Below are 275,243 nucleotides of genomic sequence, written 5' to 3' on the forward strand. Positions count from 1 at the left end.
CAGTGGCTTGAGCATTGGCCTGCTAAACCCAGGGTTGTGAGTTCAATCCTTAAGGGGGCTATTTAGGGATCTGGAGCAAAAATTGGGGATTGGTCCTGCTTTGAGCAGGGGGTTGGACTAGATGACCTCCTGAGGTCCCTTCCAATCCTGATATTCTATGAGTCTATGAAATGATTTGGATATACTTAGAATCATAGAAGTTTAGGGTTGGAAGGGACCTCAGGAGGTCATCTAGTCCAACCCCAACTAAATAATCCCAGCCAGGGCCTTGTAAAGCTGGGCCTTAAAAACCTCTCAGGGTGGAGATTCCACCACCTCCCTAGGTAATGTATTCCAGTGCTTCACCAGCCTCCGAGTGAAATAGTGTTTCCTAATATCCAACCTAAACCTTCCCCACTGCAACTTGAGACCATTTCTCCTTGTTCTATCACCTGCCACCACTGAGAACTGCCGAGCTCCATCCTCTTTGGAACCCCCCTTCAGGTAGTTGAAGGCTGCTATCCATTCTCCCCCTCTTCTCTTCTGCAGACTAAATAACCCCAGTTCCCTCAGCCTCTCCCCATAAGCCACGTGCCCCAGCCCCCTGGTCATTTTCGTTGCCCTCTGCTGGACTCTCTCCAATTTGTACTTAATGGGTTTAAATGTGTGAAATTCTGTGTCTTTTCTGCAGCTCAGATTAGATCACTGTTTCTCAACCTTTTCAGATTAATGACCCCTTATTTGAAAAATGAAATGAAAGACCTTTGTGATTGAACATTTACTATAAAAGTAAGAGTAAAAAGTATATCCGTGGTAAGCCTATGTACTATATGAGTGTGTTTCAAGAGGCGGCTGGAGAACACTTGACCTTGAAGGGGGAAAGAGTGTGGGAAAGCGAGATTTTCTTTGCTCTAGACTGTAATTCAATGTTCAATACCTTGTACCCCACCCCGCCCCCATTTGCCTTTGACCTCTTGGGGGTTGTGGCCTTAAAACGAAGGACATGCATCTTTGCAGGATTAAGACCTTCATAAGACAGTCCCTGTCCCAAAGAATTTACAATACAAGGCCCTCGACCTACAAACGCACGTATGGTGAAGCGTGTAAGCAGCCCCACTGAAGTCAAACGACTCTCTTCTGTGTGTGTCTATAGCAGCTAGCACAACAGGGCCCCAATCCTCCGTTTCTTCCAAGGGGTACATCAACGCCTCTAGATATTTGCCTAATTTTACAACAGGCTACGTAAAAAGCCTTAGTGAAGTCGGTATCAATGAAAATTTCATACCGAGAAAATGAGAACGTCGGCAGTTTTTCAGTACTAGTGGGTCTGTGGGACTTTTGTATGTTTATGTCTGATTGCGTAAGCAAGTCGTTTTTAAGTGAGGTCAAACTTGGGGTACGCAAGACCAATCAGACTCCTGAAAGGGGTCCAGCCGTCTGGGAAGGTTGAAAACCACTGGTCTAGGCAAATGATTTTCAAACTGGGCATCCCTGGAATACTGATACCCAGCGGAGCCTCAGCTACAGACTTAAATACGCCAACTAGTTTATAGAGGTTCCAAAACCCATACGGGATGCTTTGTGCCGTCCTTCCGTAAGGTGTAAGGCGCTCTGCTACTCCAGAAGCTGGGGTTGGTTCTCCATTATCCTGTGCTGTGTAAGCAAAGAGCATGTGTAAAAATCCCCCTCTGACCTGGCCCTGTCTTACATTAATTCCGCACAGGTGCGAGTAGTTACACATGGTGCAGGGCAACAGATAAGTCAGCTCATTGGCTTTTTGGAGGCGATTTAAATAAATTTCTGGCCATTTATGACAACTGAAGTTGCCGTGGGACTTCCTAGGAGGGTCAGGGTGTTAAAGCAGAAGCCTGCCCAAATTCTAGAACAGGTAAATGCATTGCACTTGCCGAATTCTCCCTGCATTAGCAATTTAATACTAGAATGGTCATTTCCTACCCTAAACCATTACACAGAATGGGTTGTGTGCTGTTAAGCAGTGGCCAAGCTCCAACCCAGAGGTGGTTGCATTTCCACAGCAAATGAAATGATTCCTCTGTGTTTATACCCAGGGTCTGGGGGCTGCACAGGTGTTACTAAGGCCAGGATTTCTGCTCTTGGTGATGATGAGCGTGGAGGAAAGAACCCAGCCTGACTCTCAGCTCCCAGGGGGAGTTTGCAGGGGTGGCAGTTAGCGAAAGAATCTTTCCAGGACAGCTGTGCACCGTGGATCTGGAGGGACTGAGACCCAAACCTGGAACTCGACTTTCAGAATCACTTTTCAGAGCAGAATCACACTTTCTGCTATGGGCTGCCTAGCAACCGTTGCTAGGGTAGGACCAGCTTCCACTAGTACAGAATTGGCCTGCTGCGTGGGTGAAACCATGCTGGCTGCCCCCAGAGTCTGTGCTCAGGAGAGGCCCAAGGCTGGAAGAACAAAGGCACCTGGAGCTGGGTGGGAAGTAGCACTGGAATTGCGGGGTGCTGTAGGGTCAGGAGGAAAGGGCCTCTGCAGGTTGAAGCTTGTCCCCTACCTCGCAGGTTACAGCTACCGAAGAGTTTCTACCAGTTCCTCACTTTCCTGAGCACTAAATTTCTCCTCCCCAATGGTGGGCAGCTCCAGGGAGAGATCTCGCTTGGACGAAGTGCAGCTGACCTGTCTCTGGGCACTAAGGTGAGGTCGCTCATGTGCAAAAGGTGGAATTAGCCCTGCTAAGTAGTGGAAGAGGTAAACCTTCAGAGGAGGGTCCAATCCCTGCGGGAAAGTGTACCTCACCCTGCCTGTCTGTTGTCAGCATACACCAGGGCCCAGCTTCCCCCAGGCCCTACCTCTTACCCGGTCCTCTGCAGCAGGGCAAAGGGAGCGTCAAACACTGGAGTAGGATGGTTGCATTTCCCACCAGTACTCCATTGAGGTAAATGACTGCAGATGGTGCAGGGCACTACAGAATCGGGCCCCAGGCATTTAGTACAAGTTACTTGTCCCAGCCCACTGTAACTTACAACCATCAGTGGAGTTCTCCTGGCCACCTTGTTAGAGCCACAGAGAACTGTTACCTGGCAAGGTGAATGAAACCATGTGTCTGTTATACAGGGTGTTTGGGGCTTGCTTTTTGCAGGGATGCTGGGAGGAGAGGACCCAGCAAAGAGATCTGCAAATCAGAGCCTGGAAGATGCACCCACAGGAGAGTTGGTTAGAAGGGTGTGTGCCTTTTCTACGGGGAGACTGAAGTGGGGGGAGATCCCTTGGAGAGGGGGGCAGGCAAATTGGTTTTAGGAGGATCCCCTAGGAGGTGACAAGAGGCTGGCATGGGGAAGAGGGATACCCTGAGGTGGGGGAGTCGGCACTCTGTTAGGAGATGGAGGACACAGAAAAATGGGGAGGGGCAGCAGGCATGTTGAGGGGATGGGACGGGGCAAGAAGGCAGCATGCAGATGTATATGGAGGGAGATCCCTGGGGAGTGGGGGGAATCAGGCAGTCAGGTGCGGGGAGGAAGCTCCTCGGGGGAGGGGGGGAGCAGGCAGTCAGGTGCAGGGAGGGGGGGAGATTCCCCTGGGAGTGGGGGGAGCAGGCAGTCAGGTGTGGGGAGGGGGATCCCCTGGGAGTGGGGGGAGCAGGCAGTCAGGTGTGGGGAGGGGGATCCCCTGGGAGTGGGGGAGCAGTCAGGTAGGTGCGGGGAGGGAGATCCCCTGGGAGGGGGGGAGCAGGCAGTCAGGTGCGGGGAGGGGGATCCCCTGGGAGGGGGGGAGCAGGCAGTCAGGTGCGGGGAGGGGGATCCCCTGGGAGGGGGGGAGCAGTCAGGTAGGTGCGGGGAGGGGGATCCCCTGGGAGGCGGGGGAGCAGGCAGTCAGGTGCGGGGAGGGGGATCGCTGGAGGAGGGAGGAGCAGGCAGCCCCGCCCCCACGGCCCCTTTGTGCGCTGCCCGCTCCGAGCCCCTCCCCCTCCCTTGGAATCCTCTGACACTCTCCGCCTTGCAACAATGTAGCCAGCCCCGCGCGGCGCACAGCAGCGTGAAAAAGGTGCCGGCTGCGCCGATTGGCTGACGGCTCGCGGCCTCGCCCGCCCATTGGCGCCCGAGCCCCGCCTCCGCCTCGGCCTAGCAGGGTAGGTTGAGCCCCGCCCCCCCAGCGCCTGCCAATGCTACTGCCGCCCGGGCGGAGGGCGCGCTAGGGCCGGGGCCGCCGCGGCTGCTGCAGGGCCGGGCTGAGCCCCCGCAGCCTGCGTGGGGGATCCGCTCGGCCGGGGAGCCGGGGGGGCCATGGCCGGGGCTGCCGCCCGCTGAATGTGCCCGGGGAGGAGGAGGCGCCGCCGGGCATGGGGAGCCGGGAGCGGGGCGGGCGCTGCTGCTAGCGGGGAGCTCGGCCCCGGGCGACCCCCCCCACCCCGCCTCTTCCGCACAGCCGGGGTGAGTAGCCGGGGGAGGGGCTTGGGGAAGGGGTGGGGGGACGAGGAAATGGAGGAGGAGATCGGCTGGCTGGGAGGGCCGGAGTAGCGGGGTGACTGGGTAGGAGGTCAGTGGGGGGGGGACTCACCCGGGGAGGGGGGCACATGGGGAGGAGAGTGAGCCGGGGCCGGGCCTCCCCCTGACACATGCTGGTCTGGGCGCGGGGGGAGGGGGCGCACACTCCAGGGCAAGCCTCTGCTGAGAGCGGAAACTAATTTTGGCTGGGGGGGGGTGTCTCCTCTCTTTTGCACCCCCCGCCCTTCAGAGAGGGGCCACGGAGCATCCGCCCCAGTGGGGCTGAAGCTCGGAATCGTGGGGTGCGGGCCCGATCCTGCCTGGCAGCGGCCTCTGGCTCCCTGGCTTCAGATGGGTCTCGGGAGGGGCAGGACCCCGGTGCCAGCACCCTGGCTCGCTTCCTTTTGTGAAGCTAATCAAGCTCCCGGTGCCTTACGACAGGCAGCTAGGGAGAGCCCCAAACTGTTGGCAGCCCCTGGGAGTTGGTCTGGTCTTTGTACCCATCCCCCTGTGTCCACAAGCCGCTCCCTGCTTGCCAAGGGGGTGGCGGGGGGGGGGGGGCTGCACTGGGAGAGATGCACAGTGGAGCTTACAAAGGGAAGAAGCCAGTTTTGAAATCGGTATTTCCTCTTTCTGACTTGTGGGAGCTCTCCCCCGCCACAAGCCCTGAGAGTGCAGGAAACCTGGGGCCGCCCCTGGGGCTGCTTCTGGACCCCCTGGATGGTGGGGTGGGGAGCTCCGCAGGCCTCTTTCCTCTCTGCGCCATCCTAGCCTGCCATTGGCATGATGCAGAAGCTGGCAATATGGCTCCTAACTGGATGGCTCGGTTATTTACTGGGTGTATGCGTGGAGGGGCGGGGAGGTGTAGTTCCCCAGGCTGCCCTCTTTTAATATCAGATCCATTTATCACACACACACCCCCACCCCCCACAGCTGCTTAACACCTGTCAAACTTCTGTGATCTCAGGTCCATCTGTTCCTGGGAAAGGTGATGCAGCAGAATTGTTTCTCGATGATGTGGGAAGCCGGGGGCCTCCTGCCCTGCTCCTCTGGGCAGATTATTCCAAAGAGGGGTTGGGGGAGAGGCAGATAAATGTGGACTTTTCCCAAAAGCGGGAACGCTCCAACCTCCCTTTGACTAGCCGGGGGTCATGCCTCTGCCCCATGGCTCTTACAGGGGTGCAGACTCAGGAAGGCGCCGACAGAGCGGGGGCAGCAGTGCGGGCCCCTGGCAGCGCCTTCTCCTGCCACTGAGTTGACTCCAGCAGACAGAGATGTCTTCTGTTGCGGGTGCCCCAGTTGAGGAGGGTGGAAGCTGTTGGCTGGGCTCCTGGCGCGGAAAGGTGGAAGGAGCGCCCTGTTCTCCACGCTGCTTCCTGGGATGAGGCTGTCTCACGGCTGGCGTGTCTCAGCCTGCTGGTGCTCTCGTCCCGGCCCTGCAGGCTCAGGTGCTGTGTCCTGGCGCAGGGCCCGAGTACTGTGGTCTCTTTCCTTGCACCGCTTTGCCTTCTCCGCCGTGTCGGGATTGTTGTTTTCCTAGGCTGGGGCACTCAACTGGCCTCGGGGAGAGCTCTTGGACTCCACCAGCCCGCTGGCCTGAGGCGTGGCATCTCGGGAGGATTGACTTGGGTGTCACGCTTGGAGCTGTGTTTTGGGGTCCTGTTATTTATTTGTATTCCAGTAGAGACCCCAACTGAGACCAGGGCCTGAGGGACTGTAAGTACAGACACAGATTATTCCTGCAGCATGGTCCAGTGGGCTGGGACTCAGGAGACCTGGTTTCTGTTCCTGGCCTGCTGGGTGACTTCAGGTGAGTCACTTAGCCGCTCTGTGCCTCAGTTTCCCCATCTGAAAAACGGGGAGAATGATTTTGACCTTTGAGCTCTACTGTTAAGAGGCGAGCGGTGGTGGTAGCATTAATAAAACGCTTGCGGTGCAGATAGACGAGACGCACAAAGGGGGGGGCGGGGAAAGGGACACAGAGCACAAGTGACTTGCCCAAGGTGTCGCAGCAGTGGCGGAGCTGACGCTAGAACTGGTCTCCTGAGTCCCACTCCGGCGCCCTGGCTGGTGCTGTCAGGCCTGTACATCCCCTAACCCAAGGCTTGGAGGAAGAGGTGATGGGGATTGAGGGAGTGGAGACCACACCCGCTGTGAAATAGCGACCGGTGGAATGCTGTTACTCGCTTTACCAACGAGAGGGGTGTGCTTTTGTTTCTGTTGGCTGAGCTCCTCTTGCACGCATGGGGGTTCCTCACATCCCTCCGTTCCCCCCGCTCCCTGTCAAGTTCTTTGGGTGCTGCCCTCTCTCATCCCCCTCCATTTTGGGGGCTCCCTGCTACCCCCCCATACTTCCTCCCTCATGCCAGGGACTGTCCCCCTCCCCCCCCCGCTTTCCTCCTCGGCCTCCCCATTATTCCTTCTTTATTTCCTATCTGAGCGGGAAGGGTGTCCATGCTAAACTCTATTGCGAGGATGGGCAGAGCTGACCTGGGGTGCTGGAATGTGTTAATGGCTGCCATCTGCCGGTGCTTTGATCTGTAGACCACCATTACAGACCTGGTGGAAGCTGACTGGTCTGCCAACTAGATGCCAGGCTCTGTGGGTCCCCTGTTTCCCCCTTCCAGTTTGCCTATTTTGCACCAAAATCCATAGGGGTCTGCCTGCTGCTGCCAAGGAAAACCTGGTCTCTGGCGTTATTTTCGCAGGCCTCCCAAAAGGAGGGGTCTGTACGGTGAGCAGCCGGAGCAGCTCTCGTTTCCAGGACAACCTCTTCTGAACCAGAACTGCTTAACAAAGCACCGGTGTCCATTGCGTTCAGGCCGCTGTGCCGGTCTGCGTGGCAGGGGCCTGGGCCTTGACTGGCGTTCCTAGATGCTGTGGTCCTAGCAATAAGTAATAATGCTAGCAGACCCTGCTTTCCTTACGCTTGTGCCCAGCTGTCCTATTACAGCCCCTTGCATCAGAACTGGCTGCACTGGTTGGCGACCCCCGGCGCCCTCTGGCTAGCACGTGGGGCTGGTTTGGAACAGCCCAGACTCGGTTGTGGGCGGAGGTTGTGCCCTGTCGGGGTGCAGGTGCTATCCGTCCCCCAGCGGCTGATACCGGTGCCGGGAAACGGCACCCCCTGTGTCCCCTGTTTGCGGGTCGCTGATCTAGTCAGTCTTTCCCCCTCTGCCCAGTGCAGGGTTGTCTCTGTGATGTGTTCTCAAATGACCCGCCTGATGGGGCTTCCCTTGGGAGATGGCTGCGTGGGCGGTGGGCGCTCTTGAGTGGGGTTTGACGGGGCTCTTAAGCGCTGACTTGTTTCTCCCCTTCTTGTCCGTGCAGCGGCATCCCAGCCTGGCCTGTGCTATGTGCATTCAAAGCGTCTTCTCTAATAGCGTTTGCAAATGAAAATGGAGGAAATGTCTTTGTCTGGCCTGGATAACAGCAAGCTGGAGGTAAGCGGGAGTGAGCCGTGGCCTGCAGGACTCTAGAAAGCTACTTTCCCTTGGAGAATCCTTCCCACCATCCTGGCCTCGGGATTTAACGAGTCCGTTTTACTCTGTGCAGAATTGTCCCCTTCTCGCTCCGTGCAGCAGGCAGATCTGCTGGCTGATCAGTGAGCAAGGCGTGTCCTTGCCACTCCTCTCAGCCCTGCGGAGCCAACAGGATTCCAGGCTGCATTAGCCACAGAATCACTTTGAGTTCCAGTTTCAGGGCTGCAGCCTAAGCTCAGCTACATGGAGGCGACCCTGGGGATGCAAGGGGTGGGGTGGGTAGAATTTGTCTGTTACTGGGGGTGATGCCAGGAAGAGCCAAGCCTGACTCCTGGGTCCTGAAATGCCAGGAATGTGGATTCCTATAGTGCTGGCCTTTGACCCCTCTTTGGTGCATCCAAGGGGAGGGATGTGGCAAATCGCTGGGAAACCAATGACACTAAGTCGGAGGGTGTGGCAGAGGGAACATCAGTGAAACTGAATTCCTTCAAGAAAAGGAGGACTTGTGGCACCTTACAGATTAACCAATTTAGGTGAGCATAAGCTTTCGTGAGCTACAGCATCCAATGAAGTGAGCTGTCGCTCACGAAAGCTCATGCTCAAATAAATTGGTTAGTCTCTAAGGTGCCACAAGTCCTCCTTTTCTTTTTGCAAATACAGACTAACACGGCTGTTACTCTGAAACCTGAATTCCTTCACTTGCCTAGGGAAGGTGAAAGAACAGGCCCCTGGCCCACAGCTTTACACGTGCGCCTGGGGCTGTCCAACAAGCCAACAGAGGAGGGCAGCCTTGGCTGCTGGATTCCTATGGAGAGGAGGAACCCCTCTTTCAGGGTGCAGGTGCAGGCCGCTTCCTTGCAGCATTAGTGAGGAAGCAGCCGGGTGTCCAATTCTAACTGGAAGCCGGGGGTGGGGGCGCGAGAATCCACCTCACTGGGGCCCCCAATTCTGCCTGTCCTGAGCTGACCCCTCTAGGAGGGGAAGAGTCTGGATTTGCAGAAGGATGTAGGTACATTCAGACCGTGCGACTTCATCCCAGAACGAGGAAGATTAGAGGGGAGGGATAGCTCAGTGGTTTGAGCATTGGCCTGCTAAACGCAGGATTGTGAGTTCAATCCTTAAGGGGGGCCATTTAGGGATGTGGGGCAAAAATTGGGGATTGGTCCTGCTTTGAGCAGGGGGTTGGACTAGATGACCTCTTGAGGTCCCTTCCAACGCTGATATTCTATGATTCTATGAGAGCCAGAAGGCTGCTGTCTTGGAGGGTGCGGGGGAGAGAGCTGAGAGCCATGAGACTTCCCAGGGTAGCTCTTCTGCGCTTGCTTCTGCCCCTCCTGTTGCCTTCTGGGGGAAGAGAGCAGGGAAAACTCCCTGATCCCAGACTCTTCCCCCCCTCTTACTGCAAATATACCTCCTTGGCTGGGGGTAAAGTGGCGACAGCCTTGGGTGGGAGAGGACGTGCAGCTGGGCCCTGCGTAGCCCCCCGTGGGCCCCTGCTCCAGCATCGTGGCGTCTGCTGGGACGGGCAGAGAACACGCTCAGGAAAGATGGCAGCAGTTGCTCTGGGGTACAGTGCAAGGGGCGGGGCTGTGAGTGGGGGGCAGTGGGGAGGGGGCACCGGTGCTTTGCAAGAGCGGCGGTGGTGACCTTCGCCCCGTGAGCATCCCTGGGGGGCGGGGGGGGAACATCTTGTGCAACTCTCCAGTCCGAGTGCACGCTGCTTTATTTCCATGCTGATCAGAAGCCCGGGGTCCTCCCCCCGGGCCCCCGCCTGCTGGTGCGTTGTATGAGCTGACCCAGGGAGAGGGAGCGGGAGCCTGTTGCCTACAATGGCCGCGAAGGGTCTCTCCCCAGGTGTGCATGTAAGGGAAATTCTGCATGATGCAGAGACGCGTTGCGTGGGGTATCCCCAGTGTCCCCGGGCAGAGGCTCGGTAAGCGCTAAAAACTCAAAAAACCAAACCACAAAAACCCTACCAGTGGTGGTCATGGCAGAGGGGCCAGCGGTGGGTAAATGCTTTTTCTGCTGCTGCTGTGGATGGCTGTTGGGACATCTGCACCAAGCTCTAGGAACAGTCTTGGATCTGCCATTCAAACCCCCAACACAGCGGTGGCCACTCAAATCAGCCACTATCCTGCTGTGGTATTTCCTGTTCCGGGCCCGATCCCGGTGGGGGCTGAGCAACCTCAGAAACCTCTTCTTTCCCACCTACCCCCCCAGTTCCTCACAGTCAGATCCGCTAGGTATAGGAAACGTTGCACGGTCTCGGGCAGCATGGGTGGCTGTTGTGGTCTGGGCTGTTGAAAATGGCAAGGCGGGGGGGAAATTTCACCCGGTGGGATGTAATCGGGTCTCCCTCCCTGCTGCTTCTCACCGGCTCTGTTGGGCCCCAGGCCATCGCTCACGAGATTTACACGGACCTGGTCGAAGATGCCTGCCTGGGGCTCTGCTTCGAGGTGCATCGGGCAGTCAAGTGTGGTTACTTCTTCCTGGATGACACGGACCCCGACAGCATGAAGGATTTCGGTGAGTTCCCTCTAGGGCCCTTCCCTGCTCCCTTCCCGCTCCTCAGGCTTAGCGGGGCAGAACCGGCAGGAGCATCCTCGAAGGATTTAAAGGGATGTGCCAACTTAGCTCTTTAGAAATGGCGAATTGAAAGCCGGGATCCGGTTTCTGATGAGGCCCCTTCAGATAGCAAAGCCTAATGCTTCCAGAAACACCCTTGAAGGTCACTTTGAGTCAGGTCTGCTCCCCTGATGAGCTTTGAAAGGGCCTTTTTAGCAAGGGAGAGACGGAGCTAGAGCAGCTACCCAGTGACAGGGTAAACTGGCCAGGCACGCAGTGCGGGCCCACGCGCCGAGTGAGTGAACTTGAAAAAGACTCGGGTGGGCACCCAGTCGGGATACAAGGAACCATCCTGGAGCAGATCAGTGGTCCATCTAGACCAGTGGCTCTCAGCCTTCCCAGGTGGCTGGACCCCTTTCAGGAGTCTGATTGGTCTTGCGTACCCCTCAGTTTTCACCTCACTTAAAAACAGCCCGTTTACAAAATCAGACATAAACATACAAAAGTGTCACAGCCCTGGAAAATTGCTGCCTTTCTCCTTTTTACCATATAATTATCAAATAAATCAATTGGAATATAAATATCGTACTTACATTTCAGTGTGTGGTACAGAGAGCCGTATAAACACGTCATTTTCTGGATGAAATGTTAGTTTGTACCGGCCTCGCTCATGCTTTTTATGTAGCCTGCTGTAAAACTAGGCAAATATCTAGGTGAGTTACCCGTACCCCACTTGAGAACCACTGATCTAGACCAGTATTCTGTCCCTGACGTTGGCCAGCACCAGCTACGTCAGAGGAAGATGCAAGAAACTACGGCGGGAGGCCATTATGGCATAACCTGCCCATGAGGAAAACGTCTTCCTGACGCTGTTCATTAGAGGCTGCTTTCTGCCCTGGAGCAGGAGGCTTGTCTTTTTAATTCTTATTTTCCTCCAACTCCTCGGAGTTAGGCCTTGGCTAAGCACGAGAATTGTACCAAGTGAACTAGACGCTTAAGGGGAGGCAGCCTCCCTTGTATGCGTGCAGGGATCCTGGTATAAAGCTGCCGCACATGGGTGTAGCTTATCTGGTTCGAGAAGGGGAATAAGCTGTGCGGGCACAAGGCGCCTTTCTGCCAGTTTCACTGTCTCCGCACTAGGGCTTGCACCAGTATAACGAGACTGGTTAAAATTTGCACGCCAGTTATATCAGTCCAAACCCTGTGAGTCGCTCAGGCTACAGCGTGGCCTTAGGCATGTGGTTATTGTGCCAGGTACAGACGTCGGAGAAAGGCCGCGGTTTTCAAACCGCTGGGGTCCCTCTAAGCCATCACTCCGTGCTTTTGGCGTTGCAGCTGTTCTAGGCAGCTGCATAGCTCGGCTGATCAGCACTCTCCCTTCCTGGGTTCCATGCCACCGAGCGAGGGGACTGAGTTATGGGCCCCGGGGCAGGGGAATCCCAAAGAAATCTGCCCATCTCCACTGACTATTTATAAAGCGTGACGTGTTTGCAGTCAGGTTGGGCTCCCTCTTCCTGACACGAAGCGAGGAACCGGTTTACAGAGACGTTCCCAAGTGCATCACTTCATACCGGGTTATGTAGAAACCTTAACGCACTCAGCCACCTCGGGGCCTGTGAGCACGGTTTGGGGAGTGGAGGGTCAGACGCTAGAAATGTATCTAAACCTCGGGCTTGGGCTTTCGATGAAATTTTCCTTTGCCTGACCAAACCCCTAGGGCAAAGTGACTTGTAGGCATCAGCATTGGCTATGCTCATAGGGATCTGTGTCTCTTGGGGGTGAGGGGGGCTCTTGCAGGACAGCAGGAGAACCTCCACTTCTGTAGCCTCAAAAGGAGGCGGGGGGGAAGGGGGCTGTCTGGGGACTGGCTCTTAAACTGACCTGGTTCGTGAGGGTGGAAGGAGGGTTTTTATTGTAATCAGAAAAGTGACTGTGTAAAAACAGCCTCTTCTTGGCACACAGCTCCTTGGGGTCCCAGCTATCGATGTTACTGAAACAAACGTGTCGTTTCCCCCTGCGACCGCCAGGCAGGAGAGGGACTGGAGCGGATTCGGCCCCCCTATTGCTGTGTATCCATATTTGAGTACGGACCCCGACTGAGATGGGGCTCTGGAGCAGCGTTTTTCCAGTCAGTCTTCGGGGCCCACTCTTGCCTCAGTTCCCGTGGCTCATGCTTGTGCCCCCCTCTTTCTCAGAAATCGTGGACCAGCCTGGCGTGGATATCTTCGGCCAGGTCTACAACCAGTGGAAGAACAAGGAGTGCGTGTGTCCCAACTGCAGCCGCAGCATCGCTGCCTCCCGCTTCGCCCCTCACCTGGAGAAGTGCCTGGGGATGGGTCGGAACAGCAGCCGGATAGCCAACAGGAGGTGAGGGCTGGTCGCGGGGACTGGTCGCGGGGGCTGCTGGTCACAGAGCCCTTTTCAGCTGCAGACCGGACCGCAAAGGGGTCATGGGCACCGAGCCCATGCCCTGCACTGGATGTATCCCCCCTCGGGGAAATCAAGGCCTAGGGAGACTTAGCGGGGTGTTCCAGTGAGTCTGTGGCAGAACTGGGTGTAGAACCCAGGAGTCCTGACTTAACCACTAGGCCACCCTCCCTTCTCTGAGCTGGGAACAAAACCCAAGAGTCTTGATCCTCTTCATTTGCTAACTGCTGGCCCCGCCCCCCTCCCAGAATCAGGAACAGGACCCAGGAGTCCTGAGGCCCATTTCCCTAATTGCAATTAAATTTTTTTGTAAAATTTAATTGTTGAAACCTCCAGGCACTGTGTTTAGCCCCCTGCGTGCCCCCCTCCCCCCCCCCGCAACCTGTTTTGTGCAGTTGGGTTTGTTGGTCAAGATGCTCCTTGCCCCTCTGCTGATCTCCGTGGATGTGGAGCTTTGTGGGGTGGCTCGGTGTCCCTCTACCTTGGGCCATCTGCGGGGGGGCGGGGGGGGGGCAGGCCTCCAGAGCTGAGCACCCTCGTGGCTGTGTGTCCCCCCTCCCCGAACAGGATCGCTAGCAGCAACAACATGAACAAATCCGAGAGCGACCAAGAGGACAATGATGACATCAACGATAACGACTGGTCCTACGGCTCCGAGAAGAAAGGTAGCGCGGCCAGGGGTGGAGGTGGGGGGTCCTATCGCGGTCTCTGGGCAGTGCAGAGCGAGCGGGTGGGAGGTTCCTCTACTGCGTATCCGTCTTTGTGCAGTAAGGGCCAGATCACCCCACCCCCAACACCCAGAGGGCTGGGCTGTGAAAGATCTCCCCGGGGAGCCATGTTGAGGGGCAGAGTGAGAGGTAACGGGGTTCCTACCCCCCCATACTTTAAGCCTGTGGGGCCTGCCCTTGACTTGCTCATCTGTGGGGCAGATGTTGGTGCCCAGCACCTCGTGCCCAAGGTCACGGGGGGGGGGTTTGGGGCAGAGCCAGGAAGTGAACCCCGATGTCCTGAGTCCCCGCCCAGAGCCGCCACCACAAGCCTGCCTTGCCTCTCCGTGGGGGGCTGGGAAATAATCTTAGTTAGCGCCTCGTTGGGGGGTGGTCTTGGAATGGGTGGCTCAGGCCTCCTTCCGGGGCCCCTTGCTCTGCGTTCTGTCCCCTGCACCCCAGCCTGTCTCTGCCGGTTACCCAATGACCTCATGCAGCCAGCTCTGCGGCCGCTTGGACGCCAGGCTGAGAGGAGCCTGGGAGAGCGAGCGAGCCTCTGTCTGTGTGTTCTGCCCCTTGGGAGCTGCCTAGCCTGCATGAAGCCCTTGGAGGAGCACGGCTGCGGCCGGGTGGTGGTGCGGGCTGGCGCCGAAAGGGTTAAAGCCAAGCAGCGCGGGGGTTTGGCTTTCGGTCCCTTCTGGCCATCCTGTCCCATCCCCGTTTCGCACCCCGGTCGCTCCCGCAGGACCTGGGCCTTTTCAGCCCTGGCCCGCTGGCTCCCCTGCCTCTGGAGGGGACGGGCTCCGAGGCTGGTGTGGACGTTGTGAGATGGTGGCACTGTTAGGGCTAAAGAACATTATTCCTTCCTCCTCCCTTCCTAGCAAAGAAGAGGAAATCCGATAAGGTACGTTCTGTGTGGCTCATGCTAAAGGGGCGAGGGAATGTAGGGTCGGGGGTGAAGAGGTGCTCAGCCCTCGTTTTTGCAACGCGGCGGGGGGAGGAGACCCATCAGCTGCGAGCGCTGGGACGCAGGCTGGCGTCAGGTGCGTGTGGTCTGCAGGGTACGTACTGGCAGGGGGGCAAGGGAAGGTTGGCCCGGGGGCGTGGTCCTGCCTTGATCTGCATGCCCCATGGTGTCTCTAGTGCCCGTCCTGGGTGCAGAGGACGTCTCCTCTGCTTGGGCCCTCGTGCCGGGAGCTCGGCTCGGTGCTCGGGTGTGGGAGGGGAACCCCGGAGCCCGAGGCCATGCTCCGTTTGCACTGTGACCGCATCAGGGAGCGAGACTTTCTGTGTGCGCTGTTAGGGCTGTCAGGACACCGCAGCTCTGCCCCTTCAGTTCTGGTCCCAGGTGAGCGCGTTCCCTTGAATAACCAGGGGTGAGGTTTGTGGGTGTGAATGCCCAGATCCCCGGGGCTGGCTGTTCTTCTCCATGGGGCTGGGCGGGGAAGGGGACAGGCAAGGTGCACTCAGACCCCGCTTCGTTCCTTCTCTTCCCCAAAGCGTTTGTCTGCCTTATTCCAGAACCCCAACTCGCCCCGGAGATCGAAATCCTTAAAACACAAAAATGGTAAGTGGTGAGGGGGCGGAGCACCTTGGCGGAAGGGGCGGGGCTTAGGCCGGCTGGCCCTGCCTGGGGCTGGCGCTCCCCACTGCTTCTGGGAACGGGGCCTGATGTCTCTGCGGGGCGGCCTGGTGCAGCCAAGTCCTGCCATGACAGCGACTGTGCGGCTGGCCAACCGCGACGCCCTGGGGAAGCCTGGGATGTGCGATGCTGGAAGGGGGAGCAGTAGCATGGCAGGGCATTGGGGAGGAGCGTGGGGTGGGAGGGATAGCTCAGTGGTTTGTGCATTGGCCTGCTAAACCCAGGGTTGTGAGTTCAATCCTTGAGGGGGCCATTTAGTTCTCTGGGGGGAGGGATTGCTCAGTGGTTTGAGCACTGGCCTGCTAAACCCAGGGTTGTGAGTTCAATCCTTGAGGGGGCCATTTAGGGATCTGGGGCAAAAATTGGGAATCGGTCCTGCTTTGAGCAGGGGGTTGGACTAGGTGACCTCCCGAGGTCCCTTCCAACCCTGATATTCTGTGATTCCTTGGGGAGAGCCCATGGGGAGGCCAGCGGGCTGCTGGGTGAGGCCTGGCCGGTTCCTCACCTGTGCCCCAAGGGAACGCACTGTCCTGGCCCTGAGTGGGTCTGGTTCTGGGCCGTGGAGCTGCTGCCTGCCCCAGCGTAGTCTGCCCCTTTCTCTGATTCGTGTCCCACCCCGTGGGTCACCGGGGTCTGGGGGTCCCCGCCGGAGAAGCAGACAGCTGTGGCAGAGCTTCCCCGGGAGGATCCTGTGGGAACCGTGGGGTTGCAATGGACTCTGGAGGCTGCCGGCAGTTCCAGGGCACCCCCTGCTCATGCCCCGGGCCGGGGGGCTCTAGATGGCTGCTGGCTTGAGCTCCTCTTCAAGGAAGGGGTGGGGGCAGGGGCAGGGGTTTGCCTGGCGCCCCTCCCTGCTGCCCGGCGGCCCTCCCTGCCTTTACCGAATGCGCTGGCTTCCTTTTCCCTTCTATGCCCAGCTTGAGGCTCTGCCGTGGCTCACTCCGCTGTTCCTGACTCTTCTCCTCCCCTGTGTGCTGGGCCCTCCATCCCTCTTCCCCCAATGCCCTCTTCCCATAGGCCTCTCTCACGCCCCTAAGCCTGCTTCTCCTGGGAACCCCCCCCCCCCCCAACCTGTGCCTGGCTGAGACAAAGGTTCCTGGGACAGGGACTGGCTTCCCAGGAGCTCTGTCCCGCACCATGGGGACACACGCAGGGCTGCTCGGTGGCTCTCCAGGCCCAGGCAGGGAGGGTGGGAGCCTGGCTGGGGTTGGAGCCCCTATCTCTCCCTTTGCCCAGAGTGATGGCCACATCACGTGTCTCACCATCTCGTCCTCTTTTCAGGGGAGCTCAGCGGGAACTCGGATCCCTTTAAGGTGAGTGTAGGTGTGAATCCATGGTGTGTGTGTGTGGGGGGGAACGGACGGACAGCATGGCCCAGTGGGTAGAGTGCTAGCCTGTGATTCAGGAGACCTGGACTCTATTCCCAGGTCTGCCACTGGCCTGCTCGGTGGCCACGGGCAAGTCGCTTCCCCTCCCTGTGCCTCGGTTCCCCTCCCGCCCCTCATCTGGTGTATTTAGATTTGAAGCGCTCTCAGGCTGGGGCTGGTTTACACAGCACTGGGGCCCTGACTGGGGTTAGCACGCTGCACCCCGGACGATCCTTGTGACATTCAGTCACCCTCATGTCTCCCTGCAGTACAGCAGCTCTTCTGGAATCAACTATGAAACGCTGGGTCCCGAGGAGCTCCGCTCGTTGCTCACCACGGTGAGTAGCCCCTTGGGACGGAGCAGAAAGGGAGCAGGGCGGGGCGAGATTCGCTTGGGAGCCAGGGCTCCTGGGCTCTGTCCCTGCTGACTTCGTTGTGGCCTGTGACTGGCCGCATGACCTTTCCCTCTGTGTCCGTTAGCCCGGCTGCAGACTGCTCACCTGGGCGGGGAAGAGCTAAGATCCGGGAAGCGCTCCGAGCCTGACGGCGCACTTGCTGCGTGCCTTTCCCTCTTGGCTTGGGGCTTCAGCAATACGACGAGCCAGAGCGGGCGGGGAACATTGCTAGGTTGCTCCAAGACCCCTGAGAGTCAGTCATTCCTGCTTGGGTGACACAGAGCCCATGAGTTAGGGTCCAGGGATGTTGTCCAAGTAAATATCCCCACTCCTCCTTCCCCATTCCTAGTCGTTTTCCGCTGGTAGAGCCCCTTGTCTTTAATATCCGCCTGTAGCTAAGAAGCATCTGATGAACTTGTAGCTATGTTGCCTGGCCTCAGCTTCCTGACCACATGGGATAGGGGTCTTGGCTGCTCCTCTGTCTGGAGTTTCTCCCCCAAGCCCTTCCTCTTGGGCACTGCTCCTTGTTCAAACGCTGCCTACCTCCGAAGCAGCTGACCTGCCTCGGCAGCAATGAAATTGATGCCTGGCTGCTTACCCCTGCTGCAGTGGCCTGCTGGGCTCTGAATAGCAGCAGCAAAACTGACCAGTCGAGTTGGTTTCACGCTGCAGCTGCTTGGGGAATACCCTTAGCAGCAGCAGCCGAGGCACTAGGGCTGCCCTGCTGCAGACTAGGGAAGACAGGGCTGCATTGAACCATAGATGGAAGGTTGCCCCGGGGAGTGAAATCTTTCAAGCTCTGTGTTGCCCCCCCCAGAACCAGGGGGAACCTTGTGTCTCTGGTTGCCAAGGAAGGTCCCGTGTTAAGGGTATTTGAAAACCCCACGTAGCAATACCTCTGCGCTGGGACACCTCCGGTGACCCTCGCTGCCTCTGTGCTCGCTCAGCCCATCTGTTCTCTCTCTAGCAATGCGGGGTGATCTCCGAACACACCAAGAAGATGTGCACCAGGTGAGAGCACCGCCTCGGGTCTCTGCGCCCTGCTCGGGGCCTTTCCGAAAGGCTTTGCTCCGGCAGCTTGGCCTCACTGCAACCTGGGACTGCATGGGGTGGGTGGGGTCGTCTCCTGTCTGAGGAGCAGCTGTTGCTGAGTTACCGGCAGAATCACCCCCCCCAAAGCGTGACTCTCCGGGGTGTAGGGAGGCAGCCGGGGAGCCAGGGTAGGGCTGGGAAGTCCAGGGAAGGGGAACACAAGCCACTGTGCGCTCCAGGCCTCTGAACTCCTGTGTCCCCGCAGGTCTCTACGTTGCCCCCAGCACACAGACGAGCAGCGGAGGTCAGTCAGGGTCTACCTCCTTGGACCCTCTGCGTAAGTGCGACCAGACAAAAGCGGAGCCGAGGCGCGCCCATGGGAGATGGAATAGGCTCCTGGGCCTGCCGCCTCCAGGCTGGGCTAGACAGGGCCAGCTCTCTGGGCCCCGGCGGGCTCATCTCCAGGAGACGTTTAGCGAGGCCCTGGTGTGGCGACTGTGGGCCTCGGCCAAGGGCAGCGAGGGCAGCAGCTCCCCCAGAGCCCGAGGCCCTGAGCAGACAAGCCCTTGTTCAGCCCCAGGGCTAGTGGGGGCTTTGCCCAGCGCCGTGTGGATGGCCCCGGGGGAAGTGTCTGTCCCAGGTTGGAGGCAGGTGACTGATATGTGGGACAGCAGCCCAGGATGGGGTTTCGGAGACTGGCTGCTGGGGGCTCGGGTCCTGCAAGAGGGAGCCTGTTCCAAGCTGGGGCGGGAGTGCAGCAGAAGGCTTGATGCAGGGTGAGGGGAGAGGATCTGATTCTGGAGGGCTCTAGGGAGCGGCAGGAGGACCTGAGGGCAGGGCTGTCTGCCGGAGCTGGAACTGCTGTGGCCCTTCCCTACCCCGGCCACAGCCAAAACCCGGCTCCGCGGGCTGGCCTGGGGGTAGCAGGGGGTCCATAACCGAGCAGGCAGGTGGGGGGCAAGCCCTTTGAGAAACGCTTAGAACCAAAGCGCCTTGTTTGTTACCCCCACCTCAAAACAAATGAAGCGGGGGCGGAAGAGGGCTGCGCCTTGCAGGAGATCCAGAGGCCTCGCTGGTGGCCAGCACATCTCCTCCCCCTGAGACCTCTGGCCCCATCTGACTGCTCACCTCGCTCTGCAGGGGAACTCACTGGCTTGTGGGTTCAGAAGCAGCGTGTGGGGGGTTAAGGGATCTATGAAAGGCTGTGACCCCTTACCCCTGTGTGCCCCCTCCCCCCAGCTCGCTCCCGGAAGCAGAGGGCAGCGTGGAAAACGAGGGCTTTGACGTGTCGGAGAGCCAGGCCATCATGAGCCGGCTGCAGTGGGACGGCTCCTCGGACATCTCGCCCTCCGACTCGGCCTCCTCGAAAGCAAGTAAGAACTGGGGGCTGGGGGTGGGGTCTCTGCCGGCTGCCAGGGTCCTGGGAGAAGTGCCCTGAGGATTTGGGGCAGCTCCCCGGTCCACCATGCCCTGGGCAGAAGGGGCAGGCTGCCCTCCCTCCCCCCAGTTAATAGGAAAGCCCTCTGCTTTCCTCCCAACTTGCTCCCTATTGTCCCTGCCCTGTGTGGGCCAGGCTGAGTCTCTGGGGAGTGGGGCTTTCCCCTTTGGTTTGGGGGGCCACATGGGGCCCCGGCCCTTCCTTACCAGCTCCAGGGGCTGGGCGTGCGGCTCACGTTCCCTCTTCTCCCTTCGGCCCAGGTACGAACAACTCGGAGTCGCGAAAACCCAAAAAGAAGAAGCCGCACCTGAGCCTGGTGGGGGGCACGCCGGGGCTCAGCTCTGGCAAGAAGAAGAAACCCAAACCGCCTGCGCCCCCCACCCCCAGCATCTATGATGACATCAACTGAGGGGCGGGGGCGGCCCCTGCGCCGGGCCTGTCCTGACTCTGATGGCGCCCGGGGGAGCCAGGCGGTGTCTCGTCCCCCCCACCCCGCTCCATTGACTGCGAAGAGAGAGCGCGTCTCCGGGAATCGGACTGCACGGGGCACCCGTCTCCAGGAGGGGGCGCTGTGGAGCTGGAGGCCGTCACTGCCTGTGGGGATTGGGGGGCATGGCGGGCGTGTCCCTTCCCCCCCATGTCTATTTATTCTGTGATTTTTTTTTTTTTTTTTTTTGTACTGGATGTTCAATCATGACTCTGTGGTGACGTCTGTCGCTTGGCAACACTAGAGACGGGTGGGGGGGACTGAGCTGATTCCACCCTGGCCCTTGAAGGGAGGCACCGGAGAGGAGGGGTGCGGGAACCGGGCCATGCCAGCCCCGCAGCCTCCCCGAGGAGGGGATCTGAGGGGAGGAAAAGCCCCAGGTGCGTCCCTTCAGAGCCACCTCCTCCAGGGAGCGGGGTTGCTGGTGCAAGGGTCCATGCCAGGGGCCCAGGGCCTCTGTTTTCAGGGTAACCCAGGTCTTATGTGACTTCTGGCTGGGCCTTGATTTGGCATTTTGAGGGGAGGCATTCCTCCTTCCTTCTGCCCCCAGGTGGGGAGGTCCGCGCCCCAGCCAGGCCAGCACTCAGGGCGTGATCTGATGTCTCCGCTGTGGTGCGCTCTGCCCGCAGGGCGGTGGCCATGTGCCACCCTCGCTCTGTGGCTGGTGCTTGCTGGGTGGGCCGGCCCCAGAGCGGGCACCGGTCAGTGCGCTGGATGAGGACTGCGGGGTACGGTTGGGCCTGGGGGTGTGGGAGGGCAGAGGCTCCCTCCCCATTCGGTGTGGAGGCTGGATGGTGACACACATTCCCGTGGGGTCCCCCTCCTGGCATGGGGACGTGCTTTCGGCTGCTTAGCTCCGTGGTGTTGCTGGCGTTTGTTCTGCCGTCTCTGCTTGGGGGGACGAGACTGCTGTACCGTTGGCGGGGGGGGTGTGGTACCATCGCGATGCTTTGCCTTGCCCAGTGTTGCCCTGGGACTCCAGTCGTACCCAGTGATTGGAGGGAGCTGCTGGCTGGGTAAGTGCTGGGGCCCTCCTGCCGCTGCTACCGTGGAAAGCAGCCGCAGGGCCCGTGACAAAGCACGTGCTCCGGCTGCATCCACGGGACTTCCTTTGCCGGGCCCGTGTTCTCGCTCTCTGCACAGCGCAGGTCTCTGAGCAGCGAGGCTGGCATTGGAAGGATTCACTGCTTTAAAAAAACCTGGGGGGGGGGGGGAAGCATATTCGCCCCCTCCCTCTTCCCTGCCTCCCATCTCCCCTCGAGCTTTAGGAAGGGACAAGTGAGTGCCCACTGAATCACGTGGCTTGGGCTGCCCTTTGCTAGAGACGAGCTCCTTCCTCTGCACGCTCTGAACGTGCTAAGCATGGCCCAGGCCCCATTTTTGGGGCAGGACCCCCCCTTTTTTTTCCCCTCTGAGGACACATGGTGCTTCCTGCTGACTTGGAAAACCGAATGCTTACATTTTCAAGGTGTCTTTTACTTTTTCTCTCGTCTCTGGGTGGCCCTCTGGTTTCTGATTCTCCTGGGGTTTCTTGTCACCAGGAACCAGACCCCGAGTGGGCTTCTCCTGGTGGGTCTTTTCTTGTGGCTCTTCTCCTGTCTCTCTTGAATTTCCATCTCTGCAATTCTCAGCCAGCTGAGCTGTGCGCCTGTGTGTGCAGAGCAAACCTCCCAGGGAATTGAGACCCAAGCCAGCTGCTTTTATTTCCTCTAGGCCTTTCTGTGATGTGATCCGGCTGATATTTTTTTTGCAGTTGGGGGAAGAATTCAAGTGGCGGTCGGTTTCTGAGCCTTTTGCTAATGGTGACCAGCGGTGCTGCAGGCCTGCTTGCAGAGAACCTCTCTGTCCTGCAGGTGGCAGCGTGTCAGTCCGTCTGTCTGTCTGACTCTTCCTGGACGCTTGCATGTGTGAGCAAGGCTGTATCCGGATGCCTTGCAGGTTCCAAAAGCATCTGAAAACTGATTGGGGGGGGGCACCTCCAGGTTTCTCCTCTGCTTTCCCGTTGGAGCCGTGGCACTCAGCCAGCCCGCTCGTGCGTGCGGCTCTGCCCTGCTCTGCACTGAAGGGGCCTGTGGGGTGCCCTCAGTGAAAGGGCAGGAACCCGAGGGCATGCAGAGCTCGCTGCTTGGATCATGGTGGGGGCTGCATGCGGAGCAATCTCTGCCGGCTGCGTCTCGATGTTCGAGGTCAAGGCAGTCACGGTGCACAGCCCTAGCTCAAAACTGGGGGCCACTCAGAACGGGGGAGTGGGGAAGGCACCTTTGACACTGAGCACATGTGTATGGCACAGGGCCCTGCTCCTGGCCTGCAGTCTGAGGCAGCCAGCTGTCTGCATAGGTATGTGCTCTGCCCAATTGTGGTTCTGGTATCCCTGCACCTTCCTTCTGTTCCGCAGGTCGCTCCCTGCGAAGGGTGGGGTGTGCAGACCCAGCCTTTCCCATGTAACTTTTGTCTTGGGTCTCCAAACGCCTGAGGCACCGATCGGCTGTAAGTGGCCTGGAATGTCTGCTCCAGATCGCTGCGGGTCTCATCGCAGAACAGTGAAAATGGCTAAACCCCGATGAGTGGCTCTGCTGGCTGGCAAATGTGAACTGAGTCCTGTAGTGCAAATGAGGTGTCCTGCTTCCCACAGCCTTGCTGATTCCCTGTCTAAGGTAACTTTATGAAAGGCACCTGTCTGACCCTAGGAAACCTTTGTTCTGAGCTAGACTCTGACCTGTGCTCCTGTGTCTGTCTCCTAAACTCCAGCCATTATGTCTTTAGAAGGAAGGCTCTGGCTGCAGAGAACAGGCCTCTGGGGAAGAGGGTCTTTAAGGGAGAGGAGAGGAATCCCCCCAAGTTAGGTGTCCGCTTGGGTGCGGGTAGGTTAATGACAAGTTGCCTATTCATCCTGTGCCCTTCTTGGGGGAGGGAGAGAGTCTAGTTTTTAATCTAGGTTAAGAATCACGAGAGTCTTGAATGGTGGAGGAATTTATTAAAGGGATGGCAGAGATTCGGGGTGCGAGCTGGAGGCGAGTGTCACAGGCACAAGCATTTGACCCTGTAGATTGGGCGCTGACCTGCAAGTGCCCTCTGCTAGTGCATCCAACAGGGTGTGCCAGGATCATACAGTGGCTTGGAGCTCTAGAATGACGGGGTTGTCTGTGTGTCCCTACCAACTGCTTTGCAAGTGTGTGGGATTGAACTGTCCATGCTGTGTCCTACAACTGGCTCTCTCATCCCGGCGGCTAGTCTTAGTGGAGGTGGTCACTGCACCTCGTTCGCTGCTTGTACAAGGGAACAGCGTATTCCTCCCTCTGAGCTGTGCAGCTGAGCCAGGGAGACACTCAGCCATGAGCTCCAGTTTGACTCCTGGCTTGTGGCCGGGCTCATTTTAAGCTGTGCCCTTCCCCTGCCTGCTGATGCACCTGCCTGGGGCGTCTGAGTTCTCTCTGGACGTGGTTGATGTCTCTTTACGTGTTGTCTTTCCAGTCGATGCAACTGCAGGCTCCTCGCACCGCTGCAGTTTTGAGTGGAGTGGAAACAATGCTGCTAGCTTTGGGGCGTAGCTGCATGGGGCTCCTACGTGCAACTCTGGATCAAGCATCTCTAGAAGCTGTTCTTTGCCCCGAGCCGGGACTCCTAAAAGGGTCAGTCCTATGGCACCTGGGCTTGTCAGCAGTAGGAACAATAGAACCTTGAGGGCCCAGGCCTGGACCGCTCTCCTGCAGCACCAGCGTGTGTTGAGATAGACCTTTCTGTGGAAGGTGGGCAGCAGCTGTCCTCTCTGCTGTAATAACAGGGGCAGTGGGGTCTGGAACAGGACAAAGCAGGCTTTTCCCTCTAGGCTTAAACTGCTTGTTGCTGACAGCTGCATGTGTGTCATGGGAGTCGCTACAGCACAGTGCATAGAAGGCAAGTGGAGGGTTAATATCTTTGTCCTGCACAGAATATTAAAACAACCTGCTTAACTAGGTGAATTGGTGGGACTAAAATCCTTTGTGCAGAGGAGGACCATGGTAGTTCTAAGCATGGCCACTGAGGAGGTAGATGACTGGCTACTATGGAGGTATCAGAACATTGTGGACAGGCCGGTCATGAACAGCTCGAGTCGTGCAACTTCAGAAGGCAAGGCCTAAGAGAGAACAACCCAAAGGAGCCCAGGCTGGACCCTGTACTGCAGCTGCTGGTGGAAATCCCTGAGAAACACAGCTGTATTTGCGTTTGGCTTGCAGCCTCAGAGAGTGATCCAGGCTGCTTGGTTTTTTCTTCTTACTCATAGGCTCTATCATTCCCCCCCCCTTTTTTTTATTTTTAAGGTAAGCCTGCTTCACTTGAAACCCTGCATTCTATCATGATACTGGTCATGAGGAGGGTTTTAATTTGTAATGATATAAAAGACCTGCACCTGTGACTTCCCATTTGTGGCCCTCAACCTAACTGCCAGGAGGGTGGGAAATGACACAGGTGGTGATCACATGTGGGAAGGTGGGGTCAGTACTGTACTGTGGTCTTGAAATTTTTATTTTTGCATATGTAATCCATCCTGTACAGGTAGTTCCAACTTTGTAAAAGCTGTGTATTCCCATTAGTGGATTGTGGCTGCCCCTGTAAATAAAATGCATCTTGACTTGGTATTCAAGCCTCTTTTGTCTATAATGTCATTAAAGTGCAGCTGTCTACCCTTCTGACTAGAAGTACAGCTGGGGGGAAGTGTTAATGGTTAAGAGATGTGTTTGTTTTTTTTAATTAAACCCTTGGGGAGGTGTGGGTGGGGCTTGAATTTATCTCTAACTGTTAAACTACATGAGGAAGAATGGCAGTTTGGCTGTAAAAAGTGCAAGCTGCCACACAAACTGGACTGTCAGGGAGAAAAAAAATGCAGGGGTACCCTTCTGTCAGCCAGAGAGACTTGCTGCTTGTGATGGTTAGAATAGAAGCCAATGTCCCAGCTGTGACTGTCACGCAAGGACTGAGGCCTGCCCTAAAGGCTCTTTGCATGAGTATAACTACGTCAGGTAAGGGTGTAGGTTTTGTACCAAGATTGTTATCCCAGTAAAAGCCGTGCTGGGAATCTGATGCTAATATAGCTAATTCTGGCTCAGGAAGTAGAATAAGCTATATCCTTCAGTACTTTCATACCTGTTCAGTTGTGAGGTGCTGCTCTCAGCCCTTGTCTAGGGGGGAACTGAACTCTCGAATAACCCTCCAGGTGGATGGGCTGTTCTGGAATAAAAGGTGATATCTGAGAGGCTGGTCTACACTAAAGCTTAAGTCAATGTAACTTAGATTGCTCAGGGGTGTGAAAAAGATTCCCCCCCGCCCCCCCAGCAACATAAGTTACATCAACTTAAGCACTGTCCACACAGCTCTGTCTCTCACGGAGGTGGAGTAATTATGCCGATGGGAGAACGCCCTCCTACTGGCATAGTGTCTTCACCAGACATGCTACAGCGGCACCCATGTAGCGCAGTAGCGTAAACTTGTCCTAGAAGTGTTCACGGGGGGGGAGCTATTTCAGAATAGCTTGCTTGGGTCTAGCTATTCTGTTCACTTTCCCTCTGTAGGCAAGGCCTCTGCTGTAAATCAGGCACCTGCATGGCTCCTGCAGGTCTGCTGCTTCTCAGACCTTTGAGTTCTTTACACGTTCCTACTTCTCACACTCCTGTGCCTGCAGGCAATCTCTCCTGCCCCCATGCAAAACAAAAAGCAGCCTTCAACAACCAGGAGCAACTTTCAACATGTTCTTTAAACAAAATCCACTGTAGGGTCTGTCTTTATAAATGCATTCATAGAAAACAAGGGCAAGGAGGAAAGTGCTATAAAGAAAGTTAAACATTTGTCTCAAACTGTCTGGGGTAGGCACAATTTTACCCCAGGGAGAAGAGCACTCAGCAGAAATTGCAACCTTCTATTTAAAAAGAATTCCTTTAAAAATAGTTCCCTCCCATTTGCACTAAGTACCAGTGAGAATATTTGGTCTTTAGAATTAGCACTGTAAGCACCAAGCATGTTAAATACAAAGCAAGCCTGCTCAAGCAGTGAGGAGGTGCCAGACAGCCCTATATCACTGAAAGGGACTTTTAGCGCTTAGGCCCTGGTGGAGTGCATGCTCAGTACATAATCCAGGAAGGCAGCCCCTAGTCCCTTCCAGGAGTGGCAAAGTGAGAGAGAAGTACCATGCAGGATCACAGCGGGGCAACATGCTGTCTCATCACCACAGAGTCCATTCTTGGGAGTTTGGCCTATCTTAAAGCAAGCCCGAGCATGCAAACCTACAGCAGCTGCATTCTAACAGGGCCCATTCATCTACAGCAGAGAGGACAAACCATGAATACGGAGTTACTTTCTGCAAGGCTAGAAAGTGGCTCTTTTCACAGGGACTCCTTCAAACAGCTGAGACAAACTCAGAGTACACATGCTGAGGCTGCTTTAAAGATATTCATGAGGCAAGGGACAGAAGGTCCCTTTCCTCATCTCTACCTGAGAGGAGTTGCAGCAGTGCCTTGGGAGAGATGATTCACCTCATGACATAAATGAAACAGGTCAGTTAGAGCACACAAGCAGCACCTGGCAAAGCTGTCCCCTTCTATGGAGGAACAAAGTCTCATTAAGCAGCAGCAAGGTGAGGAAACAAACAGTGATTCTAGGGGTGTCTCTTCCACATTGCTGGATACGGAAGGTTCTCTAGTATTTGAGTGGGCAGGGAATCCCCTGGGCCCCCGGCCAGTTTCCCTAACACCATTTGTCACAGCACATTTAAAACAAGCTATAAAACAAATGCTGGGTTCCAATTAAAGGGACAGACAGGAGTATCTACCCCTCCAACTTTGCCTCTTATCGTCCATACATCCCAAAAACCAGGAAGCTGAAGAAGACAGTCACCCCAACCAAGGAGATTGTGGCTGGCGCAGTGAAGAACTGGCGGTAGTTGATGCGGCAGTACCAGATCACAGCCAACATCACCACGAAGACAGGGAGCATTAGATTCCCTATGTTCACCGTGAGCCCTGCTGCTTCTGCTGGGGTGACCACCGAGTCAGGAATGGGGGAGCTGGCGGCCTGCGACAGGTGGCAATGGATCACACAGTTGTCCATGATATTGAGGGAGCGGAGAGTCCGGGCCTGGTCCTGGAGTAGCTGGCCTCGATAGATAAACTTCATCTGATTTTCTTGTCCTGGGAAATATTTGCTTTTCAGGAAACCAGAAAGAGGCAAAGTTTAGAAGAGATGCTTTAAAAACACCAGTCCTAAATGCAGCCAAGACTGGGCTAGTGACTCGCGTAAAACCCAAACAACGTAGCAAGGTTAAACCTCATCAGGATTCAAATGTAGTCAGTAAGTAATGGTCAATTTCACCAGCCTTCCCAAAACACCTCAGCAACTACTAACAGGAGGAGTTTAAGTTTACAGAGCGGGGAAGTTACATACCCCGATGACTGTTCCTGCCAATTCTAGCTGCCACTGAAGATAAATAGGAAAATGAAACCATGTTCACAATGGGTTCAAACAATTGTTTATTTGTGCATTACACCAGCCCGTAGAGGCTCCAATCCAGATTAGCCCCACACTGCGAGACAGTACTTGCCCCAGAGAGCACATTATAGCCATTAGGATTTAAGGTTTACCTCTTGGCTATACAGGGTTCAAAAAAGAACGAGATGAATTCATGGAGGATAGGTTCATCAATGGCTATTAGCCAGGATGGGCAGGGACAGTGTCCCTAGCCTCTGTTTGCCAGAAGCTGGGAATGGGTGACAGGGGATGGATCACTTGACGATCACTGTTCTGTTCATTCTCTCTGGGGCACCTGGCATTGGCCACTGTCGGAAGACAGGATACTGGGCTGGATGGACCTTTGCTCTGACCCAGTAGGGCCATTCTTATGTTCTTGTTACAAGAACAAAAAAAGTGAAAGATCAAAACAAAATAGGAAGTGTATAAGGCACTGTCCAGACAAATAAGACAAGGTTTGCTGCCCCAAGGTGCTTGCTGTCTGCATGGGACAATCAATAGCCAAAGGCAAGGGGGGGGGGAACAACACAAAATATCAAGTGTGGCTGAGTGGGTAGGGCACTGGAGTGGGACTCAGGCAAGCTGAGTTTCATTCCTAACTCTGCCACTGAGTTGCTGGGTGACCTCAGGCAAGTCACTTCCCCTTCTGTGCCTGTCTCCCCAGTGGTAAGAAATACGGATGGGGATACTGACCTGCTCTGAGATGTACTGATAAAAAGGGCCATAATAGCACAGTCTGACATGTATACAAAAGTAAGAGCCAAATCCGTCCAAGCTATCACTTACCAGTGAGGGGCACATCGTTAGACACCCCAGAGACAGATTTAATGATTGCTACTCATTTATAATCGGGCACTGCCTAGAGGCTCCACTGCACCAGGCACTCTACAGACACACAAAAGGGACAATCCTCACAGAACCTATGGCAGTGCTTGCTGGGGGAGGTTTGCTCACTTTAACTCTGGGCCTCAGATTCAAGTGGGATCCTTTCCCCATAGACTGACGATCCCTTTGACGGCTCTTACATGGAACTTACCTCTTGAGAACACCCACGGTGTCCTCCGGTCTCACCATGGCCACCTCTTCTGTGTCATTGAGGAACTTGAGACGCACTTTGATGAGCCCGGAGCATGGCTCACTCTCCTCCCCGATGTGTGACATTTGCGAGGTTCCTTGGCTCTCTTGACCCGGCCGTTCTAGGGCATTGGACTCGCTGGCTGATGTCCTTTTGGGCAAGCCTTGTATGTTCAGCAGATGGTCGAGGCTGGAGTCAGAGGTGCTGCCGTTGCCCCCCTGCTCAACTGCAGGGCCCAAGTTGGATGCCGCACCCCCTTCCTCTTCTGCTTTTTCTTCTGAACTATCAGCAGACCCCTGGGGCTCAGTAGGCTCGGACGTTACTGAATTCCCCACGTACCGTTCAACGTGGCTGAGATGGATCACAGAGGATTCGCCCGTAGCTACAATAGTTCCCAAAAGCAGGTTGCTACCATCTGCTACGTAAGTGGAAAGCCACGCCAGAACCAGAGCCAGGACAAGAACCACCATGCCAGTCACCACCGTTACTTCATCCCCCACCCCTTCAAAGATGGTCATGCCAGGGGGCTCCATCTCTTGGCTTCTTGCAGGAGCTCAGCTGCAAAGAAAAAGGCAAAAGGAACTCAGCTCCAGCCATGAACCAACAAAAGGATGGTGCTCCAGAAGGGGAACAAACTGAGGCGGTGTGGAGCCTAATAGGAGAGAACCAGGAAGTGAGAAGCAGTAGTTTCTGCCTTTCCAATTCCTGAGACCCTTGCTCTGTTTTAACATTTGTCCCTTTCTCTTAAAAACAAAGAGCACAAGACCCCCATCAAATGAGACATGCACAGCAAGCAGGTAAGGGAACCATAACCAGCCAGGTTAACATGAAAGAAAATTAGACAGGCTCTCCTAATGTCTGTCGTCTTAGTTCTTTATCCTCTAGCCGAGAAGCAGGCGTGGCAGAAATAACTTCCAAAACTACAGTTGGTTTGTTTTTATGACTCCCCCGAACGCGACTGCCACATTCCAGCACAGTGTAGCTGTTTTTCTCCTAGCTCAACTTTGCCACACAATCCCAGCACTGAACATAAACAGTTGCTGTCCAGCAGTGGGGACCTCTGGCCTGTTTTGTGGCAAAGTTCACTTTTCAGATTTGACACGCAACTGCCCTTAGTGTATCTACCAACTACACAACAAATCAGTGGGAGGGGAAGGGTTCTCTCACACTTATCTTTATTACTGGCATAGCAAAGAGGAAAGGAAGATAATACAGAACTAGAGAAAGTTTACACAGGTAGAAGCAAAGCAAGACCACGTTCCGAAAGTTAAATATCAAATCAATTTAGCAAATTGCAAATAAGCTTTTTCCACAGCAGCTCCTTTATTAATCCTGGTATAATGGACCATTCAGGTATGAAACATCCCCAACCAAATACACTGACAACATTTAAGACATAATAACCATATTAGAATTGCAAGGAGAAATTCTTCCATGGTGCCTTCCACAGCAGAAGACGTAAGCAGAACACGTGAGCTGTAAAATCAGAACAAACTAGCACGTCTCACAGATGAAGAAAGAACACATTCTGTGCCTTAACCACAGAACTCCCGGGGCTCATTCTTAGTTTGGCATTGGGCAGGTCACCCTTGTGGCTCAGTTTCCCCATCTGCAAAATGGGAATGGTGATATCAGCCCATGTCATAGGAGGCTCATGAAGGTCAACTCATTCGTTTTTAAAGGTCTCAGAAAATAATGTGAAAGTGCTCTAGAATGGCAAAGCAAAGATACAGAAAAGTTTAAGTGATTGGACACACAATGTACAGATACAGAAAAGTCCCTTCCATGGATCAGGGAAAGACATGCTAACTCACAACTCAGACATTTTTAGAAAAGGAAAAAAACATATTGCCAGGGTCCGCAGTTACTCAGCTTCTCATTAGAGAAATAGCCAACCCCTCTTCTTCCACATCTCTTAGAAGCAAGTCTCTGTAACAAAGACCTGAACTTGAAATCATAAGTAGAGAAATTAAATTTTGGGAACAAGTGTCACATAGAATCCCTCAACGTGGATTCAGTTCAATTTACCATGGAAGACTGTGATCTAGTGATCAGCGTGGGGGACTTGGAGTCAGGACTCCTGGGTCCTAGTCCTGGCTCTGCCGCTGACTCATTATGCGACCATGGACAAGTCACTTCCCCCTCCGTCTCTCACTTTCCTCATCTGTAAAATGGGAACATTCACTCACTCGCCATAGCTGCCCCACAGGTGGGGCGCTGAGGGTTGGACTGGCTAATACTTACACAGAGCTTCTGGGAAGCATCTATGCTATTCACACACTCAGCACCATTGCTAGTGTCGTCTAAGAAAACACCAGTGGGTGCGTGGCTAGCGTGCATCTGTTGGACCACCGTCTGAAAGGAGACGGCACATTCTGCCATTTCATACAGTGCTGAAACCGAGACCGGTTCTCCCCTTACGGTGCTGCAAAAATCTAAGATGATGAAACACCTGGCGCAAACCCAGGCCAGCAGGACCAGAAGCCCAGGGCTGCCCCGTCTGAGACGGGTGGGACACCTGCATGGCGCATAAAGGAAGAACTTTGTTTCCTAACCCTCCTTGAGCCCTGACTTTCCCCTGCCCTTTTACACGGCCAGGAGGTACCTGCAGCCAGGGGTGGGAAGGGAACAGAAAGAAACTGTGGCCTGGGGAGTCACCGAGGCCTCTCAGACCTGGGTGGGGAGGGGGGGATTAGACCCCGCTTGTGGGCTGCGTCTTAACGACACCAAGCGAGCAGGGAAAGGGCATTAATGGGGGGGGGGTCACATTCCCACGAGATGACACAGCCCCGACTGTGGGGGAGAGGCAGAGCCAGGGGAGGGGGACCAGCCCGGGGGGGGGGGGTTAGACCGCCCGTAGCGGGGGAGGGGGACCAGCCCGGGGAGGGGGGGTTAGACCCCCCGGAGCGGGGGAGGGGTTCGAGCCCGGCGGGGGGGGGGTTAGACCCCCCGGAGCGGGGGAGGGGTTCGAGCCCGGCGGGGGGGGGGTTAGACCCCCCGGAGCGGGGGAGGGGTTCGAGCCCGGCGGGGGGGGGGTTAGACCCCCCGGAGCGGGGGAGGGGTTCGAGCCCGGCGGGGGGGGGTTAGGATTGGAGCCCGGCGGGGGGGGTTAGACCCCCCGGAGCGGGGGAGGGGCTCGAGCCCGGGGGGGGGGTTAGACCCCCCGGAGCGGGGGAGGGGCCGAGCCGGGGGGAGGGGGACCAGCCCGGGGGGGGGCTGGTCCGCTCACTACCACTGACCTGGCACTCCCGCAGTCACCTCCTCCTGTCCGAAGGCCCCCCCCGCCCCCATACACTACACGTTCCAAGCACACGCCGCTCACGTCACAAGCACACACGCAGAAAACAACGACGTTTCACGCACGCGCCGCAGACGTGAAAGGGAGAGGGCGGCGTGGGGGGGGGGAGGGAGCTAGGCCGGCGCTCGCTGGTGACGTCATACGAGGAGCCGAGAGGAAGGGGCGGGGTCAGCCGCGAGGGGAGCGGTCGGGATGATCCGAACCCGCCCCCGTAAAAAGTCCCTTCAAGAGGGTTGGGCAGAGGGGGCGGGCTCAGCAGTAGGGGGAGGGGCCCCGTGCGGCAGGGGCGTGGCCAGGAGCAGGGGGAGGGGCAGGGGGAGGGGCTTCAGCTGTTCTGGGCTATATAAGCTGGGTGGGGCTGGGGGTGACTCTAGCCCAGGCTGCAGCTGGGGGCCTGCACTGGGGCACGAATTAGAAAAGACCCAGAACTAGGGGAAAGACTCAGGCAGGGAGCAAAGAGAAGGGGGGGGGACCCCACATGATTGTAGTTGTCAAAGTGCTGAGTAGGGCCCTGCATCCGGCCGGGGGACCTGCTGCCATAATAGCAGGTGCCAGATAAAAATTCAGGACACAGAATGCGGGAGGAGACGTTGTGGGGTGGGAGGGGGGTTTACAAAATGAGTCCCAGGCAGGGCTCTACGGCTGAGGGAGGAGGCAAAGAGAGGAGCTGTGAATCCCTTGAAAATAGCTGAATGTATGAGGAGAAGCCTTGGGAACTTTATGAAGAGCCAGAAGCTTACGGGGTAGTGCTGTGGTGGTGGAGTGTATTGCTAAAGCACAGGCTGGAAAAGGCCGTGCCGCTAAAATCCTGGGGAAAATAAAAGCAGACTGCCAGCCACCCAAATCTGTGAGGCAATCAAGTGGGGGAATATCTGGGGTCCCCTTGGCAATGACTGAGGGTGGAAATAAAGCAGGTATAGGTGGGGACCAAGCGCTAGTCGTTATGTGAATAATTAGTGGAGGTGGGGTGAGAGCAAACCGTCCACAGCTGTGCAAATTATGTGTAGAAGAAGGGCTTTATCTGCCAGGGTTACGCTAGGCTAGGAGAGGTTTTGGATGGAAACCATATCTTCTGTCCCCAAAAAGAAAAGGAGTCCTTGTGGCACCTTAGAGACTAACCAATTTATTTGAGCATAAGCTTTCGTGAGCTACAGCTCACTTCATCGGATGCATACTGTGGAAAGTGTAGAAGATCTTTTTATACACACAAAGCATGAAAAAATGGGTGTTTACCACTACAAAAGGTTTTCTCTCCCCCCACCCCACTCTCCTGCTGGTAATAGCTTATCTAAAGTGATCGCTCTCCTTACAATGTGTATGATAATCAAGGTGGGCCATTTCCAGCACAAATCCAGGGTTTAACAAGAATGTCTGGGGGGGGGGGTAGGAAAAAACAAGGGGAAATAGGTTACCTTGCATAATGACTTAGGCTTGAATAGAGACTGGGAGTGGCTAAGTTAATTGTATCCAATTTGCAAATGAATTCCAATTCAACGGTCTCTTGCTGGAGTCTGGTTTTGAAGTTTTTTTGTTGTAATATCGCAACTTTCATGTCTGTAATCGCGTGACCAGAGAGATTGAAGTGTTCTCCGACTGGTTTATGAATGTTATAATTCTTGACATCTGATTTGTGTCCATTTATTCTTTTACGTAGAGACTGTCCAGTTTGACCAATGTACATGGTAGAGGGGCATTGCTGGCACATGATGGCATATATCACATTGGTGGATGTGCAGGTGAACGAGCCTCTGATAGTGTGGCTGATGTTATTAGGCCCTGTGATGGTGTCCCCTGAATAGGTTGCAAGGATAGGTTCCTGGATTAGTTGTTCTGTTGTGTGGTATGTGGTTGCTGGTGAGTATTTGCTTCAGGTTTGGGGGCTGTCTGTAGGCAAGGACTGGCCTGTCTCCCAAGATTTGTGACAGTGTTGGGTCATCCTTCAGGATAGGTTGTAGATCCTTAATAATGCGTTGGAGGGGTTTTAGTTGGGGGCTGAAGGTGACGGCTAGTGGCGTTCTGTTATTTTCTTTGTTAGGCCTGTCCTGTAGTAGGTGACTTCTGGGAACTCTTCTGGCTCTGTCAGTCTGTTTCTTCACTTCCGCAGGTGGGTATTGTAGTTGTAAGAATGCTTGATAGAGATCTTGTAGGTGTTTGTCTCTGTCTGAGGGGTTGGAGCAAATGCAGTTGTATCGTAGAGCTTGGCTGTAGACAATGGATCGTGTGGTGTGGTCAGGGTGAAAGCTGGAGGCATGTAGGTAGGAATAGCGGTCAGTAGGTTTCCGGTATAGGGTGGTGTTTATGTGACCATCGTTTACTAGCACTGTAGTATCCAGCAAGTGGATCTCTTGTGTGGACTGGACCAGGCTGAGGTTGATGGTGAGATGGAAATTGTTGAAATCTTGGTGGAATTCCTCAAGGGCTTCTTTTCCATGGGTCCAGATGATGAAGATGTCATCAATATAGCGCAAGTAGAGTAGGGGCGTTAGGGGACGAGAGCTGAGGAAGTGTTGTTCTAACTCAGCCATGAAAATGTTGGCATACTGTGGGGCCATGCGGGTACTCATAGCAGTGCTGCTGATTTGAAGGTATACATTGTCCCCAAATGTAAAATAGTTATGGGTAAGGACAAAGTCACAAAATTCAGCCACCAGGTTAGCCGTGACATTATCGGGGATAGTGTTCTTGACGGCTTGTAGTCCATCTTTGTGTGGAATGTTGGTGTAGAGGGCTTCTACATCCATAGTGGCCAGGATGGTGTTATCAGGAAGATCACCGATGGATTGTAGTTTCCTCAGGAAGTCAGTGGTGTCTCGAAGGTAGCTGGGAGTGCTGGTAGCGTAGGGCCTGAGGAGGGAGTCTACACAGCCAGACAATCCTGCTGTCAGGGTGCCAATGCCTGAGATGATGGGGTGCCCAGGATTTCCAGGTTTATGGATCTTGGGTAGTAGATAGAATACCCCAGGCTGGGGTTCCAGAGGTGTGTCTGTGCGGATTTGATCTTGTGTTTTTTCAGGGAGTTTCTTGAGCAAATGCTGTAGTTTCTTTTGGTAACGCTCGGTGGGATCAGAGGGTAATGGCTTGTAGAAAGTGGTGTTGGAGAGCTGCCGAGCAGCCTCTTGTTCATATTCCGACCTATTCATGATGACAACAGCACCTCCTTTGTCAGCCTTTTTGATTATGATGTCAGAGTTGTTTCTGAGGCTGTGGATGGCATTGTGTTCCGCACGGCTGAGGTTATGGGGCAAGTGATGTTGCTTTTCCACAATTTCAGCCCGTGCGCGTCGGCGGAAGCACTCTATGTAGAAGTCCAGTCTGCTGTCTTGACCTTCAGGAGGAGTCCACCTAGAATCCTTCTTTTTGTAGTGTTGGTAGGGAGGATAGTGAGACTACACTGTGAGGAGTTTAGTGAGAGGATTGGGAAAATGGGGTAACTTTAACAAAACTCTGCAAACTCAGTAGCTGAGTCTGCTTTGCTGTAAAGATAGGTCCCTGAACTCCTGTCCTGGCCCCTTGGGATCCATCCCTGGCCCCAGGGTCAGAGCATGGGTCGGGCTGGGAGCTCGGGCTGGGAGCTCAGCCTGGCCCCAGGGACTTGTTCCTTCCCCATTATAGGGGTTTAACTCTAACTCCAGGGACATTTCACATGTAGGGAAACTGAGGCAAGGAGGCAACCTGCTCAAGGCCATCCAGCAAGGGAATGGCAGAACTGGGGATAGGACCCAGGGGGGCCAGATTCAGACCCTGCTCTACCTAGCAGACCACGCTGGAAGGAAAAGTAGCCACTTGTTGGGTAGAGCATGGCTTGTGTTTAACAGTAAACACCAACAGTAGGTAACCGTTCGAGGGAGGGAATTAAGAGGCCCATGTCCTCCAGGGCAGGAGGTATGGAGGCAGCCTACAATTACCAAAGTACTGTTATTAATCATGTTTATTGCAGTAGGTTCTGTACAGACACAGAGTGGCAGAGTCCCAAAGGAGCTTACATCCTAAACAGACCAGACGGACCTAAGGGTGGGGGCAGAACACGCAGAGGGAACAATGGGGTGGTGACAAATGCTATGTATGTTCCATTATTATCATTGGTTTTGAAGAAGAGTTTGGTTAGGAGAGGACTCGGCTCACTGGAAGGAAGAGGGGCTGTTGATGGGGAGGGGAGAAGAGGGTAAGACTCCAGGAAGAGGGGGGCTGGAGCAAACAGCAATCACAGGGCAGAGAAAGTCCAGTCAAAACTGAAGAAAGTTCTTTGCTGGATCCTGCTTTGCTGGTCCTGCCTGCTCTTACCAGCTGCTTCCTTGGTGATGTGTTTCCGCAAGGACAAGACACTACAGTTAAGTTTCCATTTCAAGAGTAATTACCTGTGTTGCTCTGGGGAAAACATTTCTGCTGGAGAGGAAGGATAGGTTTGCGGTTAGGTCACAGGAATGGGACGGGGGGAGATCTGGTTTCAGTTCCCAGCTCTGCTTCGGACGCTCTGTGGGACCTCGGGTAAGTCACGGAATCTCTCTAGGTGCCTGTTCCCACCCGTACAGCGGGTGACCACGGGGTCCTGCCCCACAGGGGCACTGTGCAATACAGCCACTGAAGATTGTAGCCGTCTGAGTAGCTGAAAGAGAACCAACAGACCTTGCTGCTGATGTTTAGTGCCCTCTGGGGAGGAGAGGTGTAAAGCACGGGGAGGGGAAGGATACGCTTTAGCCCTGGATAATCCCCCATGCAGGCTTAAGGGCTCAATTTTGTATGACAGTAGCACCTACAAGCCCTAGTGGTGGACCAGGATCCCGTTGTACTGGGCGCTGTATAACACCCCCCTCTACCCCCCCAAAAAAGGCCCTAGCTATTCTGCAGCTGATATGCAGCTGCTGGGCCCTCTCCATGCCGTAGCTATGTGAAGCTAGCCTGGTGGAATCGGGGGCCGCCCAGGAGCCTGTCCCTGCAGTGGGAAGTAGGTCACCACGCTAAATAATTAAGGATGCAGCTGTGCTTAGGCTGATGCAGGCCTGAAGATGCTGATGTGATGAAAACCAGAGCTGCTCAGTATCAAGCTGAGATGTTGTCAATAAATAGACTGCGTGGCTCAGTCAGGCGGCTGGTGTGTCCTGCTGCGAGATCTGGGACTCCAGACAGCGCTCCTGGCAGACTGGCACGTCCCTGCTCTCCCTCTCCCCTTAGTTACCAGGCTTTCCCCCAGATGCTGGGACAGGAGAAGGAATGTGAAACCACCAGACTTGGCGTAGGGACAGGAAAAGCTCTTTGGCGTTTGAAAGCATTGAGAGAGGGATGCAGCTGCGCTGTCTAGTAGCTGGTAGGATCCCAAAGTTGTTGACAGATGGCAGCACCGAAATGCAGCCACCTCTGGGGGAAGATAACCAGCTCACAGCAACCTGCGAAAGCAGGAGAATGGGGCGGGTGATATTAAGAATGAAAAGGGCCCTGGGATCTGTAGAGGGCACCCCTGGGGATGTTTCCTCCTACAGACCCCATGCAGTAAAGGAGATGGAACTCAGCTTACCTACCCCCAGAAGAAGGATGGGGAGAATGAACCCTGGCTGAGCTAGGAGCCTGTCGCACAGGGCTAGATCCCCAGCTGGTGTGAGTCAGCCGAGGGGCCTGTGTCACACCCCTGCTTGTTCTGCTGTTGCAAGGTCCAGGGGACTGGAGGGAGGCTCTGGAAGACTAGCCTCAGGGGCTGGTACTGCCTTCCAGGTGAAGATGGAGGGAGGATGCAGAATGAGCAGCAAGTCAGATTGCAACAAAGCCCGTTGCCAACTGTGCCCACATATCTATTCAGGGGACACCATCAAAGGGCCTAATAACATCAGCCACACTATCAGAGGCTCGTTCACCTGCACATCCACCAATGTGATATATGCCATCATGTGCCAGCAATGCCCCTCTGCCATGTACATTGGTCAAACTGGACAATCTCTACGTAAAAGAATAAATGGACACAAATCAGATGTCAAGAATTATAACATTCATAAACCAGTCGGAGAACACTTCAATCTCTCTGGTCACGCGATTACAGACATGAAGGTCGCTATCTTACAACAAAAAAACTTCAAATCCAGACTCCAGCGAGAAACTGCTGAATTGGAATTCATTTGCAAATTGGATACTATTAATTTAGGCTTAAATAGAGACTGGGAGTGGCTAAGTCATTATGCAAGGTAGCCTATTTCCCCTTGTTTTTTTCTACCCCCTCCCCCCCCGACGTTCTGGTTAAACTTGGATTTATGCTGGAAATGGCCCACCTTGATTATCATGCACATTGTAAGGAGAGTGGTCAGTTTGGATGAGCTATTGCCAGCAGGAGAGTGAGTTTGTGTGTGTGGTTTTGGGAGGGGGGGTGGGGGGGTGAGAAAACCTGGATTTGTGCTGGAAATGGCCGACCTTGATTATCATGCACATTGTAGGGAGAGTGGTCCCTTTGGATGAGCTATTACCAGCAGGAGAGTGAGTTTGTGTGTGTGGTTTTGGGAGGGGGGGTGGGGGGGTGAGAAAACCTGGATTTGTGCTGGAAATGGCCCACCTTGATTATCATGCACATTGTAGGGAGAGTGGTCCCTTTGGATGAGCTATTACCAGCAGGAGAGTGAGTTTGTGTGTGTGGTTTTGGGAAGGGGGGTGGGGGGGTGAGAAAACCTGGATTTGTGCTGGAAATGGCCCACCTTGATTATCATACACATTTTAAAGAGAGTGGTCACTTTGGATGGGCTATCACCAGCAGGAGAGTGAGTTTGTGGTGGGGGGCGGAGGGTGAGAAAACCTGGATTTGTGCTGGAAATGGCCCAACTTGATGATCACTTTAGATAAAAGAAAAGGAGGACTTGTGGCACCTTAGAGACTAACCAATTTATTTGAGCATGAGCTTTCGTGAGCTACGGCTCACTTCATCCATAGTCTCTAAGGTGCCACAAGTACTCCTTTTCTTTTTGCGAATACAGACTAACACGGCTGTTACTCTGAAACCTGTCATTACACTTTAGATAAGCTATTACCAGCAGGAGAGTGGGGTGGGAGCAGGTATTGTTTCATGGTCTCTGTGTATATAATGTCTTCTGTAGTTTCCACAGTATGCATCTGATGAAGTGAGCTGTAACTCACGAAAGCTCATGCACAAATAAATTGGTTAGTCTCTAAGGTGCCACAAGTCCTCCTTTTCTTTTTAAGTCAGATTGGTGAATTCAATTCAAGGGGTGGGATCTGGCCGGCTGTGTGTCGGCCTTAAACACTTCTTCATTCCATCTTCTTTAAGACAGCACCAGCCTTTCTGAACGGCAGCAGCTAAAGCTAAACACAGGGGTTTCCTAAACACAGGACAAGGAGAACTGGAAATGTATGCTGGTGTGCAGGACTCCCCCCAACCGCCCAGGACAGGCTGAAGGGGTGGGGGTGTCTTTCTCTGGCATTTCCAGTGTGGTTTTCTTAAGCTTTTATTTGTTAAAACCAAGTTGCTAGCCCTGCTGATGACCAAGAAAACCCTCTGATGTAACTGGGGCTTCTGGAGTCTGCAGGTAACCAAGCACAATTCATTCAGCTCAGCAGGTGTGAACCCTGAGGCCTTATGATGGTAGTTTATGTATCTTAACTTTTCCATGACTGCTGGGCAAAGCCTGCAAAAAAGGAGGCATGGTTCTATTAGGAAGATCCACGTGCTCTTACTGTCGCATCTCAGAGGTTAGGAAAGTAGCACTCCTCGCTTTCCAGCCCCAAATCTAGTTTAAACACCAGATGCCAAGAGGTTTCAGAGTAACAGCCATGTTAGTCTGTCTTTGCAAAAAGAAAAGGAGTACTTGTGGCACCTTAGAGACTAACCAATTTATTTGAGCATGAGCTTTCGTGAGCTACAGCTCACGAAAGCTCATGCTCAAATAAATTGGTTAGTCTCTAAGGTGCCACAAGTCCTCCTTTTCTAGATGCCAAGAGGGTTTGCACTAAGATGGAAGAGGCTATTGGAGGTAAAGTGGACTTAGAACTGGAGATCTCCTAGTCACTAACAGATCCACTATAGGGCATGTCATGGCAATAACTATGCCAGTAATAGGACTCTCATGCTTATTCTGCAAAAGCATAGCCATTGACCACTGGGGCTAAAGGAGGAGAATCTCCCTTAGCTGCTAGCACTAGAGAGGCTGTGACACACAGTTGGCAAGTCTGATTTCATCCAGTAGAGGACAGTGGTACATTTTTATATAAACACTTCCTCCATTACAATGTTTTAAAGGGAACTAGATAGCATTGGTTTTAAGGGAAAATCCAGACACTCAAAATTCAGTGTTGCTTCTGTAACATACAAGTTATCATACCAGCTTGGAACAAGAGTCTGAAGTTTGTTATCCTGCTTCTGGCAGCAGCCCCTGTCTAATGCTTAGAGGGGAAAAAAATTAACCCGCCTCCTGTACTGAACCCAGCCATTCTCTGCTAGGAGTGATGTCTTCTGATCCCCTCCAGCAAGCTGGTATCCTCATGTATATTGCCTCTCCAATCCAAGCCCTGAAAATCAGATCTGGACTCCCCCAAGGCCAGGAGTGTTTGGACTGGGGGATTGGGTTGTGGTATTCCAAGCTCTGGGGCTCAGTGCTCGTCTGGGTTGGATTCAAGCCCCTCTCTGACAACTTATTGGTTATAAGAGAGAGGGCAGATGGCCCAGTAGTCAAGGTGCTTTCCTAGGACATGGGAGCCCTAGCTTCTATTTCTTGCTGGCCCCCAGTGCCTCAGTTCCCCCTCTGTAGAACAGGGATAAGAGCATAGCCCTGCCTCCTAAGGGCATAGGGAGGTACTTGGTTAGCATGGAAATGGAGCAGAGATTTGATCTATGGCATTGCTATGCCTTCTCCAACTGCTTGGCTCTACCAGGGCCTGAAGCTGTGAATTCACCATGCCAGGAGCACTGCCTGGCTCCTGTATATCGCACCACTGCAGGAAGCTGCACACCCTGCCAAAGAGGGATTTTCCCACCCTGGCATCCCCCTCCAAAGATCTCCCCTTAATGGGCCCTGACCAAGGTTCCCTCTAATTTTTGGCAGGCTGTGTGCACAAAAAATTTCTTCTGGGCAAATTTTTGTGCACAGGGTGTTTCGCCATGGGCATGGGGTTTAGGATCTGTGTGCACATGCACAGAGCTTAGAGGGAACAGTGGCCCTGACCCTGTTCAGCTCCATCTCCAGGCCCTAGGACAGGGATTCCAAGGTAGAAAGAAAAAAGAGTGAAATTTAACTGCCCCTGGAGCGGGGTTCTAGGCTGGTTTGGTTTTTAAGGCCCATATAGGCTGTTGGTGGTGTTTAAAGGGCAAAACACTCATACCCTTTTAAAAAGGAAAGCAGAGCAATCCTGGCTTCTATTCCCAGTTGTCCCATTGATTTGCTTGGCTAAATCACTAATATTTCCCCAGCTGTAAAATGAGGTCCTGCTTTCCCACGTTTGTAAAGGGCTTGGAGATGGCCCACAGCGGTCATTAGTAACAGCGCTTTCGCTTTGGGACCTGTAATGATCTCCAGCAGCTGCCCTCCGACTTTCTTCGGTGCAAGGTGAAACATTTCCAGCTTATGCAGCCTCTCCTTGAAAGGCAATCCTGCCTCTGCATCTAGTGGCTTCTACTGCCCACCTCTCGTGATTTTCCTTCTCGAGATGCAACAGTTGATGACTCCAGCATCGACACCAGAGAGGAGAGTGCTTATACGAACACCCGAGGAACGACTAAGGGTATTCTCATTAGCAAGGAACCACAGACCCAGGCCTACCCCACAGCAATGCAGGAAAAGATTTAAAACAAACTTGTTTTGAAATATATTTGCTCTAGCTTTTTATTTTACATGGGGAAACTAACGCAGGCTGCCCCTAAAGGGCAAACTGCAGGCAGTTTTTGAGCTCATGAGATTAAAATACATAATCAGGATTCAAGTTAAAAGACTGGATAATAACATCCATAATTACATTAGAAGGTTGTTTTTTAAAATCCCTTGGAAGGGCTACAATGTGTTCTAGTGGCTAGAGCAGTGGACTGGAGAGCAGGGATCGATTCTCAGCTCTACCACTGGCCTGCTGGGTGACCTTGGGCAAGTCACTTCTACTGCCCCATGCCTCAGTTTACCCCCTTTACAGCTGGGGAATGAAACAGACCTGCCTTTAACTGCTTTGAGATTTACAGATGGAGAGCTGGGTATTTTTAAAAACATTCCTGCTTCAAGGAATAAACCAACAGAGGGGTCAGGAGGAAACTTCCCCTATGGGGAGGTTATTCCATTATTGGTCACTGGTGGTATCCTTGACCTCTCTTCTGGAATGAGCTGGAACGGGCCATTCTTGGACACAGGACAAGATGAGCTTCTGGGCTGGTACTCCTTAGGGCTCTGTCCATTTAGGTCTTTACACCTCACTCCTGAATTTAAGAGTGCTCCAGTTTGGAAGGGATACACACAACAGGCATCAGGCCTTAGGCACAGGCATTGCAAAACCTGGCAGCAGATTCCATCTGCGTTCATGTTTTGTGCTTTTCAGCTGCTGGCCCGTTTGTGGATCCAAAACGATGCCCTGGTTACAGAGGGTACTGGCATCCCCAAGACTGGAGTTTTTGACCCCAGTTCTTGGTATTTAGAAAGAAGGGTTTAAAAACAAAAAAAACCCAGGGACATCAATCAGACCAGTGATCATCCAGCCTAGTGTCCTGTGTCCAGCAGGGGGCAGTATCAGCTGCTTCAGAGGAAGGTGCAGAAAACCCAGCAGAAGGCTGCTGTGGGAGGACCTGCCCCGGGGACAAGGATGAAACATTCCCCGTTCCCCTCAGAGTGAGACGTTCTTTCTGACCCCCTTCGTCAGCATTTGGCTCATGGCCTGAAGCAGAAAGGGTTTAAACATAGAGAGACTCTTGTATTTTAGAAGGCTTTGCTATTCTACCTCAGCATTTCCTTGTTCTCTAGTGAAATGTCCAGTCCTCTGAGTCCTGCTCAGCTCTTGGCTTCAATGATCTCTTGTGGCAGTGAGTTCCACTGACTAACTAGGTACTGCATGGGGAAGAATATTCTGCTGTGTCAGGTTTAAGTATGCCGCTTTTGAATTTCATTGACCGTCCTTTGTCCTCACATTATATGCAGTAGAGCAGGGTGGAAACTGGTGCTAGCATAAGCCAAACCCTGTTATAAAAGTATATTCAGAAAAGGCTAGATTCTGCCAACCTCACTCATGCTGATCAGCAACTTACTCTATAAGTAGCCCACGGGGCTACTACTCGGCATGAGTCAACTGACAGAACACAGCCCCTGATGCGTTGGGATCTCAGCCTGTGTTGAAGCCCACTGGCTCTCTCTAGTCACTCGTCAGCAATTCAAAGCTATTCCCCAAAGATCACGCCCGAAGGATGCATCTTCTCTTTCATCGGATGTAGCCCTCAAGAGGGAGCTGCAGATAATCCCGCAGAGACGGGGGCAGTTTGAGTTCGGGGATGGCAGAATGGCACCGTCCTCCCAGGTGCTTTCGCACAGCACAGCGTGCCAGGTGCTGCAGCTGGCGGGGCTGGTTCGTCATCTGGAGAGCAGAGCTGTAAAACGTCTTGTGCTCCTGCCAGGACGGAAGGAGGATTAAACGAGGCTCCGTCTATCACAGAGCACAGCAGTTAAGTACAGGAGCAAGGAGAGGCAGACACAAGCTGCTTCCGCAGAGTTAGAGGCAGATCTCCTACCCAGAAGCCCCTCACTTTATTAAGTCCCCCATTGTGCGCTCAATAAAGGCTGGAAATGAGAAGATTTCTAGCCATCCGAGGGAGGGGAACATGGTGGTGGGGCACAAACAACCAAATTCGCTTTAAGATGGAACTGGATGAATTTATGAATGGGATGATATGATGGGTGGCCTACCACAGCAGGGGCCTGGACTCTGAGCCAGGAGGTCCCTCCCACGCTTATATCCCAGTCCTCTCTAGACCCTGGAGGACCAAGAACTCTATGGGTGTTCGCTCTACATCTCTTTCTTTGGAGCCTTTCCCCAGCCAATGAGATCACCAGCATGGAGCGGTGTTTAGGAACCACTGATCTAGTCCCCTTGACCAATGTGGGATTGCAGCCAAGAGGGGGTTTCTTTATCTGGACCAGGTTTAAAAGTCCCAAGCTATGGAGACTGTCCTGCAGCCACAGATCCCACTCTCTGGTCCCTCAGGCGAGTTGCTCAAAGACCCAAATTCTCGAGGTTATGCAGAATACATGCGATATAGATGTGTACTGGGACGGCTAACATGTCGCCTACAGCCCCAAGCAGACTGAGCATCAGGCTGCATATTAGGCAACAGCATAAAACCCTCTGTCCCCAGCAGGTACCTCCGGGGCAGACGCTTGCCCTGCTGCAGCCCCAGATGCACCTCATATGGGGGCCAAGCCACCATTCGGCCTCCAGAACCACCCAAGCTGCACCTCTGCCCTGCCTGGTGCCAAGCAGGCTGCGAGCTGGAGGTACCTGCCACATCTCCGGAGGCACCACTTCCACCCAGGAATCGCAGGACGGGATCCGGTCGTAGGAGTTCAGCACGACTTCCAGGGCACGAGGGGCCAAGGAGCAGAACTTCAGCATCTGAGAGCCAGGTGGGAGAGAGCAGAGGACAGGGTGAACTGACCAGGAGGGCGGAGAAACACAAGGAGGGCGAGGGTGCCAGCGAAGCTAGAGGGAGCCAGAGACGATCGCGCAGTGATGTGGGCCTCAACCCTAGAGCGCTGGGAAATTCCTGCTGTCACAGGGTCAGATCCCAGCAAGCACGGACTCAACTCTCCCTCCCTGAACGCACAATGGAAGGAGTAAACGCAAAGCTTACCACGTGCACGTTTCAGAAGGGACTTAATCCCCCTTGCACTGAGTGAGGTTCACCCTACACTGCTGTACCGCATGGCTGCATTTATACTGTGTAGGTCTGTAGTTGGCAAAGGGGTTTGGGATCCTACAGGAAGGCTGTAGGTGCTCTGGGAGCTGCCAGGGACCTGCCTCTGATGGCTGGTGCCAGATACTTCAGAGGAAGATGCAAGAAGGGAAATGAACAGCAATCCTATAGATGCAGTTTCTTCCTAACCCCAGCAATTAGTGGCTGGTTTATGCCCTGAAGCATGAGCATGAACCCGTCTCCCAGGCACAAAGGGAGCCTCATACAGAATTAGGATGGAGAGATTAAAAAAAGACCTGTTAGCCCTCATCATCAGAGCAACCAAGGGTGGTGCTGGGGGATTAAGGGAGATGCATTTCACCCCACACCTTCCCCGGCTTTTACTCTTCTCTTGAGGTCACCCTTAGCCAACGTGACTCGTTTCTACCCGAGGAGTTCAATGCACCTCACAAACGTTAACTCAGCCTCACAATTCTGAGGAGTGAGAAACGGGGAAACCGAGGCAGAGAGCCTCCTAAGTGACTTGCCGAGATCACACAGGGAGTCTGTGGCAAAGCTGGGGCCAGAACCCAGGAGTCTGGACTCCATGGCCTTCCACTCCTTCCATCACTAGGCCCAACTCCCTCCTCCGAGCGCAGGGGAACAGGACCCAGGAGCCCTGCTCTAACCATTCGACTCCCCTCCCTCCGGAGTCCCGACTGCCAGGCCGTGCTTTAGCCCCCAGGCCATTTCCCTCCCTTACCTTGGGGTGGATGGCCGCCGCCCCGTGAGCCAGCAAGGTGGCGATGATGCTCTCGGGCTGCCCGTCCGGGCACTCCTCCACTGCCTGCAGGGCGCAGTCCATGGGCGCGTAGCCGGCACAGTTGCGGACGTTCACGGCAGCCCCGTGCTGGAGCAGCAGCTCCACCAGGCGGGGCTGGCAGTTGCCGCAGGCGTTGTGGAGTGGGGTGTGGTTCTTCCTGCCGGCCGTCCTGGCGTCGGCCCCGCACTCCAGCAGCCGCTTGGCCACCCGGTAGTAGCGCTCGGCCTCGGCAGGCCTGTCGGAGCTGGCGCAGGCGGCATTGAGGGCCGTCTCCCCTTCCCGGTTCCGGTGGGCAAGGGCGGCCCCGTAGCCCAGGTAGAGCTGCAGGTGGGCCTCCAGGCCGTGCTCGGCGGCCACGTGCAGCGGGGTCGTCCGCCGGTCCCTGGTGCTCAGGTTCACCAGGGCCCCGTGCTCCAGAAGCAGCTCGGCGCACCTGCAAAACACACAGCCAGGCTCACCCGTCCCCAGCCCCTACCTCTGCTGCTCCGGGGTGCTTCAGCCTCCGCTCCGAGGCCTGGGGGGGGGGACTGCCGGGAAGTGGGGGGAATCCTTCTCTCCTTCCCAAGCTGGGTGGGAGAGCTGGGTTCAGGTCCTGCTGCCGGGGCATGGGGCGAACAGGTGCCGCTCCCAGGATGAATTGGGGGCTTTGATCGGTCTGAGGCAAGCGTGCTCAGGCTGGGGGCAGCGACCTGGCTGGATCCAAGCTCCATGGGAGGGAGGGCCCAGCATGGAAGCGTCAGGCTCCGCTGGGCTGAGGGTCTACGGGGTGGCTCCTGGCTTCGGCACTAAGCCCTCGTCCCTTGCAGGGGGCGACTGGCAGGCAGCACTGTGGCAAAGGAAGCTCAGACCACACCCCACCCACCAACCCCAGCAGGGAGCATGGAGTACCCTGTGCTCAGGCCTGAGTCCCCTGGGGAATCCGGGCCGCTCCATGCCAACTAGGGCACGGCCCAGGCTAGTGCTGCCTCCATCCCCCAGCCCCTAGCTCCTGCCACAAAGACACAGCCCGGTTCTGGACACATTCTTCGCTTCCCCAGGACTCCAGGGGCTGCGGCTCGCAGGGCACAGAGATTCGGGGCGTGCCTGGGCCTGGCAATCACAGGCTCAGCAGCGGGGCCCCTGATGTGCTTGGATCGATCTTGCTGGCTGGGAGCACAAGCCTTCCTCATGACCACCCCCTCGCCCATCAGGCAGGGACTGGAGTGTCTCGTGCCGCCACACCAGCCCCACTGGCTGCTCACAGGGCCAGTGTCAGAGGTAGGGTGACCAGATGTCCCGCTTTGGGGGTCTTTTTCTGAAATAGGCTCCTATTATCCCCCACCCCCTGTCCCAATTTTTCACACTTGCTGTCTGGTCACCCTAGTCAGAGGGCTCTGGAGATCCAGCATCCGCAGGGCCGGGGAGCAGCGGACAGATTCCCTGGGGCTACCGTTCACACCACGTGCCTCCATCCTGCGCCAGAAGGAGCTCTCCTAGGGGACATTCGCTCGCAGTGGCCCATACAGCCCTCAGCTTCTCTGCAAGGCTGCTGGCCAAGGGGGCCAGCTGGGATCAGAGGGGGAGTCAGGCTGGCATGTGCTGCTTGGCTGAACAGCTGCTTTTCCCTGGAGGTTGCAACTCACACGCCGCAATCTCCGCTTTCATTTAAAAACAAACAAGGCCAAGATTTTCAGAAGTCACAAGCGACTCTAGGGGGGGGGGGGGGGGGTTTCCAACGGACACCTGGCAGAGAGCGGATTTTCAGAGGGCACGGTCTGGAAGCCAGGCCCCTCAAGGGCAGCTCAAAGAGACCACCCAAAACCAGAGGTGCCCATGTCATGGGGTCACGTCATCACTAGACTTTTGGCCCCACACCTCTAGCCCTGACCATTGGGAATAGAATGGTCAAAATAGGAACCGAGGCAGCAATGTCTGCAGACCGCCTGAAACAATAGCTCAGGAAGGTGCGACCCATCTCGTTGACTCTGAAGACTAGTGACAACCGGTGAAATGAGATCACTTACCTCTTCTGCTACTGATCTAAGCTAGGCATAGCGTGACGATCTAAGGTGGAGCCTTGTGTTGGCTTCTCCAGTGTGGGTGGATCTCTGCCTGTGGGCAGAACTTGGGGGAGTGCCATTTCCCCCCTCCCAAAGTCCAGCTAGTTTGCAAGTCATTGACCTGCCTGCCCTATAGGTCTCTGCTGGTTAGGGTAGAAATTCCCCTTCAAGACATACTTCCCCCACCCCTACCTGCACACTTACCGCAAGGTCTCCGGGGAGGTGCAGAGATGCAGCGGGGCCAGCCCCTCCTCCGACAGCACATTGGCATTGGCACCATAGCTCAGGAGCAGCTGGGCACAGTCAGCGTGTTGGTGGATGCAGCTGTCATGGAGGGCGGCCTTCCCGCCCACCACGGCGTCGACCTCTGCCCCTTGCAGAATCAGGTGCTTCACGCAGTCCCGGTAGCCTCTGGCCGCCGCGATCCGCAAGGGGGAGGTGTGCTTCTTCTGAGGGCTCAGCACCCACAACCCTGAGGGGGGGCAGGTGGGAAGGAGAGCAGGGGAATCTCAAAGCGCCCTGCCCTGGGGTTCCACTCATGGTCATTAAATCGAGACTGCCAACCTCGACTCTGACCATAATCCACCCCCCCCGGACTTCCTGGAATTCCTCTGTGGGATCCTGCCCCTGCAGAGGGCTGAGCACACACATGATCTCAGAGTCACAGCGAGGCAGGGGGAGACGGCAGAGAGAACCAGAGCAACTTGCTCAAGATCCAAGAAGCAATGGGGTTTAGGGGCCAGGGCGTCAGGGAACCAGAGCTCTGTTCCTGGCAGGGAAGCTGCCCTGCCAGGGCATCTTTGCCAACTCTCTGCCCCTGTTTTTCCCCTCCCACCACTTACGTGCCTTGGCTATTTAGCCTGCAGACTTTCCAGGACAAGGAGCTACTCTTGACTACATGTATGTACAGCACCTAGCGCCCACAGACCTACATTGCAGCTGCTACTGTAATACAAATAAATGAACAACTGCACAGCAACTAAGTGGCAGAGATGGAACTAGAACCCAGGACTCCTGCTGCCCATCCCCTGCTCTCCAGTGGAAGTCACGTGCTCAGGAATGAGCAAAGAACCCAGGAAACCCCAGGGGCTTTCGCTGAACTCTGCTTGGCTCCTTTCTGCCGCACTTGGAGCAAAGCCCCAAGAACCGACACATCCTTGGGAGCACAAGATCTCTGGCTCTGTTCGAGGGGTGTGGGGAAATCATTTAACTAGGGCAGTGGGGGACAGGAAAGCAGTACTCAGCCCTGGGTTTGTTCCAACCACAAGCCCAGAGCAGAAACCCCACCTCCGTACCCAGCTCTGCCGCCCACATCAGCTCCTCGCTGACCATCTCCACGATCACGTTCGCGACAGCCTCGTCTTTGAAGATGCTCTTGATAGTCTGCAAGTCCCCAGTGTACAGGATGTTGTGGACAGCAGGGTCCCGGCAGTATTGGGGACGCCGGGCGGGCTTGGGGAGCAGGGAGCTGCTGGTGGCCGGTGGGAACCTCCTGGTCAGGCATTGCCTTGAGAGAGCCCTCCGACGATCCTCCCACTCCAGCCGCTCTCTCTGTAGGCGCAGGGCGCGCAGGGTGGAGGAAGTGAACGCGAAGGTCTCCCTAGACATTCTCTTGGCTCCGCGGGACGGGGCTTAGCCAGGGCAGCCTCCTTGCCTCTGGGACGGGCAGATTAGTGCCCCCTGCCACCTCCCTCAGGCTTGCGAATATGGGTATGAGCAGAAAACCCCTCCCCTTGTTGATTCAGAAGAGAAAGCCAGGCCGTGCTATAAATAGCGGGGATACTTACTCTGGCAGTAAGCAGAAGTTTCTGCAGGGTCATGTTCCATCTGGGGCCGGTGGCGTTTAGAGCCAGTAGCCTGTTGCTGGATGGCAGGAGTTTAAGCAGTCTGGGGATAGAACAAGCCTACAGCAGCCCAGGGAGACTTTCTGGTCAGACACGTAGCCCGAGTGGGAAGCGGGGTTGTCCCCGTACACCCCCCGCAGAGCAGTGGGGCTGAGTCCACGGGGTGGGGGGGGTGGGGAAGGAAGAGTGGTGACATTCAGTGCCCTGCTCCAGGCTGAATGGTGTAGTGTCACGCCGCCTCCCTTTCCTCGCATGGCCACACTGCGGCCCTCAGGCACCTGCTGTCAGGTCACCACGTGGCCTTGCATTTAAGCCATTACCTTGTCTGACTCAGGGCTCAATTCTGAGAGGTGCCAACAAAGAGCAGTCGTAGGTGGTCGACCCTTCTCAGGATCAGCTCTCCGGGGCCAGGAACCGCTCCTTCTCCTAGTTGTACAGCCACCCCCAGGCCAAATTCAGAATAAAAGGCAGTGCAGAACACAACCCTCGGGCCGGAGAATTTGTAGCCTCGATCATAGACACCTGCGAGGGGGAAGCAGGTCACCTCTCTACAGAGAGAACCAGGGACATTGTGAAGTATTTCCTTAAGCCCTTTCAATTCCAGTCCACAAGTGAAGAGTGAGCAAGAGTGGGAGGAACGGAAACCCCCCCAGTCTACAGATTAGAGAGTTAAATCACAAGCCACGTTTTCACTGGCATCATTGATGACAGATGGTGTTGGCAATTCAAGAGCAGTTTTTAAATAGACAGGGGGGAACAAAACAAAAATTGGTAACCTGCTTGAGGCAACATTAGCACACCGGCCACTTCCCTCCAGCCACATGCGGGAGTCTCCCTGTTGCGTGGCCTTCTCTTCATGGGTGCTGGCACTGAATCACACCAGCCCTGGGCTGCTTTTAACAGGCCTTTGATTTGATTTTTTTTTTTTTTTTTTTTTAAAAAAAAAAACACAACCCGACGGCATCCCCTTAAGACCAGGGCCTGGGAAGAGGTCACAGAAGAAGAACAGAGCGGTCAGATCAGCAGGGTGCCAGGAAGAGAGGGGAGCAGAGGGTAAAAGCTTGGCCTTGGCACTCAGGACATGGGGCGAGTGACGCGGTCACTATCTCAAGCACGGCACAGGGATTCCAGCAGGCCTGGCTGCCATCCCAATGCCCAGTGGAGAACGACGCCCACACAGGTGCATCTGATAAAAGCCTTTGTCTGAGGGAAGCAGTGGACTCAATCCTGGAGCTCCTTTGCTTCTCAGTGCAGTTGCAGTTGCTCAACAGCAGGGAGGATCCGGCTTCAATATCAAGAACTCCGTTGTCCTCATCTGCAGCTCCAGTCCTGTTATGGGCTGGATCACGCAGTCCTTGCACGTGTCTTTCCCCAGTGAGGTCAATGGACAGGTTGCAGGAGCATGGCCTGGGATTCCTTCACTCCCAGAAGGAACCCAGCCAGCTTCAGTTAATGCTTTAAAGAAGACATGCTCCAGTTAACAGAAGCCTCCAATGCTCCCCACACAGCACCATGCTCTCCTGGCTAGGAGACAGGCTGGCTTTGCATAAAACCAAAGGGGTGGAAAGCAGGACAGCGGAAGGAAGAGCATGACACGTGAAAGGTACCAAACACCCATTTAATGCAGGAATCAGATACAAGCAGGGAAAGCTGTCACTTGCGGGTCGTGATCAGTCAAGGGCACCAAGCAAAGAGTGCCAGGGTGCTGGTGGAAGAGCCCAGAGGTAGCAAGGCAGGAATCATTTCACGTCAGGGCTGCCAGTGTCGTCCCTGTTCGGTTCAGGAGTCCCAGACTATCCGTCAGCACGGTCCTGTCGTCACAGCTCCCAGACGCACAACAAACTTACCATTCATAAACGTATACAGGATACTTAAGGCACACGAGTCACCTTGCTGTTCAGAGTCCTTGCTCTGCCAGGATTCAGCCCAGGTTCTGCCACTGGCTGAGTGACTATCCGGCTCCTTGGTGGCTGGGGATCTTCATGTCATAGCTCTAGAGGGGGTCACTGGCTGCTCTCCATGGCAGAAGCAGAAAAGAAGTCCTCTGGCAGCTGTCCTAGGAGCCCATCCAGGTCGTCTGCACAGACAGAAGAAGAGGGGCTCAAGTCCATTTCTTCCTCCACTTCTTAAAGTTTCCCATTTCATCCCCAGGGGCATCCAGTCCCTGTCACTGGGGGATTAACCCTTTCACCCCAGGAGTTACACTTCCCAATGTATGGGCCCACTTCTATGAAAGATTAAACACATTTGGGAAAGGGAAAAATAAAAGACGACATTAGGGGAAAGAGCCATCGCGTCTTCCACTTTCTCCTGGGATTTCCTACAGATGGCAGCCATGGCCCTCGTGTGATGGCACCAGTGGAAGGCGTCTGGCCTTGTTGGTGGGTGGGCCAGATTCGAGTGCCTGGCCCCCGCCACTGGAACCATGTTTTCAGGAGAGCTCAGCTTCCACCACAAGCGGAGCTCTTTGGGGAACCTGGCCCATAACATCTGCAGCAAAATCTGCCTTACCCATGTCACAGGCTTCAGCCCCCAGGGGCTCCTCTTGGGAAGGTCTGTTTGAGCCCGATGTGCCGTCTCCATGCCTCCCTAGGCATGGCAATAACCCTCCAAGCGATGGGTTTGTACGCCAGCTGCTGTTTCCATCCCTCCTGGAACTCCCTGTGCTCCTGGGGTTGGAAGCCCCCCCGGAGAGATTTTCTGGGGAGTCCTGCTGGAATTCAGCCGGGCTATGGACCTACAAAAAGCCAGACACAAGTGAGATGCTCTGGGCTTTCCCTTTGTTATCTCTCAGTGTCAGACCCTCATTTCCTGAGGTCTCCCATGTCAGTACATATTCCCCTGCGGAATCTCCTTAGAGCTATCTCCCCAGCTACCTTCCAAATACGCCCCTGCAAGGACTGGACATTGGTTCCTCCCGAGTCCAACACACACAGGAGATGCCCCCACCTGCCATCCAGCACAGCTCTCTGCTCTGCGTTGAATCGTACCTCTGAGGACACTGGTACTGTCCCGTCTCCCATCTCCCCATGCTCCTGCGACGGCTGCAGGGGGCTTCCGTCCCCGGACTCCGGCAGGTAAATCTTCACCAGGTTGTTGGGGGTCACGTTGAGGTAGTGATTGCGGTGGGACGGGGAGAACACCCCCACCTGCAACCAGAGGGAAAGGCTATTCGCCTGGACCCAGAGTTCTCTGGCCTCTGCCTGTTCCCAGCAGTGCTCGCCACGCGAGGGAATAGGCAGATGCCATTGGAAGAAGAATCAGCACCTCCATCGTGCTTTGCAGTCTTCACCAGCCTCTGACAGATGATTGGCAGTGCTGGAGACCAATGGCCCAAATCCTAAACTGGGGCGGCGTGGGACAGATTAATAGGCTTCCCCACCCTCTTGGGGCAGCCAGGTGAGTTCAGACTCTATGGCCCGTTCAGTCACTGGCCTCTGAGGACAGCCAGCTACCGGGGGGGGACGACGGGGGGACGGGGACATAATCTGTGCCAACTGGTCATTGCCTACAGAAGGATTTTATTTGAGGATGAACGAGCTCTCCCTTCTTATCCCATTCATCTCAGAGAATGAAAGCAGTAAGAGACATCTGGAGCTGGATGCAAATCAATGACTAGTGGCAGATGAATCTGCATGCCCCTTATTAAATCCACACACCCCAGAACTGGAGCCCTAAAAGCATCCCTGTTGCCATTGGGATCTACCTCCAGGAACAAAACATACCCACCTAAGAGTCCTTCAGTACAAAACCCTGGCCCTACTCTCCTTTGCCTCAGGTACCTGCTTTAAGAGAAGCACTGAACCGGCCTTCAGGTCACTCTGTCTCTCCTCCAGCAGCAGGCGGTGCACTGTCCCCTGCATCTCTCCTGCAGGCAGGACAGAGAGAACTCGTCAGCAACATGGGGCAGGTACAGTCAGACCAAAGCCAAGCAGGCTGCCACAGTGCTTTGCGCCATTATGCATGGGGCAAATCTGCCTGCGAGGACATAGCCAAGAGGGAGCGCTGACAAGCCACCTGGGACGGGGAGGGAATCAGGACAAGGGGGCAAGCTGGAGTGAAACTTATTCAATGCGCCTCATCTTGCCATTTCCATCCCAGCTTCCTGGCTCTTACAAAGGAGGAGCCCACTTGAGGACACACTGCCAGGATCAATCCTGTACTGGCCCCTGGGAGATGGGACCTAGCTGATCACGTCCATCTCCGATGAGCGAATCCTCCTCCAGGCAGAACAGACCGAGGGAGACCCCGAGGAAAGCCAGCGGGCAGGCACTAGATGTCTCTTTTTGGATGGGAAACTAGACCTTTGTACGAGGAGGACAGCCAGCTATTAGCTGTTGGTTATAGTTCCTTTGCTGGTCCACAGCCCTGCTCACCTGCCCCAGCGACCCTCACCCCGAAGGGTTCACCTCCGTCCTTACCAGTAGGATCCTTGAACACGGCGCCAGCGTCAACGCTGGTGCGGGTCAGTGACTTGATCACCACCGCCATGCTGGGGACCTTGTTCTTCGGGAGCTGCTTCAGCGCTGCCTGCATAGAGAGGCCAGAGAGAGAGAGAGAGAGAACCACTGCCTACGGCAACTCACTAAAGCAGAAGAAGAGTCACCTTGCGCTGAAAGTCCTGAACTGGGAATTCAGGAGATCAGGGTCCAATTCCAGCGTCTGCCACAGACCCCCAACGTGGACTTGGGCAAGTTGCTTCCCTTCTCTGTACCCAAATCCCACTGCTATGACACAGGAAGAGCTTCGGGGCAGGGGCTCTCTCACTATTTGCATGGTCGGCACCCAGCACAGTGGAATCCTAATCCCCACGGGCGCCGGTAGGCGCCACGAACACCCATTAGTGCAATAAATCTTCAGGGACACAGGGAATTCAGGGCTCCAGGCACGATGCTCCACTCCTGTGTGGAGTGTTCTGCCAAAAGGGTGGGCTAGGATCATGGCATCCACCCTGGGGCCCTCCTGGGCAACTGTGCTAAGAACATCGCTGCTGTTTGATCATGCAGCCTGGGTTCCAAGAGCCCCCCCCAACAGAAGTGTCCGAACCACACTCATCGCTAAAAGGAGGACACAGTCCACAGCTCTGATGTCAGCCAGGAGAGCTCCGAGGGGCTTCTCTCCCTTCCTGCTGCTCCTCAGCCTGGGTGGCACAAAGGGAGCAGAACGGGGCAGAGAATCTGCCACATAAGTATTGATTCCAACAGGACAAGGTGGCCCTCAGGCAGAGAAGAGTGGACACTCCTGGATCAAAGCTTAGCAGCAGCCTTCAACTATGCGCCATTCTGCACTTCCCCCAGAGTGTATGTGTACCAGTGGATGGGAGGGTAAGGTTAATATCGTCTGGTGCATGTGGCTTTTTATAAGCCAGTGTATTTGCAACGTGGCTAGCAGGTGTCTATTTGAATAATAAAGAGACTTCAATGCTCACTTCAATCGGGCTACTTTGATCCTCCAATTAATTTGATCTGGGACTAAATTATTTTCACTAGCCCCTCTCCTCTCACACGACTTCCACCTCTTAACCCCCACAGCTGTAGAGCAGGTAGAACTGAATAATTCAGTCATTGTCTCTAGACACTTCTCACTGCACTGTAAACAAATGGGCCAAAAATTCTGAAGGAGGCAGCAGCATACTGGTATGGGGGCCCACGTACAAGTGACAAGTGCTCCTGTTGGATACACAACAGGGGTGGCCAGCCTGGGGCTCCGGAGCCACACGCAGCTCTTCAGAAGTTACTATGGGCGGCTCCTTGTACAGGCCCTGACTCCGGGGCTGGAGCTACACGCTCCAATTTTCCCAATGTGCCGGGGGGTGCTCACTGCTCAACCCCAGCTCTGCCACAGGTCCTGCCCCCACTCTACCCCTTCCCGCCCCCTCCCCTCCTCCTGCCATGCCCTCACTTCTCCCCCTTCAGAGCCTCCTGCATGCCACGAAACAGCTGATCGGGACTTGCGGGGAGGTGCCAGTGGGCAAGAGGCAGTGGGAGCGGGTGGGGGGAGAGAGAAGAGCTAATGGGGGGCTGTTGACTCATTACTGTGGCTCTTTGGCAATGAACATTGGTAAATTCTGGTTCCTTAAGAATCATAGAATATCAGGGTTGGAAGGGACTTCAGGAGGTCATCTAGTCCAACCCCTTGCTCAAAGCAGGGCCAAGCCCCAATTTCTGCCCCAGATCCCTAAATGGCCCCCTCAAGGATTGAACTGACAACCCTGGCTTTAGCAGGCCAAAGCTCAAACCACTGAGTTATCCTTCTCTGGCTCAGGCTGGCTACCCCGGATATACAAGATCAAATTGCTTATTTCAATCAAAGCATTAGCAATGAACATGGGCAAAGTCAGAGGGAAGCCCAAAATCCTGTCACAGGCACTTGTGGTTAGCCAGGTGGAACACTGGGATGAGACTCAACTATCCACAGGTGCTGAGTTCTGGATGATCATTCACTAGATAGAAGCACCTGTGCCTATTTGAATGTGGTCAATCAAGTATAATCACCTGGTTATAGCAGACATCTGAGTGTATTAGGCACCACGCCAGCGTATGTCTGCATGAGGATTGACTACTGTTTGTAAACTGCTCTGAAGATAAAAATGCCATGAGGGGCTGCCCATATAAAAAAGTATTTTGTGCATGAGCCTTTAACAACCATTTTTAAGACACTAGTTTGTGCAGGGAGATGATAATTCCCATGGGTCACTGCATCTTAGTCCTGGGACAACGGGATAGTGTTTTATCCTGGGATCCCATGCCCTGCAGATGACAGGTCCTAGCTCCCTGGGACAGCAACAGGGACACTACCGTGGCTGTGAAAATGGGGCTACTGAACATGCCTTTAACTGAACGACGGCTAAACTGAAGCCAGATTAGCTTTGCGCTCCCGTGGTCAAGGCGTGCGGGCCAGCAGGGTTCTCAACTCAAGCTGCATAGCTGTTTCACAGAACAGCACCAGCAGTTACTAGTGTCCTGGTGACAACTTGGAAACTGCCAGCTAACTGCTGCTTCAGACAAGTTAGATCAGGCACATCTGCCCTATGCAGAGGAGGCTGTTGCAGGCCTCCGTGAAGGTAGCAGATGCTGGACCCAGTTCTGTCTCGTTGGATCTGCACAGCACGGCAGGGGAAGCCGAAACTATCCGGTGGTTAGAGAGCCTGGGCAAAAGCCCGGGGGAGATGCCAGTGCAGATTGAACTCGTCTTTCCAGGAAGCAGCCTTCACACCCAGCACCGGCCCCTCCTTACCTTCCTCAGCACCATGGCCACGCTGTATGTCCTGAGGAAACAGGAGGGGTCTCTCTCATCCAACCGCAGCTCGGTTTTCATGGCAATCCAGGGGCCTTTTCCAAAGTCCTCCTCGATTGGCTGCTGGGAACTCGGCACTTCCTGGAGTCACAGGATGGATATGGTCACTATGTTCAGAATCAACCTAGAGTTGATCTTGTACTAGCATCTCTTTGGCTAGGCAGAGACAAAGCTTTTGCTCTAAGTAGAGCATTAGGGGAACGAGAGCTGACCCTCCCACCAAATTGATGCTACTCACGAGCACTATTTTGGCACGATCCTACTTTTTGATTTGGGTCAGGTTCCCAGATCTAGGCTTGGAAGGATTAGATGGTTATTGATAAATGTCGATTTCACCGAACATACACACAAGCCAACAAATTCCGCCCCCCCATCAATAAATATAGAGACAGGCAAAGAGAGAGGAATGCTGCTTGAGAACTACTCAGAACCCTGGGATTTCGCCTTTTGAATCAGGCTGGTTACAAATGGACTAGCAAATGAACAGATCTGATTGGCTGATGTAAGGAGATTTCCTTTGTATTTTTTGACATGAGATGTTGATAATGTGTGTTAACGGCTTGTAACGCTTTAACTTTTTGAATCTCAAGGTCTAGTGTCATTAAATGACTCTGAATCCCCCCCCCCAGAATTTCCCACAACTTTGAAAATTTAAATAGATAAATATCTAAAAAATGCTTAAAAATAAACATTGCTATTTTCAGTCACATTTAAAAAAAAAAAAAAAAAAAAAGAGCGAGAGAGAGAGAGATCAAATTCTGCCAACCCTACCCGTATCGGACATCTGGTCTACTCTTAAATTAGGCTGACATACCTAAATTAGTCAAGGGTGTGAAAAATCCAGGTATGCTGAACCTAACCCTGACATAGATGCAGCTATATTGACAAAGGGGGCTTTCGTTGACCTAGTGCCCATCATCCAGGGAGGTGGCGTTCCTGCGCTGATGGAGAAAACCGAAGCCCCTTCCGTCGGTGTAAGGCTGCATCTGAGCTACAGGATTATGCCAGCCTAGCTATGGGGCGTAGCTATGCTGCTGTAGTCTCTGTGTAGACATACCAAGAAAGACATTAGCAGCAAACCCAGTTTGCTGGCCCAACATGGCTCAAATGGTCCAATAAGCCCCACCAGGCTCATGGTTTTATTTACAGTCATTGCAGTTGAGCCTAGACACCAGCCAGCACAGTTGCTGGTGGGGGTCGGAACTGGACAAAGCACTGGACGCTTCCTATGGGAACAATGAATCCTGTACCCTGCCAGGGGACAGGTGAGATGACCCATTAGTCTGTATTTTCCAATTCATTTCTAGGCTGTTTAATGGAGATGGCGCAGGCCAGAGAACCCTACTCCAACTCCACCCCTGAACTGTGAGAAAAGTTCTAATCCAGGTCTAAGCTATTTCATCTGACATTTCAGGTCCGTCTATCACTCTGGAAAGAGGCCTGGGGTGAATGGACAATGCTCTGCCCCAAGGAGAAAACAAGTGGTCCATTAGCCTCCAGCTGCAGCAAAATGCCCTTGTCACAGGGAAGATTAGCATGTCTGCTCTGAGAAGTTCCTAGCAGAACATCTGACTGCAGCAGCCAAGGAGTGCAGATCACCAAAGCCACAATGCCAAGGGACCAGTACCTGTGGACTATTTGCTGCCCAGATCCATGGACTGTTCTGAAGCTTTTGGGTATCTCTGGCTTTGCTAAGGTGTATTTCAACCACACCTCACAGGCAAATGAGACCCTGATCAGGAGCAGCTTTTGGTACCATGCCTCATGCTGCTGTTGGATGCAGCTAGCACGGAGTAGCAACACACTTTGGGGTGCTATGCTCAATTTTGATGTGGTTTCTGCTAGAGCTGTGTGGAGTGGGGGACAGGGAAAAAGGGGTATTACCTCTGTCCGTAGCTTCGCCAGTGCTCCATGGGCTGGAGTCTGAGGAGTGGAAATCAGGATTTCCTCCAGATTTTTCCCACCATACTTAGGGGAGAGCAGGAGAGAAAGAGAGAAGCATCTGTTACTTCCTAATCCAGCTAAGGAGCTGTACTTGTGATGTGCTCAGGACACACTCAGAGGCAATTAACACATTTTACATCTCTCATAGCAAGTCTCTGGGGCCTCAAAAACAATCCTTCAAAACATAAAGAGGTTCTGCTACAAATCTTATTTAAAGAATGACAGTTAAGGCTGGACTGGGGTCTCTGAAACTGGGGTCAAGGGAGAGGCTGTGAGCCTAGAAGTAAATAAAGCTTCCTTCCTCCACCAGTTGAGAAAACAGCTCCAGCACACACAATGGGGACAGTTCTGCTGAATAAGGTGGTGCCATTTTTTTTTTAAAAACACACACACACTTTCCTGATGACCACCACATGTCCAATCCCAAACAAGCACAGCTCTGGGTGCAGATCCAAACAGCCCGCTCCTGCAGGGGCTGTAACCCAGACATTGCCATCTCATGCTAATGCACCAGATCTGGAAAGTGAAAGTGACACAAGGCTTGAACCTATGAGAGCTCACGCTCAGCAGTGCCTCACACATCAAATATAAGCAAAAACTCTCTATGCTTCAGTGATGCCGGGGTAAGATACAATCACCCAGCAATCACCTTTTTCACCCCTATTGATCTACTCACAGGTCATATTTACAGCAGTATAACCCCCTTTATACTGACCCTGATTAATCACAGTAAGATAGCGGCCCGCAATGCAGTGTTCCTATCCCCAGTATTGTCCAGAGGTTTCAACTGCCCTGGAAATATTCTGAATGTCGGGGATTCCTAGGCCATGAATTGTTATATCTAGATACTACCACCCAGATCCTCAAAGGTATTTAGGCAGCTAACACCCACTGAAATTGAGGGAAGTACCTAAATACCTCTCAGGATCTGGGCCTACATGGCTATGTAGCTGACTCTCTGATCACCATGAAGATGGGAGGCTGTAGGTAATGCTCCCCATGACCCCACGTGCAGAAGGAAATCTAGGGAAGCAACAGCCATGCCTTGCTTGCTCTGGGGCCAGTGGAGAGTGGGTGCAGCGTGTGGATCACACCTGAAAGGCAACACACTGATTAGTTCAATCCCTTGGTGTCCCTGTTTGAGTGGCCGTTTCCCACTGAGATTTCAGCCATCTCCTCTGCAACGTGTCCTACCTGATGAGGCAGGATCCCTGCAGGTCCTGGGAAGCGGCGAGATTTCACCCGTGAAGGGGTCCAGCCAGAAGCCCTGGGAGTCTTGTTGGCTGCCGTGACCAGCTGTACAAGGTGATTGGTGACCACCGGAGTCTGCAGGCTCCCAGCAGCAGCAGAGCCAGAGGAGGGAGCTCTTGGGGTGGAAGTCGGTGACTCCACACAAGTCATCAAGGACCGTGGTCCTGTGGGGAGCCTAAGAGGTGGCCGCCAACTGCTGCCGGGCCCTCTGGGTGTGGAACAGCCCTGACTGGGCATCTGTGGTGCTGGTGGCCTTGGATTGCCACTCCCCGGGGAGTGGAGGCTTGGAGCCTTTACTGGAGCCACAGAAGGGCTGCTTGCTGCGGTTCCAGGCTGACCCCCAGATGCCTGAAAAGGCCTCGAAGTGTGGCACCTGGGAGCGGAGATGGTGCCACAAGACACGCCTGCAGCTGTGCTGCCTTGTGGGACTGCATTCACCAGGGAGCTAGCCGGAGCTACCAGGCTAGACTGAGAGAAGCAAGAACCTGCCGTGCTCGGCCTCAGCTTCAGCGCAGGATCCGCCTGCTGGAATGGGGACAGATTCTGCATCCTGTCTGCCCCCCTCGAGATGGCTCGAGTCCCCTCATGCGGCAGAGAGACTGAGCCACCAGGGCTAGGAGTTACCACGGGATCTCCCACCCGAAGCTTTTTGAAGGCTGTCCCTCCATGGCTGCTCTCGTCCCTCCTGCACACCTGAGGGGGCATCCCCTTCTCAGCCACGGCAGGCCCAGGACCTGGCTGCACGCAGGCTGCCAAGAACAGGTCATTTTCAAATTCATCATCACGGGGAGCAAGGGGGGGAGGCTGTCGGCTCACAAACTTAAACCCTGCTGCCGAGCTTAGTGTGCAGTCCCTCGTGCGGTTTGAAGTGCGCAGGGCAGGTGCTGCCAATGTGGGGGCTGCCTTGAGAGCCTTGAAGCCCACAGCTGGAGGCTCCACAGTCTGATCGTTCACCACCGTCCGAGGCCTCAAGCCAGGTGTTTTGCTGGAGGGGCAATCAGCCCCAACTCTCAGTTTGGGAAGGTTCTGCGGCCCAAAGACTGGGGACAGCATGCTGGTACTGGGAAGAGCAGGAAGTGGGGACTCGTGAGCGGGTGCCAGGAGAGTGCCGGGGTCTCTGGGACCAGAAGAAAAGGGCCTCAAGCATCTTGAGTTCACAGGGACCAAATCTGAGAACTGGTTCTCCGCATCCTCCACGGCCGACAGAAAATCCTGCAAAAGCAGACAAGGCACTACAAAGATCAAGCTTTCTTTACATGGGATGCGCCAGTGACTCAGTTAACCTGGCCCTTTAACTTAAGAACCCAGTAGAGGTACAAAGGTCCTAAGATCAGAGACTTGCTATTGTCAGCCCTGGACCAGACCGTAAAGCACGGCTGGACACAAGGACCTGACACAGCGCAGAGACAATGGCAGTTATCGGGTCCATAGTTTGCAGGCCTTTTCTCTCTTGCTAGATACAAGTACTTTACACCATTTGAGAGCTGGGAGAGACATTTTGTCAGCGTGTCCTTTGATAACCGTTGGTGTCAGCAGCAGCCAGAGAGGTTTCTTTTACTTATTTGCCGATCAAGGGTACATCACAGATTCTACACAGCCCCGTACTTCAGCTCAGGGAGGGGAGACAGGTCCCACCTAAACTACGCCTTGCAAGTGAATCCCCCCCCGACTTAATTATCGGGGTGGTGTAAATAGGGACTGAGCTGAACTAAGAGAAAAGGAGTATTTGTGGCACCTTAGAGACTAACAAATTTAGATGCCACAAATACTCCTTTTCTCTTGCGAATACAGACTAACATGGCTGCTACTCTGAAACCTGAGCTGAACTAGGGGGCAAGTATCAGAGGGGTCGCCGTGTTAGTCTGGATCTGTAAAAGCGGCCAGGAGTCCTGTGGCACCTTATAGACTAACAGACGTATTGGAGCATAAGCTTTTGTGGGTGAATACCCACTTCGTCGCATGCGACGAAGGAGGCAAGATTCTCCGGGCCAGGCCCTCAGCTGGTGTAAATGGCTGTCGCTCAGTTGAGGAGCCAGCCCACCAACACCTTAGCAGCCTGCTTCACCAGCAAAGCAAGACTCCTGCTCCGCCCTCGCCTGCCAGTTCTCTCCTGGCCCACGGCAGTTCCCAAGCGTTTCCTCACCTCGTCTTCGAGCTCCCCTTCCACAGCAAACAGCTTCTGCAGCCTGCAAGCCTGGGACAGAGTGAGAGAGACAGCTGCGTTTGCAAGGACGTGCTGCCCCAGATGGCAGCCTCTCTGCCCATTTCTTATGCAACACCGGAATCGCCAGGTTTCTTTGCTTTTACTTTGGGGGTTAAGCCCAAAGGGGCCCGTGGCAGGCCAGAGACAGCTCTATTTTTCGCAAGGCAGGGGCTTGTCTCTTCCCAACCCATGGCTGAAGCAGATGTTCAGGCAAAGGAAAGACGAATGGGACTAGTCAGGCACAGTTACGCACCATGCAAGATACAGATGTATCACAGCCCTGCCAATGCCACTAGACCTCACCTGCAAGGCTCCCTGAAACAAAGCAGGGCCTTCCCCTTGGGCGGGGGGGCCCCCCGAGGGTAACCAGCTCCTCCCCACCCCCCCAGGGCTTCCCCCTGGGGCAGGGGGGCCCCCCCAAGGGGTAACCAGCTCCCCCCAGGGCCTCCCCCTGGGGCGGGGGTGGGGGGGCCCCCCAAGGGGTAACCAGCTCCCCCCAGGGCCTCCCCCTGGGGCGGAGGTGGGGGGGCCCCCCAAGGGGTAACCAGCTCCCCCCAGGGCCTCCCCCTGGGGCGGGGGTGGGGGGGGCCCCCCTACGGTAACCAGCTTCCCCCCACCCCCAGGCGCTCCCATGCCGGGGCGGGGGCCGGGGTGTTTGGCCGCCCTGGCCCCCCCTTGCCCGGGGGGGTCGGTGTTACCATGGCAGCAGCGCAGAGCCCCCCCTCCATGCGCTCCGGCCCGGCGCGGCAGGACGCGGGCTCAGGCGGCGGCGGCACAGCGGGGCGAGGCGCGGGTCCGGTCGGGTCCGGTCCGGGCACAGGGACCCCCGCCGCGCCGGCAGCGCCCCCAGGCCCGGGGCAACCTCCCCTTTAAAGGGCGGGGCCGGGGCGGCCTGTCCGCTCGGCGGGCGCGAGTCACTCCGCCGCCTTAAAGGGGAGGTTCCGGGACCCGGACCCGCGGCCTCCGACCGCCCGGGCCGGGGCGGGGACAGCGGCCGCCCCGCCCCCATCGCCCGGTCCGTCTGTCGGCCTGTACAGGCGCCCGTCCTGTCCGCCCGTCCCCCCTTCTGTCCGTCCCCCCCATCCCCCCACCTGTCCGCCCATCCCCCCGTCCGTCTGTCCCCCCATCTGTCCGCCCATCCGTCCGTCCGTCTGTCTGTCTGCCCATCCCCCCGTCTGTCTGTCCCCCGATCTGTCCGCCCATTCCCCCCCCAGTCCGTCTGTCCCCCCATCTGTCCACCCCATCCCCACCAGTCTGTCTGTCCCCCATCCCCCCCAGTCCATCTGTCCACCCCACTCCCTACCAGTCCGTCTGTCTGCCCATCCCCCCCAGTCTTTCTGTCCCTCCATCTGTCCACCCCCCCAGTCCGTCTGTCTCCCCCATCTGTCCACCCCACCCCCCACCAGTCTGTCTGTCCCCCCATCTGTCCACCCCACCCCCACCAGTCTGTCTGTCCGTCCATCCCCCCGACCAGTCCATCTGTCCCCCCATCTGTCCACCCATCTATCCATCTGTCCACCCCCTCCCACCAGTCAGTCTATCCACCCATCTACCTGTCCACCCACCCGTCCGTCCATCCACCTGGCGTGCTGGAACAGTTTGTACAGTGGGGTGTGCTGAGAGCCATTGAACCAAACTGGTTTCAGAGTAGCAGCCGTGTTAGTCTGGATCCGCAAAAAGAACAGGAGGACTTGTGGCACCTTAGAGACTAACCAATTTATTTGAGCATGAGCTTTCGTGAGCTACAGCTCCCTTCATCGGATGCATGCTGTGGAAACTGTAAGGTGCCACAAATACTCCTTTTCTTTGAACCAAACTGTAAACTCTGAATATGATGGAACCCACTTCAAGCCAGGGGGCGCAGCAACCCCCCCCCCCCGCCCAGTTCCAGCACCTATGCCCATCTGCCCATCCTCCCATCAGTCGCTCTGGCCATCCACCCCCTCCATGCAGATGTGCATCTGGCCATCCACTTGCCTATGTCTCTCTGCCCTACCCCCGCCCTCTCCATGCCTATGCGCAGCTGTCCATCCCCCAGCTTGTCTATGTGCGTCTCTGCATCCCCCGGCCTGTCCACCCCACCCCCCACCAGTCTGTCTGTCCCCCCATCTGTCTGTCTGTGCGTCTGTCCCTCCACCTCCTCATCCATCTGCCCGTCTACTCATCCCTCTGTCCTGTTAGCAAACCAGAGGGCCGCTTGTGAAGTTCTACAGTGCAGCCCAAGAGCTGCTGCCTTATAATTATAGGGGGTCAGCAGCTCTGCTCTGCTTGAAGCTGGTCTCAGCCTTCTGATTTTTCCCCAAGTGCTCTAACATCCACCTGCATCCCAGCGTCTCCGTTGTGACGCTGCTGGCCTCCAGACTTACAAAAGAGCTCGGCGTCCGCCGAGCAGGGAATATCCAGCCACTTATTTTAGTGCCTCACCGGGGGCTGAGCACTCTGGAACATCTGGCCTGGTTGGCAGGGGGGCTGGAAAAGCGCCAACTCTACCCTGGAGCCTGGGTCTCTGTCGGCAAGTGGAACCCCCACGCCCCAGCACCTGGGGAATTTTTCTTGGGTCCGTCCCATGCTCCAGAACGGAAAACTTCACTTTTGTCCAGCAGCAGACAGGGAGGTGTCGTCCCACGACGGGGATATTGACAGCAGGGCCTGGAATCCTCGCGTGGTTGGATGTTTAGTTTTCAGTTCTGCCTCGTTCTGTTCTTGATAGGCCGTACTGGGGGGGGGGGGAGGGGAGATGCGTTCTTCCTCCATGCGGCACTGAATCTTTGCTTTCCAGCTGTGACCGGAGTAGGGGAGTGGGGAGTCTATAAATAGCTGTCCAGAAATAGCAGCGGTCTAGGCTCCAGTGAGCCAGATCAGCCACTAGAGGAGGACTGCCGCTCATTCAAGGCAATGGGGAACAGGTCGGCTGGTGGGGGAAGTCCCCCACGGGAGTAGCAAGTTGTAAACTGAATTCTACGGAATGCATCCGATGCAGTGGGCTGTAGCTCACGAAAGCTCATGCTCAAATAAATTGGTTAGTCTCTAAGGTGCCACAAGTCCTCCTGTTCTTTTTGCAAGTTGTAAACTGTAGCTCACTGCAGCAGGGAAGTGGACACATCTGCTGCTAAGAAGGTGCCGTTTGGCTCCATGCTTTATTTCTTCAGGGAGTTCAAAAGACAAATAGTGGTTTCGCTGTTTACTGGCCAGGTCTTTTGGGGACTTCACCTTTTGGGGGAATCCCCCTTCCTGTTGGAGAGGCACTGTGGTCTAGTGGCTAGGCGACTGGGCTCTGGAGACTGGGGTTCCATTGCTGGTTCTGCCATTGGCCGTCTGGGTGCTCTAGAGCAAGTCACTTCCCTGTCTGGGCCTCAGTTTTCTCCATCTGTACAATGGGGATAATGATACAGACAGGCCTGGACTAACCAATGTGTGCTTGCACATAGGCCCCTGCCCACCTGGAGGGGGAAAGAAAACCCCAAACTGAATGGTGCTACAACCCTATGCAATGCTGCTTGCTCAAATTTGGCCTGGCTGCCTGCCCTCCATCATGATGGAGAGATGACTGGGCCAAACTTGAGTGAGTGGTGCTCCAACCGGGCGCTTGGCCCTCCTACTTCCACCAGGACTACCAAATCATCAGATGGCTGGATGCACCCTCCTCCCACCCGGTTGAGAACCTCCGTTCTGGGAGGTAGCTGTGCCTAGGACACCTTCTCTGTCTCGTTTAAGGAAGGAGGGGCGGCAAATTTCCATTGTGAACAGGGCCCCAAAATTCTTTAATCTGGCCCTCCTTTGTAAAGGGCTTTGAATCTAAAGATGGAAAAAGGTTTAGAAGAGCTGAGTGCTATAATTATGTATCATTATTTATATTGTAATAGCACCTAGAGGCCAGGACCCTGTTGTGCTGGGCGCTGTACAAATACAACAAAGAAACGGTCCCTGCCCTGGAGAACGTACCGTCTAAGACCATAGACAATGGGTGGCTCCTACAAGCAGGAACTCTCTTCCTATGCCTCTGCACCTCACTGTGCACCACGGGCCCTGATCTTGGCCAGGGCCTCCAACCATGAGTGCAATTCAGATAATGATTATGCAGACTCTTCTTGGTCATGGTCCCTTGCATCACTGGTTCTTCTAGGAGGCTAACGTCATGGGGATTGTCCTTTGGCCAGACTCTTCCAAGCAGCAGGTCATTTCCCTTTCAGGGATTGGCCTGTAAACATCTGTCACCCTCTCTCTGCCAGGCATGCCCTCAGTCACAGCCCCTCCAAGATGAACTGGGGCATCCTAATGCAGACAACAAGGGAAAAAGGGGGCTTGGAACAGGGTGGCCTGCCTCCCTGAAGGGCAGGGGCCCTGCTAGCCCTGTTCACTCATCTGATGCAGCTGAGAAGGGGACAGGTGTTCCATACAAAGAGCTGCAAGAAACTGCAAGTTCCCGGGGAGAAGCCCTGAGAGCCTTGGCAGAGTTAGAAAGCCTCAGCTGGAAGTTTGGTTTATCCTTTGGGAGATTGTGGTGGGTTGGCCAATAACTGGTGTCCAGTTATTATGGGTGTGGTTGATAATCCCCCAGGCTGGTGAGGATGAGGAAGGTTTCTACTCCCCACATGCTGAGGAGGGAGTTGAGTTTTCAACCATTGCTGAGATCACCATCAAAGGTAGCCGGGAGCGTGGTCACTTGACCACTGGGAAGTGGACTAAGATCCCCCCACTTGGTCCAGTTAAGATGCTGAAGAGCTATTGACTAGTAATGACAGGCAATCACTAACCTGGGCTGGATTTGAACCACTGCGCTAAGGGTGAACGGCGCCAGTTCCCTTTCTGAGATACCTACCCCACTTTGTGTAGCTTGTGGGTCTGGTGCTCTGGTCCCTCGCTCCTTGTGTTGTCATTTATACCAGTGCAAAGGGCGTGTCAAATGCTGCAAGGCAGCCATGTTTTACGCTTGCTTTGCATTATTGTAAATTGCTGCCCAAGGCGCAGGGCAGTGGAATGTCAGGCCCAGCTTCGTTGTGCTCAGGGTGCTGGGTAAGATCTCAGCTAAGATGCACGGTCACATTCAGTCTAGAGATGGACAGAAAGCGTCGGATTCCCTGGGCCTCAGGCCCTCTCCTGCATCATCCAGGACCCACAGTTCTCAGTTGCTGGTTCCTGGACTGGCACATGGAGGCTCTGATCCAATTCTCAGTGAAGTTGATTTGAGTCTCTCCATTGACTTTCATAAGCACTGGATTGGGCCCCATGCTGCAGGCTTTGGTGACAGGTACCCTGGACTCTCCCTGGTTACGTTTGGCCCTGATTCAGCAAAGCATCTCAGCACGTGCTTGACTCAAGCATGTGCCTATGGTCTGGTCTGCCCACAGAAATTACACTAGGTTAATTCAATCGGCTTCTAAATCTATTGAATTAAATTGGTGAGACCTGCTTGTGTGGCCTCTCTGAAATCAGTTTAAGAGGGGTTACATCAGGGTAGATTCATTCAAAAACAAACCAGTTTTGCTGATAAGCTAAACCAGTATAAATTGTCCCAGTATAAATTATAAACCGGGGGGTTGTAAGGGAGGTTGTAGGGGGTTGCACCTGTTTGACTAAATCAGTATTTAAACTGATGCAACTTATCTGTGTGCAAGAGTAAAATTTTCAAAAATGCCTAAGTGCGTTAGGAGCCTACACCCCATTTTTAAAGGTGACTTCAGCTCCTACGGCCCAGATCCTAGAAGATATTTAGATGCCTTTGAGGATCTGGGCCTATGTGCCTAGAGGACGTATTTTCAACGGTATTTAGAGGCCTAAAGATGCAGATAGGTGCCTAGTGGGATTTTTGCAAGTGCCTAAGCAAGTTAGGTGCCTAACTCCCTTTGGTTTCAATGGGATTGTGGCCCCTAACCTGCTTTTGAAGATGCAACTATGTGTTTCTCTCCATCTTTAGGTGCCTAAATACCTCTGAAAATCTGGCACTAAGTCAGTGCTCAGGGCATAACGTAGCTATCTCAATCTAACTTTGAAGTGTAGACCAGGCATATGACACCCATTGCCGCCCACTGAAGTTAGCAGAGCTGAGGGGCCACGGCTGAAGCCAATGCTGGTGCTGTCGGCACCACTGGGAGGGGTCGTTTGCATGGACCTTAATGAACGGGGAGGCAGCGGGGGCCGGGGCTGGGCTGGTGAGGCTGACGGCTTGTCAGAAAATGTGGCAAACTGACGTTAATAAACAAGCTATCGCAAGCAGCCAGCCGGGCTTGGAGGAAACTCATTGCTTTTGCTGTTTGCTAAAGAAAAGACATTCGTAAAACAGGTTAGTCACAGATCTTTAAAAGGCAGCAACTGCTCCCGCCAACTGCAGCCTGCCACGCGGAGTTAAATATCAAAGGGAATTCAGGAATACTTCTCACTTTCTTTCTTCCCCCCCACTTTAGCTTTTTATTGAAGTCGTGTTCGTGGATCATATAAAATTGGAGCTAACAATACGCCCATTCAGCCCACAGCCAAGGCCCATTCAGTGTGTGCCGTTTTTTTTCTCGTAACACCCCGCCAATCTGTGTTTTACTAAGGGAGCTTGAATACGAAAAAGCAGCACATGCCTAGGTCCAGATTGCGCTATTAGGCTCAGGCCCGAGGATGGGGCTGCCCTATCCCGGGAGCCCCCCCGGGAAGGAATAGTACCTTTCCTCCCAGACCTCTGCATTGCAAGAGGGAATGGATGGAAGGAGAGATCTTCATTGCATCTCTTTGCAGGATACAGCGCAGGGCGCTTGCCACATCTGGGTGTGGTTCCCTGCCCACGGGGGGGTCTGGCTCCACTCCCAGAGTCAAGCAAAGGCCGCCACGTGTGGAAGAATTGGGGGCGGTGGCCTGGCAGGGCCACTTTCGGGAGGGACTCCAGCCTGCGGGAATTCAGTGACGAAACAGCGACTTGTAACCCAGGCCGAAGCATCTTGCACTGATGTGGTGCATTAGGGGTGAGGGGGTCAAAAGAGCGCAGCTCCGAGCCCATACTCAGATTTGCACAAGGGCCCAGTCGCCCCTGGGGCGGATGTTGGGGGTTGACCCGCAGGTCGTCTATGGTTGAGCTCATTTGAGAATGTGGCCCCAGGTGTGGGAGCTGAGCCCGCACCGTCCTTGGAAGCAAACCTACAACGAGAGGAGGATTCTCCAGCCTTGGCCCTCGAGTGCTTAGCCCTCCGTGAAATCTGGAGTCCCTTTTCCGTATAAATGGCCCATTGGTCCAGCACCCTCTCTCTCCGCAGGGATGGAGGAGCTTCCTTCTCCTCACGGAAGGAAGTTCTTGACGTGGTTTGGAAAAAGAACAGGCCAGCTCCTCCACTGGGTAGTTCTGTTGACTTCAATCCTATGCTGATTTGCACCAGCTGGGGATCTGGCCCACTGACTCCCATGGACCCATGCTGATTTACACCGGCTGGGAATCTGGCCCATTATCTCCCATGGGGCGATGCTGATTTGTACCAGCTGGGGATCTGGCCCGTTGTCTCCCATGGGGCGATGCTGATTTGCACCGGCTGGGGGTGTGGCTGTAGATGTTCCATGCTGCCTTCCCCAGGGCGACTTCCCCTGCACGGTGAACATGGCGGTAACTGCTTGGCCTGTGGCCCTGCAGGGGACTTACAGGACAGATTATAACCACCCAGACTGGGCATTCGCCTCCGTGCTGGCCCCGGTGCAATGATGCAGGGGAAGCAGCTGGTGCTTCCCTTAGCTGGGGCCGCGGTGCCCAGTGCTGGCGAGCGCAGATTTCACGTACACCTCCGCTTCCCCTTGGGGGGCTTTGTGGGGTGCCGAACCCACAGGGTGCATGGCTAGCCCCTCTTCCACCCTCCTCGGCCCAGCCCGGGATGTCCCCTGCCCCGGGCTCCGTGCCAGGCATAGGACCCCAAGCTGGCTTTCTGCTAGGCAGAGGGGTCGGAGCTGGCATAAAGGGGCTGCAGGCCAGCACTGAACGGGGGGCCTGGACTTTCCATGGAGCTGAGGCAGCCGCACGGCTTCTGGGGCCTGATCCAAGGATTCCACTGAAGTCAACAGAAAGATTCCCAGTGACCGTGACGGGAACAGGAGTGGGCCCTTGGGGCCGCCTTGCTGTCCGTAGGAAAACTCCCAGTGACTTCAGCTGGCGCTGGATCATGCATTCTGAGGTCATTCTCCTTCCATTTGGATGCTGGAGCACTTCTTCACCTCGCTTATCCCGACAGCTTATTTGGTTCATTTCATTCCGTCGACGTAAGTGCCTGGGCATTCTACCTGTAATCCCTTCCCACTGCGAGTCCAGGAATCAAATCCCCACCAAGTCACTTCTTCCCCCAGCTGTTTGTCTTTTATTGAGTTCTTTCTGTGGCAAGACAACGTCACTCGGAAATATAAGTCGAAAGGGAAATTCTGAAGCGCCTTCCTGTTTCTTATATTATTCGGTGTAATAAATTCTCCATTCTCAAAGAGGTGACTAATATTTCAGGCCACTCTCTACTAAGCTGATTTCCTGGCTATGCAGAGCAGAAATATGAAGTTGAGGAATCGGAGCAACTGGAGTTTCTTGATATCTTCATTCCCTGTGTTATTCAGGTCCATAGCCAATGGGCCAGCATTCAGGGGCGGCATAAAAAGCTTGGATTTTCTACGGAGTCTATGAGAGTTGGGTGTTGTTCTCCCCGTGACTTTTGATCTGATTCAAGCACCTAACTCTCCTGGGAGTCTGAAAATCCCAGCCTTCTGGTATATCCGTTACACTCAACCTACGGACGATTTACCTGGACAGAGAGACAGTATAGTCCAATGGTTAGATCACTAGTTTGGGAGACTTGGGTTCAATTCCCAGTACTGCCCCAATCTGTGTGTGTGACCCTGAGCAAATCACTTAGCCCCTCTGGGTATGTCTACACTACAAAAAAAAAAAAACCAAAAAAACCCCCAAACCCAACCAAATCAGCGGCAGCGAGTCTCAGAGCTCGGCTCAAGTGACTTGGGCTCCCGCTCGGGGGTAAAAATTCAGTGCAGACATTCCCGCTCAGGCTGGAGCCGGGCTCTCAGACCCATCCCCCTCTGGTCACTGCCTGACCAGGAATGTCTACACTGCAAACCCAAGTCAGCTGAGCTGGGCTCTGAGACTTGCTGCTGCTGGGTTTTGGGGATTTTTGGCAGTGTAGATGTAATCTGTGCCTCAGTTCCCCACCTGCAAAATGTGGATAACAGCAGTGCTCTAGTTTGCAGGCGGAGTGTGAGGATAAACCCATTTAAGATTGTGAGGGGCTCAGATACTCTGGTACTAGGCCCAGAGAAGTACCTAAAATAGACAGAATCCCTTTCCCCATGGAAATCCTGCTTTCCATCGTTCCAAAGTGCAGTTGTAACATGCTGGCTTATCTAGCACTATGGTGGCTGGTCTACACAGAGAATAACTTACTACTGTTCCAGCTACTGGAGACGCTCCTTTAGCTCAACTAGGAGAGACCCAGGCTTGCTCAGGGCTAGATTTACTGCTCAGCATCCACAGTTGGGGCCAGATTATGCGTGCTGAGCTCTTGAAAATTCTGGCCCTAGCACGGACAGTTGTGGTTTCCCTCCCTGCTCTCAGCTCAGTCAGGAGGACTTCTTCCGCTCATCCCAACAGGGAAACTCTGATGCCTTGATCGTATTGCACAGCATCTTATCCCACAAACGGTCCCACTGAAGTCAGTGACTCTGCCCCTGAAGTGAGGAGCTGCCCAAGATGAATGGGGGGTGGGTGGGAAGGATTAGAATCTGTCCCTAAATTTGCTTCCCAAGAATACAGTTACAAGTCTCCTTGTTCTGTGGATTTTTCTTTTAACAAGGGCTGTCAGTTAATCGCAGTTAACACAAGCGATTAACGCAAAAGCAATTAACTAGATAAAATCAAATAATCGCAACTTTAATCCCACCGTTAATCAATAATAGAATACCAGCTGACATTTATTATAAATATTTTTGGATGTTTTTCTACATTTTCAAATGTATTGATTTCAATGGCCACACAGAATATACGGTGCTTGCTTTATATTATTATTTTTGATGACAAATATTTGCGCGGTTCAAAAGATAACCGAAAGAAATCACGTTTTTCAATTCGCCTCACACAGCTCAGTGGTTTGAGCTTTGGCCTGCTAAACCCAGGGTTGTGAGTTCAATCCTTTAGGGGGCCATTTAGGGATATGGGGCAAAAATTGGGGATTGGTACTGCTTTGAGCAGGGGGTTGGACTAGATGACCTCCTCAGGTCCCTTCCAACCCTGAGATTCTATGATTCTAAGTGCAATCTCTATCGTGAAATTGCGATTTATAAATGTAGATTTTTTTTCACGTAACGTCACTCAAAACCTACAGGCCATTCAATGGACTTGAAGAGTCCATTTTTTCGCAACATCCAAGAAACGCTCTGGACACGTTTCAGCATAATCTCTTCAGTATGCGTTACTGTTACAGCAAAGACTGCAGTGTCCAGGCAGCATCAATCCGGTGTGCCGTGACTCCAAGATCACTGTGATTGCTCAAAGATGGCCAGTGGTCGCCAGTCAAAGCAACAGCTCGTGCATTTTTCAGAAGCTCCACCTTTGTAGGCTTCTCGTTGTGATGTAGGTCACGTATTTGCGATGCAATGGTTCCTCGGGAGGGCAAGGAGTCTGACGGATTGGAAGATGCAATTTGAATAACATTCTGCCATTTGCAATGCTGCGTGATCTACAGTCCATAGCTATCTGCTTTGCAATAGCATTGGGTAAGCTGTGGGTGATCAAGTATTGTTTGATCCATGGGCTTGTAGCCATCCCGAAACTCTGGAAGCGTACTCTGTCACGGCTGGCAGGATTCATTTGCAAGAACTGGAGATGAAATCATGGTTAGCGTGCAGATGATACTGCAGACTTGAAGTACGTTGACGGTGTTGGAACTCAGCCTTGCAACAGCTACAGATAACCCTCTTTATATCCAGGGACCAAGCTGGAAGTTTTCTTAAAAATAAACTTCTCATTCAAAATCCCTGAACTTTTGCTGCTTTGCTCATTAACTTTTTCCAACATTTAATCACCAGATCGTGAGAACACAACAGAACTGCGCTAATGTCCGCCAAGCGGTGAAGTACTATAAGTGAAGAGGGTCACACCAGAGGGGTGTTCAACTCATGCTTGTTTTAAAAATACCGCGTTCATTTGTTTTGCATTAATCGCTTGCGTTCATTGCGATTAACTGGCGGGCCCTGAAAAAAAAAAATTCTACCTTTGTAAGTTGCACGTTCACGACAAAGAGATTGCACTCCAGTACCTGTCTGAGGTGACTTGAAAACCCACGATTTCTTTTATCTTTTTTTACAGTGCAAATATTTGTAATGAAAATAGTAACATCAAGTGAGCTCCGTGCACCTCGTGGTCTGTGCTGTGACTGAAATCAACACATTTGAAAATGTAGACAAATACCCACAAATATTTATAATACATTTCCATTGTATTATTCTATTATTATTTAACAGTGCGATTAAACCTGTGATTAATTGCGACAATCTTTTTAATCTCGCGGTTAATTGCAATCCTTTTTTTTCATCATTTGACAGCCCTACTTTTAACCCAAGGTTTTTAAAAAGGCCACGTACCCCGATCTCTCCCAGTAACGGGCACACCAAGTGCACCAAACCCCCACTCCTTGGGGTCCAATGTTTTACTCCAATTCTATTCTCTGTAGGTTCTCATCCTGCCCCCATCAAAGCAGTATCCCACTGGTCAGTCGGGCATGAAAGCGACGTGCTGAACATCTGTCCTTCTCTTTCCCATCCTCTCCTCCGGGGGAGAATTGTGTGGTCGCCATCCTGGAGCTTTGGGCTTGCTTAAATTTGCAGGGTCCAGCCCTCTGAACACCTTGCAGATAAGGACTGGGACCTTGCACTGGACTGGCTCGTCTGTGGGGAGCCAGCCCGGAGAGTGGAGGACAGCTCTGATGGGCACGTGGCATATGGGCATTTCCTGTCTTTAACAGAGCAAGGCCAAGCCACTGGCCCCCACCCCAAGGTCCTACCCTGCCCGCCTCGGTCCCCAGACCATGGCTGGTGAGACAGCCCTGGTCAAGAGCAGAGCTGGTCAATATTTCCCAAATCCTGCCAGTTATAACAGAGGCCTGGGAACTCCCGGCCCAGCTTCTCCCGGCTCCCTAGTGCCCATAAGTTTCCTGCCAACCCACCCGCCATCTCTGGATGAAATGCGCCACCTCCCTTTGCCCAGCGCACACAGCCGCAGACTCCACTCCTTTCTCTGCCTCGCTTTCCTGACGCACAGGTGCAGTGGTGGACAGAAAACACAGGGGGCCAGCAGACAAGCTTAACATCTGCACAGGTGAGGAGACTGGGATCTGATGACTAACACAGATGCTTATCCAGCTGTCTGCGGCGAGGGGGGGGGGAGAGTGTGTGTGTGTGGAGGTGGCAGGGTGTGTGTGGGTGTGTAATGACAAGTAAGGTGCCACAAGTCCTTCTTTTCTTTTTGCGAATACAGACGAACACGGCTGCTACTCTGAAACCTGTCATTATGCAAGGCACTGAAAAAATTTAATTTGTTAGTCTCTAAGGTGCCACAAGTACTCCTTTTCTTTGTGTGTGTGTGTGTATGTGTGTAGGCGGCAGGGTGGGTGTTGTGCTTGGAAGGATTTCATTTTTCCTGGGCCTTTATTTCCTTCCTGTCAGTTTCTTCAGCGATATCTGCATTGCGTGGGGTTAGATGATTCCACTCGTCTTGAGGGGACTGACGCTGGATTCCGCTAGTCCTTGGGAACAGTTCATGAATGACTCACCTGCAACTCAGGCCTGTGATTCATCCCTCCGCTGGGTTTTCGAAAGCAGCCCCCTCCCCTGCACACACGCACACACCAAGGTAAATACATAGTGCAGGCCCAGCGCTGCTCACACAAACAGGGCATGTCATCCTGTCATCAGCTTCTCCTCTCCTTCGCTGCTCCTTGAGCTTAACCCTTGGCAGGTGTCGCTTCCAAAACCCTTTGCGCTCCCTGGAGCTGCAGGCTGCATTAGTCACACTCCACAGGATGGACGGTGGGAGTGCCCTGGGGAATTTGTTTCTACACCAAAATAGTGCAGAGCTCCCGGGCCTGGTTTTCCATCACCCTGCCCCTGTGCAGTGCTTTACGTCAGGGCAAAGTGCGGGCGGATTGTTCCAGCCCTGGTAGTGCGTTATATCTGTTTTGCACCGCAAGGCGGAGTCAAATAAGGTGATGCTGCCAGCGTGAGACTGGGCTCGCGCTAATGTGACTTATCGAGTAAGCAGTACCAGTGTGCGAGCCTTGGTCTGTATCAGTGCAGTGCGTCTACATTATGGATTGCACTGGCCGGCCGCCAGCAGTGTAACCAAACCGGTGCCAGTTTCCCTAGACAATTAGCTTGTAAAGAAAGACTTGATTCCAGCTTTGGGGCCCAGAGCCAGGGCAGGATGGGGGGAAGCCTTCTTATTTCATCCCTGGTGCGCCCTTGCTGCTGGCTTTCATATTCCTCCCGGTGTCAAACAGTTCCTACGCTAGTTCCTACACCTTCCTCTGAAGCGGCTGGTGCTGGAGACAGGACAGCACCTGAATGGAGCTCTGGTTTGATCTAGTGCAGCCATTCCTAAATGCATCCCGATCTCCTTCCATGGATCCCCTGTTTTGCATCCCCAGAAAATAGAGAGTTAGAAAGTCAAGCTGTGGGTTGGTGCTGAAAGGAGCGAGGCCAGCTGCCAGGGTGAAGAAGATCCTAGCAAATGCTGCATCACCATGGAGACCTCCTTCCATCCTGCCCTTACGGCCCAGCGCATCAGTAGGGTAGCTGCAGCTGGTCAGCTGTCACTTCGTGGCTCTTCCCACATTGCATGGACTCCTCCCACATTTCTTCAGACCACACCCCTCTGCCCTTTGCAGAGAATGGATCTGATCCTGCTCCCATGGAAATCAGCTGGAAGAGTCCCGTTGACTTCAGCGGGGCCAGATCTGTCTTTGTAAGTTGGCCTGGGGACAGGAGGCTGGATAGGAAAGTTTAGCTTCTGCATGAAGACAGGCCTTGTAGGAAGTTGCTACGCTCTTTGTCTTGCAAGTCACAGGAGGCTATAAACTTATATTTTCTGAGGATTTAAACCCTTTCTGCACCATTTTACTACAATGGACACCTACGGCCCATGACCCATAGAGCTGGCAGATTTGGTGTCGTTACCATAGTGAGTTGTGGATAGTTTCCCACTGTAGACTCCAAGCCAGGAAATACACCAGAGAGACTGACTTGCTGTAAACAGCTAGGGTTTCCAAAAGAGCCTAAGGGAGTTAGACACCTCTTGACAGTCAGTGGGATTTGGGCCCCTAGCCTCTAAGAATTTTCCAGCCCCTAAATAGAACATATTTTCAAGTTGGGTTTCTCCATCCTGGCAAAGTAGGCAGAAAGAAAAGCTATCTGGGGATTTCGCAGTGAATGGAGAATGTGGTGTGCAGTATTGAGACTGGAATGGGGCCAAGTGGTTGATATTTTCCCCAGCGCATCTCGGAAATATTTGAGAACCATCTGCCAGCATCAGATTTGCAGCCTGCCCACAGAAACTTCACCTCACACCTCTGGCTCCTCATCCTCTCATATCCGGGGCTACGTCGCAGCCTCTTCTGGGCCAAAAGCCCGGGAGAGCAAGCATCTGATCCCAGACCGGCCCAGTGTCGGAGAGTTTGAAGCCAGAAGAGACACCAGACCTTCTCATCTGACCTCCCGCATATCACATGCCACCCACCCCAGCACCCGCACACTGAACCCGGCAACCCAAACTGACCCAAAGTATCATAGCCCACAGGAAGTGACAGTATGGGGTGCCACAGGCAGAAAACAGGAGGGACCAAGGTGCCCCCAAGTGCAGGCAATTGATTGAGCGAGCCCCAGATGATCCTGGCAAGCGACCTGCACCCCACGCTGCAGAGGAAGGCGAAAAATGAGTTGACGGATCCCTTCGTGTGGCTCGGGGCTTGCTGTGTTTTACCACACGTGGTAATTAGGGGGATAGAGACTCCCACTTGCGGAATGAAGGGCCAAAACTCAGGGACAAACCACTGGCTTACAGTTTGCATCTCGAAGCACCCCACAGCCTTACAACCGTGCCCCCGCTGGGCCAAATTCGCTTCTGGTGTGAACAGCTCCACGGACTGCATCAATTGATGCAGCAGAGAATTTGGCCCTCAAGGTGGTATGATTGGATCCCCGCATTGGATGTTCGAACCTGTAAGGGCACTGCCGAGTGTTGGCCTGCTAAATAACATCACTAGAGTCCAGCATCGCCATGGGAAATCCGGCCCGGGGTCCATCCAATCCAATGCCAGCAGCTTTCTGCAGGAGGCCATTGTGGGATAACTGACCCCAAGGAACATTTTTCCTCCTGACCCCATCCGGATGACTTACGCCCTGAAGCAGGAGGGTTTATAGCACTTCCAAAATTCTTGGGGCCGGATTCCTCTTGAGGCATTCTAGCCACGTAAAGGGGCCTTCAAGTGGCGATTTCCGGGACTATAGACTTCTGTGTGGGGAGCTGGTGCAGCTTTCTGCCAGGGGAGAGAGCTCCCCCTCAGCTGGGGAATTCTCAGCTGGCCAGCTATGGTTCTATGCTGGCTCCTTTGTGCCCCTGCAGAACTGAATCTGGGCCTGCAGCTCTAAACCTCGAGCCAGTTTAAAAAAAGATTTCTGCTGCCTTTCGCTGCTTGGGCACATGGAACCCGCTGCAAGAAATCTACCGAGATTTAAAGGCACAGGACACAGAAATGGCCAGAACAGTTCCTGCTGTTAAAACCCTAGAAAGGTAGGGCTGGAAGGGTCGTCCCCCCGCCATGCTGATATGAGGACACGCATGTTCCCTACTGCCAGTTTGACTCCACCATAAACTGTCTCCGTGAGGGCAGCATCCTTTTTGATCGTCCTGTTGTTCTTTGTCCTCCACGCCTTCTCTTCCCCCTGGATGGAAGCCAATCCAAGATGTCCCTTGGGTGTCAGTAAGGCCAGACCACCGTAACCTTCTCCATCTAAGGACTGAGTCTGCAGACTGCTGACCCGTAGGGGGCAGCACTTCCACGTTGGTTCTGCGATCTTGCCAATGAATTCCCGAGTCTTCTTAACCTACGCTGGTGGAATGCGTTCAGCTTCCTTTTGGGGACTTCCCCCATCTGCCACGTCTCTGAGGCAGACCACAGAGTTGGAAAGACAATAGCGGTGTATTGCCTTACTATGCCCATTTCACAGATAGGGAAACCGAGTCACGGAGCGTTGCTGTGACTCGCCCAAGACAGCTGAGGGAGTCAAGATCAGAGGTGGGATTAGGACCCAGGAGTCCTGACTCCCATGACCACTGGGCCCTTCAGTTTGCTGACAGCAATAAGTTTGCCCTGCAGCAGGCCAGAGCTAAGGGAGAGCAAACTGGATTCCCCTCCACCTTGCGCAACAGCAACAGAGTCCCCAGCTCCGTTCTGAAGGCAGGACCGACGAAAGGGGAAGCTGGATTTTCCAGTCCCAGGTGGAATCTGAAGCAGGAGTAGTTTAAGAGGAAAAAAAAATATTTTGACTTGTGCACTGAACTAATTTACCCTGGGGTCATGCAGAGGGGGTAGATAGGGAAACCCCAGGGGATCACCTATCTCTGCTCAGAAAGCTGTTTAATTGCTCAATGAGTTTCCATGGGCAATGTAGGGTCACCAGTTAAACACAAACACACACACACAGACATGCTGCTGGGTGTGCTGTGGAGCTATCCTACAAATACCAAGGGGCCAGATTTTCAAATGTGCCCAAATCACTTAGAAGCCTAAGATCCATTTTCAAAAGTCTCTTAGGGCCAGATTTTCAAAGGCCTTTATGTGCTTAAAGATGTAGATAGGCACCTAGTGGGATTATCAAACGCACCCAAGCAGCTTAGGTGCTAATTCCCCTGGGAGATAGGCACCTAACTTGCTCCCCACAAAGTGCCCATCTACGTATGTAGGTGCATAGAAACTGCCCTTAGGAGCCTACATCTCACTGGCTTTCCAATGAGATTTGGACTCCTAAACTCCAGATCCTCCAAGGTATTTAGGCACCTGATGCCCATTGATTTAAATGGGAAGAGCCTAAATGTAGCAGGGAGGAGCTCTGCTCTCACTCCCTAGGGAGAAGGACGAGTTCTCGGGGAGAGGAAGCCCCGGGGATCCTGCCCTGGTCTGCAGAGTCTGGCAAGACGCTGAGAAGGGCAGTAGCCACAGGGAGTGGTGGCAGCTCAGGCTGGTAAATCCCGAGGCGAGCGTCCCCTGTGACCGGTGGCTTTAAAAATTTGATTCCTCCCCTCCCCGGGATCCATTTAGGCACCAAAATAAATGACCAGGTCTTTGTCGTAGCTCAGCCTGTAGTGCACTGGGGTGGGGGGCAGAGCACTGCTGGGAAACCCAGCCCTGGTTGTGGGTGCTGACTCTGAGCCCTGGGGAATTGTCCCCGAAGGCTCAGCAGGTGAGCGAGGTCTCTTACTACCACAGAATGATGACCTTGCCTGTCCCTGTCTGAGCCTGGAGCGCGGTGGCCTGGCTTCCCTCTGCTCCAGACTCCGGGGTTATTTCTAACGTGCTGTTTGCCCACTTGGCTTTAATAGTAAATTGATTACAGAGGTCCAGGCTGGGCCGAACTCCTCTGCCAAGATATTACAGCCTGCAAAAGAGTACAAGCACAAGGCGTGTGTCAGAGCTTGGCGCATCTCCACTGGCTTCCGGGGCAGACAGAAGAGCCTTGGCAGGGTCAAAGTGGGACCCAGACTGTCTTTGTAAAAACTCTGGGGTTTAGACATGACTTAAAAAAAAAAATCCAGACAAAACAAACCTACATCCCCTGAGGTATCTGCATCTCAAACATAGTGCTAATGCACCAAAAGCCAAGTCTCCTCTCCCTTGAGCTCAAGGAGAATTTCCTTTGTGTTGTCAGTATAGGGCCGATGACACACAGGTAAGAAGTTCTGATTCCATGTAGTAGCGAGCAATGCTCTCTCTCTGACCCCCCACCCCTTGACGGAGTATTATCCCCATTTTACAGATGAGGAAACTGGAGCACAAAGAGGTCAAGTGACCTGTCTGAGACTGTACAGCAAATCTGTGGCAGAGATGAGACTGGTTCTTCAGGAATTCCCAGGCCACTAGACAACACTGCTGCCACATTACTCTGTTCTCCAAGGGGCCTGAAGATCTGAGCGCCCGGGATATAGAGAGCCACGCTGCCATTGCTGTCTCTGAAGAATCAGGGCATGGTCCTCTACCTCCCGCCCAAGAAGACAAACTGGGGCAAGGGGTGAGGATCAAGCACTGGGTCCCCTTTGGTGGTAGCAGGGGTGGGGGGCTGTTGGGAAGCTGGTTCCAGCTCCCTGATTCTCCTCCCAGTTCCAGTGTAGTGCCACCTTGGGGCTGCTCTCACTTACACCAACTAGCCCAAGAGACCACCTGCCAACACAGCGGGAGCACAACATGCTCTGGCTGCTCCTCTTCCCTGTCCCTTGCTCTGATCTATAATCTATATCCCTAATCCTGCCATGAGCAATCAGGAAGCGGGCTCAAGCTGCAGGATCAGGGCTTGAGTTCCTAACATATGAGGCTGTAGGGAATTAAAAGCAAGAGAATTTTTAAAACCCAAGTTATCTGCCATTCTTTATAGGCTGTGTTTACCTGCCACATGTCTTGCATCCTGGTTTTCATGGTGGCAAGTCAGTTTCATTTTCAGGTTGGCAGGGCTGCAATTGCTGCAGTTCAGACATTCATTTGTTTAAAAGCAACTGATGGCACTAGTTGTCGGGATTTGTCTTTGAATTGTGGAAGTCTTTGCACCGGTTTGAGGCTAGCTTGGTTCTGGCCACCTTTGAAGTTGGAGCGAAGTTAAAGTTGAGGGCATTCCTTTAATATTGAGTTGTCTTCAACTGGACAATGCAGGTGCACAAAGTTAAGCGTGTGTGTGCAGGATCGGGGCCCAGGACGGTCATGTTTTCACCTCCTTTGCACTCATTTTGCCAGGGTGACAGAAAATGGTGAAGGGGGCTCTGTTCTCTGGAGTGAGTGTGTGCAGGATCAGGCCCTTAAATTGTGTAAGTGGCGTCATGGGGATTACCAGAAGAGAGAGACTAACGTGTAAAAAGCAGTCAGGCCTCGTTCAAGGTGGCTTAGAGGAGTGTTAATTGGTGCATAAGGAGCCAGATTCTGAGCTCTTTCCAGAATTACTCTGGATTTACACCTGGCCTCACTCTGGATTCGCTTTGCTGTAAGTGGGATCATACACTCTCACTTTCTGTATCCTAGGGCTGGGAGTGTTGCCTTACCGTGAAGGTTGCCTACCACTTCCCATTAGAATATCCTGTTCCCAGTTGCTTAAAACGTTGCCAAATGTTAACGGGTGGGGACGATGTTTTCCATGCCAGGTATCGACCTCACGCTGAATTTTTCTGGAAAGTTTCACCTCAAACAGTTCAGCCATTTCAGAGAGTGAGAATAGGGGAAACCCACTTGTTTTGCTCATGTTACAAAACCTCTTGCCACCATTTCTTCAGGAAGTTCTAATGCCTCCATGCTTTGGAGCAGGGGTTTGAAACTGGGCAGGAGTCAGGCCTGTGCCTTTTGCCAGCTCTGTGAAAATGTGCCCAAAGTTGGCCAAGTTATAAGTCTCGGCAAAAATTAAATTTGCACATGCTCAGTAGAGACTTGTTAGAGCTCGGGTGATAAATTCTGCCAAAGATGCCATCTGCACGGAGCATGCTCCATCCCCCTCATAGCTCCTACGTGTGACCAGATTGTGCATGTGACAGCCGCACAGAGCAATTTAGCATGCTCCAGCCCAGGACTGCAGGGACCGAGCAGGACTTTCCCTTGCAATTGCTTTGTCTGGCTGCCAGGGGTTGCTGCCACACCAGGAGATCGGGGTGGGTAGGGGCTCTCTGCTCTCAGTGCTCCCCCAGCTGGAGCCCAGGCAGCCTGGAAGAGAAGGAGGGAGGTGAAGGCTGATTGGGATGAGGATGGGGAGGAGACGTGAAAAGGGATTGCAGGAGCCAGAGGTGGGGAGGAGCGGAGGCAAGGGGAGGGGTGGGGGAGGATATGGGTGCAGAGGAGGGGGACAGGAGCTGGGCAAGGGAGTAGATAGGAGAAGGGGGGGAGCAGGGGCAGGAGCCAGGGAGGAGTGACTAGTGGCAGAGGGGGATGGGACAGGCCAGAGGCACAGGGGCCGGTTGGTCTAAACCGCTAGAGCTCACTCCAGCTCCCTAAGCTGAAACTGAACCTGAACCCAGGAGTCCTGAGCCTCCACCTTCCTCTGCTGCCAGCAGGCGGCCGTGAAACCCACTGGCCCACGGCGTCGCAAACTGGGCCCTCCAAACGAGTGGACGCTTTTGCCACATCTTGGCCCGGGTGCGTCTCTGGGCCTCAGTTTCCCGTCTGTAAAATGGGGATCCTGGGCCCTCTCCCAGGGCGGTTGACACGCTAAGCGTGCAAGGGGCCGTGACTCGCCCGGGGCGCCCCGGCGGGGAGGAGCGCCCCGGGGAGAAAGGAACCACGCCGCAGTCGGCGCGGGGGTTCGGGCGGCGTGCGGGAGGTGAGGCCCAGGGCTGCATATGGACCGAGGAGGAAAAGCCACAGGGACTGACGGCATGAGCCTGGCATTAACGCCGGGGCCGAGGCACAAGGGGCCCGAATTCGGGTTGCCCCCCGGGAGGGGGTGGAGGGGGCAATTCACGGCATGGGCTCACTGTTGAGCGCTGGGCTTTGCACACCTCTGCTCACATCCTTCCCTGGAGGGGCGACCCTTTGCAGCCAGGCCTCAAGCTGCCCCCCCAAAAAAATATTCCTCTGGCCCTTTAAGACAGTGTCGCTGAGGCCACGCCCCCCGGGGACCAGGCACAGGAGGGGGGAGGAGGAGAGTGGCGGCGGCGGCGGCGGCCGGGGGGGGGGAGAGAGGAGGCTATTTTTAGCCCAGGGTTCCGTCACGTGACGGTGAGTGACGTCACCGAATGTTGTTGTTGGTGGCGGGGCCGGAGGGAGCGAGCGGAGCCAGCTGCAAAGATGGAGGAGAGGCGGAGCGGGCGCTGAAGGAGCCGGAGCGGGGGGCAGCCGGATCCCTGGCGGAGGTGGGGCAGAGCCAGCGCAGGGAGGGGGCCCCGAGCCCGGCTGGGCCCAGCTGCAGCCACCCCCCTCTGCCCCCCCCCCCCCGGGGCAGCAGCGCTGCAGGTAAGGGAGGGGCCCGCCCGCCCCGGGGACGCAGCGCCCCAGCCTCTGCCGGGCTCCTGCCCCGTGCCAGGGGAAGGGGAGCCGGCCCGGCGGCGCTCCTGACCCCGGGGGGGGTGCAGGGTGCAGCCCTTCCCCCCCCCCCCAAGAACAGGCTTTCCAGCGGCTGCAGGGAAGCCATACCTGTTACAGGTAACCGACCTGTGCGTGCCCAGAGGAGCAGGGGCCCGGGGGCGTCCAGCAGCTGTTGGTGGCTCAGGGCTTTGTTAGGGAATGTTGCAGGGAGAGGAAGCGCTGGGGGGGGGCGGCGAATTGGGCTGGGCGGGTGTGGGGGGAGGTGGTGGAGGCAGGCACCGCCTGGCAGGTGCATTTGCAACGTGTGTGCACCCTTGGGTCGGGGTTGCTCATGCATCCTGCTGCCAGAGATGCCCCGTCCTTCCCTTGGATGGGTAAAAGTCTTTTTTTGGGGGGTGGGGGGCATCCAGGCCCCTGGGTGTGCAGGGGCTGCCAGGACGGGTGCTGGAACAAAAGGCAGAGACTGGATGGTTATGAAACGGCAGCGCAGAATGCCCAGGCTGCCTGCGTGTATGGGGGGGGGATGATCCGGCGCAGGGGGGTTGGCAGCGGGAACGTTGCCTCCTTTCCTCAGGACTGGCTGAGCTCCAGCTTGTGTTGTGTGTGTCTGTCTGTCTGTCTGGTTGGTAGGTAGGTCGCGATTCGGAGGATGTGCCTGGGGGTGTGAGACAGGCTGTGTGCTCACCAATCGCACCGCACTCCTTGGAAGCAAATCGGGGGCACATGGCTCTAGATAAGCAGCGGTGGTTGGGGGTCAGGGTGGTGGGGTGGTTTTTCCCCGGGGGGCCTTTAAATGGGAGGGGGATCGTTCTGGAGCTCCCCAAGAGGGTGCATGCTCCCCCGGCTGCATTCCCTTACTGGTGCCTGGCCTTTGCAGCTACTGGAGACTACTTGCGGGGTGCAGCCCTGCCTCCACCCCCTGGATCCCTTTCTCTGGACACCTGCCCTCGTAAGGGCTTCAACTTTGTGCCGTAGAGACCAAGGGGATGCAAAGCCGGTTTGGATGCATGAACGCCCCCAAATCCCCATTATTTCAAATCGAAATCTTGTCTCTTGACCTTCTCGCTGGACGGCTTCGGCACTTCGTTTCCCCATTGCTGGCTGGGATGGGAGAAGGAAAACGGGTGTATTATTGCCCATGAGACAAAGGTTTGCTGATGCCTCGTATTGCACGCTAGCCGTGTGCTATAAATACAAAGCGGGGGGTGTGTGTGTGTGTGTGCACGTGGGGGGAATGAAAAGGCTCCAGAGCAGCAGCTGCTCTTAAATAATTTATACTTCCTACTTGCATCCTTTTGAGGAGGACCGTCTGGAATATTGCAGCGCTTGCAGCCTCATTGCCGGGCGATGGGTTTTGTTCCTGTGGTCCCTGGGCCGTTCTGCTGGTGGATGCGTTTGCTCCTGCACCTCTGGTCTTTGGGGCTCGTTTTCCCTTTTGCTTTTGGAGCTAGATGGCTTGCCTGCTGAGGCTGGGGGGGGGCAGGAGGGGATGATGAGGGTGTGTGGGATTCACTCCTCTCCCTGCTTTCCTTCTCCATCTGTCCCTTGTTATCCTTGCAGGTGACCAGCAAAATGGGGCCATGGTAGGAAAGATGTTCCTCCGGGAAAACTGCTTGCTAATGGCTTGTCTGTGTGTTCTGTTCAGATCACCAGGCCCAGCGCGCCCCGGTGCTGCAAAGGGTGAGCCAGATTCTGCTCTTGGCCACGCTGGTGTAAATCTGGAGTAATGCTATTGACTTTGGTGGGGTTACTGTGGATGGATGCGGGTGTAGCTGAGAGCAGAACCTAGGCTGCGAGCTGGTATGCACGGTGCAATACGCAGTCTGGTGGTGACCGTGAAGAACCCCGGCAGGATCAGAGAGGTTAGAGCTGAGAGATTGGTCAGGTGCCACCCAGCCCATGGGGGAATGGACGACAAATGCTCTTCCCTTGGACAGGTCTTTCCATGCCCTCACGTAGCTCGCTGCCGGGAAATGTTTCCTAGTATTCATCCTCGGTTTTTTTCCTCTCCGTTCCTGTCCTCCTTGCGTAATAAGTAATGCCTCCTCCCTGCGTGCTTACACCCTTTCGGATGTCTGCGGAGCGTTACTATTTCTGTCTGCCCATTGTTTAACTCTTTAAACCTTTCCTCCCAAGGCAGAGCCCTTCACTAGTTTGTTTCTCTTCTCTGAACTCCCTCCTCGCTCTCGGGGCTCACGCTGTGCCCGGGACGGGGTGTGATCTTCCAGATGCCGTCGCTCCTACCCTAGAGGAGGCAGGATGATGGTTACAGAGGCCTCAATTGGGATCAGGGTCTCATTGTGCTGAGAGCTGGACCAATTTACCATGAGACAGTCCCTGCTCAAAGGAGCATATGGTTTGAATGGGGACAAGGGGTGTGGAACACTAAGAGGAACATGAACAGCACTGAGAAGGGAGTTTGGTCTAGTGGTTTGAGCAGGGGCGGACTGGCAAGTAGGACTCCTGGCTTTTAGCCCTAGCTCTGGGAGAAGAGGGGAATTGGATGGGTTAGGGCGAGGGTGAACAGGACCTTGCTTTATATTTCTCTAATTCAGACAGAAATTAATTCAGGGAAGTCCTCTGGCCTGTGTGATCCAGGAGGTCAGAGCAGATGATCACAAGAATCTCTTCTGGCTTAATAGATGAAACATTTGCTCGTCCCAAGAGTTCAAAAATCACGAGATGGGCATAATAAATTTCATGCTTTTTTTAAATGTGGGGTTCTTCTTCTTTGACTTCCGGTGCAGCTGCCTTTTGAGGCTTCATGGTTTCAAGCTTTTCTTTGCGACCATGAGGAGCAGAGAATTCTTGAGGTAGGTGAAGGCTGTGAGATGCTCCTCCTGTAATCACATGACTGCTTGTAAGAAAAAAGCCCCGGGTCCCAAGACGTGCAATAAAGTCACAAGCGTTGGCAGTGCTGTGGGCCCTTAACTACGAGCCTGTTCTAGAGCCCGTTGAAGTTAATGGAAAGGGTCCCGTTGATTTCAGTGGGCCTTAGATTCAATTAGTGTGACCAGATGTCCCGATTTATAGGGACCGTCCCGATATTCGGGGCTTTGTCTTACATAGGCTCCAATTGTCCCCCCACTCCGTGTCCCGATTTTTCACACTTGCTCTCTAGTCACCCTAGATTCAGTCCTACGGACTGGACTTTCCAAAGCTCTCAGTCCCCAGCAGCTCCCATTGTCTCAGTGGGAACATGAGCATTCTGGAGGATCCAGCCCTACAGTGTCTGCTTTGGAGGAAAATCCCTGGCTTTACATTATTATCCTTGGGGTTTCCAGTTCCATTCTTTTTATGTTTACATCTCTTCTTGGTACCCCATTGTTAACCACTTGATGGGGCTCCCTAAAGACCTCACTTTATCCCTTTCCAATGGGACAAGTCTGTCCCGGGCGAGACCTCACTTTATCCCTCTCCAATGGGACAAGTGTGTCTCAGAGGGGCCTCACATCCTGCCGTGGGGCACGAGAGCCTCTCGAGAGATTCAGCAGGAAGAAATTATTATTAGTTTATGAGCCTTCTTGCTGTAGCACTGGACCAGGACCCGTCCTGCTTGGCGCTGTACAAAACACTGAATGAAGAGACAGCCCCGGTCCCAAGGCTCTTACTAACCTTGGCCCAAATTCAGATCTTCCCTGGGTTGTCTCGAAATTTGTCAGAAATTTGCAGACTCAGATCTTAAACGTTGTGGCTAATTTTGGAATCAGGATTTTGGCAGCCAAATCCCTTCGGTGGCTTTGAAAACTGGAGCCTTATTTGTTGTCCTTTTAGTACTGCCACGCTTGAAAGCTAGGCTCTGGGCTGCAGGCAGGGCCAGTGCGCGGCTTGGTATTCAAAGCTTTGGCCCAGCGGATTTCTGATCCGATCAGAGGGGATTTGATTTCAGAAAGGGCCTTTCCTGATTAATTATGTAGCTAGCACTGCTCACTCAGAAAGGGTCCACAGGGGTTTTCCGTGCTGCTGTATGTACAGAGACTAAATGCAGCTGATTCTGGGGTGGGGGAGGAAATAGCAGCTGGTGCATGGAGGGTAAACTTTGTCTGAGCAGAGCTATAGGCCCATGAAAGATGCCATGGGCTCTTGCTGTGCGGAGAGGATTTATTAAAAAGATCCACCCATGGACCTCAGTGGGTTTTACTCTCCTCTCTCTTAGGCTGCCTTTCTGACTTATGGGGGGCTAAATGAGAGAAGATTAGGGCCCACTTGATCTATGATTTGTAGCGTCTAGAAGTCCCTGCTGAGCTCCGGGCTGCATTGTGTACACACGCATCATAAGAGACAGGAGCTAACTGTCTAACACACACGGCAAAGGAAGGATTATCTCCATTTTACTGTTGGGACAGTGAGGCACTAAGGGACTTGCCTGAGGTCGCACAGGGCGTGTGTAGCACAGCAGATCTACCAAGTTGCAATGCAGAGCTTTAACCACAAGACACGCCCTCTCCAGGAAGGATGCTCGATGGAGACAGGCCTGCTCGGATTTGAAGCTGTGATTCCGGGGAGCGTTCAATGAAATCCTAGTGTTGTGGTTGTGGATGGGCATTTTGCTACTGACTTCAACAGGGCCAGGATTTCACCCCGGGCTAATGGCTATGAAGCCATCTCAAAAATGCAGCTGTGCTCCATGGTTGTGTCTGTGACTCCAACCAAATGTTCACAGTTGACTAGAGGAAGGATGGGGCGGGTGGGTTTTTGTTTTAAGCTGTCTGCCCTGGAAACTCATCTGTGCATCCAACTGGACTTTTTCCTTCTCCCCCGTCGTCCTGTCATCTGGATCCGGCCTGCAGAATCTTTCCCTTGGTGACACCTGTGTGGCCCTGCTGTCTTCAAGTGCAACCGGAACTGGAACTTAGTTAATGGATTCCACTGCTGACGTGGGAGTCTGAGCTGAATTCAGCCCATTGTCTCATAGCTCTGCAGGGTTAGTGTGAATGAGAAGCGTTGGCTGCTACAATCAATAGGTCTGACTGTGATATGAGCAGCTCTGTAGGGTAGGAGGGGGCTGGTTTCTTTACACCATCGTTTCTGTGAGCAGAACCGCGTTTTAAGGGACTGCTAGACCCCGTGTGGGCTGGATTTCAGGATTGTGGCTGATACTGACCAGTGTAGTAATGAGGTGGTTCGAGTACAGGCTTGGACATGAAGGCCTTTTCTTGTGGGATGAGGTGGGGAAGATACTTGGCCAACTCCCTGGAGTTATTCCTCTTGGGCCAGATCTCCAGCTGGTGTAAATTGGGATAGCTCCAGTGTATTCTTTACCTGCCATAGGAGCGTGATCTAATGGGTAGGATTGGGGGATCAGTGAGCCTGGAATCTGTTACCATCTCTGCCACTGAGCTGTCGGGTGACCTTGGGCAAGTCGCTTCCCAGCTCTGTGCCTCTGTTTTTCCTCCCACCTGGTGTATTTAGACTGTAAGGCCTGGTCTACGCTTTCCCAGCATAGTTGTGTTGGTTAGAGGTGGGATTCTTACATAGCTGGGCGGATAAAAGCCTGACTGCGGTCAGATCTATCCATATAAAAGCCCTGATAGCTCAGTGAAGCTGGCCAAGGGAAACTGGCTAGTGTTGCAGTCGGTTTCCCTTAGCAGCCTTCCAGTTTAAAGAGCTGGCTGCAGGGGGAAACTGGCTGGAGTTTGTCAGTTTCCTTCTGCAAGCTGTTTATATCGCCCAGGGGCGAGTCCTTTTGTGGTCCCTCCGGGTGCCTGGACCATGGGGGATCTGAGTCTGTTACAGCCCCAGATCTAGGAGGATTGGTCCCTTAGCTGCAGCTGTAGCAGCTTTGTGCTTTTAGCTCTGGAGGTCTCCCGTTAAATCCCTGCATGCTGGCCAAGGTGGTACCCCTCCCCCCATCACATAAGGAGCTGGCAGTGGAAGGGTCTGTGCTATTCATTGCCTTTTAGCAAGCTCCCTATGTATTGCAAAGAAGCTGGCTAGAAGGCCCAGTGGGTTTTCCCTCTGCAGGCCTCCTGGGTGAAAGCCCTCCTGGCTCTTGCGGTTTCTGATAACCCTGCTGTCAATCAGGGAGTGCTCCAGCCAGAGTTGTATGAGCAAAACTGGGAGGATAAAATGGCTCAGTTACTTGCAGCAGCAGGGGTCAGGGTCCAGAGTGGGGTTTGAACCCAGCAACTTCAGGGCTAAGATCACGAGGCTCTGCTGCGCTGGCTGGAGGAGGAGCACCATTTGCTTGCCGTTGCGGGAGACTTTTATCCTCTTTTGTGGACCAGTGTCGCAGAACGACTGACCCTCGCGGAGGGTGTAGTTCATCTGTGACTGGTCAGCTGATTTCCAGTTGAGGCGAGATGGTATCTGGGCCATACGAAGAGACAGCTCCGGGGTGAGGGAGTGTCAGAATGGGGTTGGTGGAAGCTGTCTGAGAACAGAGGAGGGAGAGCTGGAGCAGGGGACAATTTCCTGTGGAAGGAGCAGCAAGAGACCTGGGGTACCAGAAACTGGGAGCTGCTGGTGAGGTGCTGGGAGGACTGGGCTGGGGCGCGCTGCAGGAAGGCTCATGCAGAGGCCGGCAGGAAGGAGGGCAAGAACCAGCTTTGGTTGGTGTGAGCGGGGCCCAGAAGCCAGGCGTTGGCCAGGGAGGGAGGTTCCTCCAAGCAGGGGTAGGACCGTCAGGTGAGGAGGCTTGGAAGCCGCAGGCAGGAGACCTGAGGTGACTTCGGGGAGAGAAGCAGGCTTGGAGCTCCCAGGGGGGATGGGCTGCGGAGTGGGGCCCTACCAATGGGACCGCGGGGTTAATGACTCTGGGGTGGGTGACCTGACGTTGAAGAGCTGCTGTGTTGTAACCTCGTCTTACCCCGGGGTTTGGGGAGGAACTGGGGCCTGTGGCTCCGAGGGGTTTGAATTCGCTGCTAATGCATTCCTCTGCATGGGTGGCTGAAGTTGGAAACCGAGGCAGGTTGTGTCAGCACCCACCTTGGAGGGTTTCCCCCGTTAACGACCAGCCACTAGCGGGGCAAAGACCCACATTCTCCTGGCACAGCTGTTCTCCACTGGACCCATTCTGGGCACCCCTGGAAATCCCTTTGTCTTTGTAGGTTTTTGGAACGTGCTCATATCCGGAGTAGCCATTTGTAGGCAGAACCCCCCACACCCCCTGCCCATTTAGCAGCGTGAGAAAGGCTGGATGGCCGTTTTCTTCTGCCTGGCTTGTGACCCCCTGGCCATAGGGGCAGGATCTCTTTCCTGAGAGCTCCGTTCAAGCTGCCCCAAGCACGCCCTCCCTCGCTGGGTTCTGCTCTCCGCCCCTCCCCTGCGGTCGAGCCTTATGGGTTGCCGGCTGTATTTGCTTTAGCACTCAACCATGCTGCGAAAACCACTGAGTCAGATGGCCCCGCTTGTCCCATGCCAGGGCTAGAGCGTGCTCTGGGCTGGCGGCGAACACGGGACCGGGTTGCCTCCCCGAGCCGGGCCACGGTGTGAAAGCGTGCCAGCAGACCCAAGGCGTGGGCAGGCTGAGACGTGTTGGAACGGCCGGTGGGGGTGGTGGGTGGCGGGGGGAGGCATGTCGGGCGGGGTGGTGCAGGTGGGACCAGAGATCCGGGAAATGGGGCAGCGGGCACAGGAGCAGGGCGGGGAGGAGACCCAGACTGGAAGGTGAGGGGCCGGACGAGGCAGAGGGTCCTTGCCTGAGAATGTTCCTTTGAAATGCCGCGGCAGCCAGTTCGGGAGCTGTCCCGGGAGGAAGAAGGCGTGGTGCCAATGCCCATCGGAGCTGTGAGCGCTCCATGCCAGCCCTGCCCTTCCTACCCTCTGAGCTGGGGAGCCGGTCACGCCCCTACCTGGCATTCCACCGGTCCAGAATCTGCATGTGGACCCGGCCTGAGCAGGCCTCCTTATTGTCCTGACTGCTCGGACGCTAGTGGGAAGTTTGGCTCTCACATGCTTGCCGTGGGTTGTTTCCCTGTCTGCGGCTATGGAGGGAACCTCTCAGCCCAGCGGTTACAGTAACCGAGTGGTTACAGAACAAGAGCGGGAGGCCGAGATGCCCAGCTCCTAATCCTGGCCGTGTCGCTCGTTCCCCCTGGGACATTGCGCCAGTCGCTCGGGGCCTGTTTCAGTTTGAAAGGGCAGGTCCGGCCTGCCCCGCTTTCCGTCCGTGCGTGACCACCGCCGTGGTGCACCAAGATCTGGGGCTTGTGTCCATGCGCAGGGCCGGCTGTGCATCTGATTGGCCCTGTGGGTTTGGAGCTGCCTGACTTATTTCTAGTTAAATCAGGGCCATCGTTTAACCTCCTTCCGCACCTCGGCTTTCCCGTACGTAAGGTGAGGATAGCGACCCTGTCTCTCTCTCTCTCGGGAGCAGGTGGGGCTTAACAAGCCCATGTCTGCACAGGGGGTTGAAGAGAGGCAGGTGCGTGTTGTTGCTATCGGACAGAGACCATGGTCATTGTTTGTGGCGCTGCCTCCAGGATCGGGGCCTTCCTGTGCTGGGCGCTGTTCATGCACAGAGCGGGAGGCAGTTTCTGCCACGAATGGCTTGCAAGACAAAGGGTAGGAGGGGGGAGACTGAGGCACGGAGGTGCCCTGTCTTGTCCAAGGTCACCCAGCAGGTCAGACCCAGGAGTAGGGTCACAGGCAAGTGCCCTACCCACTAGACCGCACTGCCCCTCTGCAGCACAGTCCAGCATGATCCGTGTATGTTCCTGGCTGCTCCGTGCCCGCAGGCTCATGGGTATCGGGCAGCCTGGGAGCCATTAGATCCAGCCCTGTGTCGCTGAAGTGTGGCCGTGACTGGTTGCGTGTACTGATTAGTCACTTTCAGCTCACTTGCTCTCTCACCCCTTGGCGATAGTGCAGAGCTGGTGGCTTTATCTGTGTGTTCACACCATACCCACCCCTCTCTCCCCAGGGTCACTAGGGTAGATAACAGCTTTGGGACTGGAAGGAGAGACCTGGGCCAACCCACCTGTTGCTGAGTCATTACAGGACCAAGCATGGGTTGGCGCGGAACAAGGGAGAGCACAAGGGATGGACAATCGCTCCCTGCCCCACCGTGTGATCTCCTCTGTCCTCCACCTCAGGCTGACGCGGGTCAGCGAGCGCTCAGGACCTGAGTCCTGGGACCCTGCCGGGGGGCTGGTATCAGCACTGGAGTCCTGGCGTGACTTGGGTCCAAGCCCTGTCATGCTGCAGTCTGGGCGGAGGTCGAGCCGCAGGTCTGCGTGGTGCAGAATGGCCGCGTTAGCACCTGGCTCTGGTCGCTGTAAAGCCAGGTTTGCAATGCAGTGCAGACGCTCAAGTGCAGGCTTGGGAGCGCCGAGTCCAGGAGCCCGGGTCTCTCAGACCAGGGTTTCCAATGTCATGTAGGCAAAACCTTAGAGGGAAGGCCTGTTTTCCCCTCTCTACATGCTCTTCCCCCTGCCCTGGGGGGGCTGGTTAGCCCGGGGCCCTGTAAATGGTCAGTTCCTGGCCCTAGGAGCGACCTGAGCATCTCCCAAGGGCCTGGCTATGGTGTCTGCAGCATGGCCGAGCAGGCCGGGGTGGTAGCGGATGAAGATGCTTTGCCCTTCTCTAGCTTATGCAGCTTCCCTCTGTGAGCGGCGCCTGGATGCTCCCTCTGAGGCTGGTTAACGTCAGCCCTGTTCCACGTGCTGGGCAGACGAAGCCCAGAGAAGTGAAGCCGCTTAACCAAAATCACAAAATGCGTCCACAGCTGGAGCAGAAAGAGATCCCAGGAGCCCTGAGTCCCACCCCCGGGCTCTAGTCCCTGAGCCTTCTGCCTTCCTAAATGCTTGTGCCCACAGGCCGGCGGCCACTTCGTGACACTGGCAGTTATTAGCTGGGGCGGGGGAGATCTGTTTTTTAATCTGGATTCGCTCTTGAGAGCGAGCAGTCGCTGACTGCCCAACTCCAGACTGTGTGTGTGCTCACTGCCTGTCTAGAGAGCCCTTCCCCTTGTCTGCCTGTTAACAGCTGATACAGACGGAGGTGACAGGGAGCAGCCTCGCTGAATTCCCCCCCCCACCCCGAGATGAGAGCCTTTACCTCTCTACGGCAGCCTTCACCCCACAGAGCAGCTGTGAAATGCAGCCCCCACTGGGCAGAGGGCAGCAGCCAATTCAGAGCATGCTACTCCGGCGGCGGGCAGGAAGAGCATTTGACCAAGGTTACTGGGGCAAACCCTGGCTCTCACAAATTGTGCCGGGGGTGTTTGAACCCCAGATGGAGCAGATAAGGCCACTCCTTTCCTCTGCGCTCTTTGGGCTGCAGCCGGCTAAGGCAGATGCTGCAAACGTTGGGACAGATTCTCAGGGGCGTAAATTGGCATCGCACCAGTAACTTCAATAGAGCCACAGCGATTTACGCAAGGTGAGGATCTGGCTCTTTTTGCTTACACCTCCGTGCCAAGGCCGTCTGCTAGCAGTGTCTGGCACATGGCTGGCTGCATAGAGTTTAAAGCATTTCTATGTGAGCTACGTTTTCTGGGGCTCCATAGTTGCTTGGAAGATGCTTTAAGCCGGAGAGCTTTCCTCAAGTCTCCCGACGCATTCCTAAGTGAGAAGCCTCCCCTGTGGCTTGCGGTCGGTCGGACACCTTCTCTGCATCAGGCTTGGGAAGCCTTTAAATAGGCTTTGGTTGTCAGACAGGTTTCTGGCGCTGATGTTCTCAATCCTACAAGCCAGCCCTGCTATTCCAGCTCCTTCCGCTCTTTGCAATCAATCTGCCCAGGCGAGAGATGCATGCCGGGAGCGATGCCCATAGAGCAGGGCAGTGGAGGGCATTTGCACCAAATCAAAGTGGTGCTCAGAGCTGGGGCATGTGGCTACCCAATCTGCAGGACAAACTCTGGTGTCTCCTGTGCAGAGTTAGAGATTGTGGCAGCTGCCCCCATCTACGCCAGCTGAGGATCTGGTCTGGTCGAGTTAATAACAGATAACCATTTGCCCTCCTCTATCACTCTTCATCTGAGGATCTCAAAGCATTTCACAGACATAATTTGATTAAGCGTGACAACCCCGCTGCGAAATAGGTCAGGGATTATATACAGCAGGGTGTTCTCCAGAGGGGAGAGTGTGTAGCAACTGCAGGCATTGGGACTTCCAGCTCTGCCACTGATCTGTTGTATGACCTTGGGCAAGTCACTTTGCCTTTCTGTGTCATAGGGAGAAATAAGAGTCTGCTTCAGAAGGGGGTGTAAAGGTTATTTTGTGCATGAATGCCAGTGAAGTGCTTTGAGGACATCTGATAGAAAGTGCAAGGTCAGTGTTTCTTGTGGCTCACTTCACCCAACACTGACATGCAGCCACCACTGGGTGGAATTGCAGCAGTTGTTTAACAGCACACAGCAACAGTGTAGATCGGAGAGCAGAGAAGCTTGCTCTGTCCAATGGAAAGTGCAAGGAAAGAATTCAAGGTAAGCCAAAGGGGACCACCAAGCTCTAGTGAAGAGTGCCTGAGGATCGCTGATGAGCCCAGGGAGTCAGGGCCACATCCGTCTAAACAGGCGGCACCCCCCGATGACGAGGATAATCTTGGGGGGGATCAGTACTGGCTGATTCACTACTGAACTGCCCACCTGCACTATGGAGGTCTCCCATCCAAGTTCTGACCAGGCCAAGCCCCCTTAGCTTGTGAGCTCTGGCGCATCCCAGCGTGAGGTGGATTGGCTGCTGGAATGGGATACTCCCTGTTCTTACTGGCGGGCAGGGCGGTGATGGTGGTGAGGCTGCGTTTGTTCAGATGGGCTTTCAGCACAAAGCTCTAACGAAAAGAGTGGTCAGCTGCGTGGCCCCATCGGGCTGGCTGGTTTGTAGGGTGGTGTGGTGAGCCTGGGATGCAGGCGAGGACAGCATCGGGGCAGGGGGGTCTTCACTCCTCCGAAGGATCCGAACGACTTCCCACCGCCATCTCCCTAGTAAAGTCACCTAGCAAAGAGGGGAGAGGTTGAGACTCCCTGGCCCATGGAAACCAGCACGAGAGCCCTGCCTGGGTGAGAGGCAGGTGTAATGCAGGCCAATCCTGTGCAAATTCCCTAGCCCTGGTCCTTGCCCACAGCATCTCGCTCCCGACCTGCAGCCCCTCCCTGCTGGTCCAACCCTGGGCACCTACCCACAGCTGGGCTGATGCACCTCACTCCCAAACTGGAGCCCTTCCCTGCTATTCTGATCCTGAGATCCCCGGTATAGCCTTCACAACGCCCCACTATCCTGACCCACAGCACCCGCTGCTGTTCCAATGCCAGCTTCCTCCATCTCTCCCTCTGCAGCTCAGCCTTGGCCCTCTCCAGGGCAGCCCCCGGTGCTGATTTCGGGGGTGGGTTTGTGCGGTGATCTCTCTCACCTCAGCAGTGGCTCAAACCCGGTACTCTGAAGGGTTACGAGGGTTCCCTCAGCCTCTCTGACTTACGAGGAGAGGCTGAGGGAACTGGGGTTATTAGTCTGCAGAAGAGAAGAGCGAGGGGGGATTTGATAGCAGCCTTCAGCTACCTGAAGGGGGGTTCCAAAGAGGATGGAGCTCTGCTGTTCTCAGTGGTGGCAGGTGACAGAACAAGGAGTAATGGTCTCAAGTTGCAGTGGGGGAGGTCTAGGTTGGATATTAGGAAACACTATTTCACTAGGAGGGTGGTGAAGCACTGGAATGGGTTACCTAGGGAGGTGGGGGAATCTCCATCCTGAGAGGTTTTTAAGACCCGGCTTGAGAGGAAAGCCCTGGCTGGGGTGATTTAGTTGGGGGTTGGTCCTGCTTTGAGCAGGGGGTTGGACTAGACGACCTCTTGAGGTCTCTTACCACCCTCATCTTCTAAGAGTCTATGATTCTAAGGGTGAAGGCAAGCCCCAGTCTCTCTTTCCCTCCCCCGATTGGCCCTCCGAGCAAGAGCCGCTTTCTGGGTTTCCTGTCCCATCGTTTGAGGGGCTCGGAGGGGGAAGTGTGGCATTTCGGGGAAGGCGGGGGTAGGATCCCTGCAATTCCCTAGGGCATGGCTGGTGGGGCTGAACTTGTTGGATCTCCAGTGGGGCCCAGCACCGCTGCTTTCCGGCCTACGTGAGCAACTTGCTGGAGATCTTGGCATCTCTGATTTGGAGGGCGAGATCCATGCAGGCTCACGGCGCTGTGCCTGGCCTGAACTGACCTTCTCCCTGCCCTGCTGCAGTGACCCAGCCTGTCCCCCTTCCTCCTGGGGCTGCCTCTGCCTAGCCAGCAAACCGTGCCTCGAGCGCTGGGCCATGCCGCCTGTGGGCCATGCTGCCTGTGGCCCGTGCGGGGTTCAACAGCCTGCCAGCTCCCTTCCAAACACAGACGCGCCTGGGTGCAGGCTGCCAGGCTTAGTGAGGAGGCGCTAAGAGGGCCACCTGTTGAACCGGCTCTCTGGGGATGTTGGTGTCAGAGCTGATTACAGATGCGGGGCTGTGTGCAGGGATCCCGGATGGGGACAGCAGGGGGCTGTAGGTCAGGATTGAGATGCACTGTTTTGGGGGGGGGGGGTGCGCGGTGGGGGCAATCCCAACACTGGAATAGCAGGGGGGCTACAGGGCTGGATTGAGGGCGTGAGGGGGATCCCAGGGCTGCTCGGGTGGGGGGCGCAGCAGGACCAGAATGGCTGATCTGCAGAGCTGTGTGTTGGGGACCCTATGAGTGGAATAGCACAAGGGGACAGTCAGCAGAGCTGTGTGTGGGGGGGGGGGGGAATAGCCTGGGGCATGGCGTGGGGCAGAGGCAGGGACTGGGATCACCTCTGGTGTGGTGTGCCCGGATTGAGGTGCTCAGAACTGGGATAACGGGGATGCTACATGGGAGGCTGGATACCAAGGCCAGGAAGGAGATGCCCTGACAAGCCCCTAAAGTCCTGCCAGGAGATCCTGGGGAAAATGTCCGTCCTGCAGGCCCCTGGTTGGCTTGGGGGAGGTGGCTGGATTTCCTCCCCCATCTCCCTGTTGTGGGGCTGGTGTGGTTGTCCAGAGGGGCGAGTCGCCCTGCCCCGGGGCGTGGCTCTTGGCAGAGCTCGCTAGGGCAGGTGGAGAGGAGTCAGCGCCGTGACCTCCCAGCGCTCTGGACCGATACCCGTGTCCCTAAGCCAGTGCTCAGCGGACGGGGAGGGCTGCTCCTCCTGGCTTCCCATTCCCACCCCAGCTCTTTCACCCTGTCAGCCCATGAACGCTGCCTCGATCCGGCTGGGTGCAAAACTCTGTCGGCTTCAGCATGGGAGCCCTGCAGGCCTGGGCCCTGGGTGACGTGCAGATTGGTACCTTCTCTTATTGCCCCTCCTCCTGATTCCTACATACCCCTGGGGGGGCTCCCTCCTCCCCCCCCCCCCGTTGCCAAGTGCAGCGGGTCCTCTCTGACCCAGCTCTCCTTTGCTGCAGATGCCCATTGCTGATCGCGATTTCTAGGTCATCCTTCCTCACTCCTCTCTGCCTGCCGCCTTGTCTCCGCTCTCCTGGCCTGGGGGCTCTCCTGGCCTTTGTGGGGCCGGCCCTCGGGACAGCACCCCCTTTGTACGCATCGTCCCAGCCTGGAGAGGCTCCCTCTGCCCCGACGTGACCCCCTTCCCCAACAAAGAGGTCGCGGGGCTGGGCCCCTTTGGCAAGGGCAGATCCGCAGCTGGGAATGTGCGGGCTGTGGGCTCTGGGGCACCGCACTGAGGGCTCTGCCTTCAGGATGCGCCCTGTAGGTCCTGCTCCTTCATCCCTCCCACCCCCCTCCTTTGCAGGAGGAGGCTGCAGCCGGCTTGGGGAGGGAAGCACCACTCCATGCTGTCCTCTTTTCCAGCCACTAAACCCGGGGCATGGGCTTCCCGCAGCAAGGCACCAATCTGGTGCTGCAGAGCCACGGGCGGGCTACGGGCAAGACTAACCCAAACCTCCAGGGAGCGCACGGATGGATATTTCCCTTCACCAATCAACCCGCTCCAGCAAATCGCTCCTGGAGGCGAGACATGCATGGTGCAAAGCCATTGCCTGGGTGCCCGCTATAGGTCTGGCCCATCTGTCTGTACAGGGCTGCAAGCTAACCCCTAACCCAGCCCCCCGCTCCCACGCTGGGGAACCCATTTCCCCAGCCTTAGCAAGGAGGGGAGTCCCCCGGGCATCAGGGGCCTGTTTAATCCCAGCTGGGGAAACCAGGGCTCCTGGGGGTGCCATCCAGAATCTACAGTCTTCACTCTTATGCCAGTAGTACCTGGCGGCCCCCTGGCGCAGGGTGCTGCATGAACCATGTCAGAGAGACTCTCAGCCCATCCAACAGGGCAAGGGAGCCAGAGGCCTTGAATGGGGATGCCGAGTGTAGGCTGCAGGTGGCAGAGCCGGGACTAGAACCCAGGTCTCTTGAGCCCTGGTCTGGCACTCTACCCACTAGACGATGCTGCCTGCCTGCCTGCTTCCTCGGCTCTCCTCTGAAACAGCTGGCTTGCACTGGCAGGGCCCTCTCTGGCGCTGCAGGGAAAAAGGGCTAGATCCTGCTGCTGTTGAAATCAAGGGAGGCTTGGATGCGGAGCAGGGCTTGGTCCTGGAACTGTGCAGATGGATTAGTCCTAAAGAAATGTTCGGAGTTAACAAATGACTTTCCATCATTGCTCTGGGTGCCTGATAATCATTTTTAAATCTCGAGCGCTTTCCATCTGTCAATCTCAAAGCACTTTTACAAAGGAGGTCAGTATCACTATCCCTCAGATGGGGAAACTGAGGCACAGAGGGGCACCAACTTGTCCAAGGTCACCCAGCTGGTCAGTGGAAGGATGGTTTAGGTGCTAGGGCTCAGGAGGCCTGGTTCGCTTCGCAGGTCATTCATCTCTCTGTGCTCCCGTTCCCCGTCTGTAAAACGGGATCATCGTGCTTCCTGTCTTGTCTATTTGGATTGTAAATGCTCTGGGCTGGGGGTTGTCTCTTGCCATGTCTGTCCAGCACCTGGCACAGTGGGGCCCTGATCTTGGTGGGTCATGGAGGTACCACTGGACTAGACTCTCTGTAGCATTAGTGTCACTGCTTCCCCTTACCGGATGGAATTGGAACTGCTCATCTGTGTGTCAGAAGCCCTATACTGCTGATAGCTGGCGCTGCTTCCTCTAGCTCAGCCGGCCTGTGCAATGGGAAGAGGAGGATCCCAGCTCTTGCAGTCGAGTGCCGAGTGACCCCAACGTAGTCTGCGGTGGCTAGGGCTTGGTGACCAACCTGGCTTGCTTTGTGCAAGGCACCTGCTTGTACCTGGCCAGCTGGGTCAGTAGCTTTGTTTGCAGGCAGGAGCCCTGCTGTGCGCAGTCCCACCGGCTCAGCTCTCTCCAGCTAGGCAGAGAGAGGAAGCTGTGATCGAGGGCCACGCAGGCTGTACAGGGCCCCGTTCTCTCACTCGCAGCACCGCTGGCTCTTGCTCTCCACCAGTGCCAGGGGAGAATTGAGCCCCCCGGGCGAGTGGGCCTGTAGGTAGACCGGTCTCTCTCCCACGTGCCCAGGGCTCCCCCAGTGGCAGATTTTGGGGTCCAGCTCAGTCTAGCCAGTTCTGGGGAGAAGCCCAACTCGCAGGCCCATCACCCTGTCCTTTCTTCTGCAGGAAGGAGGGAGGGGAAAACTGGGGAGTCTTGCCTCGTAGCCCTGGAATTGGGAGGGGTGCAAAGCCTCTGACTGTTGTTGCTCTCCAGCAGGGATCCGCCGACGGGCCGGCCACGAGGGATGCCTGAGACCCTGGGCTGGCGATAGAACTGCAGCCAGCCACGCCTCCGGGGAACGCTGTCAGACGCCCGCCAACCCGCTTGCTTCCCAAAGACCCTTCGCCGACCGGTCTCTGGCCAGGACGCCGCCCGCCTACCGGACAACATGAACTCCCAGAACGAGTCAGGTGAGCGGGGAGCTCTGTCGGCTCCCTGCCCTGGGATGGGACAGGGTTGCATTTGGTACTTGCAGCTCGTGGCTCTAAGGTGGGGGGAGGCAGGAGGTGGCCTTGAGGGGCCTGCTTTGAGTATGTGGTTTCCAGCTACTTGGAACCAAGGGTTCATTGGTGAGCAGGAATGGCTCTGCTGTAGACTCACTTCCAGGCGGCTTTCTCTTAAACTCCCTGAGTCTTCGCTCTGGGTGGTTGCGAAAGAGTGTGGGGGAGGGAATGTGTGTGTGTGTGTGTGTGTGAGGTGGCTGCTGCCCTCCACCCCAGAGGTGGCCGCATTTCAGCAGGTGCTCTAGAGACGTAGGTGCCGGGATCCGTAGCCCCCTCCTTGTGTGTGAATTAGCCCGTCGGGGCCAGCGAAGTTCTTTGGCCTAGGCCCAGATGAAAGGTGACTTGGGCGAGTCCCTGTCTGCTCTTGCGTCGTTGGTTGCAGTGTAGTAGCCGGGTTGGTCCCGGGCTATTAGGGGGACGAGGTGGGTGAGGTAGGATGAGCTCTGTGTAGCTCGAAAGCTGGTCTCTCTCGCCGACGGACGCTGGGCCAATAAAAGATGTTCGCTAACCCGCCTTGGTCCTCTTGCATTGGTTATGTGAGCGGCTTGGCAGAAGGCGGTGGGAAACCAGATTCTCGGTCTTCTCCCCCTGCCGTCGGGCAGCCCACAGAACGGTTCTGGCCTATACAGAGGGGGAGCTGGTCCCCCACCAGATGTCCACTTCCATGGGAACAGGCCCAGCACTGCAGCGGGGAAACCAGCGGGATGGGCTTAGGTTTGGGGGAACTGGCCTAATGGAGAGGCCGATTTGGCAGCAGCAGAAGTCAAGTTGGAGAGCGGATGTGACGGGGGTTTCCTGTTCGGGTGGTAAAGGGTTAAGGAGCAGAAAGGAGACAATTCCCTGTCACTTCAGCGGTGTGTGTTTGAGATGCTGCTCTCAGTAAATTCCACCCCGGAGCTCTGAACTGGTTAGTTTCCAGTTCCCAAAAGAGGAGGCCTTTGTCCCGCACTGTAGCCCAGCCGGGCCGGGGGGAACCGGGAGCTCTGTTCATCTCACGTCCATCACACGCAGTGTAAAGGGACGTTGCATCTCTGCTGTGGGCACTTCCCAGCCCAGGATCTTCCCTCTGCTGCTGGAAAGTTATATGTTGACCTGAGGCTTGGTATAGTGCTATTTGGGGGCTGACCCATGGTGCCGGGCAGGCTGGCGTTGGTTCAGGCCTGGAGTATTGTCCCTGTTTTACCACTGAGGAAACGGAGACGCAGGGAGTGGGTAGTGACTTGCCGGCCGGTGTTCGAGCAGGGAAGAGAACCCAGGAGTCCTGTGCTTTCACCACGAGGTCACGTGTCTCCTGTCCTCGTTGGCTGGCAAGGTCCCGTGTTGTGCTGACTTTCCGCGGAAGAGCAGGGAGGCCAGTGTGGTGTCAGAGGCTCGGGTTGGTGAAATCCTGCCCTGGATGTACAGGTTCCCGGTGTCAGGGCATCTCTGTCCTGGCGAGGTACCAAGGGACACGTCAGTTGTCCCTGCCAGGGATTGGGGGAGTGGGACAGACCCATTCAGTCTTCTGGTCCCTACTCCTGCTGGCGCTCGATTGTTCCCCAGAACTTATGTGCTCAGAGGTGCTGAGCACCTAGAGGGCCCCAAGCCAATGAGAGCTGCAGTGGGCTCTGCTTATGGCAATGGGCTCTGCTTATGGCAGGATTTGGCCCTGTATATATTTGATAAACGTCTTCACATTTGGTCCTGGGCGATTGCATTGTCAGCGCAGGCTGAGAATGGCACAGCACGTGTCTCCTATGACCGGGGGGGTGCCCGGGTGAAGGTTACACCCAGTGTTGATCTGCCAGGAACAGACTTCCACTTAGCTCTGTGGTTGAGAGATGTAGGCAGATGTGGTTCGGGGCTCTGTTGGGATTTTGAGGTTCTTTGAGCTCTTTGCCGGGTGTACCTTGTATTGTAGCCATTTGGGTTGCTTGCTGCAGTGTGTGTGTGTGTCCCCCCTGCCCTCTACTGGGTGGAATTGTGAGTGCTTGACTGTGTGTCAGAAGAACTATACAGCAGAGAGCTTGTGAAGATTCCCCTTTGGCTCAAGTGGCAGGGGCCCGGTGTTTCTCCAACGAGGAACTGAGTTCTAGACCCCTCTGCTGCTGGGAAGTTACGGGTCGACCTGCGGCTTGGTGTCGTGCTAACCGGGGCTCTGGCCCATGGCTGGGGCCCTGGGACATTGTTGCAACCCAGATAATGGGGTATAGGAGGGGGGGCACTGCAGGACCTTGGCACGCAGTTCCCAGGCCCGGATCGCGGTGCCAGAGCCAGGCTGTTTAGCTGGCTAAGGAGGTTCGTTGGAAGTAATTTAATGTCCTTTTTTTAAAAAAAAAAAAAAAAAAAAAAAAGCAGCAAGCTGTAAACAAAGGTTGCGAGGAGCGAGGTGGCAGCGAGCGGTCTCCTTGGCAACAGCACATTTGTGGGCATCGGCGCCCAGGCTGGGAGCAGGCCTCTCGGCGGTTCTGGAAGACGTGCCTGGAAAGCCGCTGCTGTGTTTGTTGCCGTTGAATTTGTGATCCCTGCAGGCCTAATTGATGCGTCTGGAAATGCTCAGGCCAGGGTGGGATGATCCTTTTTTGTGTTTCTCCCCCTGCCCCCCTCCCATTCCCCCGGGCTGTTCCATTGTGCGGTAACCAAGCGGAGGGGGGGAGGGCGGGGGGCTGATGGAGGGCTCGGGATGTGTTGCAGCTTGCTTGGGGCTGAGGAACCTTTGCTTGCCCCTTGCTGGCATTTCCCATTTGCAAGTAGGGCCCTGCCCGACTCAGCTGAGGGCCGTGGCGTGCCGGGTGCTGTACCATGCAGTGTGGGAGACAGGCGCAGGGCCGACCCAGCAGGCCCCCGGGCTCCATCGCAGAGGAAATGTTCCGTACAACCCTGTGTGGTTTCCCCGCCGGATGGGAAACTGACCAAGGATGGTCCTGTGGGACTCAGGATGGCTGGAGAAAATTCCTGCCTCTGCTACAGACCTTGGGGATGAGTGCCATACCCATTTTACAGATGGGGAACCGAGGCTCAGTCATGCCTGGGCATCTCAGACTAGGATCAAGGCTTTATGCTGCCAGGCACTAAGAATACCACTCGCTCCCTCCCCTACCGCCTTGTCTGGCTTGTCTCTAGATTATAGACTCCGTGGGTCCAGGACTGTCTCTTACTGTATGTTCATCCAGCGCCAGGCACAATGGTGCCCTGATCTCATTCAGGGCTCCTCGTGCTGCACTAATAATTTGATCCTTTCGCTTTCCCGTGTGCCTGGTCCTCCTGAGGGAGTGCTCGCTTAGTGAAATACAGAAGTGCTGAACTGCACTTAGTAGCTTGTGAAAACCCAATTCCCCCTGCTGTCGCCGCCGAAGTAAGTTTATTTCATAGGAGAAATCAGGCCTGATTGGACTTTGTTTTTTTCTTCCTGTCAGACTAAGGCAGTGGGTATCAGTACCTGGATGAGCACCTGTATTGTGCCTTAAAACTCTGCAGCCAGGTGCTTAGAGGGAGGCGTTGGCGCGTGGCCCTGGGCATTACGTTCGGCAGACGGCAGTGCAATTGCTAACCAAGTTGGCATTTAAGTGGTCCTAATTAGGCTTTAAAGCTAACAGTCTGTGACTGGGGAAAGTTCACATGTCCCTGGGGGATGACGCTTTGGCCCTGGAAAGAGGCAAAAGGGACAATCGCTCACCACTCGTTTACTGTGTAAACCAGTGGTTCTCAGCCTTCCCAGCCTGCTGGACCCCTTGCAGGAGTCTGACTGGTCCTGCCTACCCCCGAGTTTCACCTCCCTTAAAAATGACTGGCTTGCAAAATCAGACCTAAAAACACAGAAGTGTCACAGCCCCACACTGTTACTGAACAACTGCTAACTTTCTCACTTTTACCCTATAATTATACTATAAATCCATTGGACTATAATTATGGTCCTTCCATTTCACTGTATAGTCTATAGAGCCCTATAAACAAGTCATCGTCTGGATGAAATGTTAGTTTTTACTGGCTTCATTAGTGCTTCTTATGTAGCCTGTTGTAAAACTGGGCAGATCTCTAGGTGAGCTGATGTTTCCCCCTTGGAAGACTGCTGTGTACTCCCAGGTGTATGCGTATCCCTGGTTGAGAACCACTGGAAGGGCACAACTGGAAGGGTTGCTGGGGTCGGGCAGCGGGATGGTATGGCCTGTAAAGTTCTCCCCCAACTTCGAGCTCCACCGTGATTGCTGGTGAAAACGAGCAGTGGATGGGCTTGTAATTGGAGCTCTGACCTAGAACTCAAGAGATCTGGGTTCAATCTCAGCTCTGCCACAGACTTCTTGGGTGACCGTGAGTAAGTCGCTGGCCCTTTCTGTGCCTCAGTTCCCCAAACATAAAATGAGAGAAATCCTTCCTTTGTCTACGTCGACTGGCAGCTCCTTGGGGTAGAGACTCTCTGTACAGCAGCTTGAACAATAGGGCTTCCATAGGACAAACAAAAATACCGGTGAAACTGACATTGGATTGGCCGTCATTAGGGTTCAGAGTCAACACAGCAGCAATCGCAGCTGGAAACCCAGCCGCAGCCAGCCAGGCAAGGTGACACTTGATGGGCCTGGTATTTTTAGAGTCAGGAGGTGGGAGGGGTGGGGTGGGGGTCAGCTTCTGGAATTCACAGGTTTCAGAGTAACAGCCGTGTTAGTCTGTATTCGCAAAAAGAAAAGGAGGACTTGTGGCACCTTAGAGACTAACCAATTTATTTGAGCATAAGCTTTCGTGCAGCTCACTTCATCAGATGCATCCGATGAAGTGAGCTGTAGCTCACGAAAGCTTATGCTCAAATAAATTGGTTAGTCTCTAAGGTGCCACAAGTCCTCCTTTTGGAATTCACGGCGTCCATGGATTCTTATCGTCCTGGGTGGTGAGAAATCCAGATGGTACCAAGTGTCCCCAGCCCCTTCCTCTCTTCCAAAAACAGAGCAGGTTATATAAACGCTGCTGCTTGGCTCCTTTTCAGTTGTTGGGCTGCCTGCATTAAGGAAGTGTCATGCAATTGCTGCTGCATCTTCTCCAGTCCCCCGTAGGCTGAGCTCTCGTTGCCTTCCCTTCCCCTTCCTGGCTCTGGACTCCCTTCCCTGAGCATCGTCGAAGAGCCCTGGGGCTAGTCGTAAGAAATTAATTAAGCCAGAAAGGGAAATGCGGCTTGTTCCCGCCTTGTGCTGTGTCACCCTAATGGGAAGAGGCACGCGCCCCAGCTCTCCGACCTCCTCAATTTCTCGGAGCCTGGTGGGCTGGTATCTCCTGTTGCTGATCTCTGGATGTAGCTGTTCCCTAAACCATCTAGGGTCCCCCACTGCACTTAGGACCTGATACTCCAGGGCCCTGCACCTCAGATTCTTGATAGCACCAGAAGAGAATGGATACACACCGCTGCCATTGGGATTGGGTCACGTTTCACACCCGCTTTGCGCTGGCGTAAACGACCCCGTGCAGGTTCAGAGCCATGGAGAATCGGGTCCTGGATATTTTCAGAGGGTTGCTTTGCACCTGGAAAGTTGGAGTCTGGATCTTCCTGTCATTTTTCACTAATTTAAAAAAAAAAAATTAACAAACAATGCAGGAAAGCCGTGGTCTAGTGCTTTGAGCATGTGGTTCTATGAATATCTGGCTCTTTTCTGCACTTTTCCTCCATAGATCTCAAAGTGCATTACAAAGCAGCTCAGTATCACTATCCCCATTTTACAGATGGGGAAACTGAGGCACAGAGCAGGGAAGTGACTTACCCAAATTACCCAGTAGCACTGCTGGGATTAGATACCAGGTCTCCAGAGCCCCGGTCCAGTGCTCTGTCCTGAGTTCTAATCCTGTCTCTGCCACCGACTCGCTGTATGACCTTGAGTGCAAGTCATGTGTCAGTTTCCCCGTCAGTTAAGTGAGGATAATGGTTGGCCACCATTTTTAAGTGCTTTGAGATCAATGAATGAGAAGTGCCCAGTGTTTCACCAATGGATTTTGAAGCCAAGATTTAATAAAAGTGTACAAAGGAAGGTTCTTAATTCCGCAGTGAAGCCTCGTGTTCAAGAGTGTGAAGCAGCCAGCTGCTCCCATTGGGGAGCTCACGTACATGGGGGCCTAAATAGAGGCCCATGTGTCGGCACCCAGTTCTGAATGTTTGGTCCGAGTGTCTGATCCAATAGACATATGCAACCATTGATAGAAAAGAAGGTGGCTTCTTGGCCTACTGGGCAAATCCTTGTTTGCCTTGATTAAAAAAAATAAAATAAAGAACGAGGAAATGAGACCCCGAGCACCCTGTCCGTGTGGCCGAGGTTTTACAAACCCAACACTGGGAGCCACGTTCTGGTTCCCACAGCAACCCCAATCCTCCTGCAATGCCCAGAGATCAAGGCAGTAAAGTTCCTCGTTATAATTAGCAATAGAAAACCCTTAAAACGCACACGCTGAGTCCCACTAAATCCAAGACAAATTCATGGTTGTAAAATGCCTGCTTTTCATTAGAGCATCGTCCATCCCGGGATCTGAAGGTGCTTTACCGATGTTAATTAAAGGCTTGTCTCAACCCTGGGAGGTATGTTAATCAGGATTATTCTCTGTTTGCGAATGGGGAAACTGAGGCAGAGAAGCACAATCACTTGGCTGAGGTCACGCCATAATGATTTCAGAGCAGAACACAGAACTTCTGACCCCTCCAGTCTCTGCTCTAATCACTTGGCCACACTTCCTCACTGTTCCCGTGACTCATCTGGTGAGAGAGTAAGTCACGCGGGAACTTTTATTTTTTTTGGCGTTTAATCTTTGGCTATTTAGTGCTGAAATCTGCTTAAATAAGCGGCTCATGTGATCAGAGATTAGGCTTGTGTGTTCCTTCTGGAGCGGTTCCTGTTAATAGGAGATTGGTTCTATCACAGTTATTATGGAAGCACCTAGAAATCCTAGCCAAGACCGAGGCCCCATTGTGCGTCTGAGCTGTGTGCGTTACCTTATCCCCGCCTCCAAGACCGGATCCAAAGACAACTGGAAGTCGGTGGAAAGACTCCCATTGACTTTGGTGAAGTTTAGATCAGGCCCTTGTGGAAGACGGTGGCTGGTTTGCTGCTGGCCTGTCAGGATTGGGATTGTAGGGGAGGGATTCAACTGGTTGAAGAAATCAGGGGGTTGCAATGCTGGCCTGCCCAGGGTTCATTGGGGGTCTGATGGAAAATGAATTGATTTTCAGTGGGCTTTGGATAGACCCTCGTTTAATGGGAAGATGCTGCCCATGGAACGGTGCTGCCTGGCATGTCTCTGCTGAGCAGCGAATTCCTGCCTTACTGGCCCTCCCCTGGGAAGTCCAGGGGCAGTTGGGCAGTGGGGTGAAAGCTGGGGGTTCAGACTGGTCCCTGTGTATGCTGGGTAAGGGTGGAAGGAAATCCTGTTCTCTACGTCACATCTTTCTGCTGCGGAGGGAGGCGAGGTCTGAACGTGGCATCAGAAGCCGAGGACTATTTGGTTCCAACCCCAGCCCTGCCACAGGCGGAGTGTGATGTTGGGGGCAAGTCACTTCCATGCACTCTGCCTCAGTTTACCCCTCTGGACTAAGCTTAGTCCTTACCGCACAATGTGGGAAACCACTGGTGTTTGTAGGATGCTTGGGATCTAGGAAGTGCTCATGTAAGTGGTGGGTATTATGCTAGGAAGGGAACAGAGATGTCTTGGGGGGTAGGGAACGTAACTTATTTTTGTGATGTGCTTTTTCATAGTGCTTGAATTAAACCCCTTGTGCAGTCGGTAACTATTATATTGTCCCCATTTTACAGATGGGTCAGTAAAGGCACAGCTAGATGTCAGTGGTAAAGCAGGAAATAGACCCTGTAGCTCCTGAGTCCCAGTGCAGGGCTTTAGCCACAAGATTTTCCTTCCAGCACGCTTTGGGTGATAGAGCATCTCTCCGTGGGTTTCCTGTTTCAATCAGGCCTGGCTAAGCTGTGACAGCCCATCAGTGGAGAGGTGTTGGCATCTTGCTCTCAGCGGAAAGGCCAATAGACTTACAAGCTTCCCTGGCTCCTCTGATGTCGGAGGACCTCCTTGCTGGTTTTCCGAGGTCTGAGCAGAGGCAGGGATGTTTGCACTGCCTGTTTATAGCTGCCTCGTGGATTTCAGGTTCCACGCTGGGCATTATGTTTAGTATTAAGAATCTCCTTGGACTGGAGTATCTCTCGTTCCCCAGCTGGGGGAGACACTGCACTGCTCTGAGCTCCTAGGCTGAGTGACCCAGGTTGGATGGAAGAGGCGGATTTGAGTTTCGGGAAAGGATGCGTTTGTTCCAAAGCCAGGCGAGCCACCGGGAAAGAGAAGAAGAAAAGCACATTGGAGAGTGCATTTAAATTCTAGAAAACCATTACAAATAAACACGGGAACAGCTAGCGACGGGCAAGAACCACAGCGCTGGGCCTGCTCCTTGCCCTTAGGATCAGAGCCCAGATTGCAACTGCTTGAGCCCGTCTCCAGAAACCGTCCTGGGGGGTGACTTGAAACAGGCCCAGTTAGCATGGCCTTGCAGCACCTTTCCACCTTTAATCCTCCCAGCACCCCTGCCAGGCAGGGCAGGGCTCATCTCCCCCCATTCCAGATGGGGCCCTTTGGCCCAGAGAGACTAAGGTGTGTCTACACAGCAAACAGCAGTGAGTCTCCAAGACCGGCTCAACAGGCTCCGAGGCATACGCTGCGTGACTTGCACCGGGAGCAGGGAACTGAACCTGCATCTCCAGGGTCCAGGCACCTTAATTACTGGAGGAAGGGCATCTGCACTGCAAGCAGAGGTGTGACCTAGATCAAAGCCAGTGGAAGTGTCTACACTGCGTTTTGTCACACACTGAGCGCAGGGTCGGCCTACCCGTCCAGCGTGAATCCTGGTTGCAGCGTGAGGGGTGAAGGGACCGGCCAACATCTCTCAAGAGTGCCGGCTCCGTTAGGAACCTGGCATGAGATGTTGCCGCAGCTCTCGCTGGTGTCGGTCGGACCTGTGGGTGCTCAGCCCCGCTCAGAATCAGGCCCTTGGTGTCTCAGACTTTGTCTTCGCTAGCAACAGGGTGCTCCGGGGTGGATAAAGATTGAGGGTTTTTTTTTAAAATTTTAAGTCAGATTTTTTGTTTGTTCGTTTAATTTATATTTTTTTCTTGTTTAAAATGAAATCTGACTTTAGTACAAAAGATAGTAAGGCCTAAACTCCTTACACACACACACACACACACACACTGTTTTGTGTGTGTGTAAGGAGTTTAGGCCTCACAGTGCATCAGGATGGTAACTGGAATTTAGTTACACACACACACACACACACACACACACACTGTTTTGTGTGTGTGTGTAACTAAATTCCAGTTACCATCCTGATGCACTGTGACACCAACTGTGAGCACAAAGTTAATGACCTAGGAAATAAGCAATATCTCACCATTATCAAGCATACAAAACATGTGCAATTAATACGAATCTGAAAATGTGATGCAATATAACGACTTACATAAGTGTGTCTGTAATTACAGGGGACCCGCCTAGCCTGTGGAAAGATGGACCAAAGCTAGCGCAAAGGCTCTGGTTGTAAATCGGCGTGTTTTAATGGCTATTACAACCAGTGAGACGGCACCTTTCTTTAGCAAAGAACTGAAGTACAAATGGAAAAGTTGATTAAAATCAAGGCTTAAATTCTCATAGATTATTTCCTGGAGTCCCCCTTCCTTGCCCCCCCCCCCCTCCATTGGGGGTGTTGGGCTTCAGCTGTGATGTGAGGGTCTTGGGGCTTTAGGCCTGCGGGAATGGGGGGTGTCGGGGCTTTAGCTCCATGGGGGAGGGTGGCTCAGGGGCTCGGCGTTTCAGCCGCGGGGCCCCACGGACCTCCTGAAATCAGCTCGCGGTCCCCCCAGGGGTTTAAGATATTTGCCAGAGCTCCACTCTGAACAGTTCTGTTTGCATTTTAGCCCTGATTAAAATCAGTTATTTAGGTTGAGGCGTTCCACCTGGTGATTTAAATCCGCTCCAGTGAGTGTGTTCCTAACTCAGGTGAAGACAAGGCAGCGTCACAACAAGTCACAACAGTTAGTGGGTTGATTTCAAGGCTGCAGGGGGTGGGGGGGGAGTCACATGTGGAACGCAACCTGCTGACCAAGTGCAAAGAGTCCCCATTTCTTTCACTGAGCAGCCTGAACTGTGTTGGCTTGTTGAACAGAATCCCTGATTCACCGGGCCTGGCTTCCTTGGCACGCAGCCTTAGGAGCGGGGAGGGTTCGTGCAGCGGGGGCCCGTCATACGGTCCAGGCGGTGTTCCGAGGCTGGCTAATCCCCCTCGCTGTTGAGGAGGCAACGGGAAATGGCAGCCGGGTCACGGAGCGCCCCTGGCGAACTGGGGCCGGGCGTCGGCTCTGCAGCTGTGTCAGGCTCTGTGCTGTACCGGTCCCAGCCGAAATCCACCAGCCAGAGCTGCCCCTGGAGTCTGATTTCCCCACTGCCATGCACGCCTCGATGACGCCACCAGGTGAGAACGGGAGGAAATCCACAGGGGCTAGAAGTCACGAGAACTAAAAAGGCCGTGTAGGAGTCGCTGAAGGGAGTGGAGGGTAAAAACAGAGATGGGAGGAATTTGGATTGGGGCAGCTCAAGTTACCAGCTGGTAGGAATTCTCTGGGGACCTGAAGGAACAAGGGCACGGGATGCCTTGGGCCTCTGATGCAGACCCCTGGGTGGAGGTGCTTATATTGGTTTAAAACTGGCTACCATACGTTTAGCTTGCCCTGGCCGGTTGAGATGCTAAGTCTGTGCATTGTCAGGGTCTTACCCCAGTTGGGGCGATGCTGCCCCAGACCTGGTTCATAGAATATCAGGGTTGGAAGGGACCTGAGGAGGTCATCTAGTCCAACCCCCTGCTCAAAGCAGGACCAATCCCCAATTTTTGCCCCATATCCCTAAATGGCCCCCTCAAGGATTGAACTCACAACCCTGGGTTTAGCAGGCCAATGCTCAAACCACTGAGCTATCCCTCCCTCCCTGGAGGAAGTCCATGGGGAACAAGGCCCTAGGTAGGGAGAGGGGGCAAAGTGAGGCTCCATACAAATCACGATTGGCTTCAAAACCAGAAGATTTTTTTTTTTCTTCCAAAAAATGAAAAAACATTTGGTTCTTTTTCTCTGTCGGCTTCCTGGGTTTGGAGCCTTCAAGAGTGTTTTATTGTCTAGCCTTTTTCCACAATCACGGGAGCTAGAAATGTATTTATTTTTAAAAGGAAAGCCAAGGTTCTCATGGAATCACGGGATTCCAGGAGCTGGGGCTTTTAAGGAAAAACACCAGATTGTGTGCGCCTTGGCATCTGTGGACCTGGGAGAGGGCACAACTCTTGTCTGGCGATGGGCATGTGATGCCTTGAATTACGCCAGGAGGACCGTGCTCTGGTTTAACACCACTGCGGCTCTGCTTCCTTCACCAGATTGGCACTGGGGCAGCTGAGGCAGGGTTGATTCCACCTGGGAACTGTAGAGCTTCCTGTCCGCTCTGTGCGCGTCCATCAGAGCAGAAGCCCTTTTGGGCAGGGGCCATCTTTATTTTGCGTCTCGTATTGATGCGGGACTTTGGCTCCCCGGGGGCTGTGGAAGGGCAGGATTGGGCCCCCATCCCTGTGCGCGTAGTGAAGGAATCCTAGAACTCTGCCTGCAGATGGGACTTGCGCAGCTGGCTGGGGGCTGTGTGTGTGAGTGACAGAGCTTTGGGGGAGAGGAGAGACTCTAGGCTAAGCAGTAGTTATGCTAAGCCAATTAGCTTTGTAATCTAATTTGTGGATCTAAAAAGTGTATGGGGGGGCGGGGGCGTGATAAAGATCTCGCTGTGGGGTTGTGCACAGAGGCCGGAGGGTCAGATGCACCCTCTGAGCTCGGCTCCAACGCCCAGATCACATTGCAAAACATCTTTTATTTGAACGTGGGGTCGTTTTTTAAATCCTTAGCTGGGGCCATCTGATCAGCCAGCCCGGGACTCTGCCCAGGGCCAGCTCCGAGGTCGGCTGGTCTGTCCCCAGTCTGTCTGGTACGTTTCCGTGGGTGTTCCATGCTGGTGGAAGGTGCCGGCCTGGTGAACCCTGCGAGGGTGGGTGGAGCCTGTCAAAGCCGAAGGCCCGCCCCCTCAAATGGGGAATTGGCTAAACAGGGGGGAGGACAAACGATGGAACCAGGACCCCGGTCACAGGGTCAAAAGGATTCAGCCTTGGCTTTGGCACCACGAGCCCCGGACGGTGCCGGATCAATTCAAGGAGGTAGTGCGAGTTGCCTGGAGGAGCTCTGCCCTGATCCAGGAAGTGGATGAGAGACCCGAAAACAGACCGTCCCCCAGTCTGAGGGTGTCTTCCCCCCTCCCCCACCCTCACCCCCATTCCTTCTGGATGGCCCCTGTCTTAGCCACGATCCGGTGAGGCCCCAGACAGGGAGGCCAGGAAGGAAAAGCTGCAGGGAGAAGTGCCCTGGAAGCAGGCAGGTGCCAGGGTCTCTGTCTCGCCACAAAGGGGCGGGTGTCGGGGGCTGAAAGCTGCCAGCCTGGCAGCCCTGGAGCCCGAAGGGGCGTGAGCAGCAGCAGGGCAAACTCTCTCTGCAGGCCCTGGTCTGAAGCCAGAGGAGTCTTCTTTGCCCCCGGCCCGTCTGCCTTGGCCTTGCTGCCGGAAGCGCGTTTAGGGTAGGGCGATGCAGCAAAGCTGGCCGTGGGCTACCCAACCTGAGCTAGCTTGCATCCAGCGAGCGCGGCTAACAAGAGTTGTGTAAACAGCTCCGCGTGGGCCAGGGAGCCGGGTACGCACCCTGGGGGCCGTGCTGGGCTCTCTAGCTTGCACGGAGACTTATGCTGTGCTCTGCATCCTGCTATTGGTACCCTGCTAGCTGCATTCACGCCCATACCCTGAGGCATCTCCCCTTGGTTAGGACCTAGCCCCGCTCCTCCCCGTGGATAGGCAGCGTGCTCTTCAGTGCTCGTCGCTTTTGATGCGCTTCGTCGTTGAGTTCCAGGCTGGCCACGGCCGCAGCTGCAGGGTTGCACCGGAGGGACGATGGTGCATGTTACCGAGCAGCAGTGAGCACGGGCGGGCCAGCCTCCCTCCCTCTCGGGGTGATCTATTCAGTCTGGTTTTGCCCTTGGCGTGAATGCTGAGCCCTTCCCACTGAACGCGGGTGGTTTCTGGAGCTCCAGGGTCAGCGTTCAGTCGCTGACCCGCCCTGGGCTGTGCTCCTTCCCGTGAGCTGGAGGGGGGAGCGGCTGCTTGTTCCCTTCCCAGCCTCGCCCTTTTCAAGGGGCCCCGGTTCTGTGCAGCGCCTCTTAGAGGCAAAGCGGCAGGCGGTCGCTTTCAGTCATCTCTGCACTCCCTGGATTCTGGGTCAGCTGGGCGTAGATTAGAGCAGCCCCAAGGGCGGCCTGTGGCCTAGAATCTCCAGAGTGGTGTGCTCTAGGGATGAGCCCCCTTTTGGCCCCGCTGTACTGTGACCTGGCCCTGCCTCTGGCACGCGCCCCTAACTGGGAGCTGCAGGTGACCGGGGGAGTGCATGGCCACTTGTTGTCCCTACCTCCTTCGGTGCAGGGAATTCTCTGGCCCCCGTAAGCTGCTGGGTGTTGTCAAAACGTAACACAACTTTAGTTCTTAGAATTCAGAACGGTAACACGTAAGAGCCCAATCAGAGGGAGACAGAGCAGGCTGCTCCCTAAAGCAGTGACACCCAGCTCCCCCCACCTTAGGCCAGGTTGGCTCTCTGCAAACTGACTCTGCTCATACGGCCGCTTCCCTATGGAGGCCCTAGCCCACAAGCAGGACCAGCTAACCCCTTCCAAAGCAAAGTGAGGGCTGGTCATTTTAACAGTTTTCAATCCACCCCAGCATGCAGGAGAATCTGTCCTGGCGTAACTTATGTTGCAGAAGATTTGGCTGCGCCAGCGAGTGATTCTTGAGATCTGTAGGTTCCAAGCCAGCGCCCGCTAACGTGTGTTGTTTTGTTAGCTGCGGGCTTTTTCCAGCTGTTGTCCTCCGTTCTATATTCATCACGACTGGATTGTCGTCAAACCCACCCTGTAATTTGTCCAGTGGGAATTCCAGTGACATCTGGGCTGCCAGGGATACAGCCTGGTGGGACCCACACTTCAAAGCAGGGCCTGGGATGGCTTAGTCTAGCAACATAAAGACTCGGCCTGCACCAGTAGGAACCGACACCTACGAATCCCACTTCCCTGAAAGCGTCAGAAACAAACACGCTTTCCTGCTGGTGTGTGCATGCAAGACGTCCGTGTCCGATGTTTCTGCATGCTGCCATTCATTTGATGTTCTAACTGGTCTCTTCGCGTATCACCAAAACAGCAATGACATGGAGATCTCAAAGCACTTCACCAAGGTAGGTCAGCAGCATTGTCCCCACTTTGGGGAAACTGAGGCACTGAGGTGAGGTGAAGTGAAGTGACTTGTTCAAGTTTGAATAGCAAGGAAGAGAGCGCGGGAGTCCTGACTCTAACCACTCTGCTCTAACCGCTAGGCAATCTCCCCTGCGAGGTTTGGGAATAGAATTCAGGACTCCATAAGGCCAACACCTTGCTCTACCACTAAACAACACTCGCCTCCATGAGCTGGAAATTGAACTCAGGAGTCCTGACTCCCAGCCCCCTCGCTCTAACCACTAGACCCCACTCCCCTCTGGGAACCCAGAACCCCAGAGCCTCGTGCTAACTGCTAGACCCCACTCCCCTCCCAGAGCTGGGACTCCCAAGAGTTCTGACTCGCAGTCCCCCTTCCTCCAACCACTGGACCCCACTCCCCTCTGTGAATGCCAGCTCTCCAATCCAAACCCCTCTGAAGTTTGGGACAACTCCAATCAGGGTTGGGATTTGATGGCTCGGACCCTTGGTTGCTTTTCTATAAAACCACAAAAGAGCCAAAAATAAAATAAGCTCCATGGCCCCATATTTCTGCGCCAGGCTGAGTGAGCCCCCCAGGTGCTGGGAGTTCCAGGGTATTTTGGGGGGGCTGGGTCGATGCAGCAGGGGCTGGTTCCTTTTGCATGAAGATGTCCTCTATGGCTTTTGCTGCCTGCCAGGGCTGTTTGGGTTCTTCCCTTCCCCCTTTCAACGCGCACTGTATTTTTAGAACTCTGTTTTCGTAGCTCACAGGCAAATCCCACTTGTCTGGAAAGCCGCCTCTCCCTGCCGCAGATGGGAGCGTCGTGGGGTGAGCTCTCTAGCCCCCCCAGCTGCGAGAGCCAGAGCCTTGTGGCATCCTAGTGGAAACTACGAGCCCCCCACCTCCCCACCTGGGTGCTCCGATCTTCACTGCGGGAATAGCCCGTTGCAATTCTGCGTGGGTTTATGTTTCTAATCTCATGGGAATTGCCAGACCCGATCAGATCAGTGGTTCATCCAGCCTGGTAGCCCATCTTCAACAGCGGTGCCATCTGCTTAGAGGAAAGAACTTTGCAGGAGGCAGACCTGCCCTCAGGGTATTTTTCCTCCTGACCCCTACACCCCTTCCCAAACTCGCCAGATTATTTTGGCATGGACGGTGATGACTCTAGCTATTCCTGTCCTCCCGCATACGCCTCTTGAATCCCTTTTGCCATCATGCTCAGCGTTTGGCTGTAGGGATGTCCAGTGGCAATGAGTTCCACAGGTGAACCGGGCATTGTGTGCGAGCGGGTTTTGGCTGGCGAACGTGCTGGTCTGTGGGGATTTGGCATGCTGGAGGAATTGGTTAGGACGGGGTGTGGCCGGCCAGGGGAAAAGTTATGCAGACCTGGATTGTATGTGGGAAGTAGCATACAAGGCCATGGGGATGGGTGAGACCATCACAGGGCCTCTCATACCACTCAAGTCACCAACGTTTGGAGCCTCCAGTAACAGCTGGTCTGTATGCAGTGAGTGGGGCGGGGGGGCTGTTTTAACCCCTTCATGGCTGTGCCTGAGTCCTAGTGGGCAGCTTTTAAAATCCATGGGCCAGGAGGGCACCCGGCTCATGGGCTCCGCAGATTACTTCGGGCCTGATCCTGAGACATTGAAGTTGGTGGCCGATGTGGGTTTGCTTGGTGCTTTTCAGGCCCAGGCCCCTCTGTCCTAGGCTGGCAAATGGTGGAAAGCGGTGAGGCCAGCGTGCCGCCCAAAGCCACAGATCACACCCTCAGCAGCAGCAGTAGGATTTAGGGGTGAGTTTTATTTCTCCGGCTCACAAGAGTTCCCCGTCCGTCGGCTCCTTTGCTCTGCCCCAGGCTCTCCTAGGGGTCCTTCCCTGCATGGCTTGCTCCCAGCCGGGCTGCGTCTTGGCCTTTTATCCAAGGACCAGCTGACCTGCCGGCTATGGCCGGATCCCTGGCCTCAGCCCCGTCACCCAGAGGCAGCTACCCCTTAAAAGGCCAGCCCGCCCGGTGCCGCATAACTTCCTTGGCAGCCGCTCGGCCGAGCGTGTTGGCCTCTTTCTGTGACGCTCGGAGCACGTGGCAACTGCGAGAGCCAAGCTCTCCCCTGCTTGGGAACTGAGCCCCTGCCATGAGTGGACCCTGCCCCTGGCTTCCATTGAATTCCACCGAGTTCCTGAAATGCAGCCGGCCCCAGAGCTGCACGCATCAGTTACCCACAGTCCGCTGAACAGAGCAGCCTGCCATGGAGGCCGGTGTTTGGGTCTGATTTGCATTATTTCCCCCCCCAGCCCCCCGCCCGGCATATGGCGCCCCTTGTACCGAGACTCCCCTGCATTGAGTGTTTAGCCTGGAGCCGCTCTGCCCTGCCACAGAGCAGTTCAGGATAGAAACCTACCACAATCTCCACTCAGGTGGAAAGCGTGGCGGGCAGGGCGTCCCCTTCCCCCAGAGCTGGTGGGGCGGGAGGGGGCTGATCCCGAGCGCCCTGCCTGCCGCTTATGTTGCAACGCTGGACCTTGACGTGATCCGCGGGGTCAACCGCGCCGAGGGGGGAAAATATCCCGTGGCCTCCTGCCCGTTTGCAGCCGCAGGAATAGCTCGTCTGACGTCAACTCCAAAAGTGCACCGCGGGGGGGGAATGGCCCATAAATAACCCTGCTATTAAAAGTCTAGGGTTCGGATTAACACACTGATAAATAAACCAGCGTCCCCTTTGCTGGGCCGGGTCAGAAATTTAAACACCGCCCCAGAACGTAGAGCCTGAGCAAGCCTGAGAGCACGCGGGGTATGGGGCCCTGAAAGGTGATCCTTGGCTCTGTTTCCATGGGCACCTTTGCCATGGGCCGGATCTACTGCCGGGGCAGTTGCCTGGGGCAGTAAACGTGGGATGGGGGCGGAGGGGGCGGGGAATGATCAGTGGGTATTGACGGTGGTGGGTTCTCTGTCTGGATGTGGGCAATCTCGGTTTTCGCCCAGGGCTTTGCTAGAAGGGTGCTGGGGCTGCAGTAGAGCCAGGCGCCCTTGGCGCTGGGTGCTGTACAAACCCGACCTAAGTGACGCTTTGAGGTTGGCTTTGCAGTGCTTGGTGCCTTGTGTGAGCAGTGCACCGTGCTGGCATCCCCCAGGACGGGGGCATCGGGGGCAGCGGCCCAGCAAGCTTCCCCTGCCTGTGTATCTGCCCTCAGTCCTGGAGGGGACCCCAATGTATGGGAAGGGGGAGTGAAGTCTCCCTGTCCCACACAGGCATTGGCCAACGAGGGGCAAGTAGCATAGGGCACGGGGTATCTTTGGTTTTCATGATGCCTGTCCTCTAAGAGCCTCGGTTAATTTCACACACGTCATCGGCCAGCGCGCGGTAACGACTTTCGGTCCCTCCCAACTTCGGCTTGGAGTCGGAGCGGCGACCTAGAGGAGAGGCACCGAGTCCTCGCGTCTTCCCCTGAACCTCGGCCCAGTCCCCAGTGGGCTTCCTGGGAAGGTGCTGCAGGAAGTGCTGCGAGGATTCCCGCGTTTGCCCTGCCGGCATCCGCGCTCACCGCTTGATTCACGGTGCGTTTGGCCCAGTCCGGCATCGCAACCCCTACGGCCAGTCCGTCCCGCCGACAAGCCCCAAGGAGGCCGGATTCAGTGCTGGTGTAAACACGTGCCGCTCCACAAGAATCAACGGAGCGGTGCAAATTTGCTCCAGCAGAGAATTGCCCCCCCCGCCCCCCCCCCCCCGGTTCCCAGGAGGCTGCGGGCCACTAGCTTCCCCCCTGGAGAAGTGGTGTTGCTAAAGCCCAGCCCCCAACGCTTCCCCCCACCATCCCGCCCCCGGGGGTGCTTTGCGGGGGCTCCTCAGCCTGGGACTGGGGGAGGGGAGGAGCATTTTTTGACCCCGGTGAATAGTTTTGGCCCCGTGGCTCAGGCATGCTGAGGAACAAGGGCCAGAACTTTCTCTCCCATCCTGCACCTCTCCGGGTTCTGTCCACGGGGTGGCAAGGTGCAGCCCGATAGGCGGCAGCTTCTCGGGTCAGCCTGGCCGGTTGCTGCCGGGGCCCGTGGCCTAGTGGGAGCCACCGCGGGAGCCGCGTGCTTGCTTTCCCGGCTTGCTCTTACCAGGGCCCCAAACTCCCACGCAGAGATTTTTCCCCTTCCCGGCGAAACCTGGGGTTTTATTTCTGGCAGCGCTGATGCGGATTAACGTCCGGGGCAATTAGGGCCTCTTGGAGGGAGCTTTCGCAAGCCTCACTCGGTGGCTTGAGTTACTGAGCCGGGCTGGCCTTCCATGCAAAACAACACAAAAAAGGGAAGAGACCGCATCGAGGTGGAGTCTGGGGGGAGCTGCATTTGTGGCTTCCCGTGCAGGCTTGGCCCCGGCAGCAGAGGAAGAAGAAACAACTCGCTGTCAGATCCCCGCCTGCCAGGACAGTGGGTTAAGAAGGGCCCGGGGGGCGGGGGTCCACTGATTGAGCTCTGCCAGCTGGGGCCTTCTGCCTTTACCAGGCCCTGAGCTGTTCCTGCTGCAGCCATACGTGGGCTCCAAGAGGTGGGAGACCTGGCCCAGGCCTCTGGGAGAGGCTGCGCTGTGGGTGAAGTCTCCTAAGCTGTTGGGTGGGTGTAGGCAGGACACGGGGGGCCGCTGGCTAAGCCATGGAGCAGATTGCTGAGTGCTCCCTGTGGCTAAACGGGGGAGGAGCGGCCGGCCGGCGCTCTGAGCCCCACGCGGGGTGGGGGATGCTCTGGCCAGATCAGCCCCTGCTGAGGGCCAAGCTAGCTCCTGAACTCACGCTCAGCAGCTCCGTCCCTCACGGCTCGGGGCAGCCTCCGTCTGCCAGGTGCATCCTTGTGCCAGGTGCGTCTCTAGGCTCTGTGCGGCTGGGTCCGCTGGCTGGCAAAGAGCCTGGCCACGGGTTGAACGAAGCCGGGAGGGGCTTGGCCTGCTGAGCGAGGCGCGAACGCAAAGCCGCCTTTCCCTACGGGGACCTTCCTTCCCGTGGCAAACCCCCTGTGTTATCCCCTGCGTCCTGGTGGGGGGGTGGCAGGGGACGCCGGGCTCCTAAATTTTCAGTAGCAGCCATTGGCCGTGGGTGCCTGCCTGGAGACCCAGCTAGGGCGGGAGGTTCCCTGCCCGTTGTCCAGGGTCGCTTTCGTTCCATCAGATCGCTTAGAACAAACAACCTCCACCCACCAACCCCCCCTCCTGCAACTCCGGGGCCTGGGTCCTCGCCCCTGCCCTAGCTATCCCTGGTGCTCTTTGGGTGGCTGACCTGCGCAAGCAGAAAAGTAAACTAAGTGCAGCCATGGGAGGGGGGTGAACCCCAAGCTTGGGGAGGCTAGTCCCCCCTAGCCACGCCCCTTCCACGCCCACCCGAGCCCTGCCCCCCACTGTGGCTGCTGGCCCCTGCCCAGTGACCCAGACTCCCGTGGCCCCGGAGAGCTGGGGCAGCGCGGGCCCAGTCCCCCCGGCCCCAGAGCGCTGGGTCGCATTGCCCAGCCCAGTCCAACCCCAGGCCAGCCGGCCCCCTCCCCTGGCCCCTGAAGGCGTCCCCCGGCCGAGCTGCCAGCCCCGGCGCTGGACGGGCGGGCAGACAGCATGGTCAGAGTGCCCCCAGCCCTGGGCAGGCGGACGGGCAGGAGGCGTGGCCGGAGCGCTGGGAGGACGGGTGGCGTGGCACAGCCCCGGGGGCACACCGCGGCCCCTAGCTTGCCTGCCCCAGCCTCTGGCACAAAGGGAAGCCTAGACAGGCTGGGGTCTGGGGGTGGAGCCTGGGCAGGGGGACATCAGGCTGTTTGGGAAGGCAGAGCCTTCCCATGCCTACGATACCCACCGCCCATGAGTGCAGCCGTGTGAGGGTTAGTTAGCCAGTCCTGTTTGCTATTGCTAATCCATGCTGTCTGGCTGTTGGGTCTGTCTCGCTGCCCCTCACCATGGTATCTGAGCACCTTCCACATCAAATCAAGAGCCAAGCCCCTGGTGCCTTTCGTGGGGTCTCTGGCCCTTCTCCCTTTTGGGGCTCAAAACTTGGGGGAGGGTTTTGTTTTGAGTTTTTTTTTAAAGATTGGATTAATTTCCTCCAGTCTGGAGGTGGGGGGGGGTTAGGGTTGAAAGTTGGGGTTTGAGGGCAGGAGGGCTGGTCAGGGTTGTCGGGGAGGAGGGGGGATAGGGCAGGAAGGTGGGGGTCCCAGTTGAGTGTTGGGGTCTGGGGGTAGCAAATGCAAAGGCTATTTTGAAGCCATCCCCCGTAGACCTTCTGCTGATCTAGTCAATTTCAGACTGGGGCAAAGAATACTGTAGAAATTAACTTTTTTCTCCCCGCCCCCTCTCGTGTTTCTCCCCCCACCCCCCCAAAATCCAATCTGTCTCTCTCCTAGCTCTGTTTGGCATGGCTCTCAGCCCTCCTTCCCCTCTCCCACCCCCAGGGAGGCAATTCCACTGACCCCTTTGGTAAAAGCTTTATCTGCTAGGCAGGCCCCTAGGAACAATCCCAGGTCCCTGAGCATTGGGCTATTTATAGCCGGCTCCTCCCCTTCAGTTCTATTTTAGGTCACCCTGGGCAGCTGCTGTCTCACTGGGTGGGAAGGATGGGAGAGGAAAAAAAAAAAAATGAGATAAAGGGAATTGTCGGTGGCGCAATTAGCAAAGGGCTTCACGGGCAAGCCCAGCCCCTTCTGCTTCGCAGGACATCTTAGCTCAGTCGTGTTTTGGTGACGCTGGGAGCCAGCTCTGTCTCCGCTCCTGTGCCGATGCCTGATCAGTGCTGTTCCTCCCCGGGTGGGGAGCTGCCTCCCGGCGTGAATCAGACCGTGCCGGAGATGTGAAACCCTCCTTCTTCTCTAGACTAGCGCCTGGACCCCCTTCCGGAACAGCGGGCCCTTCCCACGCCTGGCCTCTGCTGTCTGCAGTTGGCATAAACAGTGACTATTATAATTTTGTTTGCAAGATTTGAATATTATTTGTTTGGCCCAGCAGACGAATCTTTTTGGGGTTGCTGTCGAACGCTGCTCGCTGACTCGGATGCTTTAACTTTTCCTCGGAGACCTCCGCCTTTTGCGCTTTGCGGGTGGAGGGCGGGGGACGTCTGATGGTTTTCGGCTGAGATTCGGCACAACGGACCCCCCCCCCACCCCCCTTGCAAAGGAAAGCTCCCTTGCCCTGCGCCGGATTGTAAGGCGAAGGTGCGACAGGGAAGGAAGCCAGCGTGGATTGCCTTGCTGGGCCCTGCGGTAGCTGGTGTCTGAGTCGTTCCTGGCATGCTTCTCGTGCCCAGGGCGCTGGGGCCGCCCGCGATGTTGCAGACGATTTACGAGAGCGAATCGTGTTTTTCTTCAGATGGGGTATCCGGACGCGAGCAATCACTGGAGCTCCTTTCGCGGACTCGGATCCATGGCCTTCCCGTGGCAGGTGAGTGCCGCGCGATTGTTAATTCGGCCTTGTCAACGCTGTTGATTGCCCTGGGTGTCTAGAACGGAGCAGGAGGTGCCTCTGGCATTGGTGGGGGCCGGACCCTGCCACGGGGCCGCTCCATCCGTGCAGGGCACTGTGCATCTCGTGGGATTGGGCCCACGGTGTTGCAAATACGGAGCTGGGTTTATAAAGTTGCCCGGGGGGATAGGTTTTCGAGGGCTCAGCGCTGGTGCTCTGGGGCAGGTTTTCCAAAGGGCGCTCTGCCCCGCTCGCCCTTTCGGAAATCTGGCCCTCATTCTGGGTGCTGAGCTCTCTTGGGAATTCTAGTCCTAGGGCACGATCCTGCCGTGTACGCTGAGCCCCGCGATGCAAGAGTTGCTCAGGGTTGGGTTTACCCTTCGCGGAGCCAGGAGCCAGGCAGATGGTCAGGGTTTCGTAATGCCATGTGGCTTTTCTTTGGATCCTTTGAGTCTTCACTCCGGGGTTAAGGTGCTCGGAAGCTGAATGAAAGCCTGGGAATATGGGACGGACTTGCCTGCCAGCAGCTGCTTCTGCCAAGCACCCTTTTCTTTTCCCTGTCAGAAGGACTCAGCGCATGGGTTGATTTTGATGGTGGCCCCGTGATATTCCAGCTCCTGCCACGTCCCTGAGCCAGCCAGCTGCGGTGTGGGCCTGAGCCAGATCCTCAGCGGCTGTAAATGGATGTAGCTCCATTGGGTTCCACCCTGACTTACAGTTGAGCGGCTGTCTCTGTTGCCTCAACAGGGATTCAGCCTCTGCTGCCCCTGGGAGCCGGATCCAAAACCTGGGGGAGTGTATGGCAAGACTCCCCCCTCCCCCCCCACCAGTGGTTGCGGTGGGCTTTGGATTGGGTCCTCAGGACACAGCTGGCCCTGAATAGAGACCGTGGTGGGTGGCGGCCCGCACCAGTGCCCACTGCCGAGGTTTTGGCTCCGAGCTGGCACAGATGGCAGCTGCAGAATGGGTCACTAAATGACCTTTGGCCTGGAGAGGTGGCAGCCCGGTTTCCCCTGCGGTGCGGGGAAGCACGGTCCGTCGCGGCGTGTCTGTGAAGGGGTTGGGTCTCTTGAGGTTGTGTGGGTTGGTGGGAGTGACACGCGACCTTGCGCTGAGGGACGACGCGCCCAGGGCTCGAGGCGTTCGGCAGGGCACGGCTCCCGTCCCTTCACGCGCACGCCTCGTTGTCCGGCGTTGATTCTTTTAGCTGCCGGCCACCTCAGGGCGAGGGGCTCCGGCTTTCTAAGTTCCCAGCGCCGTCAGCCTCGGCGGCGTTTAAGGAATGAGAATCGCTCGGAGCGTCAGTTTCCAGCATGGACCCCTGCGAGCAGGGAGGGTTGATCTGTCAGTGACAAGGGCAGGGGGTGGATGCAGGGACATTCTGCCCTGATTTACCACCCCCACCTCTGGCTTCCTGAGATCTTCAGCCCTCCTCTGAAGGCAGAAGGGAGATACTCCCTCCCCTCTTCCAGTTTGGCCTGCAGCCCCATTCAATGCCCGGCTGCACCTGGCTTCTGTAGATAGAGCCCCCTGCAGCGCCGACAGCCCCTCGGATCTCAAGTGGACAGCGTCAGCTTCCATTTTAGCCCCGGCTCGCTGCCTTTAGGTACCTGAGATGTTAATAGCACGGCCTCCCTTCCTTCCTTCCTTCCCTGGATTGGGAGATGCCTCTGAACCACTGGGCTGCCCCTGCCCCTCCTTTAGCTGACCGCCTCTCAAAATTGCACAGCCTGTGCCCCCCGCCCTCCCTTCTCATCACAAAGAAGGGCTCCGTGTTCACAAACCGCATCCATGCACTTGCGTCAACCGGGATGTGGAGTTTGGAGCTGGTTCTCACAGGGTGAAGGAAATGGGGGGCAGCAGAGGGGCGTGGGGGTGCGGGAGAGAAACCCAGAAGCCTGTCGCCTTTTGATTGCATAGAACCGTGTGCAACGGGGTTGGTGCCAGCCAGACTGGGAGACGCGCTGGCCCGTCAGTGCCTGGCCTGGCAAATGGGTGAGTGAGGGTGTGTAACAAGGGTAAGCAAGGGAGAGGATGTAGGGCTGGATGATGTGCAAGTAATTGTCAGCATTACCTAATCCTGGTGGAGTTTGCAGCTGGCCGGATCCCCTGGCTTTGGGAGGATTTGCTTGTGTGTTTGCGTGCGTCAGGATTTGGGTGCCTGGTTACTACAAGTTGTAAAGCAGCCTGGTTGGGGCTTGGTCTGACTCCGCTTGGATGCTGTGGCTCCGTGGAAAGTGATGGGTTTGATGCAGGACTCGCAGGGTGAGCTTTTTTCACACAACGCACAGTCAACCTGTGGAACTCCTTGCCAGAGGATGTTGTGAAGGCCAAGACCATAACAGGGTTCAAAAAAGAACTAGATAAATTCATGGAGGATAGGTCCGTCAATGGCTGTTAGCCAGGATGGGCAGGGATGGTGTCCCTAGCCTCTGTTTGCCAGAAGCTGGGAATGGGTGACAGGGGTGACAGTTCTTGATTCCCTGGTCTGTTCATTCCCTCTGGGGCTCCTGGCATTGGCCACTGTCGGAAGACAGGAGACTGGGCTAGATGGACCTTTGCTCTGACCCAATGTGGTCGTTCTTATGTTCCCATGGCCTCTTGTTCAGTTATCGCCGGACTCGCCTGGAGATGCTCTCAGGACAAGCTGCGGGGTGGGGAAAGGGTGGGGAGTGGGGGGACGTGGGCATGATCCTGGCCCTTTCAAAGGGGAATGGTTCTGGTGTGCAGGTGAATGCAAAGATACGCCTGGAAATCCATCCTGGGCAAGGTTATGACTTTGTCACTGAATTTTTTTAGTAAATTTCGTTGCAGAGGTGGGGTGGTGGGACCAATAAGCCACAGAAAGGTCACCAAATAATGTTGTTTTTTGCTCCATCAGTGTACACAAGACAATAGTGGGGGGCGCTGAAAAGTGAGGCTGGGGGGGCGGAAGGGGGAGAGCGAAACTGATCTGCACTCACCTCACAGCGGCAGCTCCTGCCCACGAGTCTGGGCCCAGTTCCTTGCTCTGGGCATTGAGACCCAGGACATGTGGTCATAGCGTCACTCAGGTTTGGCCTATCTGCCCCTCTCTGTCTATGGAGGGGTGGACGGGCCAAACCGGAACGGCCCAGCGACCCCGTGCGTCAGGTCACAGTGCCGCTTGGCTTGGGGGCTCTGATCACCTGTGGTTTCACAGCCGCTCAGGGGTAACGCAATGGCACGGGTTTTCAGCCCAGAACGGAGGTGGTCCCAGCTGGAGTCTGCCTCGGGCTTTATTGAATAGAATATTAGTAGCCACCAGTCAGGCGCTTTCCCGCGACGACAAAATTGGGGCAAACAGTTTAACTGCCCCCCCGATTCACAGCGGCGTTTGCCCTTTAACTCGTGCTGCCCTATAGACAGCAGCTGGTCAATGCGGTCTGACCCTGTGCATCCCCAGGGCTCAGAGAGGCAGCCCTGCTCCCCATTTCACAGAAGGAGGGAAAGTGATTTGCCCAGAGAGACACAGCAAGGCAGTGGCAGGGCTGGGGATTACATCTAGGTCTGTGCTCCCCGTCCCGTGCCCTGCCCCACCACTGCCTCCAGAAGTGGGCCTCTGTCTAGCTCTGTAACTGTTCAGCCTGCGGTTCCCCAAAGCGCAGCAACCTGCGGGCCCTGGGTTGTGCTCTGCTCGGTGCGTGTCGCCCGGGGGAGGTGCTGAACGAGGCGCGATCGGGCTCTAAGCGCTGCTGAGCCGTGAAGTTACAAAGCGCATCCCAGATGGGCGCCCTCCAGCCATGGAAATGGACGCGGCGCGTCTGATCATGCCTGGGTGGGGGGTCGGCACGGAAACCCCATCCGTCTTGCTGCTTGTGTCCAAGGGAAGCTCGTGCGTCAGCCCCTCGGTGCGAATGTTTAAAAGGAGCGCAAGTCGCCGTTCGCCAGCCGTGAGTCACCCTGTCTGCAAAACCAGAGGGCCGGGAATGCAGGGCCGCTCCGGCCAGCTCACCGGCTTGGCATCTCCGAGGGCACTCGCACAGCATCGCCGGGCCATGCTAATAAAGGATTTTTTTTTTAGAGGGGGAGGAATGTGGAATGTAAACACACGTTTCAAATAGAAACCTTGTAACCTTCTGGGATAAACAGGCGGTCACGGGGCAGGGGGAAAGGCCGGAGACTCCACATGGGACGTTTCAAGTGATATTCCACCTCTCTCCCCTTTCATTGTGGGGGTGAGAGGAAAGATGGCAAAGGAGTTAACCCTGGGGTTCATGTACACTGCATGCTAAGCCCAGACTCAGGTCTGGTCCAAGCCCCCCTTCCACCCACAAGCACCTCAGTCTGACTTGGATTGGCGTGCACTCAGGACCCGGGTCCTAGGACCCTGCGAAGGGGGCTTGTCAGAGCCTGAGTCCTGCTGGCACTCGGGTCCAAAGCCCCGTCCTTTTGCAGGGGGCACGCAGCTCAAGTCGCAGTCCCGAGTCAGAAGGTCCGTGTGGTGCAGTGCGGACGTGGCTGAGAGACCCAGCAACTGCCAACCCAGGTTTACAATGCAGTGTGGATGCTCCGGCACGGGGTTGGAAATGCCAAGGCCACAAACCTGGGTCCTACAGAGCCGGGCCCAGTGTGCGGTATAGACGTACCCTCTGTGTCTTAAATCGGGGCACCCAAGAACTGAGGCCCGCAAAACTAGAGGCACGTTTGAGATGGCGTTTCTACAGCATTTTGCTCCAAACTGCTTCAGAAATGATCAACGCTAAAATGCAGCCAGCTCTGGGGTGGAGGGCAGCAGGCCCCTTGGCACGCTACACACAAGAGTCAGAAGGGGATTGGATCTCATGGCTCCCACCGGATCTTAGTCCACACTGTGTGTTGGCTTCTCCTGGCCGAGTCTGGGGCTAGTTTGGGAGGAGCAGACAGCAGGCAGGGCAGAGACGGGGGTTTGGGATAGCACAGCATCTTGTCGGTCAGGGTTAGTGTCTCGGTAGAGGGATGGGAGTGGTGCACAATAAGAGGTACTGCAGGTCAGGAACCAGGGGCTGGAGGCAGTGAGGTCGTGGGGAGTGGCAGGAAAAAGCAGGAGACCTAGGTTCCATTCCTGGCCACTGACTCACTCTGTGGCCTTGGGCAAGTCATTCAGCGTCTCCGTGCCTCAGTTTCCCCATATCTTGTTTATGTTACAGAAGTGACTAAAGGCCTGATTGTGCTCTGTGCTGTACAAACACACAGTGAAAGATGGCCCCGGCCCCAGAGAGTTCCTAGGATAAATAGACAAGACAGCTGTGGGATGGGAGAGGAGGCCACTTGCCAGAAGTTGCTCATCAGCTCAGTGGAAGAGCTGGGAATGGACCCTGGGTCTCCTGACGTATGCCACCCACTAGGTTGGAGACTCTCTCCCCTGCCTGATAGCAGCTAGAGGTGCTGACCTACCCTTGTAAAGTGATTTGAGCCAAACCATAACGGGCGGTGCTGAAAGATCCCCATCCCAGCTATTGAAATTCCCATTTCACAGCAGTGACTTTTGTCACTGTGAAAACCCGTCTGGCTTTTACGCTGCTGAATGTTTCTGGGGCTGTTGCCTTGGGAAAAGCCCTGCGCTGGTTTTACAACCTGCTAGGCTGTGGGATTGCAGTGTGCACACCGTCTGGGCTGCTGTTACCCTCGCTGCTCATCAGGGCTGAGGCAGGCCAGTCCGAGCCTCTCCGCAGAGCTGTCTCGGTGTCGTCGTCCCCTTCCCCCCCCCACCCCCCGGACGCAGTACACAAGGTTCAACCCTGCCCTGCAAGGGAGAAAAGAGGGGCATGTCAGGAGGAGGGTAACCAGACAAGGGGTCTGCAGACCTGCGTTCCATTCCCACCTCTGCCACTGCCTTGCTGGGTGATCTTCAGCAAGTCACTTTAACCTCTCTCTGACTCACTTTCCCTTCTCACTCTGTTTTCAAGTGGGAGCTCTCTCAGGCAGGACTGTCTCTCACCAGCTGTCTACGCAGCGCCCAGCACGGAGGGCCCTGATTTTGACTGTGGCCGCGGTGCTACTGGAATAAAAGTAATCTGCCTCCTAGATATGTCCAGCTGGGGCTGTGATAACTGGGGAATCTGCCCACTGGGCTGTGTGGCTCATGGTGAGTGGAGTGATGTTGTATCTCCTTTATTTCAGGCTGGACACTGTCACTTGCTGATTCTCACTCACCAGCCCTGTGCTGCCAGTCGGGTTGAAATGTCTCCTCTCCCTCCCCAAACAGCTGTCAGAGTGAGGGACCGGCCACCCCGGGGTGCTGGATTGCAAAGCCAGCCCAGGCTGGGTACTTGTGACTCCGCCCTGAATGTTATTGGGCTCAGGTTGTGCTCGGCGGGGTGTGTGTGTCTATGACAGCAGGGGAAGGGGAAAAAATCGCCGGGGAGGCGGAAGTGGATCCGAAAACAGGAGAGAGAGAAATGCAGAGAGGAGACTGACGGAAGGAGCAGAGACGGGAGAGAGAGAAACCCCCTGTGTACTGACCTGTTAACGATTTATATTTCGGTGCCACCCAAGGGTCCCGATCGTACCCAAGCGCGGCGTGAGAGGCAGTCCTTGCCTAGTCAGGCTGTCGCTAGGGCAGCCCACTTATCCTGGTCGTGTGTGTGTGTGATTTGAACTGAAGCAACCCCTAGGGCCTCCCCCCCCAAAGCGTGCCAGGTACTGCAGAGATGTGGTGAGACAGCACTGGCCCCCAGGAGCTTACCGTCTAGAGAGACTGGGCGGACAGCAGAGAGGGATTCTGGGACACGGAGGCTGGTTTTTCAAGGGCTCAACCCCCCACAATTGAGCCCAGATTTTCCGAAATCCTCAGCCCCCAGCGGCAGCCACGGTGACCCCTCTGGCACTGCTCTCCGGAGAAAGAGGCCCCAGCCCTTTCGAAAATATACCCTAGTGTGCCGTGCGTAGGGCCCCCCAGGGAGTGTGTCTGGGCCACCAGGTCTCCTGTGACCCAAGCCCCCTTCCTCGCCTGAGTTTCCACCCTCTTGTGTCTTACAGACATCAGATCCCACCAGACTCCCCCCTTTTGCTGGCGGGAAGAGCACTCCTGGGCAGTTGGGGTGCGATTGGCAAAGACCGATCCCCTGAGCGTGATCCCCGTCACTGGTGTGAGTCCAGAGGCCTGGGTGGCGCTCCCTCCTGGTTTACGCTGGTGAAAGTGGGCCCTCTGTCACCAGAGCTCCATGGGCAGCTGGTGGCAGCTGCGATAGTGGACTCGCTCTGGTGGCTCCAGACCCGCTCGCTTGATTTCTCAATCCGGCTATTCCCGGTGGCGATGTGATCCTGTAGGGCGCTTTCGAAAGCGTGCCAGCGGCTAAGAATACCGGGCCGGTATTTTTAGAGCTGAGTTTTAAGCTGCTTTTCGCTGCCAGCTTGGCAGCAAGCGCTGCTCTCATCCCGCTCCACTGCGGAGCCTGGCAGCTGTGTTTGTTGCGGGAAGGAAGCTGCGCTCCTGCCGTGCCATGGCCTTGCCAGGCAGCCGGCTGGGAAGGAGAGGTAGAGCAGGTTCACCAGCCTTAGCTGTACGGTTTATTTCTTTGGTCCTGTGTAAAGGCCTGGGAGGCACACAGCAGTTAATCATCCCTCTCTGCATGGTGGAGATAAGATCTGACCCCACCAAGGATGCCACGCCGGGCTGCTAACCTCCCTGTCTTCGCCCAGGGTGTTCTGTACCGCAGTAACCTCCAGCGGCCCTAGCCGAGATCACGGCCCCATGTGCCTGGTGCTGTACGTACGCCTGGCAAAAGACAGCCCCTGTCCCGAGGAATTGACTATCGAAACAGTGGGAGAAGGGACCAGCCGTTGTACTGAGAGGTGACATGCAGGGAGTCTGTGGCAGAGATAGGACGCACCGTCTTCCAAGTTTGAGGCCAGGGCTTTTAACCACAAGGCCAGCCATGCTTTATGCCCTGCCTCCCTGCCGTCCAGCCTTAGCTACATGGCTGTTCACGGGAGAGAAGTGTTCACACAGGGTGGCCCCTGTTAGCCAACCAGTTTATAAACCAATTCAACTCATAAACCAATTCGACTCAGCAAGATCTTGTGATTCTTGTGTAAACAAGGCTCCAGGCCCCAGGGGGAAGGCGTGATAGTTTCCCGGCCTCCTGGATGGGCCGGGGAAGGTATCACCCCAGCCTGAGCCCACGTGGCCGCTGCAGGGGACGTGAAGGGTGGGGGATCCAGTCCTAGCCAGGGAGGGAACTGGACAGGTCCAGTGCTGGCCGGCGGCTGCCCTCAAGGCCCGTCAAGGTCTGGAGAAAACTTTCTCTGATCTGGAAATAGCTAACGCAGGGGCATCGTGCAGCAAGTGTAAAATCCCCTATAACGCCGGGCGACGCCTCCCAGTGGAAGCTGCTCCTGGCGGCCGCAGGTTTTGAACCCTGCTGGTGGTTCTGCAATCAGCTGCATCCACTCGGCTCTGAGCAGAGCCTGGGAACCGCTGCTGCCTAGCTCAGAGCCCTGGCGGCTGGGGTTCTGGTTCGGCCCCCGGGGAAGCTGCCAGGGCGTTTGGTTTGGGCCCTTCTCTCAGCAGGGGAGAAGTTTCAATGGCAGAGCAGCGGGGCCGGGGAGAGCCCAGACAGGCGGAGGCTAAAGTCGCCCCGTGCCCTGCAGGGAAGCTGTGCTCCTGGCCCTGGGGGCTCTAGTGAGACACAGCGTTGGGTTCCTAGTCCTCACTGCCACCAGCTGTCCAAGCCATGAGGGAGGAGAGGGCCCCGGGCTGGACCTCAAGGGCTTGCCACTGGCCTTGGGCAAGCTGATGGATCCACTCCCCTCCATCACAGGGATTTTGGGAGGCTGGAGTCCAGCAGTGAGTGCGAGGTGCTTGGAGGCCTGCATGGCTGGGGCGCTGGGTGACCTCTGAGGGGCTGCTGGGAGCTCAGGTGCTGGGTGGTTGCTTCCAACCAGAGGCTCCTCCTGTCCCCCGCGGTGTCCCTCCCCAGCCTGCTCTCGCTCCCTGCGATTGGGGTGCAGCATTGATTCCTGTACGGTGTCACCTCTGTTTTACAGGTGGGGAAACTGAGGCACAGGGCCATCCAAGCCAGAATTTTCTTAAGTGTTCAGCACTTGGGGCTAGATTCCCACCCCGACTCACCCGCAAGGAGGTCAGTTTCCCATTTAAGCACCTAAATAAGCAGCCTTATTCATAGAGGGACTGGGGATTCAGGATGTGGGAGAATGTGGCCTAGTGGCTAGAGTTAGGTGGCAGGACTGCTTGAGTCTCTTCCCAGCTCTGCCACTGATATGCTGTGTGACCTTGGGCAAGTCCCTTTCTGTGCATAATATTTTAATGCTTTTGTCCAGGGGGCTTTCAGATCCTTGGGGGGAAATGCTCTGTGTGTCTTTATCTGCTCCCCCCCACGCCCCGGCCCGCCTGTCTGGAGCAGGCTCCGATGGGTTTGCAATGTTCGTAGCTCTTTTGGAGGAGAGGGACATTTCAGGAGGACAGAGCATCCTGGTTCGCCCCCCTGCACAGAGTGATTCTGGCCCTGAGTCTTCCCTGCAGGGGCTCGCCCTGCTGTCACTGCTCCGTGGGGAGGAGGCTCCCGCCAGCAGCCTCTCCCCTGGCCTTGCAGACCCTCTCTGGGCAGTCCTCAGAGCTGTTTCCTTGGGCGCTTGCAGCTGGGTATTGTCCCTGCTGCTGAAGAAGAATTGCACCATCTCCTTGGAGTGGAAAATTAATTGCTTGCAAGTGTCAGGTGCGAGGTCCCCTTGGTCCCAATTAAAGCAGTGGGAGCCTGTTTGTCGGGGGCTTCCTACCTACGTAAATCCCTCTCCCCAGAGAGCCTGCCACCCCTGAGCAGTGTCCCTCGCTTCCAGGCATGGCCGAGACTTCCCTGCACCTCAGACTGCCCAGGGGTGGGGCAGACCAGGGAGGGAAAAACGCAGGAGGGATTTGCGCCTTCCTTCAAGGAAATCTGAGCTTTGTATACTCGTCCTTTCGCAGTCCCTGTCTCCCCAGGAGGGGGTGCAGTGCGGGTATGGTTGCACTGATGGGGGGAGCACCCAGCCTGTCCCAGCAGGGGGTGCGGTGGGGGGATGGTAGCGCTGACGGGGCCGGGGGGGAGCACCCAGCCTGTCCCAGCAAGGGGTGCGGTGGGGGAATGGTAGCGCTGGTGGGGTGGGGCGGGGGGGGAAGCACCCAGCCTGTCCCAGCAGGGGGTGCAGTGGGGGGATGGTAGCGCTGGTGGGGTGGGGCGGGGGGGGGAAGCACCTAGCCTGTCCCAGCAGTGGGATAGTGCAGAAGTGTTTATGCCCAGCAAACCAATGCAGGTTTCAGGAGGTGGCTGTTCAGTGGGGATCTCTTTAAAAACCGGGATCCTGCACCTGATGCCTCGTGCAGGCTGAATTTCTTCCCTGGGTTTTTAGGGGGCCAGACCTGGAGTGCTCTGGATTTCAAAAGCAGGGTGCAAGGGCCAGCTAGTGGGTTGGAACCCGGGGCCGGAGAGCCAGCACTCCCGGGTTTTCTTTCAGGGGCTCAGCTCCTGCTTCGTGCTTAGAGCAGGGGCCAGGGAAGCAGGACTCCTGGGTTCTCGTCCCAGCTATGCCAAAGGCCCGCTACGTGACACAGAGCAAGTCGGTTCCCCACTCGGCGGCTCAATCCCGCCGGATGGTAGGGTGGGGTAACCCCGATGCGCCGCTCGGGTTTACCGTTTGCAAAGTGCTCTCGAGACCTTTGGACAAAATTCCAAATCTATTATTATCCTGGCTGGGGGTTTTCTCGGCGGGGGGATTGAATCAACACAGACGCCAAGACTGAGCTCGGAGACGAATTCCTTTCCCTTAAAGAAACTGAGGAAATCTCTCCAAGGGCTTTGGAGTCACAGGACTGGCACCAACCGCGCTGGGTTCCCGAGGCGGCTTGGGGACCCCTCGGGATCTGCCCTCCGCGCCCCGTACTTCTGTCACCTCGAGATGTTCCACCACCCAGCAACCTTTCCTTTGACCCCGATGATCTCACCACTGTTGCTTTCAGAGGTTGCCAACCTGGCTCTGACGCAGCCTCCAAAAGCGACTGGCCCAGCTCGGGGGAGGTAGATTCCACTCTCAGATGGACCCGTGGCTACCGCAATCCCTGGCCACAGCGGTGGTTTGATTGCATGGTTTGTTTACAAAGCTGTTTTCTTCCCCTTCAAACCTTCACGGGCTCTTTTAAAGAGACACCGTTCTAAACTAAGAGTGAAGCTGAACTCACAGGGCCTGGATTTTCTGTAGAGCCTGATTCTCACTCCCATAAATCAGGAGTCTCTCCACTGGCACAAAACGGCCAGGTGCAGAGAAGAGTCGGGCTCAAAGGGTAAAAATACACCGAGCGTTTCTGGTGACGACCGTCGTAAACCAGGGTCATGGCAGCAAAACCAGAGGCTGGCAAGCACCACCTGCTAGGGAGTTTTGAGGTGGGTTGTAAAACTCCTGAAAATAGACTCAGTGCAGGATGAAACTGCCGGCCGGCCGTTTTGCTACCACTCCCCATCAGTCTGGCTTTGAACATTCCTTTGCAGCAGTAGCATGGCCTAGTGGGTAGAGCACTGCGGTAGTGGTCAGGTAATCTGTTTTTGCCCAGCTGTAATTTAGCCCAGGGACTGGGGTGACTGTTTATTTTGGGTACTTAGCTGGCCCCCAATTACTGTGATATCCAAGCACCTCACGCTCTTCGGTGTATTTATTTTCACTCGCCCCTGTGAAGCAGGGCAGCGCTGTTATCTGTATTGTACAGATGGGAAACTGAGGCACGAAGAGGCTAGGTGACATGCCCAGGATCACAGAGTCTGTGACTGAGCAGAGGTTTGCAGCCACCTCTCCCAAGTCATAGGTCAGCACCCTAACCACTGGGACGGTGACGGGTGAAGTTAGGGGCCTGGAGATGGTGGTGTGGTCCCAGCCCTAGACGAGGGCTTAGGAGATCTGGGATTTATTCCCAGCTTTGCTTCTTGACTCCCTGTGTGTGACCGTGGGCAAACCACTGAATTTCTCTGCCCCTCAGTGTCCCACTGTAAAGCTGGGACAGTTCCCCCTCCTGCCTGGTGTTGTCTTCGGCCCTTTGAGTAGGGCCTGTCTCTGCAGCACCCAGCACCCTTGGGTGCTGCTGTCATATATAACGGTAAGGAAAGGATGGAAGGCCCTGGATCTTCCAGTGCTCTGGCCCCGCGGTGTCCCCGCTCCCCTCCCAGTGAAAGAGGGAGACGGTTGAGGGCAGCGCACGCTTTTCTGTCACACCCTTGGAAAATGACTGGGTGTGTGTGCAAGGCGTGGACCTGGGTGGATCATCTTTCCAGACCACAAACGCTGGCTCTTGTATTTTTACATGCGTCTAATTGGGGCTGTCAGGGGAGAGAGGCCACTCCTGCTCCTCCTTGGCTCCCTGGGGCTTTGCCGTGGAATTTCCCTTCCCCTTTTGGGGAGGCGGTGGGAGAGGGTCGGCCCTGCCTTTCGCTGACCAGGGCGCCGGAGGCGTACGGGGTGGGAGAGGGGCCCACGGAGGCAGTTGTGGTACCAGCCCCTCTGCAGGGCTCTGCGTGGTTGTACCAGGTAGCCAGCCTGCTCGTGCCCAGGGTTGTGCCACAAGTACCCAGTGTAGGGAGGACCCAGAGGATCCCAGACACGTACCCTAGAGCGCTGGTTATGCCATGTAAGAGCAGCGGGGCGAGTATGCAAACGAATTTCTCGGACCCGTGCAGCCGGCAACCTGGCTGCTTTGCAGAGAGCCTCTGTGGCCACTGGGGATTGCGCAGCAGCAGCGGGGCGAGAACTCAGACAGCACAGGCACTGGAGCTGAAGATTCTCTGTGAGCCATATAGGGCCTATGACACACAGGTAAACAGTTCTATGTCACCAAGTAGGGGGCAGCAGTGCTTAGGTGTAAATGTGATGCCCAGTCACCAAGTTCAGCGCCTGAGATGAAAGTTCCCAAGGTTCTGACCTGGGGTTTTTTTGTTCAGCCCACTTTCTGACGACTATTATCTGTGTTTTTGCTGGGGATGAAGGTGCAGTGCAGACAATGTGACGTGTGGGTGGGGCTTGTTCTGATTAGCACCCGATAACCATGTGCATCGGGGCAAACGCTTTCCAAGGAGCCTTGCTCGGGTGGGAACCGGATCTCAGCAAATATATGCACTCGCCTCCAGCAGAGAACTCCTACTGCCCAGTGCTTAATTTGTACCAGGGCTGAGCCCCGGCACCTCTGGGCCTGGCCGTTCACAGCCCCCGGCACCTCTGGGCCTGGCCGTTCACAGCCCCCGGCACCTCTGGGCCTGGCCGTTCACAGCCCCCGGCACCTCTGGGCTTGCAGCATCAGTTATGAAAGTAAAAAAATTGCTTTGAGCCCTGACACCTTTCATTACACATTAAGCCCTGCTGCTACCCCAGCAGGGACTGGACCGTCCAGGGCTGGGAGATGGGGAGTAACTGACTAGGGATGAGGACAGGCTCTCCAAAAGAGCGGGTGCTGTGATTGTTATAGAGAGGTGGAGCTAGTCACCTTGCTCCCCCCAGAGCTCACTGGAGCCTGGCCCGCTCTGGGGGGCCTCCTCTATATAGCCCACTTCCAGAGGGGCTCCGAGTGGAGGTGATGGGAGCGTGGCGCAGGTCGGCAAGGTGCCCCGTACTTTTCTCATGGCGGCGCTGGGATTGGAAGCGACTTCCTGGGAGCTGAAGTGCAGCCGGGCCTCGGCTGTGATGTGATTTGGTTCGAGCCCCTTGCTGGTCGGTCCCTTCGCTCAGAATCCTTTTGCTGCCCCGTGCGGCTCGCCGAGGTGAAGGGGGCAGCGTGGTCTGCCCTGCCGTGTAGCAAGCGTGTCGGATATCTACCCTGGGTGGCTAGTGGCTCCCTGGCCATAGATCGGGATATCTGTGTCGGATATCTACCCACTGGGCTGGCCATCCTCTCTGCCTCACCGTCCTAGGCTATAGTCCGTAGCTGCGCCCGACGGAGCCGTGGGCTGGGCAGCTCTCCACCGCCTGCCCCACCGCACATGCCCTGCTGCTGGCCGGCCCGACCTCCCATCATGGGATGCCAGCTGTGAACTCTTGCAGCTTCCCCCAGGCGGGTGTTGGGCTCTCTCGGGAGCCAGCCAGGCTGTGCACCCTCTGGCCAGAGAAAGCCACTTCTAAGCAGGGCTAAGTGCACATTTGGCAGGGGCTGGCCCAGGCTGCCCCCTTCCATCTGCTGCAAGGTCAGGATTATTTTTAGACTCCTTGCCCTGGTGCTGTTGAGGCAAGGGAGAGTTCTCCCCTGTCTTGGTGTGGGATCTCAGCCACTAAGATGTAAGGGTATCTGCCTCCCCCCCGCCCCCATTCCCAGAGCGTCCTCCGTGGTTTAACCTCCCCGCACGCTAAATCCTGGGCTCCAGAGTCGCTGGCTAGTGCCCTAACCACTGAGCCATCCTGCCCCTTCCCCTTCATCCCTCTTCCTTGCAAGCCAACACCCAGGTGCACAATCTCCAGTCCTCCTCTGGGCCATTCTCCTCTCAGCCCTCATGACCCGGCCTTGCTGGAAATGCCAGCCGCTCGGGGACCCCCTCATGCAGCTGTTTACAGCTGGGTAGAGCAGGCACGTAGGGCAGCAGAGACCCAGAATGGATGCATGCATCCAGGAGCGGGAGCTGAGGGGACGGTGGGCGCAGAGGGGATGGGGAGCCTGTGATGGGTCTGAGCTGCAGTAAAGGGGGAGCTGTCCTGCTTGGGGAGGAGGGGGTGCCAAGCCCCATCGGTGTTTCATGCTGGTGCCCCTTGTTCTGGGCTGCCCTTCTCAGGAGCCACAAGCCTGCAGGGCCACCAAAGCACCATCTGGATTCTGGGCTTCTCTGGAGCCTGGCAAAATAGCAAGTGCTCTGTGTGAGCGGCTACCTGCTCACCTTTACACCCTGGTGATGTGGGATGGTGTATGTCCGTCCCCCGGCCCCCAGCACCAGGAGAATGTGCCCTGGGCTCATGGCAGCCCCCGGATCCAGCCCGCCTGCCCCCCTCTTCCCAGTCAGCCCTGAATGCAGAGGGTGAAGCAAATGGAGGGTAGCTGGGAACACTCACATACACACACGCACATCCCATGCCTGCGTCGCACAGCAAACGGGGGGTAGGTGGGAACGCACACGTGTAGTACACACACACACGTGCAGCAAAGCGAGGGTAGTCAGGAACGCACACGTGCAGTACACACGCACACACGTTGTGCAGCAAAGCGAGGGCGGCTGGAAACCCGCACCCCGCCGCATGCTGTGCGGCTGCTGGACGACCGAGCGATCGCCGCAGCCCCACGGTGGCTCCACGCCCCGGAGAGGGCCAGCCAAGAGGCTCGGCTGCCTCCCGTCCCTCCCTCTGCCAGGGGCGTGCTGGCACCAGGGAAGGAGCCTGGGCTGGAGCTGCGGATGCGCCCAGCGTGCCAATCAGCTAGTGCGGCTGCCGGCGGGCGCAGGGGGGAGGCTCTGTCTCGGCTTGGTGTGGTAGCCGAGCCGCGTCCGTCCTTCCAGCCGTCAGCGTCAGGGCGTCTTGAGGAATGATCCAAGATGGGGGAAAAGGGGCATTGATATTCCAGGCCATCCTCCCCTCCCCGCCCCCCATCCACCGCCCCCGACTTCCTGTTTGGCTTAGAACAAGTTGTTCATTCAAGTATGCCGGCCCCGCCGCTCGCATACAAATGGGCTTGCGTCGGCAAGGCAGTTACTCACGACCGCCGTGGCAACTCAGCTCCATTCATCCGCAGCGCGGGCCAGGCCCGGCTCCCGGGGAGGGGAAGGGGGGACTGCACAGCGCTTGCCGGCCGGGGCCCTTCTCTCCCAATTTCCAGGGGCCTGCCCTGTTGCAAGGGGGCCGCTTGCAGTGGACGGGCTTAGCACAGTGAGGGCTAGTGCTGTGGGGGTGGACTGGGAGCCAGGACGCCTGGGTTCTGCACTGTGCTCTCTGCGCCCCCTTGGGCGGGAGATCAAGGCTGCAGTGGCCGGTAGTTTTTTAGGGATCTGCTGTGAGACTCTTTAGATCTGTTTTCCAGGGGCTCTGAGTGTCAAAGTCACTGGGAGCTGCGGGCCCTCTGGCCAGAGGCACGCCCACGCTGGCTGTCTAGACGTGGAAGCGTCTGGAGACACCGGCCTCCTGGCTCTCTGCGCCTTGGCTTTCCCATCTGGGAAAGGGGGCTCCCGTCCCCACGGGGCTATGCTAGGCAGTTTTACCGATGCCTCTTGAGGGCTTGGGGAGCAGAATATCCCCTTGTTTCGGCAGCTGGGTCAGATTTTTCGTGACCATCATTCATCACCACCCCTGCTTTCTGGGGCAGACCCCACAACCAGGACTGGAGAGCTCGAGTCAGTTCTCGGCTCCATCGCCGACTCCTTGTACGGCCCTGGGCAGATCCTTTAATCTCCCTGGGCCTTGGTTCCCTGTCAATCATCTGGGAGTAACGAACAGCCAGCCTGTTGCTGGGCTTGCCTTGGCCGATCTTGAGCTCACCAGGGCACGGACTGTCTCCTAGCACAGTGGGCTCTGATCTCAGCTGGGGCTTTTAAGCATGGCCGCAGTAGTCGGAGTAATAACGTACAGTCAGATGCATGCTGCTAGTGAAATACAGCCCTGTCACGAAAGGCCCCAGAGCATTGTACGGAGATTTACTGCCACTCATTGTCTCCTCTCCTCTCAGAATGGATCCACATTGGAAGGGGACACTGAGGCCCAGAGAGGAGCAGTAACGTGCCTCGGAGCATGTGGCGGGTCATTGGCAGGGTCGGGAAGAGAACCGGGGACTCCCAGAGGGCTGCTCTAGCTGCCAGGCTGTGCTCCTAGAAGTGGAAATAAACCTAGGGGTCGTGATTCCCATTCCCCACCCTTCTAACTGACGAAGGGCGCTCCCTCCCATACCTTTGACGGTACGAATAAGGGAGTTATGGATGCTTAAGGCAGCATTGCCTAGTGCCTAGAGTACTGGACTGGGACTGGAGAGACCTGGGTTCTAGTCCCGTGACCTGCTAGATGACCTCAGGCAACTCATTCTGCCTCTCTGGGCCTCAGTTTCTCCATCTGTAATATGCGGACAAAGATACCGACCTCCACTTTAATGTGCTTTGAGGTCCACTGCTGAAGAAAGCTGGGCGGGGGGAGGTTATGCTGGGCGGCTTCCAGGTAGGATTCTCTGCTAACGTCCAGCCCAATTGGCTCAGGAAATGAGGACCAAAACGTGAGGGAATTCTGATTTCTCTCATCTTTTCCAAGACCCCCCCCCGTAGCTCAGCGCTGTCCCCACAGCCAGAGCACACGGAGGAGATTTCTGCCACAGCAAAGCTGGAATTGTCCGCGCTCCTGGCAGGAGGAGGTGGGGTTGGTGTTGCGTGAACGGCCGGCACAATGGAGAGCAGGCTCGGCCCCTGGCTCAGAGAAGGGCTGGATCATCACAGCGTCACGGTTGGGTGCCGGAGGACTGCTCTGGTGGCGTCACCGGGCAGCATGGCTGAGCAGCCCTCTTGCCCTTCGACTCCCTGGCATCCGGTGTGGGAGTCCGTGCCAGGGAACATCGCTTCTCTCGGAAGCTCTGCAGGCTGGGGCCTGCCTTTAGCCAGCGTGGGGCCAGCCCTGCCAGTGGCCCTGAGGGGAGACGGAAATTCAGTCCCGGTTTCTCTGCCCTGCACGGGGCCTACATCATCTGCACTGACGTTTAGCGCACAGGTCATGCGGTTCACCTTAAAAGGGCTTCCCACAGGTGGCCTGGGGAAAGCGAGATGCCAGGACTTGACTAAGCAAGTCGAGGTAGAGCTGGGGATAGAACCCAGGAGTCCTGACTTCCCTTGCTCTCCTGACAAGACCACGCTGCCCTCCCAAGTCAGGAATAGAACCCAGGAGTCCTGGCTCCCAGCCTCGGAAAGTGCTTTGGGATCCTCCTGCGAAGCACCTTATCGAGGAGGGAAGTCTGACTATTCATTACACCGAATGTCTTGTGGCAAGGAGGGAGATGCACCGGCCAGGTCAGGAAAGCTGGAAGGAGGTCCCACTGAGCTGGCTGCTCCGAGCCGGCGACCACAAGCCCGCCGAAGGAGGGCACAGGCTCGCCGATGGACGGATTCCCTGTGCTGGAGGCCGGGCTGGAGCCTCTTTGTTCTCCCGTACAGCTGGTTAGGGAGCTGACGGTGCATTTGGTGTTCACGGCTGGGAACGGCCAAACCCATGGTCCTAGCTTCCTATTCCGGCGCGGGGCACTCGCTGGGCAGATGGGTGAGGTTCCACGTTCGCCTTCTCTTCCAAAGCCAGCTTGGTGCCTCCCGGCCATCCCGCAGAACAGCGGCTTCGTGCCACTTGGCGCAGGCGTGGGCAGAGTCCGGACCTGCCGCTGGCCGTCTGCCCCAAGCCCTGCCAAGCCGCAGCGGCATCCCCTGGGCAGCCGCACCCGTTGTCAGCAAGGGGTAATTTTGCTACGGCCTGGGTGTGACCGTGTGCCGGGGCCTCCTTCATTAGGAGCGAGCGCAGTAAATGAAAGGGGAAGACAGCCCTGGGAGAGCTTAGGTCACAAGGCAGAGAAGACAGCTTTACTCCGGGTTTCTGCCCTAGACCTGCCCTGCTGGGCCCAGTCACCCATTGCCCTGCACCGCGGGCAGGCGTTCACAGCCGGGTACAAGGTTACCGCTCGGATCGGAGAACAGGGTTCTTCTCCCGTTGGGCGCGGATCAGAATGGGCGCTGGAGAATCAGTGCCATGGTGGAGCCGCGTGCAGCCCACCACTGGAAACCTCCTAAACCATCAGGGCTGCTTCTAAATAAACGACCTGATCTTTGCAAAGGGCCGAGGACCCTGCAAACCCCATAGAGGTGGCAGGGAATTGACGGAGGTGGGGGGAGGATGCGGCCTCTCTGCTGAACAGACCAGGTCCCCAAGGGCTGGAATGTGAAATTACGCGCTTAACATTCGGATCCTCTGGTCAAAAGTCTTGGCTGTCGCTTCCAGATGTGGCACCGATTCTGGCTGCACCTGGGGTCTGGTTTCCAGGCAAGACCAAGCAGCCACGGTTTCCGGCTGAAGGCTTCAGAAGCTGATGGGGGCCTAGGCACATATAAGGTGTCTCAGTTTGGACCCCTCCAAAATCATGGGCTGCTTTATAAAATATAGGCCAGAGGGTATCGAGGCCTAAAAGGCGTTTAGGTTCTTAACTTCCAGGGAATTCAGTGGGTCTTTTCAACGTTCGTGAGGACGGACTAGGGCAGGGGTTCTCAACCCAGGGGCGGGGGGTTGTGACCCCCTTCCCCTCCACGTATTGCTCAGTAAGCCCAGCTGGCTCCTTCCTCCGTGGGAGGGGAGAACGTGGGCCAGGTTCCCAGAATGGAAAAAGGGCTTTCAGAATGCAAAGGGGCAATTCGCTCTGGAGCCAGGCATACTACAGGCCCTGGGGCTGGGATCAGCTTTCTTCTGACCCTGGGATCCTGGAGGCCTTTCAAACCCCAGTATAGGGCAGTCTTAAGAAGGCCTTGAAAAAGCCTCAGAGCGGTGGGCCTGATCCAGTATCTTTTACTCACGCAAGCCACCCCATTGACTTTAACCAGCATACTTTTCTGCATAAGGGCTGTGGTGTGTGCGATCCGTCCCCAGGACTCCTGGGTTCTATTCCTGGCTTGGGAGGAGGCTGTCATCCAGTCAGTAGAGCAACGTTGTGGGGAGCAGGGGAGAAAATAAGAACACAGGTTCAATATCGTCGGAGTTGCACGGGGCTGAGAATTGGAGCGCATGGAGATGGGGATAGATCGGAGCTGCGTTTCACTAGTAGGGTACTTGTGTCCATAGCATTGGCGATCACAGATGAGAACAAAGTGTCAAACGCTCTGGGTCAAATAGGATTGCCCTGCTTTTATAGATGGGAAAACTGAGGCATGACACAATGAGGAAAGTGACTTGCCCAAGGTCATGCGGCAAGGCAGTGACCTGACTGGGAATAGAATATAACTCTTCTGATATCCAGTGCGGTGTTTTAACGAAAAGGTCATGCCTTCCCCCAATATGTTGCACGCTATATATAGTCCGTCACGTATGTATAATAATATTTCATGCTGTCCCTCACTAACATAGGTCTGGGAGGGATTCCCTGGGTCTAGGAGCCCAGGCCCCTGTTACCTCACGGCAGCCCTGTCATATCCTCCTGTTCATACACATCGAGGTTCATCTTAATCCAGTTCGGTTGTTTGCTCCACTCCTGTTGGGAAGCTCTCCCTCCTCGGATGGTTATTCATTCATATTTGATAGTGCCGCCTAAGGGTCTGTCTGCCCTGTATGCTAACCCCAGCTCTGACTCAGGTCTGAGCCCAACCCCTCCTCCCGTCCATGCACAAATCAGTCTGATTCGGGTCAGCAAGCACTCAGGATCCGGCTCCTAGGACCCTGCTAGAGGGGTAAGTCAGAGCCCAAGTCCTGCAGACTCAGGTCTAAGCCCTGTCAGTTTCCTGTGTGGACACAGCTTAAGCCACGGACCCGAGTCAGAAGGTCTGCACAGGGCCGTGTGGACACGTTAGCACGGCTGAGAGATCCAGATTTACAACGCAGTGCGGATGCTCAAGGTGTGGGCTTTGAAATACCAAGTCCACGAGCCTGGGTCCCACAGACGTTGGTTTCCAGTGCAGTGTAGATGTTCTCCGAAGGGCTCAGCTGTGATCAAGGCCCCGTTTTACTTACACACATTGAGCTCACAATCTCAATAGACAAAGAGCAGGAGGGGAAACTGAGGCACGGAGTGGTAAAGGGACTTGCTCATGGTCTCCCAACAGGTCAGTGGCAGAGCTGGGAACAGCCTGGTGGCACCCATTCCTGTGTCGTAACTACAAGATGAGTTGTCTTCTCTCTGTTTTGCGCCGTGTCTGGACGCACCTGGATGTTGTTGCTAATGATCTGTCCTGCTGGGCTCCTTGGCGTCCCAGGCACGGACCCAGAACCCCCTGGTGCTAGGTGCTATACAAACAAGGAGAGTTAGGCACCTAAGTACCTTTGAGGATTGGGGCCTCAGTTCCCTGTGTGTAACATGGGCGATAATATTCCTATCTCTGAGCATCAACGCAGTAAAGATTGTAAGGGGCTTAGACGCTATGGTAGTGGGGGCCATGCAGGTGCCATAGGGAGCAGTTGAATTGCTACATGACATATTTGGGGCCTGATTCTCCCTCGCATGGCAGATTGTGCCATGAAACTGATCCCGACAGCGTGTTTGCAGCCCCTGGACACAAGCATAAATGATGGTGCAAGGTGGTAGATAATCAGGCCCCTGCCATCAAGACAGTCCCACTGCTTCACACCCAAATGATATGTATAAACAGACCCTAACGCAATTCTCCACCCCCTCCCCCCCACCCGCCAGGTTTATACAGATTTAATCTCTCTCATTTGCTGGGAGTGTTAGATCAAAAGCCCCGAGGCAGGGCCCACCTCCGCAGAGGCGCTGGGACAAGAGGATAAACACTCTTGATTTGATGTCAAATTATTGAACTGAGCAGGGTCGTCTGTGTTTGTCGCTCGCCCTACGCACGGGCTTGTACCACGTCACCGCCGCGTCAGCAGCGTTGCCATGGCGAAGGAACACAAAGGTTCGGGTGTTGTGTGTGTCTGGGAGTTGGCGGGGGTGTTGTGTAATTCAGCAGACTGGAGCTGTTAATCACCGTGGGGAAGTGCAAGGGTTGCGTGTGGGGAGCTGGCTGAGCCTTGACCAGGCTTTCGCTACCAAACCGAGCTGTCTAGATGCGTCCCCTGATGGGCATTCTTGTCTCGGTGGTTGATTCTCCTGGGGTTGGCTGGCACCGCTCTCGGGCATTTCTAAAGTGCCCAATTTCCAGTGCCCAGGCACCGGTCTGGTTTCCTCTCGCATCTTTCCTCTGCCTGCCCCTGATTATTAGCTGTATTGGAGTAGCACCTGGGAGCTTCAGTTATGCTAGGCACCGTCCAGACACAGAATACAATGACAGTCCCTGCTCCAAAGGGCCACACTCCGAGGATAAGACCCAGGCCAACCGGTGGATTCAGACTGGGGAGATGACTGAAATGACCAGACCATACTGGCTGGGCCGAGGGGCAGTGGCCTCAGCTCCCAATCTGCCTAGCAGTTGCCATGTTTTTTGTAGCCCCCTGCCACAGCCGGGCAGAGCTGGAAGAGGGGATTTGAAACCCCTCGCTTCCTCTCCACCTGCGGGCTGTTACATTAGTACCATTCGTAGCAGGAAATATTGACGTGACGATAGCGCCCAAGTCAGGCTCGGGGCACTGTTGTGCCGGAGGGTCGCATGCCCGCGACTGTGTTCCCAGGCGGGGGGGGGGGGGGGGGGATTATTCCGGCTGGAAAGCGAAAATGTGACTCGCTCGTTCCGCCGTCTCTGCTTCGTTATTTCTCCGGCCGTCGCAGCGAGGGGATGCCTGGTTTGCGTGGGGAACACTGGCACCAGGCAGAACGTCGCCCCTGGACATGCAGTTCACTTGCCAGGGCTGTCTGCCTTCCTCCAGGAGGGGGCTGCTGCTGTGGTTGGACAGGGATGCCAGAGAACTGGGGGTTCTCTCCCCAGCTCTGCCACTGACCTTGAGCAACGTGCCTCAGTTTCCCCACACCTGTGGAATTGGGTTAATAATACTGATCTACCTTCGGCTGTGAGCTCTTTGGGGTAGGTGCCTTCTTTTTATTCTGTGTTTGTACAGCTCTTAGCCCCATGGGTGCCTGGTCCATGCCTGGGGTGGCTAGGCACTACCGTAATTTACCTAGTAGCAATAAAAATGTACAGCACCTAGCACATAGGCTTTGTGGTTCGTGACTGGGGCGCCGTAGGTGCTATCACTATGCTCAGAAATAATACAGTACCTCATAGTGGGGGGCAGTGGAGGGGGTGTGAGACTTAACTCATTAATGTTCAGAAAATGCTTTGAGATCCTCACGGGGAAGGGACGGCGGGCAGCGATCTTCTCTCTCCTCTTTCCTTTTGTAGCCTCTTCCCCCTTCTGCCTTTCGCAGCCGCACTCACGTGCCAGCTCTCTTCGGGGCTGTCCTCCACCTCTCGCTTCCACCTCCCCACCCTGCTCACAACAGCTGCTGTGGGGCATTGTCTATATTTAGCCCTGTGTGTGTTGGTGCCCCCCCCCCCCATGTCATTACAAGAAACCTGCAGAAAGGGGATAATTTCCTGGAGAAACGCCTCGCTCCAGGAGAGGGGGCCTGTGCCGGATCTGTGCCTTTGCGGGTTAATGACCGCGCACATGGTTTTACGACAGACGGGGAGACAGTCAGAGGAGTGAGTGACTGAGTCACGCACAGCTCTCGACTCATTCACAGCTTGCCAAAGCCCTGGTGCCCGGCGCAGCCCTGCCAGCGGAGCCGACGGCGCGCAAGGGGCTGCACGGTGGGTTACGGTGCCGTGGGCGATGACGGGAGTGTCCCGCTGAGCAGCGAGGCTGGAGGAGCTGGACTCCGGATCTGCTGAACCCCAAGGGTTGCAAGGGGATGGGGGCTGGCATCCCATTCCTGCTGAGCCTCAAGGCTGCAGGTGGGGATGGGGAATATCCTTCCTCTCCTACCCTGGGCTCTGGCTAGGCCCCCCGCGCTGGGACCTGCATCCCAGACTTGGATCTCTGCCTTGGCAGTGGGGGACGGTGGCTTTTGCCTCCAGGAATCAGCTCTGCGCAGCCGATCTGGGAGCCTGTAGAAGTGACTCTGTGAGGATCCGGCCTGGAGCGCTGGCTACTTCCCGCTAGCAAGTGTCTCCCCAGTGGGCATCGGATCCCACAGCGCACGTTGGCCAGTGCAGGGGGGAGTGAAGGGCTGGCCAAGAGGGGAAATGGTGCCCCCTCCAATGCCCTGCATTGTGTCCAGGGAGTGAGAGGTCACTGCGTTCTGGTGGGTATGCAGCCACTGCTGCCAGCAGCGAATGCCCCCTTGCTGGATCTCTGCCAGGAGCGAGGGGTCCGCAGGGGCTGACGGACACAACGCTGGACACAGCCAGCCTGATGGACTGTTTGTTTAACCCTGATCCAACCCAGCCCCCAGGTTAGCCAGCGTGTGACACTCCTAGATGAGCTGAATGGACGGAGGCTCTGGGACTCCATTAACAGGGGGCCGTGTCCGGCCATGGGCAGACAGAGGGAGGGTGGGAATGGGAAATGCAGGAGTTTCCATGACCTGGATTGATTTGACTCGGCCCCATTCTCTAAAGCACCCTGGGACGCTGGGCCCACCGGGGCACCCCAGCTGTTCTTGGGGCGCCGGGCCCACTATGGCACCCCGGCTGCTCCTGGGACGCCGGGCCCACTATGGTCCCCCGGCTGCTCCTGGGGCGCCGGGCCCCCCGGCTGCTCCTGGGGCGCCGGGCCCACTATGGTCCCCCGGCTGCTCCTGGGGCGCCGGGCCCCCCGGCTGCTCCTGGGGCGCCGGGCCCACTATGGCCCCCCGGCTGCTCCTGGGGCGCCGGGCCCAGCGGGCAAGCAGGCGAGCAGAAAGGGGAACTCTCCATTGCTTTTCGCTGAGAGGGGGCGTCCTCTCGCCCTCCCCGCCGGCTGGTCCCCGGCGGGGGCGGGGGCGGGAGGGGGGCCGGTTCCCAAGGCCTGTCTCTGTCTGCTCCCCAGCGGTCGACGTGAAGCCGGCGCTGCCCGTGGCCATGCCGAACTCCTGCGGCGCCGGGGGCCCGGCGGCCCTGCGGCCGGAGGCCCGGGGCGGTGCGCCCAGCGTGGACCCCGCCCTGCGGGAGCAGCAGCTGCAGCAGGAGCTGCTGGCCCTGAAGCAGCAGCAGCAGTTGCAGAAGCAGCTGCTCTTCGCCGAGTTCCAGAAGCAACACGAGCACCTGACGCGGCAGCACGAGGTCCAGCTGCAGAAGCACCTCAAGGTGAGGCGCCCGGCGGGGGCTGCCCCCACCCCGCCCCCCGGAGGGCCTCTCCGAGCCCTGCCCGGCTCCGCCAGCCCGCGGGGCTCTCCCTGTCGGCACCGCCCCGCAGGCCCAGACCCTGTCCGCACTCAGCAGCTGAGCAGGCTTGAGCCTGGCTGGCGCCCGGAGGGGAGACCGGCCCGGCAGGAGGCTGCAGGAGTGGGTAGAAATGGCTGCCATGGCGCCCAGCCCCCTCGCCTGGGGGGGTCCACCGCTCTAAAGCGGCACAAAGCCTTCTGGGAGGAGTTAGTGACTCGAGAGGGGAAGGGCTGGCCTAGTGGGGGAGGGGGCCCAGCTCTTGCCAACCTATCCTGAGTTGGTGTCTCACGGTATCGGGCGCTCTTCTGAAAGCCCCAGCTCCCGGAGTCAGGTGAGGCCTGGGAATTGCGGCTTTCGTTTAAAAATACGAACGGTTCGAGCCCCACCCCCTGGGTTGAGGAGAGAAACGCGACCCTGAAAGGCTTCAAAAGCAGAAAAGGAATTAAAAAAGACAACCCCCCCCATATTATTATTTTTTTTAAATCTCATCCTTCGGGGTGGAGGGGAGTGGCTTCTGGGTGAGGTTTGAAAGCCTGGGGTTGGCCAGGTTGTTGTTACCATGGCACAAGGGGGCTCTGGTTTCAGCTGAGCCTCAGAGCCAAAGCTCTCTGATCATTGAAATCCCGTGGCCCTTTTCATGAGGACCCTGGCGTCTTGCCGCATTCTGATTGGGAGGGGAAAGGGGGTTGACGACACTTCACCAGCCCAAGATTCCTCTCTTGCTTTAGCTGCGGGCAGCGTTCCTCCTCATTTCCCATCCGAACCTGCTGTGGAACTGCTAGCACAGGGTGGCTGCCCCGTTCCACCCCAGAAGTGGCTGCATTGCAGTGGTGGGCAGAGGTTGCAATCCTGTGGGAGACCTTTGGAGGCTTCCAGAGGCGCTAAATAAATCAGCCACTAATTATTATTGTTACTCATATCACCGTGGCACCTAGGAGGCCTAGTCATGGCTCAAGTTCCCACCGTGCTGGGCGCTGTACAAACAGAGTGCAAAAACGACAGTAATACACAATTGTCCTTCCTTTCCCCTGCGCAAAGGAGGGAGCTCTCCCCTAGGGAGCACTGCAAGCTTCTATAGCTCCTTTCATCTTGAAGGATCCCGGATCGCTCCCTTGACATGCAGCCACCTCTGGGGTGGTACCCCACCAGCACATAGCATGGCAATGCCAGGGGAAGGGGCAAGAGAATTTGAGACAAGGGCAACCCCCTGCTGCTCCCCAGCAGAGCCCACAGGAGCTTGCTTTACCGAGGTCTCGTCCAGACAGCCCGCACGCTGCATGGGGTGGAATGTACCGCAGCGGGCTGAGCGGCCAGGGCCGGCCCATGGACTGTAGGTGCAGGGGGCCTGATTCTCTGCTCGTTCACCCCTGAAGCCAACACAGCTGCACTGGTGGGTAGGAGAGGCGTGTCCGGGTTTCAGACCGGAGGCTGAGAACCCAAAGCCCCCCCACCCACCGGCCTGTTATAGCCAAGGAAGGCAAGGAATGCAGGTGGGACAGACTGTGCAAATTTTCCCAGCATCCCTTGCTGGCTCCCTGCATTGCCTAGGGCTCGATGTTCCAGCCGTCCCTATTCCATCTCATTGCACCCTTGACCCCCCCGCCCCGTGCTGGCGGTGCAGGCCTGGCTCTCGTAGGATGGGGGGGCTTCCATGCACGCTGCCCTGGTGGGGGGCGCTTTGCCAGCTCCTAGCAGGGCTGCTCTGAGCAGCTCCCTCTCCTCAAGGAGCCCGTGGGAGAGCCGGCCGAGTCCTGGGTTTAATCCTTGCTCGTGGCTGGATGCCTCCTTGCCCACCTCCAGTGCCCCTCCACCCCCCACCCCCAGCCTCTGAGCTGAAAGAAGCCCCATTGCACCAGCCACAGCCCGGCCTTCTGGGAACCCCCCCGGTCTCCCCTCCCTGCCAGCCCCGCGCCGTGGGCTGTGACCGGGCCCCGCAGGCAGGGCGGGGGTGCTTTTCTGACGGCAAGAGGGTGGGGCCCCTCCACACTAACCTGGGTCCCCCGAACGAGGGTCTCCTCTGCCACCTGGGTTCACCCTCCCTCCCCCTCTCACCTGTCCCCCCTCCCATTCACACCTCATGTCCCCTCTCTGGCTCTCACTTGGTCTGCCCCCACCTAGTCTCCCCCCAGCTACCTCCCCGCCCCCCGCTCTTACCTGGTCTCATCCCTCCGCTGCTGGCTTCTGTCCCCTCTGCCCGCCCGATCCCTGGCCCGCTAACCCGGTCCCCCTCTGCCTGGCAGCAGCAGCAGGAGATGCTGGCAGCGAAGCGGCAGCAGGAGCTGGAGCAGCAGCGAAAGCGAGAGCAGCTGCGGCAGGAGGAGCTGGAGAAGCAGCGGCTGGAGCAGCAGCTCCTCATCCTCCGGAACAAGGAGAAGAGCAAAGAGAGTGAGAGCGGGGCGGGGGTAGGCGCTCGGCCCCTGCCCTGCGGAGCTTGGGCCTAGCTGGGGCAAAGCTGGCCCGGGGGCCGTGGGGATCGAAAGCCTCCCGGCCTGTATTTTTGATCTGGCTGGGCTCCAGTTTTAACTTTGACATGTGATGCCTATGCCAGGAAGGCCCAGACTTGCCCCGCTGAGGGTGCCCTGTGGGCAGCTGGCTGGGAGCTCCAAGGGGAGTGGCCTGTTATTCCGACAGGGAGCAGATGGCAGCTTGCCCTCCTCTTTGGTAGGCAGGGGCGGCCCGGGGAGAGCGCAGATCCCAGCCATGCTCCGTCTGGATCCCGGCGGAGCTTTGCTTGCTGGGAGTGTGGCTCGAGAGACAGCATTGCATGCTGGGGGAAGTTGTCTCCCTCGGCCCTGGGGACACAGTATAGAGCTTTGCAGGGGGGCACGTGGCCCCCGGCAGGGGCCCAGTTTGCACGTGACCTGGAACCAGAAGTGCGGGAGGGGCCCCGGGTGAGGCCCACGCCCCTGAGACTCATGTCGGGTCTGGGCTGAGCGTTCGGTCCTGACCCGGGTCTAAATAAAAGACCCAAGCCCCTTGTCTGCCAGCCTTGGTGGGGATCTGTTGGTGGCATCGGTGCCTCCCTGCTCAGCACCCAAGTCCAGAGGTCGCCCAGCCCAGGAAGCATTAGCCCGCGCTCAACGCCCGTGGGGCTTGGGGAATCCTTCTCCCCAGCCCTGCTCTGGCCAGCGCTTGGTCAGCCTGTGCCTTTCCCGTGGACCACGTCCTGTCTGTCTGCAGGTGCAATTGCCAGCACAGAAGTGAAGCTAAAGCTCCAGGAGTTCCTACTCAGCAAGTCAAAAGAGGTGACGGCAGGCAGCTTCAACCATTCCCTCCCACAGCACTCCAAATGCTGGTAGGTTGGCCGGCGGGCGTGGCAGAGCCAGAGAGGAGGAGCGGAGCGCTGGATGAACTGGCTGGGGCCTCTCTTAGAAGACTGAGATCCCGGACTCCTGGGTTCCGTGCTCTGCCTTGGGAGGGAGTGTGGTGCAGTGGTTAGAGCTGGGGGGGGTGGCGTCAGGACTCCTGGGTTCTCTCCTGTGCTGTGGTCTGGTGGGCCACGCAAGCCCGGGTTCGCAGTCCCTCTGTCTGCTAAGCCACGCGGCCCCCCCCCTTGTTTCCGGCAGGGTATCTTTGTCGGAGCCCTGGGGTGGGTAGTGGGGTGTGTACCGCGTAACATCCCAATGGGAAGTCTCTGGGTGGCGTATGGATGCGCCAGCCTTCCCCATCACTCAGGGACGTGTGCGGTTAACCCGAATCCAGTCAAACCAAAATGGCCCTGTTCTGGGTCCCAAGGAGGGACCCCGGCCCGGCGCCGAGGCTGGGAGGTGGCTGTGACGTCTCTCTTCGCCTCTGGCTTTAAAAATGGGCTGGCACACGTGGTGGCTAATTGCATCCCAGCGACCTACTCCACTTCCTGAGCCCAGGGATGCTTAGGGGATAAATCCACTTAACCGGCTAAAAACAGATCCCTGACGGGCCGTCCCCCTCCCCCGCACTTCCTCCCGCCTTACCAGTAACGTTTTGTGTTTTCACCAGGGTCCACGCACCCTGGCCGGGGATTGCTCAGGGACCTCGGGGATCCCACCGAAATTGTTAACCCGCCCCCCATACACACATTTCTCCTGATCCTCTCCAGAGCTCTGCCAGGAGCTGTGCGTGCAGCCCTGGCCGGGGGGGATCCCGTCACAGCCCGATGGTCCCTCTGCCCTGGTTAGAACGTGGTTGGGTCTTGGAGCGGAGCCAGGACCTGTCCCACGTCGCAGCCTTGGCTGGAGCGAGTGCTTTCTGTCTAGACGCTGGTGCCCCGCTGCTCGGCCCGAGGATGTAGAACCCAGCGGAGGCAGGCCTCAGTCCCATCCAGACAGCTGCTTTTTATCCGCCCCGGGGAGGGGATCGGGTTGTCACTTAGGTCCCCCGCTCGAGTTGATGGGGCCTGAGTTACACTGTGTGTCACCTGGAGGGCATCCCCAGCTAGGCGGGGAGAGAGGGGTCGTGGGTAGGCTCAGATAGACCCGTCTCCCTGCATGGGTAGGACTGACGGGGGGCTGGATCAGAGTGGTCTGCACTCAGGCTAGGGCACGGGGCAGCCTGTCTCTCTACGGCCAGTTGGGTGCACAGGTACCAGCTAACGGGGTGGGCCTCTTTAACAGCTTTGCTTCTTGGCCTGTCTCCGCAGGGGAGCCCATCATACCTCGTTGGACCAGAGTTCCCCTCCCCAGACAGGCAGCCCGGGAACACCACCCTCCTACAAACTACCCCTACTCGGCACATACGACAGCAGAGATGACTTTCCGCTCCGGAAAACCGGTCAGTGCCGCTGGAGGGGAAGGGAAACTTACAATCCGCCTCGGTGGGGCTGGCTGGCTGGATCAGGGGAACAGGAGCGGCTTTGCCTCCGGGCCACTGGTTCGAATCCAACCCAGGGCAGTAGCTGGCAGCAAAGGGTTGCCACCTGCTGGCTGTTTGGGAGCCTGAGTGAGATGAGCTGGGCAGGTCTCAGTCTAGTTCCCGCTGGGCAGGTGTCACAAAAATGTGTCTGGAGGGAGGTGGGGAGGATCTGTGGTTGTGGCTAGCACAGGTTCACCCTAGCATGGGGAGGGCTGTAATTATTAATATAGGACCTAATATTCACAAGAGCCCAGTTCTCATTTGGACACCAGAATCAGAGGCCAAATTTTCATCAGAGTCCAGCACCTTGTGAGCTGAGCATGTCTGGAAATCTGGCCCTGATACGGGGAGCGGAGCCCTGGCAAACCTGGCCCTGAGCTCTTTGCAAAGCCCCTAGGGTAGAACGTTAAGTGCTTTACGGACCAGACCCCCCCGCCCCAGAGACCAAACAGCCATCAGAGGGCAGCAATTGGTGCTCACTACCGCCCCAGGCTGGATTTGACCCGCCCGCCCGGAGGCAAAGCTGCTTGAGTGCCCCGATCCAGTCCAAACAGCTGGTGTCTAGAAGGGGATGGCCTGCTGTTGTGGGTGGAACGGGCCCCTGAGGATTGAGGAGTGCAATGGACGCCCTGGGGTCCCCCTGGGGAAAGGGTCAGCGCGACAGACAGAGGGGGAGGAAGGTTGTTCCGGGCTCTGGCAGGAATGTAGGATCCGGGGGAGAGTGAGCTGATGTCATTCACTCAGCCACAGCCCCTCTAGCTGAGAGCCGGCAGGACGCTGCTGCAGCCATGGGCGCCGGGCACTGGTCAGGAGCTGCCAGCGAGGGGCTGGGAGGCAGTGGGAGACGGGCCTGGGGCAGCGAGTCAGGGTGGGACCGTTCATGGTGCTTTTCCTTTCCCCGTCCAGCCTCGGAACCCAACTTAAAAGTGCGCTCGCGGTTAAAACAGAAGGTGGCCGAGCGCAGGAGCAGCCCCCTGCTGCGGAGGAAAGACGGGACCGTCATCAGCACGTTCAAAAAGAGAGCCATCGAGATCACGGGTGAGCGACGCCTGCACGCCCAGGGGCCCGGCTGGCGGGCTGCCTGCGGGACAGACTCGCGGGGGCTGCCCGTCGGCGCCCGGGAGCCTCTTGATCGTTCAACACGGTGCTTTGATTCTGATTAAACGGAAGTTGTGTCTGGTGTGGTCTAGAGAGGGGAGGGGGGACAGCGTTGTGCAGTGGATAAAGCACCTGGCTGGGAGCCCAGACTCCTGGGTTCTAACCCCAGCTGTGCCACTGATTTACCCTAGTGGTGAGTCACTTCCCCTGTCCATACCTCAGTTTCCCCATGTGGGGTGGGGGGAGGGATGCTGCTGCTGCCTCCCTTTGTAAAACACTTGGGGGTCGATGCCTGAAACCTGCTACAGTGTAGAAGCACTAGATACTAGTATCATTAATTGCTGGGCAGCATGTTCTCCAGCAGAACTGTTCCTCGGACACATGACAAACAGCCACCGTGATGAACAAGCCTTTGGGGATTGGGCGTGCTCGCAGCCGCGGCTCCAGTCCATTGTTATTTTGCAGAAAAGCTGAACCCAAAAGGGGTGAGAATGTGATGTTCAGAAAGGAATGGTTGGGCAGGGAGCGATCGTCTTTGATTAGACCCGCATGGTGACCTTGAATTTCTGTGCGGGGCTCGGACAGGACAGAGAAGGGCGTGGTAGATCCTAAGCAGAGAGAAGTACATAGACTGTGTCCTTTCATGGCTTCACCCACAAACGTCAGCCGGGTGGAGCACTGGGTCTCTGAATATCATCACGCTGACCTGCGTCCAGCGAGATCTCCAGCTGCGTACGCAACCACGCGCCTGATTTGAACCCGCGGTCATGGGGAATGCACGCGCAAATCACGTGATCGTGCGTGCAAACAGCAGCTAAGGTGCAGTTGTGTGCATGCTTCTTTTGCTTGGGAAAGGGGGAGACTCTCCATTGTCATTTCGCCTCGTTTAGCTTCGGGAAGTGCGGGGAGGGTCAGTTAGAATTGCTGGTCTGTGCCTGGAGCCCCGGAGAGGCTAAATAGAGAAATATCTGGCTGGCGTGTGCGGGTGGTGAGTGTTGTGTGCACAATGGGCTCTGCACTGGGAGCGTCCCGTTCGCCTCTGGGGCATGGATGTGGGCAAGCTGGCTGATGCTCCCTTAAGGGAGAGACTTGTAGAACAAACATCCCTCGCGGAGACACAGCCAGATTTCTGTCAGTCGCTTAACCCAGTTGCGGAACTCTTTGGAAGGAAGTTTTTCCCCGTGTCCACACTAGGCTGGTGCTGGCAAGGCCCTGTTGGTTGGGCACGTGAGTGAAACTTCCTAGAGCAGAGCAGGCCTGGAGGAGACTAAAGCCTTGTCTACATGGGTACGTTTCCCCAGTTATACCGATATCGTTGTACAGGTATAAACCCTGTGCGGACCGTCTCAGCCCTGAGCGGTTTTTCTCAGCGTGGTTTAGTTTCCTTCCCCAGTGACATACGTGATCCTCTTATGCTGGAATAAGATTGTCCTCACGGGGGTTGTACCTGTACAACTATCCGCCGTAGGTTGCAGCGACGCTGCGCTGTAGTGCGGACACTCCCTACATCGACGGAAGGGGGTTTTCAGCGATGGAGGTGAAATCCACCTCCCCGAGCCATAGTACCTAGGTTGGCTTAACTACGCCATTCAGGGGTGTGAATTTTTTTCACCTCCCTGAGCGATGGTGTTTGGTCGATCTACATTTTAAGAGTAGACCAGGACTTAGGTTATAGCAAAGAAACTTTACTGTGTATCCAAGGCCTGGGTGATGCTGGTAGATCTGAGGATGGATTATAGTCTGCATCAGTCCCTTTGACTGTGTATGTGTGTCCGTTGTTGGCTACTCGGGTTTGCAACTTCCAGGGTAAATGTCTGGGCCAGAGCTGGTGACCGGTCCAGCCCCCGCCTGCCTGTTTCCCCTGCAGACCAGAGCACGGCACTGAATTTCCATTTGGAGAGCGAAGATGGAAACCCTGCTTATTAAGTGGAGAGTCTTGATGGTAGCAAGGCTCTGGGGCCCTGACTGGCTGCCTTAGTGTCCTGATGTTGGCTTTGACCTAGGAACCCAAACAGCTAGGATTTTCCAAAGCACATCAGATGCTGGTTGAGTGACAGTGGGAACTGCTGGGCCCATTGTGAAAACCTGGCTCTGATTTCAGCATCTGAACGAGAACTGAGCTCTGGCCCTGCAAGTGGCTGCATGCCTGCATCTGTAATTTTCACTCCATGCATCTGAAGAAGTGGGTTTTTCACCCACGAAAGCTTATGCCCAAATAAATCTGTTCGTCTTTAAGGTGCCACTGGACTCCTTGTTGAAATTTAGCCGAGAGCTCTTTTGAAAATCTGTCCCCGCGTGGCGTGGAATCTGTCTGCCAAGGCCGCCTGCCACCAGCCCTGCTGGGCGAGCTGACCCGCCCGAGGTTTATGAGAGAGGGAGCTGCTGACAGGGCATCCCCTGGATGTTGAAATTCAGGCCCCCGTCGCTGGTTGGAAATAGCCTAAATCTGGGGACCGTCAGGGCATGCTGCAAAGCCCATTCCCCTGGGCTGGGGAGGGGCATGGATTCTGTGATGGGGATTTTTAGTGATGGTCTCTGCAGAAGGGCTGGGGTTTGTGGGCTCGGCTGCTGCTTCCCTCTTGCGTTTGATTTCCTGGTTGGATTTAATATTGTGCCCGGCCCCCTGGAGCCTGCACAGACGCAGGCAGACAAGCAGGGACGGCAGACATGCACCGATTGACACCCGCTGGCGATCGGGTCCGTCCATCTCTCCGAAACCCAGGCTGGCCTGCCCCCGGCGATGGGATCCCGGCTCCGCGAGGGATGAGCCAGTCGCCCCAGCTCCTCTGGCGGGGCTGCAGCCCGCTCGCTGTTATGCAACCAAGCGTTAATATCGAATTAAAAAATTAATCCAGAGGCCCTGTAATCTGTGCAGGGCCGTGTGTGTGTGTGTGTGGGGAGGAGGGGTGGATAATCTAGGAGCATCTGTTGCTCTTTAAGGAAATATTTTGCAGGGGAGTGGGGTGGGGACAGATGCAGCAGCTGCCTCTGAGCCGCTGTTATATAACGTCCGAGGCGTTCTGGAGCCTCCCTGGGGCTGCTAGTGGTGGCAGATGTCAAGGGCAGGGCAGGTACTTGTTTTCCTAAGATGCAGGGTGGAGTCCCTCCGCGGAGCGTCAGTGGGCCCGATCCGCAGCTGCGGCAAGTCTGTTGACGGCCACGGGCCAGATCCCAGCTGGTGTAAATCAGCATCCCGTGGAAGTCAATGGAGGGATGCCGGTTGACGCCAGTTGAGGATCTGCCCCCTGGCATGTAGGTGGTGCTTGGAGATCCGCTTTCCCCCACCTAGTGACAATGGGTGGGGGTGGGAGGGGTGCAGAGCAGGCTGGGGACGGGGGCATGAAGCCAACGGTTGTTTTCGTACCTGTCTGGATTGGAGGTTTGTGCTGACCTGGATTTCTAACCTGGAGTGCCCAATGGCCTGGGGCAGCTGCAGCCGGGGAATGGGGAGGCTTGGGGGGGTGGGGGGGTCCATGCCCCCCCTGCTGTGTGGGAAGATGGGATTTTTTTCTTTTCGGTGCATTGCATCTGGATTTGTGTTAAATCCAGCAGTCTCCGTGGCGCGGTCATTTGCTCCAGCCGCTACTGACTCCGACCGCTATCGGCTTACCCTTGCTTGCACCGGGGCCCACGAGGGCGCAGCCCCGGGGGATACGGGCCATGGCTGGGTAGGGAAGGTGATCTCGTTCCAGCCGTGCGAGAGGTGGCAGCGGGACCCTTCGCTGTAGAGGGTCCTGTGTCAGGGATTTAGCAAGCCCTGAGCCCGGCTCTATGCCCATCCTTTGGGCCCAAGAATTGGGGTCAGCTGATGATAATTACATTTCATCCTTCCCTAGCTCCTTCCACTCAGGGCTTGCAAAGTGCTTGGCAAACACTACAGAATGTAACCCCTGCAGCCCTACCCCTGTGAGGAGAAGCAACAGTCGGGGAAACTGAGGCATGGAGCCAAGCAGTGACGTGAACGCTCCCCGAGCTGGGACTAGAACTCCTGCTGAGTCTCCTGTCTAACCACTAGACAACACTCTTGCACCCTTCTCCCGGTGTGGAAGGAGTGCACTGACGCTGGGGAAATCTTGCCCAAAGGCAGCGTCCCTTCCTCCCAGACCCATGGCGGGTCAGTTGTGCAGATATCCATGCCAAATTGGCTGGTGCAGATCGATGCCTTTGCTAGTCTGGCCCTCAGGGCCGGTCCAGGTCCATGCTGGATGCCCAGGACAGGGTGAGCCCACTTGGGAAGAGCAACGAAGATTGCGGAGTTTAGCTCCCGGCACTCGGGAACGACATCTGGATTGGTCTGGCATTCGGGAGCATTGTGGGGAACGGGCGTCTGTGCCGGCAGCTGATGGCATATACGCAACTCTCCCTTTCTCTTGCAGTCTCCTCCGTGTGCAACAGTGCCCCAGGGTCCGGTCCCAGCTCCCCGAACAGCTCCAACAGCACCATCGCTGAGAATGGCTTCGCTGGCTCTGCCCCCAACATCCACACCGAGGTAAGGTTTGCAGAGGGAGCTCCCCCGGGGTGGCGCTGGGCCTCCCCCACTCCAGTCCTCGCTTGCTTTCTTCAGCACGAGCCCTGACCAAAGAGCTGAAAACTCGTCTCCTCAGTGGACCTGCCCCGTCTCCATCAACGCTGCACTGATACGCGCTCGGCACTTTTCCTTGTTCTCCCCGCTCTCCGGGCAAATCTTGTGGCTGTTGTAACGTCAAGGACGTTTCCCTCTCTTCTGTCTTGTCTCTGAACGTTTTCTTTGGTTACAGGAGGGCCGCAGCGTTCCAGGAGGAAAGGGTTAATATTGTGTCGTCCTGTGGTGGGGATCGCTGGGGGCTTCACATCGCTGGCATGTGACACGAGCGACCCGCCCGCGTGTGCGAGGCGTGTCTGGGTGGATGCTAGTGGGACGATGGACTTTCTAGTGGAAACGGCGCCGATTCTCTCGCTCGCCGCGGTCGCGTGACTCCCAGAGGGTTGGGGGAAAAGAGCCTTTGGGTGATTTGGGATTTTGAGGGTATTTTTAGCTGGGGCTGGGAGAGTGACAGGGCCTTTTTCTTCCTCTGCAGTTGGGATGCTGCCATTGGGAAAAAAAAAAACCAAACGTACGTTGCCTAAAAAATAAAACAAAACAGCCAGTGACCAAACTAACCCCCCCAGATACCTTCCTCAGGATCCGAGTGACATGAGCTCGGTAGAGTCAGGCGGTCATTTAAATCTCATTCCCCGTGGTTGCTGCCCTTTGTTTACTTGTTCCGGTTCCTTCAGCTGGAAGCTGGTCAGTTACCCTTCCTGCTCCTTGGTGTTTTCGGAGGGGAAGGTCCCCAATGCAATCGCCGTATGTAGTTTCAGGATGAGCAGACGTACCGGAGCGGCTGGTGCAGAGAGATTGACGGCCCTGGTTGTGGGGTGTGACGGGGACAATGTCCCCTTTAAATCGTTAAAGGGACCATCCTGGGGCAGCCGAGCTGGGCCCCCCATGTGCATGCTGGGCGAGGACCGGGGACGTTCCACTCACAGGACATGGGGCGGGGTTGGGCGGGCTCTGGTTGGCCGACATGGAGTTCCTCGCGACCACCCGCAGCCCTGTGTCGGCCACAGCTAGTGTTTTTTGTGTCCACGGGCCCTTTGGCTGTGTCCCTGGTGATGCACAGTGCCGGATCTCGGCGGGACGCGGGTTCTAGGCTCCCACCATCAGCCTATCAGCTAGGCCCTGCTGGTCGTCGTCAGGGGGTTCCCTGGCCTGGTCCTACAGCCTGCAAGATCCTCTGAAAACATCCAGGTCCGAACCCAAATACAACCCACTTGAGCCATAGGTTTGTTCAGGTCTCTGCATCTCTCTTCCCCCCCCCCCCCCCCCCCCGCCGAATGAACACAGGAGGGCGCTGCTCTGATGGTGGTCTCTGGGCTGTCGCTTGGCGTAACTGGTCGTGATCCAGGCGCTTTGCTGGAAGAGACGGGGACGCCCCCTCTCTCCTGCTGTAGTGGGGAAGCTGGAAGCATGCCCAGGATCTCAGTTAACTCCGCCAGCCCCAGGATAAACCGGAGGGACAATGGGAGTAAGAGACAAGCACAGGGCGAAGGCACAGAGAGAGATGGGGCAGGGCTGGCCGTGTGCCTGCCCAGGGGAGTCATCCGGCGGGTCGGCAGAGACATCTCTTATCGCCAGTCAGCCTGAGCTGCTGCCCCCCGATTTCTGCAGTGGGGCTTAGCTCCCAGATGCAGGTTGCTGCGTGGATAAGGGCAGAGAGGGCGAGGCTGGGAGCGCCGAGGGGACACCTCACCTCGGGGGCTACGTGGGCTGAACAAATCCATGGAACTCACTGGACGTGGAACGAAGTCTGGGCCCTACAGTGTCAGCGCTGAGTAGGGAGGGTGCTCACTGGGGGAGGGAAGAGGGCATGCTGGGGGGCACCCTTTCCTGGGGCACCGGAGCTGAGTAGAGGTGGAATTAGGGGGAGGTTCTTCTGGGGTGCCAGGGCTGGGCCGGTTCTCCCTGGGGTGCTGGAGCTAACGTTTTACCCACCGTATCTGAATTCAGCAGGGGGAGTTGCGGGGGCCGGATCCCAGGCCATCCAAGGACAGGAGCTCGAGAGGTGCCAGGCTGTGGGGCTGCAATGGGGCTCAGCAAGTTCCTCGGGGGCAGGGGCCCAGAGCAATAGTCATTGACGCGGGCAGCGTCTCTGCCCCTCGGCTGCCTGCAAGCCAGTCCCATTACCCTCCGTTTTAGGGATGGGGAAACTAAGGCACAGAGCAGGGACAGTGACGTGCCCAAGATCATGCGGGGAGTCCTTCTTGGCATCTAATAGCTGCAGAGCTGAGACCGTAGGGACCACCCCTCTCCATCCACACGCTGCTTCCCCCCCACCCTTCCCCAAGGCCCTTGCTAGGACAGAGCTTCGGGCTAATCTGCTTGTTTGACGCCTGCGTTAGAAGAGAGCACCCCCTGCTGGCTAGTGCTGCCCTAGCAAGTCCTGTTCCTGGCGGGCTGGGGCTGACCAGCCGCACCTGAGCTGTTGCCACGTCCTCCTCTCTCGCTTACGTAGCTTTTTACCCTTGTCTCTTTCTTCCCCACTCCCTCCCTCCGTCCTTCCTTCCTTTCTGCAGCAGCTGCTCCCCCAGCACAGAGCCCTGGCAATGGACGGGTCCGCTAGCCAGCTCAGCCTCTATACCTCCCCGTCACTGCCCAACATCTCCCTGGGACTGCAGGCAACGGTCACCGTGACCAACTCGCACCTCAACGTGAGTACGGGCGCAAACGTGCGGCAACCCGATCCCCCCCCCCCGCCCAGCGAGGATAGAGGCAGTAGGGGGAACAGAAGCTGCGCTCCGGGGCAGCGCCTGGCACGAGGGAGGGCGAGGCAGACCGTGCCCATGCCAGGGGTGTGCACTGTCAGGGCACACCAGGGCTGCATCGTCCCGTGCGCCAGCACGGGGCGGGGGCAGCGTGGAGCCAGTCTGAGCTGGGGGCCGTTTCGCACCCACGTCGCGCGGATGTCGATGACGGTGGGAAAGCCCGGCCAAGAACCCAGGAGTCCTGGCTCCCACACACTAGAGATAATCTGCACGAAGGCAGAGCTTTACCTCACAGCAGGGGTAGTTAATAGGCAGACCGGGGGTCAAATCCCGACCGCCAGATCCTTTTGAACGGACCCTGAAAGCTTTTAATTTGCTGCTGCTTATCATTATTGTTGGGGGTGTTTTTAAAATGATTTTCTCTGGAGTCTGGACCTTGACCAAGAAATTTGGACCTTGACAAAAAAGAATGGACTATCCCTGCCTTACAGGGTGAGCAGCACTCGTTTCCCTCGAGTTATTTGAGGGGGGCAACAGCACCCCCATTCTGATAAATCTGGGTGGCATTGCTGTAGATTAAGGGTGAGATGAGCTTAGAACCTCAGCCCCTAGTAATAGGAAAACGAGAGGCAGAGGAACGTGCTCTGCTGTGTGCCAGGGTAAAACTGAGCAACCCTGAGAGCCAGGAGCTCCTGTGTCCTGAGCCTGGCTCTGCCACTGGAACCTGGCATGGCCTTAGCTAAATCACTTAGCGCTCTGTGCCTTAGTTTCCCTGGGAGCAGTTCTTCACAGGAGCGTAGTGAGCAGCAGTCAAAGCGCGTAAAGCACTTTGCCGGTGAAGAGCTCCATAAAAACAAGCCAGTCCTCTTAACCTCCATTTCAGGGATGGGGAAACTGAGGCACGGACTGGGGACAGCGACGTGCCCAAGGTCGTGCAGGGAGTCAGCGATGGAGCCAGCAATAGAACCCAGGTGTCCCGACCCCTCGTTCCCCAGCCCTCGCCACTAGGCAGCTCTCCCTGCCTGAAAGAATTGTCATCCTAAATAGCGCTAGATAAATGCTAAGCCGTGGTTATTGTGGGGGTAATGGGAGAGAGTTGCTGCAGCTGTAGCATGGCCCCCCCCAGGCTCATGGCCCCCCAAGGCTCTGCAGGTGTGTCCAGGGCTTTGCATGCCCTGCCTGCGGGGGGAGCTCCTAGGAGATTCTCTTTGCAGCTTACGCTAGTGTCGCCAGGGGCCCCCCTCTGATCTGCCACCCTCCCCTCTGCAGGCCCATGCGCTCAGACCCCCATGCATGGCCAGGTCCCAGAGCAGAGCTGCAAACCCTGGGATCTCAGTGCAGCCTGGAACTGGGACCGTAGTTTGGGGGCCAGCGTGCATTGGGGGCCAAGGTGTGGGGACTTCCAGCCTGGTCAGGGTGGGGAGTTTTCTGATCACCCACAAATGGGTCTGGGTCTGTGAACCTGCTAGGGGTGACTCGGCCCCGTGCAGCCAGAGGGGGGTGTGGGGCTGTTCGCCTGGCCTGGGGATGTGCCCTTAGGGTGAGCTGGGCTCCAGACAGAGAAGCCCCTTGCGACTGGCCGCGTCTGGCCGCTCTGCAAAGCCCAGCGTCTCGCTGGGACCCCACTGTCCCACCGGCGGGTCAGGCTGCTTCCACCCCCAGGGAGGGAGGCACTTCATCCAGACAGGCCAGGCTGCTTTGGGGACCCGGTTCTGACCCGGCTGATTCTGCGCAAGCCCTGGGCTGAGGGGCCGACTTCAGTTCTGTGGTGCTGGTACCGGCCGGAGCCTGCTCCGTCCCCCTTGGCCTGGTCCCACTGGCTCCCCTCTCTGGGGTGCTCAGCGGGTCGGACCCTGCTCCTGTCAAATGTGGCTGTACCGGGGAGGCTGAGTGCTCACCCCACCACACGCACGTCCATCAGACACACACACACACACACACAGGTCCATCGGCCACCCCTCCACGCCCCCACAGGTCCATCACACGCCCACACCCACACACGTACATCACACACACACACAGGTCCATCTCTCTTTCTCTCTGTCTCTTTCTCACACAAACACAGGTCCATGAGACACACCCACACCCACAGGTCCATCCCACACCCACACACGTCCATCACGCACACAGACAGGTCCATCTCTCTTTCTCTCTATCATACACCCACACCCACAGGTCCATCACACACACACACACAGAGGTCCATCTCTCTTTCTCTGTATCGTACACCCACAGGTCCATCGCACGCCCACACCCACACACGTCCATCACGCACACACACAGGTCCATCTCTCTTTCTCTCTATCTCTTTCTCACACAAACACAGATCCATCAGACCACCCACACCCACAGGTCCATCCCACACCCACACACATCCATCACACGCACACAGAGGTCCATCTCTCTCTCACTCACACACACACACAGGTCCATCACTCACACACACACACACACACAGGTCCATCACACACACACACACACACACACAGCCATCACGCCCCACCCATCACACTGCCCTCACCAAACAGCCACCCGTCACACACAGGTGCTATTGAAGAACCCACCAGGTACCGGTGTGGAAAGGCCTTTGCAAACCTGGCACTTTGGAGTCTTGGTGGCATTTAGGGCCCTAAGATGGTTGGGCTCAGTACGGGGGGTAAGTGGGTAAAACTCTCCGGCCCCCTTGTTTGGAAATGATTGTCCTTCCATGCAGCCCACTCCTTCTCTTCATTACTGTCTCCACCCTGTCCCGCACATCAAACAGTCGGGGCGTCCGTCACCTTTGACTTTCCTTAGCTGCTTGTGGCTCTGTTGGTTTTAAACTGTAATTAGCAAATCCGAACAAAGAATAATACTGAAGAAATCAACTGTTCCCTGAAAAAACAACAGCCTGGCTTGAGGATGGGCCCACGGCTGCAGAATGGGTCCTTGCCCACATGTGGGGACCGCGGGGTTCGGTCAGCTTCCCCCAGTTGCTGTCACATTTTTGCACGTGATTTCCTCCCCTCTTTTCCATCTCTCCCCGCAGGGCGGGAGGAGGCTGCAATGGGGCGAATGCAGGAGAATGGGGACTTAGCCCGGTCTGGGCTCGAGGCTGGGAGGAGTGGGGCATTCGCTGTCTCGTGTCTCGCGGGTGTTATCCCACTGCTCCGATTCTTGCATGCCGGGGCGACGCCCGGGAGAGAGCAGAGCTGCGGGGCGGGGGGCTGCAGGGCAGGGTTCAGGTGCGTTGGCAGAGCGGGGTGTGCAGAGGGGCAAGTGCAAATATTGAAGATGCGTTGGCAGAGTTCGCTGCATGCTCCACCCGTGCCCTGTGCTCCTGTGAGCAGCTTACGCAAAGTGGAGACCTCGTCCCTGAGAGCCGAGGGGCCTGAGAGCCGAGGGGCCGACTGGGAAGGGGCTTGGCGGGAGAGGGATTCGTCCTGCCCGGAGACAAAGCCTGCTCCTGGGGTTGGAGCCAAGAGGCCGCTGGTCACTCCAGTTTCCTTGAGCCGAGTGAGGCCGGGTGTCCAGCCTGGGTCTGTCTTGAATAGTGGTTTTCAACCTGGGGTCCGTGGAGCCCTGGGGGCCCACGGACTATGGCTAAGATTTCCAGAGGGGGCCGCGCCTCCCTTCGAAATTTTGTAGCGGTCCACACATGAAAAAAGGCTGAAAACCCCTGGCGGGGGACCGTTGAGAGCCCAAGATTTCAGGCCTGCGGCAGCGTGGGCATGCCAGGCGTGGCTCTGAGGTGGCGGGAGCCTCCCTGGTGGTGTTCGTGGTTGTGACGGCGGTGGGCAGAGCGGGCCCTTCAGCTCAGGCTGGGGGTGTCGGCCCAAGGGCTTAACCCTCTTTAATGCGGATGGTTCCAGGCAGATCTAGGATGGGCACCCAGCTGGCCGGTGCCACTCCTTGAGCCGGGCGTGACTGCAAGCCCATGGCAGCCATGGGTGGGCACGCTGGCCACCAGCCAAGGTGCACAGGGCATGGGACATCTTTGTCAGCTCCACCTTCACTGGGGCAGGGCTTTGCAGCCATCTGGGGAGGGGAGCAGAGATGGGGACAGACCCGGATGCGGGTTACTTCATTCATGGTCCTAATACCCCCCTTCCCCATTGGTAAGCCCAATGGGTTTGTGGTCCACAGGAGACCCTGCTGCCCCCGCCCTGGCTGGGAGCCCTGAGCAGACAGAGGTGTGTTTGTTGGGGGGGAAGGGGACATGATCGCGCCCCCCTGTGCCTGGCCAGCTTTCAGGAGCAGGGCAAAGGTCTGCAGAGGAGCAGCCCCCCCCCCCCGACACTCTCTCTTCTCTCTCCTTCCCCCGCAGGCTTCCCCGAAGCTCTCCACCCAGCAGGAGGCGGAACGCCATGCCATCCAGTCGCTGCGCCAGGGCGGGGCCCTCACGGGCAAGTTCATGAGCACCTCGTCCATCCCCGGCTGCCTGCTGGGGGTCGCCCTGGAGGGCGAGACCAACAGCCACGGGCACGCCTCCCTGCTGCAGCACGTGCTGCTCCTGGAGCAGGCCCGCCAGCAGAACACGCTGATCGCCGGTGAGGGCGGGCGGGGGGGCCCAGGTCATGCTGGGGGAGGGCAGAGGGCCATCACCGAGGGATCTTGGATACAGCTGCCCTGAGACGGGGCTTGGTATCGTTCGGACGCCCAGTCCCCGGCTCTAACCACTAGGCCAGAGCTGGGAACAGAGCCCGGCGTTCGGACGCCCAGTCCCCGGCTCTAACCACTAGGCCAGAGCTGGGAACAGAGCCCGGCGTTCGGACGCCCAGTCCCCGGCTCTAACCACTAGGCCAGAGCTGGGAACAGAGCCCGGCGTTCGGACGCCCAGTCCCCGGCTCTAACCACTAGGCCAGAGCTGGGAACAGAGCCCGGCGTTCGGACGCCCAGTCCCCGGCTCTAACCACTAGGCCAGAGCTGGGAACAGAGCCCGGCGTTCGGATGCCCAGTCCCTGGCTCTAACCACTAGACAACACCCCTCTGTGACAGAATCGCCAGCCTGGGGGGGGCCAAGCTGGAGGCAGGCCAGAGGGGTCGTGGGATGGATAGCCTGCTGGGAGGGGGGGCCGCCTTGCAGGCGCAGCAGGGGGCCGGGGCGCAGGGTTCTGTTCCCGGCCGTGCCCCCGCCCTGCTGCCTGGCGTCGCCCTTTGCGTGTTTAGCGGCGTGGCGACATACACGCCAGGAGCAAGGCCGGCCGCCTGCGCAGTGACCAGCGCGGGGGGGGGAGAACCCAGGCGTCCTGACGCCTTGACCAGCAGCCCCCCGTGCGGCGGGCTCAGCACTTCCTGCGTCCCGCTTGACCCTCCGCCCGGGTGCTCTCTCCTTCCAGTGCCGCTCCATGGCCAGTCCCCGCTGGTGACGGGCGAGCGCGGGTCCACCGGCATGCGGACGGTCAGCAAGCTGCCCCGGCACCGCCCGCTGAGCCGCACCCAGTCGTCCCCGCTGCCCCAGAGCCCCCAGGCCCTGCAGCAGCTGGTCATACAGCAACAGCATCAGCAGTTCCTGGAGAAGCAGAAACAACAGCAGCAGATCCAGCTTGGCAAGGTTGGCCGGGGGAATGGGGCGGGCGGGGCGGGGCGGGGCGGCTTGCGGGGCATGGGCGGATTGAGCCTGTCAATCACCAGAGAAAGCCCCCCTCCCCTTGGGCCACCTGCGAGGCAGGGGGCGTATCAGCTGCCGTACGTGGCCCCGGGCGCCAACCCCTTGTGCCCTTAGACGGCCCCAAGAGCCCTTGCCCCTCTCTTTAAAGATCATCACCAAGACGGGCGAGCTGCCCCGCCAGCCCACCACGCACCCCGAGGAGACGGAGGAGGAGCTGACGGAGCAGCAGGAGGCGCTGCTGGAGGACAGGGTGCCCCTGGGGCCGGTGGCCTTGGTGGTGGACGGCTCGCCGGAGAGCGAGAGCACGCAGGACGAGCTGGAGGAGGACGAGGGCGGCGAGCCGGTGAAGGACGACGGGGGCGCGAGCGGGGATGAAGAAGAGCCCATCGACTCACCGGAGGTGGAGGAGCTGGGCATGGCTTACAAGCAGGTGAGCCCCTCCCACTGCTCCCCTAAGTGAACTCGGGTCTCCTCTACCTTATGCATCATCTGCCAGGAGAACGGCCCCTCTCTTTAGGCTGACAGGTGGATTCGAACCCAGGACTGTCAGCGCTAAGGCCTTGTGCCTCTACTGCTTGGGCTAAAGGAGTGACTCCCCCAGCTGGCACCTGTAGTAGGCTCTTATCCTCTTCTGTGCTCCAGCCACCAGAGGGCGACGCTGTGCTAGTGGGGGATGTGCCACCATAGGTGGGACCCCTGGGAGGAGGGGGCAGCCGTGGGAGATGCTCGCCCCAAATGTTTACTCCAGCTGCAGCGTGTGGCTGCAGGGGTCACGCCGTTCCAGCCTGCACAATGGGTAGGGGTGGGGCAGCTGTTTGCCCTGCAGATCCTTCCAGCCCGCCTTGATCCAGGCACGTATCCTTGGCCCATCACCATGTGGGTCCGGATCCCAGCTTTCCCCATCCCCCATTGAGGGGTTTGGCTCAGGCCCCCAGCTTCTCTTGCCAGGGTGCGTTGTGCTCATGGGGGGCTGCACCGGGGGCTCGTCATGCTCACAGCTGGTTGGGAGGGGGCGTCCTTCTCTCCTGAGGCTCCCCACCGGGCTGCTGGGAGAGCCAGGGGGGCTGGGAGGTGGGGGGCTCGCCCATGCCAGCCAGCTGTGGCGGGGCAGGGTAGTAGGCGCTCGCCCTGGCCAGCTGGGTCCAGCTTACACAGAAACGGGCTAGTGAGATCATCGGGCAACTGGAAGGTGGCTAGTGCTGGCTCCTGATGAAAGCCCCGGCCGGCAGTGGAAAGTGGCCCCAGTCGCGGGGCTGGGCGCATGAGCAGAGCCGCAGCTGGCGGTGGGGCAAAGGCCTGGGCACAGTAACCGCCCGCTTGCATGCCTGGCCGTGCTCTGGTATGCAGGCCCACCTCGCGTGGCCGGCCGCACGCGCCCCCGGGGCGCTCTCCCGCCTGATGGCACCCTCCCAAAGCCCTGCGTCCTTTGGCACGCCCCGGCCCCCGTCTCCCATCCTGCCCAGCTGCAGCCGTTCGAGCCAGCTCTCCGCGGCCCGCTTCGGCTTTCAGCTCCGCCTCTGCCGAGCCTGCTGCCTGCCAAGCCGGCTCCCCATTCATCAGCCACGGCTCTGAGGGGCGAGTGACTCATCCACACCCGCGCATCGTCCTCTTTGCTCCCCGCTTCCGGCCCCCGCACAGCCCCCCCCCGCGTCGTACCCAGCTGCTGCTGCTTCCGGGGCATGACTCATCCAAAGCCTCTCGCATCCCCGCTCCCCCGGCTGCTGAATATTTGATCGGGCGGGGGTGCGTGTGGACGCGCGGCGGGAAGGGATGAGTCTCGGTCCCCGGAGGGGATGGGGTTTGTAAAAGGAGAGCGGCGCGGGCGGGCAGGTGGGAAGCCGCTGGTTTCTCAGCGGTGCCAATGGTGCGCTGTGGTGTTGTCGGGCCCTGGCACGAGGAAAGGGATAGACCTGGGAACTGCACCCCTGGGCCAACCCATGCCCTTAACCTCATCACCGGGGGTACCTGGGGCACTGCAGGCTGGTTTCCTACAGGGTTATAAACATGGCACAGAGGAAAGGGACAGGAGGAGCCTGGCTGCTGGGCGAACGCGGATGCCACAGCCTGGGTGTTGTGGGGCATCGAAAGCCAACCTCCTGGTTCAGCGGGAGGCGGTATGGGGCAGATTCGGACAGATGTGCGAGTGCCCAGAGCTGGCTGAGTGGGACTGAAGGTGCCCGCTTGCCCCGTGCGCTGGGCCCCCTGCCAGCTGGCCATGCCTCTGCACAGATCCTGTCTCTGCCCTACAGAATGTAGAGTCTTAATAGGCAGAGCAGACAAAGGATGGGAGGGGAAACTGAGGCACAGAGAGGGGCCTGGGTGGGTCAGTGGCAGAGCAGGGAACAGAACCTGCGTCCCCGCTTGTTGCCCTGCCGCTGGACCGTGCTGCCTCTGGAGGGCTCGGCCGTCGGTGAATTTCCCGCCCTGTGTACATCCTCCCTCTGCGCCGTGTTCTGGCAGGTGTTCCCAGACGCTCAGCAGCTGCAGCCCATCCAGCTCTTCCCAGCTTCCCTGACAATTGCCACCCTGCCTCACCAAGCGCTGAGCCGGACCCAGTCCTCGCCTGCCACCGCGGGCATAAAGACCACTACGGCTGAACCCCCGGTCAAACACCTATTCACTACCGGTAAGAAGTCATGTGTCTCGCTCCTCCCAGAGGTCACCTGGGGGGAAAAGCAGCCCAAGCCACGCCCACAGCCCAAGCTCCACCCTCACGATGCTGAAGTGGGGTGCTGTTCACAAAAACGTGCAGAAGCACATAACGTGATCATCCCTCTCCTTTCTTGAGTGCTTTGATCAGTCGGGGAACCGCTAATGCAAACATTCATCATTAGACTTCAGAGTGAACATCCCGCTGCGCTGAATGGGGCAGCTCAGGCCTTCTTCGTGTGCTTGTCTGCGGACTCAGGTGGACATCAGGGTGTGGCTCATGCCCGGGTCAGCTTTGGACGGTTTCTTTTACAGCCCTCAGGCCCAGAAACTTTTAAATGATTGAGAAAATGAAAATGTAAGATTCTGGAGCAGGGTCTGGCAGGAGGAGTCTCAATTGGCCGAGACAGCCAAGTTCTCTCTGCTTTTCCGGACGATCTGCCTTAGAAAAGAGACGTCCACTTGCCCTGTTGCTGACCCAGGACTACGCTACAATAAAAAACCCGCGGCACCAAGTCACAGAGCCCGGGGCAGCTGGCTCAGGCTGCGAGTGTAAAATCGCAGTGTTGATGTTCAGGCCCGGGCTGGAGCCTGGGCTCTGGGACGCTCCCGCCTCGCAGGTCTCGGAGCCCGGGAAGAGCCCACACGTCTACACTGCAATCTTACAGCCCCTCAGCCTGAGCCCTGCAATCTGTCTCTTCTCCCAGCCGCCACACCGAGTAGGGTGGGTCACACCTGCTCACTGCCCCCAGGAAAGCCTCCAGGGCTGTGCCCCAGGCCATGGGCTGCCCCACAGCCAGAGGGATCTTGGCTGCCATGGGGTTCCTGCCGTACTTCCTGTCCCTTCCCTTCTCTCCCCCAGGCGTGATCTACGACACGTTCATGCTAAAGCATCAGTGTATGTGCGGGAACACTAATATTCACCCAGAGCATGCTGGGAGAATCCAGAGCATCTGGTCCAGGCTCCAGGAGACCGGCTTGCTGAGCAAGTGCGAGGTGAGGATCCTAAGGAGGAGGCTGGGGGAACGCCCCTGCCCTGGTGCAGGGGGGGAGGTGGGGGCTCAGGAGGCAGCTATCGGGATTGAACCTCATGCAGAACGTGTCATGGGACCATGAGCAGCTGGGGCCTTGGTTTATTGTCCCACCTCAGAGATGGCAACCGTGGCGCCCCGGCACCGTCTCCGACGTTGTCACTGCAGAGTTAGCCCCGGTGCTGGGCACCCGCCCGCGCGTGAGCAGCCATGGGGCAAAGCCCTGCCCAAGTCACGGGGCCCTTGCTGGCACTGCGTTCCCCCAGGTGTGTCGCTGGGACTTCCGGGGGCACAACCCCCCGGTTCTTGGTGTTCCACTACACAGAGCCGCTCTGTGATTCTCTCTTGTGGGAGAACTTGTCTGTCCTTGGCCCGTGGGGGGATTGTGGGACTCGGCGTGCAAAGGGTTTAGCCGGCGTTCTTGCTGCAAAGTGAGGTTATCAGCCCGAGGGAAAGCAGCACCCGGGCGCCAAGCCCCAGCCGTGCCAGCCAGCTGGGGTTGAAAGCCCCACCAAATCCGGCGAGAGGGTTTTGGGTGTGGACAGGGGCGGGGGGAGAGCCCGGATTCACTGTGCAGTGCAGACGTCGCCCTTCCTAGCGCAAGAGACTCGGGTGGGGATGGACCCTCCCCAGCTCCATCCAGCCCGGCCAGCTGCCCGCCAGAGGTGTCAGTGAGATCGGATTCCCCCTGCGTGGAGCAGCCTGCCCCGCAAAGGGGGTGGCAATAGCCCACTGAGAAACCCCCGCCCCTGCCAGCCTAGGGATATGGTGGGGAGGGGGTATGGCTGGAGTGTTCTGTGCTGCTGCTCTTCTCTGCTGCCCACGGCCTGTAGGGGGCGATAGGAAGTGCAGTACAGGTTAAAGCAGCTCTGGGGTGGCTCTGAATTACCTCAGGGGCTGGAGAGGGCTCTGCACGGCCTCCGAATACAGGGAGCACACCCCCTGCAGTCCTGCCCCACGGGAAGGGACCCCAGTCAGCTGACTGGTCCCCAGCACGTGAGGTAAGAGCATCCACGATCCAGCCACCCCTGGCTGCAGCTCACCCCGTTCAGAAGCAGGGTTGTCACCTCTGAGGTGCAAAAACCCAGGACCCCCGGGGCTGATCCTGAGCCCCTCGAAGTGGACGGCTGGCCATGTGCCCCGAGCACTGAGACAGATTTCCCAGCCCAGCTACCTCCATAAAGCGACGATCCTGGGACCGTCTGGCCAGGCACAGCCCCGCCGGGGACCTGCCCTCACCCCTCTCTCTCTCTCTGCCAGAGGATCCGGGGCAGGAAAGCAACGCTGGATGAAATCCAGACGGTCCATTCGGAGCATCACACGTTGCTCTACGGAACCAGCCCCCTCAACCGGCAGAAACTCGACAGCAAGAAGCTGCTAGGTATGTAGCCCTGGTAGTGCCCCGTCTGAGGGTGACTTCGGGCCCTGCCCGCTCCCACCAAGTCCCTGGGCTTTTGGCTACGGCGGGAGGCGGGTTGGGCTGTTCACGCTCCCTGCCTCGTGTGCACAGCAGGGGCAACGTCGTCTTCATGGTGGCTGCATCTTTTCTTTTACTCTAGCAAAGGCAGGACTGCCTAATGGTTAAAGCAGGGGCCAAGGCGTCAGGACGCCTGGGTTCTGTCCCTGGCTCTGGGAAGGGAGAGAGGCCTGTTGGTTAGAGCGGGAGGGGGAAGGAGGGAGTGGGAGTCAGGACGCCTGGGTTCTGTCGCTGGCTCTGGGAGGGGAGTGCGTCATAGTGGCTAGAGCAGGGGGGACTGGAAGTCAGGGGGACAGGGTTCTTTTCCTGGCTCTGGGAGGGGAGTGTTCCCTATGGGTTAGAGCAGGGGCATTGGGTTCTTTTTCTGGCTCTGAAAGGGAGGGTGACCTGGTGGGCCGAGTGGGGACTGAGGACCCTTTCTGCTCTGGTGAGCGGTTGGATGTTGGACTAACTAGACCAAATCCAGTCCGTTACTCCGGCAGCCGCTGGGACACAGCCTCAGTGGGCCCAGTGGGGAGATGTGTCATGGCAACTCCTACACCCCTGTGTCCAGATTCCCCCCCATTTTTACCTCTTCCCAGTCCAGATGTCGAGGGGCGGGGTGAGGGGGACCGTGCCCTCCCCAGGCAGGGGCGTGGGCTCTTGGCTGTCTGTCACTGCTCCCTCTGCTCTGCCCAGGTCCCATCAGCCAGAAGATGTATGCGGTCCTGCCCTGTGGCGGCATCGGGGTGAGTAGCTCCTCGGGGGCGGGGCTGGGGAGCTCGGGGACTCCACGGTGTGCCCCCCAGGCGGCCCTGGTAACGTCCCGGCTTGCTTTCTGGGCAGGTGGACAGCGACACGGTGTGGAACGAGATGCACTCGTCCAGCGCCGTCCGCATGGCCGTGGGCTGCTTGGTGGAGTTAGCCTTCAAGGTGGCCTCGGGAGAGCTCAAGGTGAGTCTCCCGCACGCAGCCAGGTGTTCGGGGGTGCTCCGTCACATCTCCCTCTAGTGGCGGAGCATGGCCACTGCAACGGCCTGCTCCTGTCTGTCGTTATTTGTCATACTGTAGCGCCAAGGTAAGGGGTGGGCAAATTTTTTGGCCCAGGGGCCACATCTGGGTATGGAAATTGTATGGCAGGCCATGAATGCTCATGAAATTGGGGGTTGGGGTGTGGGAGGGCTCTGGCTGGGGGTGCGGGCTCTGGGGTGGGGCTGGGGGTGAGGGATTGGGGTGCGGGAGGGTCTCCGGGCTGGGACCGAGGGGTTCGGAGGATGGGAGGGGGATCAGGGCTGGGGCAGGGGCACGGGAGCGGGGCAGGGGGGCACGCTGTGGCCGGCACTTACCTCAAGCAGCTCCCAGAAACAGCAGCATGTCCCCACTCTGGCTCTTATGCGGAGGTGCGGCCAGGCGGCTCTGCGCGCTGTCCTGTCCGCAGGCGCCACCCCTGCAGTTCCCATTGGCTGCAGTTCCCGGCCAATGGGAGCTGCGGGGGCGGTGCTTGGGGCTGGGGCAGCGTGCGGAGCCCCCTGGCTGTCCCTATGCATAGGCACCGGAAGGGGGACATGCTGCTGCTTCTGGGAGCCATACAGAGTAGTGCAAGAGCTCGACCCTGCTCCCCAGCTGGAGCACCAGAGTGGGGAAAGCCCCAGACACCGCTTCCCAGCGGGAGCTCGAGGGACCGATTTAAAATGTCTGGAGGGCTGAATGTGGCCCCCAGACCGTAAGTTTTCCCGCCCCTGGCCTAGGGGCCCAAGTCATCGTGCTAGGCGCTGTACGCACACAGAACAAAAAGACTCTCCCTGCCCCCAGGGGCTTTCCATAGCTGGAGGGGCTGACCCTTTAGCTCAGGGAGTAGGGGATTGTGATTTTTGGTGCTGGAGGTCCCAAATTCACATGGAGCTGGTTCACATAGAGGATAACAACCTACTGCTGCTAGCAACTCCGGGAGTTCTCCCTCAGCTCTCCTGGAAGAGAGCTGTGCTGTGGAGATGAGTCCTCACTGATCCGTGTTGGGGTTCATCAGAAGGAGATAAGGGGGGAGCAGAGCACTCCCCCAACACTCTCCCTCCTCCTTGACTGCGGCAGAGAGAGCTCCCCTCCCCTGTCCCAACCTGCTTTAACCCCTGTTCCTCAGACTTCCCCCTTGGGGCTCCAGCAGGGTGGGTTTGCAGATGTTGCTGGGCTCGCCCACGGGGAGAACACTCTGAGGCCAGTTGCCAGGTCAGAGGAGCCATGTGGGAAGCAGCCTTGCCTGCATCGGCCTCTCCCGCATGGTCTTGCTGATGTCGCTGGGATCTGGCAAACCAGCCCCCGTGACCCTGCCCGTCCTGCCCTTTGGATTCTGGCTGTGGTGGCCGCGGAGAAACTGGGCAGCAAAGGACAGGCTCCCTCGAACGCAGTCGCTCATGTATTTACCCCCAGCCTGCTGGCACAGGACTGTTTGTTGCCGTGAGTCAGGGAGAATTGGGAACGGGGGCTGTGTCAATTCTGGGTTCTGTCCCGTCCGGATCAAATGCACCGGGTTTGATCAGAGGCTGTCTCTATCAGCCAGCTGCTGCTGAATTCCCCTTTCCCCCGGGGACCAATAGAGGGGGACACGTCCTGGGATTGGGGGTATCCAATATTCCCATGGCACAGAGCACGCAGGGACGTCTCCCGCCTGCGATCACGGAACCTGCCCCTGGGAAAGGAATTCCAGGAAGAGACACCTGGGAAAAGGAGGCCCCCGCGTGGTATTCGGAGCTCCTTTTAACACTATCCAGCCACTGGAAATGAAACGGAGTCACAGCCGTGTGACCGGCCTCCGGGGATCACAGTATTGTCTAGGGGTTAGAGCAGGGAGGAACAGGGCCGCAGCACTCCCGGGGTCTAGTCTCAGCTTCGGAACGAGGCGTGTCATCATGTCATTAGCGCAAGAGAGCAGGGGGCAGGACTCCTGGGTTCTCTTCCCAGCTCTGCCGAGGAGTCGCCTCGTGTGACCTCGAGCGAGTCTTTTTACTGCTGCGCCTGGTTGCCTCGCCTCTGAAACGGGGCGCGCAGGACGAATGGCGGCCGAGGCGCCCAGATCTGCCTGTGAAAGCTGCTGCTGTTTCTGGAATCCAGCCTCTTCCGTGAGCAAGACTCTGCCGCTGGAATCCAGCTGAGGACATTGATGCTGATGGAAGAGGCAGGGTAGACTTGGCTAACAGGAACGGCGGCTTCCCTGCGGGGGGAACACCTGCAGGGTCGCTCCAGGGACTGTTGTGGGTCACCCTTCTGCTCGTTCTGTTGTCATTTATTGTCTGTATTGGGCTGGGAAGCCCCAGTCATAGACCCGGGCGCCCATTTGTGCTAGGCACTGTCCCAACCCAGGACAACACGTCAGTCATAGAATCATGGAATCGTAGAATATCAGGGTTGGAAGGGACCTCAGGAGGTCATCTAATCCAACCCCCTGCTCAGAGCAGGACCAATGCCCAATTAAATCATCCCAGCCAGGGCTTTGTCAGTCCCTGCCCCAAAGCTCTTACAAGCTAAGTGAAAATAGCCGCTCTAATTTCACATCCCCTCCCGACGTTTCCGGCCATCCCCGAGTCTGGCCCGGCCTTTCCTGAGCACCGTTAGAATGGGGTGCGGGAGTTTCTAACCTGGCTCGCTCCTTTAACCCCCCGTCTCTCTGGTTCTCTGTGCAGAATGGATTCGCCGTCATCCGGCCCCCGGGGCACCACGCGGAGGAATCGACGGCCATGTAAGTAAGGGCAGAAGTTTGTTCCCTTCCGTCCTGGCAGGCAGGGGAAAGGGGCGAATGGCAAAGTGACCCAGAAGGGCTGGTGTCTGCCCAATTCCAGCCTGGAGTTCTCACCCCATCAGGGGGGCGCAGTGTCACGTGGCTGGGGGGCTATCGGGTTCTAACCGAGATCAGTCCGCTCCAGCCCTGGGGTGAGATTTGGGGCGCCCCGCTAGAGATGCCGCCAAGGGGCCTGGTACTCAGGAAGTGCCTGCCCCTTGGAAGTGTCCTGAGCTGGGCACTCAGAATCCCTCTTTGCCCGGCTCCAGCATGATTCAGCAAAGGGGCCAGGACCTGATTTGGTCTCATCTCCACCAGCCAGGCTAGATCCGTTCTGTGCCAGAGGATCTGCGGGGGCCCCCCTTTCACCTGCATCTCCAGGGAAATATTACGGGTGTGTGGTGGCTGGCATGGCTAGAGGAGGGCATGCCCCTCCCTTGCAGGAATAAGGAGGGACCCCTGCCAATGTCAAGGTAGAAACCGTCCAGGCTTTGTCTGGGTGATGGATGAATCTGGGGTAGCATCGGCTATGTTTAAACGAGAGGTGGGGGCTCAAGCTACAAATCTGGGTCTGGATTCACTCCTGTCCTGGCCAATTTGTCCCACTTGCATGGCACAAAGCAGTGGACTCTTGGCCCTCACTGGCCCACGAGAATTCCCATGCGGTGGGGGGCCCGTCAGCTGGCACAGGGGGTGGGGTGGAGCAGCCGCTGATTCGAACTCAGTGTACGATCCCAGACACCTCGCAAGCTGGTATAAATTAGAGCAGCCTGTGAGCTGCTCTAAGTGATGGCAAGAGACTGGGACCAGTGGAGAGGCCCTCGGGAAACCCTGGAGGGGAGCTGGCCCCTTGCGCTGAGCTGAGGGATGTTGTCACAGGAAAGATTCAGGGCCCGGCTCTGGTCCCATCTTTCGTTCTAGCAGCTGGGACTCTAGGCCGCTTTCTCTGTCCAGTGCAGGCAAAGAGTATGTTCTGGGCCCTGTCCCAGCCCAGCACATCACCAACCCTCCCCCTGCCCCGCACGCCCAGTCCCCAACCCCCTGGATGATTGCCGGAGCATTTATGTGACCTGACTTTTGGGGGGCCTGTCTCCCCAGCCGTCATTCCCGGAGCACTGCCCTGCTGCCGGCTTTTACCCACCATGTCCTGTCGCTCTGCCCCGAGCAGGATGAAATAATGCTTGGTGCTCTCCGGGTGCCAGGGCTTCCCCAGTGGCATGGCACTGAGCCAGTGGAGCGGTGGGGGGCCTGGAGAGCAGAGAAGCCCTAGTGTAGATGCAGGCAGACCAGTGGGGCCAGTTCCCCGCTGCCCTGGCGCTCACGCTGGCTAGGAAGCCGTAACCACATCTCTCTCCTCTCCTGCCTCCTCAGGGGCTTCTGCTTCTTCAATTCCGTCGCGATCGCTGCCAAACTCCTCCAGCAGAAGCTAAGCGTCGGCAAGATCCTCATTGTGGACTGGGTAAGGAAGGCGGCCAGGCCAGCTAGAACATACCTCCCATTGGCTGGGAACCGGATTCCTGCTCCCCTTGCAGGGGCTGGGTCCTTCTCTCTCCAGCCAGCCCTGCAAGAGAAAAAAAATCCCCTGCCTTTGGCTAGCTTTTGCCCGGCATGATGGAGAACGAAGGGGGTTGCGGGGTTGACGGTGTGGACGCAGCCCCTTCCCTTATTCCAGCCCCCCTGCAGTTTTGCTGTGTAGCTGCATCTACACTACGGTCTCTAGCCGGCACAGCCATGTCAACCAGGCTTCACGCCTCTTCACGCCCCTGCTTGCCATAGTTACGCCAGCAAAGGGCTGTAGGGCAGACCTGGCCATGGCTAGATCCGGTCAGTCCTCTCCCCGACACCCGGGGTTCACCTCGACTAGCTGCCCCAAGGTCAGAACTAGGGCACCTGGGATCAGACAGCCGGACAGCTGATGAGTTAGCATCGGGGGCTGGAACTGCACCTTGCTTTGCAGTGAAGACCCAGCCCCTGGCCTGGTCCCACATCCAAGTTTTGGACCGGTACAGCGTTGTCCATCTCAAGCCCTGGTTTGGTTAAAACCCTGGCTATAAAACCCCGCTTCCTCTCAGCCCAGCCAGGCTCCCTGTCTCCAGACGCTAGACAAGCTGAGTTACTCATTCAAAACACAAGCAGAAACAACCCCTCCACCCCCCCGCCTCCCAGAGCCGACTCTGTTCAGAAGCTAAAGAAGACCCCAAGCCCCAGGATTTATGTTGCTTTCCCTTTGCAGGTGGTTTCAAAGCCCGGAATGGGTGACAGCCAGCTACCCGTTCTCTGTACCACTCCCATCAGAGACGCTTCTCGCCCCCACCCCTGCAAATGTGGCCAAGTTCTTTAGCACCTTAAATCCTTTCCCTTGTAACTGACACGGCCATCCAAACCACGAGGCCCTCAGCTAAGTAAACCCAGGAGGTTCGCCGCACTAGACTGACGTGGAAAGCAAAGGGTGTGGCAAAAGAATCCCGCTAACGGCTTTCTCTTTCCACTCCCGCCCCCACCTGTCGCCCCCTCTTTGGGCCCCCGTCAGCTTTTCCCTCCTGGTACGAAGATGTTTGCGGGGAGGGCTAAGAACGCAGGTTGCAGGAGCGAGTAACTGCACCGACTGTTCCCAAGGGCGGCTATAGTCAGTGCACGTGCGGCTGCATTTGTGTGCACGGTTGCTGCCTGTTCTCGGGTGCCATCATTAGCCTCCAGAGTTAACGCCCGGTAGAGACAAAAGGGGTCTCTGGTCACGGCTGCTGCCCTACACCGTGGCCTCATCGGGAAGGTTTAGGGGCTGGAAAGTCGCTCGCTGTTTCCCGTGGAAGCAGGCTCGGCTCTTGCCAGGGGGGCATTGGGTACAGCAATCGGGCACCCCTGCCATAAAGGGGCAGCTGAAAAGGGCCGGAGGGAGGGTGGCCGCTGGGATCCAGTCAGCCCCAGTCCTGGTGGAAGCTCGTTTGTATCTACCGGTCTCTGCATCAGCACAGGGAGGCCTTTGGCCAGACCCGACCAGTCCCCACCCTCCCGTCAACGGGGGAGCCCCCTAACCGTCTGTGCTCCCCGCAGGACATTCACCACGGCAACGGCACCCAGCAAGCCTTCTACAGCGACCCCAACGTGCTGTACATCTCCCTGCACCGCTACGACAACGGCAACTTCTTCCCAGGCAGTGGGGCCCCCGAGGAGGTGAGCGCAGGGCCCGGGGGGGCTCTGGCCAGGGAGGCCCAGTGCGCGCGGTCTGGAGGGCGTCTGGTGACGGGGCTCAGCGCGTGAGCTGGGTCTCTTGTCCGAGGCCCCAGCGGGGGAGCCTGTCCCAAGGCAGGCGGAGGCATCAGGGTGGGGGTTGCAGAAAGGGGGTCTGAGGCAGGACTGATGGGGTGTGGGGCGGCTGTCGGGCCCGTCCGCCATCAGGTAGGGCTGGGATGTGACAGCTCCCAAGGATCTGACCCAAGGGCATTCCCTGCTTGGGGGTTATACAGTGCTGGGGGAAAGGGGGGAGGACCCTGAATCCCCTTGTAAGGCTCCCTCCGTGATCCCCCCGTCCCCTCCCCGAATAGCTAACCGAGAAGGGGCAAGATCAGAGCAGCTGGAATGTCAGAGCCCTGAGCCGGAAGGGCCCCCCTGTGCCAGGCTCTTCCACAGGGGCTGTGGGGGCCGGGCTTCTGCTCGTGGTTTGGCCCATGGATCCATGCACGTCCTATGCACGTCTCCTCTCTTGCAGGTTGGCAGCGGGATGGGGGTGGGGTACAACATCAACATAGCCTGGACAGGCGGAGTGGATCCCCCCATCGGAGACGTGGAGTACCTGGCCGCGTTCAGGTAGGGCTCCCCCAGGGGGCACCACATCGCTGGCTGCGGCCGGCTCCTCTCCAGGGCCGGGGTACCCCCCAGGGGCAGTTTGGCCTGGATTGCAGGACTCCTGGGTTCGCATCCTGCCTTTGCCTCAGCGCCTCGCTGGCAGGTAGCACTGGCCGAGAGGAAGGAGAGACAGGGCCCTGCCACTGACTCACTGGGTGTCCTTGGGCCAGTCACTTGGCCTCCATCCGCCGCAGACTGGCTGGTGCTGGGAAGAAGTTCGGTGCTAGTAGGACTGGTGTGACACTGACCCCGATCGGGCCGGGCCAGGGCAGTGTCTGCTGGGCCAGCATGGCCGCAGCCACAGTGGACAGTGCTAGCAGCTGTGGCCCTTCGAGCAGCATTATCCCCACTTCGCAGGGGGAGAAACTGAGGCACGGAGCAGGGAAGTGACGTGCTCAAGGTCAGCCTGCAGGCCAGTGTCAGAGCTGGCAATAGAACCCAAGAGTCCTGCGTGACCGTCCTACTGCCTTCCCTGCTTGTTCTGGCTGCCGCGTCTCCATGTGCCATGGAAGCGTAGCTGTTGCGGGGAAGGGGGCCTGCAGAGAGCCCTCCTTAGGGTTGGGGACTGGGGAATGCTTCATCTCTTTGGGCCCAGAAAGTGCTTTTGTTTTGCTGTGGGGAGCCGGGCAGCGGGAGGAGGAATCCCAGAGCAGGAGGGGGGCAGGGACAGGGGTTCCCAGGAGGCCAGGGCAGGAGGGGTGTAGGGGGAGGGTTCCTGAGGGCGGGGAGGGGAGGGGGGGTAAGGGAGAGGGTTTCTGGGGCAAGCCCCGCTCCTCCGCAGGGTCCGAGATGTTCTGTGCCCTCTCACTGGCCAGGGAGCCGGTCTCCCAGCCCCGGATGACTCAGCCGAGGGTTTCTTGAGGCTGGCGTGCTCTGCTGGGGGCCTCACTCACGGTCTCCCCTCCCCCAGGACGGTGGTGATGCCGATAGCCAACGAGTTCTCCCCGGACGTGGTCCTGGTCTCTGCTGGCTTCGACGCAGTCGAGGGACACCTGTCTCCCTTGGGCGGCTACTCCGTCACGGCGAAATGTGAGAGCGGGGCCGGCGTGCAGGGGCCAGTGGGGCTGCCTTGTGGGGGTCGAGGGCCTGTGTTTGGGGGCCAGTGGGGCTGCCCCATGGGGGTTGGGGCAAGGGCCTGCGTCTGGAGGCAGGCAGCGCTGCCCCATGGGGGCTGAGGGCTTGCTTTCGGGAGCCGGCTGGGTTGCCCCATGGGGATTGGGGCAAGGGCCTGCGTTTGGGGTCATGGCTTGGAGCAGAAAAGCGAGAACCATGAAAATTGCAGCCTGCTCCCTGGGTCGGGACTGGGTCCCCATAACGCCTCTCGCCAGCTCATTTGTCCATGATCCAAGGGCTGGTTCCCCAGGCGGGAAAGCCCCTGGAGGGTCAAATGCCCCCAGGCAGAGGGTTGGCACAGGGTCCGGGAGCCACTCGCTCCCACTTCATCTTCCAGGTTCAGTGGCTTGGGGGACCCTAAGCGCTGAAGGGGGAGCTCTGATTCCCAGGCGTGGCCTGGGGATGGATGTCGGAGCCAGGAGGGACCCAGGCCAGGCTCTTTCCCTGCCGGGTTAGCCCTGGGCACCTCTACTCATTGGGACCCAGCAGCTCCAGGGTCTCCGAGCTGGGCTGCACCTGGTTCTCCTGAGCTCCCAGCAGGCCCCCGTAGCCGTGGGGCTGATACAGAGATAAATGCTCTCGGTGCCCCCTCCTGGCTTTCCTGGGTGACAGGGGGAGAGTCACTGCCCTGCTCTGTGCCTCAGTTTCCCCATCTGTGAAATGGGGGCTTAATCCACTGACAAAGCAGTTTGCAATCCCCAGGTTGTGGGCAATGGTTAGTCTGTCTGTCTATCTCCATGCATGCAGGCATACCTGTCTGTCCATCTGTCTGTCTCTTTATCTCCATGCCTACGCCTCTATCGCATTGGCCCCTGTTATCCCAGTGCCCCCGAGTGCTAGGGGAGGGTCTTGTCCCACACTGACCAGGGCAGTTTCTCCCCCTCCCTGTAGGTTTCGGACACCTGACCAAGCAGCTGATGAAGCTGGCTGGCGGGCGCGTGGTGCTGGCTTTGGAGGGAGGACACGACCTGACAGCCATCTGCGACGCCTCAGAAGCCTGTGTCTCCGCCCTGCTTGGCGTGGAGGTCAGTGGAGTTCCTGCCCGGCGCAGCCCACAGGGGCTCATCTCTGGGCCTCAGTTTCCCCTCCCTGTTTAGCCTGCAAGCTCTTCTGGGCTGGGACTGCGTCTTACTTTATCTGTGCAGCACCTGGTCTCGGCTGGGCCGCGAGGTGCTCATGTGATACAGACAATAAATATTATCAATTGATATAATTTAGTATCTGCATTACAGCAGCGTCTAGGAGCCCCAGTGACAGGGCCTCCATTGTGCAAACACAAAACAAAGAGATGGTCTCTGCCCTAAAGAGCTAACTAAAGAGGTGACTGCAATACAGGGGAAAGCGGGCCCCAGACTGGGCCCAAAAGCCCCAGTTCGGGACAGCATCTCTCTTCAGGACGGCCCTTTGGCATGTGGTTAACTTTAAACAGGTGCTTCGGTCCCCTGTACCGTCCCTGGGTGAAATCCTGGCTTCACTGGAGTGAGATTTCACCCAATGTACTCAGCAGGACTTCAGCACGTGCTCCGAATAGTTTATTGTTGTTATTGCAGGGGCTCCTCTGAGCCCCCAGCGGGCCGGGTCCTTGGTTGTGCTGCGCAGACAAGATGGTTGCACGTGCTTAAGTGCTCTCCTGACCGGAGATGGATTTAATCGCGCGCTTAAATGCGTTGAACGGGAGCCCGCGGGCTGCCAGATGCGCAGGGAACAAACTGAAACACAGGGACAGATACCGGTTCCCTCTATTTGCTCTCTCATGTCTCTGTCAGGTGCCCTGCTGGCCAGCTTGGCAGAATTTGGTTTGGGGTTGTTGTTTTTTTAATTTTGATGGATAAAATCAAATTTTCTTTTTAACCTTTGTTTCTATTTTTGTCGATTTTTTTTTTTTTTGGTTCAATTTAAGTTTCTGGGGGGTGACAGACTCCCATTGCGGGGAAGCCCCTCCCCCACCCCCCACTGCTGAATGGCTCCTCCTGGGGGCTCGTATTCCTCCTCCACCTTGCAGTCCTGGTCGGGGGGGGTGTCTCTGCTCTGCCCTGCCAGGACCGTAGCCTTGTCCTTGTGCCTGCAGGGACCGTATGTCAGTAGCTCTGCGGCTGGGCAGAGACCCCAGCGGGTGAGCGAGAAGTGGGGCTGCAGAGGGCTCCCTGCCTGGCCGTGGGGCCGGTGACACCCAATCCCTGCAGGCGCAAGGCATGGGAAGGGGGAGACTGTACTCGCTCCAACTGTTATCCATTGATATGTTTTGTCAGTTTCGGTGTGTCAGCTGAAATCAGCACTGATTGACCCTTATCCATTAAAATCGAATCCTGCCATGTCTAACAATCGGCTAGATGTACCCTGGGTGGTATGGGATTTTTTTCTGCCTTTCTCTGAAGCATCGGAGACAGGACACCGAACCCGGCGGGGGTGGGGGGCAGAGAATCCTCTTGTAGATGCCTGTCTCTGGGGTGTTTTGCGCACATGCTCAGGGTCACCCTGAGCTCCAGATTTGGAGCCGGGAAGGATTTTTCCCCTGGTCAGATTGGCAGGGACCACCTGGGGTGGTTTCACCTCTCTCTGCAGCACAGGGTGTGGATTACGGGCTGGGATCCGCTGAGCATCTCTCACCTGATCAGTTCCCCGCCATTGCAGGAAACTCCGGCATCGGCAGCCCCTCAGTCTCTCCCCTTCCCTGCCTGCTGGTGGCAGGTAACAGTTTAGCCTCTCGAGGGCAGGTTTGATCTAACGAAAGTCTGAATACAGGGGAGTTAACGGCCTGTGCTGTGCCACAGGTCAGGCTGGTTCCAGTCGGGCCCTAAACTCTAACCTCTGTGAAAGTTCTAGTGATCCCAGCTGAGCCAGGTACCCAGGAACCGTGAAACTGACTAGAAACAAGCGTGAAACTGACTATCACCATGGGTAGGGAGGGAAGTAGGAAAAAGAGAACAGACCTCAGAGCAAGGGATGAGTCTGGCGCTATAAACCCTCCCAGTGTGTTACCAGGGGAAGGGGGCATTTGGGAAGGGCATTTTCTTTTAAAAGATACATTAATTATGGTCCTGATCCTGCAGTTGAAGCGCACAGGTGGGTCCTGTCTGCCTCTAAGGAGCTCCCCGCCCCCCCCCCCCCCCCGATCAAGGGTTGAGGCTTTCAGAAGTGCTCTCAGCATGGGCCTCACTCCGCTCCCAGCAAAGTCGCTGGTAAAACCCCCATTGATTTCAACAGGAGCAAACTGAGGGTAATTGGAAAAGCCCTCCCCAGGGGATTCAACTGGGGAGCCAGGGCCCCTCCCAGCCCCAGGGGTGGGGCCCATCTTATTACTATTGTAACTTTTATATGATGATGTCACTGTATAATAATAATAATGTGGGAAGCGGGGACCCCCCGTCGGGGAAAGTAGACTTGAATGAAGCGAGGGTGGGGAGGGGAAGGGTACAGAACATGCCCCCAACTCTTTCTGAGTCTCTCTTCTCTCCCCATCCCCCCTCTCTCCCAGCTGGAACCCCTGGATCAAGCTCTCCTGCAGCAAAAGCCAAATGTAAATGCCGTGGCCACGCTGGAGAAGATTATTGAAATCCAGAGTAAGTGGAGGGGGAGGGGCAGCCCAGGGCGCTGGGTCTGGGGAGGGGTTGGGGAATCCCTTCAGTTGATGGCCTTTAGTTTCACCTCCGGGCAGAACTTCAGAGGGGGATAGGAAAAGCGAGTCCCAGATGTGCTGGGGGTGGGTCATAGGATGAGGAGGCTTTAGCTCTTCTCCCAGCAGGGGGCGCTGTGGCAGATGGGGCAAGAGAACTCCCAGCTATTCCTGCCCCAGCCTCTCCCAGCAGGAGGCGCTGTAGGGGGTGGGGCAGGAGCGCTGGCTGTGGGGGGAGCTCCCAGCTGTGCCCGTCCCAGCCACCCCCAGAAGGGGGCGCTGTAGGGGGGTGGGGCAGGAGCGCTGAAGCGGGTCGTCAGAGTGGGGTTGTCAGGCGCCCCCAATAACTCACTCCCGGTGCCTGCAGGCAAACACTGGAGCTCTGTGAACCGCTGTGCCTCAGTGGTCAGTTGTTCCTTGCTGGAGGCGCAGAAGGGAGAAGCCGAGGAGGCAGAGACAGTAAGTGCCATGGCATTGCTCTCGGTCGATGCCGAACAAGGAAGCACAGACTGCAGCCCCAGGTATGGCCACCCCCCCGCGGCACCCTCTGCCTTTGTACGTCCTCGGCATCCTGGATGTATTGTACCTTGTTGCTTACAACTGGGATTAGCCTCCTTGCTTGTATCCCCACAATACGGGCCCGAGTGCGGTCCTCAGCTGGCTCATTGAGCCATTTTTGTTGGAGGTGGACTTGAGTCTGGGTCTAGATCTGGCTCTAAACTTCCCAGTAGCAGGGGGATAGAGCTCCAAGCCTCCTGCCTCCAAACAACAGGCCCTTGAGCTAAAGGACAATCTCCATTAGCCCATATCTGTACAGGGCCTATGACACAGAATTGATCAGTTCTGCACCCATCCAGTAGGGGGCAGTGGTGCAGAACTGATCAGTCCGGCCAACTGACTGCAGTGTGAACCTGCTGATGCTTCTTCATTGCCCAGCTCAGTGCATGCCAAGGGATTTGCGTTTGCCGGTGAAATTCACCCTGGGCAGCATGTCACTGGGACAATGCCTCATGCTGGTGCTTCCACACGGGGGGGGTCATTTCTCCTTTCTCCTTTGCACGCCCTGGCTTGTGAGACAGCTCGTCCTCCCCTCCCCCTTTTTGCTCGCCTACTTACAGCACCTGGGCAAGCTCCCACAGGGGAGCTGTGGCTGAGTTGAGGCCCCTTGGAAAAGTGAATCCATGGAGTCCATTTTCCTCCTGCCCGCTCGCATTGCTAGTGACCAGTAACACGCCGCAAAGACCCCAGTGCCCCGAAACCACAAGCAAAACTCCTCCAGTCTTTGGCGGAGCCGAGACGGTGGGAAACATGTCCTGGCAAACAAACACCGCGGGGTCTGATCTGCTTCGGTGGGGTCTGTGGCGTGTCTGCGCCCAAGGGCTGGGGGAGACGGGGAGGACAGCGGATCATGGGCCACGTTCTCCTGCCCCCTCGCAGGAAGGAGGGCAGCAGGAAGCGATTGGATAGCATGGCGAGGATCATGTTCCAACACACCCATCCTCTGCCCCTTGTCTCCCCACACCCGCCTTGTGTGTAAGGGAGCGAGCAGGGAGGGGGCTCAGACTCTGGCCTGGTCTAGAGGGAGAATCAGCCCCAGTTTCAGTCACAGGGCAGACCCCCCCAGGCACAGAGGCAGGGCTGGGCTTGATGCTGGTGGAGCTTTGTCCTGGGGTCAGCTCGAGGGCCGCAAAGCTCAGCTTTCCTTGGCTGCATTTGGGAGCAGCTGGCCAGACTCTGGTGAAATCAGGAGCTAATCCCCAGTGTGTGCAGTCTCCCTGCGCCTGGCACGTCTCCTTATTTGTGTTCCTGTACCACCTACGAACCCTGTGGCGCTAGGTGCTGTACACATATTGTACACAGACTGTCCCTGTCCTCAAAGAGCATACAATCGCTAAGGCCCGACAGACATGGACAATCAGCAAATACAGATACTTATCCCCATGCGTAGCCCCGACCCTCACTCCTTTGCTAGAGGGACACGTTTTCTAGCATGTTGGGGGGCTGAGCTATTTGGAAAGCCCAGTTATCTCTGTCACCCCTGGAGTTACGGAGTGATGAGGACTTTTGAGAACTCTTTATTTAGGTACCTAAATGGGAGCTGGGTTCTTCGGACGGTCCGGGCTCCAGTTGCGTGCGCTGAATGCCGGGGACCATCCGTCCCTGGAACACAACCTGAGATCAGGCCTTCCGCCTGAGAGCAAGCGCCCGCCCCATATTAACAGCTGGTGTCTCTCTCTTTGCCCCTAGACAAGTGGAGGAGCCGATGGAGGCGGAGCCTGTTTTGTGAAGTGCCAAGCCGTCGTGGAGCTGTCACTTTTTTGTGGGTTTTTTGGTCATTTGTGATTTCGTTCCCCCTCCCCCCCCCCCCAAAAAGGAATTTTTTTCTATTAAAAAGAGGAGAAAAAAAAAAAAGGCATACTCGACTCCACAACAAAGCCGTGTGTGTGATTGTGTCCGTCTCCACGCAGCTGAGCCCACCAGCCTCTGTCTTGTCCCCGCACCTTTGGGAGTCAGGGGTTTGGCTGGTTTCAATTTCCTTCTCTCCTGTCTTTCTTCATCCTTCTTCCCTTTGGTGACACACGGTAGCAGCGAAACAAGAAACTGTTTCACTTTGGGGGTTCTTCATGCTCTGTGCTCAGGAGAGAGGAGACGACCCGGCTGATTTCAAATCCAAATGGCAACACTGTCCTGTTTTCTCTCCCTCTCTCTCCTTTTCTCGTTCCCCTTGTTCGCTCACACCGCAATCCGAGCTCGGTGACTTGCTTTCTTTTTTCTTTTTAAGCCTTCACACCTGAATTCATCTTTCTGTCAATTGTGTGGAAGTGTTTCTGAGACATAAGTGACTCTGAATGCTAACTGAGGACGGTCTCTGGGGGAGGAGAAAGGAAATATTCGTGCCTTTAATTAAGTCATTTTTTTTAATGCCTTAATTTCTCTGTGATTTTCATTTTGCTCTTTTGAGTTACCGTTTCTGAGGGAGCTATACATATATAAATACGGGGCAGGGGAAGAGAGTCACACTTTTAGTTTGATTCTCAATCACCCCCCACCCCCAACCCTCCCTTCTCCTACCACACACACTGTGTAATTAATCCCATTGTAATTAAGAGAGCCATTGTGCATCCGTGTTCACGACCAATGCTTTCTGGAAGTTCTCTTTGTTCTGTTCTCACAAAGCCTCGTCTCGCTGTAAATAATTTGATTTCTTGTCTTGTGTGCACAAAAACCGTTGTCCATTCGTAAAAAAACAAAAACAAAAAACAGAAAAAAAAAAGGAAAAAAAATATTTTTCTTTTCCTGTTACTTCACCAGCCTAAGAGAACTTAGAAGGATTTTAGCTTTAAAAGAGGAAAAAAACAAAGGTATATAATTTTATTACAGATGTATTATTTAATAGTATTTTTTTAAATGCACTGCACATGCTTTTCCTTTGGAAAGTCGGGTGGTGGGGGGCCGGAGATTTGCACCAAGGACAGAGCTGGGTGGTTTTGTTTTAAACGATTTCTAAGTTTCGGGTGATGTCAGCCTGCGTGTCGTGTGGTTTTTCTCTTTGGTTGAAACCTCTGATGAGGTCTGTCGGGGTCACCGTTCCCTTTGGGTTTAATGCTCCCAGGGACTCCCGGTGGAATGGCCTCTTGGATCATCTCCACATTCGGATTCACCTTTCTGTTCTGCCCTTTTCGTAGGCACCCACGGGTCCTGGCTGTGGTTGTGTAGCGAGGAGATACAAGTCACTGGGGGGGATTAGGTTTGTCCTGGTGTGGAGGGATAGGACGATGCCTTTTAAAGCTGCGGGCTGACAGGAGACTGGGGTGGTGCTTAGGTCTGGGGCTGGCCCCGGCAAGGGGCTGACCTGTTGCATTGGAAGGGGGGTGAATTTCACCCCGGCCTACAGGAAGTGATGTGGGAGGATTCCTTGCCGCCCGCCACTGTGCCAGGCATTCTGGGAAGTGGCGGGGTGGATCTAGAGCCCTTGGCTGCTGAAGGTGCTGCAGTTTGCCCCACCCGCAGGAGTCTCAGTACTAGACCCAGATCCAAACAGCCCCAGAGATAATCGCTGGCCCCTCTGATGAGGCAAACCTGAACCCTGGATCCAGCCCCCTCTAAGCTTTGGGGACTGTCCCGCTGCCAGAGGACCCTTCTTTGTCGTCAGTTGTCTTCCTCTCCCCGGCTCAGATCCCTTCTCTCTGACACCGCAGTGGGAGTAGCTGTGCTGAACTCCCCCCATGAAGGCCCTGTCTACGCTGGGGTTCAAGCCCTGACTGCAGACAGGGCCAATGGCCCCTCCCAGAGATACCCCGGGGACTCTTCACCCCCCTTTGCAGGGTGAGGTGCTTTGGGGAGGCTAGAATCCCCCTACCACGCTCCCCAGGTTGCTCCCCCAGCCCAGGGCAAGCCCCTTCCAGCCTGAGCCTGGGGATCAGACTTTGCCCCCGCGTTCCCGAGTTGCTGACTGAGCACTGGGCCCCTTTCATGGTCTTACTTGTCTCCCTCCCCCATACGGTTTCTTAGCCGCAGGGCCCAACGGCACGAGCCCATGCAAGCGCAACGGGTGTGCGGACGAGAGGGAGCGTCAAAGCGCTCTTGGCACGAGGCTCCCCGCCTGCTGCCCTGCTGCAGCACCCTGCCCCTGAAACAGAGAGGCAAGCGGCCACTTGTCTCTTGTGCCCAGCGCTAACTGAGCAGAGCTGGGGGGACTTAGTGCAATATGTACTTGTGAACACTAGCTGGTGCCGTTTGGCAAGGCAGCTCTGCTCCCTAGAGCTCTGCGCTTATCACTACGGCCCCTCAGTGCCGCCAGGTGATAAACGGGGTCTTTCCCTGTAGAGCAACTCGCTAACCCTTGGAGGGGAGAAGGATCTATGCAGCTTGGCCTCCTCCTGGCTGGCTCTGAAGGGATTGGCGCGATCGCAACAGCTCCTTAGTTGGGATCATTTGGCGCGTGGCTAAACCTGCCAGGGGTAGTGCCAGGCCAGCTCACCTCACTTGTAGGCTGGACTCCTGACCCACCCAGGAGGCCTGGCAACGTGTCGGTAAGAAACCCAGCTCTCTCGTTCCGAAAACCAGTGCCCTAGAAAGAGCGGCTGGGTTGACAAACTTAACTCAGGTGAAACTAAGAGAGATGGATTATTGATCCTCCCTAGGATAGGACGGTGGCAGGGGGGGGACTTATGTGGGTTGTTCTTCTGTCTCTGCTTATATGGCTCCCCGTCCCATCCCTTCTCTCCAGCATGGTGCTGGCCATTAGCTTTGACTGCAGTGTGGCGAAGGTCAGATGGTCTGTTCGGAGCCTCTTGAGTCTGGGCTCTTGCCGAGCTGTTAAAGGCAGAATGAGCAGGGGTAGAAACAAGAGGGGCTGGTTTATTGGCAGCTGGGCAGCTTCACCCTGGCGGCTTCTTTAGGAAACCTGCAGTGGTGGCAGGGTCCGTGGAGCAGTGACTCTAGGATACGCCTTATTTCCCTTTGGTTGTGGGTTCAAATGCAGCTCAGGTCGGCAGTGACTGGGTCTGTCTACACTGCACGGTAAACCCAGGCTCAGACTCACATTTGGGCCTAACTCCCCTGCCATCCACACACAAATCAGTCAGGCCCTACCTGGGGTGGTAGGGGGGCGGGGCAGGGCGGGTGTAAGCCTGAGCTCCACTGTGAGTCGGGTCCAAGCCCTGTCATTTTGCAGTGTGGATGCAGTTCAAGCTGCAGACCCGAGTCAGAGGTCTGCCCAGTGCAGTATGGGCCTGTTAGCATGGCTGTGAGCCCTGGGTCCAACACTTGTAAACCCAGGTTTACCACGCAGTGTGGACGCACAAGCGTGGGCTTGAATCCATAAGCCTGGGTCCCACAGACCCACGTTTGCAATGCAGTGTAGACATACTCAGTTGGGTCCCAGTGATGCGCTGCAAGGCAGACATACTCGGTAGGGTCCCAGTGATGTGCTGCAGGATAGCCAGACTCGGTAGGGTCCCAGTGATGCACTGCAGTGCAGACATACTCGGTCGGGTCCCACTGACGGAGGTTCAGCTGTGCAGCCTGGATGTCAGATTTGTCTCTATAAATACCTTTTGAGCAGGTCACCCTGGGCCCTGGCTTGGATCTTCACCTCCGCCTTTTGCCAGCAGTGCCGAGGCATGACATACAAAGCGAGTCGGCACTGAAAGTTGGAAGGCTCCGTTCAGTTCTGAGCCGCCCACCCCTAGCGGAGACGTCGCCCAGTCAGGCGGCCGTGCAGTGAGGTGGGGTCTCCGAGCATGGCCCTGGGGGCTAATACGGAGGGTGGATTTTGCCCAGGTGACAAAACCCACCTTCCCACCTGGCGCCACTATTCTGTCTTGGCAGAGATGTCCAGGATTGAATTTCCCTTTGCCCTGCCAGGGTTGCCCCCTTCAGGGCAGAGCTGGCCCGGGGGAAGCTTGCCCATGCTCAGCGGCTCCATTCTTGGCAAGGCAGGAGATGTGAAAACTCCGGCAGAGCTTCCCAGATTAGGGGCTCGCTGATCTCAGCTGGGCTCTAGCCCAGAGGCCAGGAGAAGTTAGGCACAGAAGGGTCTACTATAGCTCGCCTGAGCACTCAGGGAGTTGGAACAGGGATCGCAGCCCTCTGCTCGCCGCAGCCACCATTCGCTGGGCAAACCCACTGGAGGAAGGGCCCCGATGGGTCATTCGAAGCCATGGGTGGTCCCTTCGAGGTCCTGTCTCCACTGAGCTCCCAGATCCCCTTCTCCCCTTCCCAGAGCAGCACGGAGGTCATTGCCAGGTTTCCAAGGGGCATATCCGCAGGCAGGGTGGTTTACAAGGCTTCGCTCACCTGATTAAAGGCCTGTCTAGAAGCCATGCTAGGCCCGTTCTGCCAAGAACCCCTGTCCAAATGTGAGTCCCGCTTCCCTGGGAAGGCCTGGCCGTGGCTTGCCCGCTGGGCAGGCAGAGCCTGAGTTCCCTGCTCGAATCCCAACTGCTTGCAATACCAAGCAAGGCACCCTCAGCTCTGTCACCACAGCTGGCTCCCACTGCTGGGGCTTTGCCTGGAAAGCTGGAGCTGAGCCCCTTGAAAGGCTCAAGCTTGTTCTTAGTTACCCTTCCCTGAACTATACTGCTCCCTGGAGCCATCCACTAGCTCCTAGGTCCTTAAAGCCACCCCCGCTCCGTGGAAACCCCACGGGCCAACAGCAGCAATTGCACCTGCCTCTTCTTTGGGTGGGGAACCTCCCCTCTGACCCACCTTGGCTAAATGATGCCCTGATCTTGCCACGATGGTAGCACAGTGCCCTTCATCTGCCCTGTCTGCTCTAGAGATGCAACTGCCCTCCCTCCCCCGGTCACAACCCTGTTTCGTTTTGGAGTGTAGATGGGACCTCAGGCTCATTTTGTAGCCACGCTACGGCACCGCTCTAACCCAGTTCCAAAACGCTGGCAGCAACCCATCTCCGCTCCGCAGCGCAGCCCTGGTGTAGCCAGCCCGGAGACCAGCCGGTCTGGAACTGTCACCTGGACGCGGCTGTATCGGTAGAACCCTTCGACTGTCTGATGTATCAGTAACCAGAGGGTCCTGTTTGCCCTCACCCTGCACCTCGCACAGTCATTTGGGTGTAAAACGCTACCAGATCAGACCAGGCGTGTTTCACACCCTCAGGGCACTCGAGCAAACGACTGGCACGGGGGTGACAGGCCCATCTGATCTCGGCTCCTGAATACAGTTGAGCCCCCTCTGCCCAAGTAAAGCCAAACTGTGTTCGAATCAAACACTGATCCTAGAGTTCGGGGAGGTGGCGGGAACCTTTCTGCTCATAAAGTCCTCCAGTCTTAAAGCAACCGAGAGAAGAAAAGCATTTTCCCCTTAGTCGCATTGTTCCTCATCATGGTAATGTTTCTTTTGGGACGGGGGAGGGCAGTGAGCCGCCCTCCCCCCTTTTGCAGTCTGTCTCGGTTGCATTATGGGGGTGTCAGTTTCTGCCTCGGTTCTATTCTTCATTCATTTGCAAAAAAAAAAAAAAAAAACCCCAAACCAAGCCATGGCTCCATTGGACACCTGTAAGTGTTTGTCCACGGGTGGATTGTGTCCCATGGTCTCGTTTCTGAGTTTCACACCGTCTCTGCAGTATTACGTTGTTGGGGGTGGTCTGTGCCGTTTTTGTTGTTCCTGTCCCCTGGACGCTGCAAGATGCCACCCCCTCCCCGGGGTGGGAACTGTTTCTGTCTGAGGGTTTGGTTTTGGTTTTCTGGTTTTTTGCCCTGCTCTCTGTCTCGCTCTCGCTATGGTTTTCAGTTGAGTATTTTGTAATCTGTTACAATGTTTGTCCTTGTGTAAATAAAACTGTTTCTGGCAATACCCGCTGGTGGCGCTGGCGTGCGTGGGTTTGTTTGGGGTTGTACCTTTCCGCCAAGCCTGCCAGGACCCGAACAGGGCCGCACCAGCCCTGAGTTTCACCTCTATTAAGGCTGCCGCAGCAGCGTTGGATTTTGATTACTGGCCTGATTTTCAGAGGTTTCCCGCAGCATCAAGGGGATTTGATGGTCCTTTCCGCTGTCAGAAAGGGGCTGTGTGGCAACTCACCAGGTCGGAAGGCTGGTCTAGTCCGTAGGACACTGGAAGGCACTCTAGCCACCTGGGTGCTCATCCCAGCTCTGCCGTGTGGACTGGGGCACGTTGCTTCAACTCGCTGGGCCTCAGTTTCCCACCTGATACTGCCCTTGCTCCCACAGGGGTTGGTGCTTGTGTTAATGAGTAGAGGCACTACAGGGATGGAAGCCTTCGAAGTACACCCACAAATAACTCACCCTGGAAAGGTTTTAAGGGCGGCCGGACTCCCTCTCTGAAAGCTGGTGTAAATGACTCTCTAAGTTCCATGAACTGCATGATGGTCCGGGGGGTGGGGAGGGGTCGATGGACCAGTTCAGCGGCTGAGTTACACCCCGTGGCTGGTTCTTTAGAAGGGTTTTGTGGAGAACGACACAGGGCAGGCAAACCCAGACCTGCCCCTCTCACAAAATAGGCTGTGTTGCTAGCAGAAAACCAGCCCCTTTTGCACTGGTTGGGGAATTCCATGTGCACCATCTGTGCTGGTGGGGAGCCTTTGCTCCGCATCATGGCCAGTTCCTCCAGACTGGGGGGACACATCACACCCCTTCAAATCCCCATCCCCGCCCAGTGGTGGGGTAAATGAAGAGCAGCTCACTTTGAATGAGGTGCCAGGGGTCACACAGGCAGTTCCAGGGTCCTTTATTTGGTTCTCAACACCAGGAATAAATACGCGCAGCCAGCACTTGGCCATTACCCTGTAGCACCTGGGCACCCCAGTCACGGACCAGGCCCCTGCTGTGCCAGGCGCTGGCCAGACACATGGCTGAATCACTTCCCCCTCCCCACACACAATCATCCCCCTCTCCCCCTAATGTTTCAAGTCACAGAGGATTTGCAATGACACAGACAACATACGCGAACAGAAGCATTTTAGCTACAGCCTGTAAGTGCCGCTACCACTGGAGGGAGGTTGGCCTGTGGCCTCATCACTCAAGGCCTTTGGCCCTGTCAAGGCTAAGTGATGAGACGCTGCTTGGGGCACCGTGACCTTGTCCAACACCTTGGCCTGGTTTCCACCAGCACAACTGATCCCCGGTTTCCAGCTAGTCTGCACCAGCACTTAACAACGTTGCTAGTTTCCTGGCAGTGTGGCCTACCGGCTAGAACCCTGGGTTCCATTCCCAGCTCTGCCACTAGTCTACTGGGTAACCTTGGGCAAGTCACTTCACGGCTCTGGGCCTCAGTTTCCCTAGCTTGAAAAATGGGGATGATGACTTGGTCTTTCATAAAGGGCTCTGAGATCTGCTTCTGAAACGCTGTAGCAATGCGCTAGATGTTAGTCTAGAGACCATAGCTGGAAAGAGGCAACGTACTAAACAATCAAATTGGAAGCAGCTAGAGGATGAGGCCTAGCCAGCATGGATTTGTCAAGAATAAATCATGCCAAACCAACCTCCTTTCCTTCTTCGACTGGGGTACTGGCCTAGTGAACAGCGAGGGTGCATTAGACATGATATATATTGATTTTAGGAAGGCTTTTGACACAGTCATGCATGACAGTCTTGTAAGCAAACTAGGAAGATGTGGGGTAGATGAAATTACTATATGGTGGGTGCAAAACTGGTTAAAAGCCTGTAGTCAAAGAGTAGTTATCAATGGCTTGCTGTCAAACCGGGAGGATGGATAGTGGGGTCCTGCAGGCGTCTGTCCTAGGGCCAGTACCTGTGTCTCTGATAGTGGAGTGCAGCATTCGCCTATAAAAGTTGTAGCTGACACTAAGCTGGGAGCAAGGGGCCAAGCCCTTCGGAGGACAGGCTTAGAATTCAAAAGGACCTTGTTAAATCAGTGACTTTGATCTGAAATCAACAAGCTGAAACTCAATAAAGACAAGTGCAAAGTACTTCACTTCGGACGGAAAAAAGAAAATGCACAGCTACAAAATGGGGAGTAGTTGGCTAGGTGGCCGTACTGCTGGAAAGGAGCAATCGTGACTCACACATTGAATATGAAGCCACAAGGTGATGCAGTTGTGAAAAAGGCTAATATCATTCCGGGCTGTAGTAACAGGAGTGTCGTACGTACGACACGGGAAGTAACCGCCCTGCTCTTCTCAGGACTGCCGAGGTCTCAGCTGGAGTGCTGTGTCCCGTTTTGGGTGCCACGCTTTATGAAAGATGTGGTCAAACAAAACAGAATCCAGAGGAGAGCAACAAAAACGATCAAAGGTTTAGAAAACCTGACCTGTGAGGAAAGGTTAAAAAAAACTGAGAAAGTTTAGTCTTGCAAAAAGAAGACTGAGGCGAGACCTGAAAACAGTCATCAAATATGTCAAGGGCTGTTACAAAGAGGATGGGGATCCACTGTTCTCCATGTCCACGGAACGTAGGACAAGAAGTGATGGCTGCATCTGCAGCCAGGGAGATTAAGGTTAGATATTAGGGAAAGCTTTCTAACTCTCAGGGTAGTGGAGCTCTGGAACAGGCTTCCAAGGGAGGTTGCGGAACCCCGTCATTGGAGATTTTTAAGAATAGGTTGGACAAATGCCTATCAGAGATGGTCTAGACGTACTTGGTCCTCTCTGAGCACGGGGGACTGGACTAGATCAGTGTTTCTCAATGCCCGGTCCATGGACTGGTGCCAGTCCCTGAGAGCTCCCTGCCTTTAGGAAGGCAGCAAGATGGTCCCTGGTATCAAAAAGACTGAGACACACTGGACTAGATGACCCCTTGAGGTCCCTTCCAGACCCATATTTCTAGGAGCCTATGGTAGTCACAATGCAGCTGGAGAATAGAGTACCACATTTTCTAGTGCGGATGCACCCGTCGCATTCACACACAGCTGTCCCAACCATTGGATGCCCAGGACGAGGTCTTCAGTACCAGCCAGAACAGTTTCTCTGCAGTCCAGACAGGAAGTTACCAACGTTGGAGCCACAGGGGGCCAGCTAGTCCTCCAAACAGCCCACCTTGCGACACACTGCCTCGTGTTAGGGTCTTACCCAAGACCCCTTTCTCCCAGCACAGATCAACCTCCTTGATGCTAACGCTCAAGAGGCCAGATTCAAGCTGCTGGTTTATTTGGATCCTTCTCACATGAGGCCCCATCTAAGCCAGAGGAGAACCTGCATTAGCCAAAGCAGGGCTAAGTAACTGAGCTTTCCAGCAAGGTGTTCTAGCCAATGCAATCCTCCTCTAGCCCAGAGCCAGCTGCTCTCATGCACAGCCGCACTGACACACGGGGCTGAACCAGCAGACGGGAGAACAGCATTTGGCCTCTGTTGCATCTAATGATGTTGGAGGCTGGGAGGATGGATGCTGCTACTTGCTGGGAGATTTAGTTTACATGCCTGCGGGTAGTTCCAGCCACGCCCCCTAGGGTGAGTGACCCACCGTCTGTGTGGGTCACTGATGCACTGGACGTGCTACTCGGAGCGTGGCCGGGTCTGCGTGAGAGGGAGTGACCGGACCAGCCATGGAACAAGCGCCACCACCACCCATGGGAAGCTGGCGTATTTCAGAAAGTTCAGGCCATACCACAGGCCGACCTTCTCCGGCTGCGCCGTGTTGTTCAGGCCCTGAAGGGCGGCGAGGGCCAGGCCGGCACCCGCGGCTCGCTGCTTCCAGCCGGGTCTCTCGTGCCTCAGCTGGGCGTAGAGGGAGGAGTGGGTGGCCAGCCCCAGGCCCAAGGCTGAGGCTGTGTCCCGGCACAGCGACGCGAAGGGTCTCGTGTCTACGCGGATCCACTCCGGGTTCAAGCACCACTTAGTGGCCAGGTGAATTGACCTAGACGAGCGGTGGAGAAATGTCAGCGCCTGAAAGCTCTTCGCGAAGGGCCCTGGCAGTAACTGGCATGGCGAGAGGCCCTGCCGCCCCAGCTCTGAGCTTGTCGGGCCTGCTCAGCCCTGAGGAACTGGCCAGCCCTCCTGTGAGTAATTCAGTAGGACAGCTGGAGTCCACATTGAACCTGGGCCTTAGGGCAGTGCCAGAGAGGGGCTTTCTTCCAGCCTCTTCCCCCTCTGGGGTCATAAAAGGTCCTGTCAGAGGGGAACTGGCCCTTTAAGAGAGTGCAGGGTCCTGAGGACCTATGACTGATTAGCTGCCTCCCACATGGGCTTAAAAGGGGGTACCTGGACCCCAGAGGGTGGAGTCCTGGAGAGTCAGAGCTGCCAAGGAAGAGCAAGGAAAGGGCCATGGGAAAGACAGGGAAGCTGCAGAGAGCAGAAAGCTCTGCAGGCCCTTCCTGGGACTAGGTAGAAATTTCTAAGACCAGGTGAGGGGCGACCAGCTGAGCTGCCTGAGCTGCAGAGCCAGTGCCGGGGGGCTGAGGGCTAGGAGACCAGTGGAGTGGCTAGCTGAATGACCCTCCTGCCCTGAAGAGCCAGAGCTGGATGGCTGAGAAGGGCTGAGCTGTTGGTCTGTGTTCTGAATAAATTATGCCCAGAGGTGGCTCCTTGAATTGGGCCAGGAAAGAGCCTGTGCTCTTCTTAGACCTGGACCAAGGGGATGCTGAGGCAGACGCACCGGTGGTGTGCCTGCCTGCCTGCCGCAGAGTGGCCCAGGCAGGGCCCCCTTGTCGCCACTCCCCAAGGCACTTTCAAAGAGAGTGGGTGTTATCCTGGTCCCTGGGCATGTTCTCTCTTGGGCAATTCTGCCTCCCTCAGCTGGAGTGACTGTGTCGCACCCCGGAGGAAGGGCGGGGGGATTCCTGTGCATAAAGCCCCGGGGGAAGGAAGATGCCGCAGGAAGGTAAGTTGCCAGTAACCTGAGGAGCAAGAACCCGGCGGGTTTGTCTGCCAGGGTCCTGCAGCCGGTCAGGCCACGCTGGGCCTGGGTCTCTCCAATCAGGAAGCTGTGCAAAGGGACCCTCTTCCCGTGAGACGCTCACCAGTCGATGTCCACGCCAAGAGCGACCATGCTCCAGTACAGCCCAATGGCGCCCAGCAGCAGGGCCAGCGAAGTGGCAAGGTAGAAACTCAGCTTCCTCTCTGCGGGGACGCGGGCCTCCAGCATCCAGCCCAGGGCGGCTCCTAGGCAGCAAAGAGACGCAGGGCAGAAGGGCAGGGAGTCTTGGCCGGCAGCAGCCTGAGGACTGGGACGGTGAGGAAGGGGCTGTAGCTTGAGCAGAGACTGATGCTGCCCAGCAGTGAGGGAGGAGGGTGCTGGCCACAGGTCCCTGCCGATGAGGGGAAAGAGGGCTCAGACACCACCAGCTGAGCGGGTCCTGAGGAGCTGATGGTTGCTGGATTCCCGCTGCTCGGGTCAGCTGGGGCTCAAGGTGACGGCTCACACAGGGAGGGGTAAGTGTAACCCACTGCCTGCCATCCGCCAAGCCTGCTGGGGCTGTGCTGGCCACCGAGGGTGGGCTCAGAGAGGGGAGGGTTAGCAGACTCTTAGGGCCCAACAGCCCCAAGCGGATGATTGCAGTGACCTACCCGAGCCTGATGGCGGCAGGGCAGATGGATGTGCCCCAGCGGGAGAGGCGCTAGCCAGATCCCTTCAGGGACAGCACCTGCCTCCTGAGGACAAGTCTCCCACCTGTGCAGCCTCCTCTCCCATGAGACCCCGGTGGCACCCTCCTCACTGGGGCTTAGAGCAGGCTTGCGGCAAGGCTGCAGGCTAACTTGGCCAGACCAGCGTGACCAGGGCCAGATCACATGGAAACCGAGTAGAGAAGCCGTGCTGGGACCTAGGCCAGACCACGCTGGTGCCAGCCACGAGGGCCTGCCAAACGGCTCGGCTAGTACAGCCCCCAGCCCAGATGGGGCCAGTGTCTGAACACAGTCACCATCTCCTTTCCTCTGGGTGACAGCCAGACAGCCTCCTCCCTCTGCCTGCCAGGCCCGAAGCATGCCAGGCCCACCACCCTTCCAGCCTCCCCCGGATCTACTAACCAGCCACAATGCCGCCCAACACCTGGTGGGGGAAGTGCGCCAGGATGAAGATGCGTGAGAGCCCCACAGCCAGCAGGAGGCAAAAGTAGACCACGAAGGGGGTTAGCTTCACCAGCCAGCTGTTGGGGGAGGAAAAGTAGACCACGAAGGGGGTAAGTCCAGGTACGTACCACCAGGGTATCTGAGCACTGCATGGTTCGGTCCTAGTCACCAGCGAGTCTGATCCCCTTTGCCCTGCACCGTGAGCAGTCACTTGCACTGTGACAGGCGTTCTGAACGCTCTGTGCTGGCGGGAGCGACCGTGTGAGGTACAGGGCACTGGAGAATTGGGCCAAAGAAGAGGGGCAAAAACGCTTATACGTGAGGCAAAAAAAGAGAGTCGAAGGGGAGCAGGAAACTACAACAAACCGGTGAATTTTTGGCAGAGATTTTTCTTGGGTTTGTGGGAATTGCCCCCAATTTTTCAGAGGGTTGTTTTCTTTTTTGCAATAGTCGCTCACAGCGGGACAGGGGCACGTGGCCAAAGGACAAGTGCTACATTTCCTGGAAATGGTCCCATTTTTGCCAGGGGCTTCCCAGTCACTCACTAAAACCCTGTATGATACAGCATGGCCAGAAGGCAGCAGGAGAATGATCTAGGAGAGAGATGTAAGTCCCAGGATAAGGAGAAGCCTTATTCCCTGTAGAGGGAAGAAAGGTTTCTATAGATTAATTAAAAGCACCTGAAGCCAATTAGAGCACCTGAAGCTAGTCACCTGATTAAAACCACCCTGCTTCAATCAGCCAGGGGAAGGAGTTGGAGCAGAGTGCAATCTGGAGGAGTTGAAGTAGAGGAGAGTTTGGAGAAGTGCTGTGGCTAGCTAGAAAACCAAGACCCTAGGTAAAAAGACACCCGGCTTGTGCAGAGAGAGGGGGCAGGAAGCCCCACAAGCTGAAGAGCAGGAGAGGGAAGTAGCCCAGGGGAAAGAAGCACTAGTTCAAGTGGTTTACCATTACCCCTAAGGCCCCTGCGCTGGGACCTGGAGTAGAGGGCGGGCCTGGGTCCCTCCCTCTCCACTACCCTTCTCTGGGTTATTAGTGGGACAGTAGATACACTAGTTCGGGGCAGGAAACTGCACCCTGAACCCCCCTCCAAGAAGGGGAAGCGGGGGACCCATCGTAAATCATACCGGCAATTTGCTACACCTGTCTTGGGGCCCCAAGCCAGCAAAACATGAACGCCCAGATTTGGAAGGTATTTCGGTGATGCTGCACTGAGTGGTGTGATGCCCAACTAATTTGGGAGCCTTAAGCCTCCTTTTCAAAAGGGATGTAGGCACTTAGCCCAGACTTAAGGCTCCTAAATCAGTTGGGCACTGCAACGCTGAGTGCAGCAATGCCTAAATACCTTTAAATATCTGGGCCTTAAGCCCTTGGTTAAGTCCCTCCCTGCTCAGCAAAGCTCTTATGCACATGCTTATCTGTAGATGCACGTTCAAGTAGATTTAAGTGCTCCCTGAACAGCTAGGCACATGTATAAATGTTTTGCTGAACAGGGACCGCCTGCTGAATCGGGGCTTAGTTTAATAATACAATTAGCTAACATGGTATTAAGCCCCTCCTAGCACCGAGTGGAGACAGGGTTTAACACCTTTCAGACACATTGGGTTTGACTACTACTAGCTGTGACAGATGCAATGTTTTGGCAGCATGGAATACAACACGATCGCTCCCCCGTTAGGCCAGGAAAACAATTGCTAGGCGGCCCATGAAGCTACACGACAGTCTCGGAATATTCCATATGGCCGTAGCATCTGTCACATCTCAATATAATAGTCTTTGAACATTCTGTGCTTCCAACGCATTGCATCTCTCACCCCAGCAATTGCATTTTTAGACACCTGGGGGACAGATTCTTCGCTGGCCTGGACAGCACGAGCTGGGGATGAAATGCTACCAGATCTGAATGGCTGTAGCTTTCCACCTGCTTTGCACCTATGATGACAAAACATTGGGGGCAATGAAGCCTCGGACCCTAGGGGACTGATCCTGATTGGGGGGCTCAGGGCACTACTGTAGCACTAACTATAAATATAACCAATAGGATAATAGTTGACCCATTGGAATAGGACATGCCGCAGGCTAGATCTGTACAGCAGGGCTCAGCTGTGTTACGACAGCCTCCAGGCAAATGCCCACCCTGACAACAGTGGAGTGTCGGGGAACTGCCTGTCCCAGGACCCCTGCGGTACCTACCTAGTGGAGTGTTGGGATGCCAATGCCGTGAGAGCAGTGGCGATGGGCCACAAGGCTGCCCCTGTGATCATGCAATGGCCGGAGGGGCTACCTGCATAAAGGGAACACGAGAGATTAAATAATTTTCCTGCCTGTATCTGTGAGACAATAGTTAGGATCTGGAGGTAGCATTGCCTAGTGGGTAGGGCATTGGACTAAGAATCAGGAGACCTGGATTCTATTTCCAGCTCAGCAGGGGGACCATGGGAGGGGAGGGGGGGGGAGCAAGTGTGCGCCTCAGTTTCCCCATCTATGAAACAAGAGAAAATGACACTGACCTCCTTCGTAAGGTGCTGTGAGATCTACTGATGAAATGTGCCAGGAAAGAGCTGAGTGTTAGTAGTCTCCTTGGGGAACGAAGGGGTACTGACCCATTCGGCAAGACTGTTTGTAACCAAAAGTCACACAGCCAGTCTGGCCTCCAGTAAAATCCATCGGCCTGTGCTGAAACCACCACTGCTAGGGACTCCTGGCCAGATCCTCAGCTGGTGAAAACTGGAGTAGCGCCCCAACAGAGGGGCTGGCCCTCACAGTCTTATTCTCTGCTCACTTAACACCAGTGTAAACAGGGAGTAGCTTCAGGGAAGTGGCTAGCGTTACCCTAGTATGAGAGGGGAACTGAGCCTAGAGAAGGGTGGCAGTATCAAGGAGATCATGGTACTATAAAATGCTGCATTCAAGCTGCATTGTTTCTATGACTTAGATCTGGGCGGACTTCTGGGTTCTGTGGCTGGTGCATTACCCTGCGCCCCCCTCACTATAACGTCATGGGAAAGGTGTGGTCAAGAATGGCCTCAGGTCTCCCGCTCTTCTGGTTGCTGGCACTCAAGGTTCTCATTGCATGAGTATCCACACCCCAGATGCATGGAAATAGAACCTTCCTTAGAGCCATCTGCCCTCGTGGGCTGGCACCCAGCCACCGGGGCAGGAGACTGGGGCTTCACGGGGCAGAGGGGAGGAGGAAAAGGAGCTGGAGGCTGGACTTTCAGGGCAAGGGGGAAGTCAGGCTGGGAAAATCAAGCAAGATTCCCCTTCATTCCACTGCCTGCTGTCAGACAGCAGACCTTCCCAGGGATTTCCTGGCCTAGAAGCAGGCAGTGATATTTATTACTTGCCAGTGTTGATGGCACAGATTTCACTTCCCACCGTTCACTAATGTGTTCTGCTGAGAATCACAGGCTAATTAATGGCCTTACAGCTGAGCTCTGTCTCTCCTGTGCCATGATCCAACTGACTGGTTACTTAAGGCTGGGGCACTGTCTGCGCTGTCCCATCTCCAAGGCCTGGACAAAGTGGGCTGCAGAACAACACATTGAGCACTGTCAGTCCACCAATGCAGACGGGGCCTGCAGCCGGCCACATTCTGTAGATGCCCAGGGCCCGGCAATATCCTCCTCGCAGATGGCATGAGCCCTCTGACGACAGTGGGAGTCGGATCAGGCCCCGAGAGCCCATTGCCGCTTAGTCCTCAGAAATCAAAGTGGATCTGAGGCTACCTTTGTGTAACTAGCCACCCAAGAGACTAGGAAGGAGTTTGTGTGCTCCCATTAGAAATCCCCTCTGGCCTCCTTTTAGGACTGCCTGTTACACAACAACCAACAACAATGACCTCATTGATTGCCCTCTTCATCTGTAAAAAGAACAGGAGTACTTGCGGCACCTTAGAGACTAACAAACTTATTTGAGCATAAGCTTTCGTGGGCTACAGGCCACTTCATCGGCTGCATGCAGTGGAAAATAGAGTAGGACGGTTTTATATAGCAGAGAACATGAAACAATGGGTGTTACCATGCACTCTATAACAAGAGTTAACACCCATTGTTTCATGTTCTCTGCTATATAAAACCGTCCTACTGTATTTTCCACTGCATGCAGCCGATGAAGTGGGCTGTAGCCCATGAAAGCTTATGCTCAAATAAATTTGTTAGTCTCTAAGGTGCCGCAAGTACTCCTTTTCTTTTTGCAGATACAGACTAACACGGCTATTACTCTGAAACCTCTTCATCTGTGGATCTCAAGGCACTTTACAAAAGGAGAGTAGGAATCCTCATGGCCATTTTACAGATGGGGAAACTGACGCAGTGGGAGGTTAAGTGGGCAGGCCTTCCGTAATGAGGGGACTCGGCTTCCAGTGATGGTACAGGGGTGTCAATCAGCTGTCCTGGCCAAATTCCAATGCTGAGTGTTGCCTTCTGCTTCCCTAAATTCCTTCTGCAGTTTCAATTCAGTACCACATGCTTCACTTCCCATCCTGAACTCTTATGTAACAAAGCTATGCACTGTTAATCAGCCGCCACGTTCCCCCCTCAGAGGGGATTGCATGTCAGTGGTTGGTAATGTGATTCCTGTGTATGTGCACGTGCTGAAAAGCACTTTGCAATCCTTTGGGAGGAAGGGGCTATGGGAATATAGGACACCACTGTTAAGAGCGGTGGTACTTTCCAGAGACATACATACTGAAACTTTAGCCATCTTAATAACCAACCTGGCCCTGTTTCACAGGAGACAGGGAACTGGCGAAGCAGGACCTTTTCCTTGCTGGAGAGCCCAGATTCATAGACCCACCAGAATGGCCGTTCACCAAACAAGAACCTAGGGGCAGAAAGAGGAGACAGAGCTGTGAAGGCTAAAAAACAAAATGCCCAAGTCTCCCAGAAGCCACATCCTCTCTGGAGCCAATAGCCCCATGGGACACAGTTGAGGTCAAAGCCTGATCCATAACTTAGGGTACATCAGGGCTGATATGTGACCTCAGTGCTGGCCAGGTCCTTTCCCCCTAGATGGCTGGGGAAGCAGGTCAGCTGATTCTGGTTCCTGGTTTTGATAAGTCTGCCCAGTCAGCAGGCCTGTGGCCATTGCCCAGGGATCTCCCAGCAGCACACGGCCTGGCATACGAGCTGGTCTGTTCCGACTGACACCCAAGTAACTCCACTGGCGGTAGCAGAGTAACGCTGGGTCTGCACCAGCGTGACTGAGCTCAGGATCCGGCTGTGCATGCCTGCGGTTGCTATTTGCTGGGTTATTAAGAGAACGCCTGAAGGTTATAAAAGGAGTAGGAAGGGAGTGGAGAGGAGCAGAGGAAGAGAGAGAGTAGAAAAGAGGAACGTAGGGAAATAGAGACGAGCTAGGTGATATTTATGGGCTGTGTGGGCCTGACCCATAGCCCACTGAAGTCAATGGAGCATCCTATTTTGATGGGAATAGGATTGGGCCTGACTCAAAGCTCAGCAGAGTCAATGGACAGCCTCCCATTGATTCCTATGGGCTTTGAGTCAGTTCTAAGACCATATATAAAGCGGGGAGAAGCATACACTGCTTCAGACCTTCCATGGCTCTTGGCAGCGCTGGGTGCCACTGAAGTCCTGAGCCTCTTTGACCCCCACACTCTTTGCTCCTTGGAGAGCACAGCCACCTGTCCAGGAGCATTAAAGTCGGGTGAAGTGACAGGAGCAGGGCCCTGTAATCATGATGACTTTTCTAACTGCTGTTGCTGCACTTTCCACCTGGGATCTGGAGTCACGCTTGGATCTTTCTGCCTCTGCCATTGCCCTTAGTAATAAAGATCCCACAGCTGGGATTTACCTGATGCATCTGTCTTAAGGCAGAAACAGCCTCTGGCTCACTCTCCCACAGTTGGGCTAATGGGAGTGGGTACTTTTAAGTGGCAATAGAACATAGGAGTGTAGGAACTGCTACAATGGATCAGACTGGTGGATCCATCCAGTTTCCCCGCTTGGATGGTGGGCAATTCTGGATGCTTCAGAAGACGAAACCATGCAGGGAGCAGATTTTATTTTTTAAGGGGAAGCACATGATTTGGCAGGGAGTGGCTTTGTCTCACTCTGCTTCCTTATTGCAGGAGCAGTGACTCATGCTTCCCGTAAAAGTGGCGATGCCGGCAAGACAGCGTGTGCCTTGCTCAGTTTTCCTAGAACAACATAAAAACTGATCACTGGGAAGATGGGTTTCATTAGTAATAACATCCTGAGCACATGGGTCTCTTGGTCCAGTAAGTCTGCTACCTGGGGCAGTGCAGGGGATTCTGCCCCTGAGCTGTGTACGTGTCTATCGGAATGTCTTGGAAGAGACCTTTTCTCACCATTTAGCCACTATATTGAGCCACTCGGAGATTAAACCGATCCACAGCACTGCCACCCCGACCTTCCGGTCCAGAAAATACGCCAGGGGGAAAAAGACGATGAAGATACATTTGGGATCGGCCAGGCAGGTCACCCAAAGCCAGAACCTCTCCAGCCAGGGCGGCCCGGTCTGCAGCCTCTCGGCAAACAGAACTCCGCTGCTGTACAAGGCGTCCATGGCGGCGAGGCTGAAAGGACAGGGGAGAGCGTTAGCCTGGCCTGGACCCGCGACCGGGCGCACGTTGCACCCGCCATGGCATGGGGCGCAACTTTAACCCCCCCCCCCAGTTTGTGTGACACGGGGGAGGGGGTGCGTGCCTGGGCTGAGGCAGAACAAGGGGCCGGGCTGATGAGAAAACAGGTGCCCCCGAGGGACAGGGAAGCCTGCCCCCCACCCACCCCCTTCCCTTGAGACTTCCCCTTTAAGGAGGGGGAGGGGCACCCGAGACAGGGAAGCCCGGCCCCCTCACACCTCTCCCTCCCCCAAACCTTCCCCTTTAACGCACTCCCTCCTCCAAGGGGCTCACGGGGCCTGTCCCTCCCCCAACGAGCCGCGTGAGGCTGACGCAGGACTCGAACCCGGCTCTCCCGAGCCCCCCCCGGCTCGTGCCCTAACCACGGGGCCGCCCGAGCCCCCGCCATTGAGTCCTTCCCCCCCCCGCCCCCTCCCCTCGGCCCGCGCGCCGCGCCACTAAGTTCTGCCCCGTTACCCGGCAGCTCCCGGATGATGACGCTCCCGCTCGGGCTGCGCGCCCCCTGCCCCGCGCCTACATTTCCCAGAGGCCTCAGCGGCCGCCGGGGTTCTACGGGGAGGAGGCGGGGCCGCAGCGGGTGCGCCACGCGCGCTCTCTGCCCCCGCCGGGGCCCGGCTGTGTGGCCGGCCGCGCCCCTCCGCCCCCGCCTCCGCCTCGTCCTCTCCTCCTGTGCCCCGGATGTCCCGTCCCACGCCCCCTAAGTCAGCTCCTGGACCCAAATCCAACGCCTGCCCCCCCCAGTTCCACCTGTAGCCCCCCCCCCCGGCAGTCATCCCACCTTGTAGCCCCCCCCCTCCTTCCAGATGCATCCCCTAAACTAGCGCAGATCCCACTGACCTCTTTCTCCTTATGCCCCACTCCTACCTGTATCCCAAATCTCCCCCCTCTCCACCCTGTTTCCCTCCCTACACCCCAACCCTACCCGCTATATCCCTCCCGTGCCCCACTCCCAGCCTCCCTCCTCCCCTGTAGCTCCAAACCCACACCATGCACCCCCTGCATTTAGAGTGACCAGCTAGCAAGTGTGAAAAATTGGGACAGGGACTGGGGGGTAATAGGTACCTCTATAAGACAAAGCCCCAAATATCGGGACAGTCCCTATAGAATTGGGACATCTGGTCACCCTGCGCACATTTATAATCTCATTCTCTAACCTGGGCCCTCAATCCCATATAGCCTCCTGTTACTCCCGTGCCTGAGTCAATGTGCCTTCAGTTCCATCTTGTTCAAACCAGGGGATCGCACCACCATGTTGCGTGACGGACACTTGACAAAATTACCATACTTAGTGACCGACGGACGGACAGACGGACGGGGGTTGTCATTCAGAGTCATTCAATGTTTCTTGAAAAATTACCACGGACCTGAAAATTTTTACCATGGACACATTACTGACCTCTGGTACAAACCCAGTAAAGCAGTAAATTAAATCTAAACAAGATTTTTTGGGAAGGGGAAGTAACCAGCATATTAATAGTCACGTAAAACCACTGGGAGATACTAGAAACCTTAAAAAGAAAAGGAGGACTTGTGGCACCTTAGAGACTAACAAATTTATTTGAGCATAAGCTTTTGTGAACTACAGCTCACGAAACCTTGCGTGAAGTGCATGTCTATGCTATTATTTATGTATTGCTATAGTGCATAGTAGCCCCACTGGGAAGTTTACTCTTAAAGGTGACCTGCAAAGTGGTGGGAGGGAAGTAGGTTTATGCCATTGTTTGCTGCTCTGGACTGGGATGTTTAAGAAGGTTTTGGGGGGTTCCCCCTCTTTTTACAAAAAAAGTCTTCCTGGCTGCTTCTTTATGTTCAAAATGTAAGTATTTCCTATCCTGGAAAACTCTGTGGATGACTGGAGGACTAGACAAGATTTGATATCTCTAAACAGGGAAGAGGGGTAGGGGAGTAAACTTTCCATCCTTTCTGGCAGAGGAGGAGTTCCTTTCAGGCTGCCTTTCTCCATGATTAAGAAGCAAAAATGAGTACACACCCGATTTAAAGCAAAAAATCTTTGTAGGTCATCTTTAATTTCATCAGTGGTAACAAACTAATCCTCTTTTTGCTAAACCGCTGCATACAAAGGGAGAATAAATAAAACACTTTCTTGACCCTTTCCAGAAAAGTAAGGAAGATGCCTGGTGCTTCCTCAAGGGACTTTCACAAGAATCTAGTAAACAATTGATTTTGGGGTGGGATCCCATCCTGTCATGATGCAATTTGCTTCTCCCAGATTGCTGCAGACTTGGCTACTTTGGAATGATGACGTACAAAGTGCTTCACCAGGGATAAGGAAACTGTGTGGGAGTTGATCGTTTTATTCTGCATCATAGCGTCTTTTTAAGGATCAGAGAGGCATTTTTATTGTGGGCTTGTTTGTTTGTTTGCACACATGCCACACAGGAAACTTTAGCCTGGATCCTAAAGTGAGATCTGCGCAAGTGTGGGGATCTAATCTCCTTGCAGGGATTGGGGCCTTTATTTGTATCACATGCATCCCACATAGCAGGATGTCTGAATGGCATCTCTGTTTAGGCTGCACGCCGTTCTGGGCTGGGGAACTGACTGCTGATGTGTTGGTAAAGTGCTTGACTCATTTTGGAGCACTGCAGAAAAGGTGGTGAATAATAAATGCAAGATTTATTTTTTATCATTGTTAATTTGCATGGACCCACTTTAGGATTTATTTAATGCAGCATTTCTGTAAGGGTGTGTGTGTGTGTATATATATATATATATATAATATATGCATTTCTGTAAGGGTGTGTGTGTGTTTATATATATAATATATGCATTTCTGTAAGGAGGGGTGTGTGTGTGTGTGTGTATATATATAAAAGATATGCATTTCTGTAAAGGTGTCTGTGTATATATATATATATATATATATATAATATATGCATTTCTGTAAGGGTGTCTGTGTGTATATATATATATATATATATATATAATATATGCATTTCTGTAAGGAGGGGTTTATGTGTGTGTGTATATATTGGGTGGACGAGTATGGAACCTTTGCTGCATCCTAAACTGCACAGAAAGCCCTTCCCAAGGTCACACAATCCCACCTTGCACGGTTGGTCCCGCCTCCCCGCTCCAGATGGCCCCACCCACTCCTCCTGACCACGCCTACCCACAGGTCACACTTCCACCTCGCCCAGCTGGCCCCGCCCCTCCCCGCCTGCGGCGTCTCGGGCCCCGCCCCTCTCCTCCTCTTCCCAGACCCCCGCCTCCTTGCGTCGTGACGCCAGACGCCGCGCGGGGCGACGCGGCAGCGCCCCCTCCGCTCCCCGGCCGTGGCCCCGCCCCCCCGTGCCTGGCGTGGGGCTCCCTGTGGCTGGGTGGCTGAGCCGAGCCGAGCCGCGGCGGCCGCTGCTGAGACAAGATGGCGGCCCCGGGCGAGTACTTCAGTGTGGGGAGCCAGGTGTCGTGCCGGACCTGCCAGGAGCAGCGGCTGCAGGGCGAGGTGGTGGCCTTCGACTACCCCAGCAAGATGCTGGCGCTCAGTATCCGACCCGGGCCGGGCCGAGGGGAGCGGGGAGAGCCGGGGCCGGGCCGGGCCGAGGGGAGCGGGGAGAGCCGGGGCCGGGCCGGGCCGAGGGGAGCGGGGAGAGCCGGGGCCGGGCCGGGCCGAGGGGAGCGGGGAGAGCCGGGGCCGGGCCGGGCCGAGGGGAGCGGGGAGAGCCGGGGCCGGGCCGGGCCGAGGGGAGCGGGGAGAGCCGGGGCCGGGCCGAGGGGAGCGGGGAGAGCCGGGGCCGGGGCCGGGCCGAGGGGAGCGGGGAGAGCCGGGGCTGGGGCCGGGGCCGGGGCCGGGCCGAGGGGAGCGGGGAGGGCCGGGGCCGGGGCCGGGCCGAGGGGAGAGCTGGGGCCGGGGCAGGTGCCCTGCGGCGCCCAGGGGCCGGGGAGGGGAAGCCTGTGGGCCTGGCGCCCGCCGCGGGGGTGGGGGAGAGCCCGGGGCTGGGAGCGGGCCTGGATGGGGCGGGAACGATCCTGCTCAGGTGGGGGTCACCGTTTGGGGGGCTCTGTGGCCGGGGGGGCTCTGCTGCAGCCTGGGAGCCGCCTGGCGGAGCGGGGAGAGCAGCGCTGGGGGGCCGGCGTGTGGGGCGGGGCTGTGATCTAGCCGGGGGGTTGCACGGGGCGGGGGGGGGGCTGTGTCTGATCTACCTTGGGCACTGTAGTAGGGGGGAGAAGAGGCCGGAGTGGATGCTGGCCGGCTTTGGAGGGAAAATGGAGCTGGGGGGGGTGTTTGATCTTGCCTTGGGACACGTGTGTGTGTGTGTGCGGGAGGGGGGGCGGATTTAAGGGTGAGAGGTAGATGCTGTGGGTAGGTTGCTTGGGGAAAGAGTGATATGTGCTTGCTTCTCTGTGTGGCCCACTGCTGGCTATATAGAGGTAGAAGCCGGGAATGGAGATCCTGGCAATACATGAGCCTATCGTGAGTCTCTGGACACACTGAAAAGGTTAGTCTACAACAGGCCATGCAGGCCTCTCGCCACATGCTCAGGAAAGGCCTTGCAGGGTGCCCCAAGGTCTGTGTGAGAGAGAAACTCCAGAATCAAAGTCCATACCACTGCCTGTACGAGCTCTGTCTCCAGCCTCCCCGCCTCCGGGCACTGCTAGCCAGTGTCAGGGCAGTGTCTGAGCTGGCCTTGGGAGTGCTGCTTGAACCTTTCAAAAGGAAGCGGAGGCAATCTGAGTAGGTTGCTTTGTGGGATGTTACAATGGTTCCTCCCCTTCTGGAGGGGGCAGTGCTATCTGGGTTTGATGAGAATGTGGCTGTTTAACAGCAAAGGGAGGCTGAGAAATAGGGTCAGATGGTCTAGCTTGCGGGCCAGGTTTTGATCCCTTTCCAGAGAAAAGGATGTGATCTGGACACAGTGCTCTGGGGAGTGATGTATTTTCCCCAGTTTTCTCTCCCCTAAGTTTCTCCTTTTTTATATGAGTTTCTGCAGGTGAGGTTTTCATATCAGTTGTAGTGTTAACTTTGTCTGGTGGGAGGGAGATCTGATTGTTCTCTGCTTTTAAGCTGCAGGTGTGCCTCATTTATATGGATGAGACCAGTCTCCCTCCTCTCCTAGAAGTGGAGAGGCAGTGTACAGAGCCATATGTCTAATACAGTCTCCTCATGCTAATAAACCCACCATCTCTCTCTCGCCTTGATATGTTCTTCTCTGCTTACTCTAGCAGACAGATGAAGGAGAGGAGGACTAACTATCCCTCTTCATCGGGAACAGATTGCGCAGGAATTAATGTCAGTTCTATAAAGATTTTTCTGGGGGTGGTAAACTGATGGCTAATTTACACTTTTCTGTCATTCTAGAAGTGTCAAACTACCTCAAATGCATGTAAGGTTTATGTTATCGAAAATATGGTAATGAATGGGAAAGTCTGTTCTATGAATCTTTAGAGCTTGTCACCTGATTATTATGTGGGTGAAAGCATGACTAGAGTAACTTGTGTTCAGGTGGCATCTGCAGTAAGGTAATGTTCTTGGTAGAGACTTTAGACCTAGTGTGTGTCTGTTAAGGTTTGCCTACATGGGGAAGTAATTCTGGAATAAGGTAGAACATGAAATTAAAGTGCAGTAGCTATCCTGCAATAACTACCCATGCACACACTCTTACTCCAGAATGAGTGCCCCACACAGAGAGTTATTTTGGAGTATCTTATTCCGCAGTGGCTTATTTTGGTCAATTTCTCCATGTAAATAAGCAAAGGTTTATTGACATCTGTGCTGATCAGCAATGCCTTCTCCGCACCACCATCAAAACCATAACATAAACCCCTCTAAGCTTCCTTGACTAGAATGGGCACGGTTGTATGTACCCCTGAAAAGCATGCTGTAGATCACACAGCATCCTAGGTTCTCTACAATGTAGTTATAACAATTATTAGCAAAAGAAAAAGATCCTGTCCCATGGTCAGGGAAGCCATGCTGGCAGCAGCTGAGTTTAAGTAGTTGTTGCTAGCACTGTTTCTGGTTTCTACTGCTGACCAATCGTTCCATTGTTACAGGGTTTAGTATGGTAGAAGAATTTATATGCTGAAAATCTGACTCTTCTATTGACTTGTTCTCTAAACTCCATCAAATAGCCCTCCTTACCAGTTGTCTTTTTAGACTTGTTAAGTGTGTCTGCCTGGATTTGTTTTCCTTAATGCTGTTTTCCTCCAGAATGTCCCTCTTCCAGTGGAAAGCCCAACCATGCAGATATCCTGCTCGTAAACTTACAGTATGTTTCAGAAGTGGAAATAATTAATGATCGCACGGAAACCCCTCCTCCTTTAGCATCACTCAATGTTAGCAAGGTAAGGACCCTTTATCCTTTTGTGTGCTCATGGATTTACACTTGATTTGATTGACAGGAAGAGTTGCAGATCAGTTGCATTTCTTACTGTTAAAATACCATACTTTGCCCAATGTTTGCTTAGCTGACATTGCTTTTATGAATTTAAATCAAAATATTCATGTGCAGGTTGCTATTCTGGTTCCCCACATACTGTGAAGCACTTAGAAGTGCTTTAATGTTTCTATGTTAATGGGCAGTCTGTCCATCTTTATACTTAGCGGTCATCATTCAGGCCTAAGGTAGAGAATGTGGAGGGGGGTTTTCCAAGGTGACTAGTCCATGGACAACTGAATTCTTCATTGTGCAGATGAAAATGTGATGGTCTGGAATCTTGTGGCCATGCTTAATTAGCTGCATGTGTTTTGCCGAAGCATGGTATGGAGCATACCTGGCTGAATGGAGCTAGAGGAGGAATGGGTTATTGGCCATTTCTTCTGCTTAATGTATTTTACAAGGAAACTGACGAGACCAACTTTTTTTGTCTGGGTCCAACTTGCTGTTCAGCCAGTGCATACCTGATTTTAGTGCTGATCACCAGGCTTGTCTAGGTTAGTACGGTATGTGTACACTTTTTGGTCCTGTTTACAGTGTCAAAATCCAGGGGGCTTTTGGACGTGATTTCAACATGGCCTTGTCATGGAGACTGGCTCTGTGTCTTAACTATCCTGAAGCGTGCCACAACCTTGGCGTCTAAACTGCTGTAGGTGCAATTTGGGACCACGGTATAGTCCACTCTGCACCGTAAGACCCCACTCAGTCAGTCAGGGTTTTGCTGTGTTGTGACTGGACTCAAGCAAGGCTTATAGGATACACGGACCTATGATCCTAAGGCCGTGTATACATCATGGACACCACAGCGGCACAGCTGTACTAAGCCGCTGTAACACCTACAGTGTAAACCTTTCCACTATGCAGAGGAGGTTTTTCTGTTGCTGTAGGAGCACCCACCTCCCTGAGCAACTGTAGCTATGTTGACAGAAGCATTCTTACCATCCACCTAGCTGCATCTATGTTGGAGGTTAGGTCTACATAGCTACGGTGTTTGGGTATGGATTTTTCAGATCCTGAATGCTGTAACTACTTCCACCTAACTTTTAAGTGTAGACCAGGCCTAATAATGGCAAGCTGGCATCTGAATGTTAAAGGTGTGTGAAGTGGCAGTGACCGAAGGCTTCCTGTGTTCAATACCTCAATGACTATCTAATGTTTTAAGTTCAGTTAGCATTTCTTCTAGAAAAACTGCAGCTGTGTGGAACCCTCTGTTTCCTGCTGAAGCCCCAGTATTTCAGCAGTAGAAAGTCACAGCGGGAAGTGAAGAGTAACTTTCCTGTGTCTAAGTGCAGTGGAAATCTAGGTAGGTGGATTACAATCACCTGAGCTGGAATTTAGCCAGGACACTAGGGCTAACACCCATAGTCTTATGTAAAAGTGCAGCCGGCTCTTCAGTGACCACAAGTGGTCAGGATCTCTCGGCCAAAAAGTAGCTTGCTTCATAGTGCTGTCTCCTTGCAATGCTAATACAGGGTAGTGCATTCCTTGCTCACAGAGCTTGCCGTCGGCTGAGTCTCCCATCACTGCTACCTGCAGCACCCAGGTTTTCTTTGGCAGGTGGTATGGTCAAGAACTGACATTACTGGCTACAAAATCACAGGTCAAAACCGCTTGTATTTGTTTCCCATTTTGGAGGTGATGCTAATGGACAGAAGTGGCTATGGGCAGGTTAACACTTAAGCAGTCACCCTTCCAGCCCATGTTTGTCATGTGCCCTTGCTTTATTCAGTCTCCAATGGATTCCCATCAATTGGCATTTTCGCGCTCTTGTGAGCAGGTCAGAGTTCCTATGGAGGGAAGGCCCAGAAGCCTTGAAAGACACGGAGTGTCAGTTGTATCTCGGGGATCTGTGTGTAACTTGAATGTAACTTCCCCTCTAAAATAGATCATTTCTGGTTTTCAAGAGGTACTGTCTGAGAAATGGAAAGGGAAATGATCCGGTGCAGTCAGATAAGTTGGATGCCTTGTGCTAAATGCCCCAGCCAACTGGGCTGGGGAAACAGAGCGGTGTAGGGAAGGTGTAGCTTAGTTAGGGTTTTGCATGATCGGTGCTGGTCTTCTAATGGCACCCTGGAGCGTTGGAGAAAGGCTTTAGCCCGTAACTGCATGGTAGACAAATACATCCTTCAGCTGCATTTCAGTGTACAGGCGAGTCTCATCTTACGCGCATTTAACATGTGCGAATTCAGCTTTCCGTGGTCGGCAAAAACAAGAGAGAGAAAAATAACAATTTAGATACTGTACCTGTAGTGCGGGCGATTCCGCCTGCCGTTACACTCAATGTAATTTTGACCATACGCGATTTTCGCTTTACGCACTGACTGCAGACTGTAACCCCAGCGTAAAATGAGACTCGCCTGTAATCTTAGTGAGGGAGGGAATGGACACAGTTTCTGGCAGGGCTGCCTCAGCTTGATGGGCCTTTTGGGGGTTAGCATTCTTCCGAGTTAAAATCGGAGGGCAAGCGGTCAAAATTAGAGATTTGGAAGCTTCAAGGTATAGATAAATTTTGGATTTGGCTTTATTTGATTCATTTTAAAGTGGAGGGAGGTTTCAGGGCAGGAAATGCAGTTGAGAGAAGCAATCTTAAACAGGGTGTGGCTGCCATTTTTAAGGAAGTTTTTAGGGGTGGGTGGGAGAGGGGGAAAAATCTACCCAGGTGGTGGTAATTGCTAACAGACAAGGTAGTATTTGTGGTGGGTGGAGTTCCCAGTATAGCATTAAACGTTCACTATAGAAGCCATCCACAGTAAGGTAACATGACACGATACCTAGGAACCACAGGCTTTGTCCCTAAACACAAGTATACTCCTTTTGTGGCATTGTCTGTGGCTTATGTTAGTTTCCTTTTGCTTATTGATGGATTATCGTGTTGACCAAGGTATCAAATGACCCAATTACTGCAGAAACTTAATTACACCTTGTAGCTGCATCACCTGCTGTAACTGTAAATGCTACTACTTAGGTGTAATAGATGTTACAGGTCCTTACTTGGCTATGGGGGGATCACTGTATGCATAGCACATTTAATAGTGTATTAACCAACAAACTTATTCAATTAAAAGCACTTGGTTAGTTATTTTGCTGGCAGGAAGGCTCTATAGAAATTCTTCAGTGCAAGAAACCCAAATCAAATTGTACTTCCGCTGGCAATTCAAGTGTCCAGAAATCTGTCTGTGTTCCCATAATTAAAATATGGTCTTTGCCTGATTGAGACGACTGCAGCATTTTATACCTCTTGCATTTACAGAACTCCTCTTCCAAGGGCGACTGTGTAGGCTGTTGTCTGGATGCTTCAGGACTGGGAAGTGGTGCAAACTGCTAGCTGGAGTGTCAGAGGAAGTTAAGAGTTTCTCTACATCCCTTTAGTAGCATTTTTAACGGAGTACAGATTTTATATGGGGGCGGGGGATGATGTATGAAGATGGAAATAGAGAGCTGCCATTTAAAACAGCAAAGAAAGTATTTGTCTACACTAGTCCTAGGTGTGAATGGAAGAATGAGGGACGGGGAGCGAATGTTGGAGATTTGGTCGCAGGTGGATGTGGCAGCATGGAGAAGAAATCCCGGATCCAGCACAAATAAAAGAGCCCTGGGAAGGGGAGGTGAGCAAGCAGGGAAAGTGGAGAGAGGAATTTAGTTAATGTGAAACTTGAAAACCAGGAGGCAGCGCTTGTGAATAGGACTGGTAAATGGATGTGCTGCTAGAAGGCAGGATGGAGAGAGGGTGATATGTTTATGCATCCTGCGGTGAAAGTCGAACTATGGTATTTGTGATGCCCACAGGACCTGGCTGTAAAAGATTATAACAGGAATAGCCAAGCATTAAGAAGGGTAGATGATGAGGATGTTTGGTCAAGATGTGGCTGAACGAAGACAATTTTGCAGTTGCAGTGGTGGGCAAACCAGGGAGATGTTCTGGAAAGGATCTGAACTGAGGACTCTTCAATCTATGGCCTTGGGAGCAAAGTAAAGGAGTTGGAGAAAGGAGAACTGTGAAACAAACATTATTTCCCCGGGTGCGAATGTCGTCCTTTGACTAATTTAGTGTTAATTTCACTGGTGTGTTCAAGCCGGGAGCTGGCAGTCCACTTAGGAAGCTGAAGGCTCAAAAAATGAGTTTAAGGAGCTAGACTAACACTTGAAGGTAGCCACAAGATGTCCTATGCATGGGCTGGATGGAGACTTATTGGCTGTAGTGTTTCCACCAGAAATTAACAGTGGTTTGAAGGGAGGCTGTAACATAGATGGCTCTGGGGCTTGTCAACCGCTTTGTTGCTGTAAGCCCTGCGTTCAGCTGCGTACAACCAGTAAATTGCCTCTACCTCCTAGAACCCTTTTCCCTGGCTGCACAGCTCTGTAGAGAGGATGCCACAGGGACTGTGCTCCTGGGGCCTGAGACATGGCTGCAAACAACTAAGCCCACTTCAGTAAAAGGCTGGCTAGAGATCGGCGTCTGCCTCACCTTGTTGTAACTAGACTGCTGGTTTATACTGACACCATTACTAAGGTGAGCTTGTTCAGCCTGTGTGATGAGATGTCACTCTGCATCTGTATGGTTCTGAACTGGGAGTGGCCCTCTTGGGATAAGAGGGCAACAGGTCTATTTGTCTAATTAACTTAGCTGCCATTTAGTACCTGGGGGGTGAGGAGTCTCAGGGGAGGGGGGGACTGAGGAATGTGACTAGGCAGCTTATTGGAACTCGGTGGCTTTCTTTTAGGCTTGCACGTATTCATACCATTCATATATCTGTGAATAGGGAAGGGAAGTGACTCATCCATTCACAGAGCTCTTGCACAAGGTGTATAGCTGAATCTGCTTAATAGGCTCATAGCAGCAAGTTCAGATGCTCTTTGGAGACTGGGGGAGCTGGAACGGCCGAGTATATTTGACAGTGAAACTGCTTTGAATGCTTGAATTGGAAACCGTGTGAACTAGGCTTTTGCAGATGCAGTTAATTTTTCTCTTCTGTAGGTAGCAGTGGTAAGTAATAGAGCACATCCTATGAGCTCTTTTGCTTCTGTAAGGACCCTTCAGATTAGGAGCTTGATATGTGGGATTAATGAACACCAGTAAATGTGAGTTTGTTACCCTTAGTTTCATTCTTCAGCAGGTGACTAAGTACATTGTTCTGGTCAGAGGCTGAGGGCTGGAATCCTAGGGGTTTCCCCTTGATCCCTCCTTATTTGTAGGTGGACTAAAGCGCTGTTTAATTTAGGGGGGGAGGAATCCCTAAAGCATTCTTTGGATGTTGTCTGCAAGTCTTAGATGTGCTTTGCTTTGGTTTACTGTGTTTATGTTCCTGGCTGGGGGTCTAGTTATGTGAAGACAGTGATATGAGCTCTCGGCCAGCGGAGGCATTCCCCCCCTCCGTCTGGCAGTGCGTGTGACTGGCCGCTTGGTTTTGACGCGGTGGGCTGCTGTGTAGAATGCACTAACACTCCCTCACGGAGGAGATTTGCTCCCTACAGTGTAATTTCTTGCAAAGGCAGGGTCCCCACGAAGACCTGACTGGTCTCTCCTGCATCTCTCACATGCCAGGCCACTGGACAGGGAATGTGTATCCAACGTAGCCACTGTTTTGAGTTAAGTCAGCACCCAAATGGACAAAGAGCCTGTCTGAGCATCCAGCTCTCTCAGTGCAGAGGAGTCTTCTGCTGAACGCTTCAGTGTCTTGTCAAACACAAGAAGCTGGGAATAAACTGCTGGTTGTGTACAATAAGAATGAACTCAGTTTCTCAGCTACAGAGGGGGATGCATTACAGGTCCAGCCTTCACTGGGAGCAAGACCATGCAAACTGCCACCCTGTTTAACTGAGGCAGTTAAGCGGCTCCTAGAACCGTGACCACCCTGGGCATTCTCTCTGCTGACAACTAGGTGAACCAACCATACTTTGCTATAGAAACCCGTTAAAGCAACCCTTCTCAGGCAAAAAATCCCTGCTCCCACAAGTCAGGGAAACAGTGTTTTGCAGCAGCCATATAGAAACATGGTTGTTGTTTAGGTGACTTTTATCCACTGTAAATTACCGGAAAACTATGTTGAAATGAGTCTTGTAATCCAGCTACCAAGTGAGATTAGCTCTGAGTGATCTTTAACTAAACCATCAATCAGCAGCCAGAAGGATTGCTAATGAGCAAGAGCAGGATTCCCCCCATCCCCTTTTGGTATTACAGCTTCACAGTTCTTCAGTAAAAGTCTCATTCACCTAAGCATTGAAACAGGACACAACCAGCTGCTTTTTGGCTAGATTTTTTTCTCTCTCTGTGGGTGGAGGGGAGATCGATCTTTTGCTATTGTCGAGAATTGTTTGTAGCAAAGTTCCTCTGCTCTGTGGTGCGTAGGATTTTCATACTGGGAAGGGGGTGTGGGGGAGAGAATCTTGATGATGCATCTCACAGCTGTGTGAAATGTGCCATTTCTAGCTAATCAAAGGTGACTTTCCTTGGGATATTTGGTGTGAGCATTCGGGAAGACTGTGCCCTGGGACGGGCTGTTTTGCGAGTTGGCTCTGTATCTACAGAAGATGTTTTCTAGGGATCAGCCGGCATGAGATGCTTTCTCCTTTATGGCAAAGAAGCATCTGCATTCTGCTGGCAGTCTGTTAATTTTACCCCTGTCGTCCCTGTTCTGTGAGCTGGGAATGGATCCCTCTCGTGGGGGCTATAGCACAGAGGTTCTCACCCTTTTTCTTTCTGAGGCTCCCCACCTCCCCCCCCCCCACCCCTCCAACATACTATACAAACTCCATGGCCCACCTGGGCCACCACAACTTGTTTTCTGCATATAAATGCCGGGCCTGGCGTTAGGGGGTGGCAAGCAGGGCAGTTGCCTGGGACCCCATGCAATGGGCCCCGCCAAGCTAAGTTGCTCAGGCTTCGGTTTCAGTCCCGGGTGGCAGGGCTCAGGGCCCTGGGCTTCAGCCCCATGCAGTGGCGTAACACCCCCCCCCCCCCCCGTGGGTACTGTATTCTACAATAATTACTCTGTTTTGTGAGTGAAGTAACTATTCCAGAATAAAATTGCTCTGATTCTAGACTAGAGTCCACAGAGAGTGTGTGTGGGGTTGTGTGTGTCCTGAAGTAGCTATGTTGGGATAGTTATTCCAACATAACTCCGCTGCTCCGATTCCCTGTGTAGACAAGCCCTCATAACCCCAATAACCCACCTGCTGTTAATACCTGAAATGACCACGATTCTGAGATTAGGAGATGGGCAATTCTGCTGCTGTGTATTTGACAGCACATTTGTATATAATCTCTTTTTTTTTTCCTGCGTGTGTGCGCTTTGCACAGAAACGAGGGGGCACAAAATAGGAGAATGTGACTGTAAAGCCCCAAAGTTGTCAGCGGACTCCAGGGCAGATGTGGTTACGAAAACTACCTTAAAAAGACTAGACTTTTTTTTTAAACTTAGGTACATAAAGGTCTTTGAGATCTTTGAATGAAAAGGGCAAAGGTCTGTTTGCATCCTCTGTTTTTTTTGCTACCATCAAACGAACTTAACCTGTGATCTAAACCATGAAGTGCAGAGAAACATGTGAGAAACATGCATAGCATGAGCATTTAAAGTACCTAACTTCCACGGTAGTGCCTGACGCAAACAGGCATCATACACATTTTCCTAGTAAGCTTTCTCTGTGTGGTGGAAACGGCCTGTCTCACAAGTCCAAATCCAGCCCTGATCAAACAAGCTGCTAATACCTGGCTGTTCTGTGACTTGCATTAAATGAGCTGGCAGTCTGTCCCATACCTAGTTGGTAGGAATCTGTGTCATGGTTTTGCGTGGGGTTTGTTGGCCATCTCCTCTGAGAGGCCAAGCACTGAATGGGCTGGGAGACTTGCCCTTGGAGGTTCCCTGTCAGGTCTGTGCGGTACTGATGGCAGGCAGTGTCTGGGAACCTGTAACTCAGGCTTGCAAAATTACCATGAAAATGTTTTTTTTTTCCCAGCACAGAAGCTACTAGACTCTGAGCACCTTAAGGCAGGGACTCTTATTTTAGCGCTGCACAGTGCCCGGCCCCGTGGGGCCCTGATCCTGGCTAGGAATACATCTCCTTTGAATAGTCAGAACTATTCGTAGTGGGGCTGAATCAAGGGAGGAGTGCATGGTGCTTCAGATATGCCAGCTGCATGAGAGGAGACAGTCCCTGCCCCAGAGATCTTACAAGCTAAGTGAGCTCTGTACTCTGACCACTCAGGAGTCCAGTGCGTATCTGAGCTCTGGGCTGGAGCATTGTTGCTTGCACTAGCGTGGTCCTGAAGTCTTTCTGCTGGAGCCCCGCTGTTGCTCAGTTTAATTTCCCCTGTGTTTACTTCAGTAAGGCATGTACCAGGTTATTTCTGGAGCCGGTTGCCTTTATGCAAACCATTTCACCAGCAGGATGCACCTCTGTCAAATGCAGGCCAGCCAGTCTTAATTTCTCTTTGCCGCTCCCTCTCTCCCACTCGGGACGCTGCTGTTTTGTGGTCAAAAATCAATAACGCTCCGGGTCTTTGTTTCCCTCCCTGCAGCTTGCCAACAAAGCACGGACAGAGAAGGAAGAGAAGATGAGCCAGGCGTATGCAATTAGTGCTGGTGTCTCTCTGGAGGGACAGCAGCTTTTCCAGACTATACATAAGACGTAAGTTGGCTGCGGGAGGGTGGCTGGGAGGTCTTTGTTTCCTTCACCCTCAGATACGTGCGTGTGCCTGTGTTCTCTAGCAGGCGGGGTAACTCTTCCTGGGACGGATTCCGAGAGCTTCCCTCTCGCTGGTGGTCTGTCTAGTCACTCCCAACTACCCATACGTGTAACAAGACCTCCAGGCTCCTCTGGGTTGGCCCCGTGTCCGTGATTGCTGCCCTCCCTCATTGCTATGTGCGCTGTCCGGCCTTCCATGGGCCCTGGTCTGCTGCAGCTGGACTGGCCAAGCTGCCAACTGCTCCTCTAGGCCACACTTCAGCTCACTATGTAGTGTGGGTGGAAATGGCCCCATGGGACGGAGAGTCTCAACCCTGCCTAGCTTCCTCAAATTACAGCTGGAGCTGTGCCATTTCAACCCTCTCCCTGGCCTGTGGCAGCCCGTGGCCTTGTGAGCAGTTGGACTGAAGTGCAAGGGGTTTGATTAGCCAATGTGCCAGCCCAAGGCACAGTCTAGTGTTACAGGTACATGGGAGAGCTCCCGCACTTCAGAACGCAATCAGATCTGCAGTTCCTCAGCGCGCCCTGAGCATGCTCCCTTCCCGGAGGGCTTGCACCTCTACCTGGCAGAGCGACTTGTAACTGAGAGGCGATGTCGTAACTCCAAGCCCACAACAACGGCTCTGAGTGTTTCAGAGTAGCAGCCGTGTTAGTCTGTATCCTCAAAAAGAACAGGAGGACTTGTGGCACTTTAGAGACCAACAAACTTATTTGAGCATAAGCTTTCGAGGGCTACAGCTCATTTCATTGGATGCGTGCAGTGGAAAATACAGTGGGGAGATTTTATATACGCAGAGAACATGAAACAATGGGTGTTACCATACAGACTGTAAGGAGAGTGATCAGGTAAGGTGAGCTATTACCAGCAGGGGAGAGAGAAAACCTTTTGTAGTGATAATCAAGGTGGGCCATTTCCAGCAGTTGACAAGAACGTGTGAGGAACAGTAGGGGGGAAAAATAAACATTGTGTAATGACACATCCACTCCCAGTCTTTATTCAAGCCTGATTTAATGGTGTCCAGTTTGCAAATTAATCCCAATTCAGCAGTCTCTCGTTGGAGTCTGTTTCTGAATTTTTTTTGTTGAATTGCCACTTTTAGGTCTGTAATCAAGTGGCCAGAGAGACTGAAATGTTCTCCGACTGGTTTTTGAATGTTATAATTCTGGACGTCTGATTTGTGTCCATTTATTCTTTTACGTAGAGACTGTCCAGTTTGGCCAATGTACATGGCAGAGGGGCATTGCTGGCACATGATGGCATATATCCCATTGGTAGATGTGCAGGTGAACGAGCCTCTGACAGTGTGGCTGATGTGATTAGGCCCTATGGTGTCCCCTGAATAGATATGTGGACACAGTTGGCAACGGGCTTTGCTGCAAGGATAGGTTCCTGGGTTAGTGGTTCTGTTGTGTGGTATGTGGTTGCTGGTGAGTATTTGCTTCAGGTTGGGGGGCTGTCTGTAAGCAAGGACTGGCCTGTCTCCCAAGATCTGTGAGAGTGATAGGTCGTCCTTCAGGATAGGTTGTAGATCCTTGATGATCTAGGAGAGGTTTTAGTTGGGGCAGAAGGTGATGGCTAGTGGTGTTCTGTTATTTTCTTTGTTGAGCCTGTCCTGTAGTAGGTAACTTCTGGGTACTCTTCTGGATCTGTCAATCTTGCCGCTAGACAGATCTCTCATCGGGACGCTGCTTCCCGTAATCCTTCCCTAGAGGTACCAGCTGTGCCTTCAGTGATGTGCTGGCCCAGCCACGCCCCCAAGGCTGGTTCATCAGGACGGGGCAGCGGCTCACTCCTGTCTGCAGTGATCTGGTTTCAGAGCTACCACAGCCAGTGTTGGGAACGGGTGGGGGCCCTTTTGAAACCCACATGAGAAGGGAGGTAGGCGGGTGGGAGTAGGAGAGTTATGGCTCCGGAGCTGCTGGGCAGTTGTGGGTGGGGGTGAGTGTACGGTGGTATTAATAAAATCCTGCCCTGTTTCTGCCTTTCCCAGCATTAAAGACTGTAAATGGCAAGAGAAGAACATAGTGGTGATGGAAGACGTCGTTATCGCTCCTCCGTACCAAGTGGAAAACTGTAAAGGCAAGGAGGGAAGTGCCCTGAGTCACGTACGCAAAATAGTGAGTAGAGGGAGGATGAATCCCCCCCCACGTAGGTACCTGTGGGACCCCATCATTGTCACGTGGAAGAACCCTTCCCCCCACTCGGTACTGTCTGCTCCCAACGAGGAACGGTGCATTGTGTCCGAAGGGTAGCTGCAACTCTTGTTCCAGTCAGTGCCTGCAGCAGGGTTTTGAATCAAGCAGGAAATGGTTTAAAAGGGGTCTCCTAATGGTCCACTAAAGGGGCCTGGTGTCTCCTGTACCTGTTTCCTGTGGAACCTCTCGCTATGGAGCCAAGCCACTTCCAAGGCTGGACTCTGCTGTCCGGTCCCTGTCCCGGTTTTACTGACGGAGCAGTCAGACTGTGGAAGGAGTTATGGGTTTGATATTAAAGCTTTATCCACTGGGGAGTTGTGATCTCTCTGGCGCCCACCCCAGGTCACATAGACCGTGGGTTCTCAAACTGGGGGTCGGGACCCGTCAGGGGGTCACGAGCTGTCAGCCTCCACCCCAAACCCCGCTTTGCCTCCTGCATTTATAATGATGTTAAATATATAAAAAAGTGTTTTTAATGTATAAGGGGGGGTTGCACTCAGAGGCTTGTGAAAGGGGTCACCAATCCAAAAGTTTCAGAACCCCGGACATAGACCAGTCTCTGGGGAAGAGTATGCCGTTCCGTACTGCCTGTGTCTGAGTGTGTCTCTTTGCAAACCGTGTAGGACAAATACAGCTGTTGAGTTCTAGCTGAACCATTGACGGTCTCCATCTACCAGGGTGGAGGAGGTGGAGCATGTGCCCGTAATCCCCATCCCAGCTGCTGCAAATCCCACTGGTCGCAACGATTGCTTCTGGTCACCATGGACCACTTTCTCGCATGCGCCTGGCACCCACGAGACCCGGTCACCCCTGTTCGCACGCCATGTGAAATTGTACAATTAAAACTCAGCAATGTTGATCCATCTTCTCCCTTTTTCTCTTCCCCCCTCGGCCAGGTTGAGAAACATTTTAGAGATGTGGAAAGCCAAAAGGTAATGCAAGGTTCACAAGCACAGCAAACACAGAAGGAAGCAACCCTGTCATCCTGAGTCCTGCCCCCTTCCGATCACCGGGGGCACTCTTCCAAGATCCAGCAGAAGCCGACAGGATTTCTTCAAAGGAGGCCGGGGCGGGGGAGGGCCAGGGTTCTATTTTATTTCCGGGGGGCTCTTTAACGGGGAGCTCCCCACTTCCAAACTTTAGACTTTAAAACAAAAAAAGAGAATAATTTAAAAGATCATCCATTACTTGACTGACAACCTTTCTTTTTGTCCGCCATGTTTTCTCCTAGGACAGTCAGACTTTGTTAGTTTTATTTTTGACTTCCTTTCCTCTTCCGCCACCCCACACAACACCCCCCCTTTTATTTTTGTAAAGGGGGTCCACCATTCTCCCCTCCCTTCTTTGACGTAGGAGAATCTGCCCTTCCCCCCAATACCCTGCTAAAAATAAAAATAACAATCTGACTGTGTTAACTGAATCGGGGCCTTTCTGCCACCGGCATGGTCCCGTTTTAATTTTGTTTGCACAGGGCAAGGCTTGAATTAGAATTATTTTTCTTATCTTTAAATATATATATGAATATATATATTAAAATGTTCTTTAAATATTTTCTGCTTCTAGCAGTTCTCTTCACCGGGATCATGGCAAAAAAAAGAAAAGGCAAATAACCCTCCCCACCCCTAATCAGCCCTGGCAGAGTTGGTGGCTTTGCGTGTGACACTCTGGAGAGTTCACACACACGAAGACTGGGGATTTGGGAGGGCAGGAGGTGGTGGTGCTCCCTAAATCGTAAACCTCTTCTGACAGCTTTCTTACTGTCCTGTGCTGAAGGCGAGTTGGCCCGGTCTGGGAAGACACAGGCGCTAGGAATAACACAGGATGGTGCTGCTAATTTACTCCTCCCTGCCTCCCACAGTACGGTACAGCAAAGCCGTCTCTTGTCCTCAGTGGGCTGGCAGATCCGGAGACACGGTGGCTTTCTCTTGCATCGCGTCGGCTCACGCCACCGACTATCGTGCGTGTTAGCTCGTGTGTAGGCTTCTGTCTTTTTCAAGGTCAAAATTATCCAAATGAACTTGGATAGCAGGCCGTTTGTGCTTGATCCCCTTTCCGCTCCAGGCGTGCGTGCGTCTGGGATCCTTACAAGCTGGGACACGGTTTGTATATGTCCGAGTGCCCATGCAGAGAGCTGCACTGTGCTCCATTTGCTAAGAGAGCACGAGGGCTTTTGTCACTCTGTCAAACCCAACCCTAAAAGTCTTTAGTCACCGGGCTGCCTTCCCCTGTCCTGTACCGTACCCAGCTGGCATTCATGCGTCGAGCTATTTGGCATCGCATGCTGCATGGGTGACTGTAGCCATCGGCTCGGCGGCAAGCCAGATTATGGAGCCGGTGAAACTGGCTTCTTCCCAAGCTAGGCAGGGGTACGGCTAAGCTACGGAAGTCTCGCGATTATTTTTTATTTTTTGCCATGATCTTCCCCCTTCCCTTTTTTTTAAATAAATGGATCAAAATTAAATAATTCAAGCCCTGCCTTTAAAAGAAAAAAAAATGGAAATTTTTTTAGTATTGTTTAGCAAAACAATAAAACCCAAAATTTTTTTAACCATCAAAAGTGTCTGCATTGGTGGGTTTGTTTGGCTGCAGCCTGGTGCCCGGCGGTGAGGCAGAGCAGGGGTTTCGTGCAGGCTCGAGCACACAGGACCCTCCTCTGTGGGTTGAACTGCCCTGGCCTTCGATTGACTGCCTTGCCTTGCTGTTCTGTTGGGAAGGCAAGCTGCCTGCTTGGAGGGGGCTAGGCTTCCGGAGAGCAGGGTGCAGGACTTGAACAATGTCCTCATATCAGGGGGACACCGTTGGACCCCCCCCAGTGTAGATACTGGCACGGGGGGGGAAGGTGGGGGGGTGAAGCACAGAGCAGACTGCTTCCAGCCATGTCTTTGGAGCTGTGGTGCATGGTGCCCCCCCTGCTGTAGAGAGGGGTGGGGGGTAACAGCTTGGTACTGCATTGAATGGGCACGTTTGTGCCATCTCGGGCAGGTGACAGAGATGGGCTCTGCCTGCTCCGTGCCTAGTGTGTAGGAGGGGGTCACACCTCCTTGACCCCATACGGGCCACAACTTTCTTAACCAACTAATTGTAGCACAGATGGAAAAACCAGCCCTGGAGGAGAGCGGCATCAGGCCGCAGACCACATAGAGCATGCGTGGGGCCCAATGCAAACCTTGGCTGGGCCCATCCAGCTCTTAGCCAAAGCCCATCAGCATGGGGCTGCTGCTATTGGGAAGCAGGTGCTGTGGGTTCTGCACGGAGACCTCGTACTTCCCTGAGTTCGCTCCAGGCCACTGGCCAGCCGTGGCTTGGCAGAAGTTTTGCAAGAACCCATCAGCCTCAACCTAGAGGTGAAGGGCTCCAGGACCCTGTTACTGAGCCAATTGATGGCGCTTGACCCCTTCTCCAGCAGGAAGAGGAGAGGGGAATTGTCCTGCGGAGAAGGGGTCTAGCAGTGTGTCTGCCTGGCTGGCTAACTGCCTTGAGCCCTCGGGCTGCCCTACAGCCATGGGGATACTTTCCCAGCAGGAAGCCACTTCTCTGCCCCTCGCTCGAGAGCAGAGGCTGCTGGTGAGGGCGATGCTTGGAAAGCTGCTTGGCCCAGAAGCTCGCTCAGATCCATCCCCTTCGGGTCTAGGGAGAGAACTGCAGCTGCCCCGCACTTGGCCCAGCCGCTGCCCGGGCTAGGCCTTGGCGGTTGGTTTTCCATTGTTCCGACAGCATCTCTCTCACCTGAAGCACCACTGGGGTCCTGGCCCCATAACAAGGCTGTCGCCCTTCCCTGGGCCCTCTCACTAAGTAGGGCTGGTGGTGACCAGCCTCCTGGGGGAAGCGGACATCTGGGGAGTCTCGGGCACGGGCTGCTACATGAACGTGTGCTAGGGGCGGACGGTGGGGGAGGGTACTACCTTGTACGGCCCAACTTCTGCTGGCGAGAGAGACAAGCTTTCGAGCGACACTGAGCAGCTCATCAGGTGTGGGAGATGTGGGCCCCCCTCCCGTGTGTTCTAGGGGGTCCCACATCCAGCAGGGGCGGCTTGCAGAAGTTGACCCTAGGCCTACGCGGCCGTGCTCCCGTTAACATGCCGTGGTGAGCAGGGCAGCACATTCTCCCGTGGGCTTAAATGCAGCTTTGTGCGTTTTCTGTCCAGCAGGGTCACATGCCTGTTCTGGCTGCTGGAAGCAGTAAGGACTTGGGTGGGGGGGGGGAGTGGGACAAACTCCCCTAAGGCCAAAGCACCTGACAAGCTTGTCTCTTGGTAAAGATCAGAGCTGTTTAAAAGGCTTGAAGCTGCGGGATGAGGTGGGGGTTTCCCTGGCGCTCTGGGAGGCTGATGGCTGCCTTCTGCGGGGCTGGCACCGAAATCGAAATCATTCTTCAAGGGCGGGATTCTGCTCCTCTGAGCTGCTTCGAGAAATATTATGCTTCCTAGCTGTGCACGGCTGGCCTCTGCTGGAGTACAGGGGAATTATGCTTCCCACTCCAGCTGGAAAACTACTGGAACTGCAAGAAGGGTGTCTGAGATAAATGGTCTGTAGCTGTGATATCCATTCGGGTCAGAGGATTAACCGGTGGAACTCACTGCCACAAGATATAATTGAAGCCGAGAGCTTAGTAGGATTCAGAAAAGGATTTAGATGGCTCAGGGCAGCCACAGTTGCATTAATGTGGGCTGTGAACTGATGCTTCTGGGCCTCAGTCAATTGCTGAGGGGGTTTTGGTAGAAACTTCTCTGGGATAGGCAAGCCCAGAATTTTCTGAACTGGGGTTTCTTGCCCCTTCCTCGGACTGCATGGAGCCCCTACGGCACGTGCACTGTGGCCAAGCTTTGGAAAGAGACTGTTAAAGGGCAAGAGAAGTGTGTCTCTTCTGTTCAGGATCTCCAAGCGGTCTGCAAGCAGCAGTGACTTACGAACCCCGTCCGAAGCTTGTCAGCCTCCTTCAGTGCAACCTTGAATAGAGGCCGATGTCTCTTGGGGCAGGGGGAGAGGGGGAAGTGCATGCTTGCAGGGGTGGCAGGCGTGTCTCAAGGAGCACAGAGGGACTCCCGCTCGCTCCCCTTGCATGCAGTGTGACGGGGGGTTGGGGTTCCTGCTGCCTCTGGCTCTGAATTGTTGGCGGCTTGGCAGGAAGATTCTAATCGTGCTGCTCCAAGGATTTGACTTAGCAAATCGTGCCATCTACAAGGGCCTATATAAGTACGGCCAGACCGGTCAGACCAAGGTCTATCTGGCCCAGTGTCCTGTCTTCCGACAGCGGCCAGTGCCAGGTGTCCCAGAGGGAATGAACAGACCAGGGCATCATCAAGTGATCCATCCCCTGTCGCCTGTTCCTATATACTTGGGCCTAGACACTCCCTTTGCTTTGTGGTCCACGCAGTGTCCCGTGTGGGCCAGCCCCTGCTCTGATCTGATACCTGGGGCTCTGGTACGTCTCCTCTTCTGTCTCGCACATTTTCGTATTAGCCTCTCCATGGGTGTCGCGTTGACTCAGGTGCTCTGGCGGCTGCGGCTTCATCCAGCGGGAGCGTCTGGTGGGGGACAGTGGAGCAGCTGTAGCAAGCGGTGATCTCGGCCCCGCCAGCCAGGCAGGCCAACACTTCACAAATGAGGCCGCGTGTGGCTTTTGCCAAGGGCCTAGGAGCGGTAGGCTCATGCCCAGTGAGTCCCCCTGTATCCTGGGCGGAAAGTCCCGCTCTTGCTGAATCCCTGCGGCTACGCACTTCAGGCTCTGGTGGCCCAGCTCACCCATCGCGACGGGAGGGCCCCCGCCCTCACTGGTGTTAGGTCCACCTGTCCCCTGGAAGGTGGATTAACTATGTGGCTCATGGGGGTGGATTTTGCACCCCCCCCTCCGCCCCCGCAGCGATGTAGTTGGGGCGACTTTACTTTTCCGGGCAGGCCTGCCCTAGAGAGCCTTAGCACAAAGCCGCCTGCATGTTGCACGGTCTGTGAGCGCCACCTGCTGGGGGTGTGTTGGCATCGCTGCTTGGCAAAAGCTGTGGGAGGCGGGAAGGGCTGGGGTCGTCATTTGCTGTTCGAGGGCCTGCTCCTTGGGGTGGAGTCGGCTGAGTGTGGCTCTGCGAAAGGCCTTAAAGTGGGCAGGAGCACTGGGGGGGAGGGGGGCTCCCTGCAACTGCAGTCCCAGCCCCTCCTGGCAGGGGGCGCTGTAGGGAGCGGGGCAGGAGCACTGGATGTGGGGGGGAACTCCCAGTGACTGCAATCCCAGCCCCTCCCGGCAGGGGGCGCTGTAGGGAGCGGGGCAGGAGCACTGGATGTGGGGGGGAACTCCCAGTGACTGCAATCCCAGCCCCTCCCGGCAGGGGGCGCTGTAGGGAGCGGGGCAGGAGCACTGGATGTGGGGGGGAACTCCCAGTGACTGCAATCCCAGCCCCTCCCGGCAGGGGGCGCTGTAGGGAGCGGGGCAGGAGCACTGGATGTGGGGGGGAACTCCCAGTGACTGCAATCCCAGCCCCTCCTGGCAGGGGGCGCTGTAGGGAGCGGGGCAGGAGCACTGGATGTGGGGGGGAACTCCCAGTGACTGCAATCCCAGCCCCTCCCAGCAGGAGGTGCTGTAGGGGGTAGTGCAGTCCTAGCATCTCTCTGGGGGCGGGGGGGGTAGATTAGCTACAGCTGTGCGATCTGTTCTAAGGGAGGGAGGTGGGGTACCGGTGGCCATCCCTCCCCCAGGTGCGTGTGCACCAGATGGAGCACGTCCCAGCGTGTCAGGTGTCCGGCCAGGCCGGGAGCGCTGGCTTCGTACGTCTTTATTGGACACTAGCCTTGATAGCTGCTGGGGGTGGGGAAGGCTGTTGAATTATGGATGAGACGTGAGGGTGATGAATTTTGCATGGCTGGCTTGGGGGCTGAGGGAGTGAAACGTGAGACGCCACACTACCGGGCCGTGAATTCGAAACCCCGGGGCTTTGCTGGGGATCCTGGCTGGAGAGCTGAAATCTCACTGCAGTGGGAGGAGAAGTGGGTTGTGGGGGGGGAGAGGGGGGGAAGAAGGGCCTACACTAAGCTAGAATCCCAGGACCATGCAAAGGAGCAGCCTGATTGTCCCTGTGTGTCTCACCGAAATGTCTTGGTGTGGATCTGGAGCGCTCTGCTTGCCAGCGAAAGGCAGCCAGCTCTGGGGTGGAGTGCAGCAGCTGTTTCACGGCATGCAGCAACGTCCTGCAGGCATTTAGGACAAGGGGCAAAGAAGGAGCCTGGATCCAACTGCCAGGACAAAGGGGGAGCTTGCAGGTGGTGGGATGTAAATATAAACCCCGGGCACCCAGCAGGCCCTGTCACTTGTTCTGCGCGGGGGTGCTGGGTCCCAGTGATGCTGTCCCCAATCCTGCGCCTGCCTTTGGGCAGACCCCAGCTGCTCTACCCCCCCGCCCCCATGGGTCAGGTAGCTCATTCGACAGCTGGGCTGCGACGCTGCTCCCCAGAGATGCAGAGGCCACTGTTGTCTAAAAGAGGTAACTGCCTTTCGGCTGCCCAGGGTGGGGGATGCCCCTGCATGGCCCCTTAAAGTGCTGGGTGCTGCCAGGTGAAGCCGGGGTGCCTGGTGTTTTTCACCCAACAAGAGAAGCTCCTAACACCTGGGGCGGCTTTTGATAATGTCGGTGACTCATCCCAGCTGGCACGGCAAGTGGGTGGCAGGGCCCCTGGCTCCCTGTCTTCTGCTTCACGGGCCAGCCCCATAGTCCCTTCCCAGGAAAGGAATCCAGGCCCCGGGCGGTGTGCTTCTCTAACCACTAGCTCACGCTCCCTCTAGGATAAGAAGGGCAGACCCTGGGGGCTCCTGTAGGCATGGAGACAGGGCCCCTCTTGGGAGTGTGGGGGTAGAGGGGACTCTAGGGTGGGCCCGAGCCAGCCCCCCAACTGAAGAGGCCAGAGGAGAGTGGAAGGATGAAACCCCCGTCTTTCCAGCCTGCCCAGTCCCTCTGGGCATAGGCCAGCGGTGCCCCCTACACGCACCTGGCTGGCTTCTGATATCATGGCCTCCTCCGCCGTGGCGGCTCCTGCAGGGTATCACGATGCGCGAGGGGCAGGGCGGGCTGGCACCGAGCCAGGCGGCGTCAGTAATCCCGAGCCCAGATTAGATTCTGCTCGCTCCGGGGAAGGCAATCCTCTCCTGGCAGCTGGCAGCCAGCGCTCTGCATGCCCAAGGGACCGGGACGCGGGGGGCTGCGGTCGAGTCGGGCCTGACTTCCAAGGTACGTCCAGGTCCCCAGCCGTCGGGGCGGATGGGGGCGAGCGTCTCTGGCGTTCGCTGCCTTTCAAATCGGCCAGCTGCTCTCGCTCGGCCAGCTGCTCACCCCTTCGCTCTGGCTGCCCTGGCCAGGCTGCAGAAATTGCACAGCCCACCCAGGAAGGGTCAGCTGCAGGGGGCACCTCCTTCCCTTTGCTTCTCCGGGCGTGATCAGGAATGGTGGAGGGGTGTGTATATATCCCCCCTTCCCTTCCTCCCCGGGGGTGCCTAGACAGACAGATCTTTGCTTCCTCTAGGGAGGAGCTGCCCCTCAGTGCAAACCCCCAAAGGCCATGCTGGGGATACAGCTGAGTTAGAGGTGTGTATCTCGATGCCCCCCCTTCTTGGACTCATGCTTAGCGTGTGAAAGCCATGGAGTAGGGATCGATGGGATAGGATGAGCCGGGACTGTCCCACGGACTCTGGGGCGGGGGGGCTGCGGTCCTTTCTGTGCACCTCTGAGCGATGCAGGGGGGAGGCCGGGCTAGATGTGAGGTTGCTCTGGACCCCTGGGCAGGTGGGTTATGAGTAAAGCTGGCAAAGAAGGGATTTTTCAGTTGCTGGCAGTGCCGAAAGATTGCCAGGGGAAACGGAAAACACGGATTTAAAAAAAAAAAAACAACCCAGCCAATCCCAAAGATTCTGAAAAATGTTGTTTTGTTCGACCTCCCATGAGACGTTTCATGGGGGTGTTTAAACCAAGCCAAGGGACGGGGCGGGCTAGACTCGCAGCTGGTGCCACCTTCCTTCGGCCCAGGCTGGGGAGGGGGGTGATTTTTAACCGGGAAATGTGGCGAAACGTCCATTTCGCTGGGCGCACGCAAGCTGGCGAAAGGCTCTTTCTAGGGCGAAGAATCAAAACGCCCGGAGAGGCGCAGCCAGAGAAATGCTACTTGGAGCCTTCTGAGAGTTGGCTTTTCCGCCTAGTCCCCTGGCCGGTGGCCATGCGATGCTGCCATTTTGTGTTTGACGCCTTACAAAGCTTGAACTGCTGGAATCGCAAGGTCCGTTGTCACGTTACCGCCCCTCCCCGCCTCCATTTGTCCTGGCACCAGTGAAAATTTAAATCAAAAGAGCGAGGGGCTGTGACTCCCTTAGCCCAGGGCTTGTGGCCTCCCTCTAAGCCGTGGGCGTCCTCTGCGTTCCAGCCCCAGCTCCAACCTGGGGATTCAAACCGGGCTCTCCCGGGCCCTGGGCGAGTGCCCCAGCTGCCGGGCAAAGGATTGAGGTGGGGGTGGTTGTGGCACCGGCCCCAGCTCCTGTTTTGCCAGTCTAGGCCGGCCAATGGAAACGTTTCGTCCTGATGAGGCCGAAACGAACCCTTTAGACCTGCCTGGAGACGCCCGTTCTCGGTTTGACTGAGTCAGTTCCAGAATCGCCCCAAATCTGTGAAACGTTTCAGGCGGCCGGAATCCGCGTTCTTCAGCAGAAGCCTTGGCCCCAACATTTCCCTCCCCCCCCCGCTCTCGTTATGATGCAATCGATAACTACAGGACCGAGTGGTCACTCTGCTCCCCACCGGACCTGGGGCTCATTCATTGCACAGGGTGGACACTTGCGAGGGCAACCTTAATGCTGCTTTTGCCAAACTGTCTTGAGTGCTTGACTTTGCGACCTGAGTGACATTCCCATAATGTAGATATTTTTTTTGGGGGGGGGGATGTAATTTCCTAGTTTTTTTTAAGCAGGAAAAACCAAAGTGTGGGACTCTGTAATGCACGTTCTCCAGCACTGGCTGCAGGATTTGAACCCAGGACCTATACCATTGATGCACAGAACCCTGCCGCTTGAGGTAAGGATTAATTGCACTCGTGGCAGCAGGAGTAGATGGAAGGTGCCATGGGAGGGTTTCCATGTGGCTAGAGGGATGGGGCCAGGGCTAGTTTTTTTTTTTTTTTTTGTTCCCTCCCCACAAGGCCCTCGGCAGGCTCTGTGGGTGCAGTGCTTTGGGCATCCTCCTTGCTCCTCTGGGTGCCAGGGAAGAGCTAGCCACCTCCACCCCCATGAAACACTTCTGCTGCTCAGCCCGGAGCATGCCTCTCTAGCCCTGCAGACAAGGAATCCAGGGGTCTAGACCCCAGCCCGGAGTAGGGCTGGGTCCCTTCCCCTGCACCCCAGCCTCCACGGCACTCAGCCCCCTGCCTAGGGGGGACCAGTCCGTCTTCCCCCAGTCTCTGGGAACGTTTTGAACCGGCAGCTGGCTGGGTGTGATTGCTGCCAATCTCCTGCTGCTGCAGGTTGCCCAAGGGCCACTGGCCTAGCTGTGAGACCTCCTTATGGCGGGCAGGGGGCAGTGCTGAGCCATGGGGAGAGGAGCCGTGGGGAGGGCACCTGTCAAGAGGAGGAGGAGGAGGAGGAGGGCACAGGCCGGATGGGAAGTTGGTTGTGAGCCGGAGCTGGGGTGGGAAGTGCCCCCCCACCAGTGCAGATCAGATTTCCATCCCCAGATCCTGGCATGCTCATCCCTTGCCCCCGACCCCTCTGCTGCCAGCATCCGGGGGGGCATTTCCCCAGGGCAGCAGCTGACGTCAACAACCCTAAACTGCCCCCATTGCAAGCCCCAGTGTAGGGGGCGTGCCGGGGGGTGGGGGCAGGAGGGAACGCTCCGTACGCTGCTACCGAGATTTCAGGCTAGGGCACCCTGGGGAGCAGTCTGATTTCCACCGGGATCTGCTTCACCCCCAAGTTCAGCCAGGGCCCAGGCTGTCTTCAAGCTCCTGCCCCACCCCTGCAGCGCCTCCTTAAGGCTCAGCACAAAAACCTTGCCCCGCACCTGCCTCTGTCCCGAGACAGGAGCATCTCTCTCTCTCTCTCTCTCTGCTGGCTGGAACGGGCAGCCCTGGGAGCAGCGTGGGTACCCCCTTAACGGCTGCTCTCTTCCCTCCTCTGCCCAGCAGATCTAGCGCAAGGCAAGGCTGCGGCCCCGCTGGCGAAGCGAGGGGCTGGCCGGCAGGGCTGGAAAGAGGAGCCCGGGAGGGAAGGCGAAGGCACCCCCCTGCCCGAGGACCTAACCAAGCCGTTCCCTCCCCGCTGGATCGTTCAGGTTCCGTCTCCTGCTTTGACCTGGAAGGAGAGAGGCCAAGAAAGCTCTGGGCTCGTCACTCAACAAAGGACTCTTTGTTACAGCCTCCTCCAAGGAAACCAGACCCCCCGCCCCCATCCGTGGGGCGGAAAGCGATCCGGACGGGGCTGCCGGCTTAGCTGTGCCCTCTCTCTCCTTCCGCCGGGTGCTGGGGTTCTGCTCTATGTGGGCCAGTCTCTTCCGCAGCCTGCCTCCATGATGCTGCCCTTCTTCCTGGCTCTCCTGCTTTGGGTCCTAGCGGCAGGAGCCACCAAGGCCTGCCCGCACCTGTGCGTCTGCTACGAATCCTCGGATTTCGTGGACTGTCGTGGCCGGCGCCTGGCCCACGTCCCCCGCAGCATCCCGTCCAGCACGTGGCTCCTGGATCTGAGGCACAACCACCTGACCAGCCTTGAGGCAGGCTCCTTCGACGCCCTGTGGTCTATGAAGATCTTGCTCCTGGCCCACAACTCCGTCGGCCAGCTCTGGCCCAAGGCCTTCACGGGCCTGGGCTTCCTGGAGAAGATGGACCTCAGCCACAACCTCCTGGCCCAGCTGCCTGCTGACTTCTCCGATGATCTGGCCTCCCTGAAGGAGCTCAAGGCGGCCTACAACCGGCTGTCGGCCGTGGGCTATGAGAGCCTGCAGCATCTGGAGAGCCTGGAGAAGCTGGACCTGAGCTACAACCAAGTGGCTTCCATTGAGAAGGGGGCCTTTCGGGGCCTGTCCAGGCTCCGGTACCTCTACCTCCAGTCCAACCGTCTGGGGGTTGTTCACAACGGCTTCTTCTCCATGCTCCAGAACCTGGAAGTCCTCTTCCTTAGCACCAACAACATCAGCGCCATCGAGCTGGAGGCCTTCACCTCCCTGCACAGCGTGAACCTCCTGGCCTTGACCGGCAACCAGCTCATCCACCTCAAATTCAAGACCATCCTGAACATCCAGACACCTAGCACCCACCTCCAGCTCGCCGGCAACCCCTGGGCCTGTGACTGTGACCTCCAGCGGGTCTTCAGCAAGATCCTGAGCGTCCGCCACCTCCACGTGGAAGACTATACCAATATCACCTGTGCCAGTCCCTGGCAGCTGGCCGGCTTGCCTCTGGTTTCTGTGGACGCCCAGCTGTGCGTGGCCGAGACGGCCACTGTCCTGGTGATCACGGTCACCGTCCTGGTGACAGTCATCGCTGCCATCGTCATGGCGGAGAGGAACAGGAAGAAGAGGCAGGAGAAGAACTGGAACGAGTTGGACGGCCCCTTCGACCTGCAGGAGAAGTGAGATGAGGGGTGGGAAAGCCGGCGCCTGGTGCGTGAGAAGCAGCCGGGTCCTTTGCCGCGGCTTTTGAGCTCTCCTGGATCCGCGCTGACGGGCCCTATTCCCAGCTCCCCGGGACCCAAGCCCAGATGCCTGGTGTGGGGACGGTTTATCCAGCGCCGCCCTGCCCAGAGCCACGGCTGCTGCGCTGACCGCAGGGGCCTCCCACTTGGTCCCGAAACGTGCACCTGGACATGAGGGAAATGATTTCCCTGCCCCCCATCCCCACAAATTGTCCCCTCTCCAAAGGGCAGGGGCTGAGAGCTGGGCCAGGTCCCTTCCTTTCACCGGCTCATCGCCACGCCAACGGCTGCCCTGCCGCGCCCCTGCACCTGTCTCCCCTCCCCGGCCTTCAAACCCTCCCTTGGGCACCCCCCGCCCCCACACGCTGCCTTTTAATAGCTGCCCTCAGTGACGCCTCTCCTGCCCCCTGCTGGCCTATGGGGGGATTGCACAGATGTAGCCGACTAGAACGTGGTGAAGCGGGGGAGGGAGGGAATCTCATCCCCTCCCCGCCCCCCCCCCCTCCGACTACGCTGGCTCCACAGGGCTGATGGGAGGGAAAAGGGAACGGTGCTCTGGTTTTGCCCCTCAACTCAGCAGTTCTGGCTCCGTGAGGCCTCGCAGCCCTCCCCTACGAGGCAGGGATTACCCCTGCCTTACAACTGGGGAAACTGAGGCATGGCACCTCGGTCAAGGTCAGCGCAGCGATCTGGGAATAGAACGCGGGGGTCCTGACGCTCGATCCCGCCGTTCTCAGTTCCCCGCACTCTGCGCCGAGCTGGCCCGTTGCCATGTGGGGGCAGTGTTAAAGCGCTGCCTTGTGGGAAGCGCTGGTTCAGGGGCGGCTGGGGCTTCCCTTGGCTGCTCCCCCTGGAGGCCAGGTGTGATGAAGTGGGACTGTTCTTAATGGTTCCTCTGAATAGTGTGGGGGTGCCTCAGTTTCCCCTAGGCAGTTCTTAAGTATCTAGGTGGTGGGGTAAGGGTGTATGATCATTGCAGAGCCCTAGAGGGCAGGTGTGTGCAGGGGTCTGGACACAGAGAATAGCTGACACCCTGTTTCCTGGCACCTGATGGGCTGGGCCCTTCCCCCCTGCAAGGTGAGAGCTAAAGGGTTGGAGAACAAAGGAATCAGGTGGGAAAGGGACAAAGCCCAGAGGAGGAGGGGTCTGGAGAGAGTTTCAGTTTGGGGCTGGCTGGAGACATGGAGTGAAGGGGCAGACGTGGTTGTCTGGCTCACTGCCCCCCAAAATGGACCCAGCTGAGAGGTCCTGTTTTCTGCACCTACAAGCTCTGTTTTAGACCATGTTCCTGTCGTCTAATAAACCTTCTGTTTTACTGGCTGGCTGAGAGTCACGTCTGACTGCGGAGTTGGGGTGCAGGACCCCACCTGAGCAGACTCGCTGTGGGAAGCGCATGGAGGGGCAGAGGATGCTGAATGCTCCAAGGTCAGACCCAGGAAGGTGGGAGCTGTGTGTCCTGAAGACAGGCTGCTCCCAGAAAGGCGACTTCCCCAGAGTCCTGACTGGCTTCATGGGGAGCAGTTCCAGAGCATCGCCCGGGGACCCCGTGACACCAGGGCAGTGGGTGGGGAGCTGCAAGGCAGAGCTGGTTGTTTGCTCTGCAAGTGAAACCTTGTGGGCTAGTGGGGGGCCCTTGACTCAGTGGCCGGAAGGAGCCATAAGGTTCCACCCACCTGCTCCACATCAATCCTGAGGCCAGGGCTGCCTGGGGGAAGCTTGCCTAGGAGCTCTGGCCTAGTTCTGACCCTCCCTTTGCACCTAAACCAACGCCCTGAAGAGCACAGAGGCCTCGGCAGCAGGGTACTGGCTGTGGTCGCAGGGTGCTGTCCAGAGCCTCTGGCTAGCCCTCAGCCCTCCTCCCAGCTGGCCCAGCGGTGCTGTGAACCATGCTCCAAGCCACAGGGCCCTGGCTGCGCATTCACCCCCTCGGCCCAGTCCCGGACCCAGCCGCACAGCTCAGCAAAAGGCAGCAGCTCTGGATTAACCAGTGCATTACAAATCCTCCCGCCGGAGGGCGAGCGGCTGGAGAGCGGGGCCGCGTCCAGCCCCGCCAGGAGGCCCGAGTGCCTCTTGGAGGGAGAAGGAGAGTGGGGATTAGGTCAGGTCAGGTCGTGTGTTTGGTGTCACAGATGAGCCAGGCAGCTCTCCTGGGGGCCAGGAGATTTTACGATTTGTGGGGCATGAACCTCTCGGCTTGATCTGGCAGGGAATGTGGGAGCAACAGGACAGCTGGAGGGCGGGGGGCAGACTAGGGATTGTGACACCTGAGCACGTTCAGTGGTTCTGTTCCAGCTAAGGGCCTGATCCTGTGAGGTGCTGCCTGCCTGGGGCTTCCCCTAATGAGGAAGGGCTGTGCGTCTTACAGGATCAGGCCCTGAATCACCTCCCCACTCAGGCTCCTGCTAAACAGTCCTGCAGCCAGAGAGCAGTGCTGTGTTTTGAGCCGGTCCCCAAGCTCATGTCTGCCAGCAGCTCTTCGGGCTGGGGCAAAGCCCCTGTGGAGTCCTCTACTGGGAAACCTTTGTGTCAAGGGTTTCCTGGCTGCTAAGATAATTAACGATGCTCTTCCCAATGGTAGCCTTGTACAGCCACCAGGCTGCATAATGCTGTCGTGGAAAAGAAATAAAATCTGGTTTTCCTGGGTGCGTGTGTGTTGTTTACCGTGTGTATTGCTCCCCAGGCGCTGGAGCAGGGCCCCCTCATTCTGTGTGGACAGCACAGAGAGACAGCCCCTCCCCAGGGAGCTTCCGGGCCCAGTGACGCTGGTTGGCAGCGTTTTCCACTGGTCTCTCCAAACTCTCTCCCCTCTTCTAATGTCTCGGTGCTAATTAAAGGGCCAGGCAGGTCTTGTTTCCTGAATCCAGGGCCAGTAGGGGATAGTGAGATACAGTGAAATGATGGCTGGGCCAAATGTGCCTCTTGGTTCCCCACCAGTGTAGTAAGCATGCCGGGTGGTGAACTGAGTCTCTAGAAACCTGGGTTCTGTTTCTTGCTCTACTTCTGACCTATGGGGTCACTTTCCCTCTCTTGCTCAGTTTCCACATCTGTAAAATGGGGGTAATGACCCTGGCTTCCTTTCTAAACGGCTGTGAGCCCTATTAATGGAACGGTCTAAGTATTGTTATTTGAGCACCTCTTAAGTGGTTTTGGATTTATCTCCACCGTGCCCAGGTGAAATCTTATCCCCATTTTACAGACAGGAAGCTGAAGGCTAGGGCCACATTTTCCAACGTGCTCAACAGGATGGCTGTTGCACACACGTGTCCCCAGGGCTCTGGGCGTCTAAAAACCTGACCCCAGTTATGGGTGGTGACCGCTTGAAAGCCTGACCAAGGTCATGCTGGAAATTTGTGACCCAGCTGGGATGCGAACCCAGATTTTTCCAGTCCAGTGCCGCTCCACAAGCCCAGCCTTCCTCTTGCATGTCCCTCTCCGTTTCGCTCCTGGTTGGGACACCCTTGTCTCTGTGGAGCGCAGACTGAATGCCCTGCACAGGGTATTATGCACACAACCCCCCTAATGCCAACAGGCATGGCAGCGCCTGGGTCTAGGCTGAGAACTGGTAAGATGCAAACGGAATGAGTTCAAGTACAATTCAAAGCTAGGCAACCCTAATTCTCTAAACCTACCTGCCCTTTGAAAATGTCCTGGCCAGAGCTTGGGCCGTAAGACCGGGCTCCGTATGGAGGCGGTGGGGGACTCTACTCGTTAGCAGGGAGAGTATTGAACTCAGCGGAACTACTCCTGCGTGTAAAGTTACACGCCTGCATATGAGCGCTTGTGGTTCAGGCGAAGAGGAGAATTTTGCTCATTGGCTGGAACCCCGTCAACTTGTTTAAGGCCCAGAAGGGGTTGGGGGACAGGCCACATTTTCACAAGTGCTCAGCCCCCCATTTAGGCAGCAAGGTAAGTAGCTGGGTTTTTCCAAACAGCTGTACGTGTTGGGTGCTGGGCTGCTTGGAAAACCCAGCTGTAAGCATCGCTTCTGCAAATCTAATACTTATCTAGGTGCCCATGTGAGGGCTGTCATATGTACCAGCACCAGGGGGGCTGAACCAGGACCTTCAGAGCTAAAAGTGGGAGCTGGTACAGCTGGAGGTAGGTTTGATAATTGATCCCTGTAACGGCCTTGTTCTCTGTGGGTCAGCACAGAGCGGGATCTGTAATACACATACATGGGTGCTGAGCCGTTGGAAACCTGGCTGTTAGTCAAATAGCAGTGAAGCCAGTTACGAGAGTGGGGGAAATCTGCCCATCACAAGTCCAGGGCCCAGACTGAAATGCCCTTGAACAGAAGATCATTGGTCCCCCATCCCTCTACCATCTCATCCCCAATCTAAGTGAGCTCAGGTATTATCCGCTGACATCGCAGCCAGCTCTGCGTCCTAAAGCTGGATTTACTGCATTTGCAGAAAACACACACTAAGGGCAGGAAGCCAGCATCCCATAATCCCAAATTTTTAATTAATCCCCCCATCACGCTGGAATTCACCAGCTGTAGGAGCAAAATGTAAGGTGTTCTTGGCAGGCCTGAGCTCTCTGTAGGTCCGTCCGGGGTCCCCCAGCCAGCAAAGGGAGAAAGAGGTGAATTCTCCCATGGAACCATCTACACCGATGGGCAAAGCTGCAGGCTGGCACCTGAAGGCCCAGGGCTAGGGTTTATTGACCGATTATCAGCTAGAAATATGGCAAGCGCTCCCAGGGCAGCACTGAAGGACGGGGAGAGGAGCGTGACAGCAGGGTGGGGACCGACCCAGCCGTGACTCCTGGAGTCTAATCCCAGTTTGTGGAAGGGGCTGGGGTTTAGGGGCTGAGGGTGAGGGGGTGGGGATTGGGAGTCAGGACCCCTGGGTTCTGTCCCCTCTTGTGGGAGGGGAGCAGTGGTTGGAGGAGGGACTAAGCCAGGACCCCTGGGTTTGATCCCAGCTCTTGGAAGGGAATGGGTCGGGGAGGGGATGGGGAGTCAGGACTCCTGGGCTCTGTTCCCTCTTGTGGGAGGGGAGTGGTGGTTGGAGGAGGGACTAAGTCAGGACTCCTGGGTTTGATCCCAGCTCTTGGAAGGGAATGAGGCGGGGAGAGAATTGGGAATCAGGACTCCTGGGTTCTGTTGCCAGCCCTTAGCAGGGAATAGGGAGGTGCATGCATTGGGCAGGGGGTTTGGGAGTCAGGACTCCTGGGTTCTCTTGCCAGCCTTTAGCAGGGAAAGGGGTACAGGGTTGGAACCGGGAGGTGGTGGGAGGCAGGACTCCTGGGTTCTGTTCCCAGCAGGGGGAGGGGAGGAGCAGATCTCCCGGGTTCTCTCTCCCCCGAAGCAGCTGGCTGGTGCAGGCGTGGGCGGGGGGCTGCCCTTGCCCTTGCCCTGGCCGGGCCCTGTAGTGTCCCGCAGTGCTGGGGGGGGGCATCGACTCCAGCGGGGCTGGAGGGAGCCTGCGCCCACCTCCGCACCTCCCAGGGGAACCTCCCGTGGCCGGAACCCCCGTGCTGGCAGGGCGCGTTTCCGGCCGGGCAGGTGTGGGCACGGACGCGAGCGGAAGCGCGCTGCCGGACCGGCCGGGCTGCCCCGCACTAAGATGGCGGCGGCCGGGGCTCGGCGGCGGCGGTTGCTGCGGCTGCTGATGCAGCTCGGCTCGGTGCTGCTCACGCGCTTCCCCTTCTGGAACTGCCTCAGCGCCCTCATGCTCTTCGCCGAGCGGGCCGACGCCCGCAGGTGGGCGGGGCCGGGGGCGTCAGGCGGGATGGGGGCGGGGCCAGGACGGATGGGGGAGGAGTTGGGGGGTGAGGTGGAGTCAGGAAGGATGCGGGAGGGGCAGGGAAGGAGTCGGGGGTGGGGTGGAGTTAGGAGGGGCCAGGAGGGATGGGGGAGGGGCCAGGAGGGATGGGGGAGGGGCAGGGCAGCATTCGGGGGGTGGGGAGGAGCCAGGAGGGATGGGGGAGGAGTCGGGGGTGGGGGAGGAGTTGGGGGTGAGGTGGAGTCAGGAAGGATGCGGGAGGGGCAGGGAAGGAGTCGGGGGTGGGGAGGAGCCAGGAGGGATGGGGGTGGGGCAGGGCAGTAGTCGGGGGTGGGGAGGAGCCAGGAGGGATGGGGGAGGAGTTGGGGGGTGAGGTGGAGTCAGGAAGGATGGGGGAGGGGCAGGGAAGGAGTCGGGGGTGGGGTGGAGTTAGGAGGGATGGGGGAGGGGTAGGGAAGGAGTCGGGGGTGGGGTGGAGTTAGGAGGGATGAGGGAGGGGCAGGGAAGGAGTCGGGGGTGGGGAGTTGCCAGGAGGGATGGGGGAGGGGCAGGGAAGGAGTCGGGGGTGGGGTGGAGTTAGGAGGGATGGGGAGGGGCAGGGGCAGGGGAGCAGTCAGGAGGGATGGGGGAGGAGTTGGGGAGGGGCGGGGGAGCAGTCAGGGGTGGGGAGGAGCCAGAAGGGAAGGAGTCGGGGGTGAGGTGGAGTCAGGAGGGAGAGGGGCAGGGGAGGAGTCGGGGGTGGGGTGGAGTTAGGAGGGGGAGGGGCAGGGGAGCAGTCAGGAGGGATGGGGGAGGAGTTGGGGAGGGGCAGGGGAGCAGTCAGGGGTGGGGAGGAGCCAGAAGGGAAGGAGTCGGGGGTGAGGTGGAGTCAGGAGGGAGAGGGGCAGGGGAGGAGTCGGGGGTGGGGAGGAGAAGGGAGGAGGCCCTAGACGTTAGGATCGATGGAGTCAGGGTCATGGGTGGGGGAGGAGGAGAGGGTTCGGGATGGGGGTGGGAGTGAGGATAGCTGGGGAGGGGGGCATTGGGGTCATGGGGAAGGGCAGGGTTAAAGGTAGGGTGAGAATTGATACCCGAAAGGCCAGCAGCTGGCTGGGCTACACGCTGTTCCTAGGCGTGGTCTGGTTAATGGCCTTGCATCTGCTGGTGCTAAAAGAACATCAAGGCTCTGCCTTAAGCCCAGGGACTCTAGCTCAGGCTCTAAATCCTTCCTTACCGTACCTACCTCATGGTGCTTCGCTATTGCTTATGTGAGGGGCTAGACTCTTCCTGGTTAGGGTTGCCAGGTGCCCGGTTTTCTAAAGTTCAGTTACTGCGAGGTGGGGGGGAAGTGCCTGGTCATTAACCCAGCCCCTGCTTAGCTGGGGGCTGCCTCCTACCTGCGCGCAAGCTCCTTGTTAGCCTGCAGCAGCTCCTGTCCCAGCCCTGGATCAGCAGAGGGAGCCCGGGGGGTGGTGGTGGGGAGAAAAGTGGGGTGGATCCAGCCAGCAAGGAAGGGAGAGGCGTGTGTGATGGGGTGGACCCTTGGGGGAAGAGGTGCAGAAGGGGGTGGGAACTCAAGGGAAGAGGTGGAGCAGGCGTGGGGCCTTAGGGGAAAAAGTCAGGGCAGGGCCCATTACCAGCAATTAGGTGGCCACCCTATTTGTATTGCAATACCCAGATGCAGCTAATGCTGGAGTGGAAACCCTGTACCCTGCATGTGCCTTTGGGGAGTTAGAGGTGGAGCCTTTCTGATGGCACTGGTGTGGTGCTGGGTCACCCAGAGAGGCACTGTGAATGGCTTTGAGCTTATTTTCAGAACACATGGAACAGCAAGCTTGGATAATTTGAGTGGCCTCCCTTCCATTCATGATAGGCATTAGGGGAGGCAGTGTTGCCTAGTGGATAGATCCCTGGACTAGGGCTCAGGAGATGTGAGTTCTATTCCTGGCTCTGCCACTGGCCTGCTGGGTGACCTTGGGTATTTTGCTTATCATTATTACTCATGTTTATTATGGTAGTGCCTATGGGTCAACCAAGATGGGCCTCTATTGTGCTAGGCGCTGTACAAATACAATAATAGACCTTGCCCTGGAGAACTTATATTTTATTTTTTGGGTGGATTTGTTTCTCCTCTCTGCGCTTCAGTTTCCCCCTCTGTAATATGGGGATAATGATACTGATCTCCTTTGGAAAGTGCTTTGAGATCTATGGAGGAAAAGAGCTATATAAGAGCATGGGATTATTATATTATTGTTAGAGAAGGCTGCAGTTGAGGCATGCTGATGGGGTGACGTGGGGAAACTTGCCTTGCCACTATTTGACCTGTACATACTCCAGGAGAAATACAGGACCTCCCTGTCCGGGGCTGTCAGTTGGACATTTATTCACAGGCTAATGTGAGAGAGACAGCTCAGGTCTCTAATATCTCCAGCCTGAGAGCAGAGTTCTCCCTAAGGCAGTGCCCAAACACAGTTGGGCACCCTGGGCTCACATGCGGACGGAGGGTTGTGGCTGCTTTGTCCTGCTTACGTGGTATGACTTGATTCCTCAAATGTCCAACTGGATTGAAGCTCTTTCCTTGTCTCCCCATAGGAAACCCGACATCCCCGTCCCTTATCTGTACTTGGACATGGGGGCAGCGGTGTTGTGTGCCAGCTTCATGTCCTTCGGGGTGAAGCGCAGGTGGTTTGCACTGGGAGCTGCTCTTCAGCTGGCTGTCAGCACGTACGCGGCGTATATCGGGGGCTACGTGCACTACGGTGACTGGTTGAAGGTGAGGTGTTCGTCGGAATTCCCTGGGTGGCTGATCAGCTAGGGGGCAGCTGCCTCTCGTCTGTCCCCATGCCAGCCTCGCTTAGTAACTCTGGAGTGTTTGGCCTATCTGAAATGAGTGTACAGTCCAGGCCCCAACATCCAAGTGAAGCTTTCATCATCATTGAGTCTCCTTGTTGGCTCTTCCAGCAGGGAGGGCAAGGAATTAAGAAGCCGTAGAGACCGAAGTGCTCCCTTGCTCCTTGAGATCAGGACGGTGTAAGCCCTGCTAATGCCTGGGTTGCATCTGCTTTGTGAATAGAAGAAGGCTTCAGTCTCCATGTTGTTATTTCAGTGAGTGCAAGAATTATCCCCATCACCCTTTTCTTCTCCTCCACTTCTGCCCCCATTTTGATCCTGCTAGTCCGCTATCTCGTGGCCAAAGCAGCTGCTTCAGTGAGATTGCATAGTGCACCTAACTACAAGCCTACATGCTTTCTTCCTGACCTCAGCTGATGATCAGCTTGTGCCCTGAAATGTGAAGATGAGAGGTCTGTATCCAGTGTAATGCCCCTGCAGATGCTGTTTTCATGTATCTAAATGCCTCGTTCTTTTACTTCTTTTAAGTTTATGGGGCTCCTTTTCATTTCCCAGTCACTAACTGATACACACACTGTGTGATTCCCCCTGCAGGTGAGGATGTACTCACGAACCATAGCTATCATTGGGGGGTTCCTGATCTTGGCGAGTGGGGCTGGTGAGATCTATCGTCAGAAGCCACGGAGCAGGTCCCTGCAGTCCACTGGGCAGGTCTTCCTCGGCATCTACCTCATCTGCGTGGTGTGTACCCAGCGGGGCAGGAGCTGGCTGGTGCCACGGTGGACTTAGCTCAGAGCTGGCTTCCATGCACAGCTCTGCCATTGCTAGCCAGCATGCATTGGCTTGCATTGGAATCACCAGAGTGGGGGGACTAAGTGGGGTGATCAGAAAGAAACTGGGATTTAGCACTTTGTATGTGGCTGTAGCTGCAATTGGGAAAGTGTGGGTGTTGGAGCAGTTTGTGTCACAGCTGGGGGGAGATCAGACAAGGCCTCTGGCCTCTTTGCTTGTTAGCAGAGGCAATATGGATATTTACAGTTTGCACATCTGTTGCTGTTCTTTCTTGTCGGCAGGCCCTTCAGAGCTGGGGGGATTCTCTGTGGGGCACAGGTGGCCACTTAAGGTGTCCCTTGGACTAGAAGGGGCTGTTGCCAGAGAAACACCCCAGCTGCCATGGTTACTGCCCAACCCTGACCTGCTTGCTCTGCCTGTGGACTTTTTTGCTACTCCCTACTTTTGTTCATTTAGGTGCAGCAAGGCGCCTTTGGGTGTCGCACTGGTTCTAGAATTCTTTGCACTAGCTGCCAACTGCACCTCCTTTGGACACCCCTGCAGCCTACTGCAAAGGATTCTGGGGTGTTTAGAAAGCCACAGACTGGACAGAAACAGAGGCCGTGGATTGGCTCTGTGGGAGGAGCATCAGCTTCCATGATCCCTAAGAACAGCCCTGCAGGGTTGAGGAGGCAGAGAAATGGAGATAGTATTTTGGCACCAGTTATGCCCTTAGTCTTTGTGGTTATTGTCTGATTAAGTAAGCAGGCACTATTCCTTCCTGCTGAGGCTGTGTTTAATCAGAACCCCCAGCATGACAGCAGGGGGCTCTGTGCCACCGCCTTTCAGAAAGGGGATGTAAAACTGGCATTCTGATCCCATGGTGCTTTGTGCAAAAGTCAGCTATTAACTTTAGTCTCCTGGCCAAATTCCAGGCTGATGATTAAACTATAATGAGATCCAATGGTTAGAAGTTGAAGCTAGATACATTCAGACTAGTAATAAACTGGCAAATCTCGAGTAGAAGTTGGGAGGTTATTTTACCTTGGTTTTTGGCACTGGTGTGACCACTGCTGGAATCCTGTGCCCAGTTCTGTTGCCCGCAATTCAGGAAGGATGTTGATAAATTGGAGAGGGGTCAGAGAAGAGCCACAAGACGAATTAAAGGGTTAGAAAACCTGCCTGATGGTGAGAGACTCAAGGAGCTCAGTCTGTTTAGCTTAACAAGGAGAAGATTAAGGGGGTACCTGACTACAGTCTGGAAGTACCTACAAGGGGAACAAACACTTGATAATGGGCTCTTCAGTCTAGCAGACAAAGATCTACAAGAGCCAGTTTCTGGAAGCTGAAGCTGGACAAATTCAGACTGGAAATAAGGCATGAATTTTTAACAGTGAGGGTAATTAACCACTGGAACAATTTGCTGAGGGTTGTGGAGGATTCTACATCGCTAGAAAATTTTTAAATCGAGGTTGGCTGTTTTTCGAAAAGATCCACTCTAGTTCAACCACAAGCAGGCTTGAAGCAGGAATTAATTCCGGGAAGTCCTGATATGCTATGCCAGAGCTCGGATTAGATGATCATAATGGTCCCTTTTGGCCTATACTCTATGAATTGCATTGTGCTTCCTTCAGTTTCAGTTGGTCTCCTGCACCCCTAAACTGCTGGGTAGTAATTGGGTGCATGCAGTTAAGCAGCTGCCATTGCGCACACAATCCCCAAACCTTTTGGGATGAAAGGCTGTGGATACATCTACACTGCATTTGGGAGATGTGATTGCACTACATGTAGACATCCCTGAGCTAGCTTTAGTAACGATAGCAGTGAAGCTGCAGCAACATAGAATCGTAGAACTGGAAGAGACCTCGAGAGGTCATCTAGTCCAGTCCCCTGCACTCAAGGCAGGACTAAGTATTATCTAGACCATCCCTGACAGGGGTTTGTCCAACCTGCTCTTAAATATCCCCAATGATGGAGATTCCACAACCTCCCTAGGCAATTTATTCCAGTGCTTCACCACCCTGACAGTTAGGAAGTTTTTCCTAATGTCCAACCTAAACCGCCCTTGCTGTAATTTAAGCCCCTTGCTTCTTGTCCTATCCTCAGAGGCTAAGAACAACAATTTTTCTCCCTCCTCTTTGTATATACTTGAAAACTGTTATCATGTCCCCTCTCAGTCTTCTCCAGACTAAACAAACCCAATTTTTTCAATCTTCCCTCATAGGTCATGTTTTCTAGACCTTTAATAATTTTTGTTGCTCTTTTCTGGACTTTCTCCAATCTCTCCACATCTTTCCTGAAATGTGGCGCCCAGAACTGGACACAATACTCCAGTTGAGGCCTAATCAGCGTGGAGTAGAGCAGAATTACTTCTCGTGTCTTGCTTACAACACTCCTGCTAATACATCCCAGAATGATATTTGCTTTTTTTGCAACAGTGCTATGCTGTTGACTCATATTTAGCTTGTGATCCACTATGACCCCCCAGATCCCTTTCCTAGTACTCCTGCCTAGGCAGTCATTTCCCATTTTGTATGTGTGCCACTGGGCGGGGTGGGGAGGGAGTTTGGAATATGTACCCATGGTCCTGGCTGGACGGGGCTAGATCAAAGCTAGCTGGGATATGTCTGACTGCAGTACAGACATATTCAGAGTGTATGAATTTGCTCCTACCTCTTGGCTTACTGTTCCACTGCACCCTACAGGCCTATTCCCTCCAGCACAGCAAAGAGGATCGTCTGGCTTACCTCAACCACATCCTAGGTGGGGAGATCACCCTGCAGCTACTCTTCATCCTCTATGGGGTGCTGGCCCTGTCATTCCTGTCCGGCTATTACATCAGCACAGCCGCCCAGATCCTCTCGGTGATCCTGCCCCTGGTCATCCTGTTCATTGATGGGAACCTCGGCTACTGGCATGACTCCCGGCGCGTCGAGTTCTGGAACCAGATGAAACTCATCGGGCAGAACGTTGGTATCTTCGGGGCTATCATCATCTTGGCCACGGATGGTTGAGATGGGACATGTGGGGGCGGATAGGACAGGCTTGGGGGAGGGCTCTGCAGTTTGGGGAAGGGGATGGGATTAGGTTTTTTTTAAAATCACCATTATTTATTCTTTTTTTACTACTTTAAAAAAATTCCTATTTGATTTTTTCCCACTGACGGGCCAGGGGACTCAGCGGCTGCCTCCTTCTCGAGCACGTTAGTCCTTCATCGTACTTTGACAGGTGTTTTAAGCACAGCCCTATAGAACCTCACTCTTCTGCCTCTGTGTAGCAGCAAAGGGGAGGGGTCCTCCCGGACATTGTAGAACAGCTGCTCACAGGGTCAGACTAGCTCCATGAGTGGTATGAGGAGCATAATTCCTCTGCTGAAAGGAGGAGTGGATCCTGGAAGCTTTGGAGTCCCTCTGGAGAGCCAGATGATTGGTTACTGGAAAGAAGCCAATGTTGAACTGAATGGGGGACTTCAACGCTGCCCCTTCATCGTCTTTGGTGAATTCTGCATATTGGTTGCAATGAGTGGGGTGTGTGGGGATCATTGTGTGTGGTGGGTGGGGAGAACGGTAATAATAAGTTAGCTCTTATTTAGCACTTTGCATCAGTAGATCTCAAAGCGCTTTACAAAGGAGGTCAATGTCATTATCCCCATTGTACAGATGGGGAAACCAAGGCACTGAGCGGGGACATGACTTGTCCAAGATCACCCAGTGGACCAGTGGCCAAGCCAGAGTACCCTTACTCCATTATCAGGGCGTAGCCGTATTAGTCTGTATCCACAAAAACAAGGAGTCCGGAGGCACCTTAAGGAGTCATTAGTTACTCCATTACTTAAGCAATTTCATGTGGTTACAAAGAAACCCTGCTCCCCGAAAGGATGCAGTGCTGTGGAGAGGAGCGATTTCAAAGGGGAACAACCCTCAATGCTCTTGAGAGGGAGAAGGAAGCTGCTCCAGAGATGAGAAGGGAATAATTTTGCCTCTCCTCCCGCTCTGTGTGCATACGTCCATGCTGTCTCCAGTCCATCATTGGAGCATGCACGTGAATCCGTTGTGCACTGGCTTGTCTCCTAGCACAGCCCAATGGAGGGAGCAGATGGACGCTGCTTTACAACCAGACAATCCTGCCTGCCAAAGCCTGGGGGAAAGAACAGCTTCATAGAGAGGGGAGCTGCTACCCGTCCCCCTAAGAGAGGTGGGATTTCCAGAGTGCTGGGGTGGAGTGACTGAGTGAGGAAGGGAAGCTTGAAAGGGGAGAAAAGTCCAGTTCCCAACCCCCCATTTCCACGTCTTACAACCCTGGTTAGTAACTGTCAGAGTCAGGGGCAGGTTCGGAGACTACGCTCCATGTTATAAGGTCACATGCTGCCTTTGCCCCATGAGGGCCTCCTGCCACCAGATTTGGTTTGTCTTTTGTTGCAAGGCCAGCTGCATGCAGGATCTCTCTAGCTTCAGTGCCGTGCCCGCCTAAGGAGAGCTCTTAAACACGGGCATTGTCTCAACTGCCTAGCTCAAGCCTTCCACTTTGACCTGCTTTTGAGTCTTCCCTGTTTTCTAAACCACTTTCCCCATCATGTATTTCTGATGATTAAATGAGAAAAGGCTTTTAACTCCATTCCTTGAGTTTTATTTCTTACTGGACGTTGTTTGGCTTTAATCAAGGTGGTACTTCTCTGGTCCCCATTACTGTTACCTGAGCACCTCACAAGCTTTACTATGTTCATCCCACACACCCCTGCTGAGCCATGTCTATTAATCCTATGTTACGGATGGGGAACTGAGACTCAAAGGCCTAAAGTAACCCTTGGTGTCCATGGCTGTGCAGGTAACAGACCTTGAGTCTTCCGAATCCAGGCTTGTGCCCTAACTACTGGGCCATCCTTCCTGTCTTCCCCCAAATCACAGGCATGTGAACGGAGGAAACTTCAGCTGCGTTTCCACTCCAGAGCCAGAACGTCAGATCTTACTTAAGCCACCAACTTACTTAAGGTGGCAAGAGAGACATATAGGCCAGAATTTTTTAACAAAGTTAGGCACCTAAATAAGCAGGCTGACTTTGAGAGGTGTCGGGCATCAGTGGAATACCTAGTACCTCCCAGATACTTATTCATTTGTCCTCCACCACCCCTCTGAGGCACGGCCGTGTTGTCATCCCCATTGTACAGATGGGGAACTGAGGATGAACTGCCTTGCCCAAAGTCATGCAAGAAATCTGTGGCAGAGCTGGGAACCAAGTCCAGGTCTTGAGTCCTGCTGCCCAGCTCCTCTCCTATCTGAACAACATCTCCCATCTTCCGCTTCACATGTACATTGCTTTTAGCTTGTGCCTAACAAGTTGAAGCTATGGTGCCTGTATATTTCCGCTCGGGCTTACTGGTGCTCACGTTGGGTAGCGCCGGCATTTTAAGAGTTCATTGCAGGTTCCTGGCACTTAACCAGACAGGTTCTCCTTTAACCCTGCCACAGGCGATGCTAGTGCTTAAAGAGATCATCTCAGACTTACTTCTCTTGCTCGTTACTGGCTGACTAGCAAGAGTTCACAGTAGATTCATGGCAAATATCTAGCAATTTGACATTTAAATATTTCACTGCCAGGGATGCTGCATGAGTAAGTCTGTGATCTGGGTAGCATTTTCAAAAGTGTCCAGGGGACTTAGGAACCTGTTTCCATTTGCAAAAGTTGCTCAGGAGCCTAAATCCCCCTGACAATAAGACTTAAGCTTTGAAATGGGCCATAGGCTGCTAAGTCACTTGTGGCCAGATTTGGAAAAGTATTTAGGCATTGCGGTGCTCAGTGAAACCTAATTGATTTAGGAACCAACATCTCATTTTCAAAAGGGATTTAAGCACTTAGGTGCCAAAATCCCATTGACAGTCAATAGGATTTAGGCTCTTAAAATGAGGTTTAGGTTCCTAAATCAGTTAGGTGTCGCAATGCTGAGTGCATCAATGCCTAAATACTTTTACAAATATGGGCCTTTGTCACTTCATAGAAGATCAGGGTTGGAAGGAACCTCAGGAGGTCATCTAGTTCAACCCCCTGCTCAAAGCAGGACCAATCCCCAACTAAATCAGTTGTCAACTTCTGACAATTTTACCCCCTGTTTACATGTGGGATTTTCAAAGGGGCTAGAGGCATTAGCTGGAATTTCACTGGTGGTTTGGTGTCTGTGTCCCTTTGGCCGCTCTGAAGTTCCCAGCTGACATTTGTCAATCAGTTTTGGTGCCCAGTAGCCTTAGGCACTGGTTAAGGAGAAATGAATAAGACCCTAACATCATACTAAAGAAAGGCGAGACACCTTGAAAAAGAAGCCAAAAATCACATTAAAAGTTGATGCTTTCCAGCTACTCTTGTTGTCTGTTTTCTGCTATACACATTGTATGTAAAACTCCACACCCAGGCTGTTGGCTCCTATAAATACAAGCTTGTGTGTGACTCCTACTTACTGTTCCACAGGATTGTAAGGAAAGATGTCGCTGCTCTTTTTACACGTTCGTTAATGGAGCCTTGTTAGTCCCATTTTATAGGTCGGGAAGGTGAGGCACAGAGAGGGGAAGTGACCTTGCCAAGGTCCCACGGTGAGTCAGTGGCAGAGATGAGACTTGAACCCAAGAGTCCCGACCCCCTCACTCTAACTTCTCTTGGCAACAGTCTGCACAACGCAGGCTTCCCTAGCACTTTATTAGGGAAAAGCTGGGTGCTGAATTGGCCAAGAGGGTTCTTCGTGCCAATTATTTCTCTGGGAAGGTACATGCAGCTCCATGCACGGCTGGCCATTCTGTTTCTTCTTATCCAGTCTTGATGTACAAAAGCCTGACTCCTCCCAAGCCCGACCTGCTCCGCACTCACTCTGACCTAGTAAGATTGCCCTATGGTTTGCAAAATGAGTCTGGAATGGATTTTGCATGGTTTACCAGCTCATAGGAATCCCGGATGTCGGACAGTCCAAACCAGAAGAAGATCCACTGGTGGTTGGTGAAGCTTCCATCACTGTGCTTGAAATACCTGACGGGAACAAAACAAACGCTTAGTCCCAGAGCAATATCTGTATCCCACAGAGCAACAGGAGCGTCCGTTGATACCATTACAGGGATAATACTGGGTCAGACTTGCCGCCCACTGTATCTAGCTGGGCACTCAGAGCATCTGAGTCCCTCCTAGACATCCGTGATTGTATCCTTGCAGCCCCTCTGTAAGTGGCATAGTAGTGGTAATTCTGTCTTACAGAGGGGGAGGTCAGCGTTAAGGGGCATTGGCAGGGTGGCATGGGACACCTAGGCCTGGTGTAGTAGGGGGTGCTTTGCATCAGAGTACAGCTGGACCAGCGGAGTGGTGGAAGGGCCCAGCCCTGGTGTAGCAGGGATGTTGCAGTCAGGAGTGAGAGGCATTGGCAGAGCTGGGTGTGGGGACCCCAGGGCTGGAATAGCAGGGGGCTGCAGGGAAGGGTTGTGGGGTGTTGGCAGAGCTGGGTGTAGGGACCCCAGGGCTGGAATAGCAGGGGGCTGCAGGGCAGGATTGTGGGGTGTTGGCAGAGCTGGGTGTGGGGAGCCGAAGGGCTGGAATAGCAGGGGGCTGCAGGGCAGGGTTGTGGGACGTTGGCAGAGATGGGTATGGGGACCCTAGGGCTGGAATAGCAGGGGGCTGCAGGGCAGGGTTGTGGGGCGTTGGCAGAGCTGGGTGTGGGGACCCCAGGGCTGGAATAGCAGGGGGTTGCAGGGCAGGGTTGTGGGGCGTTGGCAGAGCTGGGTGTGGGGACCCCAGGGCTGGAATAGCAGGGGGTTGCAGGGCAGGGTTGTGGGGCGTTGGCAGAGCTGGGTGTGGGGACCCCAGGGCTGGAATAGCAGGGGGTTGCAGGGCAGGGTTGTGGGGCGTTGGCAGAGCTGGGTGTGGGGACCCCAGGGCTGGAATAGCAGGGGGTTGCAGGGCAGGGTTGTGGGGCGTTGGCAGAGCTGGGTGTGGGGACCCTAGGGCTGGAATAGCAGGGGGCTGCAGGGCAGGGTTGTGGGGCGTTGGCAGAGCTGTGTGCTGGGGAGCCCAGGGCTCGAATAGCAGGAGAACCATTAGTGTGTTTAAAACTTGAGCCCAGAACAGATGTGCTTCTGTGTCGGTGTCCACCAGGAGGGTGGCATTCTCAATGGAAATGCTGCTCTGCTCAGTTCCCCTTTCCACTTACCAGGGGTTAATGGGGTTGGTGACGCGAGACCTCCAGAAGAGGGTCCTGAGGTCCTGCCGTATGCACTCCCACAGCATCTGGCCGGAGCCTTGGCTTTTCTTGGTGGAGCTGACCACAAACTTGTCCAAGTACGGCATGCCGCCCAGGACCGGCTCCTTTGTGATGATGGCTGCTGCGTTGTAGCTGGGTGACAAAGGGCAGGGTGAGCGGGCCTGGGAGCGGCACAAACAGACTCTGCGTGGCAGGGAAGGCTTCCAAGAGGAAGGGAGGAGATTTTGCACCTTCTGTTCTCCCTCCCTCACTCCCCTGGGCCCACGCAGCTGTGACTAGGGTTACCCCAGCTCTCCGCTTGCAGTAGCTCACAAGAACTACAGGAAATAACCACTTTGTGCCCGGCTTTCAAGTGGCCCCAAGGTTCAGAGGCTCTGGGGTTTGGGTCTGTACTCTACAACAGGAGCCAGCCGGGAAGGCTGTCACTTGCCTTTCGTAGGCCCATCTCATGCTGCATGAGAGGGTAGAGGCCCTAGCTGGCCCCGTGGTGTGAGGTGCTGCCCGTAGGTAGAGACAATCCCTGCCCCCAAGAGTCTCCTGTCTAAACAGATCAGGCAGAGAAAGGGGGGCAGGGAAGGCTTTCAGACCTCTGGGATACAAGACAATCCCCAGAACTAACGGCCTTCAGCCAGATGCTAGGGCCACTCTGCACCCCAGGGGCTGCCCCTAGAAGTGGCTGATTAGGGATCTCTCCCCTTCTTAAATAGCCCTCTGCCTGCCTGCTCCTAGAGCTCCTGGGCTCAGCACAGATGTGCAGGGGGCCTCCTTACCCCTCTGAGAAGTAGATCGAGTGCAGCCTGGGCCGTATGGAAGCCAGATAGTCCCCTCGGAGGGTCTTCCCGAAGGAGGTGTTGATCAAGGAGACCAGGCGCTGCTGGTCCAGCTCCTCCAGCCTCTCAGCCCGCAGCATACGCTCGGCGTTCCTGAACAGGGTCCCCGAGCCTGGAGCCAAAGGGAAGAGCAAGGGCGTTGCTCACTCGGACGGTCTCCCGCAGAGCAACAGCGCTCTGATTCCTGCTCCATTCGCCAGCCGCGCCGGTGCTAATTCTCCAGCCGAGCTCAGCTCCCCAGTCCCGCCCGCCCGCTCCAAGATAGCAAGGCAGGGCTGAGCCCGTCGGGGCAGGGGCAGGCCCCAGCGGCCACACGCACCTTTGTTGCTGAAGATCTCGGAGAGCAGCGTGCCGGCAGAGGTGATGACGGCGGAGGCCTCGTAGGGCAAGCGGCTCAGCAGGTCGACGATCACCCTGACCTGCTGCTGCTCCTTGTGGCCCACCCACTGGGCTTTGGTCACTAGGTCCAGGTCGGCGGGCAGGTTCACGTTCCCCAGCACCTGCACGGCCAGGAGGGGGCTCAGCAAGGAGATGGGCGATGGCTCCATGGGTTAGGCCCTCCTGGCCCGTCCCCTGCTCCAGGCCGGCTGCCTCCAGGAAGGCCTGGAATGGGCCCAGCCCAGCTGCTGAACCCAAGTGGCGGACACTTAACGCAGGCATGGGGCATGGTGGGGAAGGTTGGCTCTCACTCTGCCGTGGTCAGCCCAGTAGAGGGGTGCAGTGCAGGGGGCTGCTTTGACCGTCTCCCAGCTGATGGGCAAATCCCAGCAGCAGCCTTAGGCCTCTGTGGGCCCCCTAAGGTCCCTCCCCATGTGTATGTGCCTGCCCCCCAGCCTCTCCCCATTCGTGTACCACGCTCCTCAGCTCCGTCTCGTGGCTTCCCGGCCCGTGCAGGGGAGGGGCTTACCAGGAGCTGGGGAGGGGTGAAGGGAAGGCGGCCGGGGCGGGCAGGGGGGGGCCAGCAGGCAGGAGGACGTCGGTGGGTGGGAGGGAAGCAGGGCACCGGAAGTGGCGGGATGGGAACCCATGGCCGGGCAGCAGAGGGTGCATGAGCTGGCGTCTCCCGTGCCAGGCCCTGCACTGCCCTTACCCACCTTCTGCCCAGAGTTCCTGATCCCCCCGGTCATGTTCAGGAAGATGATCTTAGTGGGCAGCAGTGCCCTGGAGATGGCAGTGGTGACCTCGACGGAGTCCAGCAGCAGGCACTGGCGGCTGCGGGTCTCCCCGACGGGGCAGATGATGGGGATGTTCCCCATCTCCAGGCACCATTGCAGCAGGTCGCTGTCCACGGAGATCCCGCTGGGAGCAGAGAGAGAGAGGCGTTAATGGGGGCCAGCGGTCGGGTACGGAGAGCCAGGGCTGCAGGCTCAGCGGCTGACCTGGAGTGGGCGGCCGACTGCTCCGCTCCTAGGACGGCGCCGGCCCCGAAGAAGGGCATCGTCGCAGCGGCATTCTGGCGCAGGGCGTCCGTCAGGGCCTTGCAGTTCTGGGTCAGCAGCGCCTTGGCATCCCGGAAGGTGAGGGTGTCGCTCAGGGAGCTCCGGGACGGCAGCCCCAGCACCAGCAGGGGCTTCATGTCCATGCGCTGCAGGAAGGCCAAGCTGAAGGCCAGGCTGGTCACGGTCTCCTTGCAGCGGGAGACGGCCTCATCCACCTGCCCCCGGGAGAGCAAGGGAGCCGCGTGTCAGGGCCCCCAGGAGGCTGGGCGGGCGCCGCCCTGGGCCCCGAGCACCTTGGGGTGGACGCTGCCGGATGGGCAGCCCTGGCTCCGCGTTAGCCCATGGCAGAGCCGCTCCTATTGCAACTGCGAGCGCCTGCCGGCGCTGGGTGGCTGTGAGCTTGGGGCCTGGCAGGGCCGGTGGAGAGCCCTGGGGTGGGGGGCCATGTGGCTGGGGACATTGGGGCCCTGCTGCAGCCCAAAATTCCCCTCCCTGCCTCCCCCAATAGACTGTTCTCTCCCCTCCCCCACTACAGCTATCGCCCAGCCCCTCCCCAGGACAGCTGTCACCCTCCCCTCCCAGCCCCTCCCCAGGACAGCTGTTACCCGGCCCCTCCCCTCCCCACTATAACTGTTGCCCCTCCCAGCCCCTCCCCACTACAGCTGTTGCCCCTCCCTTCCCCACAACAGCTATCACCCCCTCCCCTCCCCTCCCCCCCCCCATCAACCTATCCCCACCCCAATCCCTGTAAGGCTTGGTGCCCTTTGTCCCTAGCAGAGACTGTTATCAGCGGCCCTTATCTGGACCCTTGCTATCAGCCACAGCTGGGCTGAATGTTTCTGAGGACTTGTGCCCTCTCCCTGGCCAGTGCTTGGCTAAAGACAGCTGCCGCCCCCCCAGGTGTGGGTGGGGTGGGAAGGGAGGAAGTGGTGGGACCACTCTGGGCACTGCTGTCCTGGCTGGGCCATTACCCCTCTGACCCTGTGTGCCCATCAGCCAGCTCAGACCATCAGTCCCTACAGCCCAATGTGCTCCCCCCTGTGATGCCGGAGCAGACAAATGGGCCCCTCTGGGCTGGCGCCTGCAGACGGGGCCGCACACAGAGCCCCCTGGCCATGCCGCCATGTACTACATAGGAGCCCGAGGGGGTCATGCCGGCTGCTTCCTGGGAGTTGAGAGGGGCAAACCCCCGACCCCGCTCCCTGGCAGGAGCTGAGGGCCAGATTAAATGGTGTGAGGGGCCAGGTGCGGCCCATGGGCCACAGCTTGCCCACCCCTGCTCGATAATATCCTGAGGCAGTGAGTCCCACAGGTTAACCCCATGTTGCTTCCAACTCTATTTCCTTGCCTCTCATTTGACTTGGCTGCCTTTTTAATCCCGGCTCCCCTTTTAGTTAGCCCTGCAGCTCCTCCCCATGTGTCCCTCCAAGCTCCCCGTGTCCCCTCTCTGCAGCCCCATCCCCAGCATCTCCCAGCCGTCCACCCCTGCTGCCCCCTCTCTGCACCCCGCTGGGCTTTGGGGCCATACCCGTCCCCTGCTTGCCCCACCCACAGGGTCCGATGCCCGACTCCCACTCTGCATCCCCCTGTCCTCCTGGGCCGTGCCCACCCCACCTAGCTGTGGGTCCAGTGTCCCCAGCTGTGCCTGCCCCCCCACCCCATGGCCATCCGGCCCAGCTGTGGGTCCAGTGCCCCCGGCTCTACCCCCCGCCCCCACGGCCGTCCGGCCCAGCTGTGGGTCCGGCGCCCCCCTCACCTCGATGACGGCGAAGGGGCGGCCGCCGGCCTGGCCGAGCGCCTGGAACTTGGCCAGCCAGTGGCCCGCCTCGCTGGGGCCGCCGCCGCACTCCCGGAGAAAGGCCTGGATGTCCCGCCGCACCACGGGGGCGGGCACGGCCCCGGCCCCGGCCAGCTCCACCCGGGCGCCCGCCAGCCCCCCGGGGCTCTCCCGCCGCCGGCCGCCCAGGCGCTGGGGGCCGCGGCCGCTCAGCACCCGCGGGACGGGCGCGCAGAGCAGGCGGCCGGCCGAGGCCGCCGCGGAGCCGGCGCTGAGCGAGCCCATGGCGGCGCTGCGGGCAGGCTGCAGTGGGGCCAGCCCCGGGCCAGGGCGACACCCTGGGGCCTCCCCCGGTCCCCGCCCCCTCACTCCAGGCCCCTCCAAGCAAATCAGCGGCCGGCTGCCGAGGTGCCTCCCCGCCGGGGCGCTGGCCCCTGCCCGGCACGGGGCTGTGCAAACAGCCGCTTGTGCAAGCCCAGCGCGTGCTGCGGGGCCCGGGCCGGGAGCCGGAGCCAGGTGCTCGGCGGGTTGGGACGTCCCGCTCCCTGCAGGGATCAGAGGCCCCCCCCCGGAGCTTGGGCCAGCTCCCACCTGCTAAGCCTGGCCGGGCGCTTTCCCTGCTTCTACCCCCGGCTGGGCAGCTGTGCCATCCTCGCCCACTGGGTGCCTGACCTGAGAGTAATCCTGGGGCCAGCTTGGCAGAGGGTGCCCGACCTGGGGGCTGCGATGACAGCCGTGTGCGTGGGGTTGGCAGGCCGCAGGTCTCTCCAGTTGGGCCCCCCTCCCCCCCCGCAATCAGTGGCTGCTGTTGAAAATGACGGTTTAAGGCCATAATGAATGGGTGGGAGCTCGGAACCGAAATACCTTTGTGGATCTGGGCTTGAATCACTAACCTGCGCAAGGAGTCAGTAGCAGAACAGGAGAATGGAACCCAGGAGTCCGGGCTCCCAGTCCGCCTGCTCTGACCACTAGACCCTATTCTCTCCCACAGCGAGGAACAGAGCCCAGGAGTCCTGCTCCCGGTCCGCCTGCTCTAACCACTAGACCCTATTCTCTCCCACAGCGAGGAACAGAGCCCAGGAGTCCTGCTCCCAGTCCGCCTGCTCTGACCACTAGACCCTATTCTCTCCCACAGCGAGGAACAGAGCCCAGGAGTCCTGCTCCCAGTCCGCCTGCTCTAACCACTAGATCCTATTCTCTCCCACAGCTAGGAAGAGAGCCCAGGAATCCTGCTCCCAGTCCACCTGCTCTGACCACTAGACCCTATTCTCTCCCACAGCGAGGAACAGAGCCCAGGAATCCTGCTCCCAGTCCGCCTGCTCTGACCACTAGACCCTATTCTCTCCCACAGCGAGGAACAGAGCCCAGGAGTCCTGCTCCCGGTCCGCCTGCTCTAACCACTAGACCCTATTCTCTCCCACAGCGAGGAACAGAGCCCAGGAGTCCTGCTCCCAGTCCGCCTGCTCTGACCACTAGACCCTATTCTCTCCCACAGCGAGGAACAGAGCCCAGGAATCCTGCTCCCAGTCTGCCTGCTCTAACCACTAGACCCTATTCTCTCCCACAGCGAGGAACAGAGCCCAGGAGTCCTGCTCCCAGTCCGCCTGCTCTAACCACTAGTCCCTATTCTCTCCCACAGTGGGGAACAGAGCCCAGGAATCCTGCTCCCAGTCCGCCTGCTCTAACCACGAGACCCTATTCTCTCCCACAGCGAGGAAGAGAGCCCAGGAGTCCTGCTCCCGGTCCGCCTGCTCTAACCACTAGACCCTATTCTCTCCCACAGCGAGGAACAGAGCCCAGGAGTCCTGCTCCCGGTCCGCCTGCTCTAACCACTAGACCCTATTCTCTCCCACAGCGAGGAACAGAGCCCAGGAATCCTGCTCCCAGTCCACCTGCTCTGACCACTAGACCCTATTCTCTCCCACAGCGAGGAACAGAGCCCAGGAGTCCTGCTCCCAGTCCGCCTGCTCTAACCACTAGTCCCTATTCTCTCCCACTTAGCAGTTCTGATTCCCAGTCCTGCTCTAAATGTTGGACCCTCTCTTTCCCCGGACCTTGGAATAGGGTCCAATGGTTAGAGCGCAACTGGGCGTCAGGACCCAGCCCTTTTCTGTGACCAGACTGGTGAAGCGGTAAGGACCATGAGCAGCAGCAAAGACAGTTGTGGGGGGGAATGTGCCAGTTACTGTCGGGGTGTGTGTGTGTTATAAATGGTAGCACGTAGTCCTAGAAACAGCGGTAGACAGGGATGCATGAGACTGATTCTCATGCAAATGCTCCTGGAAGCTTTGATAAATGGTCTTATAACAATCGTGGCTGGTAATTAGTGATAATTGGAGTCTGTCCGGGTGAACCTGAGTAAGTGAAGCCGTTTGTCATACACATTGAAAAGGATCGAAATCACTTCCCTCTGCTGCCTTTCTGCAGTTGTTCCATGTTGAAGTGTAGTCGTGAGAAAGCGAGCGTGCTGCATTGCTGAGAGACAAGTGGGGCGGAGTTTTGGGTCTGCCCGTCTGTCTTTCTTCCATCCCAACAGAGCCGGGGGGGTAGGCATTTGCAGCAAACCGGAAAAAGAAAAAGAAAAAGGTCACAGCCATTTTACAGAGCTTTGCCAACTGTCCATGTCGTAAGAGAGAGATTCCCCCCCGACAATACTGTGAATGCTTTTCAGCAGATCTTGTCTACTTCACTCATTATGGGAAACTGAGGTACAAAGCAGTGTTCTCAGGGCGTCTCGGTAGCAAAGTCAGGAACAGAACCCAGGAGTCCGGAAGCCAAGTCCTGTGTTGTCTCCTTTAATACACCTCCCCTCCCAACTTCTCTAATCCCTCTACCTTTTAGGTGTCTAACTATTGCCGATATCCATGTCGTAGGTCACCCAGACGTTCTGGGCTCAATGCAGGGATTTCTGGGTGAGGAGGATCTCAATCCTGATGCACTTGCATGAGAGGAAAGTGATCAGGAACAGCCAGCATGGATTCACCAAGGGAAGGTCATGCCTGACTAATCTAATCGCCTTTTATGATGAGATTACTGGTTCTGTGGATGAAGGGAAAGCAGTGGATGTATTGTTCCTTGACTTTAGCAAAGCTTTTGACACGGTCTCCCACAGTATTCTTGTCAGCAAGTTAAGGAAGTATGGGCTGGATGAATGCACTATAAAGTGGGTAGAAAGCTGGCTAGATTGTCGGGCTCAACGGGTAGTGATCAATGGCTCCATGTCTAGTTGGCAGCCGGTATCAAGTGGAGTGCCCCAAGGGTCGGTCCCGGGGCCGGTTTTGTTCAATATCTTCATAAATGATCTGGAGGATGGTGTGGATTGCACTCTCAGCAAATTTGCGGATGATACTAAACTGGGAGGAGTGGTAGATACGCTGGAGGGCAGGGATAGGATACAGAGAGACCTAGACAAATTGGAGGATTGGGCCAAAAGAAATCTGATGAGGTTCAATAAGGATAAGTGCAGGGTCCTGCACTTAGGATGGAAGAATCCAATGCACCGCTACAGACTAGGGACCGAATGGCTAGGCAGCAGTTCTGCGGAAAAGGACCTAGGGGTGACAGTGGACGAGAAGCTGGATATGAGTCAGCAGTGTGCCCTTGTTGCCAAGAAGGCCAATGGCATTTTGGGATGTATAAGTAGGGGCATAGCGAGCAGGTCGAGGGACGTGATCGTTCCCCTCTATTCGACATTGGTGAGGCCTCATCTGGAGTACTGTGTCCAGTTTTGGGCCACACACTACAAGAAGGATGTGGATAAATTGGAGAGAGTCCAGCGAAGGGCAACAAAAATGTTTAGGGGTCTAGAACACATGACTTATGAGGAGAGGCTGAGGGAACTGGGATTGTTTAGCCTGCAGAAGAGAAGAATGAGGGGGGATTTGATAGCTGCTTTCAACTACCTGAAAGGGGGTTCCAAAGAGGATGGCTCTAGACTGTTCTCAATGGTAGCAGGTGACAGAACGAGGAGTAATGGTCTCAAGTTGCAGTGGGGGAGGTTTAGATTGGATATTAGGAAAAACTTTTTCACTAAGAGGGTGGTGAAACACTGGAATGCGTTACCTAGGGAGGTGGTAGAATCTCCTTCCTTAGATATTTTTAAGGTCAGGCTTGACAAAGCCCTGGCTGGGATGATTTAACTGGGAATTGGTCCTGCTTCGAGCAGGGGGTTGGACTAGATGACCTTCAGGGGTCCCTTCCAACCCTGATATTCTATGATTCTATGATTCTATGACCTGTTAGTCAGGAGTCCCATCCAGCCTTGGAGTCTATGCATGTATTTCACTCTCTGGAGCACCCAAAGGGGCTCACCAGACCGTCGATGGGCCCATAGTATGAGAAGCTCTGGACTAAGCCAGAAGCCCTGTGTGGGACACAGCTCCTGATATGTTCTCACTTTGTGTCTTATCAGAATGACCTGCCAAGGCCTTTTAGCTACGTGATGATATCTTCGTGCCCGAAAGCCGTGAGTTGGGGTCAGCGTTGTGTACCTGGAACAGCATATCAGAGCCAGGGCCAGCTTTCTGTTGACTTCCCAGGGTTCGCACTTGGGTGGCTGGGAGAGGGATGTGGTGGGTGCGTTCTGCTGTCATTTCTCAAGAGCTGATGTAAATGTAAGAGCAGCAAGGCAGCGGATTGTGCCCCGGAGAGAGTGGAGAACTTCAAAGAGAGCTGCTCTGTAGACAGGGGCTGTCGATAGATAGGAGAAAGCAAGCAGTCAAGGGCTTCGGAGGGTGGGGGGAAATGGATCAATGTTGGGGGGAGGGATAGCTCAGTGGTTTGAGCATTGGCCTGTTAAACCCAGGGTTGTGAGTTCAATCCTTGAGGGGGCCATTTAGGGATCTGGGGCAAAAACTGGGGATTGGTCCTGCTTTGAGCAGGGGGTTGGACTAGATGACCTCCTGAGGTCCCTTCCGACCCTGATATTCTATGTTTCTAACATCCAATTCCCATAGCAGCCACCTTCCTGCAGAGATTCAGGCCTGCTCTATGCCTTTTTTATATGGGCGTAACTAGGTCGGTCAGGGAGGTGACTTTTTCCGATGGCTAGGAGCCCCGCCCTGGATCCAGGACCCGCTGGTGCTCGGCACTGTACAGACAGAATGAAAAGATGGTGTCTGTCCCAGGGGGTTTCCAACTGATGTGTAACACTGTACCCCAGGTGGGCTGTCAGCAGTGGGGTTTGAGATACGGCTGTAGCAGGCTTATCAATCTCTGTGGGGCCCAGCTGCCGCCAGAGAGGGACCGAGTGACACACCACACTGGCATTTTTTCCCACTGCATGCATCCGATGAAGTGAGCTGTAGCTCACGAAAGCTTATGCTCTAATAAATTTGTTAGTCTCTAAGGTGTCACAAATCCTCCGGTTCTTTTTACGGATACAGACTAGCACGGCTGCTACTCTGAAACCACACTGGCATGGATTACGTGGAGACAAGAGACAAATGGATTCAGACACAAGGAATCAATGAGCCAATATAGTTCTCTAATAACAGGAGGCCCAGCTGTCAGGCTGGGAAGTCTCTGTTGAGGAGGGAAGATCAGCTGATGGGGATCCCTTAGATATCTGGAGGTTTCTGGGGTCCCCTAGAGAAGAACCTCTCTTTTTTTCCTGGAAATCATTTTCAGAAATAAAACTAGTCAGTTTTCTGTAACAATTGTTCAGTGTCTGGGATTTTTCACCCATTGAAAAGCTGAAAAAAATTGATTGACAATGCAAGTTCCCTGGGGCAAGGTTTGGTTCTGATGTAAAGTTCGTTTTGCATCGAAACGATGTTTGGATGGAAACGTCCTGCCCAACTCTAATTGCCAGGGTCACTTTTGGCCCGTGTGCGGCCTCTGCCCCCTTTTATTTCGAACTGCCATCACATGCCGGGAGATCACCTCCAGTAGGGGAAGCCCAAAGAGCAGCCAGTGAGTAGCGGGGATTATAGTCAAATGATCACAGAATTATAGATGTGGGGCTGGAAGGGACCTTGAGAAGTCATCTAGTCCAGTCCCCTATGCTGAGGCAGGGCCAAGTAACCCCAGATCATCCCTGACAGGCGTTTGTCCAGCCTCTTCTTCCAAACCTCCAGGAATGGGGATTCCACAACATCCCTTGCAAGCCTATTTCGGAGCTTAACTGCCCTGAGAGTTGGAAAACTTTTCCTTATATCTAATCGAAATCTCCCTGGTTGCAGATCAAGCCCAATTCTTCTTGTCCGACCTTCAGTGGCCATGGAGAACAATTGTTCGGTGTCCTCTTTCTAACAGCCCTGAACATATTTGCAGATTGTTATCAGGTCTCCCTCAGTCGTCTTTTCTGCAGATGAAATATGCCAATATTTTTTACCCTTTCCTGATAGGTCAGGTTTTCTAAACCTTTGATCACTTTTGCGGGTCTCCTCTGAACTCTCTCTAGTTTGTTCACAGCTTTCCCGAACTGTGGTGCCCATCTGGGCCTTACTAGCGCTGAGCAGAGCGGGACAGGTACCTTCCCCTGTCTTACATACGGCACTGCAGTTAATACAGCCCGGAATGATATTAGTCTTTTTCACAACTGCATCACATTGTTGCTTCATATTCAATTTGTGATCCACTATAACCCCTGATCCTTTTCAGCAGGACCACCTCGCCGGCTAGTCCCCATCTTGTAGTTGCATGTCTGTTTTTTTCCTTCCTAAGTGAAGTACTTTGAACTTATCTTTATTAAATTTAGTCTTGCTGGAATTCAGACCGATTCTCCAATTTGTCCAGGTGGTTTTGCATTCGAATCCTGTCCTCCAAAGTGCTGGCAATCCCTCCCAGCCTGGTGTCATCTGCAAATGTTATAAGCATCCTCTCCACTCCGTTCTCCATGTCATTAATGAAAATATTGACTAGTACTGGACCCGGGACTGACGCCTGCGGGCCCTCACTGATTAGCTTGAAAGCTGTTCTCGTCCCTTCACCCCCTGTGGGGCTGGATGAGATGTGTCAGGGCTCTGCTGTCCCCCATGCTCATGCCATGAGGTTTATTCCATACCAAAAAAAAAAAAAGACATTAAAACACTGGCACTATAATGATTCCTTGTGGCAATCGTCCTGTGTCGTCCTGCGCTGGCTTCCTGTTCTGTCCCACGCAGAGGAAAAGCTGCTGGTCTTTATAACCTCTGCTCCTTCCCAGACTTCTGTTCCAGACGTGAATTGCGCCCCTCGTGCTCCCTCTGCTCCACCAATGATCCATCTTTCACGCCAGGCCTTTCACCCTCCTGATCCCTCTTTGCCAGCTCCCCCCTTCTCTGCTGCTAAGTCTCCCCATAGCAGTGACCTCTGTGGTGCTCGCAAGACGTGAACCGAGTGTTTGGACCCGAGCCGGCTCTCACGTGCAAGCCCGGTCACCCCCTCCTCGTTAAGGCTGGGTTATGGGAGGAGGGATAGCTCAGCGGTTTGAGCATTGGCCTGCTAAACCCAGGGTTGTGAGCTCCATCCTTGAGGGGGCCATTTAGAGATCTGGGGCAAAAATTGGGGATTGGTCCTGCTTTGAGCAGAGGGTTGGACTAGATGACCTCCTGAGGTCCCTCCCAACCCTGATATGCTACGATTCTATGGGAGCGGGGGGGGAGCCTCTGCCTTTGTTAGGCAGATAAAGGAGGACTTGAGCCTCCAGGGTGCTCAGCCAGGTGCCCCGATCTTCAAAAACACAGAACTCCCCCAAAGAGACCAAGGGCAAAGCTGCAGTAGGCGCTAGATGCTGTTCCTTGGCGAGTCGTGGTGCCAGAACACTGATGTCCTAGAAGAAGCGTGGCTCGAGGGGATACGCTGGGGCAGAATGGAGCTCGCAGGCAATCAGGTGTGTGGGGTGCACTGTACTGCAGCCTCGCTCCATTGCCCGGCTGGGGGCCATGCCTCCGCCGGAAAGGCGCCAGGGCCGTGGGGGAAGCTCTCCTGGCCCCCTACGCCAACGTTCTGGGGTCTCCGGGGCGCTCACGCCCTACTGATGGGTTTTGCGTTACTGAGCACTGCTCTTCAAGGCCGCATTATGCCCGGTGCTGCACTGACCCACGTGGGGAGACAGTCCCTGTGCCAAAGAGCTTCCGGGTTAAGCAGACCAAGGCAGGATTGCTGTCCCCATGTAACAGACGCAGAACTGAACGGTCACGCAGGGTGCCAATGGTGGAACTGAACCAACACCTGTTCGGCCCCCGTCCAGTGTCTTCACCGTCCCCTCGTCCGTCCTGGCCACACCTTTCATCAGGCCGGAACCTTTAACAGGGAAAAATGAAAAACCAGGCCAGAAAAGGGATAGATAACAAGAGAGAAAATATCCTAATGCCTCTCTATAAAACCTTGAATACGGCGTGCGTATCTGGTCGCCCCATCTCCAAAAAGATCTGTTGGACTTACAAAAGGTACAGAGAAGGGCAACAAAAATGATTAGGGGTCTGGAGCAGCTTCCATATGAGGAGAGATTAATGAGACGGGGACTGTTTAGCTTGGAAAAGTGACGACTAAGGGGGAATATGACAGAGGTCTATACAATCTTGACTGGTGTGGAGAAAGTAAATAAGGACACGTTATTTACTCCTTTACATAACACGCGAACTAGGGCTCACCCAATTAAATTAAAAGGCAGCAGGTTTAAAATAAACAGGGAGTATTTCTTCACAGGATGCACAGTCAACCTATGGAACTCGTTGCCAGGGGATGTTGTGAAGGCCAAAACTACAACCAGGTTCAGAAAAGAACGAGATAAGTTCATGGCTATTGGCCAAGATGGTCAGGGGTGCAACCCCACACTCTGGGTGTCTCTAGCCTCTGTTTGCCAGAAGCTGGGGATGGATCACTTGATGGTTGCCTGTTAGGTTCATTCCCTCTGGGCACCTGGCATTGGCTGCTGTCGGAAGACAGGACACTGGGCTAGATGGACCTTTGGTCTGACCCAGTTCTTACATTCTTGGCTCGCAGGTCCTGAACACCCTGATGGATGGAGTTGGTGTCTGCCTGCTGCAAGGCTTGGTACTTTATAAGGCCCTAGTGACCTAGCTCAGGGCTGCACTTCCCATTGCCCTAGGGGTGATTGTCCCAGGTGCTGAGCACCCCCCCGAGGGGCTGAGTGCCTTCCAGGCATTCGATTGATCCCCATGTTAGCAGGGAGTGTGACTCCATCTGCCACACACCAGGACTGTGGTTCTGTTCTTGAGCTAGCTGGTTCAGCCAGCATGCTCGTCCGCAAGGAGGTGTACCTCTCGTCCCAGGCCGGGTGTACACCAGCGCTTCCCCTTAATGGATGCACCTTGGCTGATTGCCGCTGGGTCATAGCTGGGATCGGACTCTTGCTTGACCTGGCAGCCAGGAGCTGTGATGCCCGGCAGATGGGTGGCACATCATAAGGCTCGGTGACATCAGGTCATGGATATTGGCACTAGAGGGCACCATTACCACGTCTCTTGCAGCCCGCCACATGTCCTGTGCAGTGGGTTCGCTGGCATTCCTTGAATTGATACCATGAGTTTAGCTGGGTAAATCTCCATTGACTACAAAACAAGAGAGACGGAGAAGGGACCTGGCCCTTCTCCCAAGCTGTTTGTTTGATAAGGAGCAATAAAAAGCCACTGGAAAACCATTCACGGGCAGCGGACACAGAAATCATTTAAGGGATAGGTTGGTAGCCTCACGGGGGCGCCGTGCATTGTCATGCAGGGAGAGCTGGGTTTGCGTTCTGGACGCCCACCTCTGGAACGCCTGATGGGGGCGCTGTGCGTTGCCATGCAGGGAGAGCTGGGTTTGTGTTCTGAGCGCCCACGTCTGGAACGCCCCGATGGGGGCGCCGTGTGTTGCCATGCAGGGAGAGCTGGGTTTGTGTTCTGGGCGCCCACCTCTGGAACGCCTGATGGGGGCGCTGTGCATTGCCATGCAGGGAGAGCTGGGTTTGCGTTCTGGGCGCCCACCTCTGGAACGCCTGATGGGGGCGCTGTGCGTTGCCATGCAGGGAGAGCTGGGTTTGCGTTCTGGGCGCACACGTCTGGAATGCCCGGATGGGGGCGCCGTGCATTGCCATGCAGGGAGAGCTGGGTTTGCGTTCTGGGCGCCCACGTCTGGAATGCCCTGATGGGGGCGCTGTGCGTTGCCATGCAGGGAGAGCTGGGTTTGCGTTCTGGGCGCCCACGTCTGGAACGCCCTGATGGGGGCGCCGTGCGTTGCCATGCAGGGAGAGCTGGGTTTGCTTTCTGGGCGCCCACGTCTGGAATGCCCTGATGGGGGCGCTGTGCGTTGCCATGCAGGGAGAGCTGGGTTTGCGTTCTGGGTGCCCACGTCTGGAACGCCCTGATGGATTAAGGTGCTACGGCTGGTTGACTGACTTTACGGGGAGGAGGCAGCCGGGTTCTTAGCTGGAGTGAGGAGTTAACAGTGGAACTCCAGCCAGAGAGAGGAGAGAGCCCCTGCTGTGTCCTTTGCCACCCCGCTCCCCCCGCAGGCAGAGTGGAGGTGCCTGCTCTCAAGGGGGATCTGGGAACAGGATGGGAGGCAGTATTGCCTAGCGGATAGGGCACTGGACTGGGATCAGGAGCCCTGGGTTGTGTTCCTGCTGGGTGGCCTTGGCCAAGTCACTTCCCCTCTCTGTGCCTCAGTTTCCCCATCTGTGAAATGGGGATAATGATGCTGCCCTCCTCGGTAAAGCACTTTGAGATCTACGGGTGGAAAGCACTACAGAAGAGCTAGGGATGGTGATGATTATTTGACCCTGTCATTCTCCAGCAGTAGCCGCCCTAGGCTCTGCAACATAGACGGGACTCAGCCTTTTTTACCACTATGTTAGCTAGTCCAGCTCTGAGCAGGATCAGACAACCCAGAGCCATGTCTGCTCTAGGCTCCCTGACGCTGCTACCACCAATGGACAATGAAGGCTCCTAGTTTTCCAAGCCGGCCAGGGCCATAGAGTCTGGAACTTCTCCCCAAGAAGTGGCCCATGCAGGTGAGAGCTGAGGCCGCAGGGGCAGGGGCTTGGGGTCCGTGTGTGTCTACTTCGGCTCATGCCATCCCTGCTCTGTGGCTAACTACAGGGCTTGGCAACGCACTTGATTCCCAAATCTCCCAGCTCTGGCAGTAAGGGGGCCGCTGGGAATGAACACGTCAGTCTCGCCAGGGCTGTAATTTTATTTATAACCAGTCTCAGGCATCAGCGTCTCTTCCCCAGAAATTAAGGGGGGGCTTAGCTGTCTCGTCATGAGCAGTCCTGAGTCATCAGCATGTGCCACTGAATTTCCCAGCCAGGGCAAATAGACAGGCGCCGAGGGGGCCCTTTGATTCACACTCAGCCCACTGATGTTATAGCGTGTTCTCTTTCGGCGCTGGACCCGTCCCTGGCCCAGCGGCCTTCCACCAGGCCAGTAAGTAACCTGACTTTTACAGATTGGTTCATTTCTTCCCTGGCAGGCCCACAACGAGCAGCTCCTCCATGGCTCACGCGTCACGCTGATGGTCAGTGAGTGCCGACAATGAACGGCTCATGGTGCCAGGTGCTCGGGTGAGGAGACTGGGCGTCTCTGCAATACCTTCCACCCGGGGATCTCATGGCTCCTTACCGACATTGAGGAATGAATGAGCAGGGATGGATGCACTGTTGATCCTCGTGGCTGGAGGAACATGGGACTTGCCAGAGTGGCTCAGATCCCCAGGGCCATCTAGGTCAGGTTCCCGTCTCTGACTCCTCAGCACCGGGTTCTGACCCCAGATCTGCCTGCCGCTGGCCTGTTGAGTGACCCTGGGCAAAGTCACCGCTTCTCTGTGAGCCTCAGTTTCCCTCTCTGTTCAGGGGGACGATGAGCACGTGCATTCTGGTTTTAAACCCCCAAACCAAAAGGCTTGGCTCCGATTTAAAGGGGACTGGTGGGTGGAGGCAGCTGGACGAGTGGGACGCTCTTGGTCTCCGCCTGGCGAGTCCCGGGGCTGCGACCTGCAGCCACTTCAAATCCAATTTCCCTCTCCGCCGCGGGGCCAGGTGCGCTGCCGGCCCGTTGCCCCAGCAACAGGCTCGCCTCGGCTGCTGGAGACCAGCACGCGTCTGAGGGGAACAAGGGGCCCTTCCCGGCCCAGCGGACAGCCCGGTGGAGAGCAGCAGGAGCGCAGATGGCATTCCTCTGCTGCTAATTAGATGCTGTGGTAAATGGGGGCTGGCGGAGGGGAGGAAGGGGTATGGGATCAGGGCTGGAGGAAACGAGGGTAGATATGGGGGCAGGGCTGAGGTGTCCTGAGAAGGTTAATTGTCCACCAGCAGCTCAGCTGATGGTAAGGAACAGCTGAGGCGCCTGGTAGGCCCTGCTGCTCTGTAATTAACATGATCAGTGGGCTCACATCACCCCCTTGCTGCTGGCTTCAGCCTGCCCCACGGATGCGTGCCCTTTAACCTCCCCACGGCAGGAGAGCTGAGATTTGGGGCCTGAACTGGGGAGGAACGGGATCTCTTCCCTTGCAGAGGGCGCAGTGCTGGCTGCCCCTAAACCAGAACCTGGGGTCGGCCCTTCTTATTGTTTGTCTGGTGGGGAACTCAAGCACCGGGGGACGAAGGGACTTGCCCAAGGTCAGACAAAGAATCTGGGGCAGAGGCGGCCATATGTCTCCTGGGTCCCAGCTCAGTGTGTTAACTACAAGTCAGTGGAGCAGGGCTGGAGACCTGGGTTCAATTCCTGCTTTGGACAGCCCGCTGAGCATGAGGGATGGAAACCGTGAGGTAAGAGCAAGGCGTGACTATGAATTGAAACCACGAGGGGCGTCGGGGCCAGTAAATGAACCACCCAGACTGGACTTAGCCCATGATATCAGAGCAAGGAGCCTGGCTCCTGGGGGAAGCCCCCCGAGATCTTCCAGGGGTCAGGAGCTCATGTTTCAGGGGGTCTCTGAAGGGAGAGTGTTACCTACCAACTCCTCCACCTCCTTTCTAAGCGCTCTGTAGCTGTGTCCACATGCAGGCCATGGATGGATGGGGAGCAGCTGAGGCCCCTCATGCCAGTTGGGCGTGTTCACTCTGGCATCACCAGCCTCGTGTTTGAGCCATGGGTCCCAGCTGCACTGAATGGGGCACATTGCAAGAGGCTGGGATACGTACCCCACACTTGGCATCCTGGGTAATTTTCCACCCAGGATGCCCCTAGAAGATCAGAGGGATTGGGGGAGAAAGGGCCGTATTGCCATCAGCCCTTTCCCCCGATCCCTGCTGGGGCTAACACCATGGCCAGCCAACTCTGGTGGGCACTCAAAAGGTCTCCCCTCCCAGGGCTGGCTCTGTGCCCCCTGCTTAGCTGAGGAGACATGACACAAGAACCAGGCCTGCATTTAGCTTGCTTCCTTCCCCGCCCCAGCCCCGGTGCGCCTGGCTCCAAAGACTCTCCGTCCAGTGGCTCCCCGGGCCCCCTCCCCGGCCGGGCTCCCCCCTCCCAAAGGAAGCTGCAATGCACGAGAGGCCATTACAGCGGGGGAACAAACACAAGGATGGCACACAGCCGCTAAGTGGCTGCCTGTCACCCTGTGGCGCTGATAAGGGAACCGGGGCTGGGGAGAAGGGTTTTAACGCAGCGCTCTCGGAAGCATCAGGCCATAAAGCTCCGTGGGTCCTTGTTTGCACAGCGGCTCCACTTAGGTCTTCCCGGGGCAGCGTGAAGGGCTGGCTGGGAGCAGCCGAGTGGCCCAGAGTGCCCCTTGCCCGCAAGGTTGGTGGAAGAGGAGCACAAGATAGGGCAGCCCTAGTCTAGGGGTGGCACAAGCCACCCTCTGGCTTCAGTACCAACAGATAGACACATCTGGTCCACTGCTGGGCAAGGCTCCCTTCCTGGCCCCTTCGCTCCTGGGAGCACAGTGCTGGGACTCGGTTAGCAGGGTGGTTACTTCCTCCCCCAATCCCAGCCGTCCTATACAACTGGCAGCTCTCCCACTCGAGCACCTCCTTCCCAAGAATCTCCATGCACTTTGCAAACCATGCAGTGACCCCCCCCCCATGCCTCTTATCCGTATTGTACAGATGGGGAAACTGAGGCACCGCAAGGGGAAGTGACTCGCCTGGGGTTGCACAGCAGGCTAGTGGCAAAGCAGGAGTGACTGGGTGACCTGCAGTGGCCTGAACTGTGCTGGATGATCTAACGGTCCCTTCTAGCCTGAAGCTCTGTGCAGCTGTGAAGACATCTGTGGCTGCAGCAAAGAGAAACGGCCCTCGGTGGCAACAGGGCCTTGGCTCGGAGAGCAGCTGCTGGGCAAGTTCATAGCCCAGCTCCGGAAAGCAATGGAGATGGAGCTCAACCTTGTAAACTTGCTTCACAGCGGCTGGCCGTGGGGCTGGGATTAGAGATGGGACCTGAGCCCAACCTTGGATTCAGAACCGCCCCAACCTTCCTGGTCCGGGCCAGAGCTTTCTGCCTGGCCCTCCTCTCTGCAAGGAACTTAACCAAAACCCCCCTCTCAACCAGGGGGCTGCAGAGGGCCAGTGTCACACCCAAAGTGGGTGACAGACGATGGTGGGACATGGGGGTGTAGCCAGAGCATCGCCAACTGATTCAGGGCATCCCCTTCCGTCTCTGTTACTATGGGATTATTGGTGATCCCCTCCGTCTCATACAGGAGCCGGGTGGTAGCCCTTTACGTAGGTTGTGGGTCTAAGTGGTGTTCACTGGGTTCTGTTTTAGAAGTGGCCAGAGCAGGCCCCTGCTGTGCCCATGTGGCTACTTCTTATTGCTGTGTAAAGAGGAAAGGACCCAGCACCCTCCACCAGCAAACCCCAGGGCAGGGTGGCACAGTTAGCCACGGCCCCAGGTCTGACTCTCCCTGGGTGCCGTGGCGAGCTGGAAGAAGGAAGATAGCAGCCCGTGTGGGGCCAGAGAGAAGGGAAGAAGGGGCATAGGTGTGGGTGACAGGGAGGGTGTGTGTGTGAGGGGATAGGAACGAGCTGGCTTGTATTCTTCTTGTGCTGTTTGAAGTGATTTCCAATCAGGGTGAAGTGCAGCACGGCCCCAGGCTGGAAAGCAGAAGCCTGTGTCGGGTGCCCCAGCCGCAGGTGATGCGGAGCGCAGGCTGCGGGCAGGGCCCAGATTGCAGACAGGGCCGGGGATCAGGTGCTGCAAACCATGGCCCCGCTCAGGGCGATGACCTGGCCAGACCAGGAGAGCGGGGTGCGTAGTTCTGGGGACGTGGTCAACTTGACATTCAGCTTCGTGCTCAGCAGAGCTATCAATCCCCCTGCTTCAGGGCATGAGCCAGCCACTCACCGGCAGGGGTCAGGAAGGGACTTCCCCGCGGCAGGCTACTCCATCCCTGAGCAGTAGGGGAGAGAGGCCAGTGAACCCCGTTATACCCAGCTCTGGGATAGCACCTCCACCCCGTCCTCTGTGCCCTCTTTGGGCCCCATCCAGAGAAGCTTTTCCATCCCGCTCCGCGACCTTTGGAAAATTGCTTTTTACAGCCTCTCTGGTAAATGGCGCGGAAGCCAGCTCGGTCCCGTCACCGAAGCACCAGCTCGTGTCAACAGCGTTGGCTCCGGAGCCATGCGCGTGAGCTGGGGGGCGGGGGGGGCTGCGTGCACTGCCTCTGGTTAGCCAGCCTCGCCTGTCGCCCGGCGTGCATTGAGATGGCTTGTCTGACGTTTGTAAGTCATTCGAGAGGATTAGGCCCGTCTCTGTGTCAACACAGACCAGGAGCAGGGCCACGGGCCGTGCTATTTACACTGCCGGGGCTCTCAGGAAAGACGCGGCCTGGAGGGGATCGAAAAATCAATGTTAGCTTAGCCAAGCGGCAGGACGTTCGCTTTCCCGTCGCTGGGGGCCGGCCTGTGCCCTCGCCACCGATCTGTCTAAGCCGGCGCTTTCCTCCCGTCGGGAGCAAGGCCGAGCTGTGAACGAACCCCGTGTCCCTCTGCCCGGCCACGCTGCTGTCTCGGGGCCGAGTCTGACAGCCAGGGAGAGGGGCCGGGGGCCGGGTGTCACCCAGATGAGGTCTGAGTGTGGTTTGATTTGGGCACCTGGCTATGGGGCCCTCATCATCTTTCTGTCTCCCCATCCCCAGCTTGTTCCCCAGGTGCTGATTGGAGTCCCAAGGGCCCTCCAGGCAGGTCGGTCTAGGGCTAGGACCCTCTGTGGGCACTGGCCAGGCCCAAGCAGGTGGCAAAACCGTGTCCCCCCTCGACCCCGTACTCACCCGGCATTGTGACAGCTCACCTGCCGAAGGGGGTTCCTGCAGCTGCTCCCCCCCCGGGGTGCCAGGCCTTCCAGAGCTCCCTCTGGGTTAGATTTTAATGGCCCCATCTGGTTGGTTTTGACACCATCCAGATTGCCATGGAGTTCAGTGGGAGCCACGGGCATCCGGCGCCTCTCAGGATCTGGCCCATTGGCTTTGACAGCATGGATTGGGGCCCCAGAAGGAGCTGAGGGCCCGGGGATGCTCAGGGCGAGGTACCCAGGCGGTGACACTCCATCTTTGTTAACCCCGCGTGGGTTTGGATCTGCTTCCAGGCGCCCAGCCCGGCGGGGCCAGCGGCTGCTTGATTTACCCGTTCCCCATCTCGTTCGCCTCCTTCAGAGCCTGAGTCACCCTCGGTTAATCCCATCAGGGGCTTGTTAACCAGCGAGCCTGTCCCTCTGTGAAATTACCTCCTTCTGGAAATGTGCTGGTGGCTCCGGAGGTGCGGGGGGGGCGCAAGCGTCCGGGGCCGGGATGGGAAATCTCACCAGAGCCCCAGGAGGGCCACACACCACAAAGGTGGAGGAAGGCCCAGATCCCAGCTCAGGGCTGCACGGACCTGGGGCGCTGGTGTGGGCCTGTCTCTAGTATCATGCTGAGATCTGGGAGGGAGCGTGGCCCTGGCGCCGGAGACGTGGGTTCAATCCCAGCTCGGCCCCAGGCTCTGTGTGAATGTTACAGCCCGTGTGTTTGCCACGCTGGGCAGGTTGGTGTTGGAGGGGGGGTGAGGCACCCCCGGGGGCCCATGGGAGTCAAGCAAAGCGGGGACAAGCTGCCCTGGCTGGTGGGTGCTTGTAGGAGCCACATGAGGGGTGAGATGGAGTTCAGGGGGCTCCCCTGCACCCAAGTGCCGCCGGCAGAGGGGGCTGATTGTTTACTGATTGCTAATTACATGGAAAAACCTTGCAGTGCCCAAGGGCTGTCTCTTGCCCCCCAGAACCCACATCCCAGCTTGGGAGGGAAGGGACTCCAGGTCTGATCCTGCTCTAGCCCCTCTGCGCTCTCCAGTGGCTCCCACCTGGCTCCTCTCCCTCTGCATTCAGGCTCCCCTCTCCGTCCCCCGAGCTGCTGGGGGTTAGACACACGCTTGGCAGCTGGGGCCCTGGAAGCGAAGCCCACCCCGGGGAGGCCGTCCTGAGTCATGGGGCGAAGGTGGAGCGGCTCCCCGGGGGCTGGCAGTACTCAGTGGGTGTGCGAAGCCAGCAGGTGCGGGGGGGGGGGAACGGAGTGAGTGGCTGAACGGTTGCCATCAATTCGGATTAAGGAGGTCAGGCTGAGACAGGGCCAAGCCTGCTGGAGCTCCCGTCTCTCTCCGGCACAGAAAGCCCCGGTGGAGTCTGATCTGGGGGAGGAAAGCACCTGCTTTGATGGAGACGCTGGTAAAGATCACGCAGCGTCAGGAAGCACCTCGCGGGGGGAGCCGGATAGTTTCGTTGTCTTCTCATGTTAGCCAGGGAAGTGGTGGTTTGCTAATCTATTCCCAGCAGGGGGCGCTGTAGGGGTGGGGTAGGAATGCTGGTTGTAGGGGGGCTCCGGGCCACTCCAGCCTCTCCCAACAGGGGGCACTGTTGGGGTGGGGCAGGCTAGGGGGGTCTCCCCAAGGTGCAGTCACTGCAGCTCATTTAGGGTGACCAGACAGCAAGTGTGAAAAATCGGGACAGGGCATGGAGGGTAATAGGAGCCTATCTAAGAAAAAGAACCCAAAATCGGGACTGTCCCTATAAAATCGGGACATCTGGTCACCCTAGGCTCATTACATGCCATGAACAAAAGGGGCTAATTGCAAAGCTAATTTTTATCCCTGAGCCGCTTTCCCATGCTTCCCTCGTGAAAGGGGAGAAGTGTGTGAGTGGCGAGGGGGGGTGGGGGGGGATGTGCTGTGGGCACTGCAGTGGGAGAAAGCAACCCTCTTCCGGCTGCCTTTGCGTCTCTCTCTAATTAGCGTTCCTGATGGTTCCCTCAGCAATTATCAGCACGACACAAACCGTGGGCAGGCGGGGCTGGTGCTTCCATGCCCGGAGTGGCATTAGGGGGCCTAGAAGGAGGGCCTGAGGCTCGGAGAGACACATGGGTGCTATGAGCATAGGGAGTGGGGTAGGAGGCCAGGCTGGTGTCACTGGGGACAATGATTTGATGACACATGGAGCTTCCTATGTGACATGAACCTGCTGTTCTGGGGCAGCTGCTTAATGAGGCCATAAAGGCTAATGGACTGGCTGTTAACAAAAGGCGGCTAATAGCTTCATTTCATGGGTTCTGGATCCCGGGGGAAGCCCTTACAAAGCTGAGCGCCCCTCCCCCGGCACTCCCCTTAAAGAGTGCCGTGCGTCCCGGAGTGCCTCATGGCCTCCCCCGCTGCTGGAATGCAGCTGCTGCTGGGGTGGAGCAGAGTGGCTTTGTTAACAGCTGGGCAGCGGCCCGCTTAGGACAGGAAGTGAAGGGTCATAAGAGGACAGCAGGGGATACTGGGTCACTGCTGACTCAGAGGGAAGAACGCCACCTGCTGAAGCATCATCTTCCTGCAGTCGGGGAGGGGACAGTGCCCTAGGTCCAGGGCTGGGGTCCTGGATGGAGCAGCTCGCGCTGTGGCCTCTTGCTCATTTATGACTTTCTCTTCCACCGCGGCCTCCCACTGGTGGCCAGGAGCTCCCTCCATCCCAGCTCCTCGGTGCAGCCCCTGCCCTCAGTGGGGTCGGGAAGGTCACAGCTCCTGACGCTCGGTGGTGTGCCGGGGGGGGCCCGCCCCACTGGCTGAGCCAGCACGCCCTGTCTCTTGCCACCGATCTTCCCAATGGGCAGGACAGGTTGGTGCTCACCTTGCAAACCAAACTGGCCGCTGTTGCTTGGCTGGGGCCCATGGCTGGGGATGCAGCCGTGAACTGGCTTCACTGGGGGAGCTGGGAAGAGGGTGGCAGCCTGCCCAGCTGCCACCGGTACCCAGTGCCCTCAACCGATGCTTTGGCAGCATGGCGGACTCTCGCTCAATAGGCTGGATTGGACGTCCCTGGTGCCCTTACTCTATATGAATTTCCCTATCTGTGCCCTGCCTCCGCCCAGGCCAGGCGGATGTAGACCCAGATGAATATTGCGGGGGGGGGGGGGTATTGATTTCATCAACCCAGTCCCTCCTCCCCCCACGCCCAGATCCATGAGCATCCTCTTCCTGGTCTGGGGTTTGCTCTCAGCCTAACCCTGAGGACCCTCTGTGATGAAGCGGGACTGTTTAACTTTCTTAACAGCTCTCACTCCATCTGAGACCTTCTCAAAGCTCTCCACACTGGATCCTTCGACAGGACAGTCAGTGGATCCATTCACAACAGAAAATTTCTGGCTGTTAGGAACTGAAACTGTCTTGATTAAATCACTTTCACATCCTTCAGTTGCA

The 275,243-nt window shown here is 56.1% G+C and overlaps 9 protein-coding genes across 23 annotated transcripts; 4 read left to right on the top strand and 5 right to left on the bottom strand.

Annotated features, from left to right (window-relative positions):
• Positions 1-4,135: 4,135 nt before the first annotated feature.
• Positions 4,136-24,595, top strand: ATXN7L3 (ataxin 7 like 3). Of its 4 annotated transcripts, none has more exons than XM_077806040.1 (14): positions 4,136-4,383; positions 7,768-7,880; positions 8,580-8,759; positions 10,313-10,445; positions 12,680-12,851; positions 13,479-13,576; positions 14,500-14,522; positions 15,119-15,185; positions 16,542-16,573; positions 16,897-16,965; positions 17,990-18,033; positions 18,320-18,391; positions 19,294-19,427; positions 19,753-24,595. In XM_077806040.1, the coding sequence occupies exons 2-14, from the start codon at positions 7,830-7,832 to the stop codon at positions 19,899-19,901; spliced, it is 1,224 nt and encodes a 407-aa protein (XP_077662166.1). In that variant the 5' UTR covers positions 4,136-4,383; positions 7,768-7,829; the 3' UTR covers positions 19,902-24,595. The 4 variants fall into 4 exon arrangements, with proteins under 4 accessions (XP_077662166.1, XP_077662167.1, XP_077662168.1 ...); XM_077806041.1 differs by having other exon boundaries at positions 15,140-15,185; XM_077806042.1 differs by lacking the exon at positions 8,580-8,759.
• A 1,094-nt stretch (positions 24,596-25,689) lies between these two features.
• On the bottom strand, positions 25,690-31,936 carry TMUB2 (transmembrane and ubiquitin like domain containing 2). Of its 3 annotated transcripts, XM_077806046.1 has the most exons (4): positions 31,788-31,936; positions 30,793-30,903; positions 28,510-29,106; positions 25,690-27,150 (listed from the first exon to the last, which is right to left on the bottom strand). In XM_077806046.1, exons 3-4 carry the CDS (start codon positions 29,079-29,081, stop codon positions 26,796-26,798), a joined length of 927 nt encoding a protein of 308 aa, XP_077662172.1. In that variant the 5' UTR covers positions 29,082-29,106; positions 30,793-30,903; positions 31,788-31,936; the 3' UTR covers positions 25,690-26,795. The 3 variants fall into 3 exon arrangements, with proteins under 3 accessions (XP_077662172.1, XP_077662170.1, XP_077662171.1); XM_077806044.1 differs by lacking the exon at positions 30,793-30,903; XM_077806045.1 differs by lacking the exons at positions 30,793-30,903; positions 31,788-31,936 and adding an exon at positions 30,577-30,712.
• A 10,624-nt stretch (positions 31,937-42,560) lies between these two features.
• Positions 42,561-49,365, bottom strand: ASB16 (ankyrin repeat and SOCS box containing 16). The gene is made up of 5 exons (XM_077806436.1): positions 48,839-49,365; positions 47,748-48,015; positions 45,445-45,937; positions 44,288-44,401; positions 42,561-43,399 (listed from the first exon to the last, which is right to left on the bottom strand). Exons 1-5 carry the CDS (start codon positions 49,149-49,151, stop codon positions 43,214-43,216), a joined length of 1,374 nt encoding a protein of 457 aa, XP_077662562.1. The 5' UTR covers positions 49,152-49,365; the 3' UTR covers positions 42,561-43,213.
• Positions 49,366-50,986: 1,621 nt separating this feature from the next.
• HROB (homologous recombination factor with OB-fold) lies at positions 50,987-62,933 on the bottom strand. 2 transcript variants are annotated; one of them, XM_077806389.1, is made up of 10 exons: positions 62,780-62,933; positions 62,022-62,072; positions 59,822-61,090; positions 58,568-58,651; positions 56,624-56,764; positions 53,809-53,917; positions 53,170-53,255; positions 52,378-52,536; positions 51,899-52,124; positions 50,987-51,464 (listed from the first exon to the last, which is right to left on the bottom strand). In XM_077806389.1, the coding sequence occupies exons 1-10, from the start codon at positions 62,807-62,809 to the stop codon at positions 51,391-51,393; spliced, it is 2,229 nt and encodes a 742-aa protein (XP_077662515.1). In that variant the 5' UTR covers positions 62,810-62,933; the 3' UTR covers positions 50,987-51,390. The 2 variants fall into 2 exon arrangements, with proteins under 2 accessions (XP_077662515.1, XP_077662517.1); XM_077806391.1 differs by having other exon boundaries at positions 62,022-62,274; positions 62,780-62,868.
• A 20,145-nt stretch (positions 62,934-83,078) lies between these two features.
• Positions 83,079-191,415, top strand: HDAC5 (histone deacetylase 5). Of its 8 annotated transcripts, none has more exons than XM_077806539.1 (27): positions 83,079-83,275; positions 99,930-100,126; positions 121,877-121,948; positions 146,486-146,742; positions 149,061-149,205; positions 150,001-150,115; positions 151,439-151,569; positions 152,557-152,688; positions 157,125-157,237; positions 159,844-159,978; positions 164,339-164,561; positions 165,351-165,565; positions 165,771-166,052; positions 168,083-168,248; positions 169,134-169,267; positions 170,563-170,683; positions 171,458-171,507; positions 171,605-171,712; positions 174,433-174,488; positions 175,899-175,986; positions 177,579-177,698; positions 178,234-178,331; positions 179,281-179,399; positions 180,375-180,508; positions 182,959-183,043; positions 183,464-183,617; positions 185,344-191,415. In XM_077806539.1, the coding sequence occupies exons 2-27, from the start codon at positions 100,105-100,107 to the stop codon at positions 185,381-185,383; spliced, it is 3,315 nt and encodes a 1,104-aa protein (XP_077662665.1). In that variant the 5' UTR covers positions 83,079-83,275; positions 99,930-100,104; the 3' UTR covers positions 185,384-191,415. The 8 variants fall into 8 exon arrangements, with proteins under 8 accessions (XP_077662665.1, XP_077662664.1, XP_077662666.1 ...); XM_077806538.1 differs by having other exon boundaries at positions 99,933-100,126; XM_077806540.1 differs by having other exon boundaries at positions 99,933-100,126; positions 149,064-149,205.
• A 1,024-nt stretch (positions 191,416-192,439) lies between these two features.
• G6PC3 (glucose-6-phosphatase catalytic subunit 3) lies at positions 192,440-204,682 on the bottom strand. Its single transcript, XM_077806426.1, has 7 exons — positions 204,621-204,682; positions 203,871-204,098; positions 202,257-202,363; positions 199,733-199,823; positions 197,498-197,616; positions 196,492-196,633; positions 192,440-195,389 (listed from the first exon to the last, which is right to left on the bottom strand). Exons 2-7 carry the CDS (start codon positions 204,086-204,088, stop codon positions 195,029-195,031), a joined length of 1,038 nt encoding a protein of 345 aa, XP_077662552.1. The 5' UTR covers positions 204,089-204,098; positions 204,621-204,682; the 3' UTR covers positions 192,440-195,028.
• A 2,785-nt stretch (positions 204,683-207,467) lies between these two features.
• Positions 207,468-223,997, top strand: LSM12 (LSM12 homolog). 2 transcript variants are annotated; one of them, XM_077806440.1, is made up of 5 exons: positions 207,468-207,670; positions 210,337-210,470; positions 219,078-219,187; positions 221,236-221,362; positions 222,064-222,329. In XM_077806440.1, exons 1-5 carry the CDS (start codon positions 207,550-207,552, stop codon positions 222,079-222,081), a joined length of 510 nt encoding a protein of 169 aa, XP_077662566.1. In that variant the 5' UTR covers positions 207,468-207,549; the 3' UTR covers positions 222,082-222,329. The 2 variants fall into 2 exon arrangements, with proteins under 2 accessions (XP_077662566.1, XP_077662565.1); XM_077806439.1 differs by lacking the exon at positions 222,064-222,329 and adding an exon at positions 222,337-223,997 and having other exon boundaries at positions 207,472-207,670.
• Positions 223,998-239,629: 15,632 nt separating this feature from the next.
• Positions 239,630-248,018, top strand: TMEM101 (transmembrane protein 101). The gene is made up of 4 exons (XM_077806486.1): positions 239,630-239,787; positions 242,381-242,561; positions 243,233-243,379; positions 246,115-248,018. Exons 1-4 carry the CDS (start codon positions 239,651-239,653, stop codon positions 246,421-246,423), a joined length of 774 nt encoding a protein of 257 aa, XP_077662612.1. The 5' UTR covers positions 239,630-239,650; the 3' UTR covers positions 246,424-248,018.
• A 1,714-nt stretch (positions 248,019-249,732) lies between these two features.
• Positions 249,733-255,964, bottom strand: NAGS (N-acetylglutamate synthase). Its single transcript, XM_077806272.1, has 7 exons — positions 255,659-255,964; positions 253,843-254,117; positions 253,558-253,762; positions 252,783-252,963; positions 252,404-252,575; positions 251,583-251,765; positions 249,733-250,414 (listed from the first exon to the last, which is right to left on the bottom strand). The coding sequence occupies exons 1-7, from the start codon at positions 255,962-255,964 to the stop codon at positions 250,279-250,281; spliced, it is 1,458 nt and encodes a 485-aa protein (XP_077662398.1). The 3' UTR covers positions 249,733-250,278.
• Positions 255,965-275,243: the final 19,279 nt, after the last annotated feature.

Source organism: Eretmochelys imbricata, chromosome 27 (genome assembly GCF_965152235.1).
Source record: "Eretmochelys imbricata isolate rEreImb1 chromosome 27, rEreImb1.hap1, whole genome shotgun sequence".
In the NCBI taxonomy this organism is placed as follows: Eukaryota; Metazoa; Chordata; order Testudines; family Cheloniidae; genus Eretmochelys; species Eretmochelys imbricata.

Excerpts from the sequence above, each read along its gene's own strand:
- ASB16 (XM_077806436.1), bottom strand. The coding sequence starts at position 49,151 with ATGTCTAGGGAGACCTTCGCGTTCACTTCCTCCACCCTGCGCGCCCTG. Across the intron at positions 48,016-48,838 it reads GATGTGGGCGGCAGAGCTGG|GGTTGTGGGTGCTGAGCCCT; the intron begins GTACGGAGGTGG and ends GCCCCCCCTCAG. Across the intron at positions 43,400-44,287 it reads TGCCTCCGGAGATGTGGCAG|GAGCACAAGACGTTTTACAG; the intron begins GTACCTCCAGCT and ends CCGTCCTGGCAG.
- G6PC3 (XM_077806426.1), bottom strand. The coding sequence starts at position 204,088 with ATGGACGCCTTGTACAGCAGCGGAGTTCTGTTTGCCGAGAGGCTGCAG. Across the intron at positions 202,364-203,870 it reads CTCAATATAGTGGCTAAATG|GTTCTTGTTTGGTGAACGGC; the intron begins GTGAGAAAAGGT and ends TTCTGCCCCTAG. Across the intron at positions 197,617-199,732 it reads GCATCCCAACACTCCACTAG|CTGGCTGGTGAAGCTAACCC; the intron begins GTAGGTACCGCA and ends CTCCCCCAACAG.
- TMEM101 (XM_077806486.1), top strand. The coding sequence starts at position 239,651 with ATGGCGGCGGCCGGGGCTCGGCGGCGGCGGTTGCTGCGGCTGCTGATG. Across the intron at positions 239,788-242,380 it reads GAGCGGGCCGACGCCCGCAG|GAAACCCGACATCCCCGTCC; the intron begins GTGGGCGGGGCC and ends GTCTCCCCATAG. Across the intron at positions 242,562-243,232 it reads ACTACGGTGACTGGTTGAAG|GTGAGGATGTACTCACGAAC; the intron begins GTGAGGTGTTCG and ends TTCCCCCTGCAG.
- NAGS (XM_077806272.1), bottom strand. The coding sequence starts at position 255,964 with ATGGGCTCGCTCAGCGCCGGCTCCGCGGCGGCCTCGGCCGGCCGCCTG. Across the intron at positions 252,964-253,557 it reads TCAGGAACTCTGGGCAGAAG|GTGCTGGGGAACGTGAACCT; the intron begins GTGGGTAAGGGC and ends CTGGCCGTGCAG. Across the intron at positions 252,576-252,782 it reads CGAGATCTTCAGCAACAAAG|GCTCGGGGACCCTGTTCAGG; the intron begins GTGCGTGTGGCC and ends CTTTGGCTCCAG.
- TMUB2 (XM_077806044.1), bottom strand. The coding sequence starts at position 29,081 with ATGGAGCCCCCTGGCATGACCATCTTTGAAGGGGTGGGGGATGAAGTA. Across the intron at positions 27,151-28,509 it reads ACCGTGGGTGTTCTCAAGAG|CAAATATTTCCCAGGACAAG; the intron begins GTAAGTTCCATG and ends TTTCCTGAAAAG.
- HDAC5 (XM_077806536.1), top strand. The coding sequence starts at position 121,798 with ATGCTTCTCGTGCCCAGGGCGCTGGGGCCGCCCGCGATGTTGCAGACG. Across the intron at positions 152,689-157,124 it reads GAGAGCCATCGAGATCACGG|TCTCCTCCGTGTGCAACAGT; the intron begins GTGAGCGACGCC and ends TTTCTCTTGCAG. Across the intron at positions 157,238-159,843 it reads CCCCCAACATCCACACCGAG|CAGCTGCTCCCCCAGCACAG; the intron begins GTAAGGTTTGCA and ends TCCTTTCTGCAG.
- LSM12 (XM_077806439.1), top strand. The coding sequence starts at position 207,550 with ATGGCGGCCCCGGGCGAGTACTTCAGTGTGGGGAGCCAGGTGTCGTGC. Across the intron at positions 210,471-219,077 it reads CATCACTCAATGTTAGCAAG|CTTGCCAACAAAGCACGGAC; the intron begins GTAAGGACCCTT and ends CCCTCCCTGCAG. Across the intron at positions 219,188-221,235 it reads TTCCAGACTATACATAAGAC|CATTAAAGACTGTAAATGGC; the intron begins GTAAGTTGGCTG and ends TGCCTTTCCCAG.
- HROB (XM_077806389.1), bottom strand. The coding sequence starts at position 62,809 with ATGGAGGGGGGGCTCTGCGCTGCTGCCATG. Across the intron at positions 61,091-62,021 it reads AAGGGGAGCTCGAAGACGAG|GATTTTCTGTCGGCCGTGGA; the intron begins GTGAGGAAACGC and ends CTGCTTTTGCAG. Across the intron at positions 56,765-58,567 it reads TGGCGAAGCTACGGACAGAG|GAAGTGCCGAGTTCCCAGCA; the intron begins GTAATACCCCTT and ends CTGTGACTCCAG.
- ATXN7L3 (XM_077806040.1), top strand. The coding sequence starts at position 7,830 with ATGAAAATGGAGGAAATGTCTTTGTCTGGCCTGGATAACAGCAAGCTG. Across the intron at positions 8,760-10,312 it reads ACCCCTCTTTCAGGGTGCAG|GCCATCGCTCACGAGATTTA; the intron begins GTGCAGGCCGCT and ends GTTGGGCCCCAG. Across the intron at positions 12,852-13,478 it reads AGCCGGATAGCCAACAGGAG|GATCGCTAGCAGCAACAACA; the intron begins GTGAGGGCTGGT and ends CTCCCCGAACAG.